Source organism: Homo sapiens, chromosome 6, assembly GCF_000001405.40.
Source record: "Homo sapiens chromosome 6, GRCh38.p14 Primary Assembly".
NCBI lineage: Eukaryota > Metazoa > Chordata > Mammalia > Primates > Hominidae > Homo > Homo sapiens.
This window is the reverse complement of record NC_000006.12, coordinates 26,856,782-27,116,626: the sequence shown is the minus strand read 5'-3', so window position 1 is coordinate 27,116,626 and position 259,845 is coordinate 26,856,782. Positions and strand designations below refer to the sequence as shown.

Genomic DNA, 259,845 nt, shown 5'->3' with positions numbered 1-259,845 from the left:
AGGGTAACGGGTTCATATGAATACTTATGTCACACTCATTAACATGTATACTTTATGTGCAGTTTATCATATGCCAATTATACTTTAGCAAAACTATTTTTAAAAGCAAAAATGTAAAAAAAAAAAAAAGTAATTCTAAAAAAAAATGATAAAATTACACCCACAGCCCATTCTGTTGTTCTTCCTACTTCTGCCTCCCAATAGTGGCAGTCAGAGGGGAAGAAGGAGGACCCCAGGTCACAAGCAGCAGAGATGAATATATCTCAGTGGTTTGTGATGGTCTTGTCTTGTCTGAATGTACTCACATCTGAAACTCCATAGATCACAAAAGAATATGAAGTCATTGGCCATAACTGGATGCAGACTCATATTCACTGTGAAAATACAACAACATGGGATACGGAATAATGAAAAGAATTAAAAAATTTAATAATGACACTAACAAGAGTAAAACAACTTTAAATAATTGATCATTGGTCTCACTGTACTAAGTTCTTTATAAATAGTCATATACTTAATCTTGAAAAGAATTTTCCAAAGTGAGGTAGGAGATCAGCAGGACTTCTTTTCCAAGCACCGGTAATGACCATGCTGATCAAAAACAGGATGCAGTAAAAAAAAAACAACAAAAAAACCTCAGCAGAGTGGTGGCTCACACCTATAATCCCAGTGCTTTGAGAGGCTGAGGTGGGAGGATCCCCTGAGCCTAGAAGTTCGATATCAGCTGGGCAACATAGTGAGAACTCCATCCCTAAAAATGTAAGTTAAAAAAAAATTAGCGAGACATGGTGGCCTACATGTGTAGTCTCAGCTGCTTGTGGGGCTGAGGTGGGAGGATTGCTTGAGCCTGGGAGATCAAGGCAGCAGTGAGCTACGATTGTGCCACTGCACTCCAGCTGGGGCGACAGAGCAAGACCCTGTCTCAAAAACAAAAAACCCTGGCTGGGTGCAGTGGCTCACACCTGTAATCACAACACTTCAGGACGCTGATGTGGGCAGATCACCTAAGGTCAGGAGTTCGAGACCAGCCTGGCCAATATGGTGAAACCCCATCTCTACTAAAAATACAAAAATTAGCTGGGCATGGTGGCATGCACCTGTAATACCAGCTACTAGGGAGGCTGAGGCATGAGAATTGCTTGAACCCGGGAGGTGGAGGTTGCAGTGAGTCAAGATCGAGCCACTGCACTCCAGCCTGGGCAATAGAGCCAGACTCAGTCTCAAACAAAACAAAACAAAACAGCTGGCTGAAACCAGCAGATGGTGACAAAGCAACCTCTAGTTGCCCTCACAGCTCATTAGAATAAAGACACTCCCATCGGCGCCATGACAGTTTACAAATGCCATGGACATGACTCAGAAGTTACCCTATAGGGTTCTGGGAGCTCCCCCCACCCCTTTTCTAGAAAATTCTGAATAACACACTACTTAATTAGCATATAATTAATAGTGGGTATAAATATAGCTAGCCTGTGTGCTTTACTGTGGCTCTTTCTTCAGTTCTGGCTCCTGCTCTGACTCCTGCTCTGGACTGCTCCTGTTGCTGAACACTGCTCCTGCCCTTCCTGTCTGTTCTACTGGTGGAGCATCCACTTTGCTGTACACTGCTATTCTGGGCTGTTCTGCCTGTGGGTTAGTTGTGCTTTCTGCAGCATCCACCTTGCTGTACACAGTTGCTGTAGGCTTCTCTGCCTATGGGTTAGCCTTGCTTTGTGGAGCACCCGCTTTGCTGTACTATGCTGCTACTCTGGGATGCTCTATGGGTGAGCCTTGCTCTGTGGAGCACCTATTATGCTGCATGCTGCTACTCTGGGCTGCTCTGCCTGTGCGTTAGCTTGTGCTGTGTGGAGCGCCCACTTTGCTGCATGCTGCTACTTGGCTGCTCTGCCTGTGGGTTAGCTTGTGCTCTGTGGAGCACCCACTTTTCTGTATACTACTACTACAGGCTGTGCTGCCTGTGGGTTAGCACACAGGTCGCCCTTTGTTTATGGAGCAGTTTGCTGTACACTATTGGTCTAGGAAGTGTTTTTAAATTAACTCTGAAGCCAAAAGCCCTCCAGGGTTAAGTCCCAATTTTGGGGTTCACCTGTGTCAGCCTGGTGACCCTGAAGGAAGGAACCATCAAAATGAAGAGACCATGAAGGGAGCATCAAGATGAGCGGGTTGACCATCAAGATAAAGTTTGGAGTTGTGATACTGTAATGCTATATACTAGCCAAAGGCTCTTTTCAGAGCCATGTTTTCTTGGTGACTAACTGGTTGTACACTGAAGCTTTGGAAACCTTTGCCTGGACCCAAATTAATGGCCAATTGGCACCATGTGGTTTCTGTGATTTCCCTGTCATATTGACCTTTCTGGGTAAACCAGGAAATGAAAGTGGGGCCTCCAGCTAGTCCCATGTTCAGATTATGTCCCCATTGCCCCGTTTTTGACCATCGTCTATTAAATCTCTAATGACTGGCTACTTGATATTACCATTCAGTTCCTAAATGCATGGTTGTATGTCAGAGCCATGTTCCTTCTAGGATTGGGTTAGAGTCCCACTCTAGGGGGAATTTATTGGGTTATTGTCAGTCCCACTCTACGTGGCGTTAGAATTGAGAGTCCTGCCCTAGGGGCTTTGTTTTTTGGTCACCTTTCTAAGATTGGGGTTTAAATTTCCACTAAGGGTTCTTAATTTGGTCAGCGTTTTTTTACTTCCATACTTAAAGTGCCTTCTTTGTAACATTCCATTAGCTAGTGATGGTAGTTGCCAGCCCACTGCCCACTCATCTTTCACTTTTGTGGCACCTACTTCTTGATACCCATGTTCTTTTGGCAGGAGTCAGTGGTAATTTCCCTACTGCTCTTGAAGAAAAGGGAGGTGGAAATTTGAAAGGAAAAGTAACTGGACTCTCTGGACTTGGAAGAATTTCTGGGTTTAGTAGGTATCTCTGGTAGACATAACAACAGTGAGCGTCCTGAAACACTTCCTGCTAGGGTGCCTTTTAGGCAACTAAAGCAAATTCAAATTTGATGTCTTAAAAACTCATCTTCTATTATAACAGTGTTTAGTACAAATTAATTTCCCAAGAAATTTGGCCTAAAAATGGTTCACTCTCCCTGGAGCCTCCTTGGTGCCTTAATATGAGGAAGGGGGTCCTGCCAGTTCTCCACTACAGGATTCCATCCCAAGTTCATCAGGCACCCCTCTGCTTTAACCAACTAGCTCCAGCCTATATGCCATACTGCCTGAGGAAATAAGTCCAACCAGTCTAATCAGGAGTGATAAAGTCCTATCAGCCCTTAAAATCAAACTTACATCTATTGTGAGAGGTTGAGACGTTGCTAATGGCGGGAACAGTACTTGTGCCTTTTTCCATGTCTGATTTAGCTTCATGCAAGGGAAACATTGGCTGGTATCAGAGGATCCAGGGAAGTTTATAGTTTGATGTAACTTGGCATGACTTGCAAATAGTGTCCACCTGCTGTGCTGTAGAGGAGAAACAAGGGATTTTTGAATACTGCCTGGGCATATGCTGATGGAATGGCTGCTTGTAACCAGGATCATGCCATTTATTGTATGTGGGAGTGTACTTCCAGATTTGGACCCCCATGGGATTACCAGAGGGGTTCCTGAGATCTCAAATGTAGAAATCATAGGTAACTTGTTTAATAGAAGATATGAAAGTGTGCTTAATCCAGTTAATTATGACAAGGTTAGAGAAGTAACTGTAGGGGAGGATAAAAATCCTATTCTAGTCAGGGCTGTTTGGTTGAGGCACTCAGGAAATATTGCAGGACAGACTCCCCAGAAAGGCAAACTCTTTTATCACTCAGTCTGTCCTTGATGTTAGGAGGAAGCTATAACAGGCAGAAAGGGGAAACGCAAACTCCTATAAGCCAATTTTTAAATATGGCCTTTCCAGTTTACAACAATAGGCACAGGTCAAAACAGGCAGAGATAACCAAAAGAAATAATATCCAAAATGCAATTGTTAGTGACTACTTTAAGCACCCTCTCCCACCTCAGGGTTAGCCAGCCTGAGGAGATTTGAGATCAGCATCTCAGATGCCCAGATGAGAGCCCCGAACTTGCTGGCCCCAGGGCCAATATCACTGTGCCTTCTGTAAGCAAGAGGGCCATTGAAAAAGGGACTGTTCCAAGCTTCAAAGGGAGCCTAGGCTACCCAAACCCATAATGGCCAAGAAAACAAGACTGACCGGGCCCAAGGTCCCCCACAGCTCCCACTGGACACCTTACCATCTCCATGGAAGAGGCTTAGGTAACTTTTGAAGTGGCAAATAAAAATATTTAGTTAAAATGTGTTCTTATTGAGATAATAATTTTGTCAAATTCAGAAACTATATAAAGGTTGATTCAAATTATGGATTAGAAAAGGCTATGAAATAAGGAATCTATAAGTAGGAGAGAGATGTGAAGAAAGTTATGGATGTGGAGATGTATTTTTGGTAAGGAAGGTCATAAAGAATGATTGTATAAAGGAAGGTTATAAAGAAAAGAGCATAACTGTATATGAAAAAGGATCTTCAATTTTAAAAAATCAATATGAGAGGACTATTGCAGTATGAAAAGAAAATCTTATATGGTAAACTCTTGTTCTAGAGTCAAATTACTAGGTATTTAAGGAAGAGGTAGTATAGGACAAGTCAGAAAGTCCAAGCATATCACAGATGGTCTTTGTAAGTTGTGACAAGGTTTGTGAAGGGGAATATATAAAAGGAATTTTGTATATGATTCTTAGGAATAATTAAAAGGGAACTGTTTATAATAGTCTTTCTAAAGAATGGTCCCCTCTTTTAAAACAAGGTTTTATGGCCAGGCACGGTGGGTTGCACCTGTAATCCCAGCACTTTGGGAGGCCAAGGCAGGTGGATCACGAGGTCAGGAGTTTGAGACCAGCCTGGCCAATATGGTGAAACCCCATCTCTACTAAAAATACAAAAATTAGCAGGGCATGGTGGTGCGCGCCTCTAGTCCCAGCTGCTCAGGAGGCTGAGGCAGGAGAATCACTTGAACCCAGGAGGCAGAGGCCGCAGTGAGCTGAGATTGCGTCACTGCACTCCAGCCTGAGTGACAGAGCGAGACTCCATCTCAAAAAAACTAAAAACCAAAAACCAAAAAACAAACAAAAAAAACAAGGTTTTCTTAAGGTATTGATTTGTTCTTAATGAAATTAATAAAAATTTTGCTTTTCAATTCTATAGCTTTTTTTTTTTTTTTTGAAAACTCAGATTCATATCTCAGAAGTGCTTTTAGCTTTTTGTCCCTTTGAGAAGCCTGGTTTTTTTTTTTTTTTTTTTTTTTTTTGAGTCAGAGTCTTGCTCTGTCGCCCAGGCTGGAGTGCAGTGGCACAATCTCTGCTCACTGCAAGCTCTGCCTCCTGGGTTCACGCCATTCTCCTGCCTCAGCCTCCCGAGTAGCTGGGACTACAGGCACCTGCCACCATGCCCAGCTACTTTTTTGTATTTTTAGTAGAGATGGGGTTTCACCATGTTAGCCAGGATGGACTCAATCTCCTGACCTCGTGATCCGCCCACCTCGGCATCTCAAAATGCTGGGATTACAGGCGTGAGACACCATGCCCAGCTGAGAAGCCTGGTTTTAAATATTATCAAGATAGTTCCTGTGTTTTCTTTATTAGGTTTGTGACTGCTTAACAAAAACTGAAATTTACAAGGATTAAGGTTTTTACATCTGTGTAACTTTCTGTATTGCCTTTAAAGTCTTTTGATGATCATTTTGGTTAAATAAGTAACTATCGGTTACAATGACCTGTAGTTCTGTATCAACAAAATATTTTGGGTCTCTTAACTCTTTCTGACAAATGTGAACAGAATCAAATCCTAGTTTAAGACACTGGCTTATTGCTGGGGTTTATTAAAACTATAAAAATCACAAGGTTGTAAAATCTTGCAGCTCCTAGTATCACCACTTCTAGCTGTTTTAAAAAGGTTCTTATTAGGTGCTGTTAACGAATCCTTTGGAATGTTAAACTTCATGGAGTTATTAGCTGAGCACACTTGACCAGCATACCTACACTTGTGAACTGGTAGAAGACCTCCACTACCTATTTAAAAGAACCAACATGCAGCCAGAGGTGGAAATATGATGCTGTGGGTCAGCATAAAAGCATAAATTTTCTTCTTCTTAATGGTAATTTTTCTGCTCTACCATTCCAGACAGTTTTTCCTGGTAAAGACCTCTTTTGTCCCCGCTAATGGAATTCAGTAAAGGGATCTCTACCATCATTCATGTGGTTCTTACCTTTTCCATAAGCTCAGCTGCTGAAATGGCTTGCTTTATTCCTAAGACTAGTTTTACCTAGTAGCTGCTGAAATGACTTTTGGTGACTCTAAGACATTTTACTTACTACTGTCACTTGCAGGTCAGAGCTTGCCAGCTCCCAAGAGCTTCTCTAGTGCCAATTAGCTTTCTTTCAAAACAATATATAACGTTTCTCTTTCTAGTAAAATCTCCAACTTTCTCTGTTCTTCAGACATACAGAGGACCAACCCAGTCTGTGCATATGTCTCGAATTGCAATTTTGTGATTCCCAAATAAAATGTTTAGAGATTCATCTCTATATTTTATTTTGACTTTGACAGTACTTAGGCCAAAATTAGGAGTTAAATATAACAGAAATTGCTTCTCGGCCTTTTGGCTAACATCAAGTGTAATGTTTGTTCTTATCAATTTAATATCTGATATATCCTGTATCCAAGGAACAATATATTAAATGGACTTTTGGAAGTAGGAGATAGAATAGCAACTTCCTCTGTCCACTCCACACATCATCTTGGTATTGCAGTACTTCCAAAATGGTGCATCCTCCTCTGGGGGAAATTTTTTTTAAATGCTAGCAAGAGATTACAAGTGAAATATGATTCATACCTATAAATAACTGCTTTAGAAAGGGGCCAGTCTTGTTTTTATTTAATTAACCACATCTACTTATAATTATACTATTCTTTAGTGTCATTTTTGCCTAACACCTGAGTGCCTTATAAGATTTTTAAGCTCTATAAACTATGGTCCATGTTTCTATGACTTTCCATTTTAGTCTAGGTCCAACAAATAATATTGACATAACATTAAATAGTTCCATGATGTGATACAAGCATTTATATTTTTAAGGACAACTCCCCAGAATCCTTAGTAATGTTTTATCCAAAGAATGTTCAAGGTTTAGGGGGCAGAGGAATTTCATTTAAAAAAATGATGTGAGACAATTCCTATACTTCCTAGTCTGTCTACTTAGTCTTTAAAAGAAAAAAAAAGTTCCCCATAATAAACACATATCCCTCATTGAAGTGACTTCTAATAAAACATAGAAATAATGCAAGAATTAAAACTCATCTTCTTTTACACTGAGGAGCTCTCCTCAGGCATCCAACTTTGAAGCCTCCCAAGTGCACCTGAAGGGCTCTGGTCTGATGTTCTCCTTTTGTTGGGACTGGTGAGATCACATCTTTCACTCACATTCTGCCACACCCATCTCAACTGCTTTCTCCTTTGACTGGATTTCCATTAAAAAGTCAATAAAAATAAACAGCCTATATAGGACTATAGGATTTGTGAGTGGTACTTTTGCAGGTTATATATGTTCTATCACCCCAAATTTTTCTTAGCACCTATTTTGTATAGGAAGTGTGCAAACAGTAACAATGCATTTAATGTTGAAAAGGAAAGACTTGATGCATGCAATGGTAATATAATTTCTTCAGGTTGAAAAATACAGAAAACTACTTCTTTTGATTTGTGTTTTGCATTTCATTCTGAACATAATAAAAACACAAAAAGGAAAGTTTAGTATGTATGCATTTAAAATGTTTTAACAGATATCAGCAAATAAGGATAGAAAACAAATGACAAACTAGAAAATATTTCTACTATGTAAAGTTGAAAAAGTAACTCCCAATAAGATGGAGACTTCTCCAGAGTAGGGACTTGATCCTATCAGACAGATGTTGGTCAAAAAGTATTGAATATTTATGCCTCCACATCTTCTCATTCCTTCAGTTTATGGCTTTGATGCCACCTACCCTGGGATATTTCTCCTGACCTCCCAGGTTAAGGACCTCCCTTGTTTATGTACTTATGGCCTCATTTCGTTCTCCACAACACAAAGGAAAATTATATCAAATAATCTAATTACTTATCTAGTATTTGTATCCCAGGAGAATATGTAATTTCCCTAACTCTGTTCCCAACTCAGCAATAGGCCCCAGTATTGGTGAAGCAGATGCCTGGTCATATCATCCATTCTGGATATGCCACCACACTTAAGAACCACATCAGGGGAGTTGTAGAAGTGAGTTCCCAAAACATTTCCTCTTACCATTTCCACCTAGTCTGCTGGTTGTAGGGATATGCTTATTTTGTGGGTATACATTTTCCTGGACCTGTATTAAGGCAATTGAGTTCCAAAAGACACTAGTCCTGGCAATAACTTCAATTCCTGTTCTGTGCTTGATGCCTTCTTGTGTGTCTGTTTCTGAATGTGAGAGGGACATATCATCTGAATGTGAGAGGCACTTCTCTTGCTTTTGAGAACCTACAAATAATTTTGTATGAATTATTTTGCTATTGCTTCAAGAATCTGAACGGTTTATAATATTTTGCTTATGAGAAAAATTAGGAACTAGAAGCCTGGAATGAAAGGAGAAACAAGACACAGTGGGCGGTGAGTCCACCATGAGGATCCACATCTTCAGACTGCTTTCACAAACACATTGTCTCTCTATGTCTTTCTATAAGGCAAAGGGAGTTAAGGAGGAGGTTTATGTAAGAAGAGCTGGGGAATCACCAAGTCTGAGAAAGTTCTAAGGAAAAATCCTACATAAAAAGGAGCTAGTGCTCACTTGGTGAGAGAGCAAAGGTAAAAAACATTGATCCATTTGTTTATCTAGAAATATCTATGAACATTCTCCCTGCAAATCTGTAAAAATGCCAGTTCCTGCACCCAATTCAAGCAGTTACATGGATTTCCTGAACCATAGCCATAGAAATACTTATTGTATTTCTACACTGAAGGTATACATTTAAAAAGAACTATATGAGGCTGGGTGCAGTGGCTCATGCCTGTAATCTCAGCACTTTGGGAGGCCAAGGTGGGTGGATCACGAGGTCAGGAGTTTGAGACCAGCCTGGCCGACATGGTGAAACCCCGTCTCTACTAAAGATACAAAAAAAAAAAAAAAAATTAGCATGCCTGGTGGCACACGCCTGTAATCCCAGCTACTGGGGAGGCTGAGGCAGGAGAATCGCTTGAACCTGGGAGGTGGAGGTTGCAGTGAGCCGAGATTGCGCCATTGCACTCCAGCCTGGGAGACAGGGCAAGACTCCATCTCAAAAAAAAAAAAAAGAAAAAGAAAAACCCAACCAACCAAACAAAAAAAACAACTATATGAAAGACTCCATAGATGAGTTGACTGTGATGGAGAGGGTTGCCACATAAAATATAGGATGCCCCGTTAAATTTGAATTTCAAATAAATAATAAATATAAGCATTTAATATAAGTAACTTTCAAATAATGCATGAGATATGTTAAAAATCTGAAGTTCAAATTTAAGTGGGCATTTTATATTTTTATATGCTATATCTGGCAATCCTAGATGAAGGAAGTCTCTCTTGCCTAACTCTTGGAAGGGCAACCAGCTATACAAAAGTAGAGGATAATAAATACTTTCAAATAGTCGTGAGTTCTTAACAACAATGAAGCAAGGCAATGTTGGCTCTTTAAATGTGGAATCTTGAAAGGCCTCTTAGACCTGAGATCTGAAGAAAGAGAAGAAACCAGCCTCATTATAACTTGGGGAAGGGGACACTTCAGAGTAGTAATTAAGGTCAAAGACCAGACAGGTAAAATTCCTACCCCGACCCCAATTTATCATCTGATGACCTTGGGAAAATTATGTTTTTGTGCCTTGGATTTATTCACTTTTAAGTGGAAATTATTTGTACCTGTCTCATAATTTTTTATGGGAATGTTATGTAAATTTGACTAGGAAGGGCTTAGCACAGTGTCTGGTACATGTTGGCCCTCGTAATGTGTGGGGGTGTGATTGTGTCTTTTATGGCATGTCTGTTTCTCAGATGGTGTGTCTCTAGGTGCTAATCTGTCTCTGTGTCACTCTAGGTCTCTGTTAGTGTTTTTAAATATTCTGTTAGTATTATTATACGTGATTCAAGTTGTGTCTAATAGCATGAGTTTGTTCCTATGGCCCCAGGATGGGTTGCATTAAAGCTGTTTAGTGGAGAATGTGTAGAAGAGGAAGAGAACACCACAGTGTATAAGTATACAATTAAGTGGAGCCATCTTGGCTCACTGCAACCTCCACCTCCCAGGTTCAAGCAATTCTCCTGCCTCAGCCTCCTGAGTAGCTGGGATTACAGGCACCTGCTACCATGCCTGGCTAATTTTTGTATTTTTAGTCGAGACGCAGTTTCACCATGTTGGCCAGGCTAGTCTCAAACTCCAGCTTGTGATCTCGAGTGATCCACCTGCCTTGGCCTCCCAAAGTGCTGGGATTACAGACATGAGCCACCACACCCAGCCTACAATTAGTTTTGATTGGTATATGTTATAGTCAGTGTAGGCTGCTATAACCAAGAGCCATAGACTGCGTGGTTTATAAACCATAGGAATTTATTTATCTCTGTTCTGGAGGCCAAAGTTTGAGATCAGGGTGCCAGTGTGGTCAGGTTCTGGTGAGGGCCCTCTTCCAGGTTGCAGGCTTCTCATTGTATTCTCACCTGGCAGAAAGAAGGCTAGAGAGCCCTGTGGAGTCTCTTTTACAAAGGTGCTAATCCCATTCAAGAGGACTCCACCCTCATGGTCTAATTACCTCCCAAAGGCCCCACCTCCTAATACCATGATATTGGAGGTTAGGATTTCAATGTGCGAATTTAGGGGGGGACACAAACATGCAATCCATACAGCATATTTTCTGTTTGAAGAAAAACTTCTAGAGTTCTCATTTTATCAGAAGATACCACATTGGGAACAAATTATTATTCAGTGATATCATGTGCTAGAAAAAGAGATCTACATATTTCTGTATATATTTGACAGAAGCAGATCAACTCTATCCAACTGAGTGGGGTAGTTTGAGAACTATCATCCAAAAGAAGGTAAACCTGGGCAAATGTCCTATTAGCTGGGTATATGAGGAAGCATCACATATCAGAGTTGAGAGAAGCAAATAATCACTTTTCTCTATAGTCTATGTAGAAGGGTAGACCTGGAAATAGTCTTTGAAGAAGTATACATTAGTCAAAGCTAAAGGTGCATGGTAGGTTACATAAAGATCCTAAGAAATGTATTGGAGATAGAAATTCATATGACATGGGTGAGCAAGACTGTAACTTCACTCTAAGGAGCAGTAAGGTAAGTAGAGGGCATGGAGGGTCTTGAATGTCAGCAAAGGAGTTGGGTATTGATCCAAAAGAGAGTAAAATTGTCATTTGATATATTTTCTCTCTATATATGTTTATATATTAATATATATCGTAGTGTATCAGAGTTTCTCAAATTTGAAGCTATTGGCATTTTGGGCTGGAAAATTATTTGTTGTGGGGAGCTGTCCTTTGCATTGGAGGATGTTTGGAAGCATCCCTGGCCTTTATCCACTGGATACCAGTAGCATCTCCTCTCCAGTTGTGACAACAAGAATGTCTCTACACATTGTCAAATGTCTCCTAATGGGGCAAAATCACCGTGGGTTGAGGACCACTGCTTAGATCCTTCATGAAAGAGGCATGCTGGTTGAGCAGGGAAGCCTCAGTCATAACTTAGACTGAGTTTTCCTAGTGGTCTATGGTCTTGTACACATATGTGTATCCTGCATCACCTGATGTGAGGCTAACTCTTCCTAATACGATGTTTCTAACTGCAGGCCTGCTTCTCCTTATATCAGCATCCACACAATGGACCAATATCAGGCTTTCTATAACAGATATAAGAAATGAGTTGAATTGTAATGTATTAATAAAATAAAAATTAAAAAATAATATCACACGTAGTAGCGCAAAAACCAAAAGATATCTGAAATATACCTAGTGAAATGTTGGCCATATTTCTATGTAGAAAAATAGTATGATGCTATTGAGATAAACTAGAGAAAATCTAAATAATTGAAAGGTAATATATACATTGTAAGATTTCATTATTTTATTATTTTGATATTATTACTATTTTTGAGCTAGAATCTCACTCTGTCACCCAGGCTGGAGTGCAGTGGTGCGGTCTCAGCTCACTGCAAACTCCGCCTCCCAAATTCAAGTGATTCTCGTGCCTCAGCCTCCCAAGTAGCTGGGATTATAGGCATGTGCCACCATGCCCAGCTGATTTTCATATTTTTATTAGAGATGGAGTTTCACCATGTTGGCCAGGCTGGTCTCGAACTCCTGACCTCAAGTGATCCGTCCACCTCTTCCTCCCAAAGTGCTGAGATTACAGATGTGAGCCACCGTGTGTGGCCAGATCTCATAATTTTAAAGATACCTATTATAATCAAACTGATCTACAGATCCAGGAAATATTATCCAAAATCACAGCAGCTTACTTTTTTTTGGCAGAAATTTACAAAATAATTCCAAAATGTATATGTAAGTACAGAGAGGCAATACAGAACAAGCAAATCTTGAAGGGGAAGAATAGGTCAAGTTTTCTGTTACCACATTTCAAGACTTATAAAGCTATAGTAAATAAGAGTGTGGGAGATTATAAAGTTAGATAAATAGACAGGAGGAAGAGAGTGGAGAAATGAAAAGGACCACATATATGGGCATCTGGTGATAGAAAAAGTAAGTGCAGAGCAAAGAGGGAAAAGATGGTTTTTTTCAACAAGTGGTGATTGGCCTTTTTCTTTTTCTTTTTTTTTGAGACAGAGTTTCGCTCTGTCGCCCAGGCTGGAGCAGAGTGGCACAACCTCAGCTCACTGCAACCTCTGCCCCCTGGGGTTCAAGCAGTTCTCGAGCCTCAGCCTCCTGAGTAGCTGGGACTACAGGTGTGTGCCACCACGCCCAGCTAATTTTTTGTATTTTTAGTAGAGATAGGCTTTCACCATGTTAGGCAGGCTGGTCTCGAACTCCTGACCTCAAGTGATCCACTTGCCTCATCCTCCCAAAGTGCTGGGATTACAGGCATGAGCCACTGCGCCCCACCAAGTGCTTGGTCATTTTAATACCAAAATGAATATACTTATCTCTAGATAAATGAATTGAGAGAAAGAGAGAGAGAAAGATAGATAGATAGATATTCCAGGGGATTTTCCCTCCCACTATACATAAATATCAGTTCTAGGTGCATTTTAGATCTAAATGTAAAAGGTAGAACAAGATAGCTTCTAAATGTTAATAAAGGGAGATATCTTTATGACTTCTAGGGAGCAGAAGATTTGTAAAAAACCCACAAAACACTAACACATATGTACATATATAATATATGACACAGATACACACATATAAATAAATTTGGATTCATTAAAACAAAAATCTTTTGTTCCTCAAGTTATTAAGAGATTCAGAGGTTCAAATGGCAAGTTACAGTGTAGGGGAATTGTGTTTATAACACATGGAATCAACAAAGAGCTTGTCAAAATATAGAAAGAACTACTACACAGCAGTAAGAAAGGAACAGAAAAACAAAAATCAAGTGATTTGAAGAGGCATTTCACAAAATGAAATATTGAATAGTAATAATAATATAAAAAGGACTTAACAGCATTACTAATCAGGTATTTACAGAATAAATAAGCAATTTTGACCCATTAACACCCAGGAAAATAGTGAAATTTAAAAGCCTGACCATATTAAATTTTGGAAAGAAGTTGAAGCAACAGGAACTTAATGTGTGCTGCAGGTGCACGATACTATCTGAAAATTTGGGGGGTATCTAATAAAATTATCTAATAAATTATGCATATCATAGGACTCAACATTTCATTTCTGTATGTATATCCAGTGCAAATGTGCACTGAGATATGTGGAAAAATCTCCAAAAATGTAGTTTATAATAGGCAAAACTTGAAAAAAAGGTCAATTGACAGTAGGACGGATAAATAAATTGTAGGGGTCCAAACCATGGAACAGTACAGCACAGTGAAAATGAGCTATGAGTACATGGATCTATCTCACCAACATCATATTGAACAAAGCCAGACCCATGACATATCCATAATTTATGACTCAGCAATGTAAGCACATATGCATCAGAAGAAATGTACAAGAAGCGCCCTAGAAGTAAACAAAAACACAAATCTTCATTAACCTAAAATGTGTGGTAGGCAGCTTCTAAGAGAGCCCCCCACGATACCCAGCTCCTGTTAATCATGCTCTTGTGTAATTCCATCCCCTTGAATGGTGGGCTAGGCCTACTGAAACATTTTCAATGAACAGCATAAGCAAAAGTGATAGGATGTCACTTCCAAAATTAGGTTATAAAAGATTCTGACTTTTCTCTTGCTCGTACTCACTCTGGCTCTTCTGAATTGCTTGCTCTGATGAAACAAGTTGCTATGTTGTGAGCAGTGCTGTGGAGACTTCAAATGGCAAGGAACTGAGAGTGGCCTCCAGACAATAGTTGGTGAGTACTTACATCCTCACTCTAACATGCTGTTAACAACCATGTCAGTGATCATGAAAGCCAGTCTTTCACCAGTCTAGCCTCGAGATGACTGAAGCTCCTGCTGCCACCTTGATTGTAGCTTTGTGAGCGACCCTGAGCCAGAGAACCCAGCTAAGCCACTCCCAGAATCCTCACCCACAGAAATTAGAAGCCAATTTTTTTTTCTTTCTTTTTTCTTTTTTTTTGAGACAGAGTCATGCTCTGTCATCAGGCTGGAGTGCAGTGGTGCGACCTCGGCTCACTGCAACCTCCACCTCCCGGGTTCAAGCGATTCTCCTTCCTCAGCCTCCCAAGTAGCTGGGACTACAGGAGCGCGTCATCACACCCAGCTAATTTTTGTATTTTTGGTAGACACGGGGTTTCACCACGTTGGCCAGGATGGTCTCGATCTCTTAACCTTGTGATCCGCCTGCCTTGGCCTCCCAAAGTGCTGGTATTACAATCGTGAGCCACCACGCCCAACCGCCAACAAATGTTTTAAGCAACTACATTTCAGGGTAATTTTTTACACAGCAATGGAAAATGCATTCAAAGGATAAATATGTTACAGTATGTTTATGTTATGACATACTATATAAAAACAGAAAGGGATGAACTATCTACAAAAACAAGAATGAAATTTATAGAATATTATTAAGGAAAAACATAGAAAAAAATACTAGAGATGTGATTCTATTTATATAACGTTCAGACATAGGTAAACAATGGTGTTTAGGAATAAAATAATTGGTGATAAAATAATTCTTAAAAATGCAAGGAAGTAATAAAAGTCAGGTTGGTTATATATATCACATTTAATGGATGATATACAATGTATGATATATGATATATGATTTATAATACATCATATATTATATATCATATATGATATGATATATAATATATAATAGTATATATACGATATATAGTATATATCATATATAGTATGTATATAATATGATATATACTATATATAGTATATCATATATATAGTATATATGATATATACTATACCGTATAAATATATCATATATTATATATCATATATTTATGTATAATATATCATATATAGTATATAATATAATATCATATATCATATATAGTATATAATATAATATCATATATCATATTTATAATATAATATATCATATATTTATATATAATATATCATATATATTTTATATATATTATATTTTATTTATATTTTATATACATTATATTTATATATCATATAATAGATGATACATTATTATTATATAATAGATACATTATTATTATATAATAGATGATATATTATTATATATCATATAATATATTTATAATATAATCCATATAATATATTATATATAATATAATATATGATATATTATATATAATATAATATATGATATATTATATATAATATAATATATGATATATTATATATAATATAATATATGATATATTATATATAATATAATATATGATATATTATATATAATATAATATATGATATATTATATATAATATATGATATATATAATAATATATGATGTATTATATATAATAATATATGATGTATTATATATAATATAATATATGATATATCATATATGATATATAATATAATATATTATATAATTATTATAAATATATTATATTTATATATAATAAATACATTTGGGGAAGAGAGGAGACAGTGACTGAGAGGGTTCCCTTATTAGATGCTTGCCATGTTCTACTTCTTGGCCTTTGTCACAATTCTGCAGGTGCTTGCTTTGTAATTACTTAAGTTGGCATGTATATTTTATATACTTTTCTGTACATAAAGTTAAGTTTGCATATATATTTTGTGTACTTTTCTGCATGGGTGATAATTTTCACAAAAAAGTTTAAAAATTAAAAAAGTGCTATTTTGTAGAATAGGAATTTTCAAAAATGGATAAAATGGAAGTTCTGAGATAGATACATGGATATTTTATAACTAATATAAATTTCGATGTATTTAAAATTTTTCTATGAATTAATTGTTTTAAAAATCTATTTGAAAAGTAAAAGGAAATATATTTGAGGTAAATAATTCTAAGGACTGATAGATTTATAGCAAGTAAATTAATAATTAAAGAACAGAATATGGAAAAGTTCTTGCCATTCTACTTGATATATCCAAAATATATATAAATATGTAACATATATGTGATTATATATAAAGTATATAAATAATTGTTGACCAGGCATGGTGGCTCATGCCTGTAATCCCAGCACTTTGGGAGGCCGAGGCGGAAGGATTGCGAGAGGTTAGGAGTTCAAACCAGCCTGGCCAACATGGTGAAACCCCGTCTCTACTAAAAATTAAAAAAATTAGCCGGGGGTGGTGTTGGGTGTCTGTAGTCCCAGCTACTCGGGAGACGGAAGCAGAAGAATCGCTTGAACCCGGGAGGCGGAGGTTGCAGTGAGCAGAGATCACGCCACTGTACTGCAGCCTAGGTGACAGAGGGAGACTCCGTCTCAAATAAATAAATAAATAAAATAAATAATGTAATTCAGCCTGTCAAGTTGTTGATGGCTGTTGTAAGACCTCGGGTCTTTTTTTTTTTTTTTTTTTTAACAAAGTGTCACTCAGTTGCCCAGGCTGGAGTGCAGTGGCGTGATCTTGGCTCATTGCAGCTTTCGCCTCCCGAGTTCAAGCGATTCTCCTGCTTCCGCCACCCGAGTAGCTGCGATTTTAGGCGTGCGCCACCATGCCCGGCTAATTTTTGCATTTTTAGCAGAAATGGGGTTTCCCCATGTTGACCAGGCTGGTCTCGAACTCTTGACATGAAGTGAACGGCCCGCCTCAGCCTACCAAAATGCTGGCATTACAGGCGTGAGCCGCCGCGCCCGGCGGTTCCTGTCTTCTTAGTTTTAAAGAATTTAAACCAGAGACACACAGCAAAAGAAGTGCAACGTAGATTAATTTATTGCAAAGGAAAAAGAATATTTTGTAAGTTAGGTGCAGAATAGACAGCACACCCTGAGAGAGAGAGAATTCAGGGCGGGCTGCTCCTAAGGATGAAACAGCAAAGATTGGGGCTAGGGAGGCTCCCTTTATGGGAGTCTTAGGTGACTATTTAGAAGGAGGTGAGAAATGTTACTGGTAATCATCTTCTGGGTGGTCCTCTGAGTGCACATGCGCAGTAGCTGTACATGCTTGTTCATACATGGTATGTCTCATTGGCATCTTAAATCTCCAGCCAGCGGTGTGTTTTTTACTATTGTAATGAGCAAAGGCTCAGTCTAAGGACAGGTAAAGTCAAAATGCGCATGCTGTCTCTAGGGGAAATTTCCTCTTGATAGCTGTTCATTTGAATGAGCTCAATTTCAGTGTGAATGCTGAGGCTTATTGTGTTGACTGTATGGTCACCACGGTTGTTGTGTCCCAAGACCATGGTCACCTCCTTGAATACCTATCCTGCGTCAAAGTGTCAGTGGGGTAACTGGGTCCCTCTTGCACTGTTGATTGCAAAGAGAAACAACATAACTGAAATAGAAATCACTAATTACCAAGAGTAACCAGAAGACGTTCAAAGCCTTTGACCGATTTTTGCAATAATCCTTTGACTCATTAATTTTCATAAAACACATTTCGAAAACAGAAGAATTGCTAAATTATGTCAACTCCTGTGACTATAATGCAGCTATTAAGATTATCATGAAGAAGACTTGAAAATAACTTACCTCCAAATTGCATAACTTGTTTTGTTTGTTTTTTGAGAGAGTCTCTTTCTCTTACCCAGGCTGGAGAGCAGTGGCGCCATCTCGGCTCACTGCAACCTCCGCCTCCTGGGTTCAAGCGATTCTCGCGCCTCAGCCTCCCGAGTCGCTGGGATTACAGGCGCCCACCACGCCCTGCTAATTTTTTGTATTTTTTAGTAGAGACGGGGTTTCGCCGAATTGGCCAGCCTGGTGTTGAACTCCTGACCTCAGGTAATCCACCCGCCTCGGCCTCCCAAAGTTCTGGGATTACAGGCTTGAGCCACTGCGCCCGGCTTGCTTGCTTGCTTTTTTTTTTTTTTAACAAAACAAAACAAAACAAAAATCTTGTGGCCATGTCGTCAGTGCTACACGTTTCTTCAATGTTGGTCCCTCGATTTGTCTTGAGAATCTAAGTAATTGAATTTCTGTGTTGGTGTATTTGTCGTGCTGTTTTGTTTTTGTTTTTTTCTGCTTATCTTTTTGATGAATTTATTTTAATGTTCACAGTAGTAATGATTTCTAAAAGAAGCGGCTGGGATAACCACACCTCAAGTTTTTCCCCCTTTTTGGCAGCTTCATCTCTCTCTCTTTCTAGCCCCACCGTCACCTTCCTCTCCTCTCTATTGCCCTCTCCCCTTTCTCAGGCTCGAAGGCGTTTTTGCAGTCATCAGGTAGAAAGCCCACCAGAAGAGTACTCATTAAACTGATCACGCGCACAATATTGACAATCAATACCCCATCAACCATAAAGTTAAAAAACCCAGCAACACCATCGTTATACTGATGATACAAAATTACAAGAGCTCCTTTTTCCTCTCCAACGCCAGGGACCTGAATTCCAGGAGAGTTGAAAGGGAAGTTGGCTGGACTTGGGTGTTGTTTCCTCCTCTTCGTATTAAAAGACCTCCCCCGACGAGGGTGGGATTCGAACCCACGCGTGCAGAGCACAATGGATTAGCAGTCCATCGCCTTAACCACTCGGCCACCTCGTCTTGATAACCCACGTTTCCCGAGTATTTTATTTCAGAGTTTGTAATAGGAACCCACAGGCGGCCTTACAAGACTTAGGAAACGGTTTGAAGACGTTTGGGAGACGTGGAGATGGCTCGTTTTCACATGAATGATCAAGAACTGAGTGGAAACGCTTCGAGGGGGAATAAACGGGCTTAGCTTTCGTGGGACTCACACAAATGTTCAAGACATGATAGAAACGTAATTGCCGGGCCGGTCTCTCCCTTTCTTCCGCTTCCTGGTCCCGAGGCAGGAGGCGCCTGAGCAGGCTGCGGGCGTGACCGGGCCAACGGGGCGCACGGGGTTTGCTGTCGACCTGGGGCGTCAGGTGAGCCTGGTCAGCCCTTCTGTAGGCTCACCGCGTCTCGCTGCGTCGGATAGCGCACCTGGGAGCCAGCAGGAGACCGAGGTTCCCAAAACCGTTCACACCGGAGTCGGTTTCTCTTCAGAAGCCCACGCAAATCAATCACAGGCTAAACAACAGGGAACATAGGGGAAATCCTGCAGGAATGGACCCCTGCTGTATTTTCACACTCTCAATGTCAGGATATTTTACGTTAGATTGCACTAACATCTTGAGTGAATACCACCTTTGCTAGTTTCTGTGAATTCACAAAGAATCATCCGCTTTTTTTTTCCTTGGAAGAGCCCTTATATTGCAGTGTTTGCTGCGTTGACCTGCCTGAAATCTTCAACCTCAACTCAACCCACTTCCTTACCCGTTGTTTTCCATGCTCAGTCCCATTTGGGTTTTTGCCTCAAGACAGATCTAGTTTTCCTCTTCCAACAAGTGATTTTCCCTCATGGAACGCTCTTTCCCTTTCTCACTTTAGCCTGGCTGAATTATTTATCCATACTTTGGTTCTTAAAGCTTTTTAAAATTATTATTAACAAAATTTTTAATCAAAGTTAACCATACATGTTTTAAAAGCTCAATTACTTCAAAAAATATGTGTATGCGAAACAGTGGTCTCTCCTATCTTATTCCTCTTAGTAGAGGCAAACATTTTCAGCCATTTGGCGTTTTGTGTTGTTTTTACCTGCATGTCATCATGCTATGGCAAAGATGGCTAGTTGTCCAATCATTATTTTTGTTTTTTCCAAGAAATGGAAAATTAGCTGAGCTCATAGCCACCCATGAAAAGATTACAGTGACTTCCCTTGACAGTCAGCGTCATCACGTGACCAATTTCTAAGTAAAGGCATAAGAGAGAAAATGTATGTAAAACTTCCAGGTTATGTCCATAAGAGAAGGAAATAACCTCTATTTATCTCTTCCTCATGTATCTGCTTTTGAGAATGAAGGCTTCATGGAATAGTGATTGGACCCAGCACACTGTAGGAAGGAAGGAGCCATGACATAGAAGACTGGAACCAACACCATGAAGCCAAAGCATCACCCTGGCATTGATTACACCCTCAGACAGTCACAGGAGAGATCAGTAATGCTTCTTTTAAGCTATGGTTCTTTTGGGTCTTTGTTACAGAGACAAAATTGTACTCTAATACATATGCTACATATTAATTTTAAGCTTAGTATTTTCCATTGATTTCCCATTACACAAATAGAAGATTCACTTCTCTTCCTCACCGTAAACACCTCCACAGACACTCTTCTGATCAATTTTTCCTTCAAATATAGTTATATCAGAATTTTTATTGAATAAGTAATCACCCTTTATATAATTATGTTTGGCAATATTATTTACCTATCTTTCCTATTTTGTTTCCTGAACATTATTTTTAGAAAAAAATATCACAAATAACCATAAAAGCCTTGCCAAAACAATAAACTGAGTGATTTCTAAACTTGATATGGGGTTTTCATCGTGATGTCTTCCTTCACCATTGTACTATACATTTTATTTCCCTGCCACTGGTGCTGTATGCCCAATTTCTCATGTATTTTCTGTCTTACTATACCTTCACATTTTGGTGGAGTACATTGTAAAGCAGCTTCCTGAGAAAGAGTTCATTGTAGATGAGACTTTTTTTTTTTTTTTTTTTAATTTAAGACGGAGTCTTGCTCTGTTGCTCAGGCTGGAGTGCAGTGGCGCGATCTCGGCTCACTGCAAGCCCCGGCTCCCGGGTTCACGCCATTCTCCTGCCTCAGCCTCCCGAGTAGCTGGGACTACAGGCGCCCGCCACCAGGCCCGGCTAATTTTTTTTGTATTTTTAGTAGAGACGGGGTTTCACCGTGGTCGATGAGACTTTTCAATACTTCTCCAGCAACTTGATTGAATGTTTGTCTGGGAAATATTTTTCAGGCTTTTGAAATTTATTTCAGGATTTTGAGAGAGTTCTCTATTTTCTTCTAGCTTCCAGTATTCATTTTGAGAAGTACAAAGTCATTCTAATTATGGAGTCTACATTTGCAGTTAGCTTTTATTTATCTATTTCAGGATAATTTCCTTGTCCTCAATGTTCTGCAATGTCTGAAAGATATGCTTTAGTGTGTTTCTGTTTCCATTCCTTGTTTTGGGAACTCTATTACATCATTAAATCCTGTATTTCGGTTAGGGATATTAGCTTGTTTTTCGTTGTTGCTAGTTTTCTGATTTCTGTGTTCTCTGCCCTTTTTTTTTTTTTTTTTTTTTTTTTTTTTGAGACAGAGTCTTGTTCTCTTGCCCAGGCTGGAGTGGAGTGGAGCAATCTCAGCTCACTGCAACCTCTGCCTCTTGGGTTCAGGTGATTCTCTGCCTCAGCCTCCCAAGTAGCTGGGACTACAGGCGTGTGCCACCACACTCGGCTAATTTTCTTTTCTTTTCTTTTGTTCCTTTTTCTTTTTCTTTCTTTCTCTCTCTTTCTCTCCCTCCCTCCCTCTCCTCCCTCCCTCCCTTCCTTCCTTCCTTCCTTCCCTTCCTTTACTTGGATTTTAAATCTCCAGTATGTTTCCTCTACCTTTTGTTTTGTTTTTACTGCTCTTTCCTGGTTACATTCTTTTTACTTTTAAAAAATTAATAGACATTTTTAGGCAGTTTTTTATTTACAGAAAAATTGAAGAGAAAGTACAAAGAGTTCCCATATATCTCCTATCCTTCCTATAGCTTCTCTTATTATTAAATCTTATACGATTGTGGTCCATTTGTTACAACTGATGAACCAATATTGATACATTAATATTAACTAAAATTTGTAGTTTACTTTAGGTTCACTTTCTTTGTTGTAACTCTTATGGATTATGTTGTAACTCTTTCCTCTTTGATAAATGTATAATGGCATGTGTCCATCATTACTGTATCATGTATAATAGTATCTCCACTCTAAACATTCCCTGTGCTTCGCCTCTTCATCCTTCCCTCCCTCCCTCCCTCTTAGCAATGACTGCTCTTTTTTGCTGTTTACATATTTTTACCTTTTTCACTACGTTATATAGTTGGAATCATATATACAGTATGTGGCCTTTTCAGATTGGCTTCTTTCACTTAGCAGTATGCTTTTAAGATTCCTCCATGTCTTTTCCTGTCTTGATAGCTCCTTTCTTTTTATCATGAATTAATAGTCCATCCATTGTGCCATAGTTTGCATTAAATATATCCATTCACCTATTGAAGTACATCTTGATTGTTTATGTTTTAGCAAATCCAAATAAAGCTGCTATAAACATTGATGTGAAGGTTTTTGTGTGGATATGGTTTTTCAACTCATTTGAGTATATATCAAGAATCACAATTGCTGGAGTTTCCCCTTATATTTTTACTCCACATTTTGGAGATGCCCTTCAGGTTTTATGTTAATTGTTCTATTAAGTTTTTTCTTTCTACTCTCATAATTTTAATTTCAAGAGACTTCTATAGAGTTATCCTTTTGTACAGCATTCTTTCTCTCCCTTTCTTAAAATAGCTTTTAAAAAATCACTGTTTCTCAGATTGGACACTAACTTCAGTGTCTAATGATGCCTAGTGATCTTTGATTGCTGGTCCATAATTATAATTAAGCCCTAAAAATAACTGGAAACTAAGACCATGAGTCCAATTTATTGACTCTGGGAACCATTTTAGAATGGACTGCCTGTGTCATTTACTATCAGACTTTTACATGTCAAAATGTCCAACTTATCCCTCTTAGGATAGTAAAATTCCTTGTTGAGAAGGGTCATTCAATCTCTTCTGCCTAGATGACATCACACTGACTTTCTGCATTCAGAGAAAATTCTTAATGAACAGAGGTCAGAGGAAGTTCCTTTTGAATTTCAAACTTAATAAGTAACACTATTCCAAGTTATAAAATTAAATTACAAATAAATTATACACATTAATTTACAAATAAATTATACACTTATATTTTATTTATAAAAAGAGACAATATATTACACCCCACCTATGAATAAGGATGTGCATCTTCATACTCAGTGGCCCTTAAAGTTGGTCAGAAAAAGGAAAGGTAAAAAGATCCACACTTTCAGAATACCAAGATGAGCAGAGCGAGCTGAGCCTCTGTGAGGTCCATGAAGCTAGAACGAAATTGGGGTCGGGGAGTGGGTGTCCACTTTCAGTCTTGGCCACAAAAGCAAACAAAACAGTTATTCTGAGGAAATATTTTAATTTAGACAGCATGAGCAAAATAACTGGATTGATATCTTCCTCTCCATTTTTTCCCTGTTTCGAATTCCAGTGTTAATCAATTCTCCTGAGTGTTTTCAACAAAGTACCCGCAAATTTCCAGAGCATGGGATGAGAAAAACTTTGAAATTCCAGCCTTAATGACTGCTCCTCGTGGTCTCTCTCTCCAGTTAGACGAACCTGGGCTAGCAATATTCCCAAGAGTCAATAGTCAGCCCTGGTGCTATATACTTCCATGGGAATTCCATACTTTCTCAAAACGCGTCATCATGGTAAATAATTAATTACTTGTAATATTAAGTTCTGTAGAAATAAAACCATGTTTTTCCGTCACTGCCTCCACAGCTTTCAGCACTGAAGGGTGACATGTCATACTCATTGGCTATGCATCCGTTGAAGAAATAAAGGAATGAACTCTGACCGGGGAAAGCAGGAGAGGCAGGAGTGTGACACCCTAACAGTCGACTGCAGTGGGAGCAGTGGCACCAGCAGCACTTGGGGAGACTTTTACTTTCCAGTGTGGCGGGAGTAGTAAACACTAGGAGTCAGAGAGTAATCACCGAAGCTGGAGTTAAAAGTGTAAATTAAAATCCTCCTTCCTATAAGAGGAAGATAACCGGTTGACTGCAACTCACGTTTCCCCTCCAGCACTCGGTTAAACACGCACACGCACGCGCGCACGAGCTGCCCACGGTCTTCCTTTCGGGGTTTGAGAAGAGACAGACAGAGGTGGGAGAGCGCAGCTGCAGCCGCATCAACATTCCGGTGTCTGCCCTTAGAAGAAGTCCGGATTCAGTACTCGCCTGCTTAGACAATTCTACTGTTGATGTGGTGAAAGTACATATTTTTGGGTATGACTATTTGGGGAAATACTTTAAATATCCTTAAACCTTATTGGGCGAAAATGAAGTGGGCTCGTCCGGGATTTGAACCCGGGACCTCTCACACCCGAAGCGAGAATCATACCCCTAGACCAACGAGCCACTTAGAAATGGCTTTTGCTTATATTTACTGTAGGATTTATTCCCAAATTATTTATTTTTATTCCTCAAAGAATTTGTTACCAAATAATATTTATCACTCCATCAATCATTTACATAAATGAAAGGGTTGGAAAGGCTATTTCTGTGGATGGTCTGCTGGTAGCTTAAATTACCATACTATGGTAAAACTTGTCACCTGTAGAAACATTTCTCCTTTATTCTACTTTGCTATACTACTCTAAGTAATTTAACTCATTTTTTCCATTTTTAGCTTTCAATTAAAATATTTTAGAAAAATTTGAGTTTTCAAGTTTCCTTATCTCACTTCTACCCTTTTTGAAAGTTGGATATTACTGTTACTGAGGGACTTCTAGATGATTTGCTCTAACAAGGAATATTTTCGCTACCAGAAGTTTTTCAGAAAGAATATTCCTAATCTCAGCAAAATTCTACTTATAAGAGATTTCTTAAGGTCAACTTTTCAGGAGTACCAAGATGTATTTGGTTAGTTTACTAACTTCTTCCTACATACAGATTTAAGAAAGTTACAAAAACTTTCGGTTAAATGCAAAGAAAGTTTTTACAACAGATCATTAGCTGATACATCTAAGCCACATTTTACATTCATGTTAAAATTTATGTTTTGAATTAATACATATTTTCAATTTCATTTTGCTGTCCCGAATTTGATACCTTCAAAAATTTAAAAGATCTCATTCAGTTCATTCTTTCAATTATCCAATAATTATTATAGAGTACCTGTTTATTTACTAAAAATGAAACTCTCTTGCAAGGACAAATCAAAATAAGGATTATCTTGAATATGTGTGAAGAGAAATCAATATTTTCTGAAAGGGAGAGTAGATTTAAACTAGTACTTAATTTGAATTTTGACATGGATTTACTGAGCGGATCAAAATAATTATGAGGCTACTAGGCATTCCTCTAACTCCTGCCCACCTTACTAATATTAGAATAGTGAGATTCTTATTGCAATCCGACTGCTTTCTTTGTACTATGAAAACCTAAAAAATCTTGACTAACTCCTCTGAAACACACACCTAGGAGTAGTAATCATTCCTAACTGCCCTAAAACTTAGAAGTGATTATGGTTCAGACTCAACATTCCACTTCCATGAAAATATGTTTTTCTCCTCAAGAAATAGCATCTCATGTTCATGCATAGATGGAGCTGGGACATAGGACTATATTGAGATGTTAAATCAAAGGTTAAATATTTCAGTGTGGAAAATAATTATTTGTCCTGAACCCAACAATTTCCCAGAGAACCTGTTCTTTGACACACAACTTAGAGCACTTCTGTTCATCTTGAAATCAACTGAATAGATTAGTTTACTAATTTCTGAACTCAACACAATGGTAATGGGATCACATACTTTATATACAGACCCACACTCTCAACCCCAAACCCTCGTTCTCTCTTCATTTTTGTAGTATAATATACATTTCCCTTCCCAAATCCAACTTTTCTAAGGATAATAAATAGTTCATTTACTTTTATACCAGTGGGAACTCAGACTCCAGAGAAAGGTCATTATTTAAAGATTACTAAACATCAGCATCATTACACACATCAGGGGACCCACGTAGGACTTATATTCCAGTCATTTTACAGAGATGTTTATTGTCCTTGTCTAGGCCATGTAGATCATGCATAATAACATGCTTAGTTACATTAGCAAATATGAATATATTCATAAACTCAAATTTCTTGGAAAATAGAAAATGTGGCTTAAAGATATAGTTACAGAAGACAACTTAGAACAATGGATATAAAATTTCCCAACAAATGACAAGATTCATTCACCAAATTTCTATATACATATACAAACATACACACATACACATAAACCCACACACATATATACATATATCAAATTACCCAGCAATTTCTCTGTTGGATATATACCCAAAGAAAATAAAATCAGCACCTGGTAGAGGTATCTGCATTTCCATGTTCCTCAGTAGATGAATGGAGAAAAAAATTGTCTGATGTATGTGTGTGTGTGTGCACGCAGAAGCGTGTGCATAAAAATGTGTATATATAATATATATATTATACATCTGGGTGCGGTGGCTCATGCCTGTAATCCCAGCACTTTGGGAGGCCGAGGTGGGCAGATCACTTGAGGTCAGGAATTCAAGACTAGCCTGGCCAATATGGCAAAACCCCGTCTCTACTAAAAACTCCATCTCTCACAAAAATTAGCCAGGCATGGTAGCGCATGCCTGTAAATCCAGCTACTCAGTAGGCTGAGGCAGGAGAATTGCTTGAACTCTAGGGGCGGAGGTCACAGTGAGCCAAGATCGCACCACTGCACTCCAGCCTGGACAACAGAGTAAGATTCCATCTCAAAAAAAAAAAATTAAAAAAATTATAATACATATTATAGTGTGTGTGTGCGTGTGTGTGTGTGTGTGTGTATATATATATATATATAAATGTGGTATAATGTGATATGAATATATATAATGAAATACTATCCAGCCTTAAAAAAGGAGGTACTGCCGTTTGCAACAACATGGATGAAACTGGAGGACATTATGCTAAGCTAAATAAGCCAGGCATAGAAAACAAAATACTACATGATCTTACTTATATATGCAATCTAAAAAACAAAAACAAACAAAAATCTCAAATACACAGAAACAGAGTAGAGAGATAATTATCCGGAGTGGAAGAGTAGAGGAGGAAATGAAGAGATATAGGCCAAAGGGTAAAAAGCTGTAGATATCTGATATGAATAAGTATACAGATCTACTGTACAACATGAGGACAATAGTGATAATATTGTAGTATATGCTGGAAATTCGCTAGGAGTGGATTTTGGATAATTTTAACATAGAGACACAAAGGATAACTGTGAGATAATGAATATGTTAATTTGCTTGACTATAGTAACCATTTCACTATGTATATCAAAAATTATTTTATACATCTTAAACAGATGTAATACAAAGTTTAATTAAAAATAGATATTTATATCAGTATAAGATCTCCTGAAACAGAGTTGCATCCCAAATCGTTATGACTGTGTCTGTTTTATGACTCTGAAGTCTCTATATTCCACTAAAACCAAATACTGAATCCCTCAAAGATATGACACTTTAAAAAATCTCCTCTTGGAAGCCCATCTTTTTAGTCAAGCAGTGTAAACTGCCTCCCAAATCTTTATAGTTTGGGAGGTTCTCTACTTGCTGAAGTTCTCATAAGGTTTCTCTTCAGGTGACATTTCTATTCACCTGAATTTTTATTCAGTTGAGAGAGGACTAAGGAAATGGGCCAGTCCAGGATCTTTATTGTAAGTCTGGCCACAGGCCTCCAACCAATTGACTGACAGTTGGAAGTTGAACAATGTTGCTCAATAGAGAAATTATATTGATAAAGATGGTCATGATGATGATTGTGGTGAGATGATGGTGATGATGGTCATGGTGGTGGGGTGATGAGGATGATGATGATGACAATATGAAAGACAAAAGTAAAGTAAAATGCACACTTTGCAGGAATGTGGCTCACATAATTGTGTTGATTCTTCCAGCTGGATCACCAACACTTGTGTGCCTGTCATGAAGTTTTCATGAGCTAATGAAGTGCTAGAAAATGGAATCATTATGAACATAAATAACAAAGTGATTGGTAACACAGAATTAAAGCACATGTAATTGCAGTGTACAAGAGGCAGATTTTTTTTTTCTTTTTTTTGAGACAGAGTCTCACTCTTTTTGCCCAGGCTGGAGTGCACTGGTGCGATCTGGGCTCAGTGCAACCTCCACCTCCCAGGTTCAAGCGATTCTCCTGCCTCAGCCTCCCGAGTAGCTGGGATTACAGGCATCTGCCACTACATCCTGCTAATGTTTTTGTATTTATAGTAGAGACGGGGTTTCACCATGTTTGGCCAGGCTGGTCTCGAACTCCCGACCTCAGGTCATCCACCCGCCTTGGCCTCCCAAAGTGCTGGGATTACAGGTGTGAGCCACCGCGCCCGGCCCACAAGAGGCAGATTTTAAAGGAAATCATTCTTTTAGGACACTCTCTCTTCAGTGTAGCCTATACAAAATGTCAAGCAACATAGCAAATGTTTGCTAATTGAGTACACAATTATAAGAAACAAAAGTCTTTTGTTTTCTCACACTTAGTATCTACTATGTACTATTTTAAAGGCACCTACCTTTTTACTTCTCACAATAGCCTTAAAACAGATAATGCTGTTATTCTGTATTCCGTTTCAGAGATAAAGACACTGAACCACCAACAGATACAGCATACTGACCAACCAAGGCAGAGCTACAATTAAAAAACCAAGAAGACAACAAGTGGAATTTGCTTTTCTATCCCTTCCTCAAAATCTCCATCAGCTTTTCCGAGGCATTATAAATAAAACTAAAATCTAAGTTAACCAGTGTGATTGATAGGCAGACACAGCTTCAAAGTAAGTTCTCTGGACTCCTCCAATAATATTTTGCCAACTCAAATCTCTCATTTTTGAGGGGAGTGTGTGTGTATGTGTGCGTGTCTTGAAATATTATCATGAAGATATGATAATCAAGGTCAGAAATTCATGCCCTTTGACACATGTATCATGATATAAAAAAATGACAAGTTACACTTTGGCCACTGGATTGACAGGACTTTATTACACCCCATATGTGGCTGGGATAGGGCTGAAGAAAGTTCTTTTTATGAAAGCTGCTATTTTGCTAATTATGAGATCCTCTGAACTTTGCCTCAACAGTGGTATGGAAGTGGGAATGACAGACTCAGGGAGGGTGGTGGGATCACCAAGGTCTTTGGCATGGTTTCAGACCACTGAATGTTGAGCTTATTCAAGGATCACAAGGTCATAACAAGATCTTGCATTTCATCCACATAGCAACATGCACCAAAACTCTTTTGTTCAACAAATCTGGAATGTATATTTTAATAGTATAAAATTGGTAATATGTATATTAAAGGCTGATGTTTTGTGTGTGATCAGAGGATGTCAAAAATCATCTTCAAGAGAACATAAAAGGACTCAGGTAGCAGATCAAAATCCTCTTATCTTTTAGTTAAAAGATACTTTACAGTTTGCATAGCTTGGTCAAGAGTACATCTGCATTTTAAACTGAGAATTTTGTGTTCAAGTCCCTGAGTTAGTGAAAGCAGGCACCCAAATTACAGGCTTGAAATGCTTCCATCACTGAATGAATCATGAATTCTTTGAGACTGGTAATAACTACAACCGGAGAAAACTCTGAGGCAGGCAGTGGTTTCCTTTCATCCTCTCTCTCACTCTGTATTTCTTGTATTTTCTTTTCTTTTCTTTTTTTTTTTTTTTTTTTGAGATGAAGTCTCTCTCTGTCACCCAGGCTGGAGTGGAGTGGCGCGATCTCAGCTCACTGCAGCCTCCACCTCCCAGGTTCAAGCGATTCTCCTGCCTCAGCCTCCCAAGTAGCTGGGATTACAGGCACCCGCCACTATGCCTGACTAATTTTTGTATTTTTAGTAGAGACGGCATTTCACCATGTTGGCCAGATGGTCTTGATCTCCTGACCTCGTGATCTGCCTGCCTTGGCCTCCCAAAGTACTGGGATTACAGGCGTGGGCTACCGCGCCCGACCTTTTCTTGATTTTTTATTTTGCTTATCCTTCAAGAAATAAATGTAGTTTTCCTTTATCTCCAATATACTGTGTTGTATCTTCCAGAAGAGTGTGATAGAAATTGAGAAGTAAAAAGGGAAGAATCCCACCTACCAAATGCACTTTAAGGATATCTTCAGGACTTAAAATACTTGAAAAGAAGAATGGAGTCATACATTAATGAACCTGGCATCACAAACTTGTGTCCCCTACCTTACAAGTTCCAACCTCTTTATTTACATTAATTTCTGGTTTTCAGAGTTTCATATGCCTTTTGCTTTCTGCACTATTTCACCTTTCATGCATTATGATCTTCTTATGTATCCATTTTGAGCAAAAACGGGGAAAATGAATGGTGGTTGGTTATGATGGTTCAATCAGTTTAATCAGTTATTAAATGTTGATTATAGAAGCTGCCATGGACCAGTTAAATATTTCTTGCCAATCTTTCCAAAGCAGCTAATTGCTCCTACTTAAAATTTTCATTCACTTTCAATACAGTACACTTATTTCAATTTCTTGCCCAATACTATTTCCTCTCCTCTGGTTTCCTTTGCTTTCATTTCCTTGTGCTTGATATAATGAGCACTATAATCAGGAATCATTTTTCTCACTTATTTATTACAGCTTGTTTAGTAATCAGATGTTCATTTACTTATACATTTATTCAAAAATTGTTAACTTTTACTTTAGTTTATTTGGTCAAGAAAACTAGACCAAATAAAAACAAGTAAAGAAGACCTCAGTAAGATTGAACATGTGTTCTTTTGAAATGTCTCTTAAGTCTCTTGTTATCTATAAAGTTTTCACTTCATTTTTATTTTATCAAGTATTTTTCCAAATGGCTTGATGAGATCCCTTACTGCCAGAACTATACATTCTATCCAAATATGTATTTTGGTTCCAGTTTAAGAAAAATTGAAACCAAGTTATTCATTTAAATTAATGCAGAACCAGATTATTTTTTAACTCTGATAATAGAGAGACTAGACTGATAACATTGTGGGAGTGCCAAGGCACTAAAAAATGATGTCTAGAAACAAGTCATAAATTGCTATCTAACTTAATTTATTTATATATTGAAGAGAGATACATTTACATGTTTAACAAATCAGAAAACAGAGAAATATATAAAATAAAATTTGATTTACTATGCCTCCATTTACTTAGTTTCTCTTCAATCAGGAATAATTCTTATAGTTTTTTTTTTATTCTTGCAGGAGTTCATGATGTAGATAATTCCAAATTAATTATATTATTATATTGCTTTTTGAATGCTACAGCTTTCACATTGCTTTTGTTTTAATTGAAAAAAAAAAACCTTTGCGTATCATTCCGTGTCAATATATTTTGAACTCATCCACTTCTTCATAAGTACCATAAAATCCCTTTGTATGAATGGATACATATCAATATCTTTAAATAGCCAAAAATAATTCCTTTTGCTAGATATTTTGTTGTATTTTTAAAATAATGTATCATAATGTGTATTTTTCCTACTCCAATTCTTAAATGCGCAAGTATATCTGAAGGATTAGGCCCTAGACATGGAATTCCTGAGTCAAAAGGTGACTGCACCAGTAATTTTGATAGATTTTACCAGATTGTTCTACTGTTTTTTACTCCTGGAAGCCTGGTGGTGAAAGAGCCATCATAAATACACAGAATTTCAGCTGCTTTTTGAAGGGTGGAAGGATAGAGAATAAGATCGCTGAGTCTCTCTAGGATTTCTGTGATCTCTTGCATTAGATCGGAGCTGCTGGTCACCAGGTTTGTTGTATGAGAATTTATCCTTATATGTTTAAGCAATTCTTCTTATTTTAAAAAATACACAGCACAGCAAAACTAGCAAGTTTATTTCAAACTTGCTTACTGAAGAGATCAATAAAACAGACATTTTCTGAAGTCTTACTGAACTTGCCAACATTCAGCCACACATCTATCTCTGTGAATCAGCACAAAAGGGCTGAGAGTTGCATAACCAAGGGTTAAACATTCTTGAATATTTGATATTATGAAATTATTCTCTAAGGATAAAGTTAAATATAAAGAAATAATACAATCTATCCAATAAAAGAAAACAAAACAGATCATCAGAAGGAGAACACTTTGAGCAGCTCTTATCTCAGGGGGAGTTTTGTACAGAAATTTGGAGTTCTGAATGTGAAGAACATGCTTGTGATGCTGGTGGAGAAGAAATACTATGTAGCTGCTGGCCCAGCCCATTAGACCCTGAAACAGGGCATCTTGCAAGACTATCAGTGTGAGAAAAATCCGTCTTATTACCGATCTCCCTGCTAGAAAATAACAGTAGTTATCCTTTTCACTAATTTGTGATCTGTTCATGTTGCTATTTGTGATGGAATGAAGTAAGTTTATGGTTATCAAGGAACTGAATGTCCAAAAAAAAGAGAAACAAGGGAAGGACTTGTCATGCAGACCTCAGCTTGAGCCTCCCCCTCATGCAGGCTCTGGGACTGATGGTGATGGCCTGGACCACAGTGAGGAGACTGCTGGTGCAGATGGAAAGGCCTCGAGCCACCCTCTCCAGATAAGCAACAATTTTACAGCCTGTATCATCTAGGAAGTTTTTCAAACCAAAAGCTGCTATTGTCTTGGGCATTCCTTTGGAAAATAGAAGTATGATATTTGTAAAAGCTAAGTGAATAAGAATAAAGTGTAAAGACTTCTTCTCAGTCCCCCAAAAGAAAATGCACATATAGTTTACCAAAACCAAAACATTCCCCACAATGCCAAGTCCAGTTAGAAACAGGAATATTGTTCCCTTGATAATATTCAAAGCCATTTCTAACTTCATGGGCAGAAAATATTTAGATCAAGGAAACACTGTATGAAGAAAGTACCAGTTATGATGATATATATGTATCTGCAAAAAAATCATATCATAGCACATTTCTAGTGGATAAAGGAAATCATAATATATGTAACAGAGCAGATTTTTGTCCAAAGAACTGTAGTCCTTTCCCTGTGACACTCTTTGATGAACATACCATGTGACCTTAAATGTCATCTTGGAAGAGGATACAAAAATCTAAATTTGGGAAACAGATTTTGTTTTCCTGATCTCCATAGCTGCAAGACCAACTTGCTTGTTCAAATTCTGATATATCCCACATATTTTAAGTCTCAGCATATGCTGAATTGAACTAAAACAATTCCCCCAACCTGAATGTCTCCATTTTCTACTTATTCTTAATATTCCTATCAGCCAATTTCAAAAACCTGGTGCTCACCCTTAACCCCTCTACCTCTTCCACATTCAACAGACAGACACTCATAAAATCATGTTGTTTCAACATCTTTAACATTTCTCAAGTTTAACAATGTTTTATCTTCTGTGATACTTCTTTTATTCATTATGCCTATATGTCTATCATTTTGATTAGTATAACAATTTCTGGTTTATCTCTTCTTATTTTCATATCTTTGATTTATATTCCTTAATATTTCTGAGTTGTCTTTCAAGACCCCGAACTGAATCTGTAATTTCAGTACTTACAAGTTTTCAGTGGGTTTTCCAAGTACTCCATATAAAGTCAAACTGCATAGCATTTCACTGTAGGACCTCAAATGTTAATGGTTAATCAGCCAAAGACCTTCAGGAACAAGCCTGTTGCTGAAAAACAATGAGATACATGGACTGGATGTAGCCAGAGAAGGTGCTCTAGAGGAACCATAGAATGTCACTCTACAAGGGCATTTAGGAGAGGTCTGAGTTCCCACTGATGGATCTGAGGGGCCCCTAAGCGGAGTTGTTGATGTGTTGATGTTTCTCAAGGGCCATTAGGAGAGGTAGATTAATTAGCTATTGCATACTGTCACGAGATGAAGGCAGTTTATAAATTAGAGATCTCTGATGTCTGGATATACAAGGCAGGTTGGGGCTACATTGGTAAGAAAAGAGTCATCACTCAAATGGTGCAATTATGGCAGTTTACAACTGCTGTGTAACCAGTGAGTCCAGTTGACTCTGTAACCAGATCTACCTGTGTCTGTTCTCCCAACATTGGTAACAGGAGAGCTACTTTGATCTTTACCAGTCCAAGCTAATTTTTACTCTTTTTGTCTGAACAGGATTTTACTCTTTCACAATCAACCTCTCCAATCTCACTTCTTTTCCAGAACTTACATCAAACTACAAATAAATCCCCCAAAACAAAAGAAACCAGGATGTTTGATCTAACCTTTCTATAAGCCTTGTCCCCTTTCATTTTCTACTAATCACTAAGAGATGCCTTAGATTTATCTTAATTTGTCTTAAAGGTCCCTGGCAGTGTGAACTGCCTGAATTTAGGCTTGTACTCAGGTCTTATACCAGGAAACTTTATAACTTTTGGAATATTAGTTATTGCTTTTCTGCCTCAGTTTCCTCCAGTGCCAAATGAAGAGACTAACATCTATATCAATGCATTAAACAAAGCATTACATGATCTGAACTGGATAGCCTATAGTGAAATGAACTACAGGCTTTAATAACAAGAAGAGCAGTATGGACTAATAGGTTTGGAGTAAGAACTGGTTACATATTTAGTCAGAAACCTGGAATTTGTCAAAAATGAATGTCCTGCATACACTTCACCACCCTGATGTCCTTATCAAATATTTTTATGTTTGTTTCTTCTTATCTTTTTCTAGGGTTTCACAGTTTTCTGGCCCTCTCTTCATCTTCCCAAGGTTCCAAAGCTCTGATTCAGATTAGAGATTAGCTTCTGTAATACTAATAAGACACTTCCATTTTTTTGACTGAATAATAAGAAAAATATCAGAGGAAGGAAGGGTGACTGGTCTTCCAAGTTGTTTTTGGAATCATGATTGAAAACTATTTGAAAAAACATGCTTCACATTCAGATAGATGTGTAGTGCTCCATCCAGTTCTAATACCTAATAGCTTAGGCAGGTAAGGAAGTGCACCCATTTCAGCTCCAGTTTTCTCAACTGAAAATGAGATTAGTGCTCCCTGCTACATAATGCCAGGGTAAATTTACAGGGTTACATCAGGTTATACTTACTTATAGCCTGGCCAAAAATAAAAGTGGAAAATTTCTGAAGAGCAAGTATGATTTTTAATCATAATGATTGTTAATAGATGCTTCCATTAAACTGGCATATGGTTAATGAAGTTGACTTCTGTATATGATACAATATTATATATTGGATTAGGAGACTTTAAGGATGGATGCAGAAAGAAAACCTTCAAGATATACACACACACTCTCTCTATCTCTTTCTTAATGAATTAACTACTTAATAGGTAAAGACAAAGTTGGCCCACTTGCAAATCACAGAAATGCACCAAAAACGATATGAAGAAATTTGATGAAAGCTAATAATGCTGATAGAGTTATAATGCAGGTGAAAATGTAAGCCTAAAAATGAGTTTTTTCTAGAAACCTGAAAAGCTTTTTTATCTTTGTGATTTTTGGATGAAACCAAAGAGGGAACCTTATAGGAAGAACCACCCCGGACCTCTCTTACAGTACAAGATCCTGAACACTGGGACAAAGATGCTCAAGCATTTCTAGGGTCATCTTCTGGAAATGGTCCCCTTCATGTTTATGACCCCAGGTAAAGATTAGATGCAGAGTCAAGGTCCTCTGGCTCACATAAACTCCCTTGCTTAGTCAAAGAACAAAGCAAGATGCATACTTCTGAGGGAAATATTATATGGCATATGTGAATAAATAAAAGAATTGTCAGGTCTACTCACCTTGGTAGCTATGGTGTAGTAAAGCTCTGGGTTAGTCCTTCTGGCAAGGTAAGGCTCCCCAAGCCATGTTTGTGCCTTCTGGATTTGTAGAGTTCTTGGTTAACAAACTATTACCAGGACTCAAATTTTCAAAGTTGTTTTTCTGTCAGGAAGACGGAAACCCTCTGCAGGATCCTAGTCCCTGAAGTACATTTTCCCCTCTGTCTCCACAATTACGTTTGTTTGCCTCAGGAGTTATTTCAGTCTTAATTGGGGTTTAACTATTGCAATAGAAAGATGTACAGTGAAAAAGTAAACAGCTAGCCAAGTTTCTGTATCCAGGGTTTCCCATTTTTCTGGCCCTCTCTTCATCTTCCCAAGGTTCTAATGTTTTGAATAAAAATGAGAACCAGGTCAGAAGACACATAATAAGTCACTTCTTTTCTTTCTCAAGGCTTTCTTTATACGCAGGGTTATGATAGATGATGACCAGCCCTGGAGACTCTGCTTTCTGAGCTTATCCCAACCACAGGCCTGGACAGGACGAGCGTCACCTTGCTCTACCGATGAACGTTGGCAGTTTGCAGTCTTTGCCATCAGTGATTGTTTTATTCTTTGTCTGTGAAACAACAAATGGGACTGGAAAAGCAAAAGAACCCTCCATTTTTATGAGCTAATCCTGCCTTATAAAGCTTCATAATACTTCTTTAATTCATTATACCCAAGAATGATCCTTCTATAGGTTATTCATTCTGCCCTCAAAAAATGACCTTTCCAGACACTAATGCAAAGGACTATACATAAATGGTGACACAGGGTTGAGATTAGAGGTGAGAATGGAATTATTTTTCTCACTGAGCTGGGCTGTGAGGCAGGCTTCTGGTCACTGGTCTTCATTCAATGTGACAGTATCCTCATCTAGAGGTGCACCTGGTTCATATCAGATGCCAAATTACTTGTGCAATAAGTGAGCAAATAGCCCTTTGAGATAAGTACTCTTTTCATCCCTGATTTTGAATGAGGATATTCAGGCACAGAGAGATTGAGTAAATTGCCCAGTGATACACAGATAATGAATAGCAAAATCAGGATTTGAACCCAGATAATCTAATTCAGGTCATGTGTTCTATTGCCCATTGTTTTGCATGTGTCTTTCTGGGTCAGCCTCTCTTGCGATCTGTTTCACTGTCTAGGAGAGGTGGCTAACCCAGTCTCAGTATCAATCCCATCTTGCACAGACTCTGTCTCCATCTTTTTCTCTGCATCCTGGTTGTGTGTCCTTCAGCCTCTCCTTCTATTTGGAGTAATTGCCACATGGTGGCAGTGTTGTAGGACTTTCTCCTTAGTTCAGCTAAAAACCGGGTTCTTGTCACATAACCAGGAAAGATTAGGCTTGAGGATGCATAGAAGGGTGAGAAAAATGGAATTTATTGCGCGAAAAAGGAAAAAGAAATACTTTCAGCAGAGTGAGAGGGAGGCCTGTTAACCTGCTCCTGCCCCACCACACAGGAACACAAGAGGCTGGGCTCCTCCCCTCTGCAAACCACGCTAACTTCGTGGCTCCACCCCCTTTTCCCAGTGCACAGGTGGGTCGGAGGTTCTCTGGGGAGCCCTTTTTACTCGGCTGTCTCAACAGTTTCGGGGTTTACATGTGAACTTTAATGATTTCTGGCTGGGTTACATTGGATGGGCAATATTTGATGAATTACTTGGCCTCTCCATTGCTATACTTTTTCTTATGTAAAATGACATTGAAAACAAGATGCAAGATGAGCCTAGAGAATCTTGTTGTGTCAAAAAGTAAGAATGAGCTCAAAGAATGGTGAGAATCTGTCAAATAGGGAGCCAGCTTGAAGGGACTCCCTCCAGCCAAATTTGAGAAAATTTGAGAATCAAACTGAATAATGATTTTAAATGATTGTTACCTATTGGATACTACAAGAATCCATTAGTCCACAATTAAAATGAATAAATGAGGGAGAAGGAAAAGACCTAACTTTCAATGAAAAAGCAACTAGTAAATGTAAAAGAAATAATGAAATTAGAATATCACCACTCGATGACTATCATAATAATAATTTCTTCAGGAAGGAATCATCAATGGGTGCTAAAACTAATAGGTGGAAGTTTAGGTGAGCAGGATATCAATATTGCCTCAAAGTGTCTTCCCCAAAGATTTACTAATGACAAAGAGTAAAACAGTAACATTACACTGAACACCAAATAGATACCAGTAGACACCAAGTGATGGCAGCTAACACTGCCTGGGATGAAACACACCAACAGCACGTGAGCCTTGACATCATGCGCTGAGAACTCATAATAAATTCTACCGTATTCCTGCCAAAGGGGTCACCCTGAATCTAATTACAAGGAAAAATCAGAAAAACTCAAATTGAAGCACATTGTAGAAATGTCTCAAGCTTTTATGACAACAACATCATAAAATACAAAGAAAGACTCAGGAACTTTTACTGGATGAAGGAAGCTACAGAGAGATGACAACTGCATATTAATGTACCATGTGACCTTGGATTATCTTTTACCATAAATTGTATCACTGGGACAATTGTTGAATCTAAACATGTTCTATCAAGTGAATAGTACCATTGTATTAATATTAATTTCCTGATTTTAATCATTGCACTGTAGCCACGTAAAAGAATATTCTGCTTTTAAGAAATAAACCCTGGGGTAATTATGATTAAAACATCAACAACCATGACAAATGTTATGTTAATAATTTCAAGAAAAAATATTTGGCCAAAAATGTGAATTGCTTAGTAAGATACCATTCATTGAATACATTAAATCCTGTAAAACAACACTATTTATTATTTTTAATATTTCCATAAGTAGTAATACTAGAAAACTCTGAATGGGGGAGAAAAGTAGTAAAATTAGAAAACCGAATTGGGGAGAGAGTGAATATGACTGAGGAGAAAGAAAAGATAGTAGAGTTAGGGACTACTAAAACTTTTTAAATTATTTCAATTTTTTTTTCGTTTTTTTTTTTGAGATGGAGTTTCACTCTCGTTGCCCAGGCTGGAGTGCAATGGTGCAATCTCGGCTCACCGCAAGCTCCACTTCCCAGGTTCAAGCGATTCTACTGCCTCAGCCTCCTGAATAGCTGGAATTACAGGCATGAGCCAACATGCCCTGCTAATTTTGTATTTTTAGTAGAAATGGGGTTTCTCCATGTTGGTCGGGTTGGTCTTGAACTCCTGGCCTCAGGTGATCCACCCTCCTCAGCCTCCCAAAGTGCTGGGATTAGAGGCGTGAGCCACCATGCCCGGCCTATTTCAATTTTTTAAAACAAGAAACAGGTGTGGTAGACTATAGACATTCGTAAAGCCTGTTGGCTGTTCATGGGTTTCCAATATCGTTTCAGGTGAATGGATAAACAAACGGTGGTATATCCATACAGTGGAATACTATTCATCAATAAAAGGAAATGAGGCATGAAGACACAGAAAACACGGGGAAACTTAAATGCATATTGTTAAGTGAAAGAAGCTAGTCTGAAAAGGCTGCATACTATATGATTCCAACTATATGACATTTTGGAAAATGCTAAACTATAAGGATAGTGGAAAGATCAGTGGTTGCCAGGATCTAGGATGGCAGGAAGAAGAGAAGGATGAACAGGTAGAACACAGAGGACTTCTAGGGTTATAAAACTATTCAGTATGATCCTGTAATGATCATTGTATATTTGTCAAGACCTTTATAATGTACAACACAAAAAGTGAACACTAATGTAACTATGAACTTTAGTTAATAAAAATGCATCAATATTGTCTCATCAACTGTTGCAAATATATCACACTATAAGGACGTATATGGGAACTCTCGTACTTTCTGATCAATTTTTTTGTAAATGTAGAACTCTAAAAATAGTCCAGAAAATTAAAAAAAGAGATAAAATGGAAGGTATTATCTAGAAAGTAGCACAGATGTGAAAACAATGGAAAACATTTTTAAAACACTTAGAACTTGCAGGATAGGAAGAGGCAATATTTACAAAGATAATGGCTGATAATTTCTCCAAACAAAGGAAAGATATGACTTCACATACACAGAAAGCACAACATATTCCAAGCAGATCAAATAGAAAGTGATCTCACCGGACACACTGTAGTGCAATTAACAATACTAAAGACTAAAGGAAGATTTTTAAAGCAACAGGAAAGAGAAAAAAAGATTGCTGAAGAAATAACATTCAGATTGCCATAGGTTTTTGAAACCACAAAGTGAAAGTCCAATCTGAGAAAAAGTGTATCTTCAAACTGTTGAGAGAAACATGTCAACTCAAAAGTTTATACAAAGAAATGTCTTGGTTCATTTTCTGTTGCTATAACAGAATACCTTAGACCGGGTAATTTGTAAAGAAAAGAAGTTTATTCTGGAGGCTGGGAAGTCCAAGGTCATGGGACTGGCTTCTGGCAAGGGTTTTTGTTCTGCATCACGACATGGTGAAAAAGCAACACGACAAGAGAATGTGGATGAAAGAGGGAAAAAGAAGCAGGCTGACTGGTTTTATAACAACTCACTCTCATGAGAACTAACCCAGTTAGCCAGAACTGCATGAATCTCTTCATGAGGGCAGAGATAACCCAAATACCTTCCACCAGGCCCTATTTCCCAATCCTTCCACTTTAGGGAATTAAGGTTCCAACATGTGAACTTTTGGAGGATACACTCAAACCATCGTAGTAAATTTGTCTTTCAATAATGAGGATAAAATACAGTTTAAGGGTGAGGGAAAGCAGAGCAATATTGCCACTAAGAAACTTTACTATAGAATCTTTAAGTTTGTACTTGAACAACAAAAACATAACCCTAGAAGGGATAAGCTGTAAGAAAAAAATGAAAAAAAAAAATCGGGAAACATATAAGCCTAAGCAAATATTGCCTGTATAAAATAATAATAATAATAATAATAATAATAATAATAATAATAATAATAATGATGTCGAGTTTTGGGGGTTGAAAAAAGCCAGAACTAAAATAACAGATAAGAATAGTTTAACAGATGACAGTAATTAGATTTAAGCTATTTAAAAATATTGTAGCTGGGAATGATGGCTACAATAGCAGGACTTTGGGAAGCTGAGGCAGGAGGATCACTTAAGCCCAGGAGTTTGAGATCAGCCTGGGCAACATGGTGAGATCTTGTCTCTACCAGTTTTTTTTAATTAGCCAGGTGGTCTAAAACTAGCCTAAAAAAAATTAGGATCATTTAAGTCAAGGAGGTCAAGGTTGCAGTGAATCCTGATAGCACCACTGCACTCCAGCCTGGGTGACAGAGAAAGATCCTGTCTCAAAATATGTGTGTGTAAACATATGTTAATGCTTGGAATATGTTATAAAGTAGATTAACTTTACACTTTGTAAAGTTAACTATTAATAATAAAATTTTGATAGTAAGCACACAAAGAATAGATAAATATATAGATTAGTAGAAGAAAAATTATTCACATGAGTAGAGCAATAAGGGGAAAAATTAGCAAAATAAAAAATCCAATTAAAAAGACAGTAAAGAAAAAAGATAATAAAAAAGTAATAAACTCAAATGTGGGAAAAATACAAACCAAAGAGATGTTAGAAAAAATTCCAAGTATATCAGTGCTGGTATAATAACAGGTTGCAGCCTAAGCAGCTTTAACCAGGAGCCACTAAACCACTAGAAACAAACCTGTAATCTGACAAAATCAGATTAATGAGTCAGGTAATGGAAGGAAGATGTTTGAGAGGAATCTTGAAACGGTAGCTCTACAGAAGAGAAGAGAGAAGTACATTTTATAAGGTTTGAGTTACTGCTGAAAGATTCTGAAGAGAGACAAGGAGAAGCAGGTATTCTTCAACCTTGGTTCTGGTTTGGTTGATGTTTCTAGGACAGGACTAGAAAGTAGAAGGATTAACTAAAGATTTAGTGCAGTAATGAGTTGAGGGTGCTTTAGTAGTCGGGTCTCCCCTGTAATAAATGGATATAGCAAGGCAGGCCTGGGGCATCATTGGAATGAAAGCAGAAACCTTTCAAAGAGGAGGCTATTAGGGAGTTTTACAGTTATTCCATGATCTTGGTAGAAAAACAATGTTTCCTGTAAACTTTCAGCCTTCTTTAATCTGTGTATGTTTTCCTAGTGAGAAAAATGACAATGCTGCTTTTTTTCTTTTACGATGTGAGCTGATTTTTATTCTTTCATTCCTGGACAGATTTTTACTCATTTAAACATCAAAAATGTATATAATCCTTCCTATTTAATTTTATTAAATTAAATTATTTTACTGATGAGAAATTTATTAATTTACTATTATTAATTATTAATTTACTGATGAGAAAACACCAAGAAACTAAATAACTTTTCCAAGATTTCAAAGCTAGCAATTGATGGGCATAGACACCAAATTCAGGAAAAGTAACTCCAGAAGCCATAGATCAAATTGTTATTCTTGGTCATCTATGAATATTGTATTAGATGAAACTAAATACTAACTACTGCTATTTTTCCTTTTCAAGAGACCTATCCAATACATAATGACCACTTCGAAAGGAAAATTATGAAATAAGTTACCTTAGCTAATATTAAGCAAAAAGTATTTTGGAGAACCCATATTAATATAAGACTAATTGTTGTTAAGACAAAAAGCATTATTACGACTAAAGAGGGTTTCTACATGTATTAGTCCAGGGTTCTCCAGAGAAACAGAACAAATAAGAGATAAATAGGTAGATAGATAGGTGATAGATAGATAGATAGATAGATAGATAGATAGATAGATAGATGATAGATAGATAGATGATAGGTAGATAGAAGGGGATTTAATAAGGAAATTGGCTTGCATGATTATGGGGGTGGAGAAGTCCCATGAGAGGCTGTCTGCAGGCCGGAGACCATAGAATGCTGGTAGTGTGGCTCAGTCCATGTCTGAAAGTGTCAGAACCCAGAAAAACCAATGGTATAGCTTTCAATCTGTGACCAAAGCTTTGAAAATCTGGGGGCCTCTAGTCCTGGAGTCCCAGGCTGAGAGAGTCTGGGCAGGAGAAGAAGAGTGTTCCAGCTCCAGGAGAAAGATAAAACAACTTGCCTTTTCTCTGCCCTTTTGTTCTATCCAAGCAACAGCCAATTCAATGGTGTGCATCCACATTGAGGGCAGAACTTCCCTACTAGGTCCACCCACTCGCACACCAGTCTCCTCTGGAAACACCTTCACAGACCAGAAATAATGCTTTACCAGTTCTCTAGATATTACTTAATCTGGTCAACATCTAAAATTAGCCATCATGCTACATAATGATAAAAGTTCCAACTTGTATAGTAAAACAATTCTCAATTTTATGCACATTTGAAAAGCCTCAGATATGTAAAGCAAATTATAGAACTATAATGGGAAATATAGATATCCAGCATCATAAAATTTTAATATATCTTTTCATTTAGTGATAGATGATACTGATCTTTTCATTTTCTGATACCAGAAATAAAGATGATTAGAACAATATAACTAATAATTGAACATATATAGAGTTTTATGTTCCTCAAATTTAAAATATGTATATTATGAAGAAAGTTTACAAAACATCATAGACCATAAACTAAGTCTCAAAATGTGTTTTAAAATCATAATTAAAACTACATTATAGGACTGGGTGCGGTGGCTCACGCCTGTAATCTCAGCACTTTGGGGGGCCAAGCGGGGGTGGATCACCTGAGGTCAGGAGTTCGAGACAAGGCTGACCAACGTGGCAAAACCCTGTCTCAACAAGAAACACAAAAATTAGCCAGGAGTAGTGGTGCATGCCTGTAGTCCCAGCTACTTGGGAGGCTGAGACAGGAGAATCTCTTGAACCCAGGAGGCGGAGGTTGCAGTGAGCCAAGATTGCGCCACTGCACTTCAGCCTGGGTGACAGAGCAAGACTCCATCTCAAAAACAAAAAACAAAAAAAAAACTTTACATTAAAATACCATTAAATAAGAAATAAATATTAAAATAATTTAAAAATTAGTATTTCTCTGCTTTATTTTCGTTTTATCACATATGCATGCATTTCAAAACAATGTTTATTTTAGTTTTGCTTGAAACTCTATTAAGATAGTATCATAACTTATATAACTGCCATTTGATCCACCTATGTTGTGGTTGCAAATGCAATTAATTGTTTTAAGTGCCATAAATACTATGTCTTTATTCATTCTATTATCAACTTAAATTTCAGTTAATTATAGTTTTTTGTTCTTGTTGTTCTCTTTGCTCTAAAAGCAATTCTATTAATTCCTTGTCTCCTGCACAAATATGCAAGAGGAATATTTTCAACTTCTGTGTGCATCAGAATTACCTGGAGGGCCTGTTCAACACAGATTGCTGGGTGCCACCTGCAGAGTCTTGAAATTCGGTAGTTCTGGGGTGGGCCATAGAATTTTCATTTCTAACATGTTTCCAGGTGATGCTAGTGACTCCGGACTCAGGACCACATTTTGAAAGCTAATATTCTAAGGTATATAGTATAGTCATGGGTCGTATAACAACATTTTGGTCAATGATGGACTGACTGCATACATGAGGGTGGTCCCATAAAATTATAATATCATATTTTTACTGTATCTTTTCTGTATTAAATACGTTTAGATACACAAATACTTACCATTGTGTTTCAGTTGCCTACTGCATTCAGTGCACTAACGTATTTGTAGCCTAGGAGCAACAGGCTATACCAGACAGCCTAGGTATGTTGTAGGGTATACCATCTAGGTTTGCGTGAGTATGTGGGACACTATGGTGGTGTCCCACTATGATGTTCCCACCAAACGACAAAATTGCCTAATGACATGTTTCTCAGAACATATATCCTTCATTGAGTGACACATAAGTGTAATAGTAAAGTATATATGTAGTAATTTGTTGCGTAGTCATAAGATATGAGTTGTTCAAACATACTAGTTAATAATTAGTCAAATTATTTCCCCTGATGTTCCAATTAACACTATCAGCCATAAGTCCCCACTGTTCTATATGCTCACCAACACCTGGTATTCTGTCTGTTTAAATTTGATAAAAAGTATTTATTTTGGTTTTAATTCACATTGCCATAAAATTATTGAGATTGAGTGTATCTGTGTCTTTTTATATTCCATGCATTTTTTTTATCCTTCTATGAAATGGCCATGTTTTTTGTGCTTTTTTAGTTTTATCCTTTTCTGGTCTATTTTAAGCCAGTTTTAATATATATTCTGAATACTAATTCAGAATACTTTGTTGTAAATATATTTTGTCAGTTTGTGGCTTGTTGTTTTACTAATTTAGGGAGACTTTGATGAACATAAGTCATGAGATCTAGGTCGGCGTCTTATTTATGCATCCTTGAGGAAGCAATTTAGCCCACCTGGCCTCAGCATCTTATTTCCGTGGTTATCATGAAGTTCAAATAATTTACATGAAATTCTCTAGATGTATAATACATTATTAAATATTTATGTTCATCTTCTCACATGCACTTAGCAGAAAATTTGAAAAATCTGTTGTGCATCTAATGGAATTACTTATGCCTAGATTTTTTTATATCCTGATACAAGAGCTCTGCAAATAGTAGATAATGTGTGGTTGTGATACACACACACACACACGCACAAACTTGAGTTTGGAGGGAGCTCAAATATCACATCGAAAGGTTGTAAGAATTGAATAAAAATGTAAGTGAGGGAAATTATGTCTCTTCAGGTTGCAATAGCAGAGGAGTCCGCAATGATCATGCTGCATCATTCAGGATTGTGAAAGAAACTGTCCCCGGCCCCGACCCCAGCCTCTGCTACCAGGTCAATTCCATTCCTTTGGAGTCCTCCTCTCTTCCCTGTTTTGTTTTGTTTTGTTTTGTTTTGTTTGTTTGTTATTGTTGTTTTTTTTAAACTACCACTTACCTAACTCAGCTGACATAAGCACAGGTGCTCTTGTGTCTAGAAAAATATTTACCTGAACTTTAGGTCTCAGCTGGAATTCACTTTAGTGCATTCCTTCGCATCAAGAACTATACTGGCCACTCAAAAGGGAAGGGTATGAGTGAAGAACAGAGAAAGATTATTTAAGCTAAGCCGTATTGCTAGATGGTGGATATCAAAATCAGCTGTCTTCCTCTCCTTGAATCCCTTTATTGTCTAATGGAACCATTTCTGGAAAAGCTATTAGGGACCCAGCATGAAGGTTTAACTCTGATAGACAGGGCTACACACATCCTACTCAGCTAGTCTGGGCTGTGACTCCATGGCATGAGCTTCCAGAGCCAGTGGCAGTATATTTTATTTGGCAGTAAACTTTTAAATGAAATATACATACAAAGAAATGCAGAAATCATTAATGAATATCTTAATGAATTGTATAAACTAATTTATATGCATAAAACTAGCACCTGGATCAAGAAACAGACAATACCAGCAACCAGAGGCCCCACTTCGGCCATGTTCTAGACACTACACCCCAAGAGAAGCCCCTGATTCTGGCAATCAATGATCTTTCATAATCAATGTAGAACACACTTGTAAAATGTTCGGAAAGTGACCACTCTAGATTCTCAGGTTTTTTTTTTCCAAATTGGTTCCTGAGCTTTGGTGGTGAATGGAGGAGATGGGAGGAGAATATAGTAAAAATGAAGAAACCCAGACTCCTTAGTAAACTGTTCCTCATTACAGTGCCTTCTACTCATTACTGCACATTTACTATAATTAGGATCAAGATGTTTCTGGGCCCAGCAAATTATCGAGCCTCAGGGAGAGGGCAGAGTTGTACCCAGGGATTGACATTGTACAGAAGGACCCCTTTTCCTTTGGCAAAGTCAGAAATTATGACATTGACATTGTGACACCAGTGGGAGTTGCCCATGAGCACTGGGACTTGGGGAAATATAAACAGGCCCTGGTTGGTGCTGCTCTGCCAGAACAGCCACCCAGAGGCATGCTGCACAGACTCCCCAGGTGAGTGTACCTGACAACTGTGGATTGGGGCTGCCTTTGGCTTTGGAAGGGGACTGTCCAGGGCAGAGCTGGTCAGGGGTAGGCAGTGAAAGAGAAGATTCTGAGGTCTTCTGTCACTTGTGGAAGAGGAAGATTCCAGGGCCCAGGGAGAAGGTGGCTGATCATTTCCCAACTCCCATCCAGAAACATCTGCTTCTTTCTGGTCCACAAGGGAGCCAGAGCCATTGTACAGCAGTGTTTGATGCACTGTGCCTGGAGCTGCCCCTTCTTATACAAGGAAGAGAGGTATAGGTGACATCAGACATCAGTGACATGTCAGCCTGGATGTGTGGGAGCACTTTTTCTCTGCATTCTTCCCTTAGCATTTGTGCACTTTCTTTCCTAGCAGTTGGAATTTTTAGTTAAGCTATGCATATTATCTCTAGTGTCCTTCAATCTTTTCTTTACGTGGCACTTTTGTCTTCTTTAATAAGGTTTAGTATTCTGAGGATGTTTAAATTTATTCTGCATTTTTCTTTAAATTAACACCCTAGCTCCAAAACATAATACGGTGTACTTTTTTAGAAAATTGTTGAGATGTGGGGAATAGGACAGATGTAAAAAGCACATCATAATAATACTAATAGTTACCTTATGGAAAATTGTTCTTCAGTACTTAGTTGCCAAGCACATATATAAGCACTTCCTACATCAGCTCCTTCAGTCCTCATTCCTCACTAGAGACCAGTACAGTACAAAGCACTGCCCTTGTTTTACAGATGAGAATATTGGGTCTTACAGAGGTCAAGTAATATGCAGATACAAATTAGGAAAGCCAAGACTTGAACTTTAGAGTGACTGAAGGCAAAGCTAATTCTTGTGAATCTGTGCAGTTGTATCTCCTAGACCCAAGGACACTAGATAAACATCTAGGAGATTCAGAGACAGTGAGCATATCAGTCAGGGTGGGAAGTAGGAATTAGATAAGTTGACCTGGGAGGGAGTGATCAGAGGAGTAGCAAAGAGGATGATCACAAAGATTGAGGGGATGAGATGCTGAGCATGGTTGCTCATGCCTGTAATTCTAGCACCTTGGGAGGCTGAGGTAGGAGGATCACTTGAGCTCAGGAGTTTGAGACCAGCCTGGGCAACATAGAGAGACCTCATTTCTACAAAAAATTAAAAAGTAAAAACTAACCGGGCGTGATGGCATGTGCCTGTATTCTCTGCTGTGGTGGGAGAGTGGCTGAGGGCTGAGGTGGGAGGACTGCTTAAACCCAGCAGGTCTAAGCTGCAATGAGCTGTGATCACACCACTGCACTCTAGCCCGGGCAACAGAGCAGAACACTGTCTCAAAATAAACAAAACAAACAAACAAAAAGATCGAGGGGATGGAACAAAGTATTTGGATGGAAAATAAGTCAGTAAAGTGAATTGAGATATTCCTTACAAACATATTCCAGGTCTTGACCAAACTGTTTAACAATTCTGTGAGTTTTTATTTATTAATCAGTGTTGTTTTTGTTGTTGTAGTGAGTTGCCAATTATTATTTATTTATTTACATTTATTTATTTATTCATTTATATTTGAGATGGAGTCTCACTCTGTCACCTAGGCTGGAGTGCAGTGGTGCAATCTCGGCTCACTGCAACCTCCACCTACTGAGTTCAAGCGATTCTCCTGCCTCAGCTTCCCCAGTAGCTGGGATTACAGGTGCCCGCCACCATGCCTGGCTAATTTTTGTATTTTTCGTAGAGACAGGGTTTCACCATGTTGGCCAGGCTGGTCTTGATCTCCTGACCTCATGATCAGCCCGCCTCAGCCTCCCAAAGTGTTGAGATTACAGGCATAAGCCATCTATTATTAAATTGTTTGTCAAGCACTATATAAGAGGAAGACATTCTGGAAAATGCAATGCACAAATGTAGTCCACAATATGGATCATTTTATAACCATTTTAAACACGAAGAAATAGAGTCCCAGGGAAGAAAACACATGCTCCCCAAATCATGGAACTAGTAACTTCCCAAACCAGGGATGTACACCTATGCTTGTCTAATGGCCATGTTCATGATGCTTCTTTTATCATCCACTGTCTCTGAGCCCAAAAGACATGTTGTTTTCAGGCTTATAAAGGAAAACAGGCCTTGAAAATGTGGATACATTGGAAATAGCAAATCCCATGGTTGTAATTATAAGGGAAACTTTGTTTTTGTTTCCCGTCCTTTATACCTGATGTCAAATCAAGCAGATCCTTAATTTTTCTTTTCAGAATTAGGCAATAAAATTACCTAAAGATAGTTTAAATCACAAAAGCACTTCCAATCAGGAGTACAATCTTCTTCCCTCTGTGAGCAGAGTGTGAAACTTTGAGCTGAGTTAGGGGTGTGGCCTGCTTTTTCTCTTTGCATCTCCTGCCTCACAGTAGATAGGAAAACAAAGGGACTATTTATTTGACTCATATTTATCTATTTAATTATTTATGTGTTCTCACAGGAGAACAAAGGGACTATTTATCTGACTTAAAGCCAATTCTCTCCGAGACACTTTTGTAAATTCTTTGGAGGCATTTCTGCTGGGCACTTCTAGCTGCAACTCACCCTGGGCAAGCAATGCCTCTCCTTCAGGAAGCCTACTCCTGAAAACCCCAATGATTCTGCTGCTTGTGATATACACACAGGCTTTTCCCTGTGCATACACTCAGCATGTTGGACCACTTTCATGGCTGATATCCCTACTGCACTGTCAAACCTAGTCCTTGAAAGGTCTGCAGCATTGATCACCCATCACCTTGAGCACCTTTACTTCCCAGTTTCATCCTTCTCCTCTGCTGTGAGGGACCTTTGTCATTTTAATTAGCCCAAGTCAGACAGCGGTCCCCCTATCCCCCCACCGTGTGTAACAGCTACAAGGCAGACACTTCGTGCTTCCTAATTGGTTGAGGAAACGTCCTTTCCTAGATGTGGCATCACACTTCACTCCTCTCACTTGACAGGTTTCACAATATAGCTCTCTTCTGATTTCTTCCCATAATCTTCTCTAAATTGTACTTTCTTACCCACTGAAAAACCTCAAACTAGGTTGTAGGCTCCCAGGATCCAAAAACTGTAAAACCAGATCTACCCAAGAGGCACTCAGAGATGATTAACAAATGCCTGTGTGCCCTAATGACTCAGCCAAAACTTCAATTTTGAGATTTTTTTTTTAAATTTGTATTTCTTTTTTTCTTCTTTTTTAAAATAGATAGATGAAATTATATATAATGATATTTTGAAATATATGCATTATGAAATGACTAAATCCAGCTAATTAACATATATATTACCTCACATAGTTATTTCAATTTTGAGATTTTATTACATGAAGCAGTCACATAAGGCTGTGAGATACCTAAGCCAACAATTGTACTAGGGTTGACTAAGTGTTAAGCAGAGACTGGTCCAAAATGCCAGTGAATAGAGCAGATAAAAAATAAATCTAGCTAATGTTAAGGGTGGCATTACAAGAAAGATGACATGAATGACATTTAAAAGATGATATTTTAAAAATTATCTTGATTTTTTAAAAAAATATATTTATATATTCATATATATATATATATATATATATATATATATATATATATATATAATACATATATGAAAGCTGGATTCCAAGCAGAGGCATTGACATGCACAGGAATATGAACAAGAAAAATGCATTTTAAAACTATAAACCATTCATTGTGTCTGGAGCATGGAGTGCTAATACATTCATTAGACTCATTTAAAGTATATATGTTAGTTCTGTGGTGTGAACAACAAATTACAAGAAATTAGAGATTTGTTCAAGAGAGCGCAACGTGTGGGCTGCCACCCACAATTCATGTACTATCCAATGGGGCCAAAGTGACCTACTTTCTGTTTCCCTTCCCTGTACCTCGCCTTGGTAACCTTATGCCTTTGCTCATGAAATTTCATTTGTTCCTTCTGCTCACCCATTTCTACCTTTCACAGCCCATAACTGTGGATATTCATAAACCCTTTCCTTTTGGGTCTACCATAATGTCACATTATCTAAAAGCCCTTTCTCAATAGTCTCCTCTAAATGACCACACTCGTCTGATATCATGTGTTCCCATGACACTCACTGCAGACATCTGTCTTGGCTCTTCCACATGATATCTTTCCCTATCAGTGAGTAGCCCTTGATGGCGAAACCACATGGTACTTTTCTATTTAATTTCCAATATCTTATTCAGGGCCTATTATATGGTGAAATATCCAGGTACATTTGTTGGATAAATGTTTTCTTTAATCTATCATATTTTTCTTGCAGGTTCATAAGTCTTTCATTCAGAACAGTGTCTGAGTTTAACCCATTTTGAAGGCCTCAACTCTGATAGAAAAGTGCTTACTAGAGATTCATATATACTTGGTTATAAATAAAGGCTTTAAAAGTTAAGGTGGGCTTAATGTATACCATGATAAAGTGTTTAAATCTTCCGACAATTCTTCTTAATATTGAAGCCACACACCTTAATTATAGACTTGGGCTGGGCATGGTGGCTCACGCCTGGAATTCCAGCATTTTGGGAGGTTGAGGTGGGAGGATTACTTGAACCCAGGAGTTTGAGGCCAGCATGGGCAACATGGCGAGACCCTATCTCTACAAAAAATACAAAAATTAGCCAGACATGGTGGTGTGCAGCTGTAGTCCCAGCTACTTGGGAGGCTGGACTTGAGTCTGGGAGGTAGAGGTTTCAGTGAACCAAGATCACACCTCTGCACTCCAGCCTGGGAGACAGAGTGAGGTTCTGTCTCAAAAACAAAAACAAAAACAACACACACACACACACACACACACACACACACACACACACATATATATAGAAAGAGAGACTTGAAAAACAATGTAATTAATGAAGCCCATATCTGCAGAGATTTAAACACCACTAGCCCTCCTGGCCAGCTATCTCACTTGACTTTGGGGTTATGCTGTCTCTCATGTAGAAAGCCTCTGCCAAACAACTCCAAGAGGTACACCCTATGTTCTCCAGGTTGCCTTTGGTTGATCCTTAAATACTGGCTGTAAAAGCCTTGCAAAAGGTTTCTTAGAAATACATGTGACCTGCCGGGCGCAGTGGTTCACGCCTGTAATCCCAGCACTTTGGGAGGCCGAGGCAGGCAGATCATGAGGTCAGGAGATCGAGACCATCCTGGCCAACATGGTGAAACTCCATCTCTACTAAAAATACAAACATCAGCTGAGTGTGGTGGCACGTGTCTGTAGTCCCAGCTACTCAGGAGGCTGAGGCACGAGAATCTCTTGAACCCCGGAGGCGGAGGTTGCAGTGAGTTGAGATTGTGCCACTGCACTCCAGTCTGGCGACAGAGAGAGACTCCGTCTCAAAAAAAAAAAAAAAAAAAGAAAAGAAAAGAAAAAATAAATATGTGTGACCTTTCACCCCCTCCCAGCGACCAGAGCAGGCATAAAAGTATCACTTGCCCAGTCCATTTGTCATCCTATTCTAGATAGCAAAGACAAAATTCTCATTCCAAAAACTGCTATGGGTATCTCAGAATGGTATGTTTGGAAAATAACTAATTAATCAGAAGCATTTCAATGCAGGGAGAGTAAATGTAAATATGTCAGAGTTTATTGTGGCTCTTGAAAGATGGCACATGTGACTTACTGGAGCTGGTAACAAGAATGGCAGCCTTAAAGTTTAAACCTACATATACATCTGAGAAGACACTGAAGTCCCTAATGAATGTGTCATCGGACATGGATTGACTTGAGTTCTCCACGTCATCTAGTCTTTAGATTCGTAGAGAAGATTCTGCTCAAACAGCTGCTCCCCAGTTGGCTCCTAACCTCATCTCTGTGATTAATATGCACTTTAACAACCATAACTACATGCTTATTTGATTTTTGTTTATGAACTGTTTATTGAATATTATTTTGCAGGCATATAGCCAGATGACTTAGATGAAAAGTGAGTCTCTTTCCACAGTTAGATGGCAGAAGAAAAGTGAGAAATACAGAGTGACAATTTGGCCCTGTGAGATCAGTGAATGTTTAACAGGCAAAAGAAGTCTAAATTGGTTTCTGATGGATGGATGGGAGGTAGCTATGAAATGGGTGGTGGCAGAGGTAAAATATTGGCATAGGGAGCTTGTGCATATATCTATGGATAAGTGTAAAGATTAAACTTTTTGCAGTAATTCAATGTACCTCCAAAATTCAGTATGAGTTTGATAAGAAAGGAGGCTAAAAGTGTAAGCTTTATACAAATCAAAAGAAGACAAATGTTCTTGCATAGATATAAAGCTATCAAGGGATTATGAGACATAAATTCAAATAGGCAGATTTCTAATTTGAAATCTCAGTCTGGCAGAAAATGGATGGAAAAACCTGGAGGAAGAGTGATGAGTTAGAAAACTATTATGTCAATCAAAATATGAGCTATTAGGGTAGCATTTTTGATTAAGAAAATGGTAAAATTAGACAAATGTTAAAAGATAGAATCAACAGGATGTTGATCTTGGCAGGGTTCCCTGGATCCAGATTCTGAAAATGGAATTTGTGTTCACATAATTTATGGGGGGAGTCAGAGGAAGAGAAGGGGATAAAGCAAGTTTGGGCAGATGAGCAAAGTTAGCCCCACAATGCAGTCTCAGCTAATAAAATATGTCAGCTGCCTCCAGTCTATGAGATTATGGAACAAAATAACGGAGGGACCCACAGGTTGAAGTTATGGGGAAGCTTGACCTTCCATGTCAGTCAGTAACTGGCCTAGGTGTTCTGAGTAAGGAGAGAGAGAGTGCTTGTTCTCTTGGTAGAGATTGCTCTCTTTTGGCCAAGGGAAATTCTCTAGAGAAAGTGCCAGCTGTGAACTGTTTCCAAGCAACATTCACAGCAATTGGGAGATGGATGCACATGCTATATCCAGGAGATCTGGAAGGGGAATTCACAATGTTCAGGATAACATAGAGGTGGTCGAATATTGGAAGTGACGGAAGGTAATATTCAGGATTACAGAGTAGGAATTTACTATTTTTTAGGAAATACATGAAGTATAGTAGGATTGTGGGGAGGAATATTGCCACATATATGTGGACATATACAGAAGGCGATTGCTATGGTTTCAATATTTGTCGCTTCCAAAACTCATTTTAAAATGTTATCCTGGCCAGGTGCAGTGGCTTATGCCTGTAATCCCAGCACTTTGGAAGTCCGAGGCAGGTGGATCACAAGGTCAGGAGTTCAACACCAGCCTGGCCAACATGAAGAAAGACTGTCTCTACTAATAATACAAAAATTAGCTGGGCATGGTGCGTGCCTGTAATCCCAGCTACTCGGGAGGCTGAAGCAGGAGAATTGCTTGAACCCAGGAGGTGGAGATTGCAGTGAGCCAAGATCGCACCTCTTCACTCCAGCCTGGGCAACAGAGCAAGACTCCATCTCGAAAAAAAATTAAAAAAAAAAAAAGTGTTATCTTCAATGTAGAAGTATTAATAGGTGGGGCCCTTAAGAGGTGATTGGATCATGAGGGCTCTGTGTTCGTGAATGGATTAATCCATTCATAGATTAATGAGTGAATGGATTATGTGTTATCATGGGATTAGGCCTGCTGGCTTTATAAGAAGAGGAAGAGAAACCCAAGCTAGCATGCTTAACCCCCTGGTCACGTAATGCCCTGCACCACCTTAGGACTCTGCAGAAAGTTTCCACCAGCAAAAAGTGTTCATCAGATGTGGCCATTTGACCTTGGATTTCTCAGTGTCCATAATTATGAGAAATAAATTGCTTTTCTTATAAAGTACCCAGTTTCTGGTATTCTGTTATGAGCAAGAGAAAACAGACTAAAACAGTGAAGTTGGTAGAATCAGGTAGATGGCGTATAATGCAGGACAATGTGTTGTTATAAAGCCAGGATACCCCTTGGGTTTTGATTCTTCAGATGTGCCTACTTCCCCCAACCATGTTATGAAATAGCATGAAAGACTTTACCAGAAGCCAAGGCCATGCCCTTGAACTTCCCAGCCTGAAATACTACAAGCTAAATAAACTTCTTTTCTTGATAAACTATCCAGTCTCAGGCATTCTGTTATAGCAATTCAGAACAAACTAGTTATCCTCACTTTGTTTGTTTTTCTCAAAAGGTTCCTCTTGGTTTTGTCCATGAAGTCAGAGAATGATCTGGAATAACTCCATCCAGGGAATAATCTTTATTTCTTTTACTGGATCTGGCATTGGAGGGAATTTCTTTTTGTTTGCGAAGCATGTGTACATGTTTGTCATGAGTTCCAAGAAAAAACCCATAGACCTTATTCTTATCCGCCTGGCTTTTACTAATGCAATGACACTTTGTGTCAGAGGAATCTCAGATGTAGTGTCAGCTTTTCATTTCAGTAACTTCCTAGATAATGCTGGTTGTAAAACTACAATTTATTTAGGGAAGGTAGCTTGGGGCCTTTCCGTCTGCACCACCTGTCTCCTCAGTGTGGTACAGGCCATCACCATCAGTCCCAAGACCACCTCGTGGTCAAACTACGGACTGCCTGGCAAGTTCTTCCTTATCTCTTCCTCTTTTGGATCTTTAATTTTCTGATAAGCTCCAACTTGCTCTGCTACCTTAGAGCAGTTAATAGCATGAATAGGTCTGAAATTAGACCACATATTAGTTATTGCTATATGCCACCATCTAAGCAAAGGGAAAGTTTGGTGGGTTTTTCTCACTCTCATGGCTCTTTGTGATATCATCTTTCAGAGTCTCATGGGCTGGAGAAGTGGGTCCATGGCTTATCATCTGTATAAACATCACAAGCATGTCTCCTGCCTTCAGAGCTCCAGGTTTGCAAATAATTCCAGCCCAGAGATCAGAGCTACTCAAAGTACTCTCATTCTCATGACCTGTTTCCTTTCTTTTATTGGGCAGATTTTATTTTCTCCTTCTACATAGGTTCCAGCTTGACAAATGATTTTATGATATTAAGTATGAAAATATTTCTAACAGTTGGTTATGCCTGTGCCAGTCCCTTCATGCTGATCAGCAGGGATTCCATTTGGTTAACTGCTGGCACACTCACTAAGAAGTTGGGAAAATTACTTTCTACATTAACTCCTCCAGTAACTAAAGGTATATGTAAGAAACATGGCTGTGCTTTGGTCAAGGAATAGGCCGAGGCAGTCATCTGGGCCAGAATGACTCAGCGAGTTTGGAACACAGGCGCACGATTCCATGGATAATGTAAACACAACTATGTAGCCATAACATGGGAAGGCCATCACTTGGCTCTGAGCCACTGTTGTCTATAAAATGTATAATTGCCCTGTTGACACTGTGCAGGTGCACTCGTGCCCAGAGAAAGAGAGAATCAAAGCTGTCCCTCTTTGCAGATAGACAGTGGGGAGCCAGGGCACAGCACAACTCGGCTCATGACCAGAGAGAGAAAGAGTTAAGCTGATGACCCTGAAGGCAGGGGAGAGCCGGCCATACAGCTGCGTGTGGAAGGGGGCTGCTGAGAGGAGCTGCAGAGCTGTAGCAGACAGCTAGACAAGGCAGACAGTGTGAGAAAGCTAGTGTGAGTAAGCTGTTGATGAGAGTTACTACTGAATAAAGCATCTTTCACCTGCCTGTGCCCCCCCCCCCCGAGTGTTCTTTCTGCTCATCCACCCACTCCCTTCAGACCTCAACATGACAATTGGTATAGTCGTGAACATGACAGTATATTATTTGGTGATTTTTTTGTCTTTGCCCAGCAAAAAGTTTGTCCTGCATAAATTAGCAGTGTCTTATAAAAATAGTGTGCTAAGCTGGGTCCTCCCAGAACCAGACATCAAGACAAAATTAAGTGTTATTAGGGGAAATACCTGTCAGAGAAAATGTCAGCTGAGAGAATCATCAGACCACAGTGCAAGGATAGAGGGAAGAAGTTTGGATGGAAGCAACCTAGGCCACCTTGCAGTGTAAGTTGAGTTAAGCAAGGAAGGCCTGACACTAAATTCAGCTGTCGGAGGAGTCCTTAGTCTCCCAGAAACTTTGTCTGTCTTAGTATCCCTTATGCACTCAGTTATTAGCTGGAAACAGTTCATGGGATACTGAGCCACAGCAAAAACACAACAAAGCACTTGGGAATAGAACAGCTAGGGGCCCTGGTCAAATAATTTTACAGTATTTATGGTCCACAAGGTATATTCTTATGGCTGTTAAAAATGAGATTACTTTTTTTGTGTGTTTAAAAAGAAGTCTATTTCGAGGCAGTCAATCTGATTCAGGGGTTCCAAAAAAGTTGGGAAGACAAATTTCTTCTAGGCTTTCTTTTCACCATTGCTGTGATATGGCATTTGTCTTCATGCTTGTACAATTATTGATCCATCTCCTTTCTGAATAGGAAGGAAAAAGAGAAAGCAACAAGCATGAAGATGAAACATTTATGTGAGGAAAGCAAGATTTTGTGAGAAATTTCCACCAAATATTGTGCATATTTTTATTGGCAAAATTATATTACTTGGTCATTCCTATTTGCTAGGGTGTCTGAGAAATGTGCTTCCAGGCCCACCAGCATTAAATTTTACAGGAACTGACAAGAGCTTGTCTCTTTGAGCTGAGGAAGAGACGTTTTCTTTTCCATTTGTGGCTAAAATTCTTCTATTTACTCTTCTTACTGGATACTAAAAGCCATTTTCACTTTTCCAAAGATTCAATATGAGCTCCACATCTTCACCTCCACCCTCTTTCTTCTTCAGTCGCTCCTCTTCCTCTGCTGTTGAAAAGAACAAGACTCAAACAGAAACCCTTTTTCCTCCTCAACACCTCTGACACTCACAGTCCTCACCCATGATGTTGTTTACAACCTAATTTTCATTATTTATTGGAAAATGTTACTTCAAAAGAATGCCTACAAGGTATCTCAAAACATAAAATGGATAAAAGTAATTTTAATTAGCATTTAGCAATTGATACATTCAGATTTATGTTCATCAAATTGTTTGGAGGAGGTATATTTCACCTATCTGTTCATAGGAATCTGGAGATTGTTTCAAGCTATACATTATATCTCTTTATCTAGTCATGCCATATATATGTCATATATAGTTCTAAATGTTTTTCCATGGCTATTTTAATCAAAACAAAGAAATTTTGGAATTCAAATAAAACAATATGAACATTTTAAAATAAAAATTTAGAATTTTAGAATTCAAATTTGAGGAGTTTTAGAATTCAAATAAAACAATAAATTTTTATAACTAAAACCAAACTTTTTTAATTTCATGACTTTATACTACTAATTAATGTAAATAAAAATTTACTGTTCAGATAGTCTCTAATTTACTGTTTTTAAAATCATGTACACATGCTGTTTCTTTTAGAATTCAAAACAATAAAGTTATTTTATAATTCAAAACCAAGTCTTTTTTATTTTCATGACTTTATGCTATTATTAGTGCAAATGATATAAAGTTACAGCTTTAATAATCTACAAGTTATTCAACTTTTAAAAGTAAGTATCATGTTGTTTCTTTATTAGATTTATTTATTTATTTATTTATCTATTTTTGAGACAGAGTCTCCCTCTGTTACACAGGCTGGAGTTCAATGGTGCAATCTCGGCTCACTGCAACCTCCGCTTCCCAGGTTCAAGTGATTCTCCTGCCTCAGCATCCCGAGTAGTTGGGATTACAGGCACCCACCACCACATCAGGCTAATTTTTTGTAATTTTAGTAGAGACGGGGTTTCACTATGTTGGCCAGGCTGGTCTCGAACTCCTGACCTTAGGTGATCCACCTGCCTTGGCCTCTCAAAGTGCTGGGATTACAGGCGTGAGCCACTGTGTCCAGCCCTAGATTTATTAATTTAAAAAACATTTTAATTACAGTGAATCAACTAATGGAAACTTAAACACAGTTTGAAAGCACTGGCCTAACCTATCATTAGTTCTTTTCATCTTAGAAAAGATAGACCACTGTAGACACTATTGATTATCTGAATGCTGGTAATTCAAGTGTAGGACCCACATGATGAAGCCAGTGAAGACTTCTCTAGGTGGCCCCAACCTTTCTGCAAATAAACTGAGCATCAGGGAGGGCTGGACAGTGCAAAAAGAAAAGAAAAAGAAAATCTCATGAGATAAACAGATAAACAGGCTTAACAGATAAACAGGTTGAGCAAGAATGCTACAAGTCTATTCGCCGTACTTAATATTTATTTATTTATTTATTTTAAATATATAATATAGAAAACACTTAATAGCATGAATTATGTATGCTTTTAGTGAGTAATCGCATTGACATTTGAGAGGGAAACATTTCTTTACTGGTCCAAACTAGACAAAGCTACTGATTCAAGGTACCATTTATTACCTAGGTAAAGAAGACTGCCTCTTATGGAAATTGCCAGCAACAAACAAATTGTCCCTGTTCTGATTTGCCTCTTATTTTGGTATTTCCCCCATTCTTCTTAGCTCCACAGCTGTTTTTAACAGCAGTTGTTCTAAGCGCTGTTACTCAAGATAACCCAGCTTTTTCCAATCTACCCAGCTCAATTTGGTTGAAGTTCATATGCCAGGTTGCTGGGCATTGTGTTAATGGAATATGATGGTTATTGCCCTGCAAAGGATGGGGACTGAGAAAGGAAGTCACATGACAACATTCTAACAAAATAGAAAAAAACATAAAACATGACTAAATCAAGAGATACAGCAGTTCTGAGAAAGCCATATCACATCACAGTGAAGCAATGAAGAATAACCCATGAAGTCCAAGTTAGGGAGGTACCAGAGGGTGGAGGGGGAAGGTATGGACATGAGAATTCCTCTATGAGGAAAAGCAAAGAGCCTATTTATGTGATTTAGGGTAGAACTAACTTAAACAACAAGCCTGGAAAATTGGAGATGATGATGTGAAATGGTTTGAAATCCATATTAAGGAGACTGAAGATCCTTCAAAGAACTTTGAGCAGAGCAGTTTATATTGCCAAATTGAAAGTTAGGAATTGTCCTCACAGTGGACTTTTAGGAAGTGTGGAAGGTGGTGAGACTGCAGAAGGAGAGACCAGTTAGGAAGATGTTGAAATAAAGAAACCCTGGACCATATTTTTCTCTTTGGTTTCTGATGACAGTGAGGACAAATACGCAGCTGTGACCCAGGTCTTATCACAGGGTCTGATCCAGAAATTCCTTCACTATGTGTACAAGGAATGGGCAAGTGAGTGAATAAAAGGAAAGAGACAGATTCGAGGGATTGCACAGCAAGAACTTCACACAGTATGGATATTTCCATGGAGAAGCAGAAGTCAGAAAAATTTTGAAGTTTTGAACTCAGGTGCTAGGCACTTAGAAGTTTCTGACTTGACGTCTATTGAAAGGATAAAGGAATTCATAAATATGGAAATATTTGTTGAATGAATGAGTGAGCAGCTGTGCAGAAGAACTGATGGAGGAACCTTGAGCTAAGATGGACAAAAGCACATGTTTTACAGTTAGAAAAGTATCTGCTTTCCACATCTGGCTTGGCCCCTTAGCATGAGTGTAGTTTTAGGAAAGTAATTTTACTCCTAGGAGGTCTAGCTTCCTTTGTAAATGGCAGGTAATCACACATAGATTTATGTAAAAATGAAATTGGATAAGTAAAGTGATTCCTTTTTTAGTGTGCCCCACAGATTAAAAATATGGTGGTGATTATTCCTATGAGGTCCTTTTGCTAGCATTTTGAATGGGAATATCTCATCCTATATGGTTTCAAGTGCAGATTTAAATTAAAGGGAGAAAATTTTAGCCAGGAGATAATTTTGGAAGCCATTTCCTTCAATAGATGGACATTTCTGAGGGAATAAAGATCCAGATGAGAATAGAAAAGGAAGTCTCATCAAAAGTAAGACACAAGTGGCCTCATTGGGAAGTCCAAAAGGTCTTCTCCCTGGGTGAGCAGAGAATAGTGTGGACACTGCAGCCCTTGGACACTGTATCCTTCTGATCACTGAGGTAAAAAGGGGGCCGGGTGTGGTGGCTCATGCCTGTAATCCTAGTGCTTTGGGAAGCTGAGGTGGGAGGATCATTTGAGGCCATGAGTTTGAGATAAGCCTGGGCAATATAGTGAGACTTCTTTCTCTATAAAAAGTAAAATAAAATTAAATTTAAAAATTAAATAAAAGAGACCCCTCTCACATTGGCTTATTTGGCTAGGACTCTAAAACCAGTGTTTCTGTACCAGGACAAATGAAAATACAAAAAGCAGTGCTTTGGGGACAGAAAGCATTAAGCATGATTCTGCCCCCACAATCTGGAGGAACATTTTATTGCAGTCAGCTCCTAGTGCATTCCATGATCAAAAGTGTCATGCTTCAGCCAAAGAAAGAGCAAATTTGTCTTCATGAGGCAAAATAAATCAATTGTCCTCTTTGCTACATAAAGAGAACATGAAATACTCTGTGCTAGTAGTAATCAGTGGGACATATTTAGGAAAAAGAAAAGGAGGTCTGAATGTCTATCTGATTTTAACAAAACTGAAAATATTTGGGGGGAAAGAGGAAATGTAGAGAATGGACTAGAAATTTGGCCAGTTACAGAACAATGTGCTTGAGGCTGACAGATTGTCTTTGATCTTCTGAATCATCCATGGAAGGAAGTAAAGGACATCCTTTGAGGAGCTCCCTGTTTGGGGGCGGATGAAGATTAATTCAATTTTTTCACTTAAGAAAATAACCCTGAGTTTCTAACTATGCCAGGCACTGCTCTAGAAGCAAGGAAATAGAGCAGTGATCAAATGGAAACAGCTCCCCTACACTCCTTACCCCTACCAAATAATCCTGGTCTCAATGAATATATTGGGGAAGGAGCAAGGTCAATAAACAAAACATGCAATGTCAGATCTTCATAAGCTTTTCTTTAAAAAAAATAGAGGAGTGGCTGAGTGTGGTGGCTCACGCCTGTAATCCCAGCACTTTAGAAGGCCAAGGCGGGTGGATCATGAAGTCAAGAGTTCAAGACCAGCCTGGCCAACAAGGTGAAACCCCGTCTCTACTAAAAATACAAAAATTAACTGGTGTGGTGGTGGGCACCTGTCATACCAGCTACAAGGGAGGCTGAGGCAGGAGAATGGCTTGAACCCGGGAGGCGGAGGTTGCAGTGGGCTGAGATTGCCCCACTGCACTCCAGCCTGGGTGACAGACCAAGACTCTGTCTCAAAAAAAAAAAAAAAAAAAAGAGGAGTAAAAATGAAAAAAAAAATAAAGCAGTAAGTAGGGACAGAAAATGCAAGTGGGGTGGCTCAATTACAAGACAGTTGAAGTAGGTCTCACTGACAATAAGAGTTCCCAGTCTTAGGGCCTTTGTGTTTCTCATTAGAAAGGGTGAAGGCTCCATTCCAGGAAAGGAACAGGAATTCTGCCTACCCACAGCTGCTCTGGCCCAGCTCAGCCCCTGGGCAACTGTGCTGAGAGACTCATGCATGACATTTCAAAGTGACAGACCAACTCACCTTCATGGAAGATGCAGCCATGGTGGAATTCCCAGTGTAGCAGGGAATTCCCAGGGAAGCAGGTTTGACCTCAGCTTTCTCAGTCAACAGTGCACAGAAGCACCTGCTGAGTAGTTTCAGCCACTCCACTTCCCTATAGGTAAGGGTGCCCAAATGGTGAGAACCATGGAAGGAACATGCAACTATTGGCCATGTGAGATAAAAGGATGCAAAAAGAATTCATGTTTATATATTTATGTACACAGATGAGTACACAGACACTAATAGGAGTGATTGCTTATAGTTGGTAGGGTAACTGGGTGGTTTGGGACTGAGGTGGAAACAGGATTGTTTATTGTATTTTTTAATATATGTGGTTATTAAACCCTAGAAGTGCAGTACCTATTCAAAACCACGAAACAAACAATTCCAGTTATTTTTTTTTTTGGAGCTTGAGGGCTATCCCTTGTTTGCTCCTTGGGCTCGTGGCTTTCTTTCGTTTCTTTTTCTTTCTCTTAGTTTTGTCACTTGAATCTTTACTACTGTCACCAGATTCCTTGCATTTACTCTTAGCTGATCAGAAAAGGAAGAACATGACTTTTAATGGACATTTTTTCCCTAAAGTTATTTCTTTTGTTATCTTGGAGATCTGCATACACACGCAGAGCTATAAAGAACAGTCAGATGCCCGTCTAGTACACATCAGGCATGCTTCAATAACTACCTACATTTTCAAACTTGTTTCTTTTACTATTATTTTGATATAATTATAGATTCAAGGAAGTTGCAAAGTTTGTACAGAGACCCCATGTTTACCTGCATGGTCACATTTTACATAACTAAAGTACAATAACAAAACCAGGAAATTGCCATTACTAGTGTGTATATGTATAGTTCTAAGCCGTTTAATAATGTTTAGATTTGTACAAACTCCATTATGATCAATATAAATAATTATTCCATCACCACAAAAATCTCCCTTCTGATATCCCTTTATATTTACGTCCACCTCCTAACCTCGTATCCTCCCTATACCCATCATTTATAATCCCCGGCAATCGCTAATCTGTTTTACATCACTGCAATTTTGTCTGTATATGTATACAAATGTTGTCATGTATTTGTACGTGTATATGAAATATATAAACACATACATATATAAAATCATACAGTATGTGAACTTCAGAGATTTTTTTCCACTCAGCATGAGGGAAGAGAGAGACCCTCTCATATTGTTTTATATTATTTTATACCCAGTACCTGTTTTAAGAAAAAACAACAAGGAAGTAAAACCAAAGACAGGCAGCCCGGCGCCAGGCCCAAAACCAGGCCTGGGCCTGCCTGGCCTAAACCCAGTAGTTAAAAATCAACTCATAACTTAGAAACCAATGTTATTCATAGATTCCAGACATTGTATAGAAGAACATTGTGAAACTCCCTGCCCTGTTCTGTTTCTCTCTGACCACCGGTGCATGCAGCCCCTGTCACGTACTGCCTGATTGCTCAAATCAGTCACAACCCTTTCATGTGAAAGCTTTAGTGTTGTGAGCCCTTAAAAGGGACAGAAATTGTGCATTCAGGGAGCTCGGATTTTAAGGCAGTAGCTTGCCGATGCTCCCAGCTGAATAAAACCCTTCCTTCTACTACTCGGTGTCTGAGAGGTTTTATCTGAGGCTCGTCCTGCTACAAGCATAATGCCCTCAAGATCTATCTAAATTGTTGAATGTATCAATGTTTAATTTTTTATGGCTGAATAGTACTCCATTGTACAAATTGCCACATTATGTTTTACCACTCACCTATTAAGAGACATTATGATTGTTTTCAGTTTTGGCTATTCCAAATAAAACTGCTGTGAACATTCCTGCACGAGTTTTGAATAACGCTGCAATAAACATGAGAATGCAGATATCTCTTCAGTATACTGATTTCATTTCCTTTGACTGTATACCCAATAGTGGGATTGCTAGATCATATGATAGTTCTATTTTTAATTTTTTGTGTAATCTCCATACTGTTTTCTGAAACGGCTGTACTAATTTTCATTCCACAGAGAGTGTACAAGATTTCTCTTTTCTCCATATTCTCTCCAACACTTGTTATCTTCTGTCTTTTTTATAACAGCTGTTCTAACAAGTGTGAGGTAGTTTTTCATTATGGTTTTAATTTGCCTTTCCCTCATGATTAGTGATGTTGAGCATTTTTTCACGTACCTGTTGTCCATTTGTATGTCTTCTTTTGAGAAATGTCTATTCAGGTTCTTTGCCTACTTTTTAATTAGGTTCTTGTTTTCTTAACATTGAGTTGTTCGAGTTCCTTATATATTTTGTACATTAACCCCTTATCAGATGTATGGTTTGCAAATATATTCTCCCATTCCATAGATTGTTTCTTTATTATTCCCTTGGCTGTGCAGAAGCTTTTTGATTTAACATAATCATACGTTTTAATTTTTGCTTTTGTTTGCCTGTGATTTTGAAGTCATGTCCAAAAAATCATTGCTCAGATCCATGTCATGGAGCTTTCCCCCTGTTTTCTTCTAGTAGTTTTACAGCTTCAGGTCTTACATTTAAGCTTTTTCACTCATTTTGAGTTGATTTTTGTATACGGTGTGAGATGAGGGTCTAATTTCATTCTTCTGCATGTAGGTTTAGGGCAAATTGTGCCATCTTGGCTCACTGCAACCTCCGCCTCTCGGGTTCAAGCAATTATCCTGCCTCATCCCCCCTGAGTAGGTGAGATTACATGCGCACACCACCACGCCAGGCTAATTTTTTGTGTTTTTAGTAGAGATAGGGTTTCACCATGTTGGCTGGGATGGTCTCAAACTCCTGACCTCAAGTGATTCGCTTGCCTCGGCTTCTCAAAGTGCTGGGATTACAGGTAAGAGCCACTGCACCCAGCTGCAAACATCTTTAATTCTAATGTTTGTCTTTCACAACAACTCTTCCAGTGGCAGAGTAAAAGAAAACTATTTGGTAAATGTTACCAAAATTACTAGTGTATTTATTCTTTGGATCCAGAGTTTCTCTTCTAGGCCTTGATTCTACAGATATACTTGCTCTTGTGAGAATTACAACAGGAAAATTACTACACATTGAAGCATTTGTTATTTTATAAACACAATTAGATATCTAGCAAAATGAGCTAGTTTTCTGGCTATTTGAAAAATAGTCATTAAGTATCCATTTATACAAAGGAATTTTACAGAATATATGAAAAAATAAGGAAGTTCAAAATGTACTGATACGGAATTGAAACGGGAAAAGTTCCCCTGGTCTCTTTGCAGGGCGTTCAACAGGGAGAGTGGCTCGCTTCTTCAAACCTCTAGGGGAGCATACAGATGGACAAGCTTGGGCCTCCAACCCCACGGCAGCATCTAGAGGTAGATGTTTACAGCTCCTGAAGCCCCAGTGGGCGTGCGCCCTGTGCTCTTTTAGTTTTGCTGCCTATAAGCGGCTTATGTTAACCAGCTCAATTAGATCCTCTTCTTTGTCGTAAGGACAGAGGGCTTTCTGTATCCCGGGTTCTTGCCTTGGTGTATTGGAAGAATCAGATTACACCTGGGCTTAGAGAATGAGTGCAAGGTTTTATTGAGTGGAGGTAGTTTTCAGCAGATGAGGGATGGAGTGGAAAGGTTTTCCCCTGGATTCCTGCCGCTCAGCAGCCCCGGCTCTCCTCCAACCGCCCTGACCAAACTCCAAGTCGTTCGGCCGGTCGGTCGATGGCCTGCAGGCTTGCCGGTACCTGTCAGCGTGCTCTCGACACCCTCTCCACATCCAGGTGCTTGTGTGTTCCTCTGCCAATGTGTTTGTCTTGACGTCCAGCCGCGTGTGTGTCTGCCTGCTAGAGTCTTGGGGTTTTTATAGGCACAGGATAGGGGCGTGGCGGGCCAGGGTGGTCCTGGGAAAGGCAACATTTGGGTGCAAAAGCAGGAGTGCCGAGTGCCTGTCCTCACCTAGGTCTGTGGGCACAGGCCCGGGGGTGGAGCCCTTGAGAGGGACCCACCCGTCTCCTCCCAGCACTTCCTTGCCCCCCTTCGGTATCAGAATGATATCTAAGGTGTAAATTTAATTAACAAAAGAGAAGCAATGCAAGAGTAATAGTATTCTAAAAATGTGGAATATATATTTAAGTTGTTATTATATCCATGAACAATCTCTGGAGGAATGCAAAAGAAACTCTTAAGTGTTGGCAGAAACTAAGAAAATAGAGTCATAGTACATAGAATTTCATAAATCTCATTTTGTATATTTCTGTAGTGTCTTATTTATTAAACATATGATTGCATTGTTTTTCAAAATGAATAAGTTTGAAAACAATTTGTGGCTTCTTTCTAGACATCATTCATTAATGTCTTTGCACTTCTCACAATGCTATCAGTGTCTTTATCATCAAAGAGCTACAAAATAATCTGGTTCTACATTAATTTAAATGAATAATTCAGTTATTAATTTCTTAAAATGGAATCATTAAATACACATATTTGGTGAGAATACATAGTTCTGGCAATCAGATATCTGATGAGGCCATTTTGAAAAATACTTGATACTATTTTACTTTTTACACGTTTATAGCACAAAATGTTAAAATTGATAGACAGGCTTTCCCCCCATGTTTTAGAGTCCCTTTACCATGTCTCTGTTGTAGCCCTTGTAAACATTTGGGTTTTTCACCCCTCTACTTAAAAATGGTGAACGCTTACTTCTTTTCTGGTTTGGCTTTTTGGCTGTCTACATGGCTTTTACATAATTTATGTTATTATATTACACTGTAATTTAGGAACTTCTCTTTCTCATATCACTGTGGCTTACATGAAGGCAAGGAGCATGCTATCTATCTCAGTCTCATAACTTTTCTGTGGCAGCCTTTTCCTAGTATCTAACATAGAAAGTAAGACAAAGTAAGTGTTGGTATTTGACTCAAAAGGAAAAAAATATAAGGATCTGGAAATAATAGTAAGAATGACATATTAAAACTGAATCATACGCCTGTAATCCCAGCACTTTGGGAGGCCGAGGCGGGTGGATCACCTGAGGTCAGGAATTTGAGACCAGCCTGGCCAAGATGGTGAAACCCTGTCTCTACTAAAAATGAAAAAATTAGCGAGGCGCCTGTAATCCCAGCTACTTGGGAGGCTGAGGCAGAGAATTGCTTGAACCTGGGAGGCAGAGGTTGCAGTGAGCTGAGATGGCACCACTACACTCCAGCCTGGGTGACAGAGTGAGACTGCATCTCAAAACAACAACAACAACAAAAACTGAATCATGGGCCAGATGGTGGCTCACACCTGTAATCCCAGCTTTTGAGAGGCCAAGGTGGGAGAAATGCTTGAGCCCAGGAGTTCAAGACCAGCCTGGGCAATTTTGTGAGACCCTCATCTCTACCAAAAAAAAAAAAAAAAAAAAAATTAAATTAAATTAACTAGGCATGATGGTATGCGCCTATAATCCCAGTTACTTGGGAGGCTCAGGTGGAAGGATCCCTTGAGCCCAGGAGTTCAAAGCTGCAGTAAGCAATGATCATGCCACTGCACTCCAGCCTGGGTGACAGAGACCTTGTCTCTAAAAAATAAAAATACTGAAGAAAATATTATTGAGTATTAAGAATAGACATGAGGGCTGGGCGCCGTGGCTCACGCCTATAATCCCAACACTTTGGGAGGCCGAGGCGGGCGGATCATGAGGTCAGGAGATCGAGACCATCCTGGCTAACACGGTGAAACCCTGTCTCTACTAAAAAAATACAAAAAGTTAGCTGGGCTTGGTGGCGGGCGCCTGTAGTCCCAGCTACTCAGGAGGCTGAGGCAGGAGAATGGCGTGAACCCGGGAGGCGGAGCTTGCAGTGAGCCGAGATTGCGCCACTGCACTCCAGCCTGGGCGGCAGAGCGAGACTCTATCTCAAAAAAAAAAAAAAAAAGAAAATAGGAGATGTGTAACTAGTGATGTAATGCCCAACCTTGTTTTTACTAACCTTTTTAGACTCTCCCTTTTCCTTTAATCACCTAGCCTTGTTTCCACCTGAATTGACTCTCCCTTAGCTAAGAGAGCCAGACTCACTCCATCTTGGCTCTTTCACTGGCAGCCCCTTCCTCAAGGACTTAACTTGTGCAAGCTGACTCCCAGCACACCCAAGAATGCAATTAACTGATAAGATACTGTGGCAAGCTATATCCGGAATTCCTAGGAATTCATCTGATTGATAACGCCCAAAGCCCCGAGTCTGTCACCTTGTAATAGTCTTAAAGCCCCTGCACCTGGAACTGTTTACTTTCCTGTAACCATTTATCCTTTTAACTTTTTGCCTACTTTATTTCTGTAAAATTCTTTTAACTAGATCCCCCTCCCCTTTCTAAACCAAAGTATAAAAGAAAATCTAGCCCCTTCTTCAGGGCCTAGAGAATTTTGAGCATTAGCCGTCTCTTGGCCGCCGGCTAAATAACCGGACTCTTAATTCGTCTCAAAGTGTGGCGTTTTCTCTAACTCGCTCAGGTACAACAGTGGCACATAACTAAGGATACCCTGGAATTTGAGTTGTCCAAATAAGTGCTATTCTGTACTTCTCTCTGAAAAGTCAAAATTGAGTTGAGAAAACTTAAATCTACAATCTTAATCAGAAAATAATTAAAAATAAACATAATTAAAATTGTTGCACATCTAAAGGAGTGGGAAGCAGGGAATAGAAACTGGAAATACTGAATTTTAGAACACATTGATGTGGCTAATAACCACATGCACTGCCTTTGACTTCCATGTATTTTGTTACCAGTAAAATAGAACTAGAAAGATGAACTCTACATCTATTGCCTGTAAAATCTTTATTATTATTATTATTATTATTATTATTATTATTATTTTCCGAGATGGAGTCTCGCTCTGTTGCCAAGGCTGGAATACATTGGCACGATCTTGGCTCACTGCAAGCTCCGCCTCCTGGGTTCACGCCATTCTCCTGCCATAGCGTCCAGAGCAGCTGCAACTACAGGTGCCCGCCACCTCGCCCGGCTATTTTTTTGTGTTTTTAGTAGAGACGGAGTTTCACCGTGTTAGCCAGGATGGTCCTGATCGCCTGACCTCGTGATCCCCCCGCCTCGGCCTCCCGAAGTGCTGGGATTATAGGAATGAGCCACCGCGCCCGGCGCCTAAGATTTGACGAGAAAAAGGAGCTGAAAGCTTTTATAAATTTGGTGACATAAACCTCCCAATTCAGTAAGTTCAGAGAACGCTAAGCAGGATAAACCCAGAAATATCCATACCGAGACACATTATAAATTTCTGAAAATTAAACCAAAGGAAAAAAACCTCTAAAGTGGCCTGGGACTACTTGTAAGAAAACAAAGTTTCTCAAATAACATTGGATTTTTCATAAGAAATCATGAAGCTGAGAGAAAACTGCATTCATCGCCTGACCTTATTAAATCCCTACGCTAGTGTTTCAGTGACATTTCAGGTTTCCATTGGTTCATGTCAATTCAGAGCCACTGTTCACTAACATCTGAAAAGTTCAATTGAGTTTCCTTCCCCACTACATGGCATCCTAGTGTGTTCAGAAGTGGTGGGTTCTTGGTCTCACTGACTTCAAGAATGAAGCCACAGACCCTCGCAGTGAGCAGTTCTTAAAGGTGACAGGTCTGGAGTTTGTTCCTTCATGATGTCCGGATGTGCTCGTAGTCTTCCTAGCTCAGGATGGAAGCTGCAAACCTTCGCGTGAGTGTTACAGCTTTTAAGGCGGCGCATCTGGAGTTGTTCCTTTCTCCGGGTAGGTTCGTGGTTTCGCTGGCTTCAAGAGTGAAGCTGCAGACTTTCGCGGTGAGCATTACAGCTCACAAACGCAGTGTGGACCCAAAGAATGAGCAGCAGCAAAATTCAGCACAAAGAGTAAAACAGAACAAAGCTTCCACAGCCTAAACAGGGAACCCAACAGGTTGCCGCGGCTGGCTCGGGCAGCCTGCTTTCATTTTCTTATCTGGCCCCACCCACATCCTGCTGATTGGTCCATTTTACAGAGAGCTGATTGGTCCGTTTTGACAGGGTGTTGATTGGTGCGTTTACAATCCCTGAGCTAGACACAAAAGTTCTCCACGTCCCCACTAGATTAGCTAGGTACAGAGTGTGGACACAAAGGTTCTCCAAGTCCCCACCAGAGTAGCTAGATACAGAGTATCGATGGGTGCATTCACAAACCCCGAGCTAGACACAGGGTGCTGATTGGGGTGTGTACAAACCTTGAGCTAGATACAGAGTGCCGATTGGTGTATTTACAATCCCTTAGCTAGACATAAAGTTCTCCAAGTCCCCACCAGACTCAGGAGCCCAGCTGGCTTTACCCAGTGGATCCCGCACTGGGGCCGCAGGTGGAGCTGCCTGCCAGTCCTGCGCCGTGCACCCGCACTCCTCAGCGCTTGGGTGGTCGATGGGACTGGGTGCCCGTGGAGTAGGGGGCGGCGCTCGTCGGGGAGGCTTGGAGCCCACGGAGTGCGGGGGAGGGTCAGGCATGGCGGGCTGCAGGTCCCGAGCCCTGCCCCACAGGAAGGCAGCTAAGGCCTGGTGAGAAATTGAGCACAGCAGCTGCTGGCCCAGGTGCTAAGCCCCTCACTGCCTGGGGCCGGCGGGCTGGCGGGTCGCTCCAAGTGCGGGGCCTGCCGAGCCCACGCCCACCCGGAACTCGTGCTGGCCCGCAAGCACCACGCGCAGCCCTGGTTCCTACCCGCGCCTCTCCCTCCACACCTCCCCGCAAGCTGAGGGAGCCGGCTCTGGCCTTGGCCAGCCCAGAAAGGGGCTCCCACAGTGCAGCGGCGGGCTGAAGGGCTCCTCAAGCCCAGCCAGGGTGGGCGCCAAGGCCGACGAGGCACCGAGAGTGAGCGAGGGCTGTGAGGGCTGCCAGCAGGCTGTCACCTCTCACTAGTAAATGACTGCAGGTCCCTTTGTGGAAGGGTGGAAGATAGATTAACAGTACACATTTTTGGCAGTGTAGCTGGGGTGGGGACCTGGCTTCCCCTTCATTCAAGAGGTTACACATCTGTGAACTGATTTAAATCACAGGAATTGTGATAAATGTGGGAATTGTTTGATTATCTGTTCTAGTGTTTCAAATCAGATTTCTGTTTACTAGATTAGGGATGTTCCCTTTCTACAGATCCAACAAAACTTTAGTAGATTTGGTCCACAGACACCATGATCAACTGGTGAGTGCCAAAGATCTCTCTGGGTCAGACTATTCTGTTTACTGATCATTATGGTAACCATATTCACCTTGTCTTTGGTGGTTAAGTGCCTCCTCTTGGCCCCTGTCACCTTAGGATCAAATCATCCCATTGTGTTTAGGGATTCCATCTAAGAGGGAAGATCCACCACAGAGCTCTGGTGCTGGGGCTATCCTCATGAATTCGTCACAGCTGTAGTCTCCTGGTTTGGATGAGCAGATTTTACACCATAAATTATCTTTAGCATTTCAATCACTCATAGACTTTGGAGAAGTCCCTCTACAGTATCCTAAGTAGGTTCTGAAGTTTTGGCTTCATTTATTGCAGGCCAATTTGGGTCCCTTTTTCAGACAACTAGCCTAGCAAAATTTAGAGCCATTCCTAACCCCTCAAGCTAAATTGAATTCATAATCTCTGCTTAATGTTCCCGTATCAATAAATCTGACCTGGTCCAACTTTATATTTTAGCTTGATCCTACACCTTTAAAATCCACTTCCATCTAGCTGGAATCACAAACAATCTGCAATCAGCTGGAATCACCATCTGTAGGTATAAAAGCATGCGGCCTTATTGCATTACAATAAAAATGCCACCCATATATTATTTTTACTAAAAGTGATACCATAACAATGATACCTTCATCTGAGAGGAAAATATTGGCTTTCCAGAGATCACTCATTATTTCTGTGACACCAAGTGTTTCATCAAAGAGTAATATGTTCAGATTTCCTTTTCCTCAATGCAGTTTGTTTTTTCTTCATCATAAAATAATCAGACTGTATATATTTGCTAGCAGGACTATGAGATTTACAGGTGGTAACTGCTCTAGAGGATGTGCAGAAGGTCCTGCTGTGTTTCAGTTTCTTAATGATAGAATATTTTCCCAAAGAAAGGAATTGGAAAAAGTAGGTAGGGAGGAGAACTATGGGTGAGGTCAGATAATGTAAGGTACTATTGAAGCTGAGAAGAGTTTGCAGATTTTTATTTTTATTTTTTACAATTCTCTCTAATTTTCAGTGTGTTTTAATAATGCCATAATAAAATTTTGTTTTTTAATTTTTCTCCAGCTTTATTGAGATATAATTGACAAGTAAAAGTTGTATATATTTAAGGTGTGCAACGTGAGGTTTTGATATAAGTATACATTGTGAAGTGATTACCACTATCAAGCTAATTAACATACCCATCAAACCACACAGTTACCTTTTTGTGTGTGTCATGAGAACACTTAAGTTCTACTTTCTTGGCAAACTTCAAGTATACAACACATTATGACCTACAATCATCCTGCTGTACATTAGATCTCCAGAACTTATTCATCTAATAACTGAAAGTTTGTACTTCTTGACTGAAATCCCCCATTGTCCCCTTTCCTCAGCCCCCGGCAACCACTGTTCTACTCTCTGTTTCTATGAATTTAGCTTCTTTAAATTCCACATGTAAATGAGATCATGCAGTATTTATCTTTCTGTGTCAGGCTTATTTCACCTAGCAGAAGGTTCTCTAGGTTCATCTATGTTGTCGCATGTGGCAGGATTTCTTTCTTTTTAAGGTTAAATAATATTCCATTATATATATGTAAATTGATACTTAGGTTGTTTTCCTATCTTGACTGTTGTGAATAATGCTGCAATGAATTTGGGAGTGAAGATATCTCTTTGATATACAGATTTCTTTTTGTTTGGATATCTGCCCAGTGGTGGAATTGCTGGATCATATGGTAGTTTTACTTTTAATTTTTTGAGGAATCTCTATACTGTTTCCATAGTGGCTGTACCAATTTACATTCCCACCAACACTGTATAGAGGTTCTCTTGACATCTTCACCAACACTTGTTGTCATTCCACTTTTTGATAGCCATGCAAACAAATGTGAGGTAGTATCTCATTGTGGTTTTGATTTGCATTTTTCTGACTGGGAAAATATAATATCTTCAAATATATGTTGTTAGGAAAACTGGATAGCCATAGGCAAAAGAATGAACTTTGTCTCTTATCTTACACCATACACAAAAATCAATTCAAAATGGATTGAAGATGTAAATATAAGACTTGAAACTGTAAAACTGCTAGAAGAAAACAGGGGAAGAGCTCCTTGACATTGATCTTGGCAATTTTATGGAAATGACACCAAAACTCCAGGCAATAAAAGCAAAAATAAACAACTCAACTACAAACCGTAGTTTGAGACTACATCAAACTGAAAGGTTTCTTCACATCAAAGGAAACAATCAATAATATGAAAAGGCAGCCTACAGAATGGGAGAAAATATTTGCAAACCATACAGGGGGCTAATATTCAAATATATAAGGAACTGATACAACTCAATAGAAAAAACAAACAACCTAATTTAAAAATGGGCAAAGACTTGACTAAACATTTTTCCAAAGACAACATACAAATAGGAAACAGGTATATGAAAATATTTGTTTTTTTAAAAGAAGAGTTTGGAAAAATTTAAATAATTTTAAAGATAATAGGTTGAAAACAGAAGACAATGTAATTGGAAAACTATTTGAAATTTTGGGGAAGAATCTTCAAATATTCTCCTAAATAGATAGAGATCTCAGATATTTATACATATGTAACCTATACTCTATTGTTATGCAAATGTAAAACACTAAAATAATTGTGGAACCAGATTGTACATGGATACCAGAGAATCTAGATTACTCAAGCTTTAGCAGTAATATTGTGAAAAGAAACAACAAATTTGAAAACAAAATTGTCAGTCACTTTTAATCATTTCACAAGGCTTGCATATACCAAAACATCGTATTGTAATTCCATAAATATGTACAATTTTTGCCAACTATATCTTAATTTTTAAAATTATCAGTTGCTAAAATTAATCTATAAGGGGTGCCAAGCCTTAGCCAATTAATTATCCTAAAATCAAAACTTTAAAAATAGAACAATGACTAAAAGGGAAATTATATGACCACTCTATTGACTGCTAGGAAGCCATCAACATGATCATGAAAAACAAACCGGTTTTAACTGAAAAAGCAGCTGTTTAAAATAATTGTGAAACCAGATTATTATGTAGACATATAAAGAATGCATGAATATAGTCAAGGGAAAAAAAGCATCTGACAATAAACCAGTAAAATTTGAGGGGTTATGATTATGATTTAAAACTGTCTTACCCTAGCATTTAAAACTAGTATTTAAACTCCTGCATCCATTCCTTAGGACCAAAATTTGTTGACTCCCAGTAGATTCCTGTTTCACTATCTAATTCTTTGAATTTGTGCCTTGATGTATGTGTCTAGATTTCTGAACTTAAGTCTTTCATAAGATTTCATTTTACCTTTCATAGTAGGAGAACAGAACAACCATCAGACTCTCTTTTCGATTCCCTTTTTATTAACTTCTGTGGACAACTTTGATTCTCTCTCTCCACCAACCCTTCCCCTCTCCCTTTCTCTCTCCCTTTCCCTCTCTTCTCTCTTCTCACTCTGTTGTATCTTCCCACCTTGCTCTTATTTCTAGAAGCTTATTAAATTGATCTTATAACTCCACTTAGATGATTTGAATGGGTTGAAAGAAAAAGCCCCTTCAAGGAGTCTGCTAAAAATCCAGAGAACCATATGTTAAATGAGGGTAAAATTGAGGGATATCTTGCAAAATCATCTCGACATTTGAAATATTAATGCCATAAATGCTTACCTCCCAGTGGCCCCGCCCTCAAATACCATCACATTGAAGGTAGGGATTTCAACATATGAAATTTGTGGAAAGACAATTCCCCATATGGACAATTCAGTCCGTAACAGATGTGATGAGAAGGATACTTTACCTCTGTGGTATTCTCCCCACAAACTCATAACCTTAGTTTAACCATAAAGAAACTATCAGGATGAGCCCAGTGTAATCACATAAATTCTTAAAAACAGAACTTTCTCTGTTTAGAAGCAAGAGATGAGACAAAAAGGGAAGTCAGAAAGATTCTTCGTGCATCGTTCATTCTTTGAAGAAGTGGCCAACATGATGAGGAATACAGGCAGCCTAAAGGATATAACAGACGTTCCTGGCTAATAGCAAGAAAAAAGTGAACTTCAGTTCTACCAACACAGGGAACTGAATTCTGTCAATAGCCTAATTAAGCTTAGAAACAGATTCCCCCCGGAGCCTCCAGATAAATCTCAAATTAGCCAACACCTTGACTTCAGCCTTCTAACAACTGAAGCAGAAAAACCAGCCAAGACCACTGAACATCTGACCTACAGAATGTGAGGCTGGAGGCATGGAGCCTCAACATGGACTCCCAGGTCAGTTCTTCTGGACAGGATTAGAAGTTCTCCCCTCTTCCCTCATTTTTTTTTACTACCACTTACGTAACTCAGCTGACACAAGAACAATGCTCTTGTGGCTAGAAAAATATTTACTTGAACTTTAGGTTTCAGCCACTTCCACTCACTTCAGCACATTCCTTCGCAGGAGGAACTATACTGCCCCCTCAGAAGGGAAGGGTATGCATGGAGACCAGAGAATGATTATTTAAGCTAGGCCACATTGCTGGTTGGTGGATATCAAAATCAGCTGCCTTCCTCTCCTTGAATACATTTATTTTCTAATGGAACCATATCTGGAAATAGTATTAGGGACCCAGCACGAATGTTTAACTCTGATAGCCAGGGCTGCACACAACCTACTCAGCTAGATCTAGGCTGTGGCTCCAGAACATGAGCTGCTGGAGGCAGTGGCAGTGGATTTTATTTGGCAGTAAACTTTTAAAAGAAATATACTTACAAAGAAATGAATAAATCACAAGTGAATATCTCAATAAATTGTATAAACTAATTCATTTGCATACAACCGGCACTCAGATCAAGAAACAGACAATACTAGCACCCCAGAAGCCCCCCTTCTGCCATGTTCTAGACACCATACCCCAACGGTAGCCCTTGATTCTAGCACTTGATGATCTTTCATTATTAATGTAGAGTATACTTTTAAAATGTTCAGAAAGTGATAAGATTCTCAGATGTTTCTTCCAAATTGGTTCCTGAGCTTTGGTGGTGAATGGAGGAGATGGGATGAGAATAAAATAAAAATCAAGAAACCCAGGCTCCTTAGTAAACTGTTCCTCATTACAGTGCCTTCTACTTGTTACTGCACATTTACTATAATTAGGATCAAGATGTTTCTGGGTTCAGCAAATTATGGAGCAGCAGGGAGAATGCAGAGTTGTACCCAGGGATTGACATCATGCAGAAGGACCCCTTTTCCCTTGCAAAGCCAAAACTTATGATATTGACATTGTGACACCAGTGAGAGTTGCCCATGAGCACTGGGACTTGGGGAAATATAAACAGGCCCTGGTTGGTGCTGCTCTGCCAGAGCAGCCACCCAGAGGCATGCTGCACAGACTCCCCAGGTGAGTGTACCTGACAACTGTGGATTGGGGCTGCCTTTGGCTTTGGAAGGGGACTGTCCAGGGCAGAGCTGGTCAGGGGTAGACAGTGAAAGAGAAGAGTCTGAGGTCCTTTGTCACTTGTGGAAGAGGAAGGTGCCAGGGCCCAGGGAGAAGGTGGCTGATCATTTCCCAACTCCCAACCAGAAACATCTGCTTCTTTCTGGTCCACAAGGGAGCCAGAGCCATTGTACAGCAGTGTTTGATGCACTGTGCCTGGAGCTGCCCCTTCTTATACAAGGAAGAGAGGTATAGGTGACATCAGACATCAGTGACATGTCAGCCTGGATGTGTGGGAGCACTTATCCTCTGCAGTCTTCCCTCAGCATTTGTGCACTTTCTCTCCTAGCAGGGGGAATTTTTGCTTAAGCTGTGTATCTAATTTCTCCTGTCCTTCAGTCTTTTCAGGATGGAGTACTCTTGCCTTCTTTATTAAGATTTCATTTTTTCTGAATTTTTCCTTTTTCAGCTCCAAAATATAACATAATATGTAATTATAGAGAATTGGAAAAAAAAAGCTGGCATGGGGACACATAATAACATAAACAGTTGCTTTTAGAAAATGGTTCTTTGAATACTTGCTAGGCACTGACATAGCATTACCTATATCAGCTCATTTAATCCTCACAATAGGCCTGTATAGCACAAAGCACCATTTCTATTTTAGAGAGCATTGGGCCTCAGAGAGGTCAAGGTCATACAGATAGGAATTGAGAATTGGGAAAGCCAGGATTTGAAACACAGAGTGGCTTATTCCAAAGCTTATTCCTATGAACCCTGAACTGTTTTACTTTTCAGATTTAATGATACTGCTCAAGCATCTGGAATATCTGCCCCTCCCCACCATTTTCTAGAGGAAACAATGATGTGATTAGAGTCACACAGATGACATTTTGTTAATCCTTAAATGCTGAAAATAAGCTTGTGAAAGCTTTCTAAAATGTATATAAATATATTTTAATATATATAATACATATTATATATAATACGTATATATTTATATATATAATATATATATAAAACATATAATATATATATTATATATAATATGTTATATATAATATGTATTATATATAACATAATATATATGTAATATATAACATAATATGTTATATATTATATATATAATATATATTATATATATTATATATATAATATATATAATATATATAATAACATGGGTGAAGCTGGAAATATAATATGTATTATATATAATATGTTATATATAATAATATATAATATATAAATATTATATTATAATTTAAAATATAAAATATATTTATATATTTTAGACAGCTTTCACAAATTTCTAAATTTCACAAATTTCACAAATTTCTAAATTTTCAGCATTTAAGGATCAACAAAATGTCATCTGTGTGAAAAGATTTAAAATATATTTATATATACATTTTTAAAAGATTATATATAATATATATTATATATAAATATATTTTAAATATTTTATATATAAAGGAATCTCTCTCTTTCTCTCTCTCTCACCAATAGCTCCCAGAGTAAATATAAGCATGTAGCTTTTCCCATCTAGGTATGATGCTCTTCAGGAAAGCAAAGACAATTTTCATATTCCAAAATCTGTTATTGGTGTCTAAGATATCGGAAAAGTATATCCTAAAAAAAAATTCAGTCAGAAGCAGGTCAATACGGAGATGTGACATGTGAAAATTGAACATAATTTATGTCTCTCAAATAATGGTCCATGTCATTCTCTGGATCAAGGGAAGTCTTGAATTTTGACTTATTTATACATCTGAGGAGACACTAAAGTCGCTACTGAATGTATCATCCAAAGTGGATTGACTCCTCCATGCGTTCAGTTTTGACATTCATAAGGAAACATAAAGCCAACTCAAATCTCTCTCCAAATTGCCTTGTAAATTCATTTCTGTGATTAATGTGCAGTTTTACAACCATAAGCCTCATCTAACAATTTATTCGTAAACAATTTTTTAAGCATGTAATAGTAGGCACCATGATGCTGGGTGACTTAGATACTAGACAGAAAGGCAGTATCGCTGAAGTGTTCCCACTATCAACTGGAGGAAGGAAACAAACAATCAACACAGACTGATGGGCTCCAGGAAAGTGTACTAGACAACACAATTCTAAGCTGCTTTGTGACAGATGGGTTGCAATTAGCTATGTGAAGGGCAGTGGTTGGGCAAGAGATCAGTTTAGGGAGCTTATGCATATTCTTCTGGCAAGGTAAGTTCCAATCTTACTCTTGTTTGAGGAGAGTTGAAAGTAATTCAAAAATAAGCTTGATAAGGAAATGATGTCAAATTGTGAAGGACAAATAGAGTTAAGGTTGACATGTGAAGCTATATGGAAGCAAAGCAGGCCAGGCACAGTGGCTCACACCTGTAATTCCAGCACTTTGGGAGGCTGAGGCAAGCAGATCACTTGAGGTCAGGAGTTCGAGACCAGCCTGGCCAACGTGGTGAAACCTGTCTCTACTAAAAATACAAAAATTAGCCAGTGTGGTGGCACGTGCCTGTAATCTCAGCTGCTTAAAAGGCTGAGGCAGGAGAATGGCTTGAACCCGGGAGCCGGAGTTTGCAGCGAGCTGAGATCCTGCTACTGCACTCCAGCCTGGGCAACAGAGCAAGACTCCATCACAATGTCTACCATTGTGGAAGACAGTGTGGCAATTCCTCAAGGATCTAGAACCAGAAATATCATTTGACCCAGTAATCCCATTACTGGGTATATACCCGAAGGATTATAAATCATTCTACTATAAAGACACATGCACACATATGTTTATTGCAGCACTATTCACAATAGCAAAGACTTGGAACCAACCCAAATGCCCATCAATGATAGATTGGATAAAGAAAATGTGGCACATATACACCATGGAATTCTACGCAGCCATAAAAAAGAATGGGTTCATATCCTTTGCAGGGACATGGGTGAAGCTGGAAATCATCATTCTTAGCAAACTAACACAGGAACAGAAATCCAAACACTGCATGTTCTCACTCATAAGTGGGAGTTGAAAAATGAGAATATATGGGCACAAGGAGGGGAACATCACAACCGGGGCCTGTTGGGGGGTCAGGGGCAAGGGGAGGGGTAGCATTAGGAGAAATACCTAATGTAGATGACAGGTTGATTGGTGCAGCAAACCACCATGGCACATGTATACCTATGTAACAAACCTGCACGTTCTGCACATGTATCCCAGAACTTAGAGTATTAGAAAAAACAAAACAAAACAAAACAAAAAAAACAAGAAGAAAGCAAAAGGAATATATTTCTATTTAAAAAGCTCATTCTGACTATAACATAGGAGAATAAACAGAAGAGGAGATACCATTTATAAAGTGGTTATACAAATCACAATGTGAATTATTAGAGTGGTTTGACCTACAGGATGGGGCATTTCTAATTGAGAAATTTGCTAGGTTTGACAACAGTCAGAAGATAGAATCAGTAATACATGTGTCTTTGCCTGGAGTCCGTAGAACCAGACCCTGAGATGGAGATTCTTTCTGATGATTTATTGGAGGAGTGCTTTTTTGAATGAAACCCTTAGAGTTTCTCCATCAACTTAGCTGGTAGCCACTGTCCCCAGCAGCCACTAGAAGCCTGGACAAAAGAGCACCAGCAGGTGATCCACCTGCATGGGTCCCTTTCGGCAGCCTTCCTGTCAGGAGTCAGATTGCAGGCATGGCTTCAATGACACAACCACAGTGTGAAAGTGTAAGAAGTTTTGGTTCTTATACTTCTGAGGGATACATGGTACACCTGGAGTTCACACACACAAAGATCAGGGAGCAAAGGAAGGGAGAGAGAGAAAGACACCTGTGGACCAATGCCTTTATTGGGTCCAGGGTGTTATCTAAACAGATTTTTTTTTTTGGAGAGTTTTAATTGATGGGTTTAAAGCAGGTAGGAAAGAATTCCAGGAGATGAAGTCATAGTGACTGAAAGGTGGTCACTGGGCATATCTGTACAGTCTATGCGAGGTGTGAGGGTCAGTGGTGCCAGTGAAACAGGCTGCATTTAGCTGTCCCATCGGGAGGTGGTCACTGGGGAGCAGTTGAATAAAGCAGATATCTGGAGAAACCACATTGAGGAACTGGGCATGGGGAGGGGATAGATAGAGCTGGAAACTGTGTCAAGGGTGACTGAACCCTGCTAGTATAAGAAGGTCTAACTTATATTTTAAATGGATGGTGAGGCAACATAAAATTATAAGGGTTCACTACAAGTGTTCTCAGGAGAAGTGGAGAGTAAAACAGGATAGGCAGGAGAAAAAATAATTAGCTTCCATCTGATCCCATCCACATGGAAGATTGGGAGGACAAATGTTGCCATGGAGTTAGTCCCACCTTCAGGCAAGGGGCTGGACTTTTCTACTCCCCTACTTCCGTGTTAGTTATTGGCCAAGGTCTACCCACGGGGTTTGGGGAGAGGAGTAAGCCACATGGCCTTTCCTGTGAAACTCCTCTCATTTGGCCAAGTACAATTCTTTGGAGAAGCTGTGATTCTTGGTTTGCTCCTCATTTGAGGGATGACTGTCTACAGGCTGGTAAAGAGGATCTAAGTGGGGCAGAAATGCAGTCCACTAGAGCAAGGTAATTTATCAAATGTACATAATGAAAGGGAGGAGACATGGAAGATGATACCCAGGATCATGGCTTAGAAATTGACAAAGTGATGTTGCCCTTTGCTTAGCTCTTGTCTGGGGATAAATTGTTGTGTAAATTTTAGACATGAGGAATACATAGAAGGATCTCTTCGAAAGGCAGGTGAATGTGTATGAGTATGGAGTTTATGTTTAAATTGTAGTTATCTCTGTATCAATAGCAGCAAGAAGAAAAGAAGAAAGAGATCAAAAAATGAGATGAGGGGTTTGCTAGGACAGAATCATGTACACTTATATATTTCATAATTGAAACTGGTCTTTTCACTGAAATTAACACAGATAAAAGCCACAGACCTGAAATATGTCATCTTTATTTGTGCTTCTCAAAAGTTTTTTTTCTGGCTCTGTCCGTGATGTCAGAAAATGATTTAGAGTAACCTCATCCAGGGAATAGTCTTCCTTTTCCTTACTGGACCTGGATTTGTGGGAAACTTCCTTATATTTATAAGACATGTATATTCTTTTGTCATGAGTTCTGAGAAAAAGCACATAGAACTTATCCTTCTTCATTTGGTTTTCTCAAATGTAATCATTATTTATAGCATAAGTAGCAGAAATATAACTGCAGTTTTTAATTTCAGAAACTTCCTAGGTAATGTTGGTTGTAAAACTTCAGTTTATTTAGGGAGGGTTGCTTGGGGCCTTTCCATCTGCACCACCTGTCTCCTCAGCATGGTCCAGGCCATCACCATCAGTCCCAGGACCACCTTGTGGAGAAAGCTCAAACTACGGATTGCATGGCAAGTTCTTCCTTATCTCTTCCTCTTTTGGATCTTTAATGTTCTGATAAGCTCCAACTTGCTCTACTACATTAGAGCAGTTAATAGCATGAATAGGTCTGAAATTAGACCACATATTAGTTGTTGCTATATGCTACCATCTAAGCAAATAGTTAGGTGGTTTTTCTCACTCTTATGGCTCTTTGGGATATCATCTTTCAGAGTCTCATGGGCTGGAGCAGTGGGTACGTGGCTTATCATCTGTATAAATATCACAATTGTGTCTCCTACCTTCAGAGCTCCAGGTTTGCAAATAATTCCAGCCCAGAGGTCAGAGCTACTTAAAGTACTTTCATTCTCATGACCTGTTTCCTTTTCTTTTATTGGGCTGATTTTATTTTCTCCTTCTATATAGGTTCCATCTTGACAAATGATTCTGCTGTATTAATTATTAAACCATTTCTAATGTTTGGTTATGCCAGTCTCAGCCCCTTTGTGCTGATCAGCAGAGATGTCTGCATTGCTAAATGCTGGAGTGCTCACCTAGGAAACTGGGGGAAATTACTTTCTGCAATGATTCCTCCAGGAACTAAGGGTGTATACTTTAGGGATTGCTTTTGCCTGCATATGTCAGAGTATTAACTTAATCAAGGCTTTAAAAATAGATTTACTTTTTATTTTAAGAAGAATCCTGGTACTAGGCAATCTAAGGCTTGTTCAGGGGTTCCAGGAAATTGTAAAGACAAGATTCTTTCTGGCCTCCCATTCCGTCATTCCTGTAATATGGCTTTTATCTTCTGGCTGGCACAATTATTGCTCAGTTATTTAACCAACATTCTAAGTACAGAGAAAAAGGATGAAGTAACAAAGAAAAAGAGATTATAAAGAGAGACTACAAACATACATAATTTAGGAAAACAAAACTTTTGCAGACATCCCCATAAAATATTTGAATAGATTGGTAAAATTATATTACTTGGCCATCTCTAAATGCAAAGTTGACTAGGGAATATTACTTTTACTGGGACACATTCCTTTCCTCAAGATAATTTAATCAGGCAACTAGCTGTTTACGTGGAGAACTATGTGATGGATAACTCCCATTTGATCACTCACTTCAGAATGAATAAGACTTTGAGAGAAAATACAAGGGTAAAGACTGTTCTCCATCTGTGTTCCTGGAATACAAAAACCTGTCCTCAAAAGCTTTTCTTTATCTGAGCTCTGTCTAAAAAAAAAAAAAAAAAAAAAAAAAAAAAAAAAAAAAATCTAAATTGTCTGGCAGAGTGGCTGATCTATCATGATACTGAATCAATTATTTAGTCATTAATACAGACTCAGGTTAGACACAAAGGATAAGGAAATGAAGCTTAGCTGCAATAAATACTTAAATCAAAAGCCATGATGAAGGTGTGTGTAGACAGGAAGGTATGAGGTGAGTTGGGGAATGTTGCGTGAGTTAAGACAGGAGCAAGTGAAGTATTGACATGGACTTGAATCCTCAGGGCTGAGCAGGCATTGTGATGTTACGGTTTTCTACTACTTCTACAGGGTACTACTTCTTTTGGCACAGTTGGGGTAGACCTGGGGTTTCTGGGCACTGTGCTGTCTGGACATTGAAGGAATGTCAGTATCAGATGGAAATTACTGACTTTAGGCCAGTATCTCAGTGCTCATAAAACATTCCCAGCCAACATTCTTTAGTCAGAGCACTATAGCAATAATAAATAACCCTGCATTTTATTAGTTTAATTTTCAATCTCTTAGGACAATAATTTCCTTGAGGAAAGGATAGTTGTTCCACAATGATATGACATTGCTTCTAATGACACTATGATCAATTCTTCATAAATTCGGGCAAAGATAGGTGTGACCCTTGGCATGAAGCATATCATGAATTTGTGGCAGAAAACAACCATAAGAAAAGACATAAATGCAGACTTTTTCATCTTTATGAATCAAGATAATGCTGACAGGAAAGAAAATACATAAAAGGTCTCACTTTTGTTTCTGTATATGAAGAATAGTGTAATTCCGCACTATTCTTCGTGTTAAACTCAAACTGCAACCTTAGGAAAATTTCAATATAATAATACATGTGCCCTGATTATTTACAAAAAATACTTTAAAAATAATATTCTTTAAGTTTATTACTAAATTTTATCCACTATTACTTTTAGTCTATAAAATTAAAGGCCTGTCAGTTGAAGAAGGCTAAAAACTTATTTATTCCTTTTTTTCCCCTCATAATCCACATTAAAATGGTAGTAATGGAACTAAAAAGCAATCAGCAGTAAAAGGTAAGGATAATGGAATAGCAGTAGGGTAGGTAAAATATTTTAGTAATTTTTTTGAAAACAGAGAGCAGATGCATCTAATAGAGTGAGATGGAAAACATAACAGCAATCTGAAGTGTGAGAATAAGAGAGTACTGATAAGCGGAAAGCATGTAGTCACATCTCAATGCCTGTGGAGGCTCAGGAATTGCAATGTGAGCAATGATAGACAGTCAAATGAACAATTATGAGTCATTGAGGGAATTCCCTACTTATTCTCCAGATTGGTAGGGAAGCCTGCATTAGATGCTTATTTCAGGATTCTATGAAAACAATAAGAATTAGTATTTCTGTGCTTGCAATGAGATGGATTATATCCTCTTTACCATCCTCTATATTGTGCTAACCAAAATTTTGGGTTAAATTAAATGAAATTCTTTTATAAGTTTAGATATTTCTTGATGTTTTGTGGAATAAATACTGTATACAATCCCCAAATTGAAACAGCCTAATTTTGGATAAAAATGTAAGTATTTTTGCATACATTTTTGGCTTTGTATAGAAGGGATAATCCTTAAGACCCACAAAAGAGGTAAAATCAGAAAGTTTGGAAGAAAATGAGGGCAAAAGACAAGTGTTACCCTGAAGGTTTCTACCTAACACTGTAGTCCCCTGAAGTCTGTGCTTTGGGAACTACATAGTGTATAGTTGAATAAAGATAAATTAGGGAACACTAAAGAAAGAGAATTTAAAGGGGAATCCCACAAAAATCTGCAACTTCAAAGGGATATTATTGTAGAATAAGAATGAATAAAGATAACCTATTGTACAGAAGGGGATATAAAGGAAACTTTCTTATCTTGACTCATTTGCTTGTTTGAGAAGAAAAATCTCCCCCGTAAGTTTTTGTATGCATAAGCTAGTTATTACAGGCTGAATTATGTTCCCCAAAATTCACATGTTGAAGTCCTAATGCCCAGTACCTCAGAATGTGACTATACTTGGAGATAGGTAGGGTCTTTAAAGAGGTAATTAAGGGCTGGATGTGGTGCTTCATGCCTGTAATCCCAGCACTTTGGGAGGCCGAGGCGGGAGGATCATCTTAGGTCAGGAGTTCAAGACCAGCCTGGCCAACATGGTGAAACCCCATCTCTACTAAAACACACAAAACATTAGCTGGGCATGGTGTGGGGGCCTGCAATCCCAGCTACTTGGGAGGCTGAGGCAGGAGAATTGCTTGAACCCGGGAGGCGGAGGTTGCAGTGAGCAGAGATCATACCACTGCACTACAGCCTGGGTGACACAGCAAGACTCCGACTCAAAAAAAAAGTAATTAAGGCAAAATGAGGTTATTAAGATGGGTTCTGATCCAATATAAATGATGTCCCCTTATAAAAGAGATTAGGACACAGACACCCAAAGAGGGAAAACCACATGAAGATACAGGAAGGAGGGGACAACCATCTATAAATCAGAGAGAAGCTTGAAAAGAAACCAATCCTGATCCCAGACTTCTAGCCTCCAGAATTGTGAGAAAATAATTTCTATTGTTTAAGCCACCCAGACTGTGGTACTTTGTTATGGCAACCCTAGTAAACTAATACACTGGCCTTAATATGATTTCATGATTTTTGTTTTTTATTTTAAATTTTGTTTTATTTTTATTTTTTATATGGTCTACAATACCTTAAGCAAAGAAAATCCTTTTTGAAGCATGAAACTTCAACCCAGGTATTAGAGAATTTCCACAGATACGGTGCAATGGTAGATGCTCACATTCAAAAATTCAAAATACACAAGGAAATAGAGAAGCCAGAGTAAAAGTGAAGAGAAAGAGTGGCAATAGGAAATCCATAAATATTCATATATTTATGCATTTAGAATACAAAATATTTATATTAAATATGGAAAAGCTGGCTGGGCACATTGGCTCATGCCTGTAATCCCAGCACTTTGGGAGGCCAAAGCGGGTGGATCACCTGAGGTCAGGAGTTAGAAATCAGCTTGGCCAACACGGTGAAAGCCCATCTCTACTAAAACACACAAAAACGATCTGGGCGTGGTGGCAGACACTTGTAATCCCAGCTACTCAGGAGGCTGAGGCAGAAGAATCATTTGAGCCCAGGAGGCGGAGCTTGCAGTGAGCCGAGATTGCGCCACTGCACTCCAGCCTGGGTGACAGAGTGAGACTCTGTCTCAAACAAACAAATATATATATATATATATATATATATATATATATATATATATACACACACACACACACACACACACACACGTATATATATACATATATGTGTGTATATGTATATATATACACACACGTATATATACACATATATGTATTATATACACACATATGTGTGTATATATACACACATATATACGCACATATATACACATATATACGCACATATATATACACATATACACACACACACACACATATATATATGGAAAAGCCACAAAGACCTAATTAAAAAAAAAACTACAGGCTAATATTCTTCATGAAGATAAGCGCAGTAACCATCAACTGAACATTAACAAAATCCAGAAATATATAAAAAGTATTATACACCATGATTAAGTGGAACATGATTAAGTGGAATTTATTTCAGGAATGTAAATTTGGTTTAATATCTGAAAATAAAGCACCATATTAATAGAAAGCTAAAAAAAATCACTGATCATCTCAACAGATACAAAGCACTTAGCAAAATCCAATCCCTATTCCTTGTAAAAAATCTCATTAAACTTGGAATATAAGGACATTCTATAACCTAATAAAGGGCTTTTATGAAAAACCTGAAGTTAATGTCATACTTAATAATAAGAGACTGAATGCTTTCTCCCTAAGACTGAGAACAAATCAAGTATGTCTCCTCTTGCCACTTTTGTTCACTATTGCACTGTATATTCTAGCTTGTACAATCAGGAGAGAAAAAGAAATGAAAGCATACTTACTTGAGAGAAAGAAATTAAATCATCTATATTCACAGATGACATGATCCTATATTCCAAAAATTTCAGGAAATACACACATACACACACACTCACACATGCACACACACATACATTGAACAAATAAAATAGTTTTAGCAAGGTTGAAGGATACAAGATTGATATCTAAAAATCAACTGTATTTCTATATACTATCAATGAACAACCTAAAAATGAAATTAAGAAAACAATTCTATTCACAATAGCATTAAAAAGAATATAATTCTTAAGAATGAATATAACAAAATATGTATAAAGCCCTTTGCTGGAAACTATAAAATATTGCTGAGAGAAATTATGAAAGATCTAAATAAATGAAGAGGTAGTCCATGTTCATGGAACATGAACACGGATTAAAAGACTCAGTATGACCCATATTGTTAAGGTGGCAATTCTTAAATTACCATATAGATTCAATGCAATTCTTATAGAAATCCTGCAAAAACTGGCAAGTGTATCTTAAAATTTACTTAAAACTGTGGAGGATCCAGAAGAGTGGAAGCAGCTTGCAAAAAGAAGAACAAAAGCTAAGAACTTAAACTTCCAGGTTTTAAAATGGAAGATCATCTGCTGAGGGAATCAAGACAGTATAGCCTAGCATAAAGGTAGATAAATGGAACAGAATTGAGAGTCTAGAAGTAAACTCTTACCTTTGTGTTCCATTCATTTTCAACAAAGTTGCCAATGCAGTTGGGAAAAAAACAAAACAAAATAAAAACAGTTGTTTTGTTTTGTTTTGTTTTGTTTTAACGAATACTGCTGGGATAATTGGATATTCACATGCAACAACAACAACAAAAAAGATAAATTTAGACCCTTAACTCACACCACATAAAACATTAACTCAAAATGGATAGAAGACCTAACTATAAGAGTTTATGAAACATTTAGAAGAAAGAATAGGAGAAAATCATCATGATGCTAAATTAGGCAAAAAGGTCTTAGATATATACTAAAATCACAATTCATAAAAAACCAAAAATTGATAAATGGACTTCATCAAAATTAAAACCATTTGCACTTTTAAAAGCACCATTAAGAAAATGAAAAGCCATGCCACAGACTAAGGGAAAACATTTAAAAATCATATATCTGATAAAGAACTTGCATCCTGAATATATAGGGAACTCTTATAACTCAATAGGAAAAAAGCTTAATTTAAAACTGGGAAAATATTCTAATAGCTCACCAAAGAAGACATATGAATGGGTATTAAGCACATGAAAAAAAATCTCAACATCATTAGTCATTAGGACAATGCAGTTCACAACCACAATGAGTACCACTTCATACCCACCTGCATGGCTATTTTTTAAAAAACACAAGACAGACAATAACAAGGTTGGTGAGAATGTGGAAAAGCTGGAACCCTCATCTAGTGCTCGTGGAAATGTAAAATGGAGCAGCCTATTTGGAAAACAGTTCCTTTAAGATAATCATAAATTTATCATATGACTCTGCAATTCTATTCCCAGGTATCCAAGAGAAATGAAAACATGTCACACAAAAATTTGTATGCAAATGTTCATAGCAGTATTATTCATATAAGCCAAAATATGGATGGATGCAATCCAAATGTCCATCAACTGGTAAATGGATAGGTAAAAGGGGTATATCCATACAATGAAATACTGCTTAGCAATAAAAAGTAACAAATTACTGATACCTGCTACGACACTGATGAACTTCAAGAACATTATGTTAAGTGAAAGTGTCCAGATGCAAAAGACCACATATTACTTATTTCATTTACACAAAATGTCCAGAAAATGCAAATCTATAGAGACAGAAAGTAGATTAAAGCTTGCCTGGGGTTGGAGGTAAAATTGACTGTAAATGGGCATGAAGGAGAGGTTGGAAATCTCTCTTTTGGGGAGATGTAAGCGTTCTAAAACTGACTCATACTGATAATTGCACTACTCTGTAAGTTTACTAAAAATCATTAAATTGTACAGTTAAAATTAGTGAATTTTATGTTATGTAAATTATACCTCAATGCAGCTGTTAACAAAATAAGGAGTAGTCAGTAAAGGCCTCTCTAAAGAGGCGACAGTTGAGCTATGACTCAAATGATTAAAAAATTCTGACATGTTAGCACCACCTTTGTAATAGGATAAGGCTTGAAAGCACAGGGAATACCAACACTAAAGGGCCTGAGGCAGGAATGAGCTTGGGGTGTTAGAAAAACAGAAAGAAGGAATGTATGGTGGTGACAAACCTAGGGAGAAAAGAATGGCAGAAGATAAACTCAGACTGGGCATGATGTCTCATGCCTATAATTCCAGCACTTTGAGAGGCTGAGGCAGGAGGATCACTGGAGGCCATGAGTTCAAGACCAGCCTAGGTAACATAGCAAGACTCCGTCTCTCTGTGGCACAGTTCTGTAGTCCTAGCCATTGGGGAGGCTGAGGCAGGAAGATCATGGGAGCCCAGGAGTTGGGGGTTATAGTGAACTATGATTGTGCCCCTGAACTCCAGCCTGGGTGGCAGAGTGAGACCTTGCCTCTGGGGAAAAAAAAAAAAGTAACCTCAGTGAAGAAAGTAGGAATGACAGAATTTAGTGAACAATTGAATATAAAGGAAGAGGGCTGTGGAAGGTCTAAGTTTCCATCTTCAGTGGTAGGACTGTGGTAATTTACTGAGGAAATGAATAGTGGAGAAGAGCAGGTTTCAGGGAGAATATTATAGGTAAAGTTTAGACATATTAATTTTGAAATACCTGTATGTGATGGTTCATTTTACACTTCAACTTGGCTGGGATATGGTACCCAGACATTTGGTTAAATGCTAGTCTAGATGTTGCTGTGAACACATGTTTTAGATGAGATTAACATTTGAATTAGTACACTGTAAGTAAAGCAGATTACCTTCTATAACATGGGCGGGCTTCATCTAATCCAACTGAAGGCCTTACGAGAAAGAGACTGGAGTTTCCTGAGGAAGAGGGAATTCTGCTTCCAGGATGCCTTCAGGCTCAAGCTGCAACATTAACACTTTCCTGAGTCTTCAGTCTGCTGGCCTACCCTGCAGATTTTGTACTTGCCAGCTCCCACAATCATGTGAGCTACTATCTTGAAATAAATGCCAATCTATTTATCTACCTATCTCTCTATACGTATATATAAAATCTCTAGTTGGTTCTGTTTCTCTGGAAAACCCTTAGTAATGCAATGTGGAATGTGCAAGTGAAGATATCAAGAAGTGAGTCAGAAATAAGAATTTGGAGCACAGGAAGATGGCTCTCCTGAATATTGGTATAGAATGTAACTTAAACAATGAATATTATGTAATATAGATTCATGATTCTTAATCTTGTGCAGTGGTTTACATACATAAAAGAAATACACAAAATTTTAGCAAGTTACATATCTCTGAAATTCATCAGTATAGATTTAATTTAGCTTAAGATTAAAAAGCAGACCAATGACTGAATCTTGGGGGGAAAACTCATATTTACAAAGGAAAGGGGAGAGCTGAAAGAACTGGAGAATTGGAGATACCAAGGAGTAAAATCTCACCTACAAAAGATTAGTCAACCATCAAATACAGTTGAGTACAATTTAGAAAAAAAAGTCTAAAAATGTCTTGGTGAGGATGTCATCTCAGTAGCCTTAACAAAGCAGTTGGTAAAATGATGGGTGGATGCCAGATTGCAGTGGGTTGAAGACTGTAAGGAAAGGAAAGGCATTCACTTAGGTTTCTCTTTCTGGAAGTACATGTTGAAGGGAAGGAGTAAAAAAGAGCAGTCTCTTGAGAGTAGACGTGTAGATCTTTGGATCATGCAGAGTGTGAGTGTGTATGTCCATTCAAAGAGGACAGACTGTGTGTTTATACATATTTTATTTTAAGGTTAAGTCATCATGGGGAGTTGGCATTTGGAGGTGCAGATGAAGAGTTTAGTCTTTAATGAGCAGAGAGACATCTCTAAAAAATCAGGCAAGCAATAAAGCTCGTAACTGATGCTGATGAATTATAAATGTATGTAAAGAAGAGGGGAATAATGTAAATCAGAGGAGGTTCTAGATTCTTTGTGAAGTAAAAGGTAAGATTATCTGCTGAGAATGAAGCATTATCATGGAGTTTGGCTATTAAGGAGATAGGGGAAATTATGCAAAAACACCCTGGGTGGATGAGGGAGTTATTAGGCCTAAGGTTACCCATAGGCTTTGAGGTTACAGACCACAATTTTGCAAAGGACATGAAATTTGCTTGCTTCCCTTTTATTCTCCAGAAAGGGTAGGGTAAATATTGATGGGAAAATATGGATAAAGTGATGTTGGTGTGTTGGAAACTTGATCCCCAGTGGGGCAGTATTGGAAAGTGGGATCTTTAAAAAGTGTTTAAATTATGAGGGCTCCACCCTCATGAGTGGATTAATGCCATTATTTTAGGACTGAGTTTCTTATAAAATGAAGAGTTCTGCCCCCTCTTGTTCTCTCCCCTGCCCCCCACCACCCACTCTTTGACCTTCTGCCATAAGGTGAGGCAACAAGAAGTCTCTCGCCAGATGCTAGTCCCTTGATTTTGAACTTCCTTGCTTCCAAGACCATGAGCCAATAAATTTATGTTCATTATAAACTTCCCAGTCTTAGGTATTTTGTTATAGCAACACAAAATGAACTAAAATAGATGCTTTTCATATTCTCTGTTCTATTCCTAATGAGTTTGTGATCATGCCGGAATAACTGAATTGTGAACTCCTATTAAGACGTCTATAACAGTTCAACAAAGACAGGGTGAAAGAATCAACAATTATTGCATAACAAACTATCTTCAAAGCTCAAGGTCACATAACAATAAGCATTTATTTCATACAGGCTTATTGGAGAAGTCAGCTGGTCTAGGCTGGGCTCAGCTGGATGGATCTTCTTCAATCTGTAGACAGCAGAGGCAGCCAGACAACTTTTTTCTTTGTCTCTCATCCTCCTCTTCAGACCGGTGGGTGACCTGCGGTTTGTTTTTCTTATGACAATAGCAGAAGTACAAGAAGGCAAGTGGAAATAGGCAAAGCCTTTTAAGGCCCAGGCTGGGAATAAGCACACCATCACTTCTACCCCATTCCATTGGCCAAGCAAGTTGAGTGGACAAGTCTAAATCAAGGGACTTTGTTTTTTAGTTATCTATTGCTGTATAACAAACCATCTCAAATGCAGTGGCTTAAAATACTATGCTCAAATGTAGTAACTTGAAGCAACTGTGATTATTTATTTGCTTATGATTTTACAATTTTGACAGAGAATGACAGAGAGAGCTTATCTCTACACTATGTGGCATCTGCTAGAGTTGTAAGGTATGAGATGGCTTTTTCACTCACAGGTTTGATGTCTTAGAATAGTTGGAGTAGTTGAGGGTTGGCAAGGAATATCTCTCCATGTCTTTCCATGTGGTTAGCTTGAGCCTCTGCAAACCATCGCAGTCTCTAGGTATTTGAACTTCTTAACATGGGAGCTGGCTTCTCCTTAAAGGTAAAAGTGGAAGCTGATATGTTTTCTTACTGCCTGGGCTGAGAAATCACAAAATGTTATTTTTACTGCATTCCATTGCTCACAGTAGTTACAAACCCAAACCAAATTCAAGGTGAAGGGAAACAGACTCTACTTCTAGCTGAGGAGGTGCCAAGCTCACATTGCAGAAGGGAACGAGGGATACTGTTTCAGTCATTTTCAGGAATCCAGTCTACCACAAGTGAAGACAAACTCTCCACCCACAAAAAGGGTGTGGATATAGAGAAGGAGCAATAATTTAATCAACTGTGCTGTATAATACGAATGTGTATATTAAAATGATTTTAAATGATTCTAGAGTCAGTCCCTTGCCCTGATATCACAATCTGGAGGATTGTCATTTAACATAATAAAACCACACTGCTGAAGTGGCCACCAAAAGTACTTCAGTTTTCTTTATTTTTGATAAACACCAGAGGCTGCCATAATTAGTATAATGGAATATTGGATACTGGTTTTCTTTGATGAAATTTGTCCTTGTTAATTAGTTAATTAATATATTAGAAACAAAGATCCCATGGTGTGAAGGGAAAAAAATATTAGAAATATAGTCTCCCTGGGTAAATTAGCGGTTCCCAAAATGAATTAAATATTTAAGAGACACTGTTCAAAGGGAATAAAAATTAAATGAGTTCTAGCCTTTAACTTGAGGGATGGTGCCCTAGGCTGGAGATTTCAGTATTTCTGTGTCCTGCTGTGTCCAGAGGTTTTCTTCTTAGAGATGTTTGGCTGAATCCTCACTCTGAAATATTGTTGCATTTGCCTCAAGCAAAGCTTTCATGAAAGGTAGTTTTGAAGTTAGTAAAACAACAATGACAACAACAAAAACAAATGACAAAACCGTGGGAACTTCATTGAGCTTAGAGAACAGGTTTTATGACTGTTTTTTGCTTGCTTTCTAATAAATGACTATATATGTACAAAATTTTGTTGAAGATCTTCTATCACTATAACTCGTTGGTATGTTGTAGCTAACTATCCCTTACTTTATACTATAAAGTAAGGTATAGTATAAAGTACTATAAAGTAAGCTGCCTACAGACATCTACCAAAAGCACCCAAAGTTGTGTATCACAAAACTGGCTTAAGCCAGTTCACAAAAATTCTTTATGGCAAAGGTCACCATTTTTTAAACACTGTCTGAAGACACTCAATAATACCTTCAACTGATCAGGAACAGAGATAAAATAATTGAATTAAGGTGCTAAATCTATTCAGAAAAAATATCCAAAAGTTAATATAAGGCAAAAAAAAAAGATATTAGTACTCTTTCAAAATAATACTAGAGCATTGTCTAACAAGCCCACTGAAGGGGCAAGTAATCCTCTAAGTTAATGGAACTTTTGGAGGTCACTATTTACTAATGATTAGAAAATAGATTACAAGGTTAAATGTCATTATGTAGAATATTAAGTTTTGAATGATTTTTACCCAGTAAAGATGCAACTAGTTTCTGTCTTTTAGATAAAAATAATCCCAAAGGCCATAGTTTTCACTGCCTCATAGGACATTAGCTAGTTTTTTACTTAAACTTGCAATCTCATGTCAGCATTATTTTTCCCCCACTGACTATACCTTTACCAGCCTTTTCTATTGCCATTGCAATCAGTTTACCATACTCCTCCTTTTCTCATTAGTGACTTAAATAAATATTTGGTGATTAGTTACTATATATATATTTGAAGATTATGCTTTGATAGCTTTTAAGGTACTCCAGTGGCTTAGCAAGAGCTACAAAGTGAGAAGGTGTTCACTTTATTATCATCTGGTGCATTCCTGAACGGGACCTCGCTAACCTTTCTCAGGAGAGAGTCTGTGAGTGGACAATGTCCAGATACATGCAAGACCCATTTAGGAATACAGATCTCAAGAGAGAGTTATCTGTGCTCAGCTTAATTCCACTCACCTCCGTGTCCCAAGTGGGACACATGTGCTTTCAGATTTGTGGCAATCTTTATAGCTAGGAAAACAACTCCCAATTACTCAGTTCAATTCCCTCTCTTGCTGAAGAGTTGGGAAGCATATGATAAAAGCTATGTCCAGGCAAACTGCAGGTGTCATAGGGAGAGGAAGCCTATTTTAAAGTCAAAATCCCTATCTACTTCCTACCCACCTCAGCCACAACAATATGCTTATTCTTGTAATGCTGTTCTAAAGATTTCAGGTTTCTGGGTCTATTATCACTCATCCTTTTCCAAGTCCAGGTAATTGAATGCCTGAGGACACCAGGTGCTGTTTCTCAGTTGATAGAAGCTGCTAGATCTTCCATGACTGTTGATTTTTATCAGGGTAAAATTAAGTGGGGGAAAAATACTGGAGGGGACACTGTTGTCAGAAATCAGTCCCCCCACACCCCTCCCAATCAGAGCTTTAATCAGACAGGAACCTTTTACTATTTCCCACTTTTGAGTTTCCTTAAATGGAGTTCAATGCTTATCACCTGATGGGAGTTTCTTAGCACTAAGTATGTGCCAGGGGCTCCCCGAGGAACGATGATCGATGATCCTAAGAACAAAGTGGAAAGAAGGATGTAAAGAGATGATGTTCTTTACCTGAGATCGACGTGCAGAACAAAGTGGAGATAGAAGGTAGCTAACTCACTGCGGCGCAACGGATTTTGTTGGTAATTGGCGTTGCTTGGTTCTAAAAAGGCTAAGGAAACCAATAACAATAAACTGTGTACACAATTCCAAACACGTTAAAGACGATGGAGTCGGATTACAGGGGGAAAGGCACTTCAAGTAATGCTATTTTGGGTTGGAAAACAATGCTCCAGGTGAGGCTCGAACTCACAACCTCGGCATCACTCGCACACATACTGCCATATAAGTACCGCGCGCTAACCGATTGCGCCACTGGAGCACCCAGTTTCTACTTCCGGTCACTCCTTACACAGCCTACACAGGAACATCCGGCGTGTTTGCTCTGGTCGTCACAGCACCGGTTCCTCGGGCGCGCGCCCTTAGTCCTGGGGCCGCTTCTCCCCCGGACGCGTGCGAAGGCGGACTGGGTTCCGCTGCGGTCTCCACGGGAGCCACCGGTCCTGAAAGCGCGGAGCATGCTTTGTTTGCGGAAACGAAAGCGAATACTTCTTTCCAAGGAGACTTAGGAAAGGGCAGACGCTCCCACTGCCTCAGGTGTTCCCTGGAGGACCTTCAAGTGGCCGCCGTGTGGGCGGGCTAGCGTCCCGCTGCTGCGCTGGTTCCGGAGCCCTTCCCTTGCCTCTCCCAGGGTCCTTCTCCCAGCGTCGGAGGAAGGCCCGCAGTCTGCGAGTGGAGTGCGGGTGGTGGGAATCCCTGGGAGGATTACGAAATCCTTAAAGTGGGATTTACCAAACGCATTCCTTTCCGCTCACTTCCGTTCCCGCTTAACAAACGTGTTGGAAACGTGTTGCTACTGAAAGGAAGTGGCGCTGGGCTGCATTTTCTGTGGCTAGTCTGCGAGAAACAGCCCTGGAATAGGGCCTCTATTTCTTCCTTGGAGCATCCCTCCCCGGGACCTGGGAGTTGAAACTCTAGGCTAAAGCAACTGAAGCAGGCCCAGGACTGGGTCTCTGAAATTCATGGTGTCTCTACGCTGAGTTAAACTAAGTTTTTCAGAAAATGTCTAACTAGGCTAAAGACCTTGTGCTTCAGAGTGTTTTGAGAGGAGAGTTTGGGGAAAAGGGCTCTCTCTAGAAGGTAAATTTGTATGGGAGATGGGGAGTGTGTGTTTACACGGAGTATCGGGCGTCTTTCTTATGGGTGGACATTGTGGATAAGAATGAGATATTAAGGCAGAATTAGCTGGGCTTTTAATCCCAAACAGTGTTTTAAAAATAAAAACTATATATTTAAGGTGTACAACATGATGTTTTGATACATGTACACAGTGAAATGATTTCTACAGTCAAGCTAATTAACATAATACATCTCTTCACAGTTACTATTTTGTGTAAGTGGTGAGAGCGCATGAAATGTACTCTCCGCAAGTTTCCAATGCACAATGCAGTATTAACTATAGTTATGCTATGCATTACATCTCTAGACTTATTCATCCTATAGAACTGCAACTTTGTATCCTTTGACCAACATCTTAACCATTTCCATACGTCTCCACCCCTGGTAACCACTGTTCTACTCTGCTTCTATGTATTTGACTTTTTTAGAATCCACATAAGAGATCATGCAGTATTTTTCTTGCTGTGTCTGGCTTGTTTCACTTAGCATAATGACATCGAGGTTCATCCATGTTGCAAACAGCAGGATCTTCTTTATTAAGGATGAATAATATTCTATTGTGTGTATAAACTATATGTGCTTTATCCATTCATTGGTGGACAGCCACTTAGGTCGATTCCATATCTTAGTTATTGTGAATAATGTTTCAATGAAGATGGGCATGCAGTTATTGCTTCGAGATCCTGATTTCATTTCCTTTGCGGATGTGAACACCGAAAATTTGAGACACGTTTCAGTTAATTTAGAAAGTTTATTTTGCGAAGGTTGAGGACACACCCCTGTGACACAGCCTCAGGGAGTTCTGACTACCTGTGCCCAAGGTAATCGGGGCACAGCTTAGTTTTATACATTTTAGGGACACATGAGACATCAGTCAATATATGTAAGAAGTACATTGGTTCCATCCAGAAAGGCGGGGACAAAGCAGGGAGGGGGCTGCCAGGTCTTACTTTTGAGTTTCTGATAAACCTTTCCAAAGGAGGCAATCAGAGTATGCATCTATCTCAGTGAGCAGAGGGATGACTTTGAATAGAATGGGAGGCAAGTTTGCACTGAGCAGTTTCCAGCTTGAATTTTCCTTTTAGCTAGTGATTTTGGGGGTGCAAGATATTTTACTTTCACAGTATATACCCAGAAAAGGTACTGCTGGATCATGTGGTAGTTCTATTTGTAATTTTCTGAGGAACAGCCATACTGCTGTTTTCCATAAAGGCGGTACTAATTTGCATTCCCACTCATAATGTAAAAGGGTTCCCTTTTCTCTACATTGCCAACACTTGTTATTTTTTATATTTTTAAATTGGTTATTCTAACAGGTCTGAGATGATGTCTCATTGTGGGTTTGATTTGCATTTCCATGATGATTAGAGATGTTGAGCATTTTTTCTATTGGCCATTTTTTATGTCATCCTTGGGAAAATATCTGTTCAGGTTCTTTACCTATTTTTTAATTAGATTTGGTTTTCTTGCTATTGAGTTGTATGTGTATATATATATATACCTTATATATTTTGGATATTAACTCCTTATCAGATACATGGTTTACAAATATTTTCTCCCAACCAATAGTTGCCTTTTCGTTTTGCCCATTGTTTTCTTCTCTGTGCAGATTTTTCGTTTGATGTAGTCTCACTTGTTTACTTTTGCTTTTGTTTCCTGAGCTTTTGGTGTCCTGTCCAAGAAATCATTACAAAGGCCAGTGTCAAGGAGGTTTTCCCTTACATTTTCTTCTAGGAGTTTTACAATTTCAGGTCTTCTGTTTAAGTCTTTAACCTATTTCGAGTTGAATTTTATGTAAGGTGTAAGATAAGGGTGTAATTTTTTTATTTTGTATGTGGGTTCCCAGTTTTCCCAACACCATTTATTGAAGAGGCTGTCTTTTCCCCAATGTGTATTTTTGTCACGCTTGTCAAAAATCAGTTGACTCTAAATGTGTAGATTTATTTCTGGGCTCTCTATTTTGTTCCATCGGTCTATGTGTCTGTTTTCATGTCAGTGCCGTGCTGTTTTGATTGTATGGCTTTGTATAGTATATTTTGAAGTCAGGTAGTGTGATGCCTCCAACTTTGTTCTTCTTTCTCAAGATTGCCCTGGCTATTTAAGGTCTTTTGTGGTTTTATGCAATCTTAGAATGTTTTTATTTCTGTGAAAAATATTGGAATTTTGATATTGTGTTGAATCTGTATATTGCTTTGAGTATTATGGACATTTTAACAATATTAATTATTTTGATCCATAAACCTTTTCATTTACTTTGTCTTCTTCAGTTTCATTCATCAATGTTTTATAGTTTTCAGTGTACAAATCTCTTACCTCCTTGGTTACATTTATTCCTAAGTATTTAAATTTTTGTACCAATCGTAGTAGATATTTGTAAAACTTTCTTTTTAGATAGATTGTTGTTTGTGTAAAGAAACACACCTGACTTTTGTATGTTAATTTTATATCCTACAACTTTATTTAATTATTAATTTTAATAGCTTTTTGGGTGGAGTTTTTAGAAATTTCTACGTATAGACTCATGCCATCTGCAAACAGTTTTACTTCTTCTTTTACAATTTGGATGCCTTTTATTTCTTTTTCTTGTCCAATTGCTTTTGCTAGTACTTCCAGTGCTATGTTAAATAGAAATGGAGATAGTGGTAATCTATACCTTGCACCAGATCTTAGAGGAAAAGCTTTTAGTTTTTCTCTATTGATTATGATGTTAGTTGTGGGATATTAATAAATGGCCCTCATTGTGTTGAGGTAGTTTTCTTCTATACCTATTTTGTTGAGAGTTTTTATCTTGAGTGGATGTTGAATTTTGTCAAATGCTTTTTCTGCATCTATGATGATGTGATTTTTATCTTTCACTCTGTTAATGTGATATATTGCATTGATTGATTTGGGTATTTTAAGCCACCCTTGTATCCCAGGGGTAAACCCCACCTGGTCACAGTGTATAGTCTTTTTGATGTGTTTTAAATTCAGTTTGCTATGATTTTATTGAGGAATTTTGCATCTATGTTCACCCAGAGATATTGGCCTGTAGTTTAGTTTTCTTGTGGAATCTTTGTCTGGCCTTGATATCAGAGTGATGCTAGCTAGCCTCATAAAATGAGTTTGGAAATATTATCTCTACTTCTATTTTTGGAAGGGTTTAAGAAGGATTGGTATTAATTTTTCTTTAAATATATGTTAGATATATGTGCTCAGCTGTGAAGCCATCTGGTCTTGGACTTTTCTTTTTTGAGAGGTGCTATATGGTTTGTATGTAGTTTGTCCCCACAAAAACTCACACTCAAATTTAATTGCCAATGTAATGGTGCTAAAAGGTGGGACTTTTAAAAGGCATTTGGATCATGAAGCGATTAATGCAGTCATGAAGGGTTTAATGCAGTCTCAGTTATCATGAGAGCAGGTTATTATAAAGTGAGGCTGCTTCTTGTGTTTCATCTCTTTGTACACACCCATTCCCCATTTTTTCTGCTTTCCACCATTAGTTGAAGCAGCACAAGGCAGATGGGATGCTTGATTTTGGACTTCCCAGCCTGCCAAACTGAGCTATATAAACCTCTTTTTTTGTCTTAAAATAAATTACTCACCCTCAAGTATTCTGTTATAGCAACACAAAACAGACTATGACAGGAGGTTTTTAAATTATTATTACTTCAATCTCCATATCTGTTATTAAAATGTTTAGGCTTTGTATTCTTGATTCAGTCTTGGTAAGCTATTTATTCTAGGAATTCATCCATTCACTCTAGGTTATTTAATTGGTTGACATATAATTGTTCATAATAATCCCTTATGATCTTTTCTGTTTCTGAGGCATCTGTTGTAATGCCCTCTTTCATTTTTTTATTTTATTTATGAGTTTCTCTTTTTTTCCTTAGTTATCTAGCTAAGGGTTTGTCAATTTTGTTTGTATTAAAAAAAACTCTTGGTTTTGTTTATTATTTTTCTATTGTTTTCTAGTCTCTGATTTATTTCTGTACTAATCTTTATTATTTTCTTTCTTCTGCTAACTTTGCGTTTAGTTTGTTCTTCTTTCTAGTCCCGTGAAATCTAGTTTATTTATTTAAGAGCTTTCTTGTTTTGTTATGTGGTATTTGTCACTATAAACGTCCCTCTTAGTATTGCTTTTGCTATATCTGATAAGTTTTGATAAGTTGTATTTTCATTTTTATTTGTCTGGAGTTTTTTTTTTTAATTTTGTTTTGATCTCCTACTGAGCCCAGTGGTTGTTCAAGATTATGTTATTTAGTTTCTATGTGTTTGTAAATTTTCCCATTTTCTTGCTGTTAATGATTTCTGGCTTCATTCCATTGTGGTTGGAAAAGGCACTTGGTACGATTTCTATCTTTTTGAATTTGTTAAGACTTGTTTTGTGACTTAACATATGATCTATCCTGGAGAATGTTCCATGTGTGCTTCTGCTATTGAGTGAAAAGTTCTAAATATGTCTGTTAGGTCTATTTGGTCTATAGTGCTTTCCAAGTTAGCTGTTTATTGATTTTTCTGTCTACATGCCACATGTTCTATCCATTATTCAAAGTGGGGTATTGAAATCTATTACTATTGTATTGCTGTCAGTTGGTCAACTTGCTGGTGTCTCATAAGTCCCTTAAGCTATGTTGACTCTTTCAATTTTTCTTTTTTTCCCTCTGATTGTATGATTTCTAATGACCTGTCTTCAAGTTCACTGATCCTTTTCTTCTGCTAGATCTAGTCTGCTGTTGAACCCTGCTATTGAATTTTTTAGTTCCGTTATTGTATACTTTAGTGCTGTGATTTCTGTTTGTTACTATTTAATTTTTAAATCTCTTTGTTGAAATTCTCATTCTGTTCATGAATTTATCTCTTGACCCCAGTGAACATCTTTTTTTTTTTTTTTGGATTGTCCATCATTTTTTATTGTTTCATAAGAGTTTTCTTTCTCTCTTTTTATTATACTTTAAGTTCTAGGGTACATGTGCACAACATGCAGGTTTGTTACATATGTATACATGTGCCATGTTGGTGTGCTGCATCTGTCAACTCATCATTTACATTAGGTATTTCTCCTAATGCTATCCCTCCCCCTCCCCCAGCCTCATGACAGGCCCCAGTGTGTGATGTTCCCCATTCTGTGTCCAAGTGTTCTCATTGTTCAATTCCCACCTATGAGTGAGAACACACGGTGTTTGGTTTTCTGTCCTTGCGATAGTTTGCTCAGAATGATGGTTTCCAGCTTCATCCATGTCCCTACAAAGGACATGAACTCATCCTTTTTTATGGCTGCATAGTATTCCATGGTGTATATTTGCCACATTTTCTTAATCCAGTCTATCACTGATGGACATTTGGGTTGGTTCCAAGTCTTTGCTATTATGAATAGTGCTGCAATAAACATACCTGTGCATGTGTCTTTATAGTAGCATTATTTTTAATCCTGGTTTATACCCAGTAATGGGATCGCTGGGTCAAATAGTGTTTCTAGTTATAGATCTTTGAGGAATCGCCACACTGCCTTCCACAATGGTTGAACTAGTTTACACTCCTACCAACAGTGTAAAAGTGTTCCTATTTCTCCACATCCTCTCCACACCTGTTGTTTCCTGACTTTTTAATGATCACCATTCTAACTGGTGTGAGATGGTATCTCATTGTGGTTTTGATTTGCATTTCTCTGATGGCCAGTGATGGTGAGCATTTTTTCGTGTGTCTGTTGGCTGCGTAAATGTCTTCTTTTGAGAAGTGTCTGTTCATATCCTTCACCCACTTTTTGATGGGGTTGTTTGATTTTTTTTTTCTTGTAAATTTGTTTAAGTTCTTTGTAGATTCTGGATAATAGCCCTTCGTCAGATGGGTAGATTGCAAAAATTTTCTCCCATTCTGTAGATTGCCTGTTCACTCTGATGGTAGTTTCTTTTGCTGTGCAGAAGCTCTTTAGTTTAATTAGATCCCATTTGTCAATTTTGGCTTTTGTTGCCATTGCTTTTGGTGTTTTAGACATGAAGTCCTTGCCCATGCCTATGTCCTGAATGGTAATGCCTAGGTTTTCTTCTAGGGTTTTTATGGTTTTAGGTCTAACATTTAAGTCTTTAATCCATCTTGAATTAATTTTTGTATAAGGTGTAAGGAAAGGGTCAAGTTTCAGCTTTCTACATATGGCTAGCCAGTTTTCCCAGCACCATTTATTAAATAGGGAATCCTTTCCCCATTTCTTGTTTTTGTGAGGTTTGTGAAAGATCAGATGGTTGTAGATGTGTGGTATTATTTCTGAGTGCTGTATTCTGTTCCATTGGTCTATATCTCTGTTTTGGTACCAGAACCAAGCTGTTTTGATTACTGTAGCCTTGTAGTATAGTTTGAAGTCAGGTAGCGTGATGCCTCCAGCTTTGTCTTTTTTTGCTTAGGATTGTCTTGGCAATGCAGGCTCTTTTTTGGTTCCATATGAGCTTTAAAGTAATTTTCTCCAATTCTGTGAAGAAGGTCATTGGTAGCTTGATGGGGATGGCATTGAATCTATAAATTACCTTGGGTAGTATGGCCATTTTCATGATATTGATTCTTCCTGTCCATGAGCATGGAGTGTTCTTCCATTTGTTTGTGTCCTCTTTTATTTCGTTGAGCAGTGGTTTGTAGTTCTCCTTGAAGGGGTCTTCTACATCCCTTGTAAGTTGGATTCCTAGGTATTTTATTCTCTTTGAAGCAATTGTTAATGGGAGTTCAGTCATGATTTGGCTCTCTGTCTGTTATTGGTGTATAGGAATGCTTGTGATTTTTGCACATTGATTTTGTATCCTGAGACTTTGCTGAAGTTGCTTATCAGCTTAAGGAGATTGTGGGCTGAGATGATGGGGTTTTCTAAACACACAATCATGTCATCTGCAAACAGGGACAATTTGACTTCCTCTTTTCCTAATTGAATACCTTTTATTTCCTTCTCCTGCCTGATTACCCTGGCCAGACCTTCCAACACTATGTTGAATAGGAGTGGTGAGAGAGGGCATCCCTGTCTTGTGCCAGTTTTCAAAGGGAATGCTTCCAGTTTTTGCCCATTCAGTATGATATTGGCTGTGGGTGTGTCATAAATAGCTCTTATTATTTTGAGATACGTCCCATCAATACCTAGTTTATTTAGAGTTTTTAGCATGAAGGGCTGTTGAATTTTGTCGAAGGCCTTTTCTCCATCTATTTATCATGTGGTTTTTGTCTTTGGTTCTGTTTATTTGATGGATTATGTTTATTGATTTGCGTATGTTGAACCAGTCTTGCATCCCAGGGATGAAGCCAACTTGATCATGGTGGATAAGCTTTTTGATGTGCTGCTGGATTCGGTTTGCCAGTATTTTATTCAGGATTTTTGCATTGATGTTCATCAGGGATATTGGTCTAAAATTCTCTCTTTTTGTTGTGTCCCTGCCAGGCTTTGGTATCAGGATGATGCTGGCCTCATAAAATGAGTTAGGGAGGATTCCCTCTTTTTCTATTGATTGGAATAGTTTCAGAAAGAATGGTACCAGCTCCTCTTTGTACCTCTGGTAGAATTTGGCTGTGAATCCATCTGGTCCTGGACTTTTTTTGGTTGGTAGGCTATTAATTATTGCCTCAATTTCAGAGCCTGTTATTGGGCTATTCAGGGATTCAGTTTCTTCCTGGTTTAGTCTTGGGAGGGTGTATGTGTCCAGGAATTTATCCATTTCTTCTAGATTTTCTAGTTTATTTGCGTAGAGGTGTTTATAGAATTCTCTGATGGTAGTTTGTATTTCTGTGGGATCGGTGGTGATATCACCTTTATCATTTTTTATGTCATCTATTTGATTCTTCTCTCTTTTCTTCTTTATTAGTCTTGCTAGCGGTCTATCAATTTTGTTGATCTTTTCAAAAAACCAGCTCCCGGATTCATTGATTTTTTTGAAAGGTTTTTTGTGTCTCTATCTCCTTTGGTTCTGCTCTGATCTTAGTTATTTCTTGCCTTCTGCTAGCTTTTGAATGTGTTTGCTCTTGCTTCTCTAGTTCTTTTAATTGTGATGTTAGAGTGTCGATTTTAGATCTTTCCTGCTTTCTCTTGTGGGCATTGAGTGCTATAAATTTCCCTATACACACTGCTTTAAATGTGTCCCAGAGATTCTGGTTATGTTGTGTCTTTGTTTCCTTGGTTTCATATAACATCTTTATTTCTGCATTCATTTCGTTATGTACCCAGTAGTCATTCAGGAGCAGGTTGTTCAGTTTCCATGTAGTTGAGCGGTTTTGAGTGAGTTTCTTAATCCTGAGTTCTAATTTGATTGCACTGTGGTCTGAGACACAGTTTGTTATAATTTCTGTTCTTTTACATTCGCTGAGGAGTGCTTTACTTCCAACTATGTGGTCAATTTTGGAAAAGTGTGATGTGGTGCTGAGAAGAATGTATATTCTGTTGATTTGGGGTGGAGAGTTCTGTAGATGTCTAGTAGGTCCGCTTGGTGCAGAGCTGTGTTGAAGTCCTGGATATCCTTGTTAACTGTCTGTCTCGTTGATCTGTCTAATGTTGACAGTGGGGTGTTAAATCTCCCATTATTATTGTGTGAGAGTCTAAGTCTCTTTGTAGGTCTCTAAAGACTTGCTTTATGAATCTGGGTGCTCCTGTATTGGGTGCATATATATTTAGGATAGTTAGCTCTTCTTGTTGAATTGATCCCTTTACCATTATGTAATGGCATTCTTTGTCTCTTTTGATCTTTGTTGGTTTAAAGTCTGTTTTATCAGAGACTAGGATTGCAACCCCTGCTTTTTTTTATTTTCCATTTGCTTGGTAGATCTTCCTCCATCCCTTTATTTTGAGCCTATGTGTGTCTCTGCACGTGAGATGGGTTTCCTGAATATAGCACACTGATGGGTCTTGACTTTTTATCCAATTTGCCAGTCTGTGTCTTTTAATTGGGGCATTTAGCCCATTTACATTTAAGGTTAATATTGTTATGTGTGAATTTGATCCTGCCATTATGATGTTAGCTGGTTATTTCGCACGTTAGTTGATGCAGTTCCTTCCTAGCATCGACGATCTTTACAGTTTGGCATGTTTTTGCAGTCGCTGGTACTGATTGTTCCTTTCCATGTTTAGTGCTTCCTTCAGGAGCTCTTGTAAGGCAGGCCTGATGGTGACAAAATCTCTCAGCATTTGCTTGTCTGTAAAGGATTTTATTTCTCCTTCACTTATGAAGCTTAGTTTGGCTGGATATGAAATTCTGGGTTGAAAATTCTTTCCTTTAAGAATGTTGAATATTGGCCCCCACTCTCTTCTGGCTTGTAGAGTTTCTGCTGAGAGATCCGCTGTTAGTCTGATGGGCTTCCCTTTGTGGGTAACCTGACCTTTCTCTCTGGCTGCCGTTAACATTTTTTCCTTCATTTCAACCTTGGTGAATCTGACAATTATGTATCTTGGGGTTGCTCTTCTCGAGGAGTATCTTTGTGGTGTTCTCTGTATTTCCTGAATTTGAATGTTGGCCTGCCTTGCTAGGTTGGGGAAGTTCTCCTGGATAATATCCTGAAGAGTGTTTTCCAGCTTGGTTCCATTCTCCCCATCACTTTCAGGTACACCAGTCGGACATAGATTTGGTCTTTTCACATAGTCCCATATTTCTTGGAGGTTTTGTTAGTTTCTTTTTATTCTTCTTTCTCTAAACTTCTCGCTTCATTTCATTCGTTTGATCTTCAATCACTGATACCCTTTCTTCCACTTGATCAAGTCGGCTACTAAAGCTTGTGCATGTGTCACGTAGTTCTCGTGCCATAGTTTTCAGCTCCATCAGGTCATTTAAGGTCTTCTCTATGCTGTTTGTTCTAGTTAGCCATTTGTCTAATCTTTTTTCAAGGTTTTCAGCTTCTTTGCAATGGGTTCGAACATCCTCCTTTAGCTCGGAGAAGTTTGTTATTACCAATCTTCTGAAGCCTACCTCTGCCAGCTCGTCAAAGTCATTCTCTGTCCAGCTTTGTTCTTTTGCTGGCGAGGAGCTGTGATCCTTTGGAGGAGAAGAGGCGCTCTGATTTTTAGAATTTTCAGCTTTTCTGCTCTGATTTCTCCCCATCTTTGTGGTTTTATCTACGTTTGGTCTTTGATAATGGTGACCTACAGATGGGGTTTTGGTGTGGATGTCCTTTTTGTTGATGTTGATGCTATTCCTTTCTGTTTGTTAGTTTTCCTTCTAACAGTCAGGACCCTCAGCTGCAGGTCTGTTGGAGTTTGCTGGAGGTCTACTCTAGACCCTGTTTGCCTGGGTATCACCAGTAGCGGAGGCTGCAGAACAGCAAATATTGCAGAACAGCAAATGTTGCTGCCTGATCCTTCCTCTGGAAGCTTCATCTCAGAGGGGCACCCGGTTGTATGAGGTGTCAGTCAGCCCCTAGTGGGAGGTGTTTCCCAGTTAGGCTACTCGAGGGTCAGGGACCCACTTGAGGAGGCAGTCTGTCCATTCTCAGATCTCAAACTCTGTGCTGGGAGAACCACTGCTCTCTTCAAAGCTGTCAGACAGGGATATTTAAGTCTGCAGAAGTTTCTGCTGCCTTTTATTCAGCTATGCACTACCCCCAGAGGTGGAGTCTACAGAGGCAGGTAGGCCTCCTTGAGCTGTGGTGGGCTCCACCCAGTTCGAGCTTCCCAGTCGCATTGTTTACCTAGTCAAGCCTCAGCAATGGTGGATGCCCCTCCCCCAGCCTCGCTGCTGCCTCGCAGTTCGATCTTGGACTGCTGTGGTAGCAGTAAGCAAGGCTCCATGGGCATGGGACCCGCCAAGCCAGGCACGGGATATAATCTCCTGGTGTGCCATTTGCGAAGACTGTTGGAAAAGTGCAGTATTAGGGTGGGAGTGTCCCGATTTTCCAGGTACTGTCCCGATTTTCCAGGTACTGTCATGGCTTCCCTTGGCTAGGAAAGGGAATTCCCCGACCCCTTGTGCTTCCTGGGTGAGGCGATGCCCCACCCTGCTTTGGCTCACACTCTGTGGGCTGCATCCATTGTCCAACAAGTCCCAGTGAGACGAACCTGGTACCTCAGTTGGAAATGCAGAAATCACCCATCTTTTGCATCGCTCACACTAGGAGCTGTAGACTGGAGCTGTTCCTATTTGGCCATCTTGGAATGAAGTTTTTTTTTGTTTGGTTTTTTTTTTTTTTAGACAGAGTCTCGCTCTGTTGCCCAGGCTGGAGTGCAGCAGCACAATCTCAGCTCACTGCAAGTGATTCTCGTGCCTCAGCCTCCCAAGTAGCTGGGATTACAGGTGTGTGCCACCATGCCTAGCTAATTTTTTTTGTATTTTTAGTAGATACAGGGTTTTACCATGTTGGTCAGGCTGGTCTTGAGCTCCTGATCTCAGGTATCCACCTGCCTCAGCTTCCCAAAGTACTGGGATTACAGGCGTGAGCCAATGTGCCCGGCCCAGTGAGCATCTTTATGACCATTATTTTGAATTCTCCCTGTGGTAAATAATTTATCTCCATTTCATTAGGGTCAATCTCTGGAGATTTGTCTTTTTCTTTTGTTTAGAACACATTTTTATGTTTCTTTACTTTTCTTGACTCTGTATTGGTTTCCGCACATTAAACAACCACCTCTCCCAGTCTTCACAGACTGGCCTAATATAGAAGAAACTTACCAGTCAGTCCAGCCATAGGTACTGAATGCCTCTCAAATCTTTTTTTTTTTTTTTTTTTTTTTAATTTGGAGATGCAATCTTGCTGTTTTGCTCAGGCTGGAGTGCAGCGGCGCAATCTCGGCTCATTGCAACCTCCACCTCCTGGGTTCAAGCAATTCTCCTGCCTCAGCCTCCCAAGTAGCTGGGACTACAGGTGCATGCCACCATACCTGGCTAACTTTTTTTGTATTTTAGTAGAGACGGGGTTTCACCATGTTACCCAGGCTGGTCTCGAACTCCTGAGCTCAGGCAATCCACCTGCCTCAGCCTCCCAAGCCTCTCAAATCTTTATGGTCATACAGACCATCATCTTTGTTCTTAGTGACCCCCAGAAGACTAGAGTATGCCAAGTCCCATTAGTGTCCTGAAACAGTCAAGACAGGAGCCAGTCCCTCCTGTAGCAGCTGGAAAAGTTGGGATGTTAGGTGTGTAGTCCAATCCTTTCTCTCCTCAAGTAGAAGCTGTGACCTGGAGTTTATCATCATTTGCTCAGCACTGAGCCAGGAAGGGTAGCTGGGGCGAATTCCTGCACTCTCAAAGTGGACACTTTTCAAACCATTGCTTTGCTGTCTGTCACCTCCAGGGGCCTAGCAAATGCTGGCAGATAACTCTGAGAGACAGGCAGTTTAGCTGGAGGCTTGTTTCTGTCTCTGGAGTGAGCCCCGGGAAGGAACTGCAGGAGGTGCCCACACACCTATTCAGGCTCCCAGAAGACTACTAGATTGCCTGCCCTGTCACCTCCTAGATGCAGGCTGGTTAGAAGTTAGACCCTCAGGCAGCAGCTGGAAAAGTCTGGATGTTAGATGTGTAGTCTAACTCTTTCCATGGAAAAACTGGGAGCTGGGCATTATTGCCTGCTCTGTCTGCACGGAGCCAGAGGGAATAGCCTGTGGAAATATTCCTGTACCCATTTAAAACCATCTTTTTGTTTTCTGTGGTCCCTGGGGACTTGAGAATGGTGAGCCTCATCATCTCTCAGAGCTAGGTGATTTAGAAGCTAGCCCCTCAGGTGCTAACTGTAAAAGTTAGGGGAGTAGATGTGTAATCCAAATTCTTTGCTCTTTATGGAGATGTTGGGAGTTGGGGGTTCCCTACCAATTATAAGGCACTGTGTCCAGGGTTAGATTTATGGCACTAGTGTGTCTCAGCTGCAATGTGGTTATTATCTCAGTTGCCCACTAGGTAGGAGTCTCTCAACTAGTTTCTGGATTTCTCTCAAAGGGAATTAATTCATGTCTCAGTGTTTATTCTGTGTGTTTGTGGGAGGAAGGAAAGTTAGGAGCCTCCTATTCCACTGTCTTGCTGGTGTCCTGTTTGTTTTGTTTTCTAATTACCATTTGCCATGTATATGTGGGTATGATGTGTCAAAAAAAATAACTGTTGGTTGGGCATGGTGGTTCATGCCTATAATCCCAGCACTTTGGGAGGCCGAGGCTGGCGGATCACTTGTGGACAGGAGTTCGAGACCAGCCTGGCCAATATGGCAAAACCCCGTCTCTACTAAAAATACAAAAAAAAAAAAAATACAAAATTAGCTGGGTGTGGTGGAGCGCGTCTGTAATCCCAGCTACTTGGGAGGCTGAGGCAGGAGAATTGCTTGAACCTGGGAGGCCGAGGTTGCAGTGGGCTGGAGATCGCACCACTGCATTCCAGCCTGGGTGACAGAGCAAGACTCCAAAAAAAAAAAAAAAAAAAAAGAAAGTGAACTTGGATTGATTGTAAATATCTATTGCAAACACAAGAACAATCACCAAAAAGGTTTAAAAAGGGAAGTATAATTGATATGTTAAGAAAGGATAAAAATGGAATCTTACAAAATAAAACCAGAAAAGAGAGGAAAAAGTGGAAGATAAAAAAAAAGAAGAAACAAAGGACAAGGACAATGAATAGAAAACAGTAACAAATATGGTAGATATCAGTCCAGCTATATAATCACTTTAAATGTCAATAGTTTGAATATATCAATTAAAATATAGATAATTAGCTGGGCATGGTGGCATGTTCCTAAAGGCCCAGCAACTCAGGCGAGGCAGGGAGGGACTGAGGCAGGAGGATCTCCTGAGCGAGCCCAAGAGGTCGAGGCTGCAGTGAGCCATGACACTCACCCTGGGCGACAGAGTGAGACCCTGTCTCAAAAACAGAAACAAAAAGAGACTCAATCAGAAAACAAGATCCAACTATCTATATGTTGTCTACCAAAAATCCACTTTAAGACACCTATAGATTAAAAGTAAAGTGATGGAGAAACATATAACATGTTAACACTAATCAAAAGAAGCTTCAGTAGCTAAACTGATATTAGACAAAGTTGACTTCAGATCAAGGATAAAGAGGAGCATTACATTACATTGTAGCATTATAATGATGGAAGAGTCAATCATCCCAGAAGACATACAAACCTTAATGTGTATGCACCTAACAAGAGAGTGTCAAAATATGAGCCTAAAACCAATAGAACTGCAATGAAAAATAGTGTATTAGGGATGGAGACTTCAACACCCATCTAACAGTAATTGACAGATCCAGCAGGCAGAAAATTAGTAAGGATATAGCAGAACTGAACAGCACCATCATTCCACTGGATCTAATTGACATCTATAAACTATTACATTCAAAACAAAATTCCATTCTCAAGCTCACATAAAATATTCATCAAGATAGACTACATTCTGGATCATAAAACACACTTTAACAAATTATAAGACTAGAAATCATACAAAATATGCTATCAGACCACAATAGAATTAAATGAGAAATCAATAACAGAAAGCTAGAAAACTTCAGAATACTTGTAGAATAAACTATACACTTCTAAATAACACATAGATCAGAGAAGAAGTTTTAAGAGAAATTTGAAATTTAAAAATAGCTCAAACTAAATAAAAATTAAGATACAGCTTATAAATTTGTAGGATGCAGTGAAAGCAGTGCTTAGAGGGAAATTTATAGTACTGAATGCACATATTAGAAAAGAAAAATCTAAAATCAGTAATTTAAGTTTCCACTTAGAAGACTAGAAAAAGAAGAATACATTTCAACCCAAAGTAAGCAGAAGAAAAGAAATAAAAATTAGAGCAAAAGCCAATGAAATTGAAAAGAGGAAATAGAGAAAAATCAACAAAACCAAAAGCTAATTCTTTCAGAAGATCAAAAAACTTGAAAAAACTCTCGCCAGGTTAACTAAGAGAAAAAGAAGACACCAATTACTAATATCAGAAATGAAAGAGGGGTCATCACTATTTATTCCATGGATATTAAAGGGATAGTAGAGAAATATGAGCAACTGTGCTCACGAATTTGATAACCTAGATGAAATGATCTAATTCTATGAAAGACACAATCTACCAAAACTCACACAAGGAGAAATAGGCCTATGTCTATTTAAAAATGGAATTAATAATATCTCAGGCAATTAGAACAGGCCTGTAGCTATTTAAAAATGGAATTAATAATATCTTGCCCAAAGAGAAAAACCAGGCCCAGACGGATTCACTGGTGAATTCTACCAAACATTTAAGGAAGAAATTATACCAATTTTCTATATCCTCTTCCAGAAAATAGATGCACGGTAAATGTTTCCTAACTCATTCTAGGAGGACAACATTGCCCTAATACCAAAACCAGACACAGATGTTACAAGAAAGGAAAACAACAGACCAGTGTCTTTCATAACACAGATGCAAAAATTCTGAATAAAATATTAGCAAATTGAATCCAACAATGTATAAAAAAAAATACACTATGACCAAGTGGAATTTATTCCAGGTATATAAGGTTGATTCCACATCCAGAATCAATATATCACACCAATAGGCTAAAGAAGAAAAATTATATAATCATATTAATAGATACAGAAAAGTATTTGACAAATTTGAGATAATTATGGTCTCTCAATTTTTAAATTTTTATTATTATTCTTTTTTGAGACAGAGTGTCACAAAAGATTGCGATCGTGGCTTACTACAGCCTTCCCCTCCCAGTTCAAGTGATTCACGTGCCTCAGCCTCCCGAATACCTGGGATTACAGGCATGCGCCACCCACGCCCGGCTAATTTTTGTATTTTTAGTAGAGATGGGGTTTCACTATGTTGGCCAGGCTGGCCTGAAACTCCTGGCCTCAAGTGATCCACTGGCCTTGGTCTTCCAAAGTGTTGGGATTACAGGCGTGAGCCACTGCGCCCGGCCTCATTTCATCTTAATCTTGATAAAAATTTATAATTTTTCTAGCAATGTAGAGGAAATAGAACTGTGATTTATTATACATGATTTACACAAGTGAATGATCCATGTGTTTGTTTTTTTCTTTTTCAAATTTTTATCCTTTCTTCACTCTGCATATACATCCCAGGATGCCTGTCCCCTCAGTGCTATGTTTATGTCATCAGTGTTTGACAGAAGAGAGTGTCTTGGGTAAGGGTGTCCAATCGTCATTCTTATCAGGCTAACTGTCCTGAAGAACTGTTGTTCTATTGTTTGGGTTTTCTTGCTATGAATTTATACTCATCATTTTATTTGCATTTGACTTTGTTGGTAGATAACATAGAGAATGAACTCTTGATCTGCTTGACAGTTTTATATTTTGCTATAAATTAACAAAATGCCATTTTTATTACAGTTTGACTTTTAGTGCAGCTTCCCTGTGAGCAAAGAATGTATAGACCTGCAACTCTAGTGTTGCAAACACCTTGACAATTTTATTTCACAGTGAAAATTTATGGATTTGTAATCTACTTGGTATCTGTGTGGTTGGTTAATGCACTCTTAAGAGATAGCCTCACTTAGTTTGTTGATAAAATCATATATCAGAGCTTATGAGAGAGAACCAGAAGTGACATCACTAAGGAAACTGCCTATGCAGCCACTGCCGTTCTCCAAGAGGCATCACCTCTGTCTCATTGAGCAACACCTGGAAATTTCTATCTCAAGAGAGTGCTGTAAGGCATAAATAAGGTGATTTATATAAAATGCCTGGAATAATACTTATTAAGTAACATTTTATTATTATTATTCATATATTTCCTTCCTTGTAAGCTAGCCATCTAAGCCTGTCAGAGATTGTATATTGAGCACGGAATGATAGCAAGGGGAGTCCCATAACTCATGGTACTAGGTTTCACTAATGGAAAACATCAATCCCTAGAAAGAGATCTTCATGCAAGTAATACATATCTGGGTCTCCCGCGCAGACATCTGCTGGACAGCGACCCAGCGCCGCACAGGCGCTCATGGCCCGGCTCCACGGCTGCGGGTGGCGAGTCCCTGCCGCTGTCCGGCGCTCGCCTTCTCACTCAAATGAAAATTACTGGAACATGATGTTATTTGGTATTCAGTTACACAAAGCTGAGTGTAATTGATTGGTTAATAGTAAAAGTTTTGATATCAGTAAAATAGTTGAATTATTCTAAACCATAACTTTGTAGCTACATGATTTGGGTGAGATGATTTTTTTTTTTTTTTTTTTTTTTGAGAAGGAGTCTTGCTCTGTCACCCAGACTAGAGGGCAGTGGTGTGATCTTGGCTCACTGCAACCTCCTCCTCATGGGTTCAAGTGATTCTCCTGCCTCAGCCCCCCGAGTAGCTGGGATTACAGGTGTGCACCACCATGCTGGACTGGTTTTGTACTTTAGTAGAGATGAGGTTTCACCATGTTGGCCAGGCTGGTCTCAAACTCCTGATCTCAGGCGATCCACCTGCTTTGGACCCCCAAAGTGCTGGGATTACATGAGCTAGCCACCACACCCTGCCTGAGATGATATTTTTGAGCCACAGTATTCCCATCAGTAAACCAGATATACTAATTGTAATTTCAGGTATTTTTGTGACACATATATTATTGAAATTATTATTATTAAATTACTGACTTTAATAATACATTCTTAAATTAGTTATTATTATAATAACATAAATAATATTGAAAGCAGTTTATAAACTTGCGTGGTGCTAGGGGGCACTACAATGTAAAGGAATTTATGTAATAACAAAAGTAAAGATGCAACGTTTGATTTTATTTTTCATGTTTTGTAATGCAAAAATTAACTGTCCTTTTATTTAAATTACAGCACATGCAAATTAACTTTTAGGTATATAATTATTCTGAATTATTTCAGAAAATTATTATGGTCTCATCACTGGATTAAAAAATGTAATAATATTCTCAGTTTAAAGAAAATGCACAGGTTTTAAATCCTCTGTGATAAGGGCCCATGAACTTGGAGCTGCTGATTTTTTTTTTTAATTTGCAGGGTTTTTACATAACAAATTATCAGAAACCAAAGCACCCAGATATCAGACTATGAATAGAAAACATCTTTCCTGAACAAGTACAGGCTTTATTACTTAATTGTATTTACACTGATGAGTGCGCACAAAGAAAAATCAATTTGTGGGAGTTTATTTCATTGGTATTGAAATTGTATCTTCCTTGAAAAACTTGGCACAAAGTGCCTAGTTTGTATCCCAGTTCATTATATTATTATTTTACTATATTCTGTGCTGTTATGTAGTTTTATATGGGCTCACTAGTTGAGTGTTCAAAATTGCTTTTCTAAACTATAGAATATTAACTTCCAGTATTTACCAAAAAAACTTATTTATTAAAAAAATCCCAATAAAAGGGCATAAAATAAATATAAATACTCAACATTTTCAAGGTTCTTCTGGAATCATTCTGAAAGCATTAAAAGGAGAGGCTGGAAATCTGCGTTTATAATATTGGTCATTTCCCTACCTACTTAATAGTAACATTAAAGCTTGCTCTGTATGCTTTCTGAAACAAGTAAAAATGTTCTTTTACCTTAACTTATACTGTGGAAAATCTCAAAGGAATGCTAGAAAACCATTCCAATGTACTCACCCAAACAACACAAAATACCCACACCTTCTCCAATTCAAACAATCATTTAATTAATCGAAAGAGCTGAGATGCACTCCCTCTCTACCTCATAAGGGCTTCCATCATGAACTTGATTGTGTCCTAAATTCAGTCCTCCAGGAGAAGCTCATCACCCTCCCCATGTCCTGAATGTCAGAATCCAAAGCTGGAAACTTCATCCTACTTAATCTTTATGTTTTTTGAAAAAGTTTATCTTTCTTCCCAGGAATAAAAACATCTATTCTCTGAGGCACATGTAAGCATTTATCCTTCAGTATAATGAACTTTTTTAGTCACACTGTTAATGACAAGCTTACATAAATTTTTTTCTGCTCCCACCTTCAAAGCTCCAAGCCCTGTATTCTTACAGGATGATATTCATAAACTATTCGACCTTAGCTTCCCTCCACTTAAGCCTTTCTTGCTCAGAATCACTCCTTTTATTAGTTATCTGTTGATGCTTAACATATTACCTCCAAAACTTAGTGGATTAAAACAACAAACATTCATTATGCCAACTTCTCTGGGTCAAGAACTATATCAGAATTAGTAAGGCCCTCTAGCTCAAGGACTCTCATAAGGCTGCCATCATTTAAAAGCCTTACTTAGGGAAGATTCACTTCTAAGATTAATCATGTGGCTGGGGGCAGTCCCCAGGACCTTCCTTGCTGGCTGTGACTGGTGACACTGGCTCCGTGCTATGTGGACTTCTTAATAGGCAGCGCCCAACATAGAAGTCAGCTTCCCTTACAATGAAAGAGAGAGAGGATTCCCAAGACAGAAGCCACAGTCTTTGTGCAACCTAATGTTGGAAGTGATATCCATCACTTTTGCCACAGTCTATTTGATAGTGAAGTGAGATAAATTCAACTAGGACGACAGAGTAGAAGATTCCTCAAGGAGTTACCTCTACCAGGGGTACAAGTGACATGGAGCAATTTTAGAGGCTGCTTACCAAACCCATGAAATGTATAATGACAAAACATGATATTCCTCTTAAATGACTAAATAAGCACACCACTCTTTGATCAATCTCCTGTCTGTTCAGTGTGGCAACAATTCCCACTGCAGCTGTTCTCCTGCCTCACTAAGACTTTCAATCCACTGGTGCCTCAGCCTTCGCCTATTGCATTATGATCCTCCTGCGGTCAGTTACTCCCACAAGCAAACTAACAATGGCTCTTCTCAACACTGGCTTTATGTTAGAATTGCCTGAGGAGGTTCCAAAGATACATATGAGTGCCTTGGCCCCAATTGAGATTGGCTGACCCAGTGTCTCTGGGACCTGGCATTCTATTGTGATACTAATATGCAGCAATAGTTGGGAATCAATATTGTAGATTCCGTTACTGAATATTTTAAAATGTAATTGCTAGTAACATAAAACCAGAATTGACATACTGCTTCCCTTGGGCTAAATACAATCCATCACCTATTTTTTAAATAAATTCTTATTGGAATGCAGCCACATTTTCTTATTGTCCATGGTTGCTTTTGCACAACATGGGAGAACTGAGTACTTCCTACAGAGACAACATGGCTCACAAAATAAAAATATTTACTATCTGGCCCTTTGCTTAAAAAAAATTACTGATTTTTGACCTATCCCCTTTCACATCTTCATTTTTCTCTCTCTCTTTCTCTCTCTCTCTCTCTCTCGGTTGCTTTTGGTTTTGTCCTTTTTAGAAGCACATTGCAACCTCTTCTCTAGATGAACTCAACTATCTGATTTCTGCATATTTCTCAGTCCATGACTGCTGCTGAAGAATGTCATGCAAGAAAACAAACTGATAATATTTTAAGACAATGATCACCATTGGAAACCGGGTTTTCAATTTTGCCTGACATAACTTTTTCAATCTCTACAATCCTCTAATTTCTGACACTCTCTTCTCCCTTCTCACTTCTCTCTCTCTGCAGATGACTTTGCTACTGCAACACAGAGACAATATAAGTCTTTATACTCATAGTCTTTCAACTACCTGGCACTAAATCAATATACCTGTCTCCATTTGCAACTATTATCTTTCTCCCTGATCCTGTCAAGATGATCTTACTCTTTGTTGTAGGCTACTTTCCTCCTCTGACTTCAGAATTAGTTCTCACCTGACTTTAAGAGGAAATTTACATTGTTACCAATTTCTCTACTGAAAATCCAACTTTTTATTTCCACGTAGATCCTTCCCATCGTGGTTTCCATGAACTTTATTGTCTCAATGATTGTCATTTTAGATCTATAACTCTTTTTCTGAGCTTTGGGTCTATACAAGCCAAATTTCTGCTCAACAGAGCAACCATATCCCCACCTTAATTGGACAAGTCTCTCCAGAAAATAAATCTCCTATTTCCTGTTGTGTAAAATGAAGAATAATTACTAAGGTATTCAGTAATGATAAAGAATCTGGGAATTTAACTGTTCTTGATATGAAATTTCAAATTACACACTTGTTTTTTTTGGAAGCCAAGCCCACCTCCAGCATTTTATTCCCACACATGATAAGCTTGTCTAAGGTGTGTGTGGTTTGGATGACTTTATATTTTGTTAGCTTTCCTCTTCCCTCTACATATGGACACTATGTTTTGTCAAAAGGAAATGTGTACACTGGATGCTTGTTAAAAATAGCAAGGAAGACTATTCAGGACTATAGCAATGGGGGAATAATATAGCTATAGTAGAGAGAGATTGAACTAAAATTTCTCCCAGCATGGAGCTGGAAATTTATAAGCAAAGAGCTGAGTGAGTGAGTCAGTGGATAGAAACTAATTAGATATTAAGGGTGGCGGGGGGTGGGGTGGCGGGGAGCGGGGTTCTTGCTAAACTGCATTATTGCTAAAGGCATGCCAAAGTGATAAGATATCAAGGGCAAAGTGATTCTCAGTGAACTGGCTTAGCAGGAGTCTTTGCTAAAACTGGGCCTGAGAAGAGGGACTAGAGAAGAATGATTAAACTTTGGTCAAGATGGGAATCTGTCAGTTTTGGCCTTCTCTAATGTATGTGGTTATGCTGCTCGAGAGCTTGCTAAGATGTATTCAAGAAGGCTAGTGTATTAGCTTGTTCTCACACTGCTGCTATAAAGAAACACTTGAGATGGGGTAATTTATAAAGCAAAGAAGTTTAATTGGCTCACAGTTCTGCAGGCTGAACAGGAAGCATAGCAGCATCTGCTTCTGGGGAGGCTGAAGGGAGATTTTACTCATGGCAGAAGGCAAAGTGGAAGCACGAATCTTGCAAGGCAGAAGCAGGACTGAGAGGAAGAGAAAAGGTGCCACACACTTTCACCAACCATATCTCATGAGGATGCTATCATGATACAGCATCAAAGGGGGAAATCTGCCCCCATGATCCAGTCACCTCCCACGAGACCCCACCTCCAACATTGGGGATTACAATTCAGCATGAGATTTGGTAAGGGACACAGATCCAAATCATATCAGCTAGTAATAAAGTGTATTAAGATTTAGGAGTTGATATGGTTTGGCTGTGTCCCCACTCAAAATCTCATGGTGAATTGTAAACCCCATAATCCCCACATGTCAAGGGAGAGACCAGGTGGAGGTAATTGAATCATGGAGGTGGTTTCTCCCAAGCTGTTCTCATGATAGTGAGTGAGTTCTCTCAAGATCTAATGGATTTACAACTGTTTGGCAAGTTCCTCCTTCCATCCTTCTTTTTCCTGCCATTTTGTGAAGAAAGTGCCTGCCTCCCTTTCACCTTCCACTACGATTGTAAGTTTCCTGAGGCCTCCCCAGTCATAGGGAACTGTGAGTCAATTAAACCTCTTTCTTTTATAAATTACTCAGTCTCAGGTATTTTCATATAGGAATGTGAGAAAGGACTAATACAGGAATCTTCAAGGACATCCCATCCAAATTAAAAGTTGTGTATCACTTGCTTCTTTGACCTCATCTATTGTATTAATTACATTTATGTGTATATATATATATGTATACACACACACACACACACACACACATATGCACACATATATATATCAACTTTACTAAATGGTCTCTACATTCTCAGTTTTATTGTTTCATTAGGAAAAGAAATTGGCTGGGATATTGGTAACAGTATATTTCTGCTTATGCTATAATACCCAAGTTGAAACATTTGACAGAAATTGATTGATGCTTGTTACCTGATGTTTTAAAATAAGGGCTAAATAGTTATAGATCTCAATATTATCATTATCCTGGATGTGACAGGGTACAGATGTGACACTGCATGTTTTTATAGTGTGTTCTACTGGTGATTCAAATAACTAAGGTATTGCCATTAGCAACATAATTTTTGTAAATATTGAAAGACTCTTGGAAGTTTCTACAATAAAAAGACTTTTTCTCTTCAATTTCCATAGTGGTTGCATTCTGAAAAATTTAGTTTGTATTAAGCCATTCAAAGTATTTACATGTAAAATATTCATTTCTTGACTAAATAATTACAGATGATCACTTACGTGTCTATCCATTGGGGCATTTGATGGGAATATTTTTTACAATGTAGGATTGCAGGATATCTAGTATTGTTTGTCCTCACATTGGAAATACAATTACTGCCTTCTGATCGTTTTGACAATGGAGACACTCAAGCATTTCTAAACAGAAAAAGCTGGTACAAGCACACTTGAAGCACAATACATCTGAAAGGCACATGAAGAGTTCAATAAAATGTTTAACAACTGAAAAGACTGTAGAAATAAATTTAATTAATCTGTCTATACTAAAATCCAAATATAAATTATATTAGAGTTGCAGCTATTTATTATGCTATTTCAGCATTCACATGCTATTTTCATTTTCTATTCAGATGTTTTTTCCACTGCCAGACACTTTCTAACAAGTCCTTCAAACCCTCTTTATAATAACTTATGAAAATATTTGTTACATTATGCTCAATGATTTCCTCAATTAAAATGATACATAAAATAAGAACAAGTGAGAGAAAAAAACATAGTTTGTGCATCTATTTTGTGATAAATATAGTAGTTAGATCTATTTTATATAAATTTTCTCATTAAACCCACATCAAACTTTTTCTCCTGTATTTTTTAAATGGAAAATGTGAGGTTGATAGGAGTTAATTAACTCTACTAATAGCTGACAGTAATGAAACTATCATTACTGAGAACTATAGTTGGTTTTTACAATTATTTCATTTTTTGTTTGTTTGTTTTTGTTTTTGTTTTTTGAGATGGAGTTTCGCTCTTGTTGCCCAAGCTGGAGTGCAATGGCGTGATCTCAGCTCACTGCAACCTCTGCCTCTTGGATTCAAGTGATTCTCCTGCCTCAGCCTCCTGAGTAGCTGGGATTACAGGCACGTGCCACCACGCCCAGCTAATTTTGTATTTTTGGTAGAAATGGGGTTTCTCCATGTTTGTCAGGCTGGTCTCGAACTCCCAGCCTCAGGTGATCCACCCACCTCCGCCTCCTAACGTGCTGGGATTACGGGTGTGAACCAGCGTGCCCGGCCAATCTATATCTTTTAAGTGTGAAATGCTTTCAGAAAAATATTTCAACCAAAAGGGAGAAATGTGGAAGTTGTGAGCACCAAAATGGAGTCACTTACATCAAACCATAAAAAAATGAAGCTGGGAGGCCATGAAAGAGGGGCCTTCATGTACATATGTCTATAATAAGAACTGCTGCAATGGTTCTCTCAAAAACCACAAAAATGTTAGATATGATAATTCTGTGAAGACATCTCTCCAGCAACAGCCAATATTATCAATGAGTATTTCCCAACTCTTGTAATAAGCTTCTCTGGCCCATGAGGTTTATTACAAAACTTACATAAAATTTCTCTTTTAAGACTTTTGCCTTCCTGATGTGGTTTAGATTTGTGTCCCCACCCAAATCTCATGTCGAATTGTAATCCCCAATGTTGGAGGAGGGGCTTGGTGAGAGGCGATTGGATCATGGGGGTGGATTTCCTCCTTGCTGTTCTTGTGATAGTGAGTTCTCATGAGACCTGGTTGTTGAAAAGTGTGTGGTATCTCCCCTTTGCCCTCTTCCCCCTGCTCCGGCCATGTAAGACATGCCTCCTTCCTTTTTGCCTTCTGCCATCATTGTAAGTTTCCTGGGGCCTCCTCCAATCATGTTTCCTGTAGAGCCTATGAAATCATGAGTCAATTAAACCTCTTTTCTTTATAAATTACCAAGTCTCAGGTAGTTCTTTGTGCTAGAACAAACTAATACAGTCCCTCAGCTTCTTTGGTGCCTAAGGTCCACCATAGCATGTGTATTTCCAATTGCAATTTATTGCTATTTCCTGAATACACTCTTTATTTTAGAGGGTCAGTATCTCTGTTGTTTAAGTTGACATAATCTAATGTCAGAAGCAAGATGCAAAGGCTCCAAGCCTTCTTTGGACTGGCGATACTTGAAATTGTGTATGATACTCACCTGAGCCCATTGTGATCTTCACTTGTACAAGTTGTCTTTATGCTGCGAGATAAGTCCTCTCTTGGTTTGAGCTCCTACCTTTTCAGTGAACTCTTACATTTTGGGGGATCTGCTCTTGTAAAGGACATCCTTTCTGGTGAGTATTCTTTTGGTTTAATTTTTGGTTTGGTTATTTATGCATGAATTTAATCTCATTAGGAAACAAGTTAAGTTGAAAAGACCAACTAGTGAACTAAATCAGTCTCCAAAATATATGTTTTTGGCATTTACCTGTTTATTTTGAAACTCTTTGTAAGAAATGTAAACCTGTAATGATAATCTCTGCTTTGTAAGGATATCTCCCTCTCTGACACCTAAAACACTAGATGCTTTCACAAAGCAAAAGGAGAGACCTAAATCTATCTATCTGTGTAAACTCACCCTTGACCATTTCATTTTGAATGCTTCCTATATATGCTTTTTTTCATCTCAACAAATAGTGTTGTTTAAGTTCTGTACCTTTGAGATTTAAATTTTCTACATTCCTTCACCTAAAAATCATCTCTTTGGAAGTACAAATTTTGGGTGGCCTAACTAACACTTGTTTATGGGCCAGTTGAACAGATCATTAAAAGACAGATAGTCTGAAAGAGGGAGTAAAACTATTTGCAAGCCAGGCAAATAACAATTCTTAATGCAAGTTGTAAGTTCTTCCTCTGTCTGTATTTTTCTACGTGTGTGTGTGTGTGTATGTATAATTTTTTTCTACCAAAATTCATAAACCGCTCTACTTAATTGGCTTACAGAGAAAACATAAGTGTTTAAAGTAAGAATTCTCTCAGAAAAACAGAAACTCAATTGCCTTTTGGCTTATGTGATGAAATAATCTTTGGCAGATAAAGCTAGTTTTAAAATTTGTTGGCAAAATAAAAACAAATATTTTCAGAATTGTCAGCATTAATTACAATGTACAGATACAGTTTTTATACCTAAAGTTACTAGTGAAACAAGCTTGCTATTACTGAGATGTATAATGAATGTCTTAAAGCTATAAATCCACTCATAGTTGTGTTTAAGGAGGAACTGAAGCACAATTGTTAAGAACAAGTGAATTAGGTGAATATAAATTGACAAAAGGTTTATAATAAAGTCAGAATTTCAAAAATAATTTAGTGTGACTTGAAATCTTAAAATCATGTTATATTAAATTAAGTAACACTTTACTGATTTAATATTTGAGTCATTTCTAAGGAAAATACTGAAATATCAATTGCTTAACAGAAGTTTAAAATATATGTAATTTGGCATCTTGGTTTCACATGTTATGGAAAAGCTAAACATATTTGGGTCTGGTAATTAAAGGCATAAAAATTATTTTATGAGATGGTGTTCATCTGTAGAATACTAACATGATGCACTTCAAAATGCTTACTAATTTTCACTAGAAATTAAGGTTACTAAGAGTTAATTAATATTAGAGTAATTTAAACTAGAAATAATGAAGGGAAACAAATCTGTATGTGAGGGAAGGAAAACACATAAAGAAAGTTATAAGTAAGAGGTTGTGTTTTTGTTAAGGGAAAAAGAGAGTATTTTTTGTCTAAAAGTAGAATGTCTTATTGTTCCAAAAGGAAAAAGAGAAAAAATATAGACAAAAACTGAATAAGATAACTGGATGACAAATTTATAGAAAGTTTGTGGAAGATTAATCTTGTGAAAAGAATTTCATGTGTGACCAAGTTGTCTAAAGTTAAAAGGAAATTATTTATAAATAGTTCTGAAAACTTGAGCATTATTATCAAAAGTACAGGAATGGAAAACTTGAAATTTGTCCCCTGTGCTAAAACAACAAGGTTTTCTTTGAGTATTGACCTGCTCTTAATAGAAAATAGTGAAATGTTTTCTCTACCTTTTAGATAACTGGCCTAATAAACCAAGATTTTTTGTTTATCAAGGTAATTTCTTATGCTTTATGCTCTCTTTTATTAGGTCTTTGATTACTTGAGAAAAGTGAGTGAGGTGGGGCCAAGATGGTTGACTAGAAGCAGCTAGTGTGTGCCACTCTCACAAATAGCAGAAAGAGTGGTGAGGTGAGTAGACACTAGCTCTTCAACCGGAACATCCAGATGGACACATAGGATTCATCAGTGACATAGTGTGACCTTCGGATCACGGAGAAGAGTGAGACAGATCAACCATTCACCCAGGAGTGGCACAGACCCAGGGGAATCCCCCTACAAGAAAATGGTGAGTGAGTGAGAGTCCCGTGGGATGCATATTTCTGCCACGAACCTTTGAATCCCTGGGCTCAGGAGATACCCCAACTGGGGTCTCCAGACCAAAACAGAGAGCCATGTGGAGTCTGGGTAGAGCTGCTTCTTAGGTAGGTGTGGAGTCCCAGTAGCATTTGTTCCCTGGGTACCCCAAAACCAGGGGCTGCAGCTCCAGCAATTGGGAAGGCCAAGTTTTCTTGCATGCTCCCCAGAAAAGGGGCCAAGTCCATGGGGCTGAGCAGTGATAGACTGCAGACCTCACCACCACTGAACCTTGTAGGATAAGGCCCACTAGCCTGGGATGCTAGTGAGGCCACCCTAGTCCTCCTGAGTTCTCCAGCTGGGAGCAGCTCTACACTTCTCCGGCATGAAGCTCCCAGAGAGAGAGGCAGTCCACCTTTTTGCTGTCTCGCAACCCTCCCTCCTGCTGCTCTCAGGCTTGGGAGGGTGCACAGCAATTAGGGACTATCACAGAACCCCAGCACAGTGCATCTGGTGAACTTAAAAAAATCAACAAGTGAAAAACAAACAATCCCATTTAAACGTACACAAAGTACATGAATGGACACTTTCAAAGGAGGGCATACATGTGGCCAGAAAGCATATGACAAAATGCTCAACATCACTAATCATTAGAGAAATGCAAATCAAAACCATAATGAGATACCATCTCACACCAATGAGAATGGCTATTATTAAAATCTCAAAAAATAAGAGATGCTAGTGAGGTTGTGGAGAAAAGGGAATGATTATACAGTGATGGTGGGAATGTAAAGTAGTCGAGCCATTGTGGAAAGCAGTGTGGCAATTTCTCAAAGAACTCAAAGCAGAAGTGCCATTCAACTCATCAATCCTACTATTGAGTGTATACCAAAAGAAATACAAATCATTCTACCATAAAGACACATGCACGTGTATGTTCACTGCAGCACTTTTCACAATAGCAAAGACATGGAATCAACCTAAATGCTCATCAGTGGTAGACTGGATGAAGAAAATGTGGTAGATATACAACATGGAATACTATGCAGCCGTAAAAAGAATGAGATCATCTCTTTTCCAGCAACATGGGTGGAGCTGGAGGCCATTATCCTAGAAAACCCAATACCATATGTTCTCACTTATAAGGGGAGCTAAACATTGAGTACATATGGACACAAATGGAACAACAGACACTAGGGCCTACTTTAGAGTGGACGGAGGAAGGAGGATGAAAATTAAAAAATTACCTACTGGGTACTATGCTTATTATCTGGGTTATGAAATAATCTATACACCAAACCCCGTGACTCACAATTTACCTATATAAATGCGTTAAGTAACTCACATGTGTACCCCTGAACCAGAAATAAAAGTTAAAAAAAAGAGAAAAGTAAGTGTTCTCAGTATTAAAAACCTATGTTTTTGTTGACAATTATGTAAATTTCTACATTTATTTTTTGAAATCTTTTAATTTTCATTTTGGTTACCTGTTATTGTACTCTGACAAAGTGTTTTAAACTGTTTGATGTTTTTGACAAACTTCCCAAAATAATATTTTAAATTAACTCTTTTTGCCCTCAAGTTAATTTTGATATTTCTCATTTGGACCCCTGGAAAGATCAAAGAATGTGTATCTCACATTGTAAAGAGATATATTAAACTAATAAGACTTACTTGATATATTAAATTATATAGGGAGTATTGTCAAATACTAAGTGGTGCTAAACCTTCTTTAAGTTGTATTTCAGAATGTTATTGATATGTGTTACAAAATTATATTAAATTCTTCAAAATCTGATATGTTATCGGTCATAATCTTGGTTATTATCTTCAAGTTTTGTATGCCACAGAAATAAACAAATTTCTTTGTCAATTACATTATTATTATAATAAACTCCATGAGATTTTTAACCATGGCCACTCTAAGTCTGTCATCCACAGGGACTGATTGCTTTCATTCTTTTCTAAAAGCATTTGCAATCAGCTACAATAAAAAATTGCCTCTTCTCTGAAACTGATGATCCATTAAGGTTTAACCCATATACTCCTCTATATACCTCTACAGCCTCCCCAAATCAAGTTGATATATTCCCCTAGCAGTCTGTGCAATGGAGACCAACATTAAATTCTTTTAGATTGTTTTAAATTACATTTTTGAACTTCCAGTTTATTACATACCAAGAGTTCATTACAACCTCCTTGTTTCGTAAGTGGAAGCTATGTTAGGGTTGGATGTGGGTGCCATAATTTCTTCAAGGATCCTGGACAGAGACCCACATCAGGATCAGAAACCCTATGATAGCATTACAGATCTCAGGGCTCAATAATCCTTGAAGATTATAATTTTCATCCTATCAGTTGGACTTTCTGTCACTTTTCCTGCATTAAGTCTCCTGGTATCAAACAGAGCTCTGTGGTGTCACTGACTGAGGAATGGAATAGAGATGTCCACGAGGGGTCTTGATATCATTACTGCACAGAGATGTGAAAGGAGAGACCACTTCCTCACCACCCAGCTACTTCACTTCTCTCCCGGTATCAGCCCTATAGTTGGACCTAGGCTTTCAGAAGTGTAAGTGTGCAAACAAGTTTGGGTTGGACTTTAAGAGGACACTTTGTCATAGAAGAAAATCCAGTATCTCTAAGCTGGTTTTCTTTTCAGGAAAACATCCTGAGGGACCAGTAAGCAGGGAGATCCTTTTTCTAGTTTGCCTGTAGAGTTAGGAAGACAGTTGATTTTTCAGTCTTTCACAGGATGCTTAAACAAAGCTGTGTAATTACATAAGGTCAATCTTTATCTTGCCTAAGAAGATAAAGTGGGAATCTTCACTCCGCCAGGGCAAATTTCCAAGGAGCTCATTTATTCCATGTCTTTCAAACTTTCATGTGATACATTTCTCTTTCACATTGTTGCTGATTTCCAAATAGCTGTCAGCTAGTTTTTTTCTCCCCCTTGCCTATTCTTCACTATTTTGATAGCAAAGCTCATAGAATTAGGGGACTTAGAAGATGCTTTGTAAACATCGCCACAAAGGAACTGCTGAAATGATTCACAGGAAGACTGGTCAGTTGGGAGAAAGATCCTAAAGATGTTACACTGGTTTTCAACAACATGCTTAGAGAATTCTTGAAGCAGATAGGTGTCAACCCAGTGAAAACAACATTTTGATTTTTTTTTTTAAGTTTATGGTGATTGTGTAGGTTTCTAAAATAAGCAAATATTCAAGTCAAGAGATGTTTTGTTTTTTCTTCTGCCAAGAATGGGGTTAGGGGAGCAAAGACACAATTTGGGAAAGGACATATGTGCTATTATAGGGATCACCTTTAAGTTTCTGGGAAGGAATGGGCACGGGTGAGTAGGTTGGCTCAACATTGTCCTGCACTGCTCATTAGGACCTGAGACATGCAAGGGAAATGTGGGTGACATCAGGGCACCCAGGGCACAGCCCCACTAACTGCTGTGCTGAGTTTCTGTAGCCTGCCATGTTTCCCTTGGTGAAGTAAATGAGGATCAAGGAGTCATTTAATGATGTCCTGGTGCTGAGAATAATAAATGTCTTGTTACAAACAGATGTAACAATAGTTTTTTTCTGGATTATTATCAGGGTGGTCAGCTCTGGATTAAGCCACCCACATCCAATTTGTACAATAATATTGATACATAGGGCTACACTTATTACTGCTGAAGCATTCTATTTTAATAATTGTGTTTTACTTCTAAAGGTTAAATAAAAGCAAAAAATGGTGCTAAACTATCAAACTGTTCCCCTATTTGTTTTCTCCAGTGTGTAACATATATATGTATATATTTTATTTTATTGAAGATGCAGTAGGATACCTGCCATTTAAGAAAATAAATAGAAAATTTAAAATCCCAACAAATGAGAAAAAGAAATTCAGTACCCAAGAATAGGGCTGGTCCAGCACCACCCCGAACTAGGCTGTGGTTTATGGAGTGAAGAGCCTTGCTCCCTTTACATTCGCTCATGCTCCCACACAAGGCTAGCAGTAGAAATGCTTGAATTCTGCTTGGCTTGCCAAGGGGACTCAGGAGTCAACCAAGGGAACTATTTGGCTCCACGAGGAATGGACACCTCAGGATGCTTCCTGAACAGGGCCTAGTCAGGAAGTAGCCTGGATGTGTATAGTCACGGTCACCTCATGAAAATGTGTGGCAGGTGGCTCTCAGGAAAAACACCAAGTCTGGATCATCTGTGTGGCAGCTTTGCCTGGGGAGGTAACAGCTCCAAATTGAAACTGAACTGCATCCTACATGCTTTACCAAAGCAGTGATGAGAGTGATCAGTGCATGTGGTGTGAGTGGTAGGTTTAAAAAAAAAGGGAATGTTTTACGCTCAGTGTTTCCTTTGTGTTTGGGCTACTCAATCTGGACAATAGGTAACCATTCTTTTCAAGGAATCAACCCAACTTTGCTGGCTTGGTTTGTGGTTTGTTTCATCCCTAGCTATGAGCATGTTTTGGTCTATAAACTTGGCTTGTCTCATAACACATTCCCTTTCTGTAATTTTTTAAATTTTTTACTTCCATAGGTTTTTGGAGAACATGAGGTATTTGGTTACATGAGTAAGTTCTTTAGTGGTGATTTGTGAGATTTTGGTGCACACATCACCCGAGCAGTATACACTGAACTCAATTTGTAGTCTTTTACCCCTCATGTCTTTCCCACTCTTTCCCTTGAGTCCCCAAAGTCCACTGTATCATTCTTATGCCTTTGCATCTTCATAGCTTAGCTCCCACTTAAGAGTGAGAACATACAATGTTTGGTTTTCCATTCCTGAGATACTTCACTTAGAATAATAGTCTCCAATCCCATCCAGGTTATTATGAATGCCATTAATTCATTCCTTTTTATGGCTGAGTAGTATTCCATCACATATATGTATTTATGCATATATATATATACATATGCATCGCATACACACACACACACACACACACACACACAAATATATACCACAGTTTATTCACTCATTGATTCACGGGCATTTAGGCTGGTTCCACATTTTTGCAATTGCTAATTGTGCTGTTATAAACGTGCATGTGCAAGTATCTTTTTTGTGTAATGACTTCTTTTCCTCTGGGTAGATAACCAGTAAGATTGCTGGATCAAATGGTAGTTCTACTTTTATGAATTGTCCTTGTTTTTCTTTAAAAGTTAATACTTTTGATCACTATAGTTTGTTAGTGTTGGATTGTTTCCACTTTGAAATTTCTAAACTTTTTCCCTTCATAATGTTAAAACAAGTTATGTTAGATGCCCTTTCAACATGAAAGGTTTGTAGTTAAGATATTACATATATTTTATTGTTTATAATAAAAATCTAGACAAAAGAAGTGCCCAGTGTTAATTATAATATTTTGCACAGTATCTTTTTTCCCATGATGTGTTAATATCTACAATTTCATTAAATGTTGATGTTATTTTCTATTGAGATTCAGAAGCCTAGGGAGCTATGTGTTCATTTTGGTTATTTTTGTTGTTATTTCCCTGAAGCAAAAGACTACATGGCCTTCAGTGCAACAACCTCAGTCCAATTCTGAAGTTTATTATACTTGCTTGCCTCTTGGCTATTTAACTTCTGAGTGCAAATCATTGAACTCCCTAATGAAGTATTGTAGAGAATAAATTAAAATGAAGAAAGAAAAATACTTCCTCTGCAAGGAGGTTCATGAAAAGGACTCTAACAAGTATGCTGGAATTTAGATTTCTTATGAGTTTAAGATTATACCACTGGACTGGGAAAGAATTTCCAGAACTCTAATGAAGAAACGATGGCTTCTTAAAACATCTAACCCAGATCAAGTAGAATAAGTTTAATGAATGGGACTAAACAAACTGATGGCAATATTTTCGAGTGACTTTTTGTTTAACACTTTGCTGTTTTTTAAAATTTTTTGTTTTCCAGATTTGAGAAAACTTTTAAAAAGCTATCTATAGCATACAGAAATTTGGTAAAGTATACTTTTATAAATAAAAATGGAAATATTTATTTTTTCTTCCTACCTGAGCCTGCAGTCTTCAGAGAGCTCTTATTGATATTTTTATTTTATGGCAACATAGTTATTTGCATAAATTCAATAAAAGTCTATTCTCTTTGTAACAGGATAGAATTAGAAACATTGGTTATATTATAAATGGCTTGACTTGAATGTGATATTTGAGACTATGCATAGGATGCCTAGCTTCAAGGATTCCCAAGCTCACAGTGAGTGAATAAACATTTTTACCTCTTGACAGGCCAGGAACGTCAAGATATATTGGAGACCTCAAGAAGAGAGAAATTCATGCAAATTTTTAGATACTGCAGCCAAAGTCTGATGTTTGCCCTCCTTTGACCTCTGACCCTTGGAAGGCTTTTAAAAGTCTAATCTGAGATTTCTTATCAAAAGTTCCATCAAAATAAACTTAAAAACAGCCCATGTTTCATCCCTTTTCTTGCTACACTGTTGTCAATAATCATGCCAAGTTTAATGAGACTAAACTTATTCAGCAGACAAATTAGTCTTACTCTGATTATCTTTAGTAGAAATAGGGATGATTGTACAGAGAAAAATTATGTTTCTGAAGAAAAACTGCAGTACACCTGTTATTAGATTGTAGTTTTCTTTGTTTTTTTCAAGTTTTTGTCATCTATCTCTAAATTAGGGCACTTAATTATTCTAATTTCCTCCAACATCTGGCTACGATTCTCCAACTAAGAACATAAACTGCCTTGTTCCTAAAGTCCTATAAGTTGGAGCCAGAAAACTCCATGTAAATGTCAAGAGAGAAATCTCATGGCTATTTTGTGGGCTACAAAGAGAATTGACTAAAATGCCCCATGCTATACCCAGGAACATTCAAACTACAAACCAGAGTAAGAAGTTGATGACATCACAGTGTGGAAAGCTTTTCCCAAGACATTGTAACAAAACTGGACTCTTGTCCTTCTTATCTTTTTTTTCTTGCTTATGCCTACATTTTTCACTTGGCAGAACAACGCTGTGGTTAGAATTTCACATTCAGTAGCTTCCGTAACTGAATGAAGTTTTGGATCTGTCGTGTCAAACCCACATCTTTACATGACCTAAGGGATCCTTTAGTCCACCCAGTGGGTAACTATGGCAACATCCCTAATGACTTATTTGCCACCTTGGGTTTCATTGCAGGCTTCACTGCAAAGGCTATTGCCGCCCAGCAGTGCTCATTAAAGTATCTTGCTGAGTAGCCGTAGATAACACAACAGAACAGGATGAGATAACTCTCAATTATCTACTGGTTGAACAAGAATGTCTGTGCCATTGCTAATAACTACATGCTGTACCTGAATATATTTCTCTGGGGAAGTCAAGACCTAATTGCATAAAATAGCAAGACAGGCTTTATGGCTACAACAGATCTCACTCAGTCTCACATAGACTTTTGATTCATTAGTTGGCTGCCTTTGGGTCCATGTTCATAGACAATATTATCATGTTACTATTAATTTTGTACCGCATCATTCTTTTTAAACTTTTTATCTGTTTCCTGTCCAACCTCTGCAGAAATGATGCATCTAACAGAATAACACTGGTCCAGAACTTCCAAATGGTAGTCAATGCCTATGGAACTGACAAAATTGAACTTAGCAATGAACTCCAGGCAGATTTATCCTGAGAGCCACTCCTTCTGAACCTCTTTGTTTCTTAAATGTGACTAAAAGGGTTTTGACATCCGCTCTTAGTTGCTGGCCATTCATCTCTGATGCAGGATCAGACTAACTGGGAAAGGTCCACTCCAGCACCAAGAAACAATCAAAACCTAACTATAGGCTGATTAATCAGCAATGCTTTCAGAAAAAAGTCTTGGTCAAAAGGGGGAAATGTTAAAGTTACCAGCAAAGAAGTTGACTCACTTAAGTCAAACCACAACAAAATGGAGCTGGGAGAGTATAAAAGAAGGCCCTTCATGCATGGATGTCTCTAAAAGAATTATTGCAAGGACTCTCTGAAAACTACAAAAATTTTAGATACAACGCTTCTATGAAGACATCTTCCCAGCAATAGCCAGTATCACCAGTGAGTATTTGTCCATACCAGCAATAAGCTTCTGGGGCCAAAGAGGTTTATTTTAAAATAACTTACATGAACTTCACCTTTTTTTTTCTTTATTTCTTCTTCTTCAAAAAAAACAAACAAAAGGGATATATGTGCAGAATGTGCAGGTTTGTATGTGCAGTTTATTTTAAAATAACTTACATGAACTTCACCTTTTTTTTCTTTATTTCTTCTTCTTCTTCAAAAAACAAACAAAAGGGATATATGTGCAGAACTGCAGGTATACGTATGCCATGGTGGTTTGCTACACTTTTCAACCTATCATCTAAGTTCCCTCCCCTCACTCCCCTGACCTCCAACAGGCCCCAGTGTGTGTTGTTTCCTTCTCTGTGTCCATTTGTTCTCAATATTTGAATCCCACTTACGAGTAAGAACATGCGGTATTTGGTTTTCTGTTCCTGTGTTAGTTTGCTGAGGATGATGGCTTCCAGTTTCATCCATGTTTCTGTAAAGGACATGCTCTCATTCCTTTTTATACCTGCATAGTATTCCATGGTGTATATGTACCACATTTTCTTTATCCAGTCTATCAGTGATGGGCATTTGGGTTGGGTCCATGTCTTTGCTATTGTACATAGTGCTGCAATAAATATATATATGTATGTTCCCTTATAGTAGAATGATTTATATTCTTTGGGTATATACCTAGTAATGGGATTGCTGGGTCAAATGGTATTTCTAGTTCTAGATCCTTGAGGAATGCCCATACTGTCTTCCACAATGGTTGAATTAATTAACTTTCCCACCAACAGTGTAAGAGCGTTCCCATTTCTCCACATCCTCTCCAGTATTGTTTCCTGACTTTTTAATAATCTCCATTCTAATCGGCGTGAAATGGCATCTCACTGTGGTTTTGATTTGCATTTCTCTGGTGATCAGTGATGTTGAGCTTCTTTCGTATGTTTTTTGGCCACGTAAATGTCTTTTTTTGAGACGTGTCTGTTCATATCCTTTGCCCACTTTTTGATGGCGTTGTTTGTCTTTCTCTTGTAAACATGTTTAAGTCCCTTGTAAATTCTGGATATTAGATCATTGTCAGATGGGTAGATTGCAAAAATTTTCTCCCAGTCTGTAGGTTGCTTGTTCACTTTGATGATAGTTTTTTTTTTTTTTTTTTTTTTTTTGCTGTGCAGAAGCTCTTTAGTTTAATTAGATCCCATTGTCAATTTTGGCTTTTGTTGCAATTGCTTTTGGCATTTTTGTCATGAAGTCTTTGCCCACCATGCCTATGTCCTGAATGTTGTTGCCTAGGTTTTCTTCTAGGGTTTTTATGGTTTGGGGTTTTACATTTAAGTCTTTAATCCATCTTGAGTTAATTTTTGTATAAGGTGTAAGGAAGGGGTCAAGTTTCAGTTTCCTGTATATGGCTAGCCAGATTTCCCACATTATTACTGAATATGGGATCCTTTCCCATTGCTTGTTTTTGTCAAAGATCAGGTGGTTGTAGACGTGTGGTGTATTTCTGAGGTCTATGTTCACCTTCATTGGTCTATATGTCTGTTTTGGTACCAGTTCCATGCTGTTTTGGTTACTGAGGCCCTGTAGTAATGAAGTCAGGTAGTGTGATGCCTCCAGTTTTGTTCTTTATGCTTAGGATTGTCTTGGCTATATGGGGTCTTCTTTGATTCCATATGAAATTTAAAATTGGTTTTTCTAATTCTGTGAAGAATGCCAATGGTAGTTTGATGGGGAACTTCACCTTTTACCCTTAAAAAAGCTTTGGCTCCCCCAGGTTTTTCAAATGTGCCTATGGTTCACTACGGTACGCATATCCCAAATTGCAGTTCATTGCTCTTCCCAGATAAACTATTTTGAAAAGTCAGTCTCTCTGCTGTTTATTTTAATAATTTTTAATAGAAGTACATCTTTCTTAAAAGCATAGCAAAAATTTTAAGTACATTCACAATAATAATAATTAGGAAACAAATGATCATTGCTTTGATTTTAAGAATTATGAATTTCTTTAATTTTTCAAGTTGAAATATAGAATATGTTTTATTTAGTTACCAATTTATTTCTGTGTTTTTCATGAAACAATTTACTTTGGTAAGAAATTTCAAGGAATCTGTGGCATAAATACATATTTGGTCAATGTTCCTTGACCCAAAGTATTAAGGCTGGGTTGTATTTAATTCAGTGACTAAGTAATTTAGTCAGGTTATTCAATAAATTAACGAGGTAATCATCTATAAATTGTTATAATCTGTAAATCTATAAATCATATGTAAAATTTTATTATAAAAAGCAAATGAGTCTTTCTAACAATAGCTAGTTCCAACAATAAAATAACTTCACTTTTAGTTAGGAAGCCCGTATTACATTTCTAAATATTGAAGTCTGTGCAGTAGTTAATGAACTTTTAGTCAATTATTGAGAAAAAGCTTTTAGTACAGTAGAAGATATAAAAAACATGATTGAGCTCAATTTCTCTTTTTTAAGAAATCACTGATTTCTTGGTCAAACTTTTGCTTCTTTTGGAACTTCTGAACTTTATGGCCATGTGAAATGGCACTCTGAAACTTCTAGTAGACTCAAATTGAGGTAACTTTCTTGCTCACAACAATTTTATGTCCAGTTTCTAATACAAGCCATTATTTCTAACACATGCCATGGTTCCATGTTTGAACTAATGTTAATACCACCTGCCCCTACATGACTCAGTCTGAGCACATCCCTGGGCCACATCAAGCACCATGGCAGATTAATCATTCCTTATGGTTTTAACAGGCAAGCTGGGGAAAAAAAAAACTGTCTCCTCCAACTTTGGTTATGAGTGAGTTTCTTACCTTTTAATGGTGAAAAATAAACTTATCTGTCATAGGAGAAAATAACATTACACTCATATGGAAGCAGAGGTGAGAAGTGAAGCCTTAGTCACTATGGAGTCCTGTCCCTGGTTCCACTTGCCAGGACCCTTGAGCTGTTCTGCTTCCTAGAGAGCATCCTTTGAATCTTGATATCTCCAGTATCTTCCAGTTACTACTCATTTAGCCTAAAGGTCTTTTAGTTAGAAGTGTTGGCAATTGAAAGAGCTCTGACTAAAAATGCTACTCTATCAAACCAGTTAATTTCATTTAAATTTTAATTTAGTTGGCATAATTAGGTAGCAGATCTAGTGACTTCAAAAATGTAGAGAATCAGCACCAGATTATAACATGACCAAAAAAGCATCATCCTACAGTTACTTATAAGTTACAAAAGAAAATTAGAAGTGCAAAAACTTGAATCACAAATGTAATTTAGTTTCAGAAATAATAGGACATCTTGGCATGTACCTTCTGATGTGTGATAAATAACACACCACTTGAAAAGTATTCCATAAAAATGTTTAACCTAAGGGTGGTTATACCTCTAAACCTAATATCCAGTGTGCAAGAAATGCAGGAACACATGGCAAGTTACTCCACACCAGCAGGAAATTATCAAACAAATACAGGATGTAGAACATTCTACACAATAATAACTGACCTGAACTTCAAAAAGTCCATCTTAGTTTAAAAAGTGGTGAGATTGTTATAGATAAAAAGACAAAATGATATGATGACTTACCAAACAAATGTAAAATATGAAATTGATGAGGTACTATTTTTTAGAAGTATATAAGGGAGAATTGTGAAGAACTAGGAAAAGGTGGATGTAGAGAACACATTAGATATTATGGAATTAGTATAAAATTTTCATAGTTGTTAAAATGATTATTGTCAGTGTTTTCACAGTTTGGGATACTGAAAAGACTCATAAGACTCTGTAGAGCATATGCACACGAGGCTTTTACTACAGCAGCAGAGGATGATGGAGTAAAAGAAAGCAAGGGCAGGCAAGCACCATAGACTCCGGCAAACATTTCAGGTGCTTCTATCCACGGTTGTAAGGGGGTGTGTGTGTGTGTGTGTGTGTGTGTGTGTGTGTGTGTGTGTGTGTGTGTGTGGTGTGTTGTGTGTGTGTGTTGTATTGTGTATGTGTGTTTGCATGGGACATACTTCATCTCTGAAACACAATCCATCAAGATTTTGTGAGGAATTTTGACTTAGAAGCAAGGTCTCCCAAATTTCCAGGTGAACCTTTTGTCAGGCTGCATGCCTGGTTATACCAGGTGTAAGCCATCAATACATAAACTAGCCACAGGAGTTTCAAACTTTAAACAGACTGTATTTAATCTTGCCCTCATTTTGGCCAGGAATCAGTACCAGACTTTCAGATGTTCTGGGAGATAATTATAGAGCTGTCTCAGTCCAGCAGTAAAAAATAAATCTTACCCATTGGCACTGTGGGAGAATGCCCTAATTTATTGGAATTTCATGCTGAAATGTTTTGGGCCAAAATATTCAGATATCCATGATTCTACCTATCTAAAGAGATATTTAGTGAAATGGGTAATATATGGTAATATGTTAGCAATTACTAAATATAGGTGGATATTATATTAATCTTGTGTGAAATATTCTTTTAAATTTTCATTATGTCTGAAAAATCTTCACAATAAAAATAAGGAAAATCAATAAAGACTCCTGCTAAGTTGTTCTGTGATCTTAGTACAGGACATTATTTTAAAATTCTTCAAAAGAAAATATTTTGGTATTTAATAGATTACATATTTATATGAGATCTTAGCAACCTCACATATTTCAAATTCTCTTTTCTAGATACAATAATGCTGCAGTGTACATACACACATATTATATATATAATATACAATGTCTAAATTTTTGTACAATGTGAATATATATGAATGTAATATTCATATGTAATATTAATATGTATATTATATAGTCATATTCTAAAGTTCAGGTATTAAATTGAGTCAAATCTGTTTACCATTCCTCCCTCTCCCTCCTTCCCTCCCTCCCTTTTTTCCTTCCTTCCTTCTTTCCTTTCTTCTTTCCTTCCTTCCTTCTCCCCTTCCTTCTTTCCTCCTTGCTTCCTTCCTTCCCTCTTTGCTTCCTTCTTTCCTTCCTTCTTTTTGTTAATTTAGTCATACTGCGGACAGTTACTTTGTGCCAAATACTGGACAATGTTCATAGAGACAATGAAGAATAAAAAATTGTCCCTGGCCTCTGCCAAGCTTACCACTTGATGGAAGTTATTTCCAATTTAATTGATGGAATGTAAAGAACCTGGCTTTTTAAGATGAGGTATCATACTTTTAGTAACAAAATCAGATGATATGTAATTTTTAAACAAATTTAAAAATAAAGAGCATAATGTTTTCACATATATGTGCTGTTCAAGCCCAAAATTTGTTACATGAAACTCCTGAGATTGGAATTTATAACAGATCATATGCTGAGAAACACTCACAGAGTTTGGGATAGAACTCATGATAAAATACATATTCCCGTTATATATCCTCAGTGTATTTGGAGAATAAAACTCTCAGTAGTTCAAAGGTGATCAAATAAGTTTTCACCAACAAATGATTTTAGGTCAGATTAGAATTTAATATCAAAAAGCTTAAAATAAAGAAAACCTTTGAGTTGTTGGTTGAAGGCAATGGTTGGAGAAGGATGTCGATATATTTGATTTATAATCTATCAAGATTATCCATTTTAAAAACTTGTTACAAGGATTACAACGAGAAAAGGCAGAGCTAATAACTGGGTCACTAAATTCAGTAAAGGGATTCAGGCTAGGCTTCTCAGGGAAAGCTTTATTTGAGCTATTATCAGAAGGATGAATAGAAGTTAATTGTCTTGTATAAATTTTAAACTATTTCGTAGATATGCAGATTTCACATTTACCTAACTTTTTTTCATCAATTTTATCATGCATATGGAGTGTGATCACTAATTATTACTACTAAAATCTATTTCTAATAAAGTTAACATTTAGATATCTGAATGTCTGTCTCTTGAGCACATTTAATCGTACAGTTGACTTGGCATTTTCACTTTTTATCCTGCATAAGTAGAACAATTACTAAGACCAAGGTAATGCTTAGCAAAAGAAATTGGCAATATCCTCAGAAGCATATTCATAGCTGTGGTCCAACAATATGATATTGTCCACACAAAGGGCCATCTCCCTGAAATGTAGTTAAAATGTACGTTTGTGTACAGATGAGTTTGAACAAAATATACAAAAAGAAAACTTTACAGAATAGATAGGATATTGGACATCTGGAGAAAGTGTTATTTGCAGAAAACATTAAAATCCAAAAGAGATAAAAAAATCTTTTTTTCAAAACAGAGCTAGTTAATTATTGTTCCTTGTGTTGAAGCTCATTAAAAAGCTTCTTAAATTATCATTAAAAATTCACATTGTAAGTTAAAATTTATTTCTTTTTATGTGTAAGATAGATTTTTCTGCATAATTTTCTAAGACAAAACTGGAAGTCATCTTTATACAATTATATGTTCAGTAATTTATGAAGATAATTTAATAGAAAAATAATAAAAGCAGTACTTCAAACTGTATTTAAAATAATAGTTTCAGAAGGATACAATCTGGAGTAGATTGTAACTGAGGTATGCTGTCAAAAATATAGCCACTAATTCATCGAAAAATTTTATCCATTCATTAGAAAATATTTATTGAATTTCTTCTCCCTACTAGTCACTGTGTTGGCATCAGACATACAATTACGAGGAGGGAGAAATGGCCCCACTGTATTGAACATAGATGAGAAAATAAACACACACATCAATAAAATTATTTCCAATTGTGAAAAGTGTTTCACAGGAAAGCAACAACAAAAAGGGCCTCAGAAAATAAGTAGTGAAGATCCACGTAGAATAGGGAAGACTTCTGTGAGGGAGTGCCATTTAAACAGAACCTTAAATTATAAGAAGAGGTTACTAAAGAGAAGATGGAGAAAAGACTTTGAAAGCATATGCACCATTCCTGAAACAGTGTAAGCCAGGAACATTTTGAGGAATTAAGAGCAGTTTTGCTTGCCATAATGAGCTAGTGATTTGAGAAAATTAAGAGATAAAAATAGACAAATTATACATGGCCTTATAGGTTGAGATAAAGACTTTGATTGTATTCTGTGTGACATGGAGATCCATTGAATAATTTTAAAAGGAGAAGAAATATGGCCAAATTTCCACTACAGTAGAATCTGCTGGGAAAAAATAAAAGTGAATAAGGGATGCGGGAAGTGGAAGCAGGGAGAATATTTTTGGAGACTGATTTTCCTCAGATATCAGTTACTATCCCCAAGTTTTCTCATTCCAGTAGTGATGTCATCGTTGCCAATTACTGAAGCCAGGAAGTTAGGAATCATCAATCTTTTTATTTTGAATTAATGTGACAGTAGTAGAGAGAGAGAAAAAAGTAGGCATGCTGTATGTTATTTAGAGGATAAGATCTATAGATTTGAAATTGATTTGGCATAAACCCACAGGAAAGTGAAGAATCAAGCATGTATTCTAAGCTTCTGGCTTGGGCAAGTGAGCAATCAGCAACGTCAGCCCTGTGACTTACTAGATTTTTACTGAGGTATACTTTGTAATGTAATAGCTGCGAGAAACTGAATATCATTGAAATTTAGAAAAGGTTATGACAATGTCATTGGGTTAATAGACAGCCTTTTCTTACAAAGATTTGTAAAAAATGAGAGGCCCTAGAAATTTGCTGTGTATATTATGCATAAAAATATCACCTCAAGTAAATTCGTTTGGAAAAGAAACTCAAAGCAAGGCCAGACAAAGAAAACAAAAAGAAAGGGAAAGGACAAGGAAGAAAAGGCAAGAAAAAATAAGACAGACAAAAAATTGGAAAAATATGACAGAGAGAGCAAGAATTGTATATATCATAATTTTAAAATATTTTAAATTTAAAAAATTACTTTTTGACTTTTTTTTAATTCAAGAAGACCCTGGATATAAGTCCATCAGTATATAAATAATTGCTAAGAACTGGGACTAAATTTTAAATAAACTACACTGTTGAAAAAGCCAATATTTTCAAGAAAATTGACCAAAAGGTATCCTTGTCTTCATTTCCACTGACATCTTATGACTGCCATATTTTTTCAGCTATGGCTCTTTTTCTACCAATGGCATGTCACAAAAATGTGTGAACCTCTGGTCACTATAATTATTCATACCAATATTGCATAATTTTACCTTAGAATGTTTTTTCCAACTACATTCTTTTTCCAGGGGCATTTATACTCAAATGTTTTTTCCAGGGGCATTTACATTCTGAATACTGTGCCTCAAAGTCAAACTGGTTAGCATTACAATCTTGTCTGGTATTATATATGCATTTGTTAATGTACAAATTGACCTTGTAAATAGAATATATTTGTCAGGAGTTTTAGGTCTTGTGTTCCCAACACCTAACAATAGATACTTGTTGAATAAATTATGAAAGGGAAAAATATTTTTTAAGAAATTTTGAAAACTTAAAAAGGAAACAAAGGTGTCACAATGGAAACAAAATTTCACTTTTTTTCCTCTGAGTTTAGAGTAAATCTCAGATTCAAACACATCTAAGGATGTACAATTATCAATTATGTAATTCCAAGGGAAAGTAATTTGTACTTACAGGTTAGATATGCTAATTAATTCACTTAATTCTACTCATTTGCTTTAAAAAAAAAAAGAGGCTGTCAGAAATAATACATCACAGTAAAACCTCTTATCCAACAAGAAAAGATTGTATTTGGGAAAACATTTTCATAGACCTAAATTTAGTAATGTTTCCAACTTACATTTCACCAGTTAAGCTTCCCATTAGAAAATGTGTTTGTATGACCCCAATTCCACTTGCATTTTTTCCCATAGGTTTCCCAGCAGACGTTTACAATCCTTTAGTGATGTTATAGCCAGAATTGTATTAGGTAATAATATAAAATCCCTAAATTTTATGTACAAACCTTCACTGATATTTTTTAGTTATCATGAAAGAATCCTTGTATTTATTTCTATTCCAATTCTCCTCATGTCGTTGGTATTTTATATGTATTCATTGTAAACATGTGTTGAATGTTCTAAATTTATACAAGCAAAACAATGTACATATTCTAGCGCTTAATATTTTCCCTCTCCCTGTTTTTTTTCCATGGCTTTCTCTTTCTTTCACTATTGCAAACTCTGACCCTGAGAGGCAAGAGTCATGACCATTTAGTAAGATGTATCGTTGAGTATCATAAAATAGTTGGATAGTCTGCTATTCTTTATAGTAGCAAAAATAGAATGTTCATATGCTTGCCCATGATTTTTATACATTTTTAAATTTGTCTACCACCATGCCTAAATTTACCAAATTAAGTCGATGTATATAAAACATTTGCACAAATGTTACTCAAGTTGTCTGAAATAAAAATACATGTATTTTGCAATTTAGAGCCCATGACACTAAAAATGTATAGCTCCGTTAACTCACCTTTTGAACAAATTTCAGCAAGAAATTTCAGAATGAATATAAAAAAATTAAGAAATATTCTAATATATAGTAGCTGAAAAGTTTACAGAAGTAAAGAAGAAAGACACAAATTAGTAGATTCTGAAGAATTATCTATATGAACCCATAACTATTCTCTTTATTTTGGATATTCTATTGTTTCCTTATAATTTGTTTATAAGTTTCCTTATAAATAAACAAATTATAAGGAAACAATGGAATATCCAAAACAGAATATGCAAGCCGATTAACAATCCCCATTTTTACCAACAAAAATATTGAAAGTCAGAAAATTGTGGAATATCTTTGAAAGGCTAATAAATGATAATGGCAAATCTAGAATTTTATGTCAATTAGATTTAGAATTCAAGAGCAGATCAAAATAGAGACATCTTCAGACAATCCAAAAACTGAGGGTTTACTAGCAAGACTAGTAACTTTTACAGTATATACTATAGAATAAAGGATAATTAACTGGATGTAAATTCCAAAATATTACAAGAAGAAAGGATGTGAAAAAATATATATAAGCAATCACAATTTTATTTAACAAGCACACCAACAATATGTGATTTGTGGGAATAAGAAAAACAACGTAAATATAAAATAACAAACAATTTGTAGCAAATATTTTTAAACAATTGCAATTAAAGATTTTTATTTAACAAACACACCAACAATATGTGATTTGTGGGAATAAGAAAAACAACGTAAATATAAAATAATGAACAATTTGTAGCAAATATTTTTAAATAATTGCAATTAAAGAGCCCTAAGACTTTGTATTGTTTGGGCTTGGTGTTAGTAAACTTTATATTTTATGTTAATAATGTTTATTAGAATATCAAAATTGCCTAGCAAAAGAAAACTGATAATGTGAATAATTTCCAAAATAAAAGAGATAAGTTACAAAAAATGTTAAAGTAAACAAATGCAAAACAAGGCAAAAAAAAATCAAAGTGAGAAAGACCAGCAAAGTGAATAAAAGGAAGAAAATATGACTTTAAATATAAAAAAATAAATAAATGAAAACCTAAAAAATAACATGCAAGTTGCCAAAAGAAAACAATTTACTTGACTGAATAAAGGTCGTTAAAGGATTTCTTCAGCTGGTGAGCACCAGGCAAACCTGAAGACTAGGTGGTTCCAGACTGAAGTAGGCTCAGGCTTCTAACAGAAGAAGAGGAAGTTGAGTATGCCTGGTTTAGGCTGGACAGATATTTTCTGCTTTAACTGAAGTTGAGTTTAGGTTTTTGGGTTCTTTTCTGTTTGTTTTTGTTTTATCTGTTTATGTTCCACTTTCAGAGTCTCATTATCCATCAGAACAATATTATATGAGAACAATCTTTGCAGTTGATGGGCTAACCACGTTCCCTGGGTGGGGCAGGGGAAGTAGACAAGAATAAGAATGAAGTGGATGTAAAGGAAGAAGGCAAGGGGCAGGGGATTCTTACCCTCTAGTATGTTTGTTTTAATCACTTGACACGGTTACTAGTTTTCAAATTTACTAAATATTTTATATGATTCAAATCATTAACTGAGAAATTTATTTCAAATTCAGTGCTCTTTGCAAAGTACTGGCTAGATGTTGGAATCCAAAAATGAACTGTGAAAAAAGGCCCGTGTCCTCAGGAACTTATGTTCAGAAGAAATGGAAAAACAAAATTAAATAAGTGGATAAATACATGTGTGTTGTTTTACTAAGACCTTATTTATTAAATATTTTGCTAAGCCTATAATATTAAACCAGCTATTTATATATCTCTATATAACAATGGTTCTAGAGTCAGGAGGTTAACCTTGTGGATTCCTCAGTGACCTTGAGTAATCACTCAACCAAAATACATTTGTATTTAAATACGAACATACGTTCGAACATTATGTTGTTACCCTAGCCACTTCACAAAATACGTTCGAACCATAGGTTGTTACCCTAGCCACTTCACAAAATATTTGAAAAACACATTGATAGATGTGTTTATCTATAGATAAACAGATAGATAGATAGATAATTTGATGATTCTATAAATCTGGTAAATGAATTAGAAATATTATAAAAGGTTTTTCTGAGAGGATACCATCGAGCAAAAAGAAAATGACTAGCATTTGACACTATGTAACTTTAAATCTATATTTCAGGGATCTCTGTCACTTTCTTGGGGAATTGAATCACCTATTCCTACCTACAGCATGAAAATGAGTTGAATCTCCAGGTTATAGCATTTGAAGGCATGCCTGAGAGGAGCAGATTCAAAAATCAACAGGTGGTTGATGTTTTCTGTGGGGAGCATTCCTACCTCAATCCTGCTGCTGTGACTCATTCCTAAACAGCTTTGGGGTCTACAGTCCCCCTTGGTACCTGCTGGGGATTTGTTCCAGGACCACTACCAATCCTACCACCATCATCCCTTCATAGCAAAAGCCAGAGATGCTCAAGTTTCTTATATAAAATGGGCTAGTATTTGCATATAACTTACACACACCCTCTTGTATACTTTATATCATTTCCAGATTACTTACATTAATAATACTGAATACAATATAAATGCTATGCACATAATTGTTACAAGGATTGTTTTTTATTTGCATTTATTGTTGTATTTCTTTTTAAAAATTATTTTTGGTATTTCTTTTAACAAATATGTTTGATTCATGGTTAGTTAAATCCACCCACAATGGGGGTATGGAGGGTCAACTGTATTCAGGAATTTGCATTAACAGACTTAAGAGCCTAGTAGATTCTTTGCTTAAATGAACTCTGTGCAGACACAGCATTCAACATTTCTATTTTGATACTTTAAGCAGACTGCAGTGTTTGACTAGCTATTTCAGTAATATGCAATAATCTTTACAAAATAGACATAGGTGTTCTGTGACCCCAAATTCTCTGAAACTCTAAACTCAATTATTGGATCTATAGTGGTGTTTCTGATCAGATTACAAGATGAAGGAAGCAATGCAACTTGGCCTAATGTAATGAAAAATATTGCTATCTCTCCACTGATTATTTTGGATGATGGGAGAGCTGTATAGCCATTTAACTAAAGAGGAATCCTTTCAGGAACTACTCTGAAGTACTTTAAGAGATGGAGTTGCTGAAGAAAAAAGATTGAAAACAATTGGCTTAGCTGTTCGGAGCGTGGCAAGAATGTAACTGTAATCTGTCATTGTGTGGGCAGACAAATTGCCTGAAAATTGAATAAATTGGAAATCACTGGAAGGCAGCTATTTTGTCCTTGAGTGCATTAGATATCTTGGAAAAATGTTATTAAATGGTGAACAATTGCTATCGAAAAGTTTCTAGTTGTTTGGAATATAGAGTTACATAAAGTCAAGATTCTATTATTATTCTAATAATAGATAAAATCCGAATGTAAAGAAAATGTTTCCTATGAAATATGTAATTTAATTCTTCTCAGAGCAATACTTTAAACAATTATTTGATTAGCCTGTGTTTGTGAATGTATATAAAGTAAGCAATAACCTTATTTTCTCCTCTTTGTAATTTAATTCATTAGAAATTGAGAATCTCAGACTTCTCTCCAGCCCTATTAAATCTGCATCTTCATTTCCAGGTCACTCATATACTGTTTAACTTTGAGAAGCACTGCTGTATATTGTCTTGAGAGTCCACACTATGAAATAAATTGGCCCTTATTTACTACTCAATTGAAATTCTTCAAAGACTTTCTTAAAGTTTCTAAATAAGTCCCAGTTAGTGGAAATGAACTGAATTTAGTTTAATTTTTTTTATCATGCATTGCTGTCCAAAAGAAGAAAGCTTATTTCTGCCAACTTCTTCTTATCCTCAACTTCCAACCACTGTCACGTCTGTCTTCTTTCTTTTTAATATTTTCAGGTGAATTAGAGGTTTGTCAACCGTAAGAATGAAATATATGGTTTATGGCCTATTTTTATGTAACTGGTCATTCTGAGATCTGGAAAATACTACCTGTGTTTATCTGCAACTAAAATCTAGACACCTGAGCCTACACTGCATAGCGACACAGGTCACTAGAAAAACGCAGGCAATTTAGAAAGGCTTTTAATATAGAACAGTTGCATTTTGTTTCTATTCATGTCTATCGCTTTCTCTTTTTTATTCTAAATTGCTTTATTATATTCTATATTTAATATTCTATCATTAATATGTCAATAACAGTCAATAATAATTGAGGACTCAGGTTTTGTCAATACACTGATTTATAATTAGTACAATATGTTATGAGTTTCCTTCGCACATTAATATTATCAGCTCTTCATTTTTTGTTGTTCACAATGTATCTTCAACTACCTTTTTATTTTTAGGCAACGTACGTATTACAATTTAAGAATAACATCTTCTTTGTTAAATATTTATTTCCCCCCCTTTTCAGAAAATTAGATGGTTTACACTTATTGTTAGAAATAATATAAAGCTTTTCTGGTTTTGTGCTTCTAAATAATATTAATATATTCTTTTGTAATTACAAAAACTCCTTGTTTTTGTTTTGTAATTACTTTCTCAATAAAATAGAGCTGCAAATATTTTGTTCCTTTAAATATTTCAAATAAATAATTTTCATTTATAATAAAAAATATAAAATATGCCAAAGAATTTATTATTTCAAAAAATATGTCATTCACCAATTTGCTTTTAAATTTGTGAATACAGTCTCATTTTATTTTAATACTTTAATCATAGATCTTAACTTTTTTATAATTAATTTTAATTTGTATTTAACATGGTAATAATATTTTTACTTAATTTTATATTGTTGGGTTAGTAGTCACTGTTAGTACACATAACTATTTTACTTTTTCAACATATAATTTTCATTAATCTTATTCAGATAAAGTTCATGTTCACTATTTTTCTTCAATTGGAAATATTTCATATTTTAAAGACTTCCATTCCTAACAAATGTGGAATACAACATTTTTAGCTCAAAATATTTTTCAAAACAAAACAGAATTTTTCCAGTCTTCACATATAAAACTAAAGCAACAAGCTCAAGTCTATCCAGACATTTTATACTTCAGAAACGAAAATATTAATCTTACGTGTTTATGACGGATGTTTTTCTTATAATTTTAGTTAAAAAATATTTGTAGAAGATTTTTGTAGTAATATAGTCAGAAAATTAGTCTGCATTTTTATCTACAAATTAAACAGTATTTTAAAAATTAGTTCAGGAAATTTTATTTTATATTGTATTTTAGTCTGTATTTGAATGATATTTAAATTCTTAGATTTTCACTTTAGATATGGGAACTCAGGTGCTTAATTCTATCCTCTTTAATTTTATATCTGTGATTTCTTCTGCTTTGTTTTCAGTTCTATTTTTTTGCTGCACTGCAAAAGAGTTTCTAAAGATTGTATTGAATATTACAAGCTTCATTTAGTGCTCTATCATTTGGCATTTACATTTTTACATAGTTTTAAAATTATATCTATTTCTTTGTATTTTTTATCTAATTTTATACAACTTTAAAAATCATGCACCTCTAATATCTATTGACTAGGTTTAGCTTTCATTTCAGAGATAACATTAATAGTGAAAAAATATTATCTTAAATGCAAAGATATTCATTATTTAAAAACTGATCAATGACATTCACCAAATTATCACAGGGACAAAAACATAAAATGATCATCTGTAGAGATGCAGAAAAATAATTTGACAAAATTCAGCACTGATTTATAAGAATTATCAGCAAAATAAGAATAGAAATGAAAATTGACCAACAACCAGAAGTGACAGCAACAACAAAACACCAAGTCAGTAAAGATGGAGAGAAATAGGGAAGCAGTGAAGGTAGATGTCATTTCTGTTTTTAGTGGTGGAATACAAGGTGTTCTTGTGCTTAAAGGTCATGTTCTTGTGATAAAACGCACTGCAGAGACAACATAGTTTAATTGGCTGAGGCAGGTGACTCCCTTTAAGCATCAGGGTGGAACAAACTACACGACAAAATGTAATTTTAAAAACCACTCTCATTCAAATGTAAGAATATCAAAGCACCCTTAACTCATTAATGAGTGAAACAATGAGTGTCATGGTCTGAATTGTGTTCCCCTCCCCAAACCCGTATGTTCAAGCCTTAAACCCTAGTTATACACATAAGGTAAATGAAACCTTACTTGGACACAAAGTTTTTGCAGATGTAATCAAGCTAAAATTATGTCTTTAGGTGGGACTTAAAATAACATGGGTTATCTTTATAAGAAGAGGGAACAGAAACAGATAGGATGTGGAGAGGACCATGTGAAGACAGAAGCTGAGACTGAAAAGGATTTATGTATTAATATTAACAGAAGCCAAGGAACACCATCTGAAGTTCTGATGGCAACATCAGAAGCTAAGAGAAAGGCATGGAAAAGATTCTCACCTAGAGCATCCAGAGGAGAGGTTGGTCCTGCAGACACCTTGTTTTCTGACTTCTGGCCTCCGCAACTGTGAGAGAAGAAATTTCTGTTGCTTAAAGACACACAGCTTGTGCTACTTTATTATAGTAGCCCAAGGTAACTAATATAGATGACAAAATTGGTTCCAAGGGTGTTTGAGGAACTGGATCTTTATAGGCATTATTTTCATAATACTGCATTAAGCTACGATAACTGGATTAGATTCAAAATTGGATAATGCCCTAAAATGCAATAAAGCTATAATTTTGAGATAAAATTTTAATAGCTTTATGAGATATAATTAACATCTGGTATACTGCACATTTTTGAGGTGTGAAATTTTTAAACATTAACATACGTATATACTTGTAAAACTATCACACTATAAAGAGATCTCAAGCCTCTTCTTTTGACTTTCAACACATCGTCAATCCAGTACTAATCTGGTTTTATTACCATATATCAGCTTTTATTTTCTACAATTATATTTCAGTAGAATTATAGAGTATGAACTCTTTTTGTCTTTTTTCCTTAAGCATAATATTTTTGAGATTCAACAATTTCTTGCATGTTTAAGTAGCACATTTTTTTATTGTTACATATTATTTCATTTCATAGACATACCACTATAATTTATTTACTAAACTCTTGACCAGAGGTTCTCAAATGAGGGACATTTTACCTGCCAGGGGACATTTCCAATGTTTGGGGACACTTTTGGTTATCAGAGGTTTGTGGAGGAGGGGATAGAGTGTGCACAGGCCAGGGTTCCACAAAGGATAGCTCCCCACAACAAAGAATTAAGCCACTTCAACAGCTAATAGTGCTGAACTTGAGAACGCCGCTCTTGGTGGACAGTTGCGTGGTGTCTGTTTTTGACAATAATGAATAAAGGTACTTGTGCAAGCCTTTTTATAGACTTATGCTTTTCTCCCCGCTAGGATAAATGCCTAGGGGTGGAATTGGTACATGTAAGGTAGATTTAGTTATCCAAAGTAGCTGTACTGTGTTACACTCCCACCGTCAATGTATGCAAACTCTAGATTCTGGTTTCTTGACATCTATGCCAAATATTGGTAACACAATTTTTAAAATAGTAGCTTTTCTAGTAGATGTGTATAATTATCTCATTTTATTTTTTTATTACTAACGATATTAAGAAATTTTTCATTTGCTTATTTGCTATTGTATCATTTTTGTGTAGCATCTGTTGGTTTTTATTGTTCTCTTGTTTCTATGTTGTACATTATATTTATATATTCTTGCTCTTATTCATAATAAATAGTATATATAATTGTGTAATTAAAAATAAACATTAAAGTATAAATATATTTATACATTTCTATAGTTTATCATTATATAATTATTGCTTTCTGAATAAAAAGAAATTTCTCCACAGTTTGCATAAAAAGAAATGCTTTCATGTAGTTTACTAAGACATTTTCTGTGCTTTATATTTGAAGCCTATGCTTTCACTTTTACATATTGTTCCATAATATATTTTGGACTCATTTAATTTTGAACTCATTCATGCTTTTGTTGTGAGGAAGGACTTGGGTTTGTTTTCTTCACATTTATCTCGTAGTTCTGCACACTTTGTTAAATAAAAGTATCTTTCCCCTTTGAATAACTGCAGTATCTTTGATATTATATTATTCATATAAGCATGGATCTATTTGTGAACTCTATTCCATTCCATTACTCTAATTGTTTATCCATATACTAATAACACATTCTCTTGATGACTATAGCTTTAAGTTATTGCATGGTGTTAGGAAGTGTGAGTATTCCAACTTTTTTTTCAGCTTTTTATCATTTGTTTTTGCTCTCTTGATGTAATGTACATTTTTAAATCAGTGTGTCAATTTATATAAAAATATCTTTTGTGATTATGGTGAGGATTTCTAGAATGATTAATTTGGAAAAACCAAAACCTTTTACACACTAAAATTCACTGAACTTTCAAGCCACGATTATTGTATTAGTTTGTTCTGGCATTGCTATAGAGAAATACAGAAGACTCAACAATTTATGAAGAAATGAGGTTTAATTGCCCCACTGTTCTGCAGGCTATACAGGAAGGATGATGCTGGCATCTACTTAGCTTCTGGGAAGACTCAGGAAACGTACAATCATGGCAGAAAGCAAAGGGGGACAGGCACGTCACATGGCCAGAACAGCAAGAGAGTGAAAGGGGAAGGTGCTACACACTTTTAAATGACCAGATCTCATGAGAACTCACTCACTCACTATTATCAGAACAATATCAAGAGGGATGATGCTGAACCACTCATGAGAAATCCACCCCATGATCCAATCACCTCCCACCAGGCCTCACCTCTAACGTTGGAGATTACATCATATCAGATTTGGGCAGGGATACACATCAAAACCATCAATTATTGTATGTGACTCCATTTATTTAGAACTTTCCTACATCTCCCAACACTTTTGCTAGTTTCCTATTTAGAGAGATCTTGCATGTAATTTGTTAAAATCATATATACATATTTTATTTTTATTAGTATTTTACATGGATTTGATTTTCATCATTAATTGCTCATTGGAAATATATAGAAATAAGTTAATGGGTTGACTTATTTTTTCTATGATGTGGCTAAAATTACTAGTTTATTCTAGCAGCTGATTTTTACAGTCACTAGAGGTTTATGTATAGGTAATGGAGTTGTTTAAAAATTTAGAATTGTATTTTTCATTTCTTAACTGTGTATGTTTTACTTATTTATTTGATTTGTCTCACTGGTTAATTCCTCCCATACAGTAGAGAGAACAATAGTGAAAGAGGACACTTTGTCTTCTTCTGGATCTTAAATGAATAATTTATTAGTTCAAACTTCAGTGTGATATTTCCGTAGATGCCTTCTATTTGCTTAAGGATGCTTCTTTGTATTCTATTGGGGCGAGATATTTTTATTATAATTCTGTCTTGAAAATGCCAAATGTTTTTTCTGCCTCAGAGGCAGTTTATATATTTTTTTCATTTTACTCAGTTAATGTGGGGAGTTTGAAAATTCAAAATACTTGAAAAATCACGTTCCCATCAAACACTGCTTCTTACTGTGCCTTTCTAAGAGGACTACCCTCAACTTGGGCATTTAGAGGATACTTCCCTTCCTATAGCTCAGGGTTTTTTTGTATTTTTTTTATGTTTAAATTTTAGTGATATTTCTTTTTTGTGTTTTTAAAATATTTTATGGGATATTGCATTGGCCCATTTGTTTCAACTTTACAGCTCTAGTTAAATATAAAAATTAATAAAATGTCAACACTCAAGTATTACATATATCCCTTGCTCTGGTGATTTAGGACTATAAGAAAAATGCTCAATTTCCCTCGATAGAAGGAAGTATCAACTTTATTTATTATTTATTTATTTATTACTGTAGTCTCACAGCCTAAAAATCATTAGGTCTCCATTGATCAGCAAGCAAATGATCATGATTGTTTTTCTGAATTTTTGACAATTTCAGAATAGGCAAGAAAGCTAAACTTTAAAAATAAAATGCCAACACCAAGAATTTAAAATCAAATTCTTCACAATGAATCCCAACAGGAAATAGTTCTTCATTTTATGATTACTCAGAGATTTTGCTTGTTGTAGTGGTCTTCCTTCTGGCTCATAATTTTTTGCTACTCTGCAGCAGAAATAATAAGAAATATTTTCCCAGTCCACAGCGGTGAAGGAGAAGAAAACTATAAATCAAAAGTAGCATATTCTGTGGATCATTTATTGAAATAAACACAGTGAGTACAAGATGGGTAATCTATTTGCATAATCAAAGACACCCTTCATCTGTGTCTATTTTTTTCTTTTCTTTTCTTTTTTGAGACAGAGTCTCACTCTGTTACCCAGGTTGGAGTGCAGTGGCATGATCTTGTCTCACTGCAGACTCTGCCTCCCGGGTTCCAGCAGTCTTCCTGCCACAGCTTCCTGAGTAGCTGGGATTACAAGGTATGTGCCACCATGCCCGGCTAATTTTTGTATTTTTATTAGAGATGGGGTTTCGCTATGTTGGCCAGACTGGTCTTGAACTCCTGGCCTCAAGTGATCTGCCCGCCTCAGCCTACCAAAGTGCTCGGTTACAGGCATGAGCGACTTGCCTGGCTATGTCTATTTTTAACATAGTTATAGTGAACTATAATTATTTTTACATAAAAACTATTCTTACAAATGTTATATGTATTTTAAGAGCATACAAACTTATGGGTTTTTTTATTTAATAAAAACCAGTGGCAGATTGATAATGCAGAATATATTATTTATAAAAAATCATCTGTTGTCATACAAACATATATTTTATTTGAAAATTATACTTTTGAATAGCTTTTTGGAAAGTTAAAGTATTCTCATTTACTGCATACATTTGTCACCAAAATTATACGAAAGAGTGTTTGATTCAAAATGTGTGTGTGTGTGTGTTCCTATATAGGACCTGGATAACACATACGTATAAAATAAATAAATACATGTATATATCATGCACACACATTTAAATATAATGTAAATGTGTGTGTGTGTGTGTATGTGTGTGTGTGTGTGTGTGTATGTGTATGTGTATGCAGATGTCCCCCTGGAAGCAAATTTAAAAAGAATCCCCTCTTTTGAGTGTATAAAGAAGTTCCTTTCTTAAGGAATGGATAACAGGGGTTGGTACTTTGGCTGAATTCCTCTTCCTCTTACTTTCATTAGACTTGGCACTGTTGCATAGAACACAATTTTCCAAAATGTAATGTCTGTGTTATGCCTGCAAATGTACCATACATAACAATTTGTCATTTTCTGTAATTACATACTGACCTATTTAACATTTATCTAACCACTTATATATCTTAATTAAAATAAATCAACCCATATAAATTGTTTATTTCTATTGTCTTTCTCAGTATAATGCACAAGATACCTTTCTATCTCTATATGTATTTGTCATTTTCATGTCTGTCCCTACATGAATTGACTCTATTTTTCTATTACATAGATATGTGATGTTACTACAATATATGTTAACTAAAAATGGATGATGTAACCTTTTAAAATTATGACCATCACAGTGAAAATTATGTCTCTAAAACCCAATGACCACAGGGACATTCCAGTTTTTAGAAAAATATCAGGGGCTTAGGTATTTTCAGATTAAATTTTGAAAAATAGAGTATCTTTCCATTGATTTATGTGGGCAAATTTCCCATTTGTTCACATTAAATCTTAATGGCATATTGCCTAAATCTTCCTCAGAAAAGCTTAGCCAAATTGCCTAGGATGTTTCCTTTCTCCCATATTACCATCACTGTATACCATCATATTTCTAATAATTTTAATTTTGGAACATGAAAATGGTATTTCAATTTAAATGCGTATGTTTTTCTATTTGCAAAGAGATTAAACATCTCTTCAAGTTTTTAAACTATATGCAGCCCTTCTTTTCTGCTATACCTGTTCATTTCCTCAAGCTATTTTTCCATCAGACAGTTTTATGTTTTCTTATTGATTTGAAGCTTCTATTAAAGTATTGTATACACATGGGTAAATGCACATAAGTTTAAAGCTTAGTGAGTTTTAAAATACTATGATCATCCAGAATAAGAAAATGTAATAGTCACACACCTGATTTCCACCCATCCCTCCTAACATAACACTATTCTAACTTTTATCAGTAAGGAATCAAATAGTGTGTGTAGTGTTTTGAACCGCATTTTTTTGCTTAATATTACATTTGTGAGACTAATTGATTATATGACCTGCAAATGAAACTATTTACATTTATTTCTCTAATATTTTATTAGGTGATCATATTACAACTTATTTGTTTACTGTACTCTTTATAAGTATTTTAGTCCACTTTTGGCCCACAGTTTGGGGTTATTTTGGTGTTATTCTGAAAAGTGTTTTCATGAGTACACATTTTTTTTTAGCTATATATATGCATGCCTTTCTGGAGAAACCATCTTTACAAGTAGAATTTTGGGGCCTACTACATATCTTTATCCAAATTATTTGAACTAAGTTATGCCAATAACATCAATTTGAGTGTTCTAATTAGTCAACATTCTCATCAATACTTTGCATTTTCTCTTCAACTTAGAATTCTAAAACATTCCTTTCAAATTCAGGATTCTGAATGACAAGTATTTACATCTCATTGTGGTTTGAATTATTTTTTCAGATAACCAATATAAATAAAAACCTTTTAATAAGTTCATTGGTTATTTGAATATTTTACTTTTGAAGTGTCTAAAATATTTTCTTTTTAATCCAGTCCAGTTATTTTTCTGTGGTTTGCTTCTTGTTGTCTTATTGAGTTCATTGCCTTTTTAATATTCTTTTCCAGTTAACATTTCCCCCTCATTGATCTGAAATGTTTTCATTATATACCACCTTTCCATATCTGTCAGTGTCTTGATTTTCTATATGATCTTCATCTATCTGTATTTATAACTCATTTTAATCATAGAAGCTTTAAGAATTGCTTAATATTTTGTATTGACTCCAAATTCCATTGATTTTATAGGATATTTCTAGCTATTCTTGCTTCTTTATTCCTCCAAGTAAATTTGTCTATTTTTCTAAATCTGGACAAAGAAATTCTAGAAAATATCGTTTTGTTATGACATAGAAGATATAAGTTTATTTAAAGAACTGGCACATTTATGATTTTAAGGCTTTTTCAAGAGCATGGAATTTCTTTCCCCGTGCTCAAGTCCAAATTTGTGCCATTCAGAAGTGTTTTCTAGTTTTTTTTATATATAGGTTTTAAACATTTCTGGTTAAGTTTATGCCCTCACATTTTATTTTAGTTTGGTTAATGACGTTTTACATGTGTGAGTTCCTCAATTATTTCTTTTAAATGTTCTGATTCAATAGGAACACTCTCCTTAGTATCCTTAACAGAAATGATTCTTGTTTATAGAATTGCTAAATAAGTAAAGAAATTTTGAGTTAAATCATGGCAAGGAGTTATAATTATACTAAGCTTTTTTGTTCCTAGAGATTTTGGCTCACTCATATGGTAATCTATATGAAAATTTTTCTGTGATATCTAATAGGAGAAAGATCCTCAATGATAGAATAGTGTTTCTTCCTAGCTGATTCATACATCTTTCTCTGCCAACATTTTGTTTGTTGAAGTGTTCCCCAACATATGACTCATTGCTTACTAAATCCCTATTGAGCAGCCAAAGCCCTGGTGACTAATTATGTCATTAATTTGGGAAAGTCAGAGACAATAAGACTGTCAGTTGAAACTTTGTAGGAGGTAAAAAAGTCACTGCTGTCAGCTGCAAAGATCCTTAAAATGGTCTTTAATAAAGTCAAATTTTGTGACAATAATTATTGCATCAAAGTCGGGGAAATACCTCTTAGATCAAATAAGATACATTGAAAAGCCAAAAATTATTTTTATCTCACTTTGTATTCTCATAAGGTCTATCCACTGTTACTTGGATATGAGACTTAACAAATGGAAAAGAAGACAGGGGTACTATCACACTGTATTTTCCTATGGCCTAATGACCACAATGGTTGATGAACTGCAGTAAAGTTTCTATAATATTTTCCATCTATTCATTTGCTCAATCACCTTGTAATGGTTATGTTGGTTAATTCCAGTCTCTCATGTGTAAGCAACAAAATGAGACTTAATTTGAAATATCCAGTATTTTTCTATTCTTACAAATAATTTTCAGGATCAATGCGTTGAGGATTAGGAATGGCAATGTGTATTACTACTTTGATACCAACTATATCCGATCTAATGTTGGAATTTGTTTGACAAAGTGTTGTGTATTTGAAAACAGGCAGCACTGAATAAAAAGAATATGGGCAAAAGAAAAATGGAAGTGTTTTGAATGGAAGTCTAAAATATTTATTGATCAATGCTGAACTGAGTAAGCAGGAGATGCCTGTACATAAATGACATTATCCTGATCTAGTAACAGGGAGAAGCAGAATATCTGAAAGCTGTTTATTAATTTGATAATAATAAGATTAGAAACATGCAAATCAAGATTAATAGTATTCACTTCTAATTGGGTTTAGGTAGACTTTGGCTATTTTGCTTCTGATGTTCTTATAGTTTTAATTTTCTATAATGATCATATAATATATAATATTTTCATAATAGTAAACATTTTAGAATTAAACTCCATTAGAGTGTACCTTTCCTAAAATAATATAAACATCCAATCTTGTCCTTAACAATTCTGTTCTCAAACATTAGCCTATTCCCTCAAGCCAATGTTGCTTTCGACCCATATTGTCCATCATTTCAATTTATCTCAAAGTTTTTTATTGCAACAATTAAATGCTTTGAATGATACCCAAGGCATAGTTCTAGTTCAATAAAATTTCAAAGTTAATAGTTACATCAAATTTTGTTGGTGCTCATTGAATTTCGTTATTAAAACCGTAAGTAGCATGTTTTATGCTGACTGAGGGAGATAAAAGTAGTAATGTTTAATATTCAAACTGTGATGACTGAAAAAAAAATGAGGCCTGTAAAATCTTATTTAATGTCAAATTTTAATTAAACAGGCTTAGCAGACCAAAATTAAAATCTCAATTATTTTTAAATTATTAATGACAGACAACTAGATTGAGTGAACACTGGCATCTCTTTTCAAATAACTTAGTGGATGAGTTAAACATAAACTAGTTATTATAATGCAGCGAAGTATGTGAAAAATTTAATTTGAACCCCACTTAGCTTAAAATCCTGACATTCTAGGATGCAAACTTTCCATATGTAATCAACAATTTTCTAAACATGCATGCTGTATCTCTCCTGTGTGACTTTGCATACATCATTCCCACATTCTAGATTATCCCAACCCACCTTAAGTGACTGCTTTTGCATAATCTCCCTTAAAATTCTAACTCAAGCACTGCATCTTTTGAGTCCTTCCCTAACATCTTAACATCTTCCTTCTTTCATTCATCATTAACTATAGTAAGTTATTATAGCACCTGTTAGCACTGTAAAATTATGTGTGTTACACAAGTACAACATGCAGACTAAGGTCGTGTATTACCTAGCCTCATATCAGCGTCACCTAGAACAGCAAAAATGTATGCAGATTAATCACAATATATTTGGATGTACAAAATATATTGAGAGCAAAATATGATGGAAATTTAGGTGATGCTCTTTGAGCATTGCTTCCATTTTCCAATAATGTAACCAGGAATCACTGTTCATGTAATTAAAGAACAATAAGTCTATGTGAATCAAAATATACATATACATGCAAATGTTAAACCTCAGTAGGAAGAGGCCCATTCTCTTGCTTGCTGCCATATATATATATATATATATATATATATATATATATATACACACACACATATATATATGTTGTGTGTAGATGTATATACACACAACAATCTATAGGCTTGCTTTTTAAAATAGTATAAGCAACAAATTTTAAGAGAAACAATAATGAGTGTGTAAAACATTAGATGTGTGTATGTACCTTTGCTATTATTTGTGGAAATGGGGCTATAAAATAAGCTCCTTTATTTTCTTTTGTAAAGCATTTCTTTAATATGAAGTAATGCAATATGTATTTATGTTCTAAGTGTTTTAATTTCCTTGGATATAAAATAATATCTTGTTCCTTTGATTCTCTTACATATAAGTGTATTTACTCTGATATTACTCCAAATACACCAGATATATTTAAAGTTGAAAAAATATATACTTTGGAATGTATTATCACCTTATTTCACATTAAGAAATCAAAATCTCTGGCATCCAAGTGCATTCCAGCCTGAAAAAAATTATGCAATTGTGAATTTAACAGAAAGCAAATTGCTCACATGTGGAGTCAACGTGAAGCTATATCAATATTTATTAAAAGTTCATATATTACTTTTGATCCCCTGGAGAGGAATACAAAATTCAAATAATTATTCTATTTTTATATCCCAATTTGTAATTATGAAACTCTAGCATTTTAATTTTTCTCTTTCAAGTTTACCTGAAGCTTCACAAAATTCTGTGAGGAATCTATTATAACAGGTATTTTGCTTATTTCCACACAAACAGAAGGAAATGTGTATTTTCTATGCCCTGAAGAATTTACTCTTTTCTGTAAATGACATATGGTAGTTAATTCTTTTTGGTAATAAAATATTCCTGTTTTTATGCCGAACAGCCTTTTCATTTAAATTCAGGGCAACATATCAAAGCTTTGCCGTAATAATACAGAGTAATCAACTAAAGTAATATAGAAGTTAAATAACAAAGAGTTTAAACAATTTAATATGTCTTCTATTAATTTCAAACTGAAATTTTACAGAAATTTGGAATATGCTGCCAGAGTACACACACACATACACACACACACACACACACAATCACACGCTCACATCACACACTCACACCCAGCTAAAGGAAATTACCACAGCTATAATGATTTCATTAAATATCTGAAATTAAAGTTTCTTTTGGACTTTTCAGCTGAAGCTCATAGTAAATAAAAGTAATATGATCACTGTTGCATACTGTGAATCAACAGCACACAGAAACCTTAGACTTTCTATATTTACACAGCTTAATTATCCGAACTGAAACCTGAGGCCATCTGTGTCAACATGATTTCACAATTCATTCCAGAAAATTATTTTTCAGGAAAGTAAGGCTGCAAACCAATAAATAACTTATTGTTTGCTTCAGGAAATTTCTGCAAATCAATTTATGTCAGTAAGCAACTCTCCTCTGGGCCAACAGATTGCTCACCTGGGCAGGTAGCAGCTTGTGTCAATAACAGTTTACTTATGAAGACTTCTGTCATGGCCCTTAACTCACAGTGTCCCCCAATCCTAAACTCTATGTCCTGAACATTACCTCTTCTTATCAGTCATTGGTCTTGAAAGGCCCCGGGCAACCATGTGAGCCCAGACGTCAATACCCTATCGATACCACCTTATCATCTACTCTTCTAACATAACCCCTCAAGGTGGTGACCCCACTTACAGTCGTATTTTATTGAATTTAGCTTTCCCTAATCAACATGCTAGTCTATTGGATGCAGTGTCAGAGGCAACAATCACAGAGGTTCTGAAAGCATCAGCCCACGGTTTTCTAAACATCATGGTTCAAGACCCTTAACACGAAACAGAAAGTTTCCCCGAGGCGCCGTAAACAACCCGTTTGGGCGCTTCCCTGATAATTATAGTGAAATCTGGCATCTAATTTTTTTTGGTGGACTCTCAAATTTTATATTTACGTTTTGCTTCCTAGAAATAAAAAATGTTTTTATAAGGAATTCTTTGATCGTTTATGTTTTATTCTTGATAGAAACCTACTTTATAACTTCGAACATTATTGATGTTCTTCCTGTATTTCTGAGAGGTGACAGCTTGCTGGCATCCCCTCGCTGGCTCTCGGCGCCTCCTCGGCCTCAGCCCACTCTGGCCGCGCTTCAGGAGCCCTTCAGCCCGCAGCTGCACCGTGGGAGCCCCTCTCTGTGCTGGCTGAGGCCTGAGCGGGCTCCCTCTGCCGGCGGGGAGGTGTGGAGGGAGAGGCGCGGGCCGGAACCTGGGCTGCCTGCGGTGCTCGCAGGTCCAGCGCGACTTCCGGGTGGGCGCGGGCTCGGCGCGCCCCGCACTCTGAGCGGTCGGCTGGCGCCGCCGGCCCTGGGCAGTGAGAGAGGCTTAGCACCCGGGCCAGCAGCTGCGGAGGGTGCACTGGGTCCCCCAACAGTGATGGCCCGCCGGCGCCGCGCTCGAATTTTCGCTGGGCCTCAGCCACCTCCCCGCGGGGCAAGGGGGCAGGGCTCGGGACCTGCAGCCTGCCATGCTGGAGCCCTCACCCTGCTCCCCGCCCCCGTCCCCTGCCCCCCGCCCCCCAGCCGCGGGCTCCCGCGCGCCACCCCGAGGGGACGGGCGCCACCTCCTGCTACGCGGCACCCGGTCCCGTCAACCGCCCAACGGCTGAGGAGTGCGGGAGCGCGCCAGAGACTGGCGGGCAGCTCCGCCCGCGGCCGGGATGCACTAGGCAAAGCCAGCTGGGCTCCTGAGTCCGGTGGGTACTTGGAGAACTTATTACGTCTAGCTGGAGGATTGTAAATGCACCAATCAGCATGCTGTGTCTAGCTCAAGGTATGTGAACGCACCCATCAGTGCTCTGTGTCTAGCTAATCTAGTGGGGACTTTGGAGAACTTTTGTGTCTAGCTAAAGGATTGTAAACAGACCAATCAGCTCTCTGTAAAATGAACCCATCAGCTCTCTATGAAATGGACCAATCATCAGGATGTGGGTGGGGTGAGATAAGGGAATAAAAGCGGCTGCCAGAGCCAGCAACAGCAACGTGCTGGGGTCCCTTTCCACAGTGTGGAGGCTTTGTTCTTTTGCTCTTTGCAGTCTTGCTGCTGCTCACTGTTTGGCTCTGCGCAGAGCTGTAACACTCACCAAGAAGGTCTGCAGCTTCACCCAAAGATATTCCAAAGATACAGAAAACTATACAGAGACATTTTGTGTAGTTCTAATAGCATATAATCCACAGGTCCCTGATCTATAATAGGGGTTTTTTATAAAATTGGTTTTTTGTATGCTATGAGGAATTTTACTTGTTAAAAAGAAGAGGTGGAAAGGCAGAATATGAAAACTATGAGAATGACATAAGAGACTATGAATTAGGTGAGAAACCAGAGAGATTTAGAAACCTGTAGACATTGTGCATCCCCCAATGCCTTTCCCCTTAAAAAAATATTATATTCTAATCCAGTCCATCAAATAAAGTCTACATTCATTAGAAACATATTCTCTTGGTTTTTATAATTTCAATTTTTTTCAGACACAGATAGTGCATATGCAGATTTGTTACTTTTGTACAGTGCACCCTGGTAGTGAGCATAGTACCCAGTAGGTAGTTATTCAGCCCATGCTCCCCTCTCTCCCCCACCCCCATAGCCTGCAGCATGTCTTGTTCCCATGTTAATGTTCCTGTGTGCTCAATGTTTAGGTTCCACTTATAAGTGAGAATGTGTGGTATCTGGTTTTCTTTTCCAGCACTAATTTGCTTAGGATTATGTCCTTAGCTCCATCCATGTTGCTGCAAAGGACATAATTTCATTCTTTTTTATGGAGGCATAGTATTCCATAGTGTATATGTACCACATTTTCTTTATCCAATCCACCGTTGATGGGCACCTAGGTTCATTCCATGTCTGTGCTGTTGTGAATAACATGCTGATGAACATACGAGTGCATATATATTTTTCTGGTAGAATAATTTATTTTCCTTTGAATATATACCCAGTAATGGGAATGCTGGGTCGAAGGGTATCTCTGTTTTAAGTTCTTAGAGAAATCTCCAAAATACTTTCCACAGTGCCTGAACCAGTTTACATTTCCACCAACAGTAGTTGTATAAGCATTCCCTTTACTCTGCAGCCTGGCCAACATCTAATTTTTTGACTTTTTAATTATAGCTATTGTGACTGATGTGAGTTGGCATCTTACTGTGGTTTTTGCTTGCATTTATTTATTTGATGATGAGTGAGGATGAGTGTTTTTTCATATACTTGAGTGTCTTCTTTTGAGAAAATATCTGTTCATGTCCTTTGCCTTTTCTTGATTTAAATTTTAAGTTCTGGGGTACATGTGCAGGAAGCGCAGTTTTGTTACATAGATAAACGTGTGTGGTGGTGGTTTGCTGCACCTATCAACCCATCACCTAGGTATTAAGCCCAGCATGCATTAGCTATTTTTCCTGATGCTCTCCCTCTCCTCAACCCCCTACAGAAAATTATAGTGTGTGTTGTGTGTTGTGTGTTGTTCCCCACTGTGTGTTGTTCCCCTCCCTGTGTCCATGTGTTCCCATTGTTCAGCTCCCACTTATAAGTGAGAAGATGCGGAGTTTGATTTTCTGCTCCTGTATTAGCTTTGCCCTTTTTGACTGGGGTTGTTTTATGCTTGTCATTTTTTCTTCCTTATGGATTTGTTATATTAGATCTTTATCAGATGCATAGTTTGCAAATATTTTCTCCCATTCTGTAAGTTGGCTGTTTACTCTGTGGATAGTTTCTATTGCTGTGCAGAAGCTTTTTAGTTTGATTGACTTTCACTTGTCAATTTCGTTTTCGTTGCAATTGTTTTTAGAAACTTAGCCAAAAATTATTTGCCAAGGCCAGTGTCGAGAAAAATATTTCCTAGGTTTTGTTTTAGAGTTTTCATAATTTGAAGTCTTACATTTTAACCGTTAATCCATCTTGAATTAATTTGTGTGTATGGTGGAAGGTAAGCATCCAGTTTCACTCTTCTGCTTATGGCTAGCGAATTGTCCCAGCACCATTTATTGAATAGGGTGCCTTTTCCCCGTTGTTTGTTTTTGTTGGCCTTGTCCAAGATCAGATGGTGGTAAGTGTGCAGCTTTATTTTTGAGTGTTCTATTCTGTTCCATTGGCTTAAGTGTCTGCTTTTGTAACAGTATCATGGTTAGTGTACACTTATAGTATAGCTGGAAATTGGGTAGTATGATGCCTCTCTGGCTTTATTATTTTTGCTCAGAATTGCTTTGGCCATTCTGGCTTTTGGGGGTGTTCCATATAAATTTAGAATAGTTTTTTCTAATTCTGTGAAGAATGATGTTGGTAGTTTCATGGAGATAGCCTTGAATCTACAAATTGCTTTGGGCAGTATGGCCATTTTAACAATATTGATTCTTTTAATCTGTAAACATGGAATGTTATTCCATTTATTTGTGTTATCAAAATTTCCTTCCTTCCTTCCTTCCTTCCTTCCTTCCTTCCTTCCTTCTTTCCTTCCTTCCTTCCTTCCTTCCTTCCTTCCTTCCTTCCTTCCATCTTTCCTTCCTTCCCTCCCTCCTTTCCTCCCTCCCTTCCTTCCATCCTTCCTTCCTTTTCTTATTTCCTTCCTTTTTTGAGACAGGGTCTCACCCTTTCACCCAGGCTGGAATGCAGTGGAGTTATTATAGCTCACTGCAGGCTTGAGCTCCTGGCCTCAAGCCGTCAGGGTAGTTAGGACTACAGGCATGTGCCACCATGCCTCGCTATTAAAAAAAAAAACAAAAAACAATTTGTATAGATGAGGTTCCACTATGTTGCCCAGGTTGGTCTCAAACTCCTGGGTCCAAGCGATATACCTGCCTCGGCCTCCCAAAGGCATGAACCACTGCATCCAGCTTCAGATTTCAGCTGTGTTTTGTAATTCTCCTTGTGGAGATCTTTCACATCTTAGGTTAGTTGTATTTGCAGGGATCTTATTTTCATCCTAGGTGTTGTAAATATGATTGTGTTCTTAATTTAACTCTCAACCTGGATGTTGTTGTTGTATAGAAATGCTACTAATTGTTGTACATTGATTTTGTATCCTGAAACCTTGCTAAAATCCTTTATCATTTCTAGTAGACTTTTGTTGAAGTCTTTAAGGTTTTTTAGGTATAGAATGATATTGTTGGGTGAAGACAGATAGTTTGCCTTAATCTTTACTTCCTATTTGGGTGCTTTTCTCTTTTTCTGTTGCGAGATTGCTCTGACTAGGATTTCTGGTACTATGTTGAATAGGAGTGGTAAGAGTGGATGTCCTTGGCTTGTTTCATTTCTAAAGGAGAATGCTTTCAGCTTTTGCCCATTCAGTATTATATTGGCTGTGGGTTTGTTGTAGATAGCTCTTTTTTATTTTGAAGTATGCTTATTTGAAGCCTCAACTGTTGAGGGTTTTTTTTTTGTTTTGTTTTTTCATGAAGGGACACTGGATTTAATTGAAAGCTTTTCCGGCATCCATTGAGATGATCATATGGTTTTTGATTTAATTCTGTTTATCTGGTGAATCACGTTTATTGATTTGCATATGTTGAACCAGCCATGCATCCCAGGAATAAAGCCTGTATTGTCATAGTAGATAAATTTTTTGATATGCTGCTGATGGATTCAGTTTGCTAGTACTTTGTTGAGAATTTTTGAGTCTATGTTCATCAACAGTGGTCACCTGAATGTTCTTTTTTTTTGCGTCTCTGCCAGGTTTTGGTATTAAGCTGATTCTGGCTTCACAGAATGAGTTAGGAAGGAGTACGTTCTCTTCAACTTTTCTGGAATAGTTTCAGTAGAATTGTACTAGTTCTTCTCTATACTTCTGGTAGAATTTTGCTGTGACTCCATATAGTCCAGGGCTTTTTGGCTTGGTAGATTTTTTATTACTTACTCAATTTCAGAGCTTCATATTGGTCTCTTCAGTATTTAAGTATCTTCCTGATTCAATCTTGGAAGATTGCCTGTTTTCAGAAATTTATCCATTTCCTCTAGATTTTCTGATTTTTGTGTCTAGAGTTATTCCTAGTATTCTCTGAGGATTATTTTGTATGTCTGTGGGACCATTTTTAATGTCGTTTTTGTCATTCTGATTTATATATTTAGATCTTCTCCTTTTTTTCTTTGTTTATCTAGCTAAAGGTCTATCAATCTCTTTTTTTAAATCAACTCTTGGTTTCATTAATCTTTTGTATGGATTTTTGCATCTCAATTTCATTCAGATCTTCTCTATTTTAGTTGTTGCTTTTCATTCCTGGCGTTGATGTAGGGTTGTTCTTTTTTTTTTTTCCCTAGTTCCTTTAGGCGTAGTGTTAGATTGTTAATTTGAAATATTTCTAACTTTATGATAAAGGCATTTAAACGTTCCTCTTAACACTGATTTAGCTGCATCCCAGAGATTTTGGTAATTTGTGTTCCCATTTTCATTAATTTCACTTTCTTAAAATTTCTCCCTTAATTTTGATTTTCACACAGAAGTTATTCAGGAGAAAGTTGTTTAATTTTCATCTATTTGTGTAGTGTTGAGAGATGTTGATATTTATTTATATTTTGATTACATTGAGATCTAAGAGTGTGCTTGATATGAGTTCATTTTTTAAAATTTATCCAGACTTGCTTTATGACCAAGCATGTGGTCAATGTTAGAATATGTTCCCTGTGCAGATGAGAAGAATGTATATTCTGTGGTTATTGAGTGGAGTGTTCTGTAGATGTCTTATTAGGTCCAAATGGTCAAGTGTGAAGTTTAAGTACACAGTTTCTTTCTTAGTTGTCTGCTTTGATGATGCAATGCTGCCAGCGGGGGTGTTGAAGTCTCCTACAATTATTGGGTGGTCGTCTGTCTTTTTGTAGTCCAAAAAGAACTTGTTTTATGAATGTGGGTGCTCCATGTTGGGTGCATTTATATTTAGGGTACTTAAGTATTCTTGTTTGATCATATACTTTCTCATGACGTAATGCTCTTCATTCTTCAATTGTTCTTTTAAATTTTGATTAAAGTCTGTTTTATCTGATATAAGAATAGTTACTCCTGCTTTTTTGTTATCATTTGCATGGCAGATTTTCTCCATCCCCTTATTTTGGGCCAGTGGCTGTCATTACATATGAGATGAGTCTCTTGAAGACTACAGATGGTGAGCCTTGCATTTTTATCCAGTTTGCCATTGTACGTCATTTAAGTGGGGTGTTTAGCCTGTTTACATTTATGGTTAATGTTGATACATGAGATTTTGATCCTATCATCATGTTTGTAGCTGGTTTTTAGGTAGACTTGATTGTGTAGATACTTTATAGTGCCTGTGAGCTATGTACTTAAGTGGGTTTTTGTGGTAGCAGGTGTCATTCTTTTTACTCAATGTATAGCACTCCCTTAAGGACCTTTCATAAGGCTGGTCAAGTTGAAATTGATTCCCTCAGTATTTGCTTATCTGAGAAGAAATTTGTTTCTTCTTCACTTAGGAAGTTTAGTTTAGTGAAATATAAAATTATTGCCTGGAATTTATTTTCATTAATGATGTTGGACATAGGCCCTTAATCTCTTCTGGCTTGTAAGGTTTTTGCTGAGATATTTACTACTAGCCTAGTGGAGTTCTTGCTGTATGAAAACCTGACCTTTCTCTCTAGCTGCCTTTAAGATTTTTTTTTCTTTTGTATTTACTTTGGTGAATATGATGACTATGTGCCTTAGGGATAGTCACCTTTTATAGTACCTAGCTGGGTTTGCTGTATTTTTTGGATTTACATGTCACTCTCTCTAGCGAGGTTAGGAAAATTTTCATAGACTCTATTCTCAAATCGACTTTCCAAGTTGCCTTTTCTCTTTCTTTCTCTTCTAGGAATGACAATGAGTCGTAGATTTGGTCTCTTTATATAATTCCATAATTCTTAAAGCTTTGGTTCATTTTCTTTTTTTAATTCTTTTTTAAAATTTTCTTTTGACTCAGTTGATTCAACGAACCAGTCTTTGAGCTCTGAGATTCTTTCCTTAGCTTGGCCTACCTTCTGTTAATATTTCTTATTGTATTATAAAATTCTTATACTGAATTTTTTCTGCTCTAGAAATTCAGTGTGGCTATTTTTTAAAATGGCAATTTCATCTTTCAGCACTTACTTAGATTGCTTTACCGGATTACTTGGATTGGGTTTCAACTTTCTGCTTAATGTTCATGAGCTTCCCTGCCATCGAGGTTCTGTATTCTATGTCTGTTGCAATTATTTTAGACTGATTAAGAACCATTGCTTGGTAGCTAGTGGGCTAATTTTGAGGTAAGAGGACACTCTAGCTTTTTGAATTGCCAGAGTTCTTGCACTGATTTTTTCTCTTCTGGTAGGGTTAGTGTTCCTTTAACTGTAGTGTATGTTGAGTATAGGCAATTGGTTTTGTTTCTGGATGCTTTGAAAGGGCCAGGGCTTTCTCTGTCCAGGATTTTTATGTATGAGTAATTCTTGTGTTTGGTTTCACAGGTGTATATGTAGCAGGATAAATTTTGATGTTGTAGTTTGGGATGTGATCCAATGCATGGTGCTTAAGAGCGATGGCCAGTGGCTAGCCTAATACCCAGTGGCATGGCTGTTTTATACTTCCTTTTGTTTGCAGGTGTGCTCTATAGTGGGGGTGGGAGAGATGCCTCCATCACCAGATCTGCTCCTGGGCCCTGGGGGAGTCTCCTGCAATCACTGTGTTTCTTGTGTTAGGTGTTCTAGGCCACAGGTCTCTCTCAGGCAGAGGCCCTTTCCTAGGAGCCATTCTGGGGAACTAGCTGTAGTGTTTGGGTTCCCTGCACAGGCTTCCTCCCTCTTCAACTCAGCTTCATTGCTGCCTCTCCATCCACTCAGCATTTTCTCTCTCAAGATCTGCCTAAATTACGGTGGTTTACTCCATAATTTGGTGTCTCTCAGTGGGGGTGGTGCTTCCTGACCATGTCAAATTGACCATCTATTGTCACAGAATGAAAACCTCTTTGATAGACTTTGTAACATTTTTGAATATTACATTCAGGAGTAAAATCTTACGCAGTGTGATCCCAGCTATCTCTTCGCTTTTGAGAATAACCTTAAGTAATTAAAGGATAATTAAATATGTAATTAAAAATTGAAAAATAGAACAGCTACACTTCCAGATCTCAACTTCTTTCAGAAAATTTTAAAATCTCTTTAAAGAAAGGTAAATTGAGACCAAAATAGACTAATAGCTTCATAAAAATAAGTGCTCAAGGAGGGTGTTACATGTGAAAATTAAACTTGGAATTTGTCATTTTACCCGTAAAATTACTGAGAGTAATTTCCTTGAAATGTAAATAACTTCACAAATTTTTAATTAACAAAAATGCTAAAATATTACTCCGCTTACCTTTATGTAACCTCTTCCTTGAAAACAACAATTTACTCATCTGGTGTGTGACTCTAATAACCTTCAATCATTCTCTATATCTGACACCATGACTAGTAACTTAGATCTTTAACTAAGCAACCTTTCTTTCCGCCTTTGTGATATTATATCTAGTAATTTAATAACAAACAATCTATGTTGCAAATTAAACTTCCAAATTGAATACTAATTTTCAAATCCCAAGGACCCATTTCTTCTGCCTCAATCTTAATTAGGTCTTAGTTAATAGAAAAATTAGCTGGCTGGGTGCGGTGGCTCATGCCTGTAATCCCAGCACTTTGGGAGGCCAAGGTGGGCGCATCACCTGAGGTCTGAAGTTCGAGACCATCCTGGCCAACATGGTGAAACCCCGTGTGTACTAAAAACACAAAAAATTGGCCGGGTATGGTGGTGGGTGCCTGTAATCCCAGCTACTCAGGAGGCTAAGGCAGGAGAATCACTTGAACCTGGCGGGGTGGAGGATGCAGTGAACCGAGATCCCACCACTGCACTACAACCTGGGCAGCAACAGTGAAACTCCTCAAAAAAAAAAAAAAAAGAAAAAAGAAAAAGAAAAAAGAAAATTAACTAAATCAAGCCTAAATAAAACATATTCACAAAGTGGCAGACTTTTTTAATCCAAAAATTTAACTGCATGAATGTCTCATTTATAGAACATTATTTTACAATGAGGTTTTACACATCAATCAGTTGAGTCACTTCTTTTTCTTCTTCTTTTTTTTTTTTTTGAGATGGAGTCTCGCTCTGTTGCCCAGGCTGGAGTGCAGTGGTGTGACCTCAGCTCACTGCAACCTCCACCTCCTGGGTTCAAGCGATTCTCCTGCCTCAGCATCCCGAGTACAGGCACTACAGGCACGTGAGCAAGAGAAGCTGACAGATTCAAATGTTCACAAACATTTATGTTCTATTTTGATAGATACATAAACTATATTTCTCATTCTTATATACTTTATATTAGGGCATGGGATTAAAGTCAAAATAGTGGAAAATTAGTAGAAATAACATATTTTATATCCAATTTAGTCTCCAAAATCCCAACATGCACTCTTCTGTATACGTTTTTCAGTATGCTTGACTGGAATGGCCAATTCTACAGTAGTCTTGGAAGCAACATACTGCAGATTAAATAGCTTAGTAGCCTATGTTCTTGAATGCGGACATAAAGGAGCAATGCTTTTCCTATCTTAAAAAAACAGTTTATATGAATGAAACTTCTGTTCTGTTTAAGATATTATATGTTGTTGAGTGTAGTTGTCAAAGCAACTAGTACTATTCCAAGTAATGTAGAAATCACCAGCTTGAGTTGGGTCTGCTATAACAGCACCTAAAACATATCCACTAAATTAGTATTAAATGGACAAGTAAACCAAACTCAGAGGGTTGAAATGAAGACTTGTAATACCCAGTGAAAAAAAATTATTGAAACTACCATCTAAAATTAATTGGAAGCTTAATATTACCTCTAGGAAAGAGTGTGGGAAATGAGGAAAGGCAAAAGGTAATGTGTTCATGTTTGTTCTGTTCCATAATCCAAGAAATAGATAAACACAGGCAAAAAAAAAAAAAAAAAAAAGGAAATATCCTGTCTTTAGAGTGGGAAGAAAGTGGATAGAGTTGAGTTGCTAAACCTTAGCATTATTGACATTTTATGCCTGATATTCCTGCATTCTGTGGGAGGTTATTCTTTGCATTGTAGGATATTAATAGTATCTCTAGGCTATACCACCACATACCAGTAGCATCACCACCTATTCATTATAATTCAAAATGTCTCCAGACAGTGACAAGTGTTCTATGGAAACAAAATCATTCCTTGTTGGAAACCACTTGTAAACAAAAGGTCTAGTAATGGTGGAATTATACAGTGACAGAAAAGCTCAGGTTTTTCTGATTAGGTTGAAAAAGCTGCTCAGAAATTAAATCCTACTGTGTTCATAAAAAACAAGGAACCCAGCCCTGAAGCAAAGAACTAATCAGGGAAGTTGTTTTCTCTTTCACGTCCATGATCTCAAATGACCTTAAAGTGGTCATCTTTACAGTCAGAGAAGCATATGTGTGTTGGGGAGGAGAAAAAACAAGGAAATGAGGCAGACTTTAGAATTATACCTAGGAAAGAACTGTATGTTTGGTTATCAACTAGATCCAATAAATAAATAAATGTTTTCCACGTAACTACTTGGTAAAGGTATAATAAGCCTATTGTGAGAAAAAAAATTAAGGCTTAAAATATCCTCAAGCATCCCAAATTGCACTAATCAGTGCAATTGATTAGTCATGCTGAGAAAACACTCATTGTTCTAATTTAAGATGGAGGCATGGAGAATAAGAGAAAATGTAAATTACCTCAGAAAGTAAATCTGTGAGCCACAGGGACAATGGACCTTAAAGTTATTTCCACAGGACATGTTTATGGTTTCATGAAATAAATATTTGTACTGCTCAGAAATATTTTTGTCAGTGCTATGCAGACTTCTTTGTCTTCTGATAGGAGCTTCACCATGGTAACTTAGATTTTACAGATAATTTGTCTTTTGACTTGATAGGACACTAGTCCTCGTTAAGTCATATAGTGGCCTAAGGGAGAGAACTGCACGTCATGAAACATCCTGAACTCTAAGTTGTAGGCAGTAACTGGGCAAAACTTTAAGTTGTTTACAGAGTGAAGAGAAGTGAATTTTTCACATATAAAGAAGTGTGCAAATTGTATTTCATGAGTAGTCTTTTGTCTTCTGGAATGGTGATATATACAAAGTAATCTGGGAAGATACAATTTGATAATAGTAGATCCTTCATTAACTTGAATTATGTTTTGCAGGAAAGATGCTTCTTTAGCCAAAATTACTTATGGTAAACTGATATGTAAGCAAGAAATCACCTTCTACTTGGTTTAAGCCATTCAGTGTACTCTCTAGATAGATATGACACAAAGCTAGCATTATAATACAGTAAACCAAGTGTTAATGTAATTTTATGTTGATTTTGACTACATTCTGAAAATAATAAAAGTCATCTGATATTTTAGGCTTACGATATGAACTTGGTACTATGATAGGTGTTTGAAATGTTTATCTCATTTGATTCTTAGAACAAACTTATATTGTGGGTACTAATACAGTACTGATTTTTTAAATAAGAAAAAGGATTGCAAAAAATGTAAAAAGTCTTATTAAAAAGTACAAAATTCTATCTCCAAATGTGTAATGAATTTTATATAGTCAGTTAATATTTGTTTAGCTCAATAAAGTAATGTTTGGTGTAATAGTTGATTTCTTTAATGTTCATTGAGAATCACCACATTATCAATTTGAAATTAATTCACCTATTCGAAGAAGTTGCTTCCTCCAGTTAAGACAGTATAGTAAGCAAAATAATGGTTTACAAAACAAACAAACCAAGAACAACAACAAAAAACCACATGTCCTGATTTCTGGAACCTGTGAATATGTTAACTTTATCTGGTAAAAGGGGCTTTGCAAGTATTATAATGTTAAGGATGGTAAGATGAAAAACTGTCCTTTTGAGTTCAGTGTAATCAAATGGGTTTAAAATAGGGAAACATTCTTGGCTAGAAACATAAGGTGATATGATTTCAAAAGAATGGTCAGAGAGATACAGCATTTCTGGTTTGAACAAATGAAAGACCACAAGCTAACAAATCAGGACAGCCTCTAGAGGCTGGAAAAGTCAAGGAAACTGATTTTCCCCTAAAACCTTCAGAAAGGAACACAACAGTTCTCACTCTTTGATTTTAGCCTCATAAGATGCATGTCAGACATCTGACAAACACAATTGTTTGACACTATATTTGTGCTATTTTAAACCACTAACTTTGTAGTAATTTGCTACAGCAGCAGTAAGAAAATAATGCAGAGTGTTTCTATAATGGAGATAAAAGTATAAACAAGAGGCAAGGATTTCCTTCCTTCACAGTGTTTATAATATACTAAGAAAACAAACATTAAATACACAGGGCCCCGATAGATTATTCCACTTTAATTTTAGCTGGCACTGTGGAAGGAAAATAGAAATTCTAGAATATAGTGAATAGGAATATAACTTATTCTTATGTGGGAAGAAATGCTTATTACTGAATACTATTTGGGCTGAAAATAAATGCACTGTAGTTACAGTAAGTACAGTAAAAAAGGTAGTTTGCTATAAGGGAACAGGGCCATTGAAATGTAATGAAAGTCATCAAAGTTTTAGGCATTAACTATAAGTTGCAAGGAGTTAAACAATTATAAGCAGTCCGATTATTAAAAAAATATGTGCCTGATTCTCAAAATCACAAGTGTTCTTTAAGATTGCTAACCGTAGTAGTCAATTTTCACAGTGATATAAAGAATGACTTGAGACTGAGTAATTTATGAAGAAGAGAGATTTAATTGATTCATAGTTCTTCAGGCTTTACAGGAAGCATGAATGGGAGGACTCAGGAAACTCAGAAAATCATGGTGGAAGGCAAAGGGGAAACGAGGTTCTTCTTGACATGGCACCAGGAGAGAGAGAGCACAAGGAGGGAAGTGCCACACACTTTTAAACCATCAGATCTCTTGGAACTCACTCACTATCATGAGAATAGCATGCGGAAATCTGCTCCCATGATCCAGTCACCTCCACCCAGGCCCCTCTCTTGACATGAGGGGATTACAATTTGAGATGAGATTTGGGTGGGGACAGAGGGCCAAGCCATATGATTTCTCCTCTGGCCCCTCCCAAGTGTCATGTCCTTCTTCTCACATTTCAAAACCAATCATGCCTTCCCAACAGACTGAAAGTCTTAACTTATTCCAGCATTAACTCAAAAGTGCATGTCCAAAGTTTCATCTGAGACAAGGCAAATCCCTTCTGCCTATAAGCCTGTAAAATCAAAAACAAGTTAGTTAATTTCAAGATACAGTGGGGGTACAGGGGTCAGGTAAACACTCCAATTCCATAAGGGAGAAATTAGCCAAAACAAAGGGTCTGCAGGCCCCATGCAAGTCCAAAACCCGACAAGGCAGTCATTAAATCTTAAGGCTCTGAAACAATCTTCTTTGACCTCATCTCTCACGTCCAGAGCATACTGATGCAATATCTGGGCTCCCATGAGCTTTGACAGCTCTGCCTCTGTGGCTCTGCAAGGCACAGCCCCCACAGCTGCTTTCACAGGCTAGGATTGAGTGCCTGTGACTTTTCCAGGCACACTGTGCAAACTGTCAGTGGATCTACCATTCTGGGGTCTGAAGCACTATGACCCTCTTCTCAAAGCTCCAGTAGGGAGTGCCCCAGTGGGGAATCTGTGTGGGGGCTCCAACCCCACATTTTCCCTCTGCACTGCCCTAGTAGAGGTTCTCCATAAGGGCTCCACTTCTGCAGCAGACTTTTGCCTAGACATCCAGGCATTTCCATACATCCTCTGAAATCTAGATGGAGGTTCCCAAACCTCAACTCTTCCCTTCTGCACAACCACAGGCCCAGCCTCATGTGGAAGCCACCAAAGCTTGAGGCTTGTATTCTCTGAAGCAATGGCCTGAGTAGTGCCTTGGTCCCTTTTAGCCACAGTTGGAGCTGAGCAGCTGGAACACTGGGCACCATGTCCCGAGGCTGCCCAGAGCAGCAGGGCCCTGGGCCCAGCCCACTGAACAATTTCTCCCTCCTAGGCCTCCAGGCTTATAATGGGAGGGGCTGCCTCAAAGGTCTCTGAAATGTACTGGAGACATATTCCACATTGTCTTTGCTATTAACATTTGGCTCCTCTTTACTTATGCAAATTTTTGCTTGAATTTCTCCCAAGAGCATGGGTTTTTCTTTTTTACTATATGGTTAGGCTGCAAATTTTCCAAACTTGTATGCTCTGCTTTCCTTTTAAATATACGTTTTAGTTTCAAGCCATCTCTTTCTTCATGGACATGAGCATAAACTTTTAGAAGCAGCCAGGCCACATGTTAGAAGGTCTGTTGCTTAGAAATTTATTTCACCAGATACCCTAAATCATCTCTCTCAAGTTCAACATTACACAGATCTCTAGGGCCGGGTCAAAATGCTATCAGTCTCCTTGCTAAAGCATAGCAAGAGTAACTTTTTCTTCAGTTCTCAGTGAGTTCCTCATCTCCATCTGAGACCCCCTCAGCCTGGACTTCGTTATCCAAATCATTATCGGCATTTTGTTCACAACCATTCAACAGGTCTCTAGGAAGATTTAAACTTTCCCACATCTCCCTGTCTTCTTCTGAGTCCTCCAAACTGTTTCCTACCTCTGCCTGTTACCCAGTTCCAAAGTTACTTCCATATTTTCAGGTATTTTTATAGCAATGCCCCACTTCTGTGGTACCAATTTTCTGTATTTATCTCTTCTCAAACTGCTATAAAGAACTACTGGGTAATTTATGAGGCAAAGAGGTTTAATTGACTCACAGTTCTGCAAGCTTAACAGGAAGCATGACTGGGAGGCCTCAGGAAACTAACAATCATGGCAGAAGGTAAAGGGGGAGCAGGCGCCTTCTTCACATGGTGTCAGTAGAGAGAAGAGCCAGGGGGAAGTTCCACACACTTTTAAACCATCAGATCTTGTGAGAACTCACTGACTGTCACGAGAACAGTATGGGAAATCCACCCCCATGATCAAATCACCTCCTACCAGACCCCTCCCCTGACACGTGGGGATTACGATTCAACATGAGATTTGTGTGGGGACACAGAGCCAAACTATATCACTAACCTAGTAAGTGCTTATCTTGATTAAATTGTATGGAAAACTACAACTTAAATTATGTGATCAGAAATTCTATCTAATGATAGACATTAATTCAAATGCCACCATGTTCTCCTGTCAGCTTCTCATATATTGTCATGGATATGATTTAATTGTCCTTCAGTGTCATGGAACACATCCTGAGATTCAGCTGATGAAGTTGCAAACTGGATAAATATAAATAATGATGTTTCAAAAAAGAAAATCCTCACTTAGTAAAAAAATGTTAGGTTTATTTTACACTTTCTTGACAGCTGAACTAATATAAAAAGCACTCACCTTGTTTCTTTCAGTTTTGTGTATGTTTTGATTGTGTCAGCTGAGTTCTTCAAGGGATTTTCTGTGTGTCAGAGACACTTGTCCCCCATTCTGTTTTCCTGTGTAATCTCAAAATTGACAAGGGTCTTCACTGTATGTGAAAAGGATGTCTGTGTTGCTTGATTTTATGTGTGACTACTGTTTGCGATTGTCCTTTTCCCAATATGACATGTAATTTTACAGCACAGATAATTTTTCAAAAGAATTACATTCCCAGGCTTAGCAGAGGGAGCGGCCTACTTATTGAAATGTGAAATCGAATCTCTGAAACAGAAACACCAAATTCTTATACTAATCTGTAAAGTAGCTATAAAATGTTATTTTTCAGAGTGAAGTATCTGTCAAGATGGCTAGTTTTGGTGTATAATAGAAATGGTATTTTATTCCTTTTATTTCTGTAAACAGATTAAGTCTGTGTGTGTGTGTGTGTGTGTGTGTGTGTGTGTGTGTGCACGTGCGTGTGTGTGTGTGTGTGTACATGGGATATAATACAAATCTACCTCGACTTATAATGAGTTACATCCTGATAACCACAGGCCAAGATGTGTTATGATGGATCTGGATATACTCATAAGTTGAAAATATTTTAGGTAAAAAATGCATTTAGTACATTTAACAAAAATAGTGGCAAACCGAGTCCAGCAGCACATCAAAAAGCTTATCCACCAAGATCAAGTTGGCTTCATCCATGGGATGCAAGACTGGTTCGACATACGCAAGTCAATAAATGTAATCCATCACATAAAGAGAACCAAAGACAAAAACCACATGATTATCTCAATAGATGCAGAAAAGGTCTTTGACAAAATTCAATAGCCCTTCATGCTAAAAACTCTCAATAAACTAGGTATTGATGGAACATATCTCAAAATAATAAGAGCTATATATGACAAACCCACAGCCAGTATCATACTGAATGGGCAAAAACTGGAAGCTTTCCCTTTGAAAACTAGCACAAGACAGCGATGCCCTCTCTCACCACTCCTATTCAACATAGTGTTGGAAGTTCTGGCCAGGGCAGTCAGGCAAGAGAAAGAAATAAAGGGTATTCTAGTAGGAAAAGAGGAAGTCAAATTGTCCCTGTTTGTAGATGATGTGATTGTATATTTAGAAAACCCCATCATCTCAGCCCAAAATCTCCTTAAGCTGATGAGCAACTTCAGCAAAGTCTCAGGTTACAAAATCAATGTGCAAAAATCACACGCATTTGTATACACCAATAACAGACAATCAGAGAGCCAAATCATGAGTGAACTCCCATTCACAATTGCTACAAAGAGAATAAAATACCTAGGAATCCAACTTACAAGGGATGTGAAGGACCTCTTTAAGGAAAACTACGAACCACTGCTCAACGAAATAAAAGAGGGCACAAACAAATGGAAGAACATTCCATGCTCATGGGTAGGAAGAATCAATATCGTGAAAATGGCCATACTGCCCAAGGTAATTTATAGATTCAGTGCCATCCCCATCAAGCTACCAATGACTTTCTTCACAGAATTGGAAAAAACTACTTTAAAGTTCATATGGAATCAAAAAAAGAGCCCATATTGCCAAGACAATCCTAAGCAAAAAGAACAAAGCTGGAGGCATCATGCAACCTGACTTCAAACTATACTACAAGGCTACAGTAACAAAAACAGCATTTTACTGGTACCAAAACAGAGATATAGACCAATGGAATGGAACAGAGGCCTCAGAAATAACACTAAACATCTACAACCATCTGATGTTTGACAAACCTGACAAAAACAAGAAATGGGAAAAGGATTCCCTGTTTAATAAATGGTACTGGCTAGCCATATGTAGAAAGCTGAAACTGGATCCCTTCCTTCACCTTATAGAAAAATTAATTCAAGATGGATTAAAGACTTAAATGTTAGACCTAAAACCATAAAAACCCTAGAAGAAAACCTAGGCAATACCATCCAGGACATAGGCATGGGCAAGGACTTCATGACTAAAACATCAAAAGCAATGGCAACAAAAGCCAAAATAGACAAATGGGGTCTAATTAAACTAAAGAGCTTCTGCACAGCAAAAGAAACTACCATCAGAGCGAACAGGCAACCTACAGAATGGGAGAAAATTTTTGCAATCTACCCATTTGACAAAGAGCTAATATCCAGAGTCTACAAAGAACTTAAACAAATTTACAAGAAAAAATCAAACAAACCCATCAAAAAGTGGACAAAGGATATGAACAGACACTTTTCAAAAGAAGACATTTATGCAGCCAACAGACACATGAACAAATGCTCATCATCACTGGTCATCAGAGAAATGCAAATCAAAACCACAATGAGATAGCATCTCACACCAGTTAGAATGGTGATCATTAAACAGTCGGGAAACAACAGGTGCTGGAGAGGATGTGGAGAAATAGGAATGCTTTTACACTGTTTGTGGGAGTGTAAACTAGTTCAACCATTGTGGGAGTCAGTGTGGCAATTCCTCAAGTATCTAGAACTAGAAATACCATTTGACCCAGTGATCCCATTACTGGGTATATACCCAAAGCATTATAAATCATGCTGCTATAAAGACACATGCACAGGTATGTTTATTGCGGCACTATTCAACCCAAATGTCCATCAATGATAGACTGGATTAAGAAAATGTGGCATATGTACACCATGGAATACTATGCTGGCATAAAAAATGATGAGTTCATGTCCTTTGTAGTGACATGGATGAAGCTGGAAACCATCATTCTGAGCAAACCTTCGCAAGGACAGAGACCCAAACACCGTGTGTTCTCACTCATAGGTGGGAACTGAACAATGAGAACACTTGGACACAGAGTGGGTAACATCACATGCTGGGGCCTATTGTGGGGTGGGGGGATGGGGTAGGGATAGCATTAGGAGAAATACCTAATGTAGATAATGAGTTAATGGGTGCAGCAAACCAACATGGCACATGTATACATATGTAACAAACCTGCAAGTTGTGCACATGTGCCCTAGAACTTAAAGTGTTAAACAAAAATACACTTAAGAAATGTGCTCAGAACACTTACATTAGCCAGTCCAAAAAAAAATATCTAACATAAAGCCTATTTTTAAATAAAGTGTTGAATATCACATGTACATTATTAAATACTGAATGTGAAAAACGGAATGGGTATATGGGTAATAAAAGTATTGTTTCTACTGAATGTTTACCACTTTTGTACCATGATAAAGCTGTAAAGTTGTACCATTGTAAATCTGGGACCATCTGTGTTACATTCAAGAGAAAAGCTCAGTCGAACTAATAAATAAATCACAATTTCTTTTGATTATTTAGGTGTTTTTTCCTGTTAGATAATTAAGACATCCAATTATTGCTTGCTGCTTCACCACACAGACCATACACAGATACAAATACACACTCCATGAATGAGCATATGTGCTTGTTTAAAGAGACATACTAACCAAACAGTTGTATGCTGCCATGATATTGATTGTGTCGTGAAGTTCCTTATTTAACAAAACACAGCTGTGTATGAAGTATTTCTCTAAAATGTACATTCAATAGCAACTGGTTTTGTTCAGTCTTATGTACCCATATTATTTAAATGAGCACCTGGAGTCTAGAATTACTAAAAAATATCTATGTTGATGCATATTAAGTTGATTTTGAAGTCATAAATTTTGACAAGAATTGATACTATGGCACAATCATAACTTTACAAAAGATGACCTGAACTAACATTATTTTATGCTTTTGCCAGTGGACCTCCCTGAAATATATTCAGATAATTTGTTATTAAAGCAAAACTAAGTTTATCGAAACCCTGTGCCAAGAAAGTACACCATTTTGACATACTTTTGCAGTGTTTCAGCAGGGAACAGTGAGAGGAAGATTTTTCATGTTTGTGGAGAATGGCTTAAGAGAGTTAAATGAGTCTTTCAAGTGAGTAGCTGATTGAAATTGAGCTAAACTTAGAGCATAATAGTTTAGATAGTCTAAGAAATTGAAAAAAAAGTTGATGCCAAGCATACAAGAGATAACACCACCAAAAAATAGACCTAAATACAGACAAAATTAGATTAAAAACAAGAATATGTTCAATGTTAATAAAAGCAGAAGGAACATAGACATAGTTATGGAGGAGTTTTGTTTTGTTTTGTTTTAATAAGATAAAAATATGGTTAGTTTTATACCAATACACTTGGAAATCTGGATCAATTCTGTCCACTACAGTCATTACTAGTGACATGTAGATATTGAACACTTGAAATATGGTGAATTTGAATTGATTTATGCTATATGTAAGATACAAACTAGATTTAGTTTAAAAAATGTAAAACGGAATAATTTTAACATTGTTTTATGCTGAGATGACAATATTTTGGATATACTGGATTAAGTAAATATAAAATATTTTAAAAAATCAAGTTATATAGTAAAATTGGTCTTTTTGTTTTACTTTTTTATTTTGTTTTGGTTTCTGAAGGGATAGAAATCATGGCTAAGATGGACCCTGGGGCATATCATTGACCATCATGAAACATGCACTGATTTGCCAAATGTATTATTTTCCTGTGGCTGTTATAAAAATTACAATACACTTAGTAGTTTAAAACAACATAAATTTATTGTCTAGCAGTATTCCAGGTTAGAAGTTCAGCACAGGTCTTACTGATTTAAAATCAAAGCACTGGAAGACTGCATTCCTTCTATAGGCTCTGTGGAATAATCCATGACCCGGCCTTTCCCAGGCTTTAGAATCCAGCTGCATTCTCTGATGCATGTTCCCTGTCTTGGGCAGCTTGGAATACTGTAAGAAAATACCGTAGACCGGGTGACTTAAACAACAGACATTTATTTCTCAGAGTTCTGAAAGTTGGGAAGTCCAAGATTAAGGTGCTGGTATATTTGGTTCATGGGGAGGGCCCACTCCCTCTCTGGTTAGTAGATGGCCTCCTTCTCTCTCTGTTCACATGGCCTTTCCTGGATACATGTTTATGGAGAGAGAAAGAGAAGGGTGGTTGGGTGGGAGGTGGTCTCGTATCTCCACCTTTTCTTATAAGAACACTAACATTATCATGAGAACACCACACTTATGACATTATCTCAACCTAGGTTCCTCCCAAAAGCTCCATCTCCAGATACTATCACACTGCCAATTAATAGATTATTGAAAATAATCTATTAATATTTGAACAATGCCAATCATCTTCAATAGATTAATTTTAGGGAGACACGAATATTCGGTTCATAACAGTTCCTTTCCTTCACCTTCAAAGCTACAAATGAAGGAGCAAGTCTTCACATTCTCCTTTTATATCTCCCTCTTCTACATGTAAAGAATCTTATGATTGCATTTGGCCATCTAAAAATCTATGATAGTCTCTCCATTTCAAAATCCTTAACTCTAATTGCATTTGCAAACTCTGTCCTGCCAGGTAAGCTAACAAATTTATAAATTATCTGGATTAGGACCCCATCATCTCTGAAGAGCCATTATTCCGACTACCACATCAATATGTTAGTTTATGTCAAGATTGCTGTAATAATCAATAGGTTCTGGTACCACAAATCCAGTAGCAGTCATTAAGGTTGATTGAGTTTATTGATTGCTTTCAGCTCCATTCTGCTGTTAATCACTTTTGGGGATATAAAATGAAGACCTTATCACATAGAGGAAGAGGTAGATGTGATAGGAGCTTGAATATGTAATAAGAATTTTTTATGATATGTAAATGTGAGAAATGAATTAAGTATGTGCCATTTGTTCTCTTCTTTTTAAGACATTTCTTTCTAAAGGTTTAGTGACAGAAGTTGCATTCTATTAAAGATCCCTAAGTGCTGTTCTGCTGTAGGCATAAGCTTTGTTTCCTGGGTGCAGCATGTTAGGATTTAAGATTTCTATTTATCTAATACTCTGCTGTTTGTCAGATAAAATAACAATAAATAGTGAGTCCAATTATTGATAAACCCAGATGTTTCATATTTAGGAATCGATGTTAAGAAAAAAAAACTCTAATTGGCATCCTAAGGAAAATGTGTGCAGCTTAGCACTGATTCAACTGCATGTTTAGCCAAATTGTGAACAAATTACGGCCAGCTTCCGGACTCTTCTAGAGAGTGACTAAGGACGGCATAGAGGAATTAGGAATAGTAGCTTTATAGGTAAAGTAATTAAATGTAACCTTAAGCATAAAAAGATAAAAAAAAGTTAACTAGGAAAATGAAAACTCAAGATATACAGATTAAATATGACAAACAATGGATCTTTTTATGTGGATCTTGGTTTGCAGATACCGATATCTCATATAGTGATTCACTTGATCCAAAGGCATTTGATGGAAGCTGTCTTCTCCCAAAGACTATTTGCTTTTGGAAGAATCCTAAGAGTCATTAGTTAGAAGTTTTTGGTAGGGATACTTTCCTGTAACATGAAGATGACCTAAACCTCTTTACTTGAGAGATAGGAATCAAAGGATCAGTCTTTTAAAGACTGTGGGTTTGCTAGTTGTTAGCTGTGCCTGATATTGACTTTTTTCCTATGATCTTTCTCTGCCGTGTCTCTTACAAGACAAGGTATCCAGGTATGAAAACCAATTTTGCAGACATTGTTTAGGATACTAATGGGGAAAGTCTTCAGTAACTTTTGTTGAAAGAATGGATTTCCTGAGTCCTTACAGCATTTAGTTAAATAAGTGTAGATTTCTAGAATCAGAGCTAATATTCCTAGACACTTGGTTTAGCTGTTACTAACTCATGAACCGCAGAAAGAAGAAATACCTTAGACCATGCAAGTTGGACGATCTCTGTGAACTTTACCAACTTTAGTTTCAGAATTCCATCTTTCTACCTTCCCAAAAGGTTGAAAGTGATATGGACAGTGAAGTCTGATTAATTGGCAAAACTTTTCCATGTTAGTTAATAAAAATTCCAGTAAAATGGTTTCCTTGTTACTAGAGATATAGTTTGGGATTCCCCAGGCTGAAAAAAAAAAAAAAAGGATTTTCTCCATGCCAACAAGAGACAAATAGTGATCAGAACATATTTAAAATCTATTGCCAGCACTTGTTATGAAAAATTCATTTAGATTTTTACTGAGACATTTTACAGTTTTGCTAGGATTAATCTGACGAAGGTTGAGACAAGTTGTAAGGATATAGTTATATAAAGATATACTTACCAATTTTAGCAAAATTTTCCCCCAGCTATTGGTTAAATACATTGGTCAATTTGTCCTCATTGTGCCAGAAAAGCTCAGCAGTTTTGACTAAAGTTTATGTTAACCCATTGCCAGTAGAATGAAAGAGTTGAATCCTCTCTTAAATTATAATATATAGTTGACTCCTCAACAACACAGGTTTGAACTGTGCAGGTCTGCTCATATGTAGATTTTTTCCTATAAATATATTAGAAAATTTTTGGAGATTTATGAAAAATTGAAAAAGATAACAGGTGACCCATCTACACGAGAAATATTAAAAAACTAAGGAAATGATAAGTCATGAATGCATAAATTATATGTAGATACTAGTGATCATTTAATACAATGAAATATATATGCATCTATTATAAAAAGTTAAAATTTATCAAGATGTAGGCACACACAGAGCATACATGCAGCCAATTGAAGTTTAGAGAAAAGTAAAACAAAAATACACAAAAGTAAATCATAACTGCACAAAATTAACTGCAGTACATACTGTACTACTGGGATAATTTCCTAGCCTCCACCTGTTGTTCTTGCAGTGAACTCAAGTGTTGTGAGTATTCACTTAAAATGCCACATAATGCTAATCATCTTCTTGTGAGTAGCTTGTCTCTCCAGTAAATTAACACAGTAAAAAGTGATCTCTCATGTTTCTCCTGTATTATTCATGATGTCTAGTGCAATACCATAAACCTTGAATAACACCTTCAGACCTGTAGAAAGTGCTGCTAGTGATGCTGAAAGTTCTTCCAGGAAACAGAGAAGGGTCCTGACATTACAGGAAAAAAATGAATTGCTTGATAGGTACCCTAGGTTGAGGTCTGCAGCTGTGTGTGCCGCCATTTCAGAAGAAGGATCCATCTTGTAAACACAGGATTGTAAACTTATGAGAGAAATAAATATACTGTAGTACTGTAAACGTATTTTTTCTTCCCTATAATTTTCTTAATAACACTTTCTTTTCTGTAACTAGCTTCATTGTAAAACTACAGTGTAAAATACATACAGCATACGAAATATGTGTTAAGGATTGTCCAGTCAACAGTTAGGCTCTTAGTTTAGTTTTGGGGAGTCCAAAGTTATATGTGAGTTTTTGACTGTGCTGGGGTGGTGGGGAGGGGTTAGGGAGGTTTGATGCCCCTAAACCTTGTGTTGTTCAGGAGTCAACTGTACAATTTAGAAGAATATGATTTAGAATTTCCCTGAGATTAAGAACATATTAAATGGTGGGAAGGATATTGATAGACCTCTAGATCTAGTGACACTATCAACTTTGACTGTGTCTGTTTGATGAAGGAATTAAAATCTAGTAACAAAAGCATTTTGTAGATAGTTATCGTACCAGTCTTTGTTCTTGAACATCAGTGTGTTTTTATGAACTGAAAATCACACATTGAATGAAAGGCTTCATCTCAATATATTTTATTTACACATAAATTTGAGCTGTTTTTTGTTCACAAGTTTGGCCGATAAAAGAGCCCTCACAATAGCTTTAATTACCATTTAAAATAACAAATTAATGGGATTTTTAAATTTTTCTCTCTTTTGTAGGGTGAAGGAGCAATGCTTTTGGTTACTCAGTATTCTCTCAAGAAAATTTAAAGATAGTTTATACATAGAAGATATTTTAACAGGTTATATTCTGAACTTGTGGCACGGATTTGGAAAAAGCAATATCAAGTATGGTTCAAGGGGACAAGAAAGAGAGAAGCATTTGTTACCATTTTTCAAAGTCAAAAATATTTAATCAGATAATATTTTAAAAGCCAGCAATAATTAGTGATGATTGGTATAATGTTTTTGTCAAAATTATTAAATAGGAGATAAAATTAAAAGCTTTATTTTTTTGCATTCAAATAAAATTTTAAATATTTTGATGAGCATATTAAATCAACAATGCATGTATTACATTGAACCTGACTTCTTAATAAGTTGCAACCAAATCTTTAATGATAAATTTAGGTCAGAGAGAGAATTTTGAGATTTGTCACCATAAAGATAGGGTATAATGTGATGTAAATAATTAAGATCAGGTGGAAAGACAAATAAGATTGAAGGAAGACCCAAGACCAAGGTTTGGGGCACTCTCAGAATTTCTAAAAAAAAATTTAGACTATGAGTAAAGAAGGATTCATCAGCAAGGTGAAATGGATCAAGGAAATGTGGGCACTCAGAGGTACAGAGGGGTTAATTGCTGCCCAGAAAATACTCAGACGAATGCTGAACAATAAATTAGATAGAACAGATGTCCTAGAAATCATGAAGATAAGTCACTTTATTAAAATACATGTTATAAACAAAGAAGGAATTTACTGTTCGAAAAGTTGTCTTGAAGAATTGTTTTGGGAGAAAATAAAAAATAAACCTTATTTTCTAAAATACACTAAAACTAATTCCAAATGAATCAAAGGATTGTGTACAGATATTTTAAATTAATAAAACAATGTTAGTGCAGATTCTCTTTAATTACTTCCCTGATTGTTTTACCTATAGTAACTCATTTAATTCTACTAGCAATCTTTTCATGTTGGATACAGCTATTCAAATTTTCTTTTGTTATTGCAATAGCCTCCTAACCATTCTTCCACAAAATTGGGGCACTAAAAGGTTGTGAAATTTCCTCTATGCCACAGAGCTATTTAGTGATGATTTGGCATTTGGAAGCACATAATCTGTCTTTGAAATGTTCATTTTTCTCTGATGGCCAGTGATGGTGAGCATTTCTTCATGTGTTTTTTGGCTGCATAAATATCTTCTTTTGAGAAGTGTCTGTTCATGTCCTTCACCCACTTTTTGATGGGGTTGTTTGTTTTTTTCTTGTAAATTTGTTTGAGTTCAGTGTAGATTCTGGATATTAGCCCTTTGTCAGATGAGTAGATTGCGAAAATTTTCTCCCATTTTGTAGGCTGCCTGTTCACTCTGATGGTAGTTTCTTTTGCTGTGCAGAAGCTCTTCAGTTTAATTAGATCCCATTTGTCAATTTTGGCTTTTGTTGCCATTGCTTTTGGTGTTTTAGACATGAAGTCCTTGCCCACGCCTATGTCCTGAATGGTAATGCCTCGGTTTTCTTCTAGGGTTTTTATGGTTTTAGGTCTAATGTTTAAGTCTTTAATCCATCTTGGATTAATTTTTGTATAAGGTGTAAGGAAGGGATCCAGTTTCAGCTTTCTCCATATGGCTAGCCAGTTTTCCCAGCACCATTTATTAAATAGGGAATCCTTTCCCCATTGCTTATTTTTCTCAGGTTTGTCAAAGATGAGATAGTTGTAGATATGCGGCGTTATTTCTGAGGGCTCTGTTCTGTTCCATTGATATATATCTCTGTTTTGGTACCAGTACCATGCTGTCTTGGTTACCGTAGCCTTGTAGTATAGTTTGAAGTCAGGTAGCGTATTGCCTCCAGCTTTGTTCTTTTGGCTTAGGATTGACTTGGCGATGCGGGCTCTCTTTTGGTTCCATACGAACTTTAAAGTAGTTATTTCCAATTCTGTGAAGAAAGTCATTGGTAGCTTGATGGGGATGGCATTGAATCTGTAAATTACCTTGGGCAGTATGGCCATTTTCACGATATTGATTCTTCCTACCCATGAGCATAGAATGTTCTTCTATTTCTTTGTATCCTCTTTTATTTCATTGAGCAGTGGTTTGTAGTTCTTCTTGAAGAGGTCCTTCCCATCCCTTTTAAGTTGGATTCCTAGGTATTTTATTCTCTTTGAAGCAATTGTGAATGGGAGTTCACTCATGATTTGGCTTTCTGTTTGTCTGTTATTGGTGTATAAGAATGCTTGTGATTTTTGTACGTTGATTTTGTATCCTGAGACTTTGCTGAAGTTGCTTATCAGCTTAAGGAGATTTTGGGCTGAGACAGTGGGGTTTTCTAGATATACAATCATGTCATCTGCAAACAGGGACAATTTGACTTCCTCTTTTCCTAATTGAATACCCTTTCTTTCCTTCTCCTGCCTAATTGCCCTGGCCAGAACTTCCAACACTATGTTGAATAGGAGTGGTGAGAGAGGACAAATCAAAACCACAATGAGATACCATCTCACACCAGTTGGAATGGCAATCATTAAAAAGTCAGGAAACAACAGGTGCTGGAGAGGATGTGGAGAAATAGGAACACTTTTACACTGTTGGTGGGACTGTAAACTAGTTCGACCATTGTGGAAGTCAGTGTGGCGATTCCTCAGGGATCTAGAACTAGAAATACCGTTTGACCCAGCCATCCCATTACTGGGTATATACCCAAAGGACTATAAATCGTGATGCTATAAAGACACATGCACACGTATGTTTATTGCGGCACTATTCACAATAGCAAAGCCTTGGAACCAACCCAAATGTCCAACAATGATAGACTGGATTAAGAAAATGTGGCACATATACACCATGGAATACTATGCAGCCATAAAAAATGATGAGTTCATGTCCTTTGTAGGGACATGGATGAAACTGGAAATCATCATTCTCAGTAAACTATCGCAAGGACAAAAAACCTAGGACCGCATGTTCTCACTCATAGGTGGGAATTGAACAATGAGAACACATGGACACAGGAAGGGGAACACCACACGCTGGGGACTGTTGTGGGGTGGGGGGAGGGGGGGGGAGGGATAGCATTAGGAGATATATCTAATGCTAAATGAGGAGTTAATGGGTGCAGCACACCAGCATGGCACATGTATACATATGTAACTAACCTGCACATTGTGCACATGTACCCTAAAACTTGAAGTATAATAATAATAAAATTAAATTAAAAAAAAAGAAATGTTCATTTTTAATTATAGCACTACACCATGCACTGAATCACTGAGGGTAAAAATGCACACTGTTAAGAAGGAGGGAGTCAATCTCATTAGTATTATAATATTTATACTGAATGAGACTCCATTCCCCAAATTTACAGAATTAAAATAATAAAAATAAAAATTTATTGCTAGCCAATTTGCAGCAAAATAGATTCATTCTCATATTCTGCTATGAGAAAATAAATGAAATTAAATTTTAAAAGACATTTTTGGAAAGCCCTTTGAATTAACCAGAAAATTGTTAAATTCGTAGTTTTTTTGACTAACATTCTTCTTCCACGTTAACAGAATTTATATGTAAATGACACTCATTGCATATACTTTTAAGGGGTAAAATAATTACTAAATTTATGTACACTATGAATACTTCATTTTATAAAATTGCATATATACCCACATGCAAATGTGCACAGAATCAATAGGGTAACCATAGACATAAAATGATCAGTGCAGGATATTTTATTTTATTTATGCATTTTATATATAATATACTTTTCATTTAATATTTTTGCTAATTTTATTGAATTGAATATTTATGCCTTGGTTATAGAACAACTAAATTTATTTTCAAAGAAACTCCATTATTATTGTCTGCGAGAGTAAAACTTATAAACAATCTAAAAATTCAACCAAATACAACCATTTACAATTGTGCCCTAGTTGAACATGTAATCATAGGAGAAAACACAGGTGTTGAATTTTTAGAAGTTCATTTAAAAAATAATTGACACAATCCCTAAGGTATCATATAAATTAATTGAATTGTTACTGTCTTGGGCTAACATTTATTTCTAGAGTTTTTTTTCCCCTAATATCTGATTTTTTCCATTAACATTACTTATTTGGATAATCAGAAAAAAATCAGCATTGCCAAAAGATAGATAATACCACAAGCGAAATATCTATAATAATGATAGGAAAATGCTTTGATTCAGGCTGAATGAGAATTAGTCTAGGAAAACAGCTTGGACCCTCTCATTCCTGTTAATGTCATCTCTGTGTTTAGCACTGCTGCTATTCCTCAGCCCCTAAGAAATGCTCTATTGCTGGGCATGGCATATGGGAAGCCAAGAAAAATGACTGGCTGCTTGGTGGCAGCTCTCTAGTCCTCATGCCAAGTTCTGCCAGTGATTTAAATATTAAGTGATGGAAAGAATTTTGAAATCCAGGATGATTAGAAAAGTCATTTTCTACAAAACTGAAGCATTGTCTTTAGAGACTAAAATCTATGAAAATAACATTATTGAAATACTAGACTTGAGACTATTTTTCTGAATTATTGTAACTGTTGAAATAGGTCTTTCAGCCCATTAAGATAAACACCACACTTTTCTCGTCATGATCTTCAGCTGTAATTTTATAGTGAAAGGTACTTGCATAAAAGAGTTCACACTATCTGAAAGATGTCACATGTAACATTGACTGGCAGCCATTTCAGAATGGCAGACAGCCAATAAATCATTCAGAACTATGTGTCACTCGTTGTGGCTTTAAAATTGTATTCCTTCTCCTTTGATAAAGAACATTTCAATGTCAAATAGTTTGTTCTATTTAAACTTATACATCAACCAGAATATTGAGATACACAATAAAATTAAATGATTTGGTAATACCTTTAGAATTTATCTAAAAACAGCCGTATGTATTTGCATGACAGATTTGGTTCACAAACCAATCAAGTTGTTAGTATCAAAGGCATGTTTTAGTGCTGATTTATGTATAGATAAATTTAGGAAATTACATAAATAGAAATACTTCTTTATAAAATTCCTTGACCTTGTGATATCTTGGTATTAAGAAACTTAAAGGAATCATTTTAAAAAATTCAAAAGCAAACAATTTCGATTTTACAAGAGCTAAGAAAAAAACATTTTGCGATGGACACAGATCGCTCTTCAAGAAAAGATTTGTTTCCCCCTTGGCTGCTAGGAGCAATATTACAAAGCAGCCTTCAGCTCTCAGCTCCTTCAAAGTTTGCCTCAGCTGTAACCATTGTCTGGCTCAATGTTAGGTCATCCTGGAGCACTGGACATGCAAACATGAATGGAGATGAGGTATAAAGCCCGGCCATTTTGACGCACCTGAGAGGATTCTGACAGGTCCTTCCAGTGCCTGAGAAACCCAGGGCTCACATGCTTTATATTCTGATCATTCTGTAGGGGTTGTTCCCATGGGTGATAGAAGCTGCCAAATATAAAGAGGCAGCCATGCAAATTTTTAGGAATTATTTCCAAAACTCTCATAACAACATCATATATATTTATTGGTTGTTTAAGTAGATTTCTGAGGAGTAGATAGCAACGATAGAAGTGAAAGAAAGTAAATGCAGTTGTTAAAGGATTAGTCTTCCCATACTTAGAAAGTACACAAGTTGCATATACACTATGTTCCTTCCCTAGAGCAAGTATTTCAATGCAGTCGTGTGTGTGTGTTTGTGTGCTTGTGTGTGTGGTGTGTGTGTGTGTGTGTGTGTGTGTATGTATGCTAACTGAACTCATTGTAGATTTTATTGGATCAGATATATGAAGAGACTTGGAAGACTTGGGTTTGTCTGGAACTGGGTGAAATAGAGAAGGACGATCATTGACATAGAAAGCTCATTACTTTGACCTTTGATTATAAATAGTCTTACAATAAAATGGCATCTCCACTGTCTAAAACACATTTTTACATTTGCTCTCCTTCTGAAATTATTTATGTGAAATTAACAAATCTACTTATTACCTTAGAAACAAACGATCCCTAATTTATATTATTTATTGTATATTTGTAGATCCACTTAAAATTGATTTGCAATATAAGGAAAAAATGCATTTTATAAGTTGTTTGCTTTGTGTAGTGGATCTTGTTAACCGTAGGACTACTGTTGCATTGAAACAAAATAGAATTAATCTGTTCAGGTAAAGAGAACTGGAAGTGAGATTTGTTGTCACTCCTTCTCCTTCAAGTACTGACCAGTCTTTTAATTCACACATAACTAACACTCTGTGCAATAATATTTTTTTGTTCTCTGTCTTTTCAAATAGAACTCAAGCTCCATGAGGAGATGTTTCATTGTCAGTGAGCACATTCTTGTCAATTAGTTCCTTCTTGTTTATTAGTATAGCCCCTGTGTCTAGAACCTTTCCAGGTATTCAGTAGCCATTTAAAAATTATTTGTTGAATGAATTGTTATTTTAAAGAACATCCACAAGTTTTGCCTGACTGGGCATGGGAATACATGCCCATCTTTGGACTGAATGTCCATTTTTCCCTTCTTTTATCAAAATATTGGTTAAATGATCAGGACCACTGTTAGAAGGAATTTTATCTCTAAAAATAGTTTACCTTCTATGGATGTAAAAAAATAGTTGTAGTAGTACTGGCTTTTATATTATTCGATGTTTCAAAGCGGTTTTTTTTTCCATCACAATATTCTACGTTCTTGAAAAGTACTCGTTCATGTGACTGCTATCATTTATGCTTGTGCAGCACGTAGATACAGGAGAGAAGATAAGGAAAATGCTTACCCTGTGTCTCCTTCCCTGTAACACAGTTTTTTTTACCATATTGATTCTCCACTTTCTGCTCCCTAAGTAAAATTTTGCAACAGGCGTTTGGGAAACTCTGGATATAAGAAAAAAATTTTAATATTGTACAAAGAGACAAGAGGTGACTTCTTTTTTATTTTTCATTTAGAGTTTATAGTTTAATTAAAGAAAATGCACATATATCTAAAGATAATCATGGATAATACACTCATATAATTACTACTTTCAGCGGTTATAACAACAGCCAAAGCACAAACAGAAATGAGAAAGGATTATCAGCATTATGCAAATACATATCCTCTTTAAGAATTCCTGTTATAGTGAAAGCATTAAAATAATTGAACACGTACAGAGACCATATACTTTGTGATCTTTTTAAAAAAGTATTCAAAATATATTTCTGTGTGCAAAACATTTTCATAATGATCTTGTTTAAATGAAAGTATTTAGAATAGCACATTGTAAAATTATGCGGCAGAGCACAAGTATTTTTCTCTTTAGAAGACACATAATAAAATAGAATCATCAGTGTTTTTTCATAAACATGAATCTTGAGAGTGCTACTTGATCCTGCATAATAAGGGTACTGTTTTGCTTAATGTAAGCATAGTATACTAATTCTTTTAAAATTCAGAAAGCATATTTACAGTCTAGGCAGATGGGACATGAAGGTCACACAGCATGAGCAGTGAAATATCTCATTTACCTAGAGTTCTGGAGAGAATTTTAGGAACTCTTATTTATTATCAGTGCATAAATAAGAGTAAACTGTACAAAACTGTTTGCAAAACTCTCCTCTTTCTACTCAGAAGGCTTTCCCTAGAATAATCATTATGGACTCTGTCCATCCTTTACTCATGCACTGCATGGGGACAGGTGTTAGTTATGAGATTGGTGAATTTAGAAAGCTAACCAATTTCATACCTATTTTGCGATTCTCAATTCACAAACTTTTGTGCGTTTCTTAATTATTTCCTTTCTTTTTCTTGTAGAGAGCAGTCATGATGGCCTGCACTCCACACAATGCAACAGAGTGAAGGAGCAGGTTCTGGTTCTTTGGTGTAGTCCTGAAGCTTCCTAAGAAAGTTCACATCAGGTGATGGATAGGAGCAACCCTGTAAAACCAGCCTTAGACTATTTTTCAAACAGTAAGTAATAAAGGTGACATTTTGATCTTTATCTGCTTACTTACTTCTGCTATGATTCTATTGATTCTAACATTGAAGGAGCAGTAAATTTATATGTATTATCAAACTATAAAACAATAAATAAACGATATATCAAATACATTATCACATCCTTATGTTCTTATGATAATATTGTCCTTTTTTAACAGTTTTTATTCTTATTTGTTGATTGGTTTGTCTTTATGTTGTCCTTTCTACTATCAAACTGAACATGTTGAGGTCATAGGCTATCAAAACTGTACATTTCTGATGCTAACCATAGAGACTTAACAACAACAGTAAACAGGCCAAAATGGAATGTTGTTAGCCATAGTGTGTATTATTATTTCTTTTATACATTTGGTCACTGTTAGAGGAGTTTATCACTTTTTGCCTAGATTAATGACACACAAACCATCTACAAACGAATCATACCTTATTCCCTCACTGTAATTTTTAATGTTGCTATTTTTGCCTGTTAACATTCCATAGGTTTATCACATTGCTTAAAGATTTAATTTAATTTCTGTATTGTATATGTCATGAGAGATTGCTTTTAACCTTCCAGTGTTCATGGTCTCATTTTCACTAACATAATCCCAACTTTAGCTGCGCACAATACCACATTTCCCAGCATTCCTTGCATCTGGATGTAGCTGTATTAAAATAAGCCGTGGGAAACTTCTGAGATGGCTCCTTAAGTGCAGTTGACTCATTAGGGAGGTATGTCTTTTTTATTTTTCTACACTTTCTGCTGCTGTCCTGGAGTACAGACATGGTGGCTAGAAGCATGAAATCACCTTGAAGATAGAAGTCATGCATTGAAGTTAGTAAAAGAGAAATGGAAGTGTATAGGTTCTTGATGAAAATGGGAAGCTTATGTACTAGCAACAGAATGCTTATTATGCAGGCTTCCTATATGTAAAAGAGGACAAATTCTCATTTTAATTAAGTTTCTGAAGGTAGATTTCTAAATGCTGGTTCTATTTTTTATGGAAAGTAATGGCAAAAAACGCAATGCGTTTTGTACCAACCTAATAGTTAATAAACATATCCTCAAATGAAATGTCTTAGAATTGTATTCATCAAGTTAATATTAATAATTTATTAGAATAGCACTCTAAAAGGTTGCAGCCTGTGCATGAAAACACTTACAAACTGCTACATGATAATCAATTCTTTTTGGCAAGACTGCTATTTACATGGACACAAGAGTTATTATAAGAATGTTGTATGTATACATGAATAGTGTCTGTTAAACACTGGAGATAATAAAAACAATAATTTTTCTGTTAACTATAAAAATCTGAACATTTTTGTGATTATATTTCACAAATGACACACCATTTTATTTGCAGATTTTTCTTATCTCCAAAGTTTTTGTTAATTTATTACCAACACAGCACACAATTCTAGTGGCAATGCATTACCTCTGCAGTTGATTTTGAAGTAAGAAGGCCTATTTATTGCATTCATTCCTGCTTAGATGGCATCTTAAATTCGTTAATTGGATTATTATGCTCTATTCTATACATTTATTGATTTATAGATTTTGTGGACAGAAATTTCAAAACATATTAGAAAATTTAGTGATAGCTTTTTAGAATCTATTCTTCAACATAGTTATTGAAAGTGAACAAGGAGGACCTCCTCTAGAGATTAGGTTGAGAACCACTTGTTTGATTTGTTAAATATGTGTACATGGATACCATGTGGCTTTATTATGAGGAGCCACTTAAGTGGCTGAGTTACAATTCACAAAACGTTGTCACAGGGAAAATATCAGGACAAATTTTCAAGTCGCATGCCAAGAAAAAAAAATCTTTCTAAATGCTTATAAGAAATACCTTAATTAATGGGAGCCCTTCAAAGTACGCAAAACATCATAACTAGGAGTTGCAACACAACCAGCAATTTGCTGATTGAAATGCATTCATTCATACTGACTTCACCTGCTGAATGGAATATTGTGCTGTACTGTCCTTAGCTATGGAGAATTAAGGAATATCCCCTTCTGGTGTTCAACAACAACGAAAGAGCAAGAAAGATATATTCCTAATTTTTAAAGAAGAATGTAGAGATACTTAAACAAGACAATGAAGGTGGTAGAAAGATTATTACCATCCCCAAAGTGTTTGCTCCTTAAAACATTTTGTGATTTTCTCTGCCAATATCATACCTGTATGGATAATTGTTTTACTATCCACACAGTTATGAGAGTGAGAAGATGGAATCTAAAAGATGGAACAAGAGGGAATCTGTGTGGTGACCACAGTAATCACAGGCTGGTTGGGATCCTAAACTCGGCCACAGCACAAAAGCATGTTCAAGTTTAAAGTCATGAGAGAGGCCTGGCATAGTGGCTCACACCTATAATCCCTGCACTTTGGGAGGCCAAGGTGGGAGGATTGCTTGGGGCAAAGAGCTCAAGATCAGCCTGGGCAACACAGTGAGATCCCATCTAAAAAAATGTTCTTTAAGTTAGCCTTATGTGGTGGCATGTTCCTGTGGTATCAGCTACTCAGGTGGCTGAAGTGGGAGGGTCACTTGAGCCTGGAGGTTGAGCCATAATCATGCCACTGCACTCCAGCCTTGGTGACAGAGTAAGACTCTGTCTCCAAAAGTAAAACACAAAACAACACAAAAAGTCAAGTCACAATAAAATGAGATGCTGTTAAGGTTGTTTTCTGTTGATTTTCAACTAGACCAGCATTTAGCCTGTACAAAGGCATATACAAAATAACCCTAAACCTAAATGGGATTCAGCAGCAGCAGTGTGGGTTAAAGAAGCCACCAGTTCCCTGGAGGCCAGAACCACAGGCCTGTGGCCTTTTTTATTGTTTTGACAGGGAGGTGGAAAGCAGGAGTATAACTACATTCAAGTGTCTGCTCTGTTGCTGTATGAGAAAATCCGTGCTGTAGCACATCAGAGTTTTTCCAAAGTTTATTTCTTAGGACATCTTTGGGGTTTATGTAAGTATTTAATAGAGCTCCCCTAGCCCAGGCTTACACAGGACATATGTCTAGTGGCATAGGTCTGTATGCTTAAATTATAGCAGAAAGTTTGCTAAAATTTAAGTGAAGTAATGTTGAAGGTTGAATCGTTTGAAACAAACTACCTGCACCAAAATATTCTTTACTGTACTGATTTCTATCCCACCCCTAATGAGGCTGAATTTTAATCTTAACTCTGCTTGTAATTAGGTATTTATATGTGTCTGTTATTCATTTTTTAACAAGATGTCTCTTCGGAGATAAAATGAGGGTAGCAAAAAATAATTTTCATAGACATTTATATGGCTTTGATAACAATTGTCTGTTCTACTTATTTGACTGATGCTAAACTCTAAAGGTTAATTTACAGTTAGTAAATTACATAATTTTTATGCAACAATTTGCCTGCCAGGATTCCTATAATACTTGTCAGCTATCAGTAGGTATAAGCCTGTTAGCCTCTAATGTGAAGATAATATCTCTTTAAGTTATAATGCATTTACAATTGTTACAGTTTCTAAGGTCTTTTTAAGTTAGAGATGCATCTGAGGATGATGGTTTTCAAGGAGATAGCTCTTTGACAAAAAATGACAATATGGGACTTAGTGTTATATTAATTTACACATTATGTTTTTGCTATAAAGAGATAAAAGGTGTGCTCTACTACCTATAAATTACTGTATGCCACATTTTGTAGAATGGTTTTCCATATTATTGTAGAATGTGGCACTTAAATAGTATCATGAAAAAAGTTTATTCAAGAAATAAGACATTAATGAAATATAATTAATATATAAAGACTATATTTAAAAATAATTATGTATTTCTAATCCTAAACTTTTTAAGGTGACATTATTTTTTTCTGTGATATAATTTCAGTTTAGAAGAACTTTAAATTTTAATAAGATTTTAAGATGATTCAGTAATGTTAACATACTTTTCTTCTGTAAATTTTGTTTGTTAACAATTTAGCTGCATTAATTAAATATGTATATAGCTAATTTTAATACTGATATTTTAATACAATTCTTAATTTTACTCCTGGCTTTCAATCATTCATATATGTTTTTAAAAATTGCTTTTTCCATTGCTTTACTTCTTAATTACTTTTATCAAAGTCTTAATTGTATGTGGTTGATTTTAAAAGTTAAATATTTCTATAAGATTTATAAAGACAAACTGGGTACAGTGACTCACACCTTTGGGAGGCCGAGGGGGGAGATCACTTGAGGTCAGGAGTTCGAGACCAGCCTGGCCAACATGGTGAAAGCAGTTTCTACTAAAAATACAAAGATATGCCTGGTGTGGTGGTTGGCCCCTGTAATTCCAGCCACTTGGGAGGCTGAGGCAGGAGAATTGCTTGAACCTTGGAAGCGGAGGTTGCAGTGAGCTGAAACCATGCCATTGCACTCCAGCCTGGGCAGCAAGAGCGAAACTCCATCACAAAAAAAATATATATATATACACATATATATATGTATATATATATACACACACACACACACACACACACACACACATATATATGTGTATATATATGTATGTATATGTGTGTGTATATATATACACACACTATATATATATGTGTGTGTGTGTATATATATATACACACACACACATATATATATACACACACACAATAGAAATGTCCTGGCTATATCTATATTAATAGGTTTTGCACATTTAAACCAAAGTCACACATATGGTTTGATTCTAATTAATTCTAATGCATCTTGCAGGTTACAGACTGTATTCTATTATGTAATTATCTGCTGATCCACTCTGTATCCTGTTGTGTAAGTTGCGATGATTAACCTCTGCCTTTATGATGTAATCCAAATGTAGCATATAGACCTCAATGATAAGATTGATCATGGTGCATTTAATCATTAATTTATTATTAATCTCTTTTATCCTGGTACTTAGAGTGCAGATTTTTCTCAACAAATATTTACATGATCATTAAATAAAATATAGCCTTGTGTCACTTAGCAATGAGGATATGTTCTGAGAAGTGTGTGGTTAGGTGATTTTCTTACTGTGCAAACTTCATAGAGTGATCAATCTATAATGGTGATAGAAATTTTTGAACCCTATTATAATCTTAATGAGCCATTGTTTTACATGCTGTCTCTTATTGATGTAAACGTTGTTATGTGGCACATGATTATATAAAAGATATTAATCCATTCATTATTTATGCATTCATCCATTTGACCTATGGTAGTGTTCTATTGAAAATGAGTCATCGTGATATAGAAATCCACTCGTAGTTGTTTTTACTTTCTCTGTTTCGTGGGGAAGAGTGGGTATTGATTTTAAAAGTCTAAAGAATGGGGTATTGTGAATAGTGCCGCAATAAACATACGTGTGCATGTGTCTTTATAGCAGCATGATTTATAATCCTTTGGGTATATACCCAATAATGGGATGGCTGGGTCAAATGGTATTTCTAGTTGTAGATCCCTGAGGAATCGCCACACTGACTTTGACAATGGTTGAACTAGTTTACAGTCCCACCAACAGTATAAAAGTGTTCCTATTTCTCCACATCCTCTCCAGCACCTGTTGTTTCCTGACTTTTTAATGATTGCCATTGTAACTGGTGTGAGATGGTATCTCATTGTGGTTTTGATTTGCATTTCTCTGATGGCCAGTGATGGTGAGCATTTTTTCATGTGTTTTTTGGCTGCATAAATGTCTTCTTTTGGGAAGTGTCTGTTCATGTCCTTCGCCCACTTTTTGATGGGGTTGTTTGTTTTTTTCTTGTAAATTTGTTTGAGTTCATTGTAGATTCTGGATATTAGCCCTTTGTCAGATGAGTAGGTTGCGAAAATTTTCTCCCATTCTGTAGGTTGCCTGTTCACTGTGATGGTAGTTTCTTTTGCTGTGCAGAAGCTCTTTAGTTTAATTAGATCCCATTTGTCAATTTTGGCTTTTGTTGCCATTGCTTTTGGTGTTTTAGACATGAAGTCCTTGCCCATGCCTATGTCCTGAATGGTACTGCCTAGGTTTTCTTCTAGGGTTTTTATGGTTTTAGGTCTAACGTTTAAGTCTTTAATCCATCTTGGATTAATTTTTGTATAAGGTGTAAGGAAGGGATCCAGTTTCAGCTTTCTCCATATGGCTAGCCAGTTTTCCCAGCACCATTTATTAAATAGGGAATCCTTTCCCCATTGCTTATTTTTCTCAGGTTTGTCAAAGATGAGATAGTTGTAGATATGCGGCGTTATTTCTGAGGGCTCTGTTCTGTTCCATTGATCTATATCTCTGTTTTGGTACCAGTACCGTGCTGTTTTGGTTACTGTAGCCTTGTAGTATAGTTTGAAGTCAGGTAGCATGATGCCTCCAGCTCTGTTCTTTTGGCTTAGGATTGACTTGGCGATGCGGGCTCTTTTTTGGTTCCATACGAACTTTAAAGTAGTTATTTCCAATTCTGTGAAGAAAGTCATTGGTAGCTTGATGGGGATGGCATTGAATCTATAAATTACCTTGGGCAGCAAAGACTTGGAACCAATCCAGATGTCCAATAGTGATAGACTGGATTAAGAAAATGTGGCACATATACACCATGGAATACTATGCAGCCATAAAAAATGATGAGTTCATGTCCTTTGTAGGGACATGGATGAAATTGGAAATCATCATTCTCAGTAAACTATCAGAAGGACAAAAAACCAAACACCGGATGTTCTCACTCATAGGTGGGAATTGAACAGTGAGAACACATGGACACAGGAAGGGGAACATCACACTCTGGGGACTGTTATGGGGTCGGGGGAGGGGGAAGGGATAGCATTAGGAGATATACCTAATGCTAAATGAGGAGTTAATGGGTGCAGCACACCAGCATGGCACATGTATACATATGTAACTAACCTGTACATTGTGCACATGTACCCTAAAACTTAAAGTATAAAAAAAAAAGGGGGTATACACACAATCAGGTATCAAGCAGTGGCACCTCGTGCAAAATAATAAACTCATCTAAGATCCTAGCAGTTCATTCAGAAAATAAAGCTGGAAATATATCTTGGATATGTAAAATGTGATTGTAAAAATTAATGAAACTAAGCAATGGGAATATGAGTAGTAAATTATTTGAGAAAATATTATAACATTTACTTTTTTAAATTTCAAAACTATATTTCCTTATTTAAAACTGAAAATTTTTGTGTACATATATGAAACTAATTGTGTCCTTTTTTGTTTTGTTACAATATAGAGTGATGTTTCAAAACACAAACATAATAGGTAGAGTCAATGATTTAGGGGAGTTTAAACCTGGTGGTAACATTAGAAATAGAAATAATAAAATGCAGTGTTTTTGGATTTGTCTGTTAAGATTATTTTAATCCAAATCATATTTAATGGTTTACATAGTTGTATATCGAATTTGGTTTCACAAATAAATTATATAGTAAATTTTAAAAAATGCAAAAAATGTATATTAAGTTATACATTCTATAACCTATGAATCCATATAACTTGGGCAAGAAAATTATATAATTAAAAATAAAACCTTTCTGTTCTGAATTATGTTTTAGGGACAGCTATGTAGTTCACACTCACAAAGGAATCATAAAAACTCTATGTATAATCTTGGAAGTAAAAATATCTGTTGTATCATATTTATGAAGTATACAATTGATTAAAAATGATAATGTCTGTCTTCTATCCAATGGCAATAACAGAAGATAATGGCATATAAGTAGACCTGTCTCCTTTTTTTTGGCATTGATTTATATATCTTTACTAGCTTTGTTGTTTTAACTCCAATAAAAGATTATTTAGTAAGCCAAAGCAAAAAAAAAAAAATCCTGTGAGCAGCCACAAACTGAAAGACTACGATTTTCAGTCAATGTCCTAAGCAGCGCAGTAATTTTAGGTTAACCAATGTGTCAAAGAGAATGAGGAAAAATTATTACAAAAATGAATAAATAAATAAACTGGTCTAGGTCAAACCGTACTCCTTCTAAAGAGAGTAGTCAACTGATATTAAAGCCTATGACGTAGAATGTGCCATATTGAGTATGCAATATCAAAATATTTCTTCTTTTTCTTTCTCCAGCTACTGCAAACCCTAATTATTTCCTTATCTGATCACTTTAAAGTCATTCAACAAATCATAATTGTGCCATTGTTAACATCAGAAACTGAAAACCTACTGTCAAAAGTGAGCTAAAATATCACTATTTGGATTTATTTATAAATGTAATTTATTTTATAAAAAGATTGACTTTCAATTTGAGAATAACATAAAAAATCAATTCATTCCTCTGTGCATCAATATTGTATCATTGGTAGTTTAAACTTTTCATCTACTATTAGATTGCATGCAGGACTTTATATCTAATTACTCTGGCAGATGTCCTTTAGAAAATTCAAAAATAAAATGCAGCAATTCATATTGGCAGATTTACTATTGAGACCAATGCTTTCTTAACTAAAAGGTTTTGTTTAAAATCGTTAGTTTAGCAAATCTGATAAGGATTTTTGAATATCAGAGCATTTAAAAGAGATTCTTACTTTACATCTGGCATATTTCTTGTATTACATATTATAATTTCATTGAACATGGCTGTCTATAAAACTATATATATGATCCGGAAGAGACTCAAACTAAATTAAGTTTTAACAGCCATCAGTTTATTTTAAAATGACACAGGCATGAAAAATGATCTGTCAAGGTTTGTAAATCTTATTCTGTTAGCTATTGCTAGAGATAGTCTAAAGATATTCTACTTGGAATTTGAGATCAAGACAAAGATTTTCTATTAGTAATAATATTCAGATTATTTTTATTTTAATGTATAAATTTAAAATTCTTAGAATATTTTCAACAATATTTTCCATTTCTAAATTTATTTTATTTCTAAACAAATGTAATTACTTTATTTATTAACTTTTATTTTCAGTTCAGGGGTATATGTGCAGGTTTGTTATATAGGTTAAACCTATAGGTAAATAGGTATACAGGTTATTTTGTCACCCAGGCATTAAGCCTATGCGCATTAGTGAAAAATGTTATTGCTTTAAATATCCAAATTATTCAGCTGCATTTGATCTCATTCTTTAGTCCAATGTAAATAAGAGTAAAACAATGACATTTAAGGCCACCAGGCTATTCTCATTTTCGGAAAAATGCTGGATTACATTACCAGCATATTAAATGAGAATATCAAGGTGTAATATCTCCCTAGAAATTGTCTCACCTTCAATACTGTTGACATTTTTGGACCTGATAATTTTGTTGTGGGCTCTAGCCTCGTATTATAGGAGGTTTACCGGTTTTCCTGCCCTAAACTTACCGGATGTGAATAGCACACTCCACTACCTACAGCAGTAAAAACTAAAATGTCTCTAAACATTGACAAATTGTCCCTGGTAGTGAAAATCACCCCTGGTTGAGACCGTGTTGTTGAAAATAAAACAAAAACTTTCACATCAATAAATATGTTAGGCTGTGTATGTTAAGGATTAACATTAAGACAATATGGAGCAAGCACTACATGAAAGCCGTGACGATTGGGAATTAGTGGCACATTATCCTAATAGTTAATATAGTGACTGTAATATCTAAATATCATCATATAGAGTTTTTCTTAGATTTTTTCATGAGTATAACTTAGGATGTTGTGTATGTTAGTTACACTGTATATACTGTTATTTTGAGAGACAATTTTGGGAGATTTTGCCAAGGTATTTTCAATTATAGGTCTTTAATACATTCTAAGCAAGTGGGTCTCAAAAATGGGAATTTTACACCCCACATTCTTCTTACCATCTGGTGGACATTTGTCAATGTGTACAGATATTTCTGATTAAAAAAAAAAAACTGTGAAAGAGAGGGTGTGCTACTGGCATCTGGTGGTCGAGGCTAGGGATGTTGCTAATCATCTTACAATATACACGATAGTTCCCCACAATGACTTTGAGAAACCCTGCTCTGACACTACTGCAGGATGAATTTTAAGCACAATTATAAGAGAGGACCTAGATATTGAGTTTTAAAAGGAGAAAATATAAGTACAAAAGAAGAATGAAGATTGTTATAACGGGCAAGTAGAAGTTAGAAGAAAATGTGATAAAGTAAATCTACATTTTAGAATAGTACTGGAAGTTATTATCAGGTGTTACAGACAAGTTTGAGACTTCCGTAAGTGACCTAAAGAAATTATGGACACTGCAAGACTAAATAATCATTCATTTAGGAAGGAGCTTAAAAGCACTTTCTCAAGGCCGGGCGAGGTGGCTCACGCCTGTAATCCCAGCACTTTGGGAGGCCAAGGTGGGCAGATCACGAGGTCAGGTGATCGAGACCATCGTGGGTAACACGGTGAAACCCCGTCTCTACTAAAAAATACAAAAAAATTTAGCCGGGCACGGTGGCGGGCGCCTGTAGTCCCATCTACTCGGGAGGCTGAGGCAGGAGAATGGCGTGAACCCAGGAGGCGGAGTTTGCAGTAAGCCGAGATCCCGCCACTGCACTCCAGCCTGGGTGACTGAGTGAGACTCTGTCTCAAAAAAAAAAAACTTTCTCAAGCATGCTAAGTCACAAAATTTGAGTTATCCTGAGCTTTTTTTTACTTTAAGCTATCAAGCCATTGTTTGGAATCTTCAGAACCTCTTTAGAGTTTGGGATTTAAGAGTCAGTAGGTAGATAGTGAGCTTAAGATGCCAAACACAACATTTAAAGCTATAAAAATCCATATGACCTTGAAAGATTAAATGGAAGCCCAGCACAAAACAATTGCTGAGTATATTATTTACATTATCTGAAAGTATGCCAAACAGACACTTTATATGTTAATAAAGATATGAGAAAGAAAATTCCAAAGAGTTTCTAAAAAGTGAACAACCACAAAATTTCAATAGCTTGCAACAAACATTTTCTTCTTCTCACTCATGTTACCTGATGGAAAATCAAATGGCTGCCTGGAGACAGCATGGAGGCAGAGACTGATTACTGAGGTGCACAAGAAAACTTTTCATAATGATGGTTGTGAGTGTAGTGATATTTCCAAAAGTATATATATATATATATATATATATACACACACACACACACACACACACACACACACACATATATATACACATATATATATATCTCAAATTTGACCACATCACACATTTCAAGTATACTGAATTGACTGTGCATCTCTTATTATACCCCAGGAAAGTTGAAGATATGACAATGAAAAAAAAATTCTTCCACCGACTGCCCATCAATTTTCTTCTCATTAGCCTCACAGATTTCACAGTTAATTAAAGGGAAGATGCAAATATGTTCAAACTGTACATATTCTGAGGCCCATACCTTGCCATTAGCTCGATAAAGAGAGACATTGTCCCTGGCATGAAAATGAAAAACTCGCACACTCCCTGTGTGGCTTCTGGACACTCTAAGACATGAACACACTTTGGGGGCTCACCCTGTCAGGCTTTGCTCTTAGAGCTTAGATGAGAAAAACACAAAAATAAAACCAAAAGGTGACATTTAGATGCCCATCAAGGAAGATGTGTTGGGAACTGGACAGGTCAGGGCTTTAAGTACTGTATCTTACTGTATGTTTAAGTACCGTATGTTACTGTAGAAACTTACCCATTTTCCCCTCAGAACAACTCTGTCTCAGGAGGTGAGTCTGAGAGCTACTGTTTCTTTGTAAAGGTTTTATCTGATCAGGCCCACGGTCACCACGTCAGCCCCACTGCCCCTAAATAGTTTGAATCTTGATGTTTTGATTTCAAAGACTTCTGATTCTAGCTACATAGCTTTGTCCATTTCCCACCTTACCACTATTTACTTTGAATTTTGTTGCATGCCGAGACCAGTGACTGCCACAAATGTGACTGTTCCTAGAATCTGCTTTCTGCTCTGATCTTTAGTCAGTGTGCAGACTCTAACATAAACTCCTTTCTGTCGTATTTTCTTGAGTCCAAGAGCCCATAGATTGTATAATGCACTATTTTATGTCCCGTTAAGCAAGTAATTCGCATTGTGGCTAATTAAACTAAGACATACCACTGAATTGTAAAATGCATTATATTTTCAGGAGATATTAAAATATGAAATGTATGGGTCTTGGAATAGATGAATTGTGACAGTATCTTTGGAAAGCTAATTCAGTTGCAGCATTGCTTAAGATGTCTTTAAGAGCTGACTTCCTTTAGTTGGAATACATATGTAAATTATTTGCAGAGGAGATTTACCTCTCTTATCTCATTCATTTGTTTATTCAATCATTTATTGATATCAGTATGGACTAAGGAAAATTACATTTTTGGGTATAATCCAAATATAATACCAATTAATTTATTGTGTTGCTAAAATTATTCTAGAAATTGAAAGACCTTTCACTTGGCCCCTGTGCTTGTTTGACATATCTCCCAAATAGATTTTTGTTAGTATTTTCATAATTTCTGGCACTAGAGGATGTCCCAGGCTCATCTTGTGTATTTTCTTCCCCGTTCTTAGAATCAGCCACTTTCAAAGACGCCCTGCTTTCTATATATGAAATCAATATTTAAGTGCTAGCTGTGCTTGTAGCTAAGGGAGTATCAGTTTTTTCATAGCTCTCTAAGATGAGAGAGCAAAGAAACAATGTGTATATTCTTACACATATATAGACACATATCTTTAAATATTTCTATATGTAAACATCTATATTAGTCCATTATCCCATTGTTATAAAGAACTACCTGATACTAGGTAATTTATGAAGAAAAGAGCTTTAATTGCCTCACAGTTCCACAGGCTGTACAGGAAGCAAGGATGGGGAAGCCTCAGAAAACGTACAGTCATAGCAGAAGGCAAAGAGGAAGCAGGCACATCTTACATGGCTGGAGAAGGAGGAAGAGAAGTAAGGGGGAGATGCTACACACTTTTAAACAGCCAGATTGTGCGAGAACTAACTCATTATCACAAGAACAGCAAGGAGGAAATCTGCCCCCATAATCCAGTCCCCTCCCACTAGACCCCTCCTTCAACACTGGCGATTACAATTGGACAAGAGGTTTGAGAGGGGACAAAATGTAAACCATATCACCATCTATGTCTATATTAAGCTAAACATGGGTTCTTACTGATGTCACTACCTCTAACCTAGTCCCGCAAGCATCAATGCCTTCCTGTATCTCTAAACCCCCACTCCAACAATAAAAATCCTGACTCTTACTTTGTGACATCTATTTAGTTAATTGTTCACTTCCAGTATATGTATATAGCTGTAGCAGACTTGCTAACCTGCCCTTAGTAGAAGAACATCTTTATCAACTAAATTAAATGCCTTCGTACAAGTTTCTTTTGCCTTTCATCTTAAGAGACTGCACTCATTTTCAGTATCACTTTGACTAGCACCCTTTCCCTTAAGTCCCTCACTGAAGTTATTTTGTATGGTTCATAATAGAACTAGATAAATTTGTAACAGTCTGCATTCCATCCTGAGATTCTACAACCTTTTAATTAATTTTTTATTAAAAATATAACTTTTATTTTGTTAAATATTAGCACTTCTGTGCCACACTACTATATATAAATATCAAGAAAAGGTCCAGAAAGCTATAGAAAATTTAAGTAAAGTGCTGAATGTTGAACCTAACAATAACTGGGCTAAAGTAAGTACAGAAGGCAATTTTTTATTTATGTAAATTTATGGGATACAAATATAATTTTGTTACCTCCATAAAGTACATAGTGTTGAAGTAAGGGTTTTAGAATATACATCACCTGAAAAATGTACATTGTAGTCATCACATAATTTCTCATCATCCCCTCCTCCCACCCTCCTGAAATTTCCAAGTCTCTGTTGTCTATCATTCCACATTCTATGTCCATGTGTATACATTATTTAGCTTCCAGTTATAAGTGAGAACATGCAGTATTTGTCTTTCTGTGTCTGATTTGTTTCACTTAAAATAATGACCAGTTACATCCATGTTGTTACAAAAGACATGATTTTACTCTTTTGTATAGCTGAATAGTATTCTATAGCGCATATATGCCAGATTTATTAATCTGATCATCCACTGAGGGACACATCGCTATTGTGAATAGTGCTGTGATAAACATATGGGTGCAGATACCTTTTTCATATAATTATCTGTTCTCCTTTGGGTAGATCTCCAGTAGTGGGATTGTTGGTTGAAACTGCGGTTTTATTAAGAATGTATATTCTGTAGTTGCTGGGTAGAATTTTCTGTAAATGTCAGTTAGGTCTATTTCATCTAAGGTTGAATTTAAGTCTTATGTTTATTTGTTTTCTGTCTTGATGATAACATTTAATGCTGTGAGTGCGATGGTAAAGTCCCCCAGTATTATCGTATTGCTGTCTATTCCTTTTTTATGTCTAGTAATATTTATTTTATGAATCTTGGTGGTCTAGTGTTGGATGCATGTGTGTTTAGAATTGTTATATCCTCTTGCTGAATTGATCCCTTTATCATTACGTAATGACCTCCTTTGTCATTGTTATACTGTTTTAGATTTAAGTTCTGTTTTACTTGATATAAGTATAGCTATTCCTGCTTGCTTTTAGTCTCCATTACATGGAGTATCTTTTTTCACCCATTTACTTTAAATCTGTATGTGTCTTTACTTTTCAGTCTGTATGTGTCTATATGTTTCTTGTAAGCATAATATTTTTGGATCATTTTTTAGTTCGTTCCATCAATCTACCTTTCTTTTTTTTTTTTTTTATTTTTAGATGGAGTTTCACTCTGTCATCCAGATTGGAGTGCAGTGGCGCAATCTTGGCTCACTGCAAACTCCGTCTTGCAGGTTCAAGCGATTCTCCTGCTTCAGCCTCCCAAGTAGATGGGATTACAGGTGCCGGCCACCACGCCTGGCTAATTTTTGTATTTTTAATGGAGATAGGGTTTCACTATGTTGGCCAGGCTGGCCTCGAACTCCTGACCTCGTGATCCACCCACCTCGGCCTCCCAAAGTGCTGGGATTACAAGTGTGAGCAACTGCACCTGGCCCAACATCAATCTATATATTTTAAGTGGAATGTTTAATTCATTTACATTCAAGGTTAATATGAATACATGAGGTTTTCTTTCTGCCATATTGCTATTTGTTTTCTACTTGTTTTATAAGTTCTTTGGGGTTATTTTGTTGTTGTTTTTTGTTTTTCTTTCTGTCTGTCTCTTTGTCTTTGTGGTTTGGTGGAAATCTGTTGTGTTGCTATTTGATTTCTCTTCCTACTTTGTGTGACTGTTTTACAAGACCTATGAGTTTGCTACTTTCATGTGTTTTGACGATGATGAATGTTGACCTTTCATTTTGTGTTTGGGACACCTTTGAGTATTTCTCATAGGACTCGTTTAGTGGTGACGAATTCCCTCAGTGTGTGCTTGTCTGGAAAATACTTTGAATCATTTCAAGAAAATTAGCAATGAGTTATGTCAATCAAGCCATTGGTTTGTATTTGGTGACACATTTACTCTGTATTATTTCACACTAGAACCATCTGAGTTAAGTTTTATTATTTGCTATATGTTGCAGATGAAGAAACTGAAGCTGAGAGAGGTTTAGTGAATGACTAAAGAGGTTGTCAGGCTGCAGGGAAAAAAAAAATAAAACTGTATGACTAGCCTGCAATGCTTCCCAAAGTATGCAGCTTATTATAATTGGTCACTTTTTGAGTACAAAACGCTGTGCTATGTAACAAAATAATACAATGTACATATGTATAAAAGTTAACATATACGTATCAATAAACATAAGCATAACTGTAATCACATATACTGATAAATAAAAATACAAAGTAATATATGGTAATGACCCAACCATTTGCCTAAGTTTCATGTATTACAGAAGTTTTGAGGAGGGACTTCAGCTGTATGCAAATCAGCAATTCGGTTTGTACAGCTGATTACCCATTAGTTCAGAATTTTAATAATTTAAAATGTGTTTATTAAGAACCTAACAATTGGAAGACCTTACAATAGGTGGGAAAATTCGACAGATGAATAATGCTTAGGAGATATCAGCATGTTTTGGAAGGATATTCCCATGAAGAGAAAAAGTATTGTGGGAAGTGTGGGAAGTGTTATGGTGTGAGAGTAATATAGGTTCCAGCATGTGTTTACATTATTTTGTTGGAGGTGTTGGGGAACCTTTCGTGGAAGGTGTGTGGTAGACTGTGTGGACAGGTTTCCTCAACCTTCGTTCCACTCTTTGAAGAGGTTAGAAAATTAAAACAAAACAAAACAAGCAATGCAGCTTCCCTTGAGCCAGCTTTATGAATGCAGCTTAGACCACTTACCCATTGTTTGCATATGAATCAGACTTAGAAAAATGGAAGAGATCAAAGCCTGTCTTGCTATTGTTGATTCTGGCAAGTGAAATCATGGAGACAGTAGTTCAGAAGTAGTGGAAGTGGTAGGATTCAATATCCTTGTGCCTAATCCCCAGTTTCATGGGCCTAAGAAGCTTAAAGTTTTAATAGTAGGAGCATCTTTTTGACCCAGGATTGCAGAAATGATTGCGTGCCTTTGAATTCAATAACTCAAAACCTTCCTCCATGCCACAGTGACTTTAGTTATTTTAGCTCTTCCTATTGTATATGTATGAAATGCACTTTCTGCTTAAGATACCTATTGCGGTTTTTATTTCCTTATTAAAACCTTGGAAAAATATAGCACTTAAATTATGTTTTGTAGAAATTCACTAAGCAAATAAAGCTAAAGGGGGAGAGAGTTAACCTTCTCTGCCCCCTTTTTATCAGAAGTCAGTTGTAGAAGAAATACACAATTTTTACACAATTTTAGCACCATCTAAGTTTTGTAGGTCTGGAACACAGAGTGGTTAGATGAGCATTTCAGGAGCACTATAGTTGCAAAGTTAAGCAGTCACCACAATTTTATGTGTCATACAAAGATTTTTAACTTTATGTTTAAGCAACGAGCCTAGAAGCAAATGGTATTTCCATCAAGAATTGTCTCATATAAAGTAGAGCGTTTTGGAAAATGAAGTTATTAATAGATAAAAACATGTTTATACAGTTGGTTTCTAAGTATGACAAACCTATTTCTTGGTAAATTGCAAGTCCATTCCACCTGTGTTTATAGGCTCATTTGCCTAAAAATCTTGGGATTTTTTTCTGATGATCTATTAAATTTTCTTTCTGATTATCTTTTCTAATGCTGTAATAGCGTTTCTAACACTGTAATGAAAGAGAACAAAAGTACACGCTTGCTCATCATTTACTAATTCTAAAAATATATATTGAATACATCTATGTAGCAGGTACTGTGGTAGGTGTGGAAGATAGTTGAGACAGGTAACAAGCCCAACATTACGGAGCTTAGCATCACCACATAGAAGAGTTTTTAAAAAACATAGATAAGTGAATAATGATTATAAAGACAAAGAGATTCTTGCCATATAATTACATATAAGCAAATTTAGGATGTGATGAAAGATTTTGATATTGGTCTTCTGATTTGGCTGTAGGATGAAGTGTTTATAAGTCATCCCAAGGAAGAAACAATTCAGATGAGAACTATTCAATGGATTTGCAATAACAATCCAAAGATGGAAGAAAACACTTCTAGGTAGACAAAATTGCAAGTATAGAGAATCTAAATTAAGAGAGAGCTTAGCTTTCAGATGAATTAAAAGATTGTGGTGATCAGAATGTAGAGATTGACGAGAGACAAATGAAATAAAACTAGAAGGACAAGTAGAGGTTTGTGGGTCAAGTTTTTAAATTTTATTATAAATGCACTGATACTGTTCTGAACATTTTCTTATGCATGGAAATTTAATGATTATGGCTATTGAAAAATGTAACTAACTCTTCATTTATATTTTTCCGAGAATGAAATGGGTGGAATTGCTGGGGGGTGAAAATGTCCAATGCGAAACAGGAGGCTAATTTAAGAAGATACTGCAAAATTGGTCATGATGGCTCAAACTGCTGTTCATAATAGAGAGAAGAAAATGGATAGAGTTACATATGGATGAGAGTAAATCGACAAGGCTAAATGCTAAAATGTGGGTAGTGACAGAAAGTAGGTGTCAAAATAGACTTCCAGGAAAAGAAAAAATGGGTCTACAAAAGAGCCAAATTCTGATCTGGGTTACATGATCCTGAGCAGATGCAGATGTAATTGGTTAAGTAAAGTAAGTTCTTAAGATAGATTTGGCCTGGCGCTATACATTCTAGAGCCCCTGAAGATAAGTGGGATATAAAACCATGGGAATGACTGTATTTGTCTAAGGAGAGAATTTGGCAGAAGAAAAGGAGACATAAGATGAAATGCAGAGGAAATTCACATTTAATTGGCAGGTGTAGGAAGACAAGGAGATGACAAAGGGAACTGGAAATGAGTAATCAGAGACAGAAAAGTAAAAGTAAGAGTAGAATGTCATGGAAGGCAAATAATTGGAATGTTTCAAGAACAGGGAAATGGGCAATAAAGAGAAGAAAAAAATAGTGACCAGAGGGTATAGTAATGTGTAGAAATTCATCCTGCGTTAGGTTTGATTGCTTAGACGTTTTATATAAAAATCTTTCCCAGAGAGTAATAAAACAGAAGTGAGGTGAGAGAAAGAACATACGATTTAGCCAAAAGGTGGGAAAAGTTAGGAAATGAAGAATAAATATGTTTAAAGATAATGTTATGGCTACTCAATGTACAACCTCTTTTCTTTCGTTATTTTTAATTGTCATATTTAAAAATAGTAATTACCACTTTTAAAAATTGTCTTATTATTTGTTACATAAGAAAATGCATTAATTCAAGCCACATAGTATCATTTATATTATGACTGTCGAAACATTACTAGAATTACTGGAACTATTAACCTAATGGCCTGAAAATTTCAACTCACTTCCCTAGCTGTCCTGATGATCATTAGTGAAAGGAAAGACTCCATTAAATAATGCTTACTTATAGAGAACTGGTTATATCTGTCTCATTTCCATACATATATCTATATAAATTAATTTGATAAATAAAACAAACACAAGGCACAAACAACAAAACACAATTTATAAATGTCATTGAAAAATGCATGCCTCTACAATTTGGGTATTTGTAATTGTAAATTGATATACTTCATTTTTTATCCAGGAGTTACTTAGATTGAAACTTTACCTAAGGTATGATAAAATAATATGTGATTAAATTTAAAAACATGATGAATTTATTTAAAATTGGCTTCAATAATGTCAGAAAGTTAATAAAATAAAACGATTCCTTCAAAGACTGCACCTGTTTATTGCCTGAGATTCTCTCTCTTGGCCACAAGTCAATATTACTTTCTTTCATTCATCAGTGATAAAGCTTTTCAATAATTCTAATTTTAAAGGATGATTACAGCAAGTATATAGTCATTGATTGCTTAAAGGTTGCAGCTAAAATGAACACAATGGTAATTTTATTTTTAATAAATGAGCCCTTTTGAAAAGTCAAGCATTTTTCCTCTCACAAAACTTTGTGTAATAAGGTTATAGATTTGATCATGTATGAGTTTACACTGTGTGTGTGTACATATGTGTGTGATTTCAGCGATAAAGTTCACTGTTCCACAGCTGGCAATTTCTTCGGCTTAATTGAAAATTCCGTTTTAAAATATTTCTTTAAAGTTCTAAAATGGGTTTAAATGGGTTCATGAGCTGTAATACTATTAAAAATATATATATATCTACATATTTGTTGATCCTCCTCAGTTTAAGAAGTGGAGCTTCATACTCCTCCCCTTGAAGGCAGGCTAAGCTGAGTGACTCCCATCTAAGAAATAAAACACCACAGGATTGGAATGTTACCTTCTGAGACAAGGTCACAAAGGCTAGGGTTTTAATTTTGAGTGAACTAATTTGCTCCTTACTGGTGTTTCTCTCTCTTTCTCTCCTTCAACTCTTTACGAGCCCAGCCACCATGCAAATAATTCCAAAGTATCTTTTCTAGAAAGCTCACATGAAGAACCGAGGCATCCTATCTGATATCCAGCCAAATGATTAAACATTCTAGAAGCAGACTATGATGCACTGAATTTGTGAAATCCTAACCCCCAATGTAATGATAGTAGGAGGTGGAGCTTTTGGTAGATGATAGTCTGTCTTCATGTTGGGGATTAGTGCCTTGATTATTATTTCTTATTTTTATTTTTATTTTTATTTATTTATTTATTTTTGAGACAGAGTCTTGCTCTGTTACCCAGGCTGGAGTGCAGTGGCGCCATGTCAGCTCACTGCAACGTCTGCCTCCTGGGTTCAAGTGTTTCTTCTGCCTCAGCCTCCTGAGTAGCTGAGTAGCTGAGACTACAGGTACGCACCACCACACCTGGCTAATTTTTGTATTTTTAGTAGAGACGGGGTTTCACCATACTGGCCAGGCTGGTCTGGACCTCCTGACCTCGTGATCTGCCTGCCTCAGCCTCCCAAAGTACTGGGATTACAGACGTGAGCCACCGTGCCCAGCCGGGGATTAGTGCCCTTATAAAAGAGACCCCAGAAAGCGTCCTTGCCCCTTCTGCCATGTGAGCTAGAGGACAGTAATCTATGAACTAAAAAATGGGCTCTGACCAGACACCAAATCTGCAAGCACCTTGATTTTGCACCATCCAGCCTCCGGTACCATTAGAAACATTTCTGTTGTTTATAAGCTACCCTGTCTATGGTATTCTGTAGCGACAGTGCAAACAAACTAAGACATGGACCTTCCAACACAAGTTAAAGGCTTCAGGGGATGCTGCCTGGGTCAACAACATGACAGCAACCTTTACTCATGAGAGACTTCGAGTCAGAACCACCTACCCAAATCCATCATTTCCCTGACTTCTATAAATTGTGTCATACGTATTTGTTATTTTAAGCCATTAAGTTTTAGGGTAATTTTTAAATGGAAAAATACATGATCATAGGTAAAACTATAATTAATAGAAAAATCTAATGGCAATAATATTTACCATTGATTGACCGTAAAAACTCCATTAATTATTTGCTTTCCGTTTATATTTATTTTGGGATTTCTTTTTTGAGAGAATGGCACCTGTGACAGCATACTGTTAATATTACCCTTGTATCGTACTTTACCATGCCATCTCTGAAGAATATTACAGACCATTTTGGAGCATGGTGAATAACAAATTTTTACTTTAGGAGTTCACTTGAATAGTCATTTTTATATTTGTGACTGCAAGTCACTTTTAGGGGCTGTACTTCGTTAGTACTGGTAGCATTATTATCCAATGGACTTTTATAGCTTTCATTAGGTTTTCTTTTGTTTTTGTTCTTTAAAGAACATTTTACTCAACTTAGTATTTCATTTTTCATCTATATTATGAGGCAGTAAGAGTCTTCTGTTTTTCCAAAGTTGAGACTGCTTTATATTTATTTGATATTGTCTACGGCTGTGGTGTTCAATACATTAGCCACTAGCCACATGTGGTTATTTAAATAAGATAAAATAAAAATTGGCCAGGCGTGGTGGCTCACGCCTGTAATCCCAGCACTTTGGGAGGCCGAGGCGGGCAGATCATGAGGTCAGGAGATCGAGACCATCCTTACTAAGACGGTGAAACCCCATCTCTACTAAAAATACAAAAAATTAGCCGGGCGTGGTGGCGGGCGCCTGCAGTCCCAGCTACTCAGGAGGCTGAGGCAGGAGAATGGCGTGAACCTGGGAGGCAGAGTTTGCAGTGAGCCGAGATGGCGCCACTGCACTCCAGCCTGGGGGACAGAGCGAGACTCCATCTCAAAAAAAAAAAAAAAAAATTATTAAGTTCTTTAGTTGCACTAGCCATATTTCAAATACTTGATGGATACATGTGGCTAGTGGCTAACATAATGGATAGCACAGATATAAAACATTTCCTCGTCATATAAAGTTCTATTGGATAGTGCTGGTCTGTAGCTTATAGGATGGTATCTTAGTCTGCTTCAGCTGCTAAAACAGAATACCATAAATTAGGTAGCTTAAACAGTAGATATTTTGACCAGGCGTGGTGGCTTATGCCTGTATTCCTAACACTTTGGGAGGCCGAGGCAGGTGGATAACTTGAGCTCAAGAGTTTGAGACTAGCCTGGGCAGCATGGCAAAACCTTGTCTCTACAGAAATTAGCTGGGCATGGTGGTGCACGCCTGTAGTCTGAGCTACTTGGGAGGCTGAGGTGGGAGAATTGCTTGAACCTGGGAGGCGGAGGTTGCAGTGAGCCATGATCGCACCACTGTACTCCAGCCTGGATGACAGAATGAGACTCTGTCTCAAAAAACAAAACAAAACAAAAAAAAAAAACAAAAAAAAAAAAAACGAGATATTTCTCACAGTTCTGGAGGCTGGAAGTGCAAGATCAAAGTGTTGGCAAATTACGTTTCTTAAAGAGGGCCTGCTTCCTAGATTGGAAATGGCCATCTTCTCTCAGTATCCTCACATGGTAGGGAGAAAAGCAGCTCTAGTGTCTCTTCTTATAAAGGAAGTAATGCCACCATAGGGGCTCTATTCTAATGACCTCATCTAAACCTAATTCTCTCCTAAAGGCCACGCCTCCCAATATCCTCACCTTGGGGGTTAGGGCTTTATCATATGAATTTTTTTTTTTTTTTTTTTTTTTTGAGACAGAGTCTCGCTCTGTCTGTCACCCAGGCTGGAGTGCAGTGGCACAATCTCGGCTCTCTACAAGCTCCGCCTCCTGGGTTCACGCCATTCTCCTGCGTCAGCCTCCTGAGTAGCTGGGACTAAAGCGCCCGCCACTGCGCCCGGCTAATTTTTTGTATTTTTAGTAGAGACGGGGTTTTACCATGTTAGCCAGGATGATCTCGATCTCCTGACCTCGTGATCCACCCGCCTCGGCCTCCCAAAGTGCTGGGATTATAGGCATGAGCCACCGCGCCCGGCCTATCATATGAATTTTGAGGGAACACAAACATGCAGTCTGTAGCAGATGGTAATAGGCTGATATATTACACTTGTTGATGTAAATCTGATAGGTTTCTTTCTCTCCAAGGGCAGCTTTTTAAATATTTAACAATACCAATAATTTTTCAGGTTCTGTGAGAATTTTATAATTTATAATTTGCAAACTTAAAATAATCTATAATCTTATTTTGTCCTAACAATTACAAATATATTTTTTATTTCAGATTATATATATTCCTACCAGATGGAGATAATTACAGCTTTAAAAATTTTTATTTTTTCATTTTATTTCACATATTGACATTAAATTTTTATTGGCACATAATAATTGTACATATATACGGGGTACAATGTGATGTTTTAATACACGTACTCAATGTGTAATGATCCAATCAGGGTAATTTGCATAATGATTTTTCTGTAGGGAGAAAATTCAAAATCTACTCTTCTGGCTATTTTCAAATATATGATACGTTATTGTTAACTATACTCATCCTACTATGCAATAGGACACCAGAACTTATTCCTGGGTTCTACATCTGTTTATTAAGCCAACCAAGGATTGGAAATATTGGAAAAAGAAATTGCGTCTGTACTGAACATGTACAGACTTTTTTCTTCTCCTTATTCCTTACACAATATAGTACAATAACTATTTGCATGACATTTACATCGGATATTATGAGTGATCTAGAGTTGATATGAAGTATATGGGAGGATGTGCAAAGGTGATGTGCAAATACTATGTCATTTTATATCAGGGACTTGAGTATCCTTTGTTATCCTCAGGAGATCCTGAAACTAGTCCCCCATGGATACTGAGGGCTGACTGTATAGTCCTATCCTCACGGAACTTTCATTCTAATGAGGGAAGACTGACTATAAACAAAATATACGTAATAGGTGGTGGTAAGTACCGTGGAGAAGTAACAAATGGGGCAAAGTGAGTTATACAGCTCCATTCTTAGAAACCTTGGAGTACTTTTCTTAGTTTATACTCGTGGTGGTTTCCTTTTGTCTCCTTTATTACATGGGACTCTGACATGTGCCCATAGCTAGGGTGGCAGTAGGATCTACCCGATAGTAGGGTGGCAGTAGGATCTACCCGAAAAGCATCCTGCTGATACAGGACCAAAGCATCCTGTTGTTCTCGAGCCTATAAAAAGAGCTAATGGTCTTGCTTCTCTTAACTGTGGCCTCCTACACTGTGTTTTGGATGATTGGTGATGTCTTGGATATTCTGTTTCTTTGGAACTTTGAATATACAACACTTTACTAGGGAAGTAGCAATGGAAGCAGAGCAAAGATGTACAGAGGAAACAATGCATAACTCTGATGGAATTGAAGTCATGAGGCAGCAGAAAGCTTAAATTGCAGCTTTAAAAATTTTTATTTTTTAGAGGGAATTTAATTGGGAGTAACAGCAGTAATAGTTAACGGAGCCAGAATGCTTGAGTCATATAATTGCAAAGCAGAGTTGGGAGCAACAGATGCTAAAGAGTAGTTGCTGTAGTTCCTCTTTGGGTCGTAGGAGCAGTTGTCATATTACCATATAGCTACTGAATGAAGAAGAGTTCTTAGTGAGGCCTGGGTGAACAGCTCTTCTTAGTATTCTGTGTGACCCCATTTGACCTTTTAACAAATCTCTAAGTAAATAAATAGCCCCTAAGGTAAACTAAGTTTTTCTCTGCTATTTTTTTGCTTGAGAGAGCTATAACTGTAATAGACTTATATTTCTGAACATTTTAGTGCTTGCCAATATTTGGTAATATTTATGTTTCCTATATTTGTAATGAACATTCTTCTTCCAGTACATTTTTTGTTAAATTATTGTTTCATGCATAAAAGTTCACCTTTTATTGTATAAAATTGACTCAGATTAATTTATACACATTGACAATGGGTAAATAGAATTTTTCAGATTATTAAAAGCTGAAGGATGCCCATGTAAGCAAAAAAAAAAACAAAAAAAAACCCAACAAAAATAAACCCAAACCGCTCAAACAATTTCGAACACAAAACATTCTTCTCATGCCGGCATCCCTGCTTGCAGCTGGGAAGGGGGCAGGAATCAGCGAGGTGACCTGGGCTGAGTCCCGGGAGTGGGAAGAGGTGGCAGGAAAGGGATCTGAGGAGGAGAACAGGGGTCCTGGTGGTCTGTGCTTCTTCCCAGACACGGGAGCTGTAGAGGGGACCTCTGCAGCAGATGCTAGGGGGGCCACTAGGCCCAGGCAGTCTTGGGACTTGGGTCTGTCCTGCTGTGCATCCATAGTGGGTGCTTTAGAAACGGGAGGCCCACCAGAAGCCCCTGTTGCAAGTGAGGACAGTGTGGGAAGGCCGTGAGGGTCTGCAGTCCGAGATGGCCTTGTCCTCAACGTGCAGTGCACTGTTGATGCGGGGCCTAGAGGCCTGGGATCACGGGGAGCCACCCCTGGGGGTGAGTGTCTGCCCTGGTGCTGTATCTGCCGCCTTTTCACACCGGGTGTGACCCGAAGAGACAGCCTGAGGTCCGTCCTCACTCACTGTCTTTGAGGAACTGAGGGCCAGCTGGCAGCGGGATGAGGCTGACACCCTCCTCCGCTTTAGTTCCGGGAGGCCTTCCGTAGAGCTGTGGGAGCTCGAGCTGGCATTTCGTTTGCGGCACGATCTGGTCCGGGAGGTCTGGGATCTCTGGTTACATCTCACTTCTGACCTCTGGGCACCTACTGCAGCTGTGGCTGAGGCCCAGAAATGTGAAGGGCCTCCATCCACTGCCTTGAGTAGTGACCCCGACGTGGGGTTCAATGTGGAGGGGGGAGGGGCTGCCGCGGCAGCTGCAGGAGCCGACGTGCCAGGCCTTGTTCTTCTCATGCCGGCATCCATGCTTGCAGCTGTGAAGGGCGCAGGAATCAGCGAGGTGACCTGGGCTGAGTCCCGGGAGTGGGAAGAGGTGGCAGGAAAGGGATCTGAGGAGGAGAACAGGGGTCCTGGTGGTCTTTGTTTCTTCCCAGACACGGGAGCTGTAGAGGGGACCTCTGCAGCAGATGCTAGGGGGGGCCACTAGGCCCAGGCAGTCTTGGGACTTGGGTCTGTCCTGCTGTGCATCCATAGTGGGTGCTTTAGAAACGGGAGGCCCACCAGAAGCCCCTGTTGCAAGTGAGGACAGAGTGTGGGAAGGCCGTGAGGGTCTGCAGTCCGAGATGGCCTTGTCCTCAACATGCAGTGCACTGTTGATGCGGGGCCTAGAGGCCTGGGATCTGGGGGAGCCACTCCTGGGGGCGAGTGTCTGCCCTGGTGCTGTATCTGCCTTATTTTCACACCGGGTGTGACCCGAAGAGACAGCCTGAGGTCCATCCTCACTCACTGTCTTTGAGGAATTGAGGGCCAGCTGGCAGCAGGATGAGGCTGGCCCCCTCCTCCGCTTTAGTTCCGGGAGGCCTTCCATAGAACTGTGGGAGCTTGAGCTGGCCTTTCGTTTGCGGCACGATCTGGTCCGGGAGGTCTGGGATCTCTGGTTATATCTCACTTCTGACCTCTGGGCACCTGCTGCAGCTGTGGCTGAGGCCCAGAAATGTGAAGGGCCTCCATCCACTGCCTTGAGTAGTGACCCCGACGTGGGGTTCAATGTGGAGGGGGGAGGGGCTGCCGCGGCAGCTGCAGGAGCCGACGTGCCAGGCCTTGTTCTTCTCATGCCGGCATCCATGCTTGCAGCTGTGAAGGGCGCAGGAATCAGCGAGGTGACCTGGGCTGAGTCCCGGGAGTGGGAAGAGGTGGCAGGAAAGGGATCTGAGGAGGAGAACAGGGGTCCTGGTGGTCTGTGCTTCTTCCCAGACACGGGAGCTGTAGAGGGGACCTCTGCAGCAGATGCAAGGGGGGCCACTAGGCCCAGGCAGTCTTGGGACTTGGGTCTGTCCTGCTGTGCATCCATAGTGGGTGCTTTAGAAACGGGAGGCCCACCAGAAGCCCCTGTTGCAAGTGAGGACAGTGTGGGAAGGCCGTGAGGGTCTGCAGTCCGAGATGGCCTTGTCCTCAACGTGCAGTGCACTGTTGATGCGGGGCCTAGAGGCCTGGGATCACGGGGAGCCACCCCTGGGGGTGAGTGTCTGCCCTGGTGCTGTATCTGCCGCCTTTTCACACCGGGTGTGACCCGAAGAGACAGCCTGAGGTCCGTCCTAACTCACTGTCTTTGAGGAACCGAGGGCCAGCTGGCAGCGGGATGAGGCTGACACCCTCCTCCGCTTTAGTTCTGGGAGGCCTTCCGGAGAGCTGTGGGAGCTCGAGCTGGCCTTTCGTTTGCGGCACAATCTGGTCCGGGAGGTCTGGGATCTATGGGTATATCTCACTTCTGACCTCTGGGCACCTGCTGCAGCTGTGGCTGAGGCCCAGAAATGTGAAGGGCCTCCATCCACTGCCTTGAGTAGTGACCCCGACGTGGGGTTCAATGTGGAGGGGGGAGGGGCTGCCGCGGCAGCTGCAGGAGCCGACGTGCCAGGCCTTGTTCTTCTCATGCCGGCATCCATGCTTGCAGCTGTGAAGGGCGCAGGAATCAGCGAGGTGACCTGGGCTGAGTCCCGGGAGTGGGAAGAGGTGGCAGGAAGGGGATCTGAGGAGGAGAACAGGGGTCCTGGTGGTCTGTGCTTCTTCCCAGACATGGGAGCTGTAGAGGGGACCTCTGCAGCAGATGCAAGGGGGGCCACTAGGCCCAGGCAGTCTTGGGACTTGGGTCTGTCCTGCTGTGCATCCATAGTGGGTGCTTTAGAAACAGGAGGCCCACCAGAAGCCCCTGTTGCAAGTGAGGACAGAGTGTGGGAAGGCCATGAGGGTCTGCAGTCCGAGATGGCCTTGTCCTCAACCTGCAGCGCACTGTTGATCCGCTGGAATGCCGCCTCTTTTTCCAGGTGCAGGTCTTCAGCCGTGACCCGGTACCCCAGCTCTAAGGGAGGTGGCAGCATCAAAGGCTCCCCTCGCCTGCGTGGCAGCAGGGCAATCTTGCGTCTACGGGGCCTAGAGGCCTGGGATCTGGGGGAGCCACCCCTTGGGGCAAGTGTCTGCCCTGGTGCTGTATCTGCCGCCTTTTCACACCGTGTGTGACCCGAAGAGACAGCCTGAGGCCTGTCCTCACTCACTGTCTTTGAGTAACTGAGGGTCAGCTGGCAGCGGGATGAGGCTGGCCCCCTCCTCTGCTTTAGCCCCGGCAAGCCTCCCGTGGAGCTGTAGGAGCTGGAGATGGCATTTCGTTTGGTGCTCGAGCTCGTCCAGGAGGTCTGGGATGTCTGATTATATCTGATTTCTGAGCTCTGGGCATGGAGGTCTGTCTGCAGAGGCCCGGGCCTGGGCGCAAAGGGAGAGAGGCCTCCATTGTACCGCAGGGGCCGAACTGTAGACCGTGCATCCCCGGTGACCTCGGGGACCGTTCTCTGATCATCAGGATTTTCTTGGACTCTGGGGTCCTTGTCCTGCTCAGGCATCCCTGCCCCGCTGTTTTGCTCCGCTGGCCCCCTCCTCCACTTTAGCCCCAGCAAGCCTCCCGCGGAGCTGTAGGAGCTGGAGATGGCATTTTGGTTGGTGCACGAGCTCGTCCAGGTGGTCTGGGATGTCTGGTTGGATCTGATTTCTGACCTCTGGGCATGGAGGTATGTCTGCAGAGGCCCGGGACTGGGCACAAAGGGAAAGAGGACTCCAGTGTCCCGCAGGGGCCAAAATGCAGACCGTGCATCCCCGGTGACCTCGGGGACTCTTCTCTGATCATCAGGATTCTTTTGGACTCTAGGGTCCTTGTCCTGCCCAGGCATCCCTGCCCCGCTCTCCTTGAGGGCCCTCGACACTATCTTCCCTGGAAACAAGTCTGGGGACAGCTGGGTGTTGTGGACCCCAAAGGGGTGACTACCTGCTCCTGGGCCCCACAGAGTCCTTGTGCTCAGTGTAGTGGCTGAGCTGGGGGATGCCCTGGAACTCGGAGCACACAGCACTGGCTTACTGTGGTACCTGTGCAGTGAAATTGAAGGCAGAATCACCAGGATGGAACACAGGTCTTGCAGGATCACGGAAAACCTTCTTAGAGTTGTCTTGACACCACTGATGTCGAGTGTCCGGGTGCTTGTAGGATGGCCTGCCACTCAGTCCAGGGGCAGGAGCAACGGGGAGATCCCACAAGCAAAGTGAACTGGGGGATGGGCTGAAGGGGCTCCAGGCAACTGAGCCCTACTCGCAGGTCCTCGGCCTTGGCCCAAACAGGAATGAGGGGCACAGAGTGCCCGGGTAACCGCTCCTGGGAGCAGTGGGGAACCGTCGGATGCTTGAACTCTCGAGAGCTGGGCTCTGAGCGTCCTCGTCCAGCTGCCAACTCGGCCAAAGGCTAAGCCAGCAGATTCTTCTGTTGCCGGGCAACGCACCTTCTAAACCTGAGGGAGTGGGCGCGTGAGCACATAATGGCACCAGTGACAGAGCGACCATAATGGATTAATAAGCGCAGCCAGGTACCCGCGCAAGGCACTTGCTGGCAATGGCAGGAGGCGGACGTGGGGGGGTCGTGCAATAGGTACTGGAGGGAGAGACGCGGGCACAAAGGTCACGGGAGGAACAGGTGCCCACAATGGCTGCAGATCTGCCCGTGGATCACTGAAGATTCCTGCTCTCCTGCTGAGGTGGAGACTGCAGTGAGCTGAGATCGCACCATTGCACTCCAGCCTGGGCAACGAGTGCAAAACTGAGTCTCCAGATAAAAAAAAGAAAAAGAAAAAAAAGAGGCCGGGTGTGGTGGCTTATGCCTATAATCCTAGCACTTTGGGAGGTCGGGGTGGACGGATCACGAGATCAGGAGTTGGAGTCCAGCCTGGCCAACATAGTGAAACCCCGTCTCTAGTAAAAATACAAAATTTAGTCAGACATGGTGGGCAGGAGAGAGCACGTGCAGGGGAGCTCCCATTTATAAAACCATCAGATCTCATGAGACTTATTCACTACCATGAGAACAGCATGGGGGAAACTGCCTCCATGATTCAATTATCTCCACCTGGCCCCACCCTTGACACATGGGAATTGTTACAATTCAAGATGAGATTTGGGTGGGGACAGAGCCAAACCATATAATTCTTCCCCGGCCCCTCCCAAATCTCATGTCCTCACATTTCAAAAGCAATCATGCCTTCCCCAATGTCCCCCAAACTCTTATTTCAGCATTAACTCAAAATTCCATAGTCCAAAGTCTCATCTGAGACAAGGCAAGTCCCTTCCACCTATGAGCCTGTAAAATCAAAAGCAAGTGAGTTATTTTCTAGATACACAGGGATACAGGCATTGGGTAAATACACTCGTTTCAAATGGGAGAAATTGGCCAAAGCGAAAGAGCTACAGGCCCCATGCAAGTCCAAAACCCAGCAGGCAAATCTTAAAGCTCCAAAATGACCTCCTTTGACTCCATGTGTCACATCTAGGTGATGCAAGAAGTGGGTTCCCAGGGTCTTGGGCAGCCCCGCCCCTGTGGCTTTGCAGGGTACAGCCCCCCTTCTGGCTGCATTGAGTGTCTGCAGCTTTTCCAGGCACACAGTGCAAGCTGTCAGTGGATCTACCATTCTGGGGTCTGGAGGATGGTGGCCCTTTTCTCACAGCTCTGCTTGGCAGTACCCCAGTGGGGACTCTGTGTGGGGGCTCCAACCCCATATTTCCCTTTGACACTGCCCTACCAGAGGTTATCCATGAGGGCCCCCCCCCCGCAGCAAACTTTTGCCTGGATTTCCAGGCATTTTCATACATCTTCTGAAATCTAGGCGGAGGTTCATGAACGTTAATTCTTGACTTCGGTGCATCTGCAGGCTTAACACCGCCTAGAACCTGAAAGGCTTGGAACTTGCACCCTCTGAAGCCATGGCCCGAGGTGTACCTTGGCCCCTTTTACCTATGGCAGGAGCAGCTGGGATGCAGGGCACCAAGTTCCTGGGCTGCACACAGCAGGGGGTTCTGGACCCACAAAACCATTTTTCCTTCTAAGCCTCCTGGCCTGTGATGGGAGGGTCTGCTGTGAGGGTCTCTAACATGCCCTGGAGACGTTTGCCCCATTGTCTTGGTGATTAACATTTGGCTCCTCATTACTTATGCAAATTTCTACAACCCAGTCTCCTCAGAAAATAGACTTTTGTTTTCTGTTGCATCATCAGGCTACAAATTTTCTGAACTTTTATGCTCTGCTTCTTCTCGAATGCTTTGCTGCTTAGAAATTTCTTCTGTCAGATACCTTAAATCATCTCTCTCAAGTTCAAAGTTCCACAGATCTCTAGGGAACTCTAGAAAAAAATTCTTATTTTCACTCTTTCCCGCCTATCTTATGCCTGTTTCTAATACAGGTGCACAATGCCTGCAGTGTCTTTGCATAGTAAGAGTGACTTTACTCCGTTTCCCCACAAATTCCTCATCTCCCTCTGAGAGAACCACCTCCGCCTGGACCTTATTGTCCATATCACTATTAACATTTTGGTCAAAGCCGTTCAACAAGTCTCTAGGAAGTTCCAAACTTTCCCACATTTTCCTATCCTCTTCTGAGCCTTCCAAACTGTTCCAGCCTCTCCCTGTTACCCATTTCCAAAGTTGCTTCCACATTTTTGGGTATCTTTACAGCAGCACCCCACTCTACTGGTACCAACTTATTGTATTAGTCTGTTCTGACACTGCAAATAAAGACATACCTGAGACTGGGTAATTTATAAAGGAAAGAGGTTGAATTGACTCACAGTTCTGCGTGGCTGGGGAGGCCTCACAATCATGGTGGAAGGCAAGGAGGTGCAAAAGCATGTCTCCCATAGTGGCAGGCAGGAGAGAGCATGTGCAGGGGAACTCCCATTTATAAAACCATCAGATCTCATGAGACTTATTCACTACTACGAGAACAGTATGGGGGGAACCATCCCCATGATTCAGTTATCTGCACCCGGCCCCACCCTTGACACGTGGGAATTATTACAATGCAAGGTGAGATTTGGGTGGGGACACATCCAAACTATATCAGTAGGTTTTGACTTCTTGCTTGATTGCTAGGTTGCATAGAGGACAAACATGGAAATTAATGAAGTACCTTAATATCTGGCTTCAGATCTTAGACAGGATCAGAGGGCCAGCTCAAATTTGCAAGGAGGGGAGGTAGATCCCACCATTTTATGGGTGAATGGCAAAATCAAACAGAAATTATGTGGGATGGGAGATAGTGATGCAGGCATCTTTGGAAACATTCTACTTAGCTAATTTTATGCTAGGCTTTAGGTCAAGAAGGAGAGAGAGAGCTGACATGCTGTGGTACACACTTATAGTCCCAGCTACTTGGAAAGCTGAGGCAGGAGGATTGCTTGATCCCAGGAGTTTGAGGTTGTGTGCGATGATCGTTCTTGTGAATAGCCACTAGCCACTGAACTCCAGCTTGGACAACATTGAGACACCCTGTCTCTTAATTTAAAGAAAAAAAAAAAAAAAGGAGGACAGAAAGTGGTCTCAGTTTTTAATGTAAATATTTTTAATGGGATGATGATATTTTAAGATTAATGTATATTGTATATCAGTTAACTATAGGTCAATAATTATATAAAACTTAAGGTACGAAAAACATTTATTTTTGCGAACATATCTGTGAGTTGACTGTTCTTGGCTTGGTGAGGCTGCAAGCTGCAGATAGAGTCTAGGTATGTTTTCTGTGTGTTTGTTCCCCCTTGGATCAGTGGACTACCTGAGAATGTGTTTTTTGTCACAGTGGTAGAATCACAAGGAAACTCCAGTTCTGGAAGTACATTTTAAGCCTTTGCTTCTATCATGTCCACTGACATTCAGTCAGCCAAAGCACATACCTTGTCCATGGCTAACATTGATAGTATAGATAAATATACCTGACCTCTAGCAGGAGGAACTGCATTGTCTTGGGGAAAGGTTGTAGATATAGGGAGGGGTGATGAGTTGGGAACAATAATGTAGTCTGCTACAAATATATTAAAGTGTAACTGGATATGGTTGATGCAGAATTTTGAACCTTTGTTTTAATTCTGATTTTTACTCTTTTCCCCCTATCTAGTGCCCTTTTGTAATACAGTAATTCTCATGATTTTTGTCTGAATTGAAATCTTCTATGAGATTAGATTGTCTACGAAAATACAGTCAATCCTCCTTGTTTTCAGCTTTTGTATTTGTGAACTCACCTACTATTTTTTGTAACCCCCAAATCAGTACTCACAGCACTTTCATAGTCACGTGTTTGCATAGAGTGTCAAAGAATTTGAGTTTGAACAGGATGATATTCTGCCTTCTTTTTCAGCTCTCATACAATAGTCAGGTATCCTTTTTGTGGTCTATTTAATGCCATGCTTTTCCTATTTTTGTACTGTTTGTTGGTTGTTTTGCCATTTAAATTAACCCCCAAGCATAGTGCTGAAGTGCTGCTTAGCATTCACAAGTCCAAGAAGTCTGTGATGTGCCTTACAGAGAAAATACATGCATTAAATAAACTCCATTCAGGCGTGAGTGCTGTGGTGCCATTGGCTGTGAGTTCAATGTTAATGAATGAACAATGTATATTATTTATTTATTCATTCATTTAATTAATTATTATTATTATTTTTTGAGATAGAGTCTCACTCTGTTGCTCAGGCTGGAGTGCAGTGGTGCAGTCTTGGCTGACTGCAACCTCTGCCTCCTGGGTTCAAGCGATTCCCCTGCCTTAGCCTCCCAAGTAGCTAAGACTACAGGCATGCGCCACCATGCCTGGCTAATTTTTTTTTTTTTTTGTAGTTTTAGTAGAGACGGGGTTTCACCACGTTGGCCAGGCTGGTCTCGAACTCCAGACCTCAAATGATCTGCCCGCCTTGGCTTCCCAAAGTGCTGGGATTACAGGCGTTAGCCACTGTGCCTGGCCAACAATATATATTAAATAAGCACCCATACAACAAAAGTAGGTGTTGGTAAGCTTACAAAAATGTGACCAGTAGCTTGCTGAAACCTAACTTTTTATTTGTTCATGGAACTTTCTAGACCGTAACTACACTGAATAATGAGAATCTGCTGTAACCTTTTTAGGTGCTGTAGATGAGCCATTGGATTAAATTATTACAGTATGTTTCAGACTGCTCTATGTTGAACCCTAGTGAAATGCCTCTCAGACCCTCATAAGGATCACAATCTCATGTCCTTTTTTTTGTTATTAAATGCCCAGTATGTGTTAGCGATTTAAACAAAATTCAAATATTTTTTTTTTTTTGAGACAGAGTCTCGCTCTGTCACCTAAGCTGGAGAATGCAGTTGCATGATCTCGGCTCACTACAACCTCTGCCTCCCGGGTTCAAGCGATTCTCCTGCCTCAGCATCCTGAGTAGCTGGGATTACAGGCGCCTGCCACCACGCTGGGCTAATTTTTGTATTTTTAGTAGAGACGGGGTTTCGCCAGGTTGTCCAGGCTGGTCTGGAACTCCTGACCTCAGGCGATCTGCCTGCCTTGGCCTCCTAAAGTGCTGGGATTATAGGCGTGAGCCACCATGCCCAGCGTTGACTTTTTCATAATAACCATTCTGACTGGTGTTGAGATGGTATGCCATTGTGGTTTTGGTTTGCATTTCTCTAATGATCAGTGATATTGAGCTTTTTTTCATATGCTTGTTGGCCGCATGTGTGTCTTCTTTTGAAGTGTCTGTTTATGTCCTTTGCCCACTTTCTAATGAGATTTTTTTTTCTTGTAAATTTGTTTAAGTTCCTTATCAGTGTTGGACATTAGATCTTTGTCACATGCATTGTTGCAAAAATTTTCTCCCATTCTGTAGGTTGTCTGTTCACTCTGTTGATAGTTTCTTTTGCTGTGCAGAAGCTTCAAGAAGAAAGGAATCCGATTGGTTCTGTGTCTGTCTCTTTTGGTATTCTCAGACTTATGTAGTCATCCATATAGAAAGATGATTAGGAAAATAGGACAAGCATAGCAGAAATCTACATAAAAATGTAGGAAATTAAAATTAGTTACCAGCATACAAAAAACTACTATATGTCATAATTACATACTATAACTCACCCCTCCTTGCCAAATATTCTCTCTCTTTTGACTTCAAAATCATGGCTTATATGTACTTTTTCTATTTCCCAGATGCAAATATAATTAATTGACTTTATTTATCTAGGAAATGTTACTGATATCTTAATTGTAGTCATTGGCTTGAGTGACGGGTTTTGGTAATTCAACTACTATTGAAAGTAGTAGATTTCCTAGGATACTGTTATAAAATCTTTTTAACCTCTTTTCTGATTTCAGGAGTAATTAGTAATTGTGGTTTACTGGAAAATTCAATGAATAGGGTGTTAAAGGAAGCAATTCATTAATAATTTATCTAATCTATTGGGAGACTGAGGCGGGTGGATCACCTGAGTTGAGGAGTTCGAGACCAGCCTGGCCAACATGGCAAAACTCCATCTCTACTAAAAATACAAAAATTCGCCGGGCATGGTGGTGCATTCCTGTATTCCCAGGTACTCGGAAGGCTGAGGCAGGAGAATCACCTGAACTCCAGAGGTGGAGGTTGCAGTGAGTCAGGATCGCAGCACTACACTCCAGCCTGGGTGACAGAGTGAGACTCCATCTCAAAAAAAAAATTAAAAAATTAAATTAAAAAAAAGCGGGCCGGGCGCATTGGTTCAGGGCCGGGCACGGTGGCTCAAGCCTGTAATCCCAGCACTTTGGGAGGCCGAGGCAGGCGGATCATGAGGTCAGGAGATCAAGACCATCCTGGCTAATGTGGTGAAACCCCGTCTCTACTAACAATACAAAAATTAGCTGGATGTGGTGGCAGGTGCCTGTAATCCCAGCTATTCCAGAGGCTGAGGCAGGAGAATCACTTGAACCTGGGAGGCAGAGGTTTCAGTGAGTCCAGATCATGCCACTGCACTCCAGCCTGGGCGACAGAGCGAGATTCTATCTCAAAAAAAAAAAAAAAAGAAAAAAGCAACAGAAGCAAATGAGAGTGCCTGGGAGTGGTCATTGTGGGGTATTCCCGTTTGTGTGACCCAGGTCATGTCCGTCCCTAAGCCCTGGTCTCTCTTGCCTCCTGCAGGGCTGGTGAATTACCAGATCTCCGTCAAGTGCAGTAACCAGTTCAAGTTGGAAGTGTGTCTTTTGAATGCAGAAAACAAAGTCGTGGACAACCAGGCTGGGACCCAGGGCCAGCTGAAGGTGCTGGGTGCCAACCTCTGGTGGCCGTACCTGATGCACGAACACCCCGCCTACCTGTACTCGTGGGAGGTAATGGTGGTTTGGGACTTGCTTAAGGGAGGTCTTTTGCCCCCATCTGGTAGCCCTGGCTTCAGCAGGAGCCTAGGACAGGTGAACGGGCAGGTGTGGTCCTCTGAGCTTTCTGATGTTTCCCACCCTTGGTGGGAGGCCCAGATTTTTTATTTATTTATTTATTTATTTATTTATTTTTATTTTTTTTGTGTGTGATGGTCTCACTCTGTCACCCAGGCTGGAATGCAATGGCCTGATCACAGCTCACTGCAGCTTTGAGCTGCAATCCTCCTACCTTGGCCTCCTGAGTAGCTGGGACTACAGGCACATGCCACCATGCCTGGCTAATTAAAAAAATTTTTTTTGTAGGCCGGGCATGGTGGCTCACGCCTGTAATCCCAGCACTTCGGGAGGCTGACGCGGGCGGATCACTTTAGGCCAGGAGTTGGAGACCAGCCTGGCCAACATGGTGAAACCCCGTCTCTACTAAAATATGAAAATTTGCAGGGCATGATGGTGCACATCTGTTATCCCAGCTACTCGGGAGGCTGAGGCAGGGGAATTGCTTGAACCCAGGAGGCAGGGGCTGCGGCGAATTGAGATCATGCCACTGCACTCTATCCTGGGTGACAGAGTGAGACTGTCTCAAAAAAAAAATCCTTTTTGTAGAGTTGGGGTCTTACTCTGTTGCCCAGGCTGGTCTTGAACTCCTGGACTCAGGTGATCCTCCTGCCTTAGCCTCCCAAAGTGTAGGGATTCCAGGCATGAGCCACCTCGTCTGGTCAAGGAGAAGGCCTGATTTTGAAGGGCAGGTCCCAGGGTCAGCCAGTGAAGGGCAGAGCCTCTGATTGCTGCTGCTCTGCAGGCCCAGAGGCGACTGCTGGGGTGCATGCACGAGGGGTCTTCCTGCTGTAGGGCAGGCCAGATGGGGTTCAGGCTGTCGGGGCGCTCACACCTGGCGCTTTGGCTGTCATAGGTGCGGCTGACTGCACAGAAGTCACTGGGGCCTTTGACTTCTACACACTCCCTGTGGGGCTCCGCACTGTGCCTGTCACCGAGAGCCAGTGGGTGAGAGCCAGTTTCATTTGTGGTAGAGGCAGCAGAGGTTGTAGAAATGCTCCTTGAGGCAGATGCCACACCCCAGTTTCATGGAGTGATTTGGGCTGAGCCGAGTCTGCAGCAGGCAGAAGGCTCTGAGATGTTGTCCTAGCCTGGGCAAAGGACAATTCAGAGCTCGGGGGAATAGGGGTGTGCTCAGCACGACTGGGTGGACAGGCCCTTTGTTGTGAATCGTACAGGCTTCCAGGAGCGGGTGCCTGAGGCTTCCAGACAGGCTTTGGGAGGTGGCCAGAGGAGATGCCTGTTTCCGGGGCAGGAAACGGAGGGAGCGCCCAGGCTGGAGAGGTTCAGCCAGGCTGTCACAAGGCTTTGAAGCTTCCCATCTGAGAGCCTGGCTATTGGAGAGTGTGGGTTTGGAACTTGAGGCTAGGAGGTTCTGTTCTGTCCTGTGCCAGCCACAGCCTTCGGATGGGCAGAGCAATGATGGGGGAAGATGTAAAAGAAAAGAACTGAGGAAAGAAGAAGAAAACCAGTTTCAACAACAGTATAGGCCGGATGCAGTGGGTCACGCCTGTAATCCCAGCAGTTTGGGAGGCTGAGGTGGGTGGATCACCTGAGGTCAGGAGTTCGAGACCAGCCTGGTCAACAGGTAGTGAATCCTGTCTCTACTAAAAATACAAAAATTAGCTGGGCGTGGTGGTGGACGTCTGTAATCCCAGCTACTAGGTAGGCTGAGGCAGGAGAATCGCCTCAGGTGAACCAGGAGGCAGAGATTGCAGTGAGCTGAGATAATGCCACTGCATTCCAGCCTGGGCTACAGAATGAGACTCTATCTCAAAAAAACAAAACAAAACAAAAACACAACAGTCTGTTCTGTGGAGGCCTTGGGCAGATGCTGGGAGCTCTGAGCACGGACTGGTCCCTCTGTTGGGAGCCTCTTCCCTTCATCCCTCCTGGTTAACTTGACTCAGCATAAAGGCCATTTCTTCTAAGAGCCTGTCCCTGACTCTCCAATCCGGGATGTGTCTGTTGTCTCATAGAGTGCCCAATTCCTGCCACCACTTGTCATTTCCATTCGCAACATTTCTTTCATTGTTTGTTTTTCAGAGTCAGGGTCTCACTCTGTTGCCCAGGCTGGAGTGCAGTGGTGCAATCATAGCTTGTTGCCATCTCGACCTCCTGGGCTTAAGCGATCCTCCCCACTCAGCCTCCCATATAGCTGGGATCACAGACGTGCGCTGCCTTGCCAGGCTACATTTTAATATTTTTTTTCCCCACGAGTCAGAGTCTTGCTCCGTCACCCAGGCTGGAGAGCAGTGTTGCGATCTTGGCTCACTGCATCCTCTACCTCCTGGGTTCAAACAGTTCTGCCTCACCCTCCCGAGTAGCTGGGATTACAGGCTCACGCCACCATGCCCAGCTAGTTTTCTTCTTTATTTTTTGTTGAGATGGGGTTTCACCATGTTGGCCAGGCTGGTCTCGAACTCTTGACCTCGTGATCCACCTGCCTTGGCCTCCCAAAGTGCTCACAGGCTTGAGCCACCATGCCCAGCCCTAATTTTTAAATTTGTTGTAGAAACAAGGTCTTGCTATGTTGCCCAGGCTGGTCTCAAGCGCCTGGTCTCAAGTAAGCCTCCCAAAGTGCTGGGGTTCTAGGCGTGAGCCACCTCGCCTGGCACTTGCACCGTTTTTCTGTGCATGCATCTCCACTCCCACTGCCCAGGACCTGTGGACTTAGATTTGAGTCATTACTGAGCACCTAGCACCCAGCCCCGTGCCTACCTCCCACCTCGCACTACCTGTTTGCTTGATGCATTAATAAATATTCCACCTGAATCCACAGCCCATTCACTCCTGTGTTCAAGAGTTATTTCAGGAAGCGAACCTCATTTTTGGCAGTGTTCAGTCCAGTGACCTCAGCTCTGTGTACCTGGCAGGGTGGCTACGCCTCTGGGGGAATTGGATTCAGGGGTGGGGGAGAAAGAGTGATGTTAGAGAGCTCGGTCTAGGACTAGAGGAACGTGCCCTTATGTAAAACACATCTCAAGTTAGGGAAGAAAGCAGCGGCTCTGTGCTTTGTTTTTTTTTTTCTTTTCTTTCTTTCTTTTTTTTTTTTGTTTGTTTGTTTGTTTGTTTGTTTTGGGGCAGGGTCTTGCTCTGTGGCCCAGGCTGGAGTGCAGTAGCGTGATTTCGGCTCACTGCAACCTCCACCTCCCGGGTTCAAGCAATTCTTGTGCCTCAGCCTCCTGAGTAGCTGGAGTTACAGATGCGTGCCACTATGCCTGGCTAATTTTTGTATATTTAGTAGAAATGGGATTTTGCCATGTTGGCCAGGCTGTTCTTGAACTCCTGACCTCAGTGATCTGCCTGCCTCAGCCTCCTGAAGTGCTGGGATTACAGATGTGAGCCATCATACCTGGCCCCCAGTTGTGTTCTGTCAGGGGAAGATGGGACAGAGAGGATGGGAGGGTGTCTTAGCCTTTCCCGGACTGACGGAACCTGTGTCTTCTCTCTTTTGTGGACAGGATGGTGATTGCTCACACCAAAGCCTTGGACCCCTCCCAGCCTGTGACCTTTGTGACCAACTCCACCTACGCAGCAGACAAGGGGGTGAGCCTGGGGGTCCCCACCCCATTTCTCCCTGCCTTTGCCTGGGCTTGTCCTGAAGCCTGCTCATGGGAACAGCTGGAAAGAACCATGTGCTGCCAGTCTGAGCTTTTTATTTTGTTTTACTTAGAAAGATAGAGACAGGGTCTTGCCATGTTGCCCAGGCTGGTCTCGAACTCCTGGGCTCAAGTGATCCTCCTGCCTCGGCCTTCCAAAGGGCTGGGGTTACAGGCGTGTGCCACCGCACTCAGCCGCAGCCAGTCTGTTTTCAAAGATGGTCTTTGGGTTAATGACAATTCTCTCTCTGCTTACTCTCCAGGCAGTGTGGCTTTCTGAATCCAAGGAGGCTGGGCATAGGGAGATGGGATTTGTTTGCTCAGTTTGGACTCAGCATTTTTTGTACTCGACTTAATAGACTCATAAAATGTCAAAGGTTTAAGTGAGCTTAGAGTTCATCTGGCCCAAACCTGGCTGATCAGAATCTCCAGAAGTTTTATTGAAATGCCAGATCTCTGCATTCTGAGATCCCGATTTAGTAACTCCAGGGTTGGAACCTGAGTTTTTTTTTTTTTTTTTTTTTTTTTTTTTTTTTTTTTTTTGTGAAGGCAAGGTCTTACTCTGTTGCTCTGGCTGGAGTGCAGTGGTGTGATCACAGCTCACTGCAGCCTTGAATTCCTGGGCCTAAGCAACCCTCTTGCCTCAGCCTTCCAAGTAGCTGGGACTCCGGGTGTACACCACTGTGCCCGGCTAATTTTAAATGTTTTTGTAGAGATGGGATCTCACTATGTTGCCCAGGCCAGTCTCAAACTCTTGAGCTCAAGTGATCCTCCTGCCTTAGCCTCCTAAAGTGCTGGGATTACAGGCATGAGCCACCGTGCCTGGTTGATACTAGCATTCTTTTTTTTTTTTTAAAGATAGAGTCTTGCTCTGTTGCCCAGGCTGGAGTGCAGTGGCACAGTCTCAGCTCACTGCAACCTCCGCCTCCCAGGTTCAAGCAATTCTCCTGCCTCAGCCTCCCAAGTAGCTGGGATAACAGGCACATGCCACCACGCCTGTGCTTGATCATGGAAGGCAGAGGTTGCACTATTGTGCCACTCCATTCTAGCCTGGGCAACAGAGCGAGACTCTGTCTTCCAAACAAAGCGAAAAAAGATTATCTGCGAGAATGAGTGCATTGGCCCCTTGGGTGGGAGCGCTTCTCCAGGGCAAGGTGAGGGGATGCCCAGTGCTGGGAGTGCTGCCTGGAGAGGAGTCAGTTCCAGTGGCGGGGGCCCTGGGTTTTGGCTGAGGACTGCGTGTTGGCAGCTGCTCTGCCTCTCACAGCCCTTCCCAGCTGCACACGTCATGAGCGTCAGTGTGCAATCACAGGCCTGCCTCCTTTGGGCCACTTTGTGACCATGTTTTTTGCTGGTGGGGCAGGGTAATTTCAGGATCTAAATTGGTGCAGTTGGACGTTCTCAGCCCCGAGAGGCAGCTCTTCCCGTTCTAGGCTTTTTGTTTTGTTTTGTAGAAATGGAGTCCTACGATGTTGCCCAGGCTGGTCTCAAACTCCTGGGCTCAAGTGATCCTCCCACCTTGGCCTCCCAATCTGCTGGGATTACAGGCATGAGCCACTGTGCCGTGCTAATTTTCTTGATACTATTTTTTGTAGAGCTGGGGTCTTGCTGTGTTGCCCAGGCTGGTCTTGAACTCCTGGCCACAAGCCACCCTCCTGCCTCAGCCTCCCGGAGTGCTGGGATTACATCCCCTTCTTACCTTCTCTGTCAGAGGAGCCCCCACAGCATGTGAGTACTGAGTCATGCGGTCTTGTGGTTGCTGAACGGGCTCTGCTACTCTGGTCCTAGGCTCTGTATGTGGATGTGATCCGTGTGAACAGCTACTACTCTTGGTATCGCAACTACGGGCACCTGGAGTTGATTCAGCTGCAGCTGCCCGCCCAGTTTGAGAATTGGTGTAAGACATCACAATCCCATTATTCAGAGCGCGTATGGAGTGGAAACGCTTATAGGGTTTCACCAGGTAAGCGGTGTTGAACTTTCTGCTTGTGTATTCTCTCTGGGCAGAGATGCCACTTGCCTCCCCCACCCTGCCCTGCGCCCACTGCAGTGCTCCCCTTGCTTCAGCTTTGGGCTCACCTCCCGCTACCCTGTCCACGTTCCCTTCTCACCAGCAGCCAGGCCTCTGCCCCACTCGCTTGGTCCTCAAAGGTGGACTCCTTACTGGCCTTGTTTCCAGACAGCCTCCTATCACCCGTGCCCAAGTGGTCTTTCTAACAAATCCAAATTTTTGTGTGTTTTTGAGACCGCCTCTCTCTCTGTCACCCAAGCTGGAGTGCGGTGGTGCGATCACTGCTCACTACAGCCTTAACCTCCTGGGCCCAAGCGATCTTCCCACCTCAGCCTCCTGAGTAGCTGGGACCATAGGCACAGGCCAACATGCCTGGCTAATTTTTTTTACTTTTGTAGAGATGGGGCCTTGTTGTGTTCCCCGGGCTGGTCTTGAATTCCTGGGATCAAGTGATCCTCCTGCCTCAGGCTCACAAAGCGCTGGGATTACAGGTGTGAGCCACTGTGCCCGGCCACAAATCAAAATTTTTGAGTCCTATCATTGGCTCCCCCAGGCCCATAGGACAAAGTCCTAACCCCTAGTCAGGACACTCAGTGTCCTCTGCTCTCTCTCCTGGGTTTTCATCCTCTTCTCTTCTCACTCCTGGCCACTGATCTGTTTCCACTGCCCTCATTTGCTCTCCTGCTCTTGCTTGAGCTATTCTTTCTGCCTGGAATGCCCATGTTGGCACCATAATCACCAACTAAAAGATCCTTTTCTTTTTATTTTTTTAGAGATAGGGTCTTGCTGTGTTGCCCAGGCTGGTCTCAAACTCCTGGACTCAATTGACCTTTTTGCCTTGGCCTCTCAAAGTGCTGGGATTAACAGGTGTGATCCACTGTGCTAGCCTTTTTTTTATTTTTTATTTTTTTCCTGACAGAGTCTTGTTCTGTTGCCCAGGCTGGAGTGTGGTGGTGTCATCATAGCTCACTGCAGCCTCGAACTCCTGGGCTGAAGCGATTCCCCTGCCTCAGCCTCCTGAGTAGCTGGGACTACAGGCGTGCACCACCATGTGCAGCCTAGTTTTAAAATATTTTGTAGAGATGCAGTCTCACTATGAGGCTGGTCTTCACCTCCTGTCTTGGACTCCCAAAGTACTGGAAATACAGGCATGAGTCACGACACGTGGCTGAAAAGATTCCTATTTGGCGTCTGAGTCTCCTCATAGCTGTCCCCTCTGTGGGGAGGTTTACCCCGCCTGCCCCAGGCGGAGGGAACCTTCCCCATGCTCTGCCCTGTTGCAGCCAGAACCTGGCTCTCCCAACATTCTCGCCAGGCACTGTTGTTATTTCTTTGGCTCTCTCTTTGATCGGACTGTGGGCTCAGGAGACAGGAGTCCTATTTATTGTTGTTTCCCAGGTACTCTGCAATAGCTGACACAGCACATGCTAAATAATACCTATTGAGGGCATGGGTGAGATCTTAGAGCCATGTTTAATCACTCACTTTGTCTTTTTTTTTTTTTTTTTTTTTTTTTGAGATGGAGTCTCACTCTGTCACCCAGGCTGAAGTGCAATGGTGTGATCTCAGCTCACTGCAACCTCCATGTCCTGGGCTCAAGCGATTGTCCTGCCTCAACCTCCCAAGTAGCTGGGATTACAGGCACCCGCCACCATGCCCAGCTAATTTTTGTATTTTTGTAGAGGTGGGGTTTTGCCATGTTGGCCAGGTTGGTCTCGAGCTCCTGACGTCAAGTGATTTGCCTGCTTCGGCGTCCCAAAATCCTGGGATTACAGGCCTGAGCCACCATGCCTGGCCTGTCCTCATTTGTTTATCCATCTCATTTTTTGTCCTTCTCACCAAAGTTATGTTGCTTTGTCTTGTGGGTTTTTTTTCATGTGGATTCCTGAACCCCATCCAGCCCCTTGTCCCCTCCCCAGCCAGCTCACACTCTTTTCTCACAGCTCCTGGGACTCCCGTTGACACACAGGGAACAGCCACCCACAGTGGACTGCACTGTTCTGTTTGCACCCTTAAATTTATCGTGCTTACAGAATGACACTTCTGCAAACTAGTCAAGTAGGGGGAAATGGTTTGTGGATATGCACCCTTGTTTATTCTCTTTGAAAATGTAACCAGCTCTGAATTCTTTCTCCTCTGAGGAGGAGTTTCACTTGTCGCCCAGGCTGGAGTGTAGTGGTGCAATCTTGACTCACTGCTACCTCCACCTCCCAGGTTCAAGCAATTCTCCTGCATCAGCCTCCCAAGTAGCTTGGATTACAGGCATGCACCACCATGCTCACCGAATTTTTTTTTTTTTTTTTTTTTTTTTTTTAGTAGAGATGAGGTTTCACCATGTTGGTCAGGCTGGTCTTGAACTTTTGACCTCAAGCGATCCACCTGCCTTGGCCTCCCAAAGTGCTGGAATTACAGGCATGAGCCACCATGCCCAGCCTCAGTTCTGAATTCTTAAGAAACTCGAGAGGGTCTAGGTGAGCATTGATAGAACCTCTGCAGTGCTGGGTGTGGTGGCTCACACCTGGAATGCTAGCCCTTTGGGAGACCGAGGTCAGAGGATCTCTTGAGCCCAGGAGTTTGAGACCAGTCTGCACAACATGGACCCCATCTCTACAAAATATTTAAGATGAGTTGTGGCTGGGTGCAGTGGCGGACACCTGTAATCCCAGCACTTTGTGAGGCTGAGGTGGGTGGATCACGAGGCCAAGAGTTCAAGTCCAGCCTGACCAACATGGTGAAACCCCGTCTCTACTAAGAAAACACAGAAATTAGCTGGGTGTGGTGGCATGCACCTGTAATCCCAGCTACTCAGGAGGCTAAAGCAGGAGAATCGCTTGAACTGGGGAGGTGGAGGTTGCAGTGAGCCGAGATTGTGCCACTGCACTCCAGCCTGGGCGACAGAGCAAGACTCCGTCTCAAAAAAAAGAAAAAAAAAAATAGTTGGGTATGGTCGTGCTTGCCTCTAGTCCCAGCTACTTGGGAGGCTGAGGTAGGAGGACTGTTTGAGCCCAGTAGGTCAAGGCTGCAGTCCGCCATAATTGCACCACTGTACTCCCACCTGGGTGACAGAGTGAGACCTTGTTTCAAAAAAGAACCTTTGCAATGATGGAAATGCCCCATGTCTGCACTGTCTGAAATGGTAGCCACTAGCTACTTGTGGCTATTGAGGTCTTGATGTATGACTAGATAACTGAATTTATTTGGTTTAATTAAAAAAAAATTTTTTTTGAGACAGCCTCACTCTGTTGCCCAGGCTGGAGTGCAGTGGCGTAATCACAGCTCACTGCTCAACCTCCTGGGCTCAAGTGATCCTTCCTCCTCGGCCCCCCAAGTAGCTGGAGCCACAGGCATGCGCCACTACACCTAGCAAATATTTAGCCTTTTTATAGAGACTGGGTTTCACTGTGTTTCCTAGGCTGATCTTGAACTCCTGAGCTCAAGTGGTCCTCCTGCCTCGACCTCCCAAAGTGCTGGGATTACAGACCTGAGCTACCATGCCCAGCCTGGTTTAGTTTAATTTCATTTTACATTCATTCATTCATTCATTCATTCATTCATGAGATAGGGTCTTGTTCTGTCACCCAGGCTGGAGTGTAGTGGTGCAAACACAGCTCACCACAGCTTTGACCTCCGGGACTGAAGCAGTCCTCCCACCTCAGCCTCCCAAGTAGCTGGGACCACAGGTGTGTGCCTCCATGCTTGGCTAACTTTTGTACTTTTTGTAGGCTAGTCTTGAACTCCTAGGCTCAAGCAGTCCTCCCACCTCGGTCTCCCAAAGTGCTTGGATGACAGACATGAGCCAGCGCGCCTGACCTAAAGACATATTTTTCTTTCTAGTGTAGTTCAGCCTTAAGACTGTATCAGCAGATAGAGACAGAAAAGTAAGAAAAATTGAGTATCAGATTATATTTATAAATAAAGCAGTTACTAATTGATGTTTTTTTTTAAACCTCCTTTTTAATTCTGGGTTACATCATTCCCTGGCTGTCTTTTTTTTTGTATTTTTTTTATTATTATATTTTAAGTTTTAGGGTACATGTGCACATTGTGCAGGTTACTTACATACGTATACATGTGCCATGCTGGTGTGCTGCACCCACTAACTCGTCATCTAGCATTAGGTATATCTCCCAATGCTATCCCTCCCCCCTCCCCCCACCCCACAACAGTCCCCAGAGTGTGATATTCCCCTTCCTGTGTCCATGTGATCTCATTGTTCAATTCCCACCTATGAGTGAGAATATGCGGTGTTTGGTTTTTTGTTCTTGCGATAGTTTACTGAGAATGATGATTTCCAGTTTCTCCCTGGCTGTCTTTACCCTAGCATCAGTGAGTCCTGCAGTCACTACAGCCCCCCAGTGAGGACAGATATTTTGGTCACCATCAAGTGGATCTTTATTTTTATCTAACATTTACAATTCTGCCAGTCCTTACTCTTAATTCTCTTTGCCTTGAATCCCAGGATCCACCTCTGATGTTCAGTGAAGAGTACCAGAAAAGTCTGCTAGAGCAGTACCATCTGGGTCTGGATCAAAAACGCAGAAAATACGTGGTTGGAGAGCTCATCTGGAATTTTGCCGATTTCATGACTAACCAGTGTAAGTGGCAGTTTAGCGCATGGGATAATGTACCCGTCCTCATTTTTTCAGGTTGCCTTGCCCATTCTGGACATTTTGGCTGTAAGAATATTGGAAACAAAGGGGGAAAGCTGGTTTATTCCATGTAGGTTGCGTTGAGAATTTCCTAGGAAAAGTAAGTTGTGCTTAGGAAGTAGGAAAGCAGCCAGGCCCCCGCTTCCCACATACAGTCAAAAAGCAAGCATGAGAGTCTGCTATAGTGAGATGGAAATGGCTAGCTTGCCTTTTTCTTGTCTATTTCATAGCCAAGGAGGAAGGAAAAACTGGACCTCATTATGAATTTACTTTTGGGATACACTCATTATTCCAGAGGAGGGTAAAAGGCTGAGAAGCTTAAGGTATTTCAGTCTGTTTTATGTTACTCATTTGCGAAAAGCAGGCTCATCGAATACAGGTGAGTTTCAACGTGTCTTGAATATGGCAGCATTTAAAAGTCTTCAGACCAGGCATGGTGGCTCATGCCTGTCATCCCAGCACTTTGGGAGGCCGAGGCAGGCAGATCATGAGGTCAGGAGATCGAGACCATCCCGGCTAACAGTGAAACCCTGTCTCTACTGAAAATACAAAAAAAATCAGCCGGGCGTGGTGGCAGGCGCCTGTAGTCCCAGCTGCTCGGGAGGCTGAGGCAGGAGAATGGCGTGAACCCAGGAGTTGGAGCTTGCAGTGAGCCGAGATTGTGCCACTGCACTCCAGCCTGGGCGACAGTGAGACTGCTTCTCAAAAAAAAAAAAAAAAAAAAAAAGAAAGGGTCTTCAAAGACAATAAGATCTGTGCTCTCACCTAGGGTGGATGAGGGGCTGCCAAGTTAGCAATGAATGTTTCCCATTTCTTCTTAGTTTATGGACTTTCCGTAAACTCAGGATGGCAGTTTGGTTGGTTGGAGAAGGATATGGTGATGGCGGGAGTTACAATACATTACTTATAGGGGAAGATAGGCTTTTGAAAGGTTAAAGCTTAAAAGTGAGAATGGAAAAGGGATGAATGAATGAACATGATGAGGTGAGAGGGAAGAGGTAAAGGGAAAAGGAGAACAAGAAACTCTTCTCTGCGTGGCACCTGGGATGAATGGTTTCTGGGGACATCCCTGATGGCAGTTTTGTGGAGAGGTGCAAAGCTTTATGTGGTAAGAAATGAGCTGTAGGCTCAGTGCAGTGGCTCACGCCTGTAATCCCAGCACTTTGGGAGGCCGAGGTGGGTGAAAAGAAAAAATGGGCCGGGCGCAGTGGCTCACGCCTGTAATCCCAGCACTTTGGGAGGCCGAGGTGGGTGGATCATGAGGTCAGGAGTTCGAGAGCAGCCTGGCCAACATGGTGAAACCGTGTCTCCACAAAAAACTAGAAAAAAAATCCCTGCATGGTGGTGAGTACCTGTAGTCCCAGTTACTCAGGAGGCTGAGGCATGAGAATTGCTGAAACCTCGGAGGCGGAGGCTGCAGTGAGCTGAGATGGTGCCACTGCACTCCAGCCTGGGTGACAGAGCTGGGTGGTGGCTCAAGATATGTTTTGTAAACCTGAAGATTTGAGATCATATAAGCCAAATCGAAACTTAATTGGCATTCCTAACTTTTGGTTCTAGAGACTCCATGATCAACTAAGAGCCACCAAACATTTCCCATGTAGACTATTTTGACCATGCTGACTCTACTGACACTTTGGTTACTGTATTCACTTTATCTCTAGAAATTAATTCTTACTGATGGATGTCTGTCACTGTAAGATCCTTCTATCCTCTGAAATAAGAACATTTTAACTTCAGTAGTTTAAACTAGTGTCCTAAACTATAGCATTCAAAATGAGATAATATGCTAAAGTAATACACAAACCAAAAATCCCAGTGGCTAACACAAAAAGTTTTTCTTACTCATTTTACTCATTCTTACTCATTTTACATATCCATACAATAGAAGTATATGTCTTTTGAATAGCTTTTATTTTATACTAATTATTTTATAATACATTCACTTCAAATTTTGGTTTAAAGTGTTTGTCATAGATATAGATAAAATAAAACAAATGGGAAATTGATTTTATGGTCTTGAATGAGACGATTATATTAATCTAGCAAATGAGTTAAATCAACAACAGAATTTTGAAAAATATGTAGTGGGTAATAGCTAATAATAATGTTTTTATGTGTAACTGATTTTATAACATTCAACCAAGTTTGTTTTTGTTAGGCCTGATAATATCAGAAGTAGTATATTTGTAATTTCAGTGTTTATTACTAATATTATACATCCCTCAATTGGCATAATTATAATATTTTAACTAAAATATACTGTGAAATTATACATTCTAGGCACTGTGCTGGGCTTCTGGCAAAATTATAAAGTTGCTTTATTAAATTCATACATGCGGAAATCTAATATAAATTTTATACATATATTTTTTATCATAAGAGTGTATAGTATTTCTTAGGGAATTTCAATGAACCTGGAAAATCTTATATACTTTAGTGAAACTGTAAGTTACTGCACTTGGAGAAAAAAATTATTGATATTTTCATAGTGCAAAAGTATACATATGTGCTAGTCTCAGCACCTAGATTAAAAGTCCACCCTTGAACCTAAAATAAAAGTTAAAATATTTTTAAAAAGAATCTATCCTACAGAAGTAAAGGCATATATGTTATCCTCGATATACAAGAATGCTTTCACAGCATTGTTTATGATGGCAAAATAAACCAGAATTAAACATGAGTTTCTTCAACAGGTAATTGGTAGAATAGTTTTTGTATCCTTATAATGGAAAAATTTTAAGATATTAAAAGATAAGTTAGTTTGCATGTATTTACCTGAAGCTATGTCTGCACCTATATGCAAAATAGGAGTTTGCAAAATAATATACATGATATCATTCACTTCATACAGAGTATTGGTTAACACATTAAAGAATTTTCTGTGAGGGACCAAGTTAAGGAATTTACATGCATTGGCTGATTTAATTCTCACATAAATCAGCTGATAGAGCAGTTTTATCATTCTCATTGCATCCCTGAATCTTAGGTGCATAGAGGTTCAATAAATTGCCTGGAGTTACACAGGGAAAGAATAAAGTTACTCAATTATTAGGATTTTCAGAACTTCAGAATAAAGAAAGCATGTTTAGTTCCCCCCGCGCCCCCCCCAACCCCGGGTACATGGCTGTTTTCCCTGGTTTCAGTTAACCAGCATTCAACTGAGGTCTAAAAATAGGTGAGTGTATAACAACAAGATATTTTGAGAGAGAGTAAGAGACCACATTCATCTACTTTTATTACAGTACATTATAAATGTTCTATTTTATCATTTTTATTGTTGTTACTTACTATGCCTAATTTATAAATTAAACTTTACCATAGCTATGTATTTATAGAAAAAAAATACATAGTACAGTATATATAGGATTTGAACTACCTACAGTTTCAGGCAACCACTGGGGGTCTTGGAATGTATCCTCTATGGATAAGATTGATTACTATATTTCCTAAGTTTCATAATGGCATTCTTTTGGAATAGATTAAATGTCATGCATGGGCTTTCAGCTTATTAATTTTATTATAACATTTGACAACGTCTCATGAAATTCTGATGCACACATAGAAAATATCAAACCAGATGGAAGTATTATGTGCTATATTCTTCGTTGAATAAATATACCCACAATGATTAATCAATGGGTACGTTTATGGGTAGTTTGAAAGGAAAAATAATATACTTCTGGGTTCTATTACTGGCACTATTGTGAATACAAATGTTATCAATCATGTAACTATTAGGCTGCTCACAAATACTTTAGTTTTTCTCATACTATACAAATAATAAGATGGCAGTATTTCATCCTGCTTGAAGGTAAATGAAATCACTTTACTTGTTTTGACCAATGTCATTTGAATAGAAGGAATTTTTACAAGGCCTTCCCATGGTCCCTTATGAGCTGTATTAGCATGAGTTGTGACAGAGTTTTTATCAGCTGTCTTCCTAAATGACTAAGTCTCCTTGTAAACTTATTATAGAGACTGAATTGGTTTTAGATGTGAAAGTTATTTATTACTGCAGTATAGTATAGGTCATCTTAACTGATACACATAACAAAATGGAATGTTTGGTTTAGAAATATACAGATGTCCCTACCAGGGGAAATTAGACAATTGACTTAATAATAAAACTAGTATTTAATTTCAGGAATTCAGAATTTATAGTATATAATATATTTATGTATATATATTATACTGTAGATATATTCACAAAGTTAATTTTTGATTAATAACTTACAGAAAGCTCTGCACCTGAGATTTATAAACTTGCTGAAAAAAATTCAGTAAGAAAACTCTATTTTAGTATATGCTTAATGAAAATATCTTGGTGGAAACCCTAAACTCTAAAACTACCCTGTGGTATTCAGAATGAGTCAAGCAAAACCCATAATAAATGACTTTATAGGTAGCTTTTGGATACAGCTCTAGGTTTAAAATTTGAGAATAAGGTTCGCAGATTCTATTCTTTACAAAGGAAGGGCTGTCACAGCAGTGTGTGCCTGGAACCCATTTTAAATAAAGGAAAAATTGAAGAGCTGGCATTTTAACCATCATATGTCTAATACATAATGATGCTTCATAAGTTACTGAGACCTCCCTCGATCTCTGGGATAGTTGGAGTAATGGCTGAATATAAACTATCAGAAAAATTGAATCTGTAATTCTGTCAATAAGTGAGAAAATATTCTAAGATTCTTTAAATTTTAATTCTGGGGTTTTGAACACATTGATATGTAAAATATAACAAAATAAGGTGGACACTGTTTAACTGCAGTTGGTATCAATTCTTATGTACTGAATTTAAGGAGAGAGATGTTATCACCGTAGGAAATTATACCAACTAATGACTGCATACCATTAATATATTTTCTGAAGTTTGAATTTTCAGTTAATGCACTTTCAATGATATTAAAGAGCACTTTATTAACAGCTATTTGAAGGGTAATTTATATACAGAGAACTGCACATATTTAACTTGTATACTTTAATGAGTTTAAACATCTGCAAACACCCCCGATACTGTCACCACAGTCACTTGGATATGATTCACATAAACATATCCAAGACCCCCTGAAATTTATTTTAAACCCCTTATGTGTGTATGTATGTGGTGAGAAGACTGAATTTGAGACCCAGCCTCAACAAATTTTGACATGCACAATATTATAGTATAAACTATTGGCACTATATTGAACAGCCGCTCTCTAAAATGTATTTATCTTGCACAACAAAGTTCATATTCCTTGAAAAACTTCCCATTACCCCACACCAGAGCCTTTGGAAACTACTGTGGTCTTCTCTGCCTCTGTGAGTTTGACTATTACAGATACCTCATATAAGTGGAATTCTGCAGTATTTGTCCTCTTGTGACTGGCTTATTTCACTTAGCATAAGATCCCTTAGGTTCATCAATATTGTCACCAATATCAGGATTTTCTTCTTAAGACTGAAAAATATTCTATTGTATGTATATACCTCAATTTCTTTATCCATTCATCTGCCAATGGGCAGAGACATGGGTTATTTCCATATCTTGGCTATTGTGAAAAACGATGCTATAAATGTGGGAGTGCAGATATCTCTACAAGATCCTGATTTTAATTGTTTTGGATATGTATCTAGAAATAAGAGTGCTGGATCGCCTGGTAATTCTATTATTTTTAGCTTTTGGAGGAACCTCCATACTGTTTTCATAGTTGCTGTATCATTGTACATTCTCAATGTACAGTGTGCAGGGGTTCCAAATTCCCTATATCCTCACCATTTATCTTTTGGTTTTTTGAAAATCAACATCCTAACAAGAGTGAGGTAATATCATTTTGATATTACTATTTGCAATGACTTTTTGAATATGACATCAAAAGCACAGGAAACAGAAGCAAAAAATAGGCAAGTTGGACTATATCAAACTAAAAACAAACAAGAAAAACAAAAACCAAGCAAACCTCCACACAGCTAAGGATACAAGCAACAGAATGAAAAGGCAATCTATAAAATGAGAGAAAATACTTGCAATCCATATATCTGATAATGGATTAATTTTTAAAATATATAAGAAATTCCTACAATTTAATAGCAAAACATGCATAATCTGATTTAAAAATGGGCAAAGGATTTGAACAGACATTTCTTCAAAGAAGATATGCAAATGGCCAACAGGTCCATTAAAAAATATGCTCAACATCTTTAATTATCAGGGACATGCAGATTAGTAGAACTTTCAAGTAAATAAATAAATAACTCTACTTCACAGACTAACCTATAAAATGCTGAATTTTGTTATGTAAAATGTTACAGAAATAATTTCCTCACAATTGTGTTTATTCATTTGTGCTACTATTACAAAATATTTACTACCTGGTCATTTATAAAGAACAGAAATTGATTTTTCACAGTTCTGCAGGCTGGAAATCCAAGATGAAGTCACCTATAGTTCAGTGTCTGCGTCTAAGAGAGCACTTTGTTGCTGCACCCGCCATGGGGAAGAAATACTGTATCTTCTCATGAAGGAAGGAACCGAAGGTGGGAATAGGGACCAAACTCCCTCTTTCAAGCCTTTTTGTAGTGACATTAATTCATTTATGAGGATGCCACCATCATGACATAATCATTTCCCAAAGGATTTCACCTCCTCCCACTGTTGCATTGGGAATTAATTTTCCAACACATGAATTTTGAGGGACACATTCAGACCATAGCAACTGGTATATAGTAACTAGGTGGCCCGATGGTCTTCATAATAAAGTTATATTTTACTTTAGTATAAAATAAAAGGTCAAGGCTTGTAACTGTCATGAGACTGCTTCACTCCCCTAGTGACTATCACAGTTGACTGACAGCTCCTGGGGTTCATCTTTGTATCCATCACTACCTATAGTCCAAAATCCCCACCTCACAGCTGTTGTCAGCCAATGACAAAGCATAGTGAGGTGCTGTTCCTGCTCAATATGGAGGAAAACTTTGGCTTGATAACTCTCCATTGGCCTGCCAAAATATGTTAAGTATTGTGCTACTATCTGAAACTCATTTTACCTAACCTTTTTTATTTTCTTTCCTCCTTCATAAGGTTTACAAGTATTGTGGCTGAAGGCTGTGTCTATTCCTGCTTCCTCCACCTCACCTTGCAAAAGTGTTTATCCAAATAAATCCCTCACACATCTAATCCCATTTTGGCAAATTCAGTTTCAGAACTTTGCCTTCACTACTAGTCTCAAGGAAAATATATTAATACACACACACACACATGCATGCACACACACACACATATGTATATATTTCCCAAACTATTATAGGTAAAATATACTCTTATCATGAATAAATCCAAATTGTGAATGCTTAAAATATACTTTACAGAATATTAAAATTTAAAAGCATCACAGGAAAAATATTAATACTGTTTACAGAATTTCAATATGTGAATAATATTTACATTACAGTTTCATATGAACCTTTTACTTCTCTATTTAGTATGCCATCATGTCACTGCAGAGGTATGAAAAGGAGAGCTCTCCTAGTTGTGAAAAAAGAAACATGTTTTATTGGGAGCTAAGTGGAAGGTTCAACATGTGGGAATATCTGGGCATGCACTGAAGACACCTTTTGCATCTCCCCCATCCACATAGCAAAGTGAATGTGGTTTGTATCCATTTATGCAGGATACTCTGGAAAACCAAACTGAAGCAAGGTTAACATACATTTTTAAAAGAAAACTAAAGGAAAACAACACATACTTTATTACCTATCAAAGTAACCACTTCATTATATTTTAGTGGAAGCTATTATTTATTATCGAATTATTTGCTTGGGCAGGAGGATACAGGGTTTTTCCATTTGGGTTGTATATGTTCCTCATGAGAAAAGCTGAAGACAAAATCTTACCCTTCTGCCCAAAGTCAATTGAATCAACATGTTTACCTTGCTCCACGGAGCTGCTGACCTACTGGCTGGCTGTTGTGTGGCTTGGCAATGGAGTTCTGCATGACAGGAACAATGGTTTTTAAGTGGACTAATCAGAGCTATTAATGCATATGCAGTGAAGGCAGGAACTTTGCTACATGCAGGACTTATCATTTTGCTAATAACAATGCCTGGCACAGATTAGCGATTTGTTGAAATAAAACATATTCTGGGAGATATAAGATAGAGAAAGAGAGCAGCATGTAGTAGAAATAGATGTCGAAAGATGAATTAAGATGATGCATTAAGCTTGAAACATGAGGCAGAGAAAGCTGTACATAAGTTGAAGGCTTTGAGTTAAAAGACTATAGGAATTAGATGAGTGGGGGCTATGGAGAACAGAGAGAATTTAGAGTGTGGACAAGTGTTCTATGAGCAGAGACTGGGACTAGCCAAAACGTGATGATGGGCAGCTAGCTTGGAAAGAATGCTTACAACGTGAAAATTATATATTTACAAAAGGCCATTACTTCTGTTAAAGAACAATAGACCCCAGTGAAAAGAAAGGAAATTGAAAAATAGAGAAAATGTGGAGAAAACTAGAATCTCTATAGACAGCGTCAATGCAGCATCAATTATATGAACCACTTTTGAGCACAAAGAACTATTGTTTTGACCTTGGAGGCAATTTGGTCTTCATTAGGTTTAGCTGTAGGATAGTTGATGTTCATTATTCCCTATAATGCTTGTGATGGCAAAACCTTCACAAATTTATATGATCTAGGTATGTTTTCAATCCTTACAACCCAAATAACCGATCATAACTCTCACTATGTCATTTGAAAAAAAAATGATCATCAGAAGTGTAATTCAATTAGCAAGTATCAGTAGTGGAGTATAAATTATTATTGGTTAATACTAAGTATGATTGAAAAATCATAGTAGATGGAAATATGGGAATCTTTATTTTGGATGAATAAACTTTATGCCTAAAACATATGTTTATAAAAAATACTTTGTGAATAAACCCATTGTCTAATATTTAAAAGAGTTGAAGTATGCTATTATAAGACCTTCCTTAATTGATGAAATGATGCAAAGCCAATAATATTGCTCCACTTACTGAAGTATAGAGATGAACAGAAAACTTTTTCTTTATTCCATGTTCTATATAAGTCAAGAACTAGAGCTCAAGATTAAGTTTTTTGTTTTTTGTTTTTTTTCCACTTCCCTGGGAACAGAGCAACAGTCTCTCTGGGTCTAAAACATCCTTTTTTCAGTACATCCCACAGCATCCTATAGAAATATGTTGCAATCAGTTGCCAAGTCACATCCTAGCTTAATGTCAGCAATTTTCTTTCTGAACCAATTTTGCACTCAGCATTAAGAGGAAATATTGAAGGGAGACATACCTTTTATGTTTGTAAAATTTATACTTCTTGAGATAAAAAAGCAACTATATCCATTGTCGTGGGATCTTGAGAAGAAATAAGAAAATGAAATATTATAGAAAATATTATATTATTTAATTGTCCTGTTCTAAAACACTTTCTAAGCCTGCCTGTTTTTTTGCCAAATTAAATTAATATTTGGATGTAGACAGCTTTTCAGAGTGGCAGTATCATAGTCAATGAAGATGACCTGAGGCACAGTTATTGCTAATTGGACATAGAAACCACCTTCACTCATATATAAAAATTATTATGTGCTACACTAGATATTTCAGGAGAATTGATAAAAGAAAGACTGTTGTATTCATATGCTTGTCTTCCTGGCTAGAGGATCTGTTTTAATTAATCAGCTCATGGAGTTTGGAAAATATTTATAGTATACATAGCTGAGTGTTCATGTAAATTTTGAATACGTTCATCTTTTTTTTAAAAAAAGATTGAACTTCAAAACCATTTTCTTACATACTCAGTAGAAGTTGTTATGAGCCAACATTTTTTGTGAGCTATACTATTTTAAACATCTAAAGTAAATTATTTGACATATAAAAAGACTTCTTCATTTAAAAATATATCTTTTAAAAATAATTTTACAAGTGATGGCATCTCATTTTAGAAGAAGAGGCATCAATGACAGCAGTTACAGTAACTCGATGCTGAATATGTTTTTAAATACAAGATGCTGTGTTCAGCATTGTACATACATTATCAAATTTTATTCTGATAATATGCTGCATGATGTATTAGGCTGGGTTCTCTCAGACAGAACCTACACGTATACATATATATATATACACATGCATATACATACACATACAGAGAGAGAGAAAGAGAGAGAGAGAGAGATCTCTACATTTATTAGAGGAATTGGATCATGCGATTATGGGGGCTGAGAAGTTCCAGGATAGGTTGTCTGCAAGCTGGAGAACCAGGGAAGAGAGTAGAGTAGCTTTCTCCAAGTCCTGAAGCTTCAGAACTAGGGAAACTGATGGTATAACTCTCAGTCAGAGGCCAACGGCCTGAGAACTCAGACAGCCACTTTGCAACTCCTGGAATCCCAAGGCCAGAGAGCCTGGAGTTTGGATGTCCAAAAGCACCAGAAGGAGGGTGTCTTAGGTCCAGGAGAGAGTGAGCTTTCCTACGCATTTTTGTTTTATCCATACCCCTGACCAATTGGATGGTGCCCACCCGCATTGAGGGTGGGTGTCCCTCTATTAAATATTTTAACTATAATTTTAACTGTGATATAGGCACTGAATTCTTGTTGCTAATAATCTGGTAAGATCCATCTGAACTATGAAGTGAGTACGTGGAGGAACTCCTACATTTTAGGCTTTCAAAGGTTACAGGCTTTTCGTGTGTGTGTGTGTGTGTGTTTTGAGAAAAATGGAATTCAAACACTGTGATTAGAATGTATGTTTACTTATATAGAATTTATGAATGAATGTATAATAATAATTACTGTATATAATTTTAAAATATAATAAAGTCTGTTTATCCGTGTGGTGTTAGTCTGTCTCTTCCATTTTGTTTTTCTTCCCTTCTTGAGCACTCCTTGCTTTTTTACCCATGGCCATTGTTCGATAATGAACATATTTGTAGCTTCTCATTTTAAGTCCCTTTCGACACTTTCAGAGACTTTATCCTGCAAATTTGGAAAGGTTTTTCTTTTCCATAATATAATTTTCCAAATGTTGGCTACTTGTTTAATTTTTTAAACATGCAATTGTTTTGCTTGTTTGCTTCACCTGGCAGCTCTCTCTAAAACCTGAGTCACTATTCCTTTTGAACTCTGCTAAAAACATTATCATCTTCTCCAGGAGCTGAAGTGAAAGATGATGTTTTATTCTACTGCTTTAGTAGGAAGAGCCACATTATTGTCTAATTCGAGTGCAAAATATCTCGTACCATTGATCATCTTTCTGGCAATAGACATCACAGTCTGCTTCCTAACCATTTCATCTCAGGCATTGTGCTGATTACCCCTTCAGGACTCTGGAGTTCACCGTTTTGCTGTAATTTCTTTAACCACCTGCTAACTCACTAAGGGCATTTGCTTAGTGTTTAATGTTCATCTCCCAAATCAGTCTTTTTAATTGAATAGGCTATTTTTTTCACATTTCATATTCAAGCTTAACTTCCTTTTTATAATATAGGCAGATGTTAAGATCACGTCAGCACTGCTGTGCAAAGGTTTATGACATATATTATTTTATATCTTTGTTCCACTGTCTGTCCTAAAATAAAAATCAATTGGTTTTTTGTTTGTTTTCTTGTTTTTAACATATCAACACAAACCAAAGTATTCTGTATGCTCCATTGATACCATCTCATTGTTGTTTGGATAGGCAAGATAAACATGTCTTAAGTTTTTAAAGGTTACAGAAGGGTTGAGAATGATGGAATCCAATCACTGATTAAAAATGTGTGTTTACTAGGTAGTATTTAAGAATGAATGCATATAATAATTATTGTTATTTTTAATTTAAAAATATAATAGGGACCTTTTGTCAGTGTGGTGAGAGTCTTTCTATGTCCAGTCTGTTTTTTTGCCCTTCTAGAGCACTCCTTGCTTTTTTACCCATAGCCTTTGGATGATAATCAACAACATATATGTTGCTTCTCATTTTAAGCACTTTTCAATACTTGCAGAAACTTTAGTATATCACGGACATATATGAAATTGTGAGGACTTTGTTATTGAGATGTTTAATTAAAAATTATTATAATCATAATAAAATACATTTTATAGTAAAATATTAAAATACAAATATAATAATAAAGCAAAACTATAGTAGCATCTTTCTCTAGATTGCAATTTAAAGAAGAAACATTGACTTCCTAATGTTGGAATCAATCTTTTTAAAAAGTTTATATTTTAGGTTTACGGGTACATGCGAAGGTTTGTTATATAGATAAACACATGTCATGGGGGGGTTGTTGTACATAACATTACATCACCCAGAAATTAAGCTCGGAATCTTTTTCTTTCATTTTTAGCTATGTTATTTCCCTTATGGTGGACCATAAATCTAAAATTGTAATTAAATGTCCATCCTCCAAAAATGGAAATGCAAACATGTGCATGTCTTTAAAGGTAAGACACAGAAGCTGTCAATATAATTTGTACAGAAGTTATATTTTTAATCCATGTGTGCACATACAAGGTGGAATGCCCATTGTATGAGGAACATTCTATACATTGATTATGTGTAATTGAATGCAAGAACTTATACAGAGGTACATTAAGATGAAGAAACATGTTTATCTTGTTCTCTCTTCTCTGTAGCATTGAAATTTCAGCTGCAAAGAAAAGGGTAGGCAAGTCAGGGCAATGTCAGTTTTTCTCAATTAAAACAATTTTAAAATCCAAATGAATACTAAGGGGAGAAAGAGAGCCAACTACCCATAAGTATTTATAATTTGATTAAAATTCTGTTTTGTTGAACTCTCCACATTATTTAATAAGAGGTAGTGAGCTTAGAATAGCTTACCCTGCTCAGATAAACCATTACAAGCTTTGCAATTTACTAATCATCAGTCTGAAGCAATTTTCTGTAATATTTTAGCCCCTCTTCACTGATACATAAAGAGAACTTGCATATAAAAACAATAAAGGAATTCAAGATGCTCTACATTTAAAATCTCAACTGTAGAAATGATTTTCTGCCATATCTAGTAATTCAGAGCTAGACAAAACCATTAATTTAATTATATACCTGCTATGGTTTGAATGTGTCCCCCAAAGTTTATGTGTTGGAAACCTAATTCTCAATGTAATGGTGTTGGGAGTTAGGGCCTAATAAGAGGTGATTAAATTATGAGAGTTCTGCCCTCATGAATGGACTAATATCATTTTCCTTGGAGTGGGTTAGTTAATTATGAGAATGGGTTTGTTATAAAGACAAGTTTGGCCCATTCTTGCTCGCTTGCTTTTGCCTACTCTTGACCTTCTGCTTTCTGCCATGGGATGACAGAGAATGTAGGCACTCACCAGATGCCGTTGCTATGCATTTGAATTTCCAGTCTCCAGAACCACGAACCATGGTTCATTATAAATTAACAAGTCTGTGAGAGTCTGTTATGAGTATAAAATGAACTAAGTCCCTAATGTGCAATATGAAAAAATGAATACAAGATTAATCTCTCAGACTACCTTTCACTATCCAGTGTAGAGAGAATCAGTCCAGGGTAAAACTAACTTTATGTAATGAAGGATAAAAGGAAGAAATCAAATTAACGAAAATGGATGCATGGATTAGAAAAAAAATCGTTTAAAAAATCAAATGGTTGTACCCAAAGGAGACACAATGCATGGTTTAAGTGGGAAACCTCACTGACCATGACATTTATTTTTAATTAGCAATTCAACTAATGTATAGCATCAGTAACATTGTCAATAATTATCTCCCAAGCTTTGTCATTATATATAATTTATAGAACTCTCCATGTATGTTGTTGTTTCATACATTTACAATATTTTTAAAATTTAAACCAGTAGTCTAATGTAATAAGAACTATTTCACCATGAAAGATAAAGAGTGTAATAATTCCTGTCAAAAGTCCAATGTACATTGTCTAGGTAAGCAGAATCCAGATAGTTCACCTGAAAAATAGTAAAATGTCCAAACAGCTTCATAAATAAATAGACTATGTTTAATCTTAAAAAACTGCTAATATACGTATTTGATATTAAGAATTTTAAAATTAATTTCACTGGAGTTTGAGACTCTTAATTTAGAGAAAAATGTAACATTTTATATATACAGTTTTTGAATTCAATTTTTTTTAACAATTGAAAAACCATACCATGCTAAGAATTTGCATTTGAACACTGAAATATTCTCTAAGTGGCCTGTTAGTGTATTAAAATTTCCTCTTAAACCTTTTTATTTTTATGTTTTTTTAAAGCTCCTAGTGGAAGGTTTGGCTACATAAAATGTATTTCATAAAGTTTGACTCTGAAGCATAATGCCAATTGCACAGTTGCCCACATTGAGCTATGAGTGGGCAGCGTTTTGTAACCATGGATATGGTGAACTTAATGTGAGAGCCATATTCATCTGAGGCTTGCAAGGGTTGGACAGTGCCCTACCTAGATATTCTTTACTGGGTCAGTGAGCGATCTCCAGCTGCCAGGTGATGTCAGCTCACTCCAAAGAATTGGCCTTGTCTGACAGAAGTATGCCCAATAAAATGTATGCATATGAATCACTGTCTTAAATTCTACTTCTAGAAAATCCAAACTATGAGACTCTTATTAAGAAAAATAAGCAGTATTTTTCTGAAATTCTTATTCTTTCTTTTTTTCCCAATATAAAAGGTTTTTTCTTCTTTTGCTAGTATTGCAGATTTTGTTTCACATAGCATTCTTTCTCTCTCTCTTTCGCTCCCTCTCTCTTAGTCTGTCTGTCAGCGGTCAGGGATTATTATCAGTCTGTCATCGGTCAGGGATTATTTGATTTAACCTTCACAGTGGTTTTAGCAGATAGGGAGCATTATCATAACTAGTTTTGTTTTGACAACAGTTGGAGTAGCTGTAAATTGGATAATATAAATATTGGCCAAGGTCACACATTTAGTAAGTGGTGCAGTTGAGATTGCAATCTGGTCTGTCTGACTCTGGAGTAACGGAACTCTTAACTGCTATGCCGCACTGCGTCCCCTTATAATTTAGGGAGCCCAGTGTTGGTGAACGGTAGGACCTATCACCAGCTCCCTCATAGTCCAATTAGATGCTGATCAAATATCCTTTTCAAATATTCAGGCACAGAGAATTGGGCAAATTATATATGTAGGGAGAATGTATATGAATATGCTTTACACGTCTATATAATTTAATGAAATTCATCCAGGTATGTTCATTTGGGGCAATATCCTTGTGAGGCATTGTGGAAATAAACTAATGATTTCAAACAGAAAGCAAAAGAAAAACGGGATGGTAGGAGTTCTGTTAGACAGGTATTCTGTCCTTTCCCCTACCTACTAACTTAATGCAACTTTGCAAATCTATAGTAGGTTTTCTTTAGGACTACACTGCTCTGGTCCTTTGTTTATGTTTTTCTCTAATCCATTGTGGATTCTAATGCCCTCAGTACTGAATAATAAACACAAGTCTGATAGTAGGGGCTACCTAATGAACTCTATACCCTATATCTGCATTTGTATATTTTTTCTTAATTTATGTTAGCTTCTTTGGTCTAAAGGTAGGAACTTAAACTTCCTAATATTTATTTTCACTTGCATTAATGATCTTTTGTTTAGAATTATTTATGTACTCATAATATTGCTCCTTAATGTATTCTCAAATGTGTTACTTGGAATCTTTCTTACAGAACTTTGGCATGTTTCTATGTTTATACTTCTGGGTTTTTTTTTAATTCTTTAATTATCTAAATTTTTAATATCTGAATTATTTAATTTTGTATATATCTTTTATTCTCATCAATGTTTACCTGGAATAGTACAGGGACAAATTCCAATATTCTTACTTACCACAGCATATTACTTGGCAAGTCCTCAGATTTATCAGTATTATATTTGAAGATAAAGAACTATCTAATAAAATAGAATAAAGACATTCAAAAGTTAAATTTTAAAAATTTCATCAGTGGATTTTAATTGGGAAATATGCATGTTTCAATAAACACTATAAATTGTTTCTGGAACCTGTGCATCTTTCTTCTGCCAAATTGCATTTGGAACATTTTTATGAAATTAATTGTACAACCTTGTTAATGAGTATTCTTTTTGCAGCTCATCATAATTTTTAGAGGTCATTATGATTTTGTCACATTATTTTAATCACTTATTTGCATATTATTTGTATAATTTGGTAAAAATGAGACATTAAAATAAATAATGAGATGAAAATTAGTTTCTTGGAAAAAACATCTCTCATTCCTCTGGAATGAGTTGCATGTCTTTGTTCAAGTTTGTTTGCTATTGTTGTACGTTTTTAAAATCGTGATTAATACATAGTAAACAACATTATAGGTTGTTTATTAATTTCAAATACACAGAGTTTTTTCCTGAAATAAATATGATCAGATAGTAGACATGGATTTGATAACTTTAAACTGAAATATATAGTTATTTAATTTAAAATCAAACCTACAAAAATTGTAAAGAGATACAGAAGGCACTGACTTATTTGGTGTCTTTAAGAACAAAAGTGGGCGAAGGACATGAACAGACACTTCTCAAAAGAAGACATTTATGCAGCCAAAAAACACATGAAAAAATGCTCATCATCACTGGCCATCAAAGAAATGCAAATCAAAACCACTATGAGATACCATCTCACACCAGTTAGAATGGCAATCATTAAAAAGTCAGGAAACAACGGGTGCTGGAGAGGATGTGGAGAAACAGGAACACTTTTACACTGTTGGTGGGACTGTAAACTAGTTCAACCATTGTGGAAGTCAGTGTGGCGATTCCTCAGGGATCTAGAACTAGAAATACCATTTGACCCAGCCATCCCATTACTGGGTATATACCCAAATGACTATAAATCATGCTGCTATAAAGACACATGCACACGTATGTTTATTGCGGCATTATTCACAATAGCAAAGACTTGGAACCAACCCAAATGTCCAACAATGATAGACTGGATTAAGAAAATGTGGCACATATACACCATGGAATACTATGCAGCCATAAAAAATGATGAGTTCACGTCCTTTATAGGGACATGGATGAAATTGGAAATCATCATTCTCAGTAAACTATCGCAAGAACAAAAAACCAAACACCGCATATTCTCACTCATAGGTGGGAATTGAACAATGAGATCACATGGACACAGGAAGGGGAATAACACACTCTGGGGACTGTTGTGGGGTGGGGGAAGGGGGGAGGGATAGCATTGGGAGATATACCTAATGCTAGATGACGAGTTAGTGGGTGCAGCGCACCAGCACGGCACATGTATACATATGTAACTAACCTGCACAATGTGCACATGTACCCTAAAACTTAAAGTATAATAAAAAAAAAAAGAACTATTTCAAAAGGAAAAAAAAAAACAAATGTGAAAATGCGATTGATAAAATTATTATTTATACACTATGTGTTACACACATATGTATGTTTATAAATATATGTATATGATTGTGTATGTAAGTATATTTCTCCTAAATCCCTCACTTCAGTCTTATTTCTTCTATAATCTAGTGTTGAGAGGTGAACATTCATAATATATCCATGGTTGTAACCAAAATCTCTGATTGTAATTAATCCACATATTATTTCTTTGTTTTATAGTAGATTAACAGAAAAAAATTCAAATAAATTAGATTATTCCCTAAATAGATCAGAATTATTTATGTAGAAGGTCTTATGAAAAATATTTAGGAAATTCAGGTTTGGAATTTCTGCATTCTATGAATTTCTACATATGAAATCAGAAACTTAATTTTTCTGAAATACAGACACTAATTCCATATAGGCAAGGTTTGTATGTTTGTAAAAAATAAGAGAAATCACATCACGTTTGAAAATTGCCTTGGCCACCTGAAAAAGAGCAGGCTTGGCCGGGCACGATGGCTCAGACCTGTAATCCCAGCACTTTGGGAGGCCGAGGCGGGTGGATCACTTGAGGTCAGGAGCTGAAGACCAGCCCGGCCAACATGGTGAAACCCCGACTCTACTAAAAATACAAAAATTAGCCGGGCATGGTGGCATGCACCTGTAATCCCAGCTACTCGGGAGGCTGAGGCAGGAGAATTGCTTGAACCCGGGAGGGGGAGGGTGCAGTAAGCTGAGATCACACCACTGTACTCCAGCCTGTGCGACAGAGGGAGACTCCGTCTCAAAAAAAAAAAAAAAAAAAGAAAAGCAGCCTTTGCCCAGATTTAGTATGCTCTTAGATTGATTAGTTCCCATACTTTGTTTTATCTGAACAATATATGAGTAGATGGAGAGGATATTGGTGGTAAGGTCCATTGACAATCTGGATCCTGAAAGGTAATAATACATTGAAATGTAGATTTTTGAATAGCTGAGGCTTTTGAGCTGTGTATTATTTTTGTATTGCTGAAGTATTGAATTACCACAAACTTGGCAGCTTACAACGACAAAAGTTCATCGTCTTACAGATCTATAAGTTAGGAGTCCAACATGGGTCTCACTGAACTAAAATCCCAATGTTGAAAGGGCTACAGTGTTCCTCTTTAGAAGCTAGAAGAAATAATTTATTTCCTTGACTTTTTCAGCTTCTAGAGGCTATCGACATTCCTTAACTCTTGGTCCCCATCCTGCATCAAAGCCAACAAAGTTTTATCTCTCTCATCATTCTTCCATAGTCACATCTCTCTTTCTGACCACAGCCAGGAATGATTCTCTGCTTTTAAGAACCCATGCGACTACATGCCAAACAGAATAACCAGGATAATTTCTTCATCTCAAGGTACTTAATCACATCTACAAAATCTCATTCAACATGGCAAGTAGCATATTCACATATTTTGGGGACAACAATGCAAACATCTTTGGGGGCCATCATTCAGCTTACTACAATGTGTGATGTCAGTAATAGAGCTACAGATTCATAGTAGGGTCTTTCTCAATAATGATTTTGTTCATACTGCATCTTCTAAAAGAGGAGAGTCATAAAACTTGATTATTTAATCATGATTAGGAAAGTTTGGTATATAACACAGTAGCCATATTTTATACAGTTGTGGCTACTGTGAAATAGGAAGCTCAGCAGCAGTCATTGGGAGCGTGCATGTCTTGGCCGTGAGTAATCTGAGTAAATTCTACAAATATGTTTCAGTAATTGAAAACAGAAGACGTTCATATGAAATTTGCCAAAAGTCCTATTCCCAGCGATTAAGTAATTATCTGTTATAAATCAAAATTACTCCAATAGTCATAAAAATTATATGGCTAAACTCTAAAGTTTTGATTTGAATAATGCTAACCAATTGTAGCAAAAAGAGGTTTGGAGAGAAAATCAACAACTGGAATATAATTTCACTATTACCACTTTCTGAAATTGTGACTAGGAACAAGTAATTTAGCAACACTATTTCGGAGTTTACTCACAGAATGAGTTTCCTAGGCCAGATATGACTATCTCATTCAAACAATTAGAAAAAAGTGATATAAAAAGTGACTAAGGCCATGTATATATTCCATATTTTTTCTCATCTTCAATTTCTTCCACAATGAGTTTTATTAAGTGTTTTGCTTTTGTTTGGGTTGATTGTCAATAATTTTCCCCCACAACATATAATATCTAGTAACATCTATGTGTGAAGACATATGTCTTAAATCTATATTAGTACTTAGAATTCCACAAATTCTAACTGTGCAAATAAAATAGTGAAATGTCCATTTAGGTTTCTGTCACTCCCATAAATATATAGATTTATTTCTCATAATATAATTACATATTGGTTGGGAGAGCAATTAGTTAACCACATAGTATTAGACATGCTACTGCATTAACTGACCAGTTTTTCTGCATTTGAAATTACAGAGCAATTAGAATAATCACAGTATAAATACTACAATTTATTCTTCAGATTTTTTATGAAAGACTGTTATATAAGATTTGGAAGCCGGGCATAGTGGCTCATGCCTGTAATCCCAGCACTTTGGGAGGCCTGTAATCCTAGCACTTTGGGAGCACTTTGGGAGGCGGGGGATCACCTGAGGTCAGGAGCTTGAGACCAGCCTGGCTAACATGGCGAAACCCCATCTCTACTAAAAATACACAAATTACCTGGGCTTGGTGGTGGGCGCCTGTAATCCCAGCCACTCGGGAGGCAGAGGCAGGAGAATCTCTTGAACCCGGGAAGCAGAGGCCACAGTGAGCCGAGATCATGCCACTGCACTCCAGGCTGGGTGGCAGAGCGAGATTCTGTTGCAAAAATTAAATAAATAAATAATTTTAAAAATTTTGGAGAAATCAAACTCCTCATGGTATAGTCGAGACATCACAGCATGGGGATGGAGAGACATGATGACTTTGTGCGTGAATTCAAATGTCAGAGAAATTAAAAGTCTATTGCAATATCAAAAAGCAAAAAGTAAGCTAAATTAGTTTGACTTTATTATCATATATTTAAAAGTATTTTAGTACACAGGTTTGCTCATCCCTTCTTTTATCTCTTCTTAATGTCACTTAGGAGCCATATTTGTTAATAATAATGGTTTAATATATTAGCCTACTGTACCATATTCATGTAAAACAACAGTCAAGATTTGTAGTTTCTTGAATAATTTGTTGATTAAATGAAAACCTACCACTTCCATATATTTAGCAAATATTTTTAGATTTTTAAAAATCTTCCTAAGAATAATTCAAAATCTCTTTGTCTCTTCCAATCAAGGCAAAGTGATGTAGTTCCTGCTCTTCTGACTTTTTTAAACTAACTTTTCTGCTGGAAAATTCTGTCAATAGAGTTCTTAAAAGGATTTGTATTAAGCCTTCCACAGATACTCTGATATTAAAATCAGGTCTAAGTAAACAGGTGCATTCTGCGTAGTTAAAATTAAATACTGCTATAAATATGCCCAGTGGGGTAATCCAATTTACTAGTCACTTCAGAGCTGATATGAAAGTCAAAAGGTACTTGGCAACATCGTTTGGAATCAGGATTACTTGTAGGTTATTTATCCTTGAGAAGTATTGTAATGTCTGTGTATAAAGTGCATTATTCCTTAGAAACTGCCTCGGTCAAATAACACAGGCTTAAGATTCTCATTTTCTGTCCCTTTATGCTGTGTACATGCAGAGTCAATCCATTGTTATTACACAGCCAATTATAGGACCAAAACATAATTTGCATTTCTTTTCTCCTTTTTAGTCATAATCTTGATGATTATAGCCAAGTTCTATTTTGTAATTTTAAAGAAATCCCCTAAATGTACTTCCACAAGCTATTTTAATTATTCTCATGATATCTGTGGTAGGTAGGTGAAAATGGTCACTAACAGCCATAAATGATAATTAAGAAGTATGTGACCATAGCGATGTGTTAGGAGACACATATTTACGGGATTTTTATTTAAATTGATTAGCATTGCTTCATGCATAGACCAGTGGTTCTCAACTGTCCATCAGAGTAAGCTGGCAAGATTGTTAATAGTTTAGATACTCAGGTTCATGCCCAGAGATGGTTCTCATTTTCTATCTGTCTCTATCTCTACCTGATGCCCAGAGATTGTTCATGCCCAGAGATAGTTCACTATCTGTATATCTATCTGTATCTCTCTATCTGTATCTCTATCTGTATCTGTCTATCTGTATCCCTAGCTCTCTCTCTCTTTATCATGTCCTACTTCCAGATGATACAAATTTGCAGCCAAGGCTGAGAAACGCTGATCTAGGTGAGAATGTACCAAGCAGAAAGATTAAGTGAATTATTAATGCCCACAAAGTCATTTCAAATGTGTATTTATTTATTCAATTGATTTGACTGAAAACTAGTTCTCAGCATTTTAACAGATTTTCCTCTAAAGATGTAAGCCATTGGCTGACTGACTTGACTGAAAACTAGTT

At 38.0% G+C, this 259,845-nt stretch overlaps 2 long non-coding RNA genes, 3 other non-coding genes and 6 pseudogenes across 6 annotated transcripts, besides 12 other annotated features; 5 read left to right on the top strand and 6 right to left on the bottom strand.

Moving 5' to 3' along the window:
* Positions 1,317-1,416: an enhancer, noted in NCBI's record as "active region_24259". NCBI's record gives its function as "activates an Ori minimal core promoter by ATAC-STARR-seq in GM12878 lymphoblastoid cells {active_cell/tissue: GM12878}" and the evidence as "EXISTENCE:reporter gene assay evidence [ECO:0000049][PMID:35858748]".
* Positions 6,647-6,837, top strand: RNU2-62P (RNA, U2 small nuclear 62, pseudogene; annotated as a pseudogene).
* TRS-GCT1-1 (tRNA-Ser (anticodon GCT) 1-1) lies at positions 19,240-19,321 on the bottom strand. The gene has a single exon. It is a non-coding gene; the product is annotated as a tRNA-Ser (tRNA).
* Positions 24,688-24,737: a silencer, noted in NCBI's record as "silent region_17018". NCBI's record gives its function as "represses an Ori minimal core promoter by ATAC-STARR-seq in GM12878 lymphoblastoid cells {active_cell/tissue: GM12878}" and the evidence as "EXISTENCE:reporter gene assay evidence [ECO:0000049][PMID:35858748]".
* TRP-CGG2-1 (tRNA-Pro (anticodon CGG) 2-1) lies at positions 24,814-24,885 on the bottom strand. The gene has a single exon. It is a non-coding gene; the product is annotated as a tRNA-Pro (tRNA).
* On the bottom strand, positions 32,411-33,335 carry VN1R11P (vomeronasal 1 receptor 11, pseudogene; annotated as a pseudogene).
* Positions 37,792-37,871: a silencer, noted in NCBI's record as "silent region_17017". NCBI's record gives its function as "represses an Ori minimal core promoter by ATAC-STARR-seq in GM12878 lymphoblastoid cells {active_cell/tissue: GM12878}" and the evidence as "EXISTENCE:reporter gene assay evidence [ECO:0000049][PMID:35858748]".
* VN1R13P (vomeronasal 1 receptor 13 pseudogene) lies at positions 55,360-56,257 on the top strand (annotated as a pseudogene).
* Positions 63,870-64,089: an enhancer, noted in NCBI's record as "active region_24258". NCBI's record gives its function as "activates an Ori minimal core promoter by ATAC-STARR-seq in GM12878 lymphoblastoid cells {active_cell/tissue: GM12878}" and the evidence as "EXISTENCE:reporter gene assay evidence [ECO:0000049][PMID:35858748]".
* Positions 64,160-64,209: an enhancer, noted in NCBI's record as "active region_24257". NCBI's record gives its function as "activates an Ori minimal core promoter by ATAC-STARR-seq in GM12878 lymphoblastoid cells {active_cell/tissue: GM12878}" and the evidence as "EXISTENCE:reporter gene assay evidence [ECO:0000049][PMID:35858748]".
* On the top strand, positions 82,284-83,281 carry VN1R12P (vomeronasal 1 receptor 12, pseudogene; annotated as a pseudogene).
* On the bottom strand, positions 92,653-159,634 carry LINC00240 (long intergenic non-protein coding RNA 240). Its single transcript, NR_026775.2, has 3 exons — positions 159,444-159,634; positions 148,105-148,169; positions 92,653-93,373 (listed from the first exon to the last, which is right to left on the bottom strand). It is a non-coding gene; the product is annotated as a long intergenic non-protein coding RNA 240 (long non-coding RNA).
* TRI-TAT2-2 (tRNA-Ile (anticodon TAT) 2-2) lies at positions 96,188-96,281 on the bottom strand. The gene is made up of 2 exons: positions 96,244-96,281; positions 96,188-96,223 (listed from the first exon to the last, which is right to left on the bottom strand). It is a non-coding gene; the product is annotated as a tRNA-Ile (tRNA).
* Positions 96,317-96,576: an enhancer, noted in NCBI's record as "active region_24256". NCBI's record gives its function as "activates an Ori minimal core promoter by ATAC-STARR-seq in GM12878 lymphoblastoid cells {active_cell/tissue: GM12878}" and the evidence as "EXISTENCE:reporter gene assay evidence [ECO:0000049][PMID:35858748]".
* LARRPM (LINC00240 antisense RNA regulating promoter methylation) lies at positions 96,321-97,261 on the top strand. Its single transcript, NR_026776.1, has one exon. It is a non-coding gene; the product is annotated as an LINC00240 antisense RNA regulating promoter methylation (long non-coding RNA).
* Positions 159,276-159,974: an enhancer, noted in NCBI's record as "H3K27ac hESC enhancer chr6:26924432-26925130 (GRCh37/hg19 assembly coordinates)". NCBI's record gives its function as "activates a minimal SCP1, AML or CMV promoter by ChIP-STARR-seq in naive H9 embryonic stem cells {active_cell/tissue: H9 hESC(naive)}" and the evidence as "EXISTENCE:reporter gene assay evidence [ECO:0000049][PMID:30033119]".
* Positions 159,276-160,081: a biological region, named in NCBI's record as "H3K27ac hESC enhancer GRCh37_chr6:26924432-26925130".
* Positions 159,612-160,081: a silencer, noted in NCBI's record as "silent region_17016". NCBI's record gives its function as "represses an Ori minimal core promoter by ATAC-STARR-seq in GM12878 lymphoblastoid cells {active_cell/tissue: GM12878}" and the evidence as "EXISTENCE:reporter gene assay evidence [ECO:0000049][PMID:35858748]".
* On the top strand, positions 160,073-245,140 carry GUSBP2 (GUSB pseudogene 2; annotated as a pseudogene). Its single transcript, NR_003504.3, has 9 exons — positions 160,073-160,238; positions 165,468-165,541; positions 191,352-191,507; positions 227,430-227,617; positions 231,184-231,268; positions 233,110-233,284; positions 237,792-237,927; positions 244,377-244,503; positions 245,048-245,140. The product of NR_003504.3 is annotated as a GUSB pseudogene 2 (transcript).
* Positions 207,525-208,135: an enhancer, noted in NCBI's record as "NANOG hESC enhancer chr6:26876271-26876881 (GRCh37/hg19 assembly coordinates)". NCBI's record gives its function as "activates a minimal SCP1, AML or CMV promoter by ChIP-STARR-seq in naive H9 embryonic stem cells {active_cell/tissue: H9 hESC(naive)}" and the evidence as "EXISTENCE:reporter gene assay evidence [ECO:0000049][PMID:30033119]".
* Positions 218,466-245,960, bottom strand: POM121L6P (POM121 transmembrane nucleoporin like 6, pseudogene; annotated as a pseudogene).
* Positions 229,951-230,806: an enhancer, noted in NCBI's record as "H3K27ac hESC enhancer chr6:26853600-26854455 (GRCh37/hg19 assembly coordinates)". NCBI's record gives its function as "activates a minimal SCP1, AML or CMV promoter by ChIP-STARR-seq in primed H9 embryonic stem cells {active_cell/tissue: H9 hESC(primed)}" and the evidence as "EXISTENCE:reporter gene assay evidence [ECO:0000049][PMID:30033119]".
* Positions 239,136-239,315: a silencer, noted in NCBI's record as "fragment chr6:26845091-26845270 (GRCh37/hg19 assembly coordinates)". NCBI's record gives its function as "represses an EF-1alpha promoter that drives an FKBP-Casp9 reporter gene in an ReSE screen in K562 erythroleukemia cells {active_cell/tissue: K562}" and the evidence as "EXISTENCE:reporter gene assay evidence [ECO:0000049][PMID:32094911]".